At 40.3% G+C, this 280,120-nt stretch overlaps 26 protein-coding genes across 52 annotated transcripts; 11 read left to right on the top strand and 15 right to left on the bottom strand.

The window, feature by feature from the left end:
- The first annotated feature begins 112 nt into the window (after positions 1-112).
- dnm1l (dynamin 1-like) lies at positions 113-9,635 on the top strand. Of its 3 annotated transcripts, XM_027013858.2 has the most exons (20): positions 113-341; positions 1,524-1,668; positions 2,199-2,234; positions 2,961-3,007; positions 3,528-3,599; positions 3,694-3,780; positions 3,910-4,072; positions 4,149-4,269; positions 4,395-4,526; positions 4,629-4,835; positions 5,276-5,396; positions 5,664-5,819; positions 6,557-6,646; positions 6,764-6,856; positions 6,966-7,019; positions 7,285-7,356; positions 8,162-8,302; positions 8,542-8,651; positions 8,752-8,911; positions 9,257-9,635. In XM_027013858.2, exons 1-20 carry the CDS (start codon positions 240-242, stop codon positions 9,311-9,313), a joined length of 2,166 nt encoding a protein of 721 aa, XP_026869659.1. In that variant the 5' UTR covers positions 113-239; the 3' UTR covers positions 9,314-9,635. The 3 variants fall into 3 exon arrangements, with proteins under 3 accessions (XP_026869659.1, XP_026869660.1, XP_026869661.1); XM_027013859.2 differs by lacking the exon at positions 2,199-2,234; XM_027013860.2 differs by lacking the exon at positions 7,285-7,356.
- Positions 9,636-10,030: 395 nt separating this feature from the next.
- tnnt2d (troponin T2d, cardiac) lies at positions 10,031-13,883 on the bottom strand. The gene is made up of 12 exons (XM_027013861.2): positions 13,855-13,883; positions 13,379-13,431; positions 13,176-13,183; positions 12,866-12,890; positions 12,708-12,765; positions 12,500-12,616; positions 12,177-12,254; positions 11,956-12,069; positions 11,204-11,316; positions 10,731-10,821; positions 10,515-10,552; positions 10,031-10,173 (listed from the first exon to the last, which is right to left on the bottom strand). The coding sequence occupies exons 2-12, from the start codon at positions 13,411-13,413 to the stop codon at positions 10,128-10,130; spliced, it is 723 nt and encodes a 240-aa protein (XP_026869662.2). The 5' UTR covers positions 13,414-13,431; positions 13,855-13,883; the 3' UTR covers positions 10,031-10,127.
- Positions 13,884-14,244: 361 nt separating this feature from the next.
- cald1b (caldesmon 1b) lies at positions 14,245-36,505 on the bottom strand. 3 transcript variants are annotated; one of them, XM_035532014.1, is made up of 18 exons: positions 36,424-36,505; positions 28,908-29,015; positions 24,514-24,654; positions 23,106-23,451; positions 22,955-22,999; positions 22,264-22,857; positions 21,454-21,495; positions 21,262-21,338; positions 20,733-20,991; positions 20,439-20,576; positions 19,996-20,039; positions 19,804-19,879; positions 19,552-19,695; positions 19,222-19,401; positions 17,450-17,553; positions 17,291-17,359; positions 16,277-16,310; positions 14,245-15,320 (listed from the first exon to the last, which is right to left on the bottom strand). In XM_035532014.1, the coding sequence occupies exons 2-18, from the start codon at positions 28,979-28,981 to the stop codon at positions 15,213-15,215; spliced, it is 2,475 nt and encodes an 824-aa protein (XP_035387907.1). In that variant the 5' UTR covers positions 28,982-29,015; positions 36,424-36,505; the 3' UTR covers positions 14,245-15,212. The 3 variants fall into 3 exon arrangements, with proteins under 3 accessions (XP_035387907.1, XP_026869658.2, XP_026869657.2); XM_027013856.2 differs by lacking the exon at positions 17,450-17,553 and having other exon boundaries at positions 15,216-15,320; positions 23,106-23,484; XM_027013857.2 differs by lacking the exons at positions 22,264-22,857; positions 22,955-22,999 and having other exon boundaries at positions 23,106-23,484.
- A 1,808-nt stretch (positions 36,506-38,313) lies between these two features.
- On the bottom strand, positions 38,314-41,610 carry bpgm (2,3-bisphosphoglycerate mutase). Its single transcript, XM_027013848.2, has 3 exons — positions 41,530-41,610; positions 40,192-40,809; positions 38,314-39,779 (listed from the first exon to the last, which is right to left on the bottom strand). Exons 2-3 carry the CDS (start codon positions 40,793-40,795, stop codon positions 39,598-39,600), a joined length of 786 nt encoding a protein of 261 aa, XP_026869649.2. The 5' UTR covers positions 40,796-40,809; positions 41,530-41,610; the 3' UTR covers positions 38,314-39,597.
- An 11,043-nt stretch (positions 41,611-52,653) lies between these two features.
- LOC113579762 (troponin I, slow skeletal muscle-like) lies at positions 52,654-56,000 on the bottom strand. Of its 5 annotated transcripts, none has more exons than XM_035531927.1 (8): positions 55,968-56,000; positions 54,638-54,669; positions 54,493-54,496; positions 54,260-54,301; positions 53,997-54,128; positions 53,806-53,895; positions 53,434-53,607; positions 52,654-53,309 (listed from the first exon to the last, which is right to left on the bottom strand). In XM_035531927.1, exons 2-8 carry the CDS (start codon positions 54,646-54,648, stop codon positions 53,223-53,225), a joined length of 540 nt encoding a protein of 179 aa, XP_035387820.1. In that variant the 5' UTR covers positions 54,649-54,669; positions 55,968-56,000; the 3' UTR covers positions 52,654-53,222. The 5 variants fall into 5 exon arrangements, with proteins under 5 accessions (XP_035387820.1, XP_035387822.1, XP_035387821.1 ...); XM_035531929.1 differs by having other exon boundaries at positions 55,954-55,994; XM_035531928.1 differs by having other exon boundaries at positions 54,638-54,685; positions 55,968-55,992.
- A 1,846-nt stretch (positions 56,001-57,846) lies between these two features.
- LOC113579733 (interleukin-17 receptor A) lies at positions 57,847-61,068 on the top strand. Its single transcript, XM_027013872.2, has 9 exons — positions 57,847-57,997; positions 58,542-58,666; positions 58,770-58,890; positions 58,995-59,042; positions 59,161-59,321; positions 59,453-59,527; positions 59,609-59,678; positions 59,787-59,942; positions 60,182-61,068. The coding sequence occupies exons 1-9, from the start codon at positions 57,847-57,849 to the stop codon at positions 61,066-61,068; spliced, it is 1,794 nt and encodes a 597-aa protein (XP_026869673.2).
- A 1,213-nt stretch (positions 61,069-62,281) lies between these two features.
- On the top strand, positions 62,282-69,115 carry zgc:136858 (uncharacterized protein LOC678543 homolog). Of its 6 annotated transcripts, none has more exons than XM_027013902.2 (19): positions 62,282-62,386; positions 62,822-62,908; positions 63,111-63,225; positions 63,549-63,723; positions 63,817-63,928; positions 64,093-64,199; positions 64,329-64,455; positions 64,661-64,781; positions 65,067-65,152; positions 65,336-65,478; positions 65,663-65,722; positions 65,891-65,954; positions 66,089-66,183; positions 66,412-66,540; positions 66,725-66,839; positions 66,975-67,112; positions 67,521-67,687; positions 67,894-67,976; positions 68,137-68,436. In XM_027013902.2, the coding sequence occupies exons 2-19, from the start codon at positions 62,833-62,835 to the stop codon at positions 68,333-68,335; spliced, it is 2,112 nt and encodes a 703-aa protein (XP_026869703.2). In that variant the 5' UTR covers positions 62,282-62,386; positions 62,822-62,832; the 3' UTR covers positions 68,336-68,436. The 6 variants fall into 6 exon arrangements, with proteins under 6 accessions (XP_026869703.2, XP_035388171.1, XP_026869702.2 ...); XM_035532278.1 differs by having other exon boundaries at positions 68,101-68,436; XM_027013901.2 differs by lacking the exon at positions 67,894-67,976 and having other exon boundaries at positions 68,137-69,115.
- Positions 69,116-69,489: 374 nt separating this feature from the next.
- Positions 69,490-84,546, top strand: cnot4a (CCR4-NOT transcription complex, subunit 4a). The gene is made up of 13 exons (XM_035532141.1): positions 69,490-69,701; positions 71,370-71,587; positions 71,919-72,116; positions 76,606-76,692; positions 76,814-76,915; positions 77,043-77,168; positions 77,367-77,491; positions 77,671-77,880; positions 78,012-78,069; positions 78,211-78,466; positions 79,069-79,503; positions 82,376-82,609; positions 82,992-84,546. The coding sequence occupies exons 2-13, from the start codon at positions 71,414-71,416 to the stop codon at positions 83,309-83,311; spliced, it is 2,325 nt and encodes a 774-aa protein (XP_035388034.1). The 5' UTR covers positions 69,490-69,701; positions 71,370-71,413; the 3' UTR covers positions 83,312-84,546.
- Positions 84,547-84,608: 62 nt separating this feature from the next.
- On the bottom strand, positions 84,609-87,368 carry zgc:194665 (uncharacterized protein LOC569012 homolog). Of its 2 annotated transcripts, XM_027013863.2 has the most exons (5): positions 87,284-87,368; positions 86,568-86,746; positions 85,829-85,945; positions 85,470-85,607; positions 84,609-85,314 (listed from the first exon to the last, which is right to left on the bottom strand). In XM_027013863.2, exons 2-5 carry the CDS (start codon positions 86,677-86,679, stop codon positions 85,058-85,060), a joined length of 624 nt encoding a protein of 207 aa, XP_026869664.1. In that variant the 5' UTR covers positions 86,680-86,746; positions 87,284-87,368; the 3' UTR covers positions 84,609-85,057. The 2 variants fall into 2 exon arrangements, with proteins under 2 accessions (XP_026869664.1, XP_026869663.1); XM_027013862.2 differs by lacking the exon at positions 87,284-87,368 and having other exon boundaries at positions 86,568-87,261.
- A 9,903-nt stretch (positions 87,369-97,271) lies between these two features.
- Positions 97,272-104,826, bottom strand: kcna1a (potassium voltage-gated channel, shaker-related subfamily, member 1a). The gene is made up of 2 exons (XM_027013919.2): positions 104,424-104,826; positions 97,272-103,948 (listed from the first exon to the last, which is right to left on the bottom strand). The coding sequence occupies exon 2, from the start codon at positions 103,722-103,724 to the stop codon at positions 102,246-102,248; it is 1,479 nt and encodes a 492-aa protein (XP_026869720.1). The 5' UTR covers positions 103,725-103,948; positions 104,424-104,826; the 3' UTR covers positions 97,272-102,245.
- An 8,621-nt stretch (positions 104,827-113,447) lies between these two features.
- Positions 113,448-115,411, bottom strand: LOC113579731 (shaker-related potassium channel tsha2-like). Its single transcript, XM_027013870.2, has 2 exons — positions 115,394-115,411; positions 113,448-115,214 (listed from the first exon to the last, which is right to left on the bottom strand). Exons 1-2 carry the CDS (start codon positions 115,409-115,411, stop codon positions 113,682-113,684), a joined length of 1,551 nt encoding a protein of 516 aa, XP_026869671.2. The 3' UTR covers positions 113,448-113,681.
- A 9,397-nt stretch (positions 115,412-124,808) lies between these two features.
- Positions 124,809-147,642, bottom strand: gramd4b (GRAM domain containing 4b). Of its 3 annotated transcripts, XM_027013892.2 has the most exons (20): positions 147,388-147,642; positions 142,489-142,696; positions 139,518-139,638; positions 135,320-135,440; positions 135,166-135,224; positions 133,619-133,754; positions 132,496-132,521; positions 132,184-132,275; positions 131,782-131,873; positions 131,526-131,574; positions 131,336-131,407; positions 131,195-131,238; positions 130,806-130,915; positions 130,457-130,611; positions 130,165-130,182; positions 128,517-128,667; positions 128,255-128,348; positions 128,057-128,147; positions 127,897-127,965; positions 124,809-127,801 (listed from the first exon to the last, which is right to left on the bottom strand). In XM_027013892.2, the coding sequence occupies exons 1-20, from the start codon at positions 147,396-147,398 to the stop codon at positions 127,685-127,687; spliced, it is 1,836 nt and encodes a 611-aa protein (XP_026869693.2). In that variant the 5' UTR covers positions 147,399-147,642; the 3' UTR covers positions 124,809-127,684. The 3 variants fall into 3 exon arrangements, with proteins under 3 accessions (XP_026869693.2, XP_026869694.2, XP_026869695.2); XM_027013893.2 differs by lacking the exon at positions 130,165-130,182; XM_027013894.2 differs by lacking the exon at positions 130,165-130,182 and having other exon boundaries at positions 128,517-128,664.
- A 1,902-nt stretch (positions 147,643-149,544) lies between these two features.
- celsr1b (cadherin EGF LAG seven-pass G-type receptor 1b) lies at positions 149,545-191,477 on the bottom strand. Of its 2 annotated transcripts, none has more exons than XM_035532435.1 (35): positions 187,816-191,477; positions 178,182-178,820; positions 176,258-176,480; positions 175,160-175,275; positions 173,799-173,887; positions 167,541-167,698; positions 166,543-166,706; positions 166,328-166,453; positions 164,780-164,946; positions 164,103-164,288; positions 163,673-163,786; positions 163,285-163,459; positions 162,801-162,942; positions 161,649-161,769; positions 161,139-161,322; positions 160,546-160,647; positions 160,323-160,417; positions 160,013-160,225; positions 159,185-159,368; positions 158,450-158,593; positions 158,077-158,296; positions 157,530-157,703; positions 156,835-156,961; positions 156,376-156,576; positions 155,953-156,127; positions 155,618-155,730; positions 155,402-155,481; positions 154,905-155,031; positions 154,418-154,543; positions 154,103-154,239; positions 153,051-153,148; positions 152,581-152,724; positions 151,969-152,181; positions 151,249-151,501; positions 149,545-151,087 (listed from the first exon to the last, which is right to left on the bottom strand). In XM_035532435.1, the coding sequence occupies exons 1-35, from the start codon at positions 191,324-191,326 to the stop codon at positions 151,063-151,065; spliced, it is 9,066 nt and encodes a 3,021-aa protein (XP_035388328.1). In that variant the 5' UTR covers positions 191,327-191,477; the 3' UTR covers positions 149,545-151,062. The 2 variants fall into 2 exon arrangements, with proteins under 2 accessions (XP_035388328.1, XP_035388329.1); XM_035532436.1 differs by having other exon boundaries at positions 157,530-157,700.
- A 545-nt stretch (positions 191,478-192,022) lies between these two features.
- LOC113579742 (E3 ubiquitin-protein ligase Hakai) lies at positions 192,023-196,068 on the bottom strand. 2 transcript variants are annotated; one of them, XM_027013884.2, is made up of 6 exons: positions 196,042-196,068; positions 195,019-195,186; positions 194,758-194,858; positions 194,544-194,627; positions 194,246-194,319; positions 192,023-193,963 (listed from the first exon to the last, which is right to left on the bottom strand). In XM_027013884.2, exons 1-6 carry the CDS (start codon positions 196,052-196,054, stop codon positions 192,940-192,942), a joined length of 1,464 nt encoding a protein of 487 aa, XP_026869685.1. In that variant the 5' UTR covers positions 196,055-196,068; the 3' UTR covers positions 192,023-192,939. The 2 variants fall into 2 exon arrangements, with proteins under 2 accessions (XP_026869685.1, XP_026869686.1); XM_027013885.2 differs by having other exon boundaries at positions 192,023-193,948.
- Positions 196,069-197,154: 1,086 nt separating this feature from the next.
- On the bottom strand, positions 197,155-199,984 carry zgc:101783 (uncharacterized protein LOC447883 homolog). The gene is made up of 7 exons (XM_035532358.1): positions 199,969-199,984; positions 198,288-198,411; positions 198,056-198,108; positions 197,839-197,886; positions 197,616-197,700; positions 197,351-197,477; positions 197,155-197,244 (listed from the first exon to the last, which is right to left on the bottom strand). Exons 1-7 carry the CDS (start codon positions 199,982-199,984, stop codon positions 197,155-197,157), a joined length of 543 nt encoding a protein of 180 aa, XP_035388251.1.
- zgc:171459 (uncharacterized protein LOC562056 homolog) lies at positions 199,620-203,900 on the bottom strand. 3 transcript variants are annotated; one of them, XM_027013935.2, is made up of 6 exons: positions 203,801-203,900; positions 203,578-203,671; positions 203,415-203,502; positions 202,699-203,302; positions 202,373-202,518; positions 199,620-202,113 (listed from the first exon to the last, which is right to left on the bottom strand). In XM_027013935.2, exons 1-6 carry the CDS (start codon positions 203,826-203,828, stop codon positions 202,078-202,080), a joined length of 996 nt encoding a protein of 331 aa, XP_026869736.2. In that variant the 5' UTR covers positions 203,829-203,900; the 3' UTR covers positions 199,620-202,077. The 3 variants fall into 3 exon arrangements, with proteins under 3 accessions (XP_026869736.2, XP_026869735.2, XP_026869737.2); XM_027013934.2 differs by having other exon boundaries at positions 199,620-202,518; XM_027013936.2 differs by having other exon boundaries at positions 199,620-203,302.
- Positions 203,901-208,287: 4,387 nt separating this feature from the next.
- Positions 208,288-224,194, top strand: atp2b1b (ATPase plasma membrane Ca2+ transporting 1b). Its single transcript, XM_027013879.2, has 20 exons — positions 208,288-208,309; positions 212,358-212,608; positions 215,590-215,787; positions 216,140-216,394; positions 216,658-216,783; positions 217,095-217,283; positions 218,817-218,960; positions 219,079-219,293; positions 219,551-219,793; positions 219,976-220,217; positions 220,447-220,684; positions 220,880-221,059; positions 221,313-221,400; positions 221,499-221,605; positions 221,775-221,966; positions 222,104-222,317; positions 222,592-222,803; positions 222,956-223,063; positions 223,181-223,369; positions 223,557-224,194. The coding sequence occupies exons 2-20, from the start codon at positions 212,419-212,421 to the stop codon at positions 223,890-223,892; spliced, it is 3,666 nt and encodes a 1,221-aa protein (XP_026869680.2). The 5' UTR covers positions 208,288-208,309; positions 212,358-212,418; the 3' UTR covers positions 223,893-224,194.
- A 2,972-nt stretch (positions 224,195-227,166) lies between these two features.
- On the top strand, positions 227,167-232,180 carry gtse1 (G-2 and S-phase expressed 1). 3 transcript variants are annotated; one of them, XM_027013916.2, is made up of 12 exons: positions 227,167-227,260; positions 227,644-227,688; positions 227,931-227,988; positions 228,181-228,811; positions 228,905-229,066; positions 229,288-229,423; positions 229,762-230,160; positions 230,264-230,333; positions 230,477-230,710; positions 230,992-231,283; positions 231,551-231,667; positions 231,841-232,180. In XM_027013916.2, exons 2-12 carry the CDS (start codon positions 227,667-227,669, stop codon positions 231,934-231,936), a joined length of 2,217 nt encoding a protein of 738 aa, XP_026869717.2. In that variant the 5' UTR covers positions 227,167-227,260; positions 227,644-227,666; the 3' UTR covers positions 231,937-232,180. The 3 variants fall into 3 exon arrangements, with proteins under 3 accessions (XP_026869717.2, XP_026869718.2, XP_026869716.2); XM_027013917.2 differs by having other exon boundaries at positions 229,288-229,429; positions 231,100-231,283; XM_027013915.2 differs by having other exon boundaries at positions 229,288-229,429.
- A 103-nt stretch (positions 232,181-232,283) lies between these two features.
- Positions 232,284-235,108, top strand: actr6 (actin related protein 6). The gene is made up of 11 exons (XM_027013886.2): positions 232,284-232,642; positions 232,729-232,846; positions 232,924-232,992; positions 233,116-233,239; positions 233,366-233,501; positions 233,592-233,648; positions 233,854-233,952; positions 234,087-234,165; positions 234,346-234,517; positions 234,610-234,748; positions 234,838-235,108. Exons 1-11 carry the CDS (start codon positions 232,575-232,577, stop codon positions 234,965-234,967), a joined length of 1,191 nt encoding a protein of 396 aa, XP_026869687.2. The 5' UTR covers positions 232,284-232,574; the 3' UTR covers positions 234,968-235,108.
- Positions 235,109-235,456: 348 nt separating this feature from the next.
- sycp3 (synaptonemal complex protein 3) lies at positions 235,457-239,911 on the top strand. The gene is made up of 9 exons (XM_027013849.2): positions 235,457-235,595; positions 235,959-236,095; positions 236,657-236,735; positions 236,818-236,852; positions 236,987-237,104; positions 237,202-237,301; positions 237,571-237,669; positions 238,003-238,107; positions 239,685-239,911. The coding sequence occupies exons 2-9, from the start codon at positions 235,963-235,965 to the stop codon at positions 239,742-239,744; spliced, it is 729 nt and encodes a 242-aa protein (XP_026869650.1). The 5' UTR covers positions 235,457-235,595; positions 235,959-235,962; the 3' UTR covers positions 239,745-239,911.
- Positions 239,912-240,922: 1,011 nt separating this feature from the next.
- Positions 240,923-244,889, top strand: si:ch211-59o9.10 (uncharacterized protein LOC561841 homolog). Its single transcript, XM_027013891.2, has 11 exons — positions 240,923-240,995; positions 241,449-241,664; positions 242,030-242,084; positions 242,190-242,679; positions 242,822-242,976; positions 243,354-243,437; positions 243,561-243,684; positions 243,813-243,922; positions 244,044-244,165; positions 244,277-244,376; positions 244,483-244,889. The coding sequence occupies exons 2-11, from the start codon at positions 241,489-241,491 to the stop codon at positions 244,531-244,533; spliced, it is 1,467 nt and encodes a 488-aa protein (XP_026869692.2). The 5' UTR covers positions 240,923-240,995; positions 241,449-241,488; the 3' UTR covers positions 244,534-244,889.
- Positions 244,890-245,817: 928 nt separating this feature from the next.
- Positions 245,818-252,206, bottom strand: nedd1 (NEDD1 gamma-tubulin ring complex targeting factor). Of its 3 annotated transcripts, none has more exons than XM_027013905.2 (17): positions 252,037-252,206; positions 251,213-251,355; positions 250,852-250,946; positions 250,640-250,756; positions 250,314-250,454; positions 249,977-250,206; positions 249,634-249,835; positions 249,360-249,537; positions 248,937-249,056; positions 248,725-248,772; positions 248,449-248,553; positions 247,803-247,847; positions 247,504-247,676; positions 247,158-247,332; positions 246,970-247,072; positions 246,737-246,803; positions 245,818-246,626 (listed from the first exon to the last, which is right to left on the bottom strand). In XM_027013905.2, exons 1-17 carry the CDS (start codon positions 252,138-252,140, stop codon positions 246,522-246,524), a joined length of 2,151 nt encoding a protein of 716 aa, XP_026869706.2. In that variant the 5' UTR covers positions 252,141-252,206; the 3' UTR covers positions 245,818-246,521. The 3 variants fall into 3 exon arrangements, with proteins under 3 accessions (XP_026869706.2, XP_026869707.2, XP_026869708.2); XM_027013906.2 differs by having other exon boundaries at positions 251,213-251,463; positions 252,037-252,189; XM_027013907.2 differs by having other exon boundaries at positions 251,213-251,378; positions 252,037-252,189.
- A 22-nt stretch (positions 252,207-252,228) lies between these two features.
- Positions 252,229-257,020, bottom strand: sh3gl3b (SH3-domain GRB2-like 3b). Of its 3 annotated transcripts, none has more exons than XM_027013908.2 (11): positions 256,785-257,020; positions 255,315-255,383; positions 255,131-255,203; positions 254,871-255,014; positions 254,485-254,618; positions 254,109-254,267; positions 253,918-254,021; positions 253,717-253,832; positions 253,559-253,591; positions 253,367-253,441; positions 252,229-252,982 (listed from the first exon to the last, which is right to left on the bottom strand). In XM_027013908.2, exons 1-11 carry the CDS (start codon positions 256,827-256,829, stop codon positions 252,783-252,785), a joined length of 1,152 nt encoding a protein of 383 aa, XP_026869709.2. In that variant the 5' UTR covers positions 256,830-257,020; the 3' UTR covers positions 252,229-252,782. The 3 variants fall into 3 exon arrangements, with proteins under 3 accessions (XP_026869709.2, XP_026869710.2, XP_026869711.2); XM_027013909.2 differs by having other exon boundaries at positions 255,131-255,200; XM_027013910.2 differs by lacking the exon at positions 253,559-253,591.
- A 440-nt stretch (positions 257,021-257,460) lies between these two features.
- On the bottom strand, positions 257,461-266,886 carry glsl (glutaminase like). The gene is made up of 21 exons (XM_027013933.2): positions 266,840-266,886; positions 266,318-266,418; positions 264,856-264,923; positions 263,935-264,028; positions 262,644-262,776; positions 262,449-262,515; positions 262,225-262,337; positions 261,985-262,114; positions 261,760-261,827; positions 261,370-261,533; positions 261,048-261,106; positions 260,917-260,964; positions 260,729-260,787; positions 260,586-260,652; positions 260,422-260,472; positions 260,157-260,333; positions 259,543-259,674; positions 258,811-258,903; positions 258,663-258,724; positions 257,873-258,013; positions 257,461-257,724 (listed from the first exon to the last, which is right to left on the bottom strand). Exons 1-21 carry the CDS (start codon positions 266,884-266,886, stop codon positions 257,628-257,630), a joined length of 1,971 nt encoding a protein of 656 aa, XP_026869734.2. The 3' UTR covers positions 257,461-257,627.
- Positions 266,887-267,500: 614 nt separating this feature from the next.
- Positions 267,501-269,191, top strand: c12h15orf40 (chromosome 12 C15orf40 homolog). The gene is made up of 4 exons (XM_027013940.2): positions 267,501-267,795; positions 268,067-268,184; positions 268,276-268,403; positions 268,567-269,191. The coding sequence occupies exons 1-4, from the start codon at positions 267,613-267,615 to the stop codon at positions 268,663-268,665; spliced, it is 528 nt and encodes a 175-aa protein (XP_026869741.2). The 5' UTR covers positions 267,501-267,612; the 3' UTR covers positions 268,666-269,191.
- A 6,883-nt stretch (positions 269,192-276,074) lies between these two features.
- cart2 (cocaine- and amphetamine-regulated transcript 2) lies at positions 276,075-277,158 on the top strand. The gene is made up of 3 exons (XM_027013914.2): positions 276,075-276,323; positions 276,525-276,608; positions 276,806-277,158. The coding sequence occupies exons 1-3, from the start codon at positions 276,159-276,161 to the stop codon at positions 276,911-276,913; spliced, it is 357 nt and encodes a 118-aa protein (XP_026869715.2). The 5' UTR covers positions 276,075-276,158; the 3' UTR covers positions 276,914-277,158.
- Positions 277,159-280,120: the final 2,962 nt, after the last annotated feature.

The raw sequence follows: 280,120 nt of genomic DNA, 5'->3' as shown, positions 1-280,120 counted from the left end.
AATGTACATAACTGTTTCGTTGCATAGATAACTAGAAGATTCAGAAGTAGTGGGAAGCACTTTCTGTCTATGAACTTCAAATCCCACAATTCCATTTGAGAAAATTGTGCGCCGTGGTTTCATGGCCAGAGCTGTTAATGGTGGCTCTGTAAGGGACATTGTATGACTTTGTCCCGTGTATTGCGGGGTGGTTGACCAAGAAGACCATTCGTTTAGACAGGCAGCAATTGCCAAAAACAATGGAGGCTCTTATTCCAGTCATTAACAAGCTTCAAGACGTGTTTAATACAGTGGGGGCAGATATCATACAGTTGCCGCAGATTGCGGTGGTTGGAACGCAGGTAATGCGGTGTTTTTCAGTTTCGTTAACGTTAGCTGGCTAACCGGCAGTTATTATTAAACTGGTATTCTTAAGTTAACGATGCCACTCATTTATATACTAGTATGGCACACGTGTCTAAATAACTACTATGAAAAGCTGTCGCTTTACATTATTCAATGAGTCGGTGCAGATGTTATCTAATGTAACAGATAGCTAGCTAGCAAGTAAGCTGGCCAGATATGCTCACTTGTTACAGCCTAGCTAGCTAACTAGCTAAACTAAGGTTAGTTATATGTGTAGCTAGCTAGCTCTCAGGCTATTTGACCTCATTTCAACATAATTGTTAGTCAGTCTTGTAATTAGCTACAGAAGGTTTCACATTCTTGCGGGATGGAAAATATGAATTACAGATAACCCAAAGATGTTGGTGAATACACTTTGTAGCTAACTCGCAGGCTATCTATCAAGTAGCTATGCTAGTGGGGAAAGAAGGACAACATCTAGTGTTAGTTTACTTTTTGAAAGGAGAAAATGCATGTTTTGTAGGTATTAACCGCAGCTCAATTCTCAATGAATGGTCCCTCAGTGATAAAACAACTACGTTAAGAGGAGTTAGCACGAAGTTAAAAGGCCTGTAATTAATACACAGGGAGAATGATACACAAATAATACACGAATGATTCCTGGTTTTGAAACATACCCCAAACCAAAGTAACGTAGGTTACCTATTGCTTGATTATACCGACTATTGTCTGAGAACGGCATCCTTAGTATTAAGAAAGTTGTTTGCACTTGGCACTGTAAAAAAAAAAGTAGCTATTACTTGAAGTAAGAATAGCTTTCTACATGAAGTGCCTCTAAAGGACTGAGAAGGCTAGCTACAGTTCTCCAAAGCTACTATTTCAAGAAGAAGCATTTGTCATTTAATAGGTTTCATCTTATTTTAACTACCTCATTTTTTTTCAGTGGCAGTTAAGAGGATATTTCTGTCTAGGCAGCAAAAGACACAAGGACAGTGAAGTGTCATTAAGCTGTCTGAAATGGCAGGTGGACTCTTCTGAGGATTTGAGTGTGTTAATGAACAGGTCTATATGATTACTCTGAGGTTGCAGGCCCAGAGAACAGCTGCTTTGAAAGAACCAGAAGTGCTTCTTTGCCTGTTGCAGTGTTCCTAACCTTGTAATGACTTTCTCCTTCACAGAGCAGTGGGAAAAGCTCCGTGCTGGAGAGCCTGGTGGGTAAAGACCTCTTGCCCCGTGGCACGGGTATTGTCACGCGCAGGCCTCTCATCCTGCAGTTGGTGCATGTGGACCACGAAGATCGCCGGAAGACGAGTGACGAGAATGGTATCTGTGCGCCATAAGCCCCTCTCCCCCTCCCCTCCATTCTAATCCCCTGTCTGTCATTCACCTGTGTGGGTGTTTCTGCGTGCTCAGGAATGGGCTGAATCTGTCACCTCCTTATGTCTCATTGGTTAACACAGTTGGGGTTGGGCTGAGCCTTATGAACTGTAACCTGTCACAACAAAAGGGCTGCACCGCTGTGTGATTTCACGCCTTTGTCCCTTAGTTGCTCGAGGAACATTAACAATACCTGAAATGCGCCTCTGCTTTCCTGCAGCAATGTTATGAGCAAATGGAGTGTCTCTTCTGTAAAGTGTAAGACCAGAAAACGCGCAGTTGTAACTTTGATTTGAAGCAAAGTCAGTTGCATCACTGTTATTCTCTCAGTCTCAGGACAATCAAATGGACTGCTCTACAAGTCACCAGTGTGAATATTTCGGTCATTTGCTTGTGCTACAGTCTACAGCGTCTGCATGGGAAAACGGCTGTCCTGGGCTAAACCTGTTTCCTCTTTCATCTTTCTTTAACTGCAGACCCCAATGCCTGGAAAAATGGACGCCTTTACAAAGGTCTCCTTTTGCTTGTCTTTGCCCTTCCATTTGTGCTGAGCAGCATCTAGCTGACTTTTTTTGCCCTTATGTTGCATCTGTTTAGTTCCTATATTTGCTTGCCTTAGATTAATCCCAGCAAATGTAGTCAGATATCTCTGCATCACACAGGATAAATCAAGCAGTGATGATTCCTGTATGGGGTCCTAAAATGTTAACCCCATTCTAGAATCATCTGGTAAATGTGCTAGTAGCTCATTTTCTGTTCGAGGCAACATGCCTGAGCAGAAGGAGGAAACTGTGTGTGAACTGAAGAAAGAGTGGGAAGCTTGTGAAATATTGAATGCTTGGACTACCCATAATGCACAGTTCTTGGGTTTGTTCCTTTTTTATGTCATTTGCTGGGCTGATGCTTGTTCTTGACACATTGTGGATTTACAATGGAGGGTTAGGACATGTAGTATAACTAAGTAAATGGACTAACTCTCTCCAAGGTCTGGTTCACAATCACAGTCTTGGGACAGTTTTTTTTTTTTTTTGTGTGTGTGTTTTTTCACCTTTAATACACTTTACCCCAGTTAATGAAGAATTTGCTGTTTAGTTTAGGAGTTAAGTTAGGGTAGTTTGATTAGGGGGAAACTGAAAACAGTCCAGGACTGGGAGTGGGAGCCATTTTTCTAGACACCCATTGTTGGATGTTCCTGCTCTTTGCTCAGCATGTGGTAATGGTTGACTGTATTCCTCTAGGTGTGGAGAGTGAAGAGTGGGGCAAATTCTTACACACAAAAAATAAGGTATGCTTATACAGCACCGAAAAATGGTTATAGTTGACACAATAGTTCTGCACTGCTCCAGCAGTTTCAGAGATTATGATTTGATGCATTATCTTGTTGTCACCAAACCAGATCAGATGTTTAACATCAAATTAGCTTGGGAAATCATTCTTGATATATATTTGGTCTGAAGACCAAATTAACATTTTGAAACACGTACGTGTCTTTAATAGAGATTGGACAGTTAATTGAGTACTGATTGGCTGTTTGGACTGTAGAGCCAGTGATTAGCACACTCCACCCTTCATTGCTTTATCTATTTAAGTATTAGTTTAAGACTTTAAGGAGTCAGATCATAAACATTCCTTTTACACAAGTAGAATAAAAGGATGCAGGCTTCTCACTCTCTCATGGGAGTACTGTGGAGCATTGGCATGTGCAGCATTACAGTGTTAGCAAAGGGTTTTAGATTATGCCTGCTTCCCATTTATGTCTATGTGCACTGTGTCTTCTTGACTGTGAAAAATTCTGTTTGTTTAAGCTTTACACAGATTTTGATGAAATCAGACAAGAAATTGAAGCTGAAACAGAGAGAATTTCTGGCAACAATAAGGTATAGATGATGTTCCACAAAATAACTATTAAAAGTATGTACAGTGACTGTGCTATGGAATTATTACATCTTACTCCAGTAATGTCTCCCGCAGGGCATTAGTGATGAGCCCATCCACCTAAAGATCTTTTCCCCTCATGTAGTTAATCTTACTCTGGTGGATCTGCCTGGCATCACAAAGGTGATTTATTTCATTAATAGTCAGACCTGATGAGCCATAACCTCTAATCTTTTTGAAATTACATTTGGGAAAATTACTGTAGTTGTCACTATAATAGTCATTGCAGTGTGTTTGTGTATTTATATGCAGGTCCCTGTTGGTGACCAGCCCAAAGACATTGAGATTCAGATCCGTGAGCTCATCCTGAAATACATCAGCAACCCTAACTGCATCATCTTGGCAGTCACAGCTGCAAACACGGACATGGCCACCTCTGAGGCCCTCAAAGTGGCCCGTGAGGTTGACCCCGATGGTCAGTCTCTTTCACTAGCTTATTTTTGAACTGCAGTATCTTGTTGTTTCTAAGCACTGTGCTTTGTGCATCTTAGGCCGAAGGACACTGGCCGTGGTGACCAAGCTGGATCTAATGGATGCTGGCACAGATGCGATGGATGTCCTCATGGGCAGAGTTATTCCTGTCAAACTGGGACTCATTGGAGTGGTCAACAGGTGAACAAAGAATAGCAGAAAATCTTCTGTCATACATGATTGCAGGTGGTTATAAGCAATTGCTTTAGGGGCCTTTAGATAATACATTTGTATTCCTTAAATTGAAGCTTTTCTTGTTAATCCAGGAGTCAGCTGGACATCAACACCAAGAAGTCCGTGGCTGATTCTATCCGTGATGAGCATGCTTTCCTCCAGAAGAAGTATCCCTCCTTAGCTAACAGAAATGGAACCAAATACCTGGCCAGAACGTTGAATAGGTCATTCCTAAAAAATGTTTTTCTCAGAATAATTTCCCCACAACCCCCCCAAAACTAGTTATGATTTGCACACTTATTCCATGCTCATCTTCCATGTGGCAGGCTTCTGATGCACCACATCCGGGACTGCCTGCCCGAGCTGAAGACACGCATCAACGTCCTGGCGGCGCAGTACCAGTCTCTGCTCAGCAGCTACGGCGAGCCAGTGGAGGACAAGAGCGCCACCCTGCTGCAGCTTATTACCAAGTTCGCCGCTGAGTACTGCAACACTATCGAGGGAACAGCCAAACACATCGAGACCGCTGAGCTGTCAGTACCGGCAAGCAGTGCTCCCACTCTTAATTTGCCAGCCCATGGCTAAGATTGTCTCAGAGAAATAACGAGCTAGCTGTCTCTCGCCGAAGGGAGTGTTTCTTTCAAAAGCAGCTGGAATTGCGGTGGCTGCAAGCAGAAGATGCACCTCAAAAATGGCAAAAAAAAAAAAAAAAAAAAAAAGCAGCCAGAAATGGCAAAATGCATTTTTTAAGGCACTATACCTAGTCATGTTTGCGTTCCTTACCTTGCAGATGCTTCTGCATGTAGGGGGATATTTGATGGCTGAATATAACTGAGTGGCTTTGAGTACAATAGCATATTCTGCATTCTGTGGTTATTCTTATAAAGTGTCAGCCTGTAATGCAGTATGGTGGGTTCTCTTGACCAGTAGCTACTGTGATCCCACAGGCATTAATACTTTGCTCATATTTTAGGTGTGGTGGGGCCAGAATTTGCTATATTTTCCATGAGACGTTTGGTAGGACACTGGAGTCGGTTGACCCTCTTGGTGGGCTCACGACCATAGATGTGCTCACAGCAATCAGAAATGCTACGGTGAGCTGATAATGTTAAGTTTAATGTATAGTTACTTCTTAAATATAGTTTTATTGCCAGAGTTGGGCTCTTGGATAGCTGTGTAAAGCAGTATCTGTGTTATTGGTGTGCGTCAGGCAAACTGCCATAGTATGAAATAGAATCTGTCTTATATGTTATCTGAAATACTTTGCAGCAGGGACTGTTAGGTAACATGTTCTGTGTTGAAGAGATTGCTGGATATTTGTATCATGGGGACAGTAATGTAGTGTTTGTGTGTGTACCCAGGGGCCACGTCCTGCTCTGTTTGTGCCGGAGGTGTCGTTTGAGCTGCTGGTGAAGAGGCAGGTGAAGCGTTTGGAGGAGCCTAGCCTGCGGTGTGTGGAGCTGGTGCACGAGGAGATGCAGAGAATCATCCAGCACTGCAGTAACTACAGCACACAGGTGTGTAGTTCTCTCGCGCACACACGCATGCTGAGGCATATGGCCTGCAGGTTGCCTTAATTGTAAGTCTTAGTCACAATTATTAAAGTATCTGTACACTGAAGTATCTGGTCATTGGCCTGAAAAAGAAAATGTTATTGTTCATTTTATATTGTTTTGGTTTTTTACATGATCAAATTACAGAACTTCCCGTTCTTGGCAAGGGGGGATGCCATCCCCCCTAAAAAAGAAAGAAACAGGAATGGAAAAGGGGGGGAAAAAAACAGCCCATTTTTGCATCTCCTTTTGATCAGTTTGGTTGGATAACACAAGTTATGTAATATTGTAAGATGACTTATGTTGTCTATTTATTTTAATTATCAAGCCAAATCCTGTTAAACTCCATTGTGAATGCAAGCAATTAGGGTGCGATCTGACTGGTTTCCTGCTCTGTACAGTAGAGTATTTGGTTCAGTGCGTGCAGTTGCGGTAGTGCAGATTCTCACAGGCGTGAGATGTATTATTTAATCCCACACCCCACCCCCTCAGGTGAAACCAACCAGCCACTTAGTTTTTTATTTTTCATTTTTATTTTATTTATTTAATCTTTACAGTTCGACCACTAGTTCCCAGTATTGGTAGTGAGCAAGTGGAACTTTCTAGGGCAGATCCACCGTAGTTTGCCCCTTCAGCAGATGTCCCCTTGCTCTCCATAAACTCTAATGTATCTGACCACACCTGACCTGCATTGTTTTCAGGAGTTACTGAGGTTTCCAAAGCTTCATGATGCCATAGTAGAAGTGGTGACGTCGCTCCTGAGGAAAAGACTTCCCATCACTAATGAGATGGTAGGTCTGTTCATTTATTGACATTCTCCACACACAGGCCAGCTGCATCACAGGACCTTGGACATAACCTACTGCATATAGTAAGACCCTCTAGCTAGAGAGGTTTTTCTTTTACAGGTTCACAATTTGGTGGCTATTGAATTGGCGTACATCAACACCAAGCATCCGGACTTTGCTGATGCATGTGGACTAATGAACAACAATATCGAGGTTAGGTCAATCATTTGCTACTGTAATTTAACAGTTTTTGGGGCCATGTGAATCTAAAAGCATTAAATGTAGTGAAGAGGGTGAAGCTTTGTTGCTGTATTGTGTGCAGGAGCAGAGGCGTAACAGAATGAGAGAGCTTCCCTCGGCGGTACCACGTGATAAGGTATGTTTCTGTTGCCTCAGAAATCCAGAGGGCTTTTTTTCCACCATAAGCGGTGCTTCAGGCACTAATTCCCTAACATCTCTTTCTGTCCTGCACTGTATGGTCTTTGTGCTCTGAAAGATGCAGTTTATGGTTACTTTCTTTTCTCAGTGCAAAGGCATCTAATGTCAAATTGCAAATTAAAGCTGAAGGCCCAAAGTGAGTGTGGTTAGCTGCTGCCAGCACTAGCAGATGGCTCTGTCTCGCTCTGCCTCTCTCCCTGTAGACTCTGAAGGGTCCCGGTGGGCAGTCTCTGTCCCCTAGCGAGCCACCCCTGGCTGAGGGCGATGCCCCCAAGGTGTGTGGCACACACTAGATCTTGTCATCTAAAGTGTGGGCATGGCATGGCACTGGCAACCCCACCCCTACCCCTTTCGGCTCCCTGTGAACCTGCCCCACTGCATGGCTACTGCTACTCAGCCAAACGGAGCCTGCGAACTTGCTATTCCGCTTTGGATATTCCCAAAGATACAATGCAAGAGTACCTGGTTTTGTTTTTTACATGGATAAGGAAATTGTTTTACCAAATTCAAGTCTGGTCATTTTGTGCATGCGGAATGTTTGCTCTGGAAAGTGTGTTGCTCTCTCAAAAATGACAGCAATAAGACACTTGGAAAGGCAGGCTGTTTTAGTTTGTTTTATTTATTTTTTATTTTTTTAACACATACTCAAACATGCTGTTTCAGACCATTGACAGCATTCGTAACATACGACAGTTTATCACGGGTTAATTTTGAACAATTGTTCAATATCTTTTCTTATACTGCTTCCAAGAACCACTATCATCATAATTCATTGTACTAATTCCCCTCTCTTGCTCTTTGTCAGTGTTGCATGTGTTGACCTGAGCTCTCAGGAATTGCCCAGTACAGATTTATGGGAAAAGCATGCCTCTGCTTCCTGTGACTGGTGTTTTCTGAGTGAATAAATGAATTGAGATGCAGACTGTTTGGAAATCTGAATTGGTGTTCATTAGTTCAGCTCTGACCCTAAATTAGCTACTCTCAAAACACTAGTTTCAGTGTTAAGATATTCTCACGAGGCCTTTATACTGAAGAAACTCTTTGAGAATGAGCTGATTTGCCGTGTGTGTGTGTTTCCAGGGAGACCAGGAGGCAGGCGCAGGGAGCTGGAGGGGCATGCTGAAGAAAGGGGAGGAGAGCCAGACGGAGGAGAAGCTGAAACCACAGGGGCCTGTCCCAGCCAGCCCTCAAAAAGGACATGCCATCAACCTGCTGGACGTGGTGAGGTCACACGAACCGTCACAGCTGACAGCCCCTTCCAATGCCACACAGACTGCCACAGCTTAAGCACCGAACAGCAACACACTCGTTCTGGAGAATGTAGGGCCGTATTTATTAGGAACCGCCTTAGCCTTAATCTCATAGGGAAAGCAAGAGTGTGTGTGTGTATTCTCAGCTGCTATAAGACCTGCTTACAGGCACTAATTAACAGCAGTTTGTTTTGGCCCTGTTTTTGCCAGCCCGTCCCTGTTGCCAGGAAACTGTCTGCCCGAGAGCAGAGGGACTGTGAGGTCATTGAAAGGCTCATCAAGTCCTACTTCCTCATCGTGCGCAAAAACATTCAGGACAGGTATGTACAAGGAGACACCCACATGCTTATCAGCACTCTCACCCGCCATCTTGTTCCCTTCCTCTCTTATTATCCTTCTTTCTTTCTCGTTCACTTTCAGTGTGCCCAAGGCTGTGATGCACTTCCTGGTGAACCATGTGAAGGACAGCCTGCAGAGTGAACTGGTGGGACAGCTGTATAAATCAGGGCTGTTGGATGACCTGCTCACCGAGTCGGAGGACATGGCCCAGCGCCGCAAAGAGGCTGCAGACATGCTGCAGGTAGACGCACGCCACCACCACAGTCACGTCACAGCACACCATCAGCCAATTCAAAGTGATGATTGCAGAAACTAGCTCTCATTCATCCATTTGGCCATTCATTCAGTTATTCATATGTAAACAGTGAAAAGTGGCTGTTGGAACTTGAACAGTGGAAGAAATGGATATCATATATCGTCCAGCCCCAAATACACACATGCTAAAGCTACAGTTATAAATCTACTGCTGTACATATTTGAAATTGAATGAGATTAAGATTCATGTTAATGCAGATTAGAGCAGCACTAAAATATAAGTCTCAGATAATGTGGGTAACTACCCCACACCCCTCCTCTGTGTCCACAGGCCTTGCAGAAAGCCAGTCAGGTCATTGCGGAGATCCGGGAAACGCACCTGTGGTGACGACTTCTACCTGCTGCCTAGCCCTGCCCCTGCCCCCCACTGTCTGGACCTTGCAGACAGCCAACTTGAAAATGCACTGGTGTTAGTTTTCTGTGTGTGGATAATAGTTTTGTCACATGCTATGGACTCTCATTTGATGTACTCGAGGACACAGAATGTTTTGTCACACCAACACAGCGTTGTCTTTCATCACCTTAAGTATGTAAACAACCATGTAAGCCTCTTTTTCCTGCAGCCCAGGGAAGCAACGTGTCCCTGATAGAGCTTCAATTAAAAGTAGTAATGTAAAAGAATAAAATAATGAAAAGAACACATCTGTTTTTATGCTTTCTGTGGGTTTGTGTTAAAGTGACAGGTTTCATGAAACATGCCTTTTGAGTTAGGCTTCACTTTATTTATTTATTTGAGTAGTAAAGTACAGTTTTGTACAGAGGTCCTCCATCAGCAGGACCTGTAAGAAACAGCCAATGAATGACCTCTGTCCGAAATGTTCAGAGATTGTGTACTTAATTTGCTTTTTTAAAAATTTGTTGTGATAGAAAACACTACCAATTTTGGAGTCTTTCTACTGAAAGAAAAAAAACCCACATTGAAGATGTTTTTAAAAAATACTTTATGATGATTAATCACTCAGGTGGTATAGGTCAAAAAGACTATTCTATATGTCAATCCTGAAGACAAAAGAAATACCAAGTGAAAATGAACAGCAAGAAAAACTTGTTCTTGTACCTGCACTTGCATTAGTTTTAATGACAACTGCAAAACACAAAAGACTTTGCATCCTTGGGCTTCGGCCGTTGGCGCCGTTGGCTCTCTAGCGCACCCTACCGCCTACTTTGACCTTGCTGCGCCCCTTTGCACTGCAGAGAAGAGTCAGAGAGGCATGTCACACGCTTACCATACAGCAAGCAGGTGTGGGCATCTGTTACCCAATGCCTACATGCTCCTTCCCAAGAACAACTTTCTACATGCTTTTCTACACGGTGCATGACTAGAGTTAGTGCTAGTTTGTAGAGCGTTTTGCTTTTTATTTGTTTTTGTTTTTGTTTGTTTGTTTTTACCCTGGGAGGCTATAATAGCATTTTATACTGAAAGTGACAGTGGGAAGCAATCCCGATATTTTAAAATGAAAGTCATATAAACTTTGGTCCAATCCAAAGGTGTGGAAAAATTCTTGTGTTTTATAGAGCTCAACTCTTACCTCTGATGTTCATGGACCCGAACAAGGAGTTGGGTGATCTGTAAGAAACAGAGAACCATAAACTATCAAGCTTAACCTGATATTAAAATAAAAATATTAAAACGATCCCACGTTAAAATGGAGAGGTTTGATGCATTTGCATCAGGTTCTAAATGAGGTTAATAGGTTTGGTAGGTTTGTATGTTGGTTTGTATAAGTGAATGCATGTTCTCTCACGTCATATTTCTGTCGTTTCAGCTTCTCCCCTAGGTCAAACTTCTCTGCCTCTAGTTCCGTCAGCCATTGCCACAGCTCCTTGGCTTTATCCCTGCACACACAGAGGAAGAGCTCATTTCCTCTTACTGCTTAACCAGAGAAAAGCCTCAATCTTTTTCACAAAAGCAAAAAATAAATCTGGTTCCAAGATTTGGTTTCATTCAGCATTACAGCTGGTTCAGAGCCTTACATGATCAGTTAAGTTACTCTTTGTTAGAAATAACACATTTGGACCTGCTGCAATGCTTTATGGGTAATGCATGGGACTGCTAGTTCATGTCAAGGATGACAATTGTGATGGGAAGCTTTCACCAGAGAGCAAGGGTGAAACCTCAGCACCTCAGCATTCTGCAGCACTGTTTCCTAAAGGTGTATATCTCAGTGCAGTGAGTGCCACTGGAAATGAAATGTTTGTGGATTTGGAGGCAGCATACTTGAGCTTGTCCTCAGTGAGGTGATCAATGCTCAGAGGCTTTCGTCGCTCAGCCAAAATCTTTTTCTTTTTCTCTCTCTCTGTCTGCTTCTTGGCTCCTTTGCGGCCCTCCCCCTGAAAGTCAAGAAAACGTAGTCTGTTGGAGTCTTATGTCCTACTTTCAATTTACATTCACAGTCCACTTCATTTGCTACATCTTATATGTGTGTTTTACTGATGCACAGTTACACACTGTAGTCTATCTGTTGCCTTGTTGCCCTCTAACTTATTATTACATGTACCTATTATATTATACCCATTATTCTAATTGGATGACAGCTGAGATCCACCTTTTCCTTGGCATCTTCATCCTGCTTTGTCCTGTGTTCCTCAACTCCCAAATAACAGGGACATCCAACAACTATCTGGCCCATAGCTGTAGCTGAAGATTCCATTCAATTCATGAACTAGCTATTGCTAACGGAAATTGTGTGCGGCAACAGATCAGCCACATAATCAGATTGCACATCTCTGAGGTAACACTTTCACATTTTATTTCTCCTTTTCTAGCCTAAGAATACATTTTCTTTCTTCAAAAAACCTTGTCAAAAAAGTGTTGTTTGTTGGCTATACTTTTGAACATTCTATTCAACTTGTTTAAAAATCCCAGGAACTACACTTTTAATCCAAGTGGTTTGAACTTGTACATTGTAGAACGTTAGTTATTTTCCATAACAACTTGCAAAACAGCTTCACTAGTCACATTGTACGCACCCTCTGCTGAAGGCTTCCATACTGATGGGTCATACTGGTGAGAGCCTTCTTCTTCTTGACATCTTCATCCTGCTTCTTCCTCTGTTCCTCTTGCTCCTTCCGTTCCTTCTCCTCCTGCAGACAAACTTTAGTTTCACAAACTCCTGGCTGCGCTAGGTTTGCGTGTAGGCCTGTTCCTGTCACGATCGTGTGCCGACTGGGCTTTTGTCAGGGCAACTCACAGCTAATCTAGCCTGCCGCTCCTTCTCTCTCTCTGCTCGAATCCTCTGCTGCTCAGCTCTCTCCGCACGGCGTTTCTCCTGAAAGCATGCACACACGCGCACGCTCACACACACTGCTCCTGTTATATTCAGCCAGTGGAGCAATCAATTTATGCGCCTAGTGTACACCACGAAACTACGGTCGCTATCCTTTTGCTTCAACAAATGTATTCGATTTCATCCTGGGAGCCCCCTTGCCATGGATGGCATGTGTGGCCCAGCTGGAACATAAAACCTGAATCTTAACTGCAGGGTGCAGTGTTATGAGCCTACCACACACTCACAATCCTATTGACCAGAGCAATGAGCTCCTCCTCTTCTTTTTTCCTCTGGAGGAAGTGAGCCTCTATGAGGGATTGCAGCTCAGCCAGGTCCTTCTCCTGACGCTTGCGGTGGATGTCCTGGCACACAGAAACGCTGGCTGCTTGGGCTCTCACAGTTGCAAGGAGAATGCAAGTACAATACGCAATGTTGGAAAATAGAGAAGCTTACATCAAAATCTACTTTTTCTCCATCTGGAATTTTTGGTGCCTGAATATTTGACAGAAACCTATAGAATAAAAAAAAAATAATTAGAGTTGATCTGCTTTACCTTGTAAGACACTGTGATTAAGGGACAGAGAAAAGAACATTTAGACAGAAAATCTTACTTAGGTTTGGATCTTGAATCATCCACTGTATTTTGAGAAAAATAAATATAAATAAATTCAGCCAACTAACCATATGAAGAAGCAGTGACCTTTAATTCAAATTTGTTAATATAATAATGATAAGCCTTATTTAAATAGCACTAGTGTTTTATAGAAGGATAGAATGGAAATAAAATCCAGTGAAATGAGGCAAATAAAGCACATCTCATACACAAACTGTTTACTGTTACTGTTAGTGACTGTTTACTCTTAATGCCTGTTCACTGTCTAAAATGTTTGCCCATCCCCACTTGTTTTTGTGGAATCTTACCTTCTTCCCTGTTTAAAAAACAAACAGTAACATAATTAGTGTGCATGTTACCACTGTTGCCAAAATATTCCAACTTAATTATAATCATATTCATTAAACATCAGTATTTTTGTATTCTTTATTCCTAGGGCGTTCAAAGAAATGCAGTAGTCCTATTTATTTAAGCAGTCAAAATCATTCTTTATAAAAAATCATTTACTCACTGAACTTCCTCCATAACCTCTTCAGTGTCTGCCATATCTATTACCAATTATTCCTTTAAATACAACAGAGCATACAGGACACTATATATTTTGATATTTTAGCACAGTGCTATTGATTATAATATGTAATGTGGTTCATATATATATAACCACATTACATATTATAATCAATTCTATCTTATTTAGTTATGCTAGAGGTTAAACTGTGATTAAAACATCTCTTTATATTTCTAAGTATGCATTCTGAAGTACAAATGCATACAAACATATAAATAAAGCAATATAAGGTGAAATTTAATCCAAAATTAAATCCAACTAGGGAACTCACATCACGAAAGTCTTCAAAAATATTCAAAAGAATCAAAACTGTGTATTTAAATGTCAAATTGAGTTGTTTACACTCATTATTCACAAATTATAACAATTATCATATCACAAATGAAAGGGCTATTGATGTGGAGTGGAATTCATCTTACCCAACTCCCAGAGGAGGAGTAGCTCTCTGCTGGATTGCAGTGTTGAAACAGGTGGGCCCCAGTCATCAAGTTAACACACTGGAACACCATGTGACCAGAAGACCTTTTCATTGGTGTGTGTTTAAGGCCTTGGTCTATTGTTAGCCTGGGTAAGACTTCCGAACATGATTCAGTGAAATTCTAAAACCAAACATTATGTTTGTCCATAGCCAAACTTGACTCTCACCCCTTTGAAATTCTATATGTCGGGATGGTTCGAATGCAGATGGCTTGCAATGAGAGGTTCTCAAGTTTAGATCTCCAAGGAAAATGGCTGAAAGCGAAGTTGTGAAAAGACCACAAATGAAAAAAAAAAAAAAACAACAACATAAGAAGATAAGAAGGCAAGGCAATTTTCAAATCCATTTTAATTGTTATACAACTTGTAGATAATTCAGTCAGTATACTCAAGGATGTTGCAAAAACAGATTTTTCTTTAATATTAAGAATTGTTCAATAAGGCCCAAATTATGCCATTATACCACTGAAATTTTCCAGATCTTAACTTGCAGTACTTGTGGACTTTATATGTCTAGTTGTGCAAAAATGTGCTTATTATTGCTTGTATTATTGCAATCATGTGCGAGTCTGAAAGGCTGACTTTAAGTGTATTATATGTATGCGGCATTTGGTAAAGCGAGAACATTAACCTAATAAAGAGAAAGCTTGTGCCGCTCTTATAAGAAAAAATTAAACAGGCTTTGGCTTTAATACTGCATATGATAACGGACACAAGGAAATCTGTGCTCTGATGTGATATGCTAGCACACTACGTGACTTTAAAAAGCATAACATGAACAAAATTGGACCTGCGTATTATATGCATGTCATAACCTGTGATATGATGTCACTTCCTGAATTAGGCATGTTCTGTCAAGAAATAGTAAGAAAGTAAGCAAAATACTGTGCTTTGCAGATTATTTAGTGTTTTGTAGATTGGTGATTAGAACTGATACTCCAGATGTGTCAAAATACATAAAACACAAGATACATCCCTACATTTCTTTTGTTAACCAATTAAATTTGTCCAGGGGAATTCATTCTACTTCACAAACCAGGAGAAACCATAGCCTGGGTGTCAGTTTGCTTATTGGGTCATAGTTAATAACATGGTAATAACACAACAACTATTACAGCTCTGTTTGATCTTCTTTTACCATCTTCTTTAACAGAGTTGTGCAGTTGGATGGCTACAAAAAAACTACAGGTATTATGATGTTATTACTTTGCACACTTGAAAAGGAAAACAAAAATATAAGTTGTAAGTGTACTGTTCTATGGGTTTCTGATAATTGAATTCAATCACAATGTATCTGATTTTATACATAACTGAAGAACATTTTAGTATAAAAAAAAAAATCTGTGGCGTGTGCAGCAACCTCATCTTCGTTCGGAAGGGGCGGGAAGTAGTATTCATTTCCTTGTTCCTGCAGGGCAACAAAAGAGAAAAATGTTCCATCTTTCGCTTATGGTCCAAACGCAACACTGCACACGAAGGAAATAAGGGACCTCTCACCACCTGTTCCCCTGAATCTCTCAAAGCATGTTAGCTTGAGACAGAGTCCAAGGTCTCACGTAGTGGCACCAATGTGACATTCAGATGCCTTTTACATTAGCAAATGTTCAGTATTCTTTGGAGATGTTTCAGCTGTCAGCCTGTGCAGGACAATACCAGAGAATTATATCGAGGCTACAACCTCACAGGGAGTTTCTGAGCCGCCATCCTGGTATTCAGGTGTTTTAATCCATAGTATGAGACATTCATGATGTGCATTACAATAAGCGGTGTCTTTCATTCTTGGTCTAAAACAGCTTCGTTACTCATGACTTGAGAACAGCTGTGATGGGGAATGCGACATGGCGTCAGAGCTGGAGGTGCGGCGCGGCCCGGGGTGGCCAGGCGCCTAGGAACGCTAGACAGGGACACGCTCCCAGGCAGGGGAGCAAGGACACTCCTGTAAATATAGAGCATGGAGGCGGTGAGACCAAGGGATTTATGGAGGTGCAGGCAGAGTGTACTGTCACTACACTGCCTCTGGGAGGTGCTACACCACGCTTGGGGCCACTGTCATTGGCGAGCACACTGCTTCCTGACTACATCTGCTCCCTTTTCTCTGCTCTCATGGAGAGCACCGTAGGAGACTCCACACTGTTCAGCTCTATTCAACTGAAGTCTGTTCAACTCTGTGGGTCAGTCCAGGACATGGTACCATTCATTACATCTACGACAACACACTCCCAACTTGCTGGGGGAGCTTTGAGATGCATATGACATAGTAGCTTTTGACCAATGAGTTTTAAGGAGTAGGTCTCATAGGTACATATGCACACACTGCATCTGGGATTCATTAAAACAATACTAAACAGTAGATGAATTACTTACCATTTGTGACTGATCTGCCCTTGACTGCAAACACCTTCAATAAACCAATAAGACAAAAGAGGGTGATTTAATGTACTGTAAGTCATGGTGAGACAAATTAACATTTGGCTTCACATCATTTAGTTACACTGCTGGCATGCAAAACACATCACTTTAGGAAAGTTACAAAACTGCATAAAAGTGCAGTTTGATAACCATAGTATCTTTATCACTGAAAACCAACACCAAGCATTGCAATGGTGCAATTCAAACCACACATTACATACTGGCTGACAGCCTTGAGTGAAAAAGTATTCAATCACCTGAATATATATTTGTGTGTTTGTGCATGTGTGTGTGTGTCTGTGTGTTGTTATTTGTAATGAGCAAACAAATGAAGCAGTGAGCTAGTGTTTGCAGAAAGCCACAAAACTGTTTGGGTGATTAAATTAATAAGACTATGGCAGTAAATTATCCATCTATCATACAGAGTCCACAGAAGAATCCACATCCCAGACTAATAATCGACTCCCAATATGTAATGCTGCTGTCATGCATATAATTACATTTTACGGCTTTTTTTCTAAGCCACTTTAAAATGCTAGACAAAATAATACTATTAACATTGCATAAATTACTTCTGTGTGCCTTGGTTTAAATCATATTTCATCTTCTGAATACTTTTTGTTGCATCACTACTATGTACATCATATGTTAGCTTAGTATGTAAAGTACATTTTACTTAAAAAGCTTTGGGTAACGCACTTTAATAGCTTGAAGTTATTATAATATACCTACTAACTACTCACATAACCATACAGTGCTCGGTCACACTCTCATTCTAAAGCGCAGCGTGAACAATAAGCACTCCTGCAGTACTTACAGCTGTCACCTTTCCATCCTGACACCAGGCTTTGTGTCAATGCTTTTGCTAAGTGCATCAAATGGGATTGACATTAAAACAAAGCAAACAGAAACCAGTGGCTTCCTGTGTGTGTCCTGATAATATGGCAGGAGCTAGAAGTCCATGCTTACCTTGGCAGGGGTGGATCCCTTGGTTTCCCACATGCCGCGCGTTTTAGACATGTCCGCTGGCTTCGATTCCTGCCGAGACCACACAGCGCAGTAGTCACACATCTGGCTCCAGCCATACTCACACGATCCAGCCACTTTTGCATGGGACAGCAGTTTTACCTTGGCAGGCCAGAGACGGGAGAGGAGCGGCAGACAGAGAGAGCAAAAGAGCAGGCCAGGCCAGAGCTGAGGAGAGCTACCAAGGAGGAGAAGAAGTCACCCAGCTATCAGGAAATTAGAAGCACAAGAGTGTTCAAGGTGAAGAAAAGAGACGTTCTGTTTGAAAGAAATAAAATGAAAGTGGCCACGTTCTTTCAGATTACAATAAGAGTTTCGAATGGAATATAGTGCAATTGTTGTCAATATTGTCTAAACTTAATTTCTGGTGTGCTCCATTTTTGTTGGCTACTAAGTGACGTTTAAGGTGGTATTATTGGGGGTAAAAAAGATTCCTTTCCCCAACCCCACTTCTGAGGTTCAACATTAGTCAGTGGAAACATAATTTTATGGTCCTTTGAAAATAATTTTGCAATAAAAAAAACATTTCCTACAGCTTGCATACAATGCAGAAAACACTATCTTCATGTTCATTTTCAAGTTAAAGTACAATATAGCCCTTAGCCATTAGAGGGCCCTCCTGCATCATGCAGCCCACCAACACTGTCCGTTAAAAGGTGAGTGAACTAGGCTGAGGTTTCGCTCTGAGAGTACAATTTATCAAGCTGTATTGTACAAACACTGTCAGATTAGCTCTAGCTAGTCTTCATCCTGAGAGAGTTCCTGTGGCACTTGATCCCATGGAATATTCCGATAAATGTGAAGATAGCATATGCATAATACTGTTTTTCTTTCTGGTGTTTCTTTACCTGAGAGAATAAAGACAAGCCAACACACCCAAACCCTGCACCATGCCGTAGAGCTTAACATAAATACAGGTATTCCAAAAAAAATTTGTCCCTGGAGAAAATCAGTATTATATTGCAGTATATGTTTCATGCAGAGAACTGAGAGCATATGTATCAGTTCAGACTGAATCTCCACAGAGACTGTCCTCCTGCGGTCATATACACAACCCAGTCCGTGTGTCACCATGATCGTTGCTTTCTTGTCTCAGGCTACAGTGTAAGAGTGCCATTCATTTCTCAGTGCATACACATTACACAGAGAGAGGGCCTCTTTGGGGCTCATCTTGCAACTAGTAAGAGTTGCTTAAAATAAACATGGCCAAGTGTGAAGTACAGCATATAAGAAAGAGGAGAGGGCAAGCAAGGAAGAGAAATCTTGGACCTGTGCCACAGACTGCCCCGACTGCCTGACCTTTCACTGGTTTCCACATACACAATCATCTATCCTCACTTAGGTTTTTTGTGCAGTATTTTTCTAAGCCTGATGGAAACATGTGGAACATGTGGCACATGTGGCTACATATTTTAGGTCTTAGAAATCAGTTTCCCATTATTGATGATCTTTTCTATGAGGATTAAGGCATTCCCCATTTGCACCAGGTGGTGTAACTGTGTTTACTGATTGGCAAGAATATCCTCCAAACTGGAGTCCCATGTTCATATTTCTTATGTATGTTGCTAATCGCTCATTCTCAGTCAAGAAGAAATATGATTACAACACAAGTACAATCTTTCCTCGTTGTGAGCTGTCTTGTAATTCACCCTGTAGAAGCCAACACACCCTCAAACAGTGCATGAAACTAATTTTCTCGCCCTGTAATTTATGTATGCACTACATCACATGGAGAGAATCAAATCATTTTGCAGGTCTGGAACAGAATAGCAGTGCAGAGCCCTGCTGTTAATCACAGAATGGTAGATTCTGCACAGTCTAAGATGATGGGACTGCTGGGCCTGATGGATCTGTGGAGCAGCTGGGGAACTCACAGGTTTGCTTCCTGTAGGCTTCCCTGCCGGGGCCTTTGTCTCCAGAGGCTTCGTCTCAGCGGGCTTTGTCTCAGCGGGCTTCGCCTCTGGAATCTTTGTCTCTGCTGTCTTTGTCTCTGGAGTCTTGGCTTTCCAGCTGTTAATTCGACCTGCCGCACCGATGTTTATTCCAGCAGTATCCTGTGTAGAGAGGGAACACTGTTGTTATTTACTCCAAAGGACACCATGGCTGGCAGCCTTTCAGATTCATCAGTGTGTCTCTTTTGGCCCGGGATGTGACGTGGAGTCGGCTCTAGTCTGGGCCTGCTATGGACTGGCCCTGTCCTGCACCTTGGAAGCAGTAGCAGGGGTGGCAGGACCTGGAGATGCAGAACTCTGCACGTTGCCCTTCTCCCACATGCTCTTAATGTTGCGGACACCCTCCACTGCGGGCAGGTCCTTCACAGGAGACTTGGGTGACTTCACGTCCTTAGTCTGTACAATAAAAACAGAGCTGAGTTACAGCATATATACGTGTTATAGCACATATATAGTATAAAGATTCAAATGTGCTAATGCATGTGCGTTTCACGTTGCATGTACCTGAACTGCAGAGGTGTACTGCTCTAGCCTATTGCCTATCTTACACACAATTGGAGTGTGTGGCGCCTTCGATGTCCTAAAAAAGTTGGATTGTAATTTATTCAGCTAATATGAATATATTTGGCTAGTAAGGCAAACAAGCAAGCAATAGTGCATTCAGGCAAAGGACAATGATAAAACATGGGAACTTACGTTTTTTGGGCTGACCTGCTCAAAAATTCAGCCTTCTCTCCTATCTGTGGAAGATATCAAGAAATACAAATCCGGAAATTGGACAGGGCACATTTAATGTAAGCTCAGCTTGTTCGTGCAACCAAATTTTTCCCAGTCCACAAAGTAACAGAAGACAGAAGCAGCTACAGTACTTTATATGCACTACATTCTTAGCTTGTATAAAACTGTTTTGCTGGAACAAAACAAGGAACTCTGCCATTTCTTTTTGTCATTTTTGTCATTTTCTAGTCATTATTCATGTTCCTGAAACTTTATGTTCAACAAAGTTTCTCATGTGATAAAAAGTGTAAAAAAATAAATAAAATCTAGCTATAATTCCCAGAAGGGCACAGGAATACAGGCCGTTAGGTAGAATCCCCAACTTTAGCATCACTGCCATTCTGATGAGGTCGTGTACTGACCTTGGTGGATGCTCCCTTTGGGGACATACACTTGAACGGTGCCTTGCTCTCCTCACTGGACTCTTCCTTCTGCCGCTTCTTCTCGGCTGCCTCGGCCCTCCTACGCTCGATCTCCTCCCTCATCTTCTGCCTCTCTTGCTGCAGTAGGGAGAGAGTGATAAAGAGCTCTGGACTGACCCCTTTCATATTTAGTGCGCAGGTGAAATTTTGTGCTATATGTTTTCATGGCATCAAGGTCTATCCAGTTTTATGTGTAATTTTTAACTTTTAACTGAAGCTCTATAGACTGTATACCTCCTCCTTGGTCTTCTTCTCTTCCAATTGCTGTTTCTTCTGCTTCTCCTCTTCTTCCAGGATCTTCTTCCTCTCCTCTCTCTTTTTCTTCAGCTCCTCGAGTTCGACCTCGGCGCTCTGCTGTTTCTGCTTCATCTTCTCAAACTCTTCACTCTCTGCCTGGTTTCTCAGACGCTTCAGCTCCACCAGCTTCCGTTCGGCCTCCTGCTTCACCATGGGATCCTGCTTCTGCACCTCTGGAGTGCGGAGCCCAACACGGCTAGAAAACACACACACACAAGACACAAGACACACACACACACAAATATGCACACAGGAATATAGACACATACAAAACACATACACACATGCACAAACATATGCATACAAATGCTTTCAAAATAATTCAAGTGATGTCTTCAGATGTAGATACGCAGGTGTTCTCTTGAAGTCATTGATGTTGACTTCTTAAATTGTGACAACTAAACCGTTGAGTAATCCACTCAGTTGTTCACTGTATATTAAATGCATCTTTAGTGGATGCCCATACCCCACTGGCTTCTCAGGTATCTTGACTTTAGCAGAGGTGTCATCTGCATTCTGCTGCTTCACTGGGTCTTTCTGCTCCTATCATGAAAAAAGTGGTGATATGTTCTTTCAGTTACTGAAATATTCATTCTAGCAATAATTAGTTAAAATATGCTCAATGAAAGTGGCACAGTGATTGAAACCGACAACTTACTTTATCACGCAAAAAGGATAGTTTGGGTTTCTCCTCCATGACCTACGAAGTAAAAAAAGAACATGAATTTGGTTGCCATATAAGTGATCATATGTCATTACTTAACCGATTTCCAAGTTCAAGTTTTAAGTCAAATCTTCAAGTTCAAGTTTAGTCATTCCTCGATGTACTTAGTATACATTGCAATAAGGTCTTCTGTTCCATTGTGCAACACAACAACAGTACAGCAGCAGCAACAGCAGGGCAGCAATCCAATTCCAATCAGGAATTTCCTGAAAGGAGGTATGGCTTCAGGATCTACAAATATCCACTAGTTTACCAATAGAATACTCATGTTGCATATGTGCTTTAGTGGATGTTTTTGTAAGCTAAATATATCAGTAAAGAACACACGAAAGACCAGCCTGCCAACTAAAAGCCATTCCTGAGTGGAATCAGGCCAAACAGGTCGATTAGCAATTGTGGTAAAGGCATGCTTAGCGATCAACATAAGAGTGAACCCTGTGTTTCCCTGTGACTCAAAACTCTGTAGCAGTATAGCCACTCATGGAAAATGCACAGCAAACCAACAGCAGTGCCACAGTCTCATAGCATCAAGCCATTCTTAATGGAAACCCATTGCGAACACAACATACATAAGGTGAATGAGGTGACTGCAAGTCGGTGATACTACATTGTGACCACAAAAAGTTTGAAAATCACGAAAAAGTGGGGAACAGATGGAGTGGCCAAATCTGTGATCTGTGGAGTCTGAAGCACAAGCTACAAGAGAAACACCTCCTCAGGTTGAACTTTCTCCTCAATCTTTACTTTGGGTTTTTCTTCCGCCTCTTTTTTCCATTTTGGTTTTTCCTCCACTTCCTTTTTTGAAACTGTTTTCGCTTCAGCCTCCTTCTTTGAAATGATTGGTTTGTCTTCGATCTTCTTTGGTGCTGCTGCCTTCTGCTGAACTTCAGGTTTTACAGGAGGTTTCTTCTCAGCTTTGGTCTTTGGGAGTTCAGCCTTAACCTCTACCTCCTTTGACCTTTCTGGTTTTTCTTCAGCTTTCACCTCTGGCATAGGAGGTTTTTCTTCTTCTTTCTTCACCTGCTCCACCTCCTTCTTCCCCACCAGAGGTTCACTTTGAACTGGTATCTTTGGAGCAGCAAGTGATTCAGTTGGTTTCTTTGACGGTTCCTCCAACTCTTCCTGCACAGGCTTTTCTCCGTTGGATTTAACAGACTCTTCCTCAAAAGCTGCCTCTACTGTTTGTTCCTCTTTCACAGACTCGGCCTGCCTCTCTTCCTTTGGTAACAAACCTTTATCTTTAAGCTCTTCTTTTTCTAAACCTGCACTCTCTAGACCTGCCTCTGATTTCTCCTCAGTCACTTTGTTTGTACTGATAGCTTGATCTTCAACCTCTTCCTACAAAATATAACAAATAATTTAAGCAGCCAATCTGAACACCAAACTTCCAGTTTTCCACTCCGAAACCCATAAATAAATAATAGCACTGCCATACCTCACTTCTTGATACTATTTCTTTATTTTTTTCTTCAATGGATTCCTGTTAAAAAAGTAATAACATAAATCATATATATTCGTTCACTGTGTTCATTCATTCTGTCAAAATGGCTTGACAGTTTTAATGGTTTTAAAACTGAGACAATGACCTGTTCTGTGAGATAGGACGTCTGCGGCTTTTCTTCCTCCTCCTCATCCTCTTTCTTCTGCACAGCCTCCTCTGTCACCCCGACTGTCACCTGCACCTGCACCTTTGCCTCCTCTTTCTTCCCTTCTTTCTCTCTCCAAGAGCTGATCCCTGATTCCTCATCCGTATCCCTGAGAGGACTCCTGCGGCTCGGCCTGTCCTCGCTGATGGCTGCGTCTCCATCGGTGATGGTGGGATCGAACTCCTTTTGTCTCTCCATGGCCTCCTTCATTCTCCTCTGCCTACGCTCCTCACGCTTTGCAAGGCGCTCCAGGAGAGCTTGGTCATCGTCATTAGTCGCCGGGGTGCTGATCAGCATTGAAAAACCCGTTTCTGTTACACTAAAGAAATCATGAATAACCATTATCATATATATATATATATATATATATATATATATATATATATATATATATATATATATATATATATATATATATATATATATATATATATATATATATATATATATGCTCTCTGTGCCAAAACAAAGTATAAACAGATGTGTTTAGATGATTCATTCTGTCAGGCTGTATGTGTTAGTGCTGTAGAGTTCAATGAAGCTGTATGTGTTAGTGCTACAGACACTGAAGACATACAGCCAAATAGAACTCTACAATGCAGAGGTTACTATGAGGCTGTATGTGCTAGAGCTATAGAGGTCTATGAGGCTGTGTGTGCTAGTACTATAGAGGTCTATGAGACTGTATTTGCTAGTGCTATAGAGGTCTATGAGGCTGTATGTGCTTGTACTATAGAGGTCTATGAGACTGTATGTGCTAGTGCTATAGAGGTCTATGAGACTGTATGTGTTAGTGCTATAGAGGTCTATGAGGCTGTATGTGCTTGTACTATAGAGGTCTATGAGACTGTATGTGCTAGTGCTATAGAGGTCTATGAGACTGTATTTGCTAGTGCTATAGAGGTCTATGAGGCTGTATGTGCTTGTGCTATAGAGGTCTATGAGACTGTATGTGCTAGTGCTATAGAGGTCTATGAGACTGTATGTGCTAGTGCTATAGAGGTCTATGAGACTGTATGTGTTAGTGCTATAGAGGTCTATAAGACTGTATGTGTTAGTGCTATAGAGGTCTATGAGACTGTATGTGTTAGTGCTGTATAGTTCTATGAGGCTGTATGTGTTAGTGCTATAGAGGTCTATGAGACTGTATGTGTTACTGCTGTATAGTTCTATGAGGCTGTATGTGTTAGTGCTATAGAGGTCTATGAGACTGTATGTGTTAGTGCTGTATAGTTCTATGAGGCTGTATGTGTTAGTGCTATAGAGGTCTATGAGACTGTATGTGTTAGTGCTGTATAGTTCTATGAGGCTGTATGTGTTAGTGCTATAGAGGTCTATCTGGCTCCACCTGTTTGTGCTGTTGAGATCTGTAGCAGTGCTGCTCATCTCCTCATTCTCCATGTTCCGCAGCCGCTCCTGACGAGCTCTCCGCCTTCGCTCTCGAGCAGCTTCTTCGTCATCATCATCATCAAATTTGGAGTAGCTCACCCTAGGCAGGCAGCAAAGTATACATACCCAACATTGACACTCTGATTAGCAAAATTAATTAACTGTTGGATTAGATCACTGGGATGAGCCAATGACTATCTTGGCTGTGATGTAAGAATCACAAATATTACACCACCCCAGGTGAAAACTGTTTAACAACAAACTATACATGGACCTGAAAAACAGTGGCTTTGTTTAGGTCTGCATGCATGCGTGTGTGAGTATGTGTGTGTGAGAGTGTGTGTTGTAGGTCAATTGAGGAGGAGAGAAATGTAAACAACATGTACATAAAACCTGTAAGATGCTTAGACAGACTCAGCTAAAGTTCCTTTTATGGCATTTTACTGGATCAGAAAGCAGGCTGGACAGTTATCCAAAGGAGAAAATCTCATTAGTGTTGTTTTCTAGCAGTGAAGCAGTTGTTTTTTTCTCAGCCAAGAAAGGCACCAAATCGTGCCCAAACAGTTGATTCCTAATTGGTTACCTTCCACTATCTCTGAGGACCAGTGCAGCGAACCAAACGTTCCCCTGCCCTTTCCCTGATGAGTGGTTCTGGCCTGTCTTCAGTTTGCCATGACATGCCAGTGTTTATCAGGCACAGGCAGCATTTGGAATGGCCCATTGATAGAGGATTATTCCCCTCTCCTCCACGTGACTTCCCCCCTGCTGATGATTTACAGATGTTGCGGACGGTGGAATGATCCAAAACAGGGACAACAAATCCATTTATTCAGTCCAGTAGAGGACAAAAAAAGAAAGAAAGAAAGAAAGAAAGAAGGAAAGCTGCGATATCCAAACTGGACCGATCACCTAAAAAGGAAAACATTTCTTCTGAAGAATGATTTACAATACACCCAAACATCTATGCCTTGCCATGCAAATAACCAATATAAAAGATGAGAAAAAGATGGGGAAAAGTAGTGCTTTTCACTCCCTTGTGTGAAGCACCATAGCTGGGTATTAGGGCCTAGAATCCAAACCACAGTCAAAACATTCCTGCATCTATGGTGTTTCCTTGACCTTGTGATGAGGAGAGTAGGAGCAGTAATTCAAGTGAGGCAGGACAAGACAGTGGGGAAAATTCCCACTAAAGATTTTGTCCTTATGAATTGGATACTGCTCTGCTATTGGTGGATCTTCCAGTGACCAGGAGGTGGAGGAAATATTCTTTTCTTTTTTGTGAACAAAGTGTGACTGTGGCCATCAAATGCAGCAAAGGCAGCTACAGCAACACAACCCTGCATTTATTAAAATCAGTGCGTCTTGAAATGATCCTGCATTAAATTCCTTCTCCCAGAAATTAAAGTCACTTCCATAGTTGTTCCAGGCTTTAACACATTTAGCTTGGGGTACATGAAAATAAATTTTATTTACATCAATATTTTCCAACTGAATATTTTCTGTTTCTAAAAAAAATGTTATTTTTTTCCCCACTATAAAGACATATATGTGGTATAAACACGTTTCTTTCTTGCATGACCAGAATGGTTACATTTGAGACTCATCTATCCCAATAAAGTTTCCCTCTCCATGGTCGAAGTATATAAACACTCCACGATTTCTCAAACAAGTGCCCGGCGTAGTATTACTGTAGAGTTGCACTCTATATTATATAGTTTATGGTTTTCATCAAAAATGAGGAACAAAGGGACCATACTCCAAGACCATGTCTCCATTGATCCATTAATGAAAACTAATGAGAAATGTGTTTCTCTCCTTTGTATCCCACCCACCAGGGAGGAAAGTCTTTAGCCAATTAGAATTCATCTTCCAGTTGAAAGGCTATTACCAAGAAAGGCATGGCTAACTTGACGCCATCATCAATAGAGTGTCTGATGAATTCTACAGTTCTACAGTTTTGCCATAAATGGCTCAGACTATCTGGATCTCCAGCAGACCCTCAATAAGGAACATAACTATTAGGTCTACACAGCATAAGTCACTTTTAACAAATACTGACCCACTTGCCCTTAATAACACATTTCATGTGGTTCAACCCACTTTTTATTAGTACATTACAATCTATATCCTGGGTACACACATTTTGCTTTCTTTATTTGCTTTTTGTCCTAAAATATAGGTTGGAACTGCTCCACTCCATAAGACTGATTAAAATTTTGGCATTTAGCCAATTATTTGTAAATGATCAGCACAGTTAGAGCTGAGCTAGAAGATTTGGACCATCCTTCAGTTCTCTGCTCAGACACATGGTCGCCAGACCAGACCCCAATAAACGAACTTTGTAACAAGTATTTTTTTGACAGCAGCATAAATGACTTGTCTGGGAATGATTTCACTGAGCCAGTGCATACTGCAATCCATATTTTAGTTTTAGGACAAAATTCATGATGAAGTGTACAGCTGTGGAATCAGATATCTCACTGCTTGAGTTTGCCATTGAACTTGTTCTACTGAAAAGGAAGATGTTTTCTGAGTGGGGGCAGTGGGTTACACTGGGCAGTGGGAGCGCAGGTGCGCCCTGAAGCCTGCAGGGTGTGAATGTAGGTGAACAGATATGTCCAGGGTCACAGTCCAGAAGAATGAAACAGAGACATGGCATGGGGCCCATTAAACCATCAGCACCTGAGGTTCAGCCAAAGACACTACTTCCCCCTATCTACTCCGACATGTGCACATGCATGGACATACACACACAGTTGCAAATAAAAAGCGAGGCTGACAAACGGACATACAGAAACTTTCAGAAAAATCCTAACACATATATGCCTGGCAACTGCATGACAACATTTCCAACACTTTCCTGTTACTTAACTTAACTGTTACATAAATGGGTTTTTGACTAATCTTTCACAAATACCATTGAAAATGAGGTATGTTGACATATTCTCTAATTTGACTAAACGTTTGTTATTCATAATTTACATTCATGTCATACTGTGAGTACACTGAATCAGGATCTTTCCACGTAAATGTTGTCTGATTAAAGGAAAAAAAAAAACATATGCACCTAAAACAATTGTAATCCACAGATTACCTTTTAGGAACACAAAACATCTCCACTTTTTATGGACTGAATAGAATTCCATTGGCAAAAATTGCATGTATTATCTACAGCAGAAATTGTTTTATACCCTCCAGGGGCAGATATGCATCCCAACTGAAACACACAGCATAGTGTATCTGTCATCCTCAACTGTACACAACTGCCTGCCAGACCTTATAAGGCCTGCTGGATTGTGGGATTTGTAGGAGGATCGAGCAACCCTGGATGAGCGAGAGAGCCATGGCCATCCTGTCTTTTAGAAAAAGTGAGCCATCTCACCCTATAAACATTTTCGTCATACCCATGCATGAGTGCAACAATTAATGTTTTTATACTTCAGAAAAAAGATCATGCCTGCATGTATGGAGCGGATCTGTGTTTGTGATTTATTAGATTATGTGAAACATGTAAAAATTGACTGTGAAAAAAACTCTTCATGTCCCTGTAGTGATAAACTGAAGACTCATTTGGCAGCTGCCAATTTTCATAGAATTGTGTAAAAACAGATGAGCATGGATAAGTCTGACTCTAACAAGTCTGCTTTAAATAAGACTGGAATAAATATGCAACCACTAACTGACAGTCATGCATAACAGTCCATAAATGCTCTATTTAACATTCATACTTTCTTTCCAGATCACTCTGCCCTTTGCTGGACTCAAAAGGTTAAAGTATACAAATGTCCAAAACAGTTAAAATGTCTGTTTATATAATACAGGATGTCATGTAAAATATATCAACGAAGCCACAATATATACCATTCCTATATACAGTTGCTGGATATTTTTTGCCTATGGTTAAAATTTGTAACAGCTTGTTTGTATGTGAAAACTGCAAGCACTCCACCAGAACTCTCTAAGGAAGACATACAGATGCTTCAACCTTTATAAGGAATAGACAACGAAGCTGAGAGACAGCTGTTTGGATTGGGAAATTATAGGCCCTTCCAAGTTGGCCTGAAAGTTTGATCGAAAGCGAGAGAGAGAGAGAGAGAGAGAGAGAGAGAGAGAGAGAGAGAGAGAGAGAGCAAGTGCAAGATCTTCAATTAGAGATGATCCCTGCTGTATTTAAAATTATTAAAAACTTGACCTTGCTCAGAAATCCTACACAAATCTACATAACACTTGAAATAATGAGACTATAGACATTAATATTTTGACATAGGATTTGCTCTATAGGCATAATCTCAATATGGAGCACATTAAAGAATGAGATAGTACAATTTGTCAATAAGACATTGTATGATTTACTTCTCTGCTTCTTTCTGCATCTCTTCCCGCTTTTGTCTCCGGAGCTCCCTGCGGCGTTCAAAATCCTCGTCCATGCTGTCTCACGTGGAAAATCCTCTCCTGTCCTCACTGAGAGACAGAAAAGACAGCATGCGGGTTATGACACTACAGTGAAAATGCGACCCACAAACCAATACCACAGTGCATCTTTCCCACTGTCTGCTTTATATCAGTTCAGTGTCGCAGCATCCCAGCTCACTCCATCCCATCGACAACTACCAGAAAAGGCAAACCCTGCCTGTCCCCTGCACACCCTGTCTGCTCAAACTGCTGCTCTCCTCTACCTCACCCTCCTTATCGCCCTCGCCTTCTTTCGCTATTTTGGAACTTATCTGTACACCACTACCATCTTCATTACTTCTTTCTCTCACTCACTGTCTCTTTCTTGTCACTTGCTCAGTCCTGTTAAAGCATCTCGCAGAATGGAGTGGGCTGCTTTTTATATAATAGGCTTGCCGTGCCCAGATCATAAGCCCCACTCCTGAAGCGCCACACCAGCACACACTTCCACTGTTCTGCTGAGATTGTTATCATGCCTTTCCTGAGGAGCAGGGAAAACAACTTAGTGAAGTGGTGTGACCCTGCAGAGCCGCCTTCGGACACGGAGTGTGATGAGGAACGAGGGAAGCTCTTACATGCTGGGCTCAGCCATACCTTCTGCCTGGCTGTGAGCCTGAGGTACGTTATGGGGACAGTGTGGTCTACTAGGGATGGTCAAACACAAAGCACATGGTTTGTGGGGTCTAGATATGCAATATCTGACTTCTGTCCAGCAGAAGATGGGGTAAGGGATCCCAATAAAAACAGCCCACTTCCAGACCTTCTGGCTATAAAGACTGAATAAAAATAAATCAGCAATGTGTATGTGTATTCTTGTTTACAACTTGAGTTTCCTGCATGTTTTTTAATGTTACAAGGTTTTAGGAAGCACTGGGATACTTCAGTTAAACAATAGGCTGGTTTGATTACATTCCCTGTGGATTTAGATGTAACCAATGTGATGCAAAACCAAAACCAGATTGTTCTGCTTAATAGGGGTTATTGTGCTCATTGCACTGAACACTGAGATTTGACTGAAAAGACTCCCTACTCTGCCCTAAGGTCAGATCTAAGCAATAATATGGACAGAAAAAAGAACACAGTAGCTGTACCTAGCAGGGAAAGGGGAATGTAGCAGTGACTCAGTTGAGAATTCTCAAGAACAGTTCACCCCCACAGTCCTAACAGGAACACAACTAAAAATGAATTAATCCTTAAATGTGCAGCTAAATCCTTATATGCACCCATGGGGAAAGAGCGACTGCTTTCCCAGCATATTGAATGTTTCTTGACAGCATTTTTGTCAGGTTCATGAAACTTTCAGGAGGGGAAGCCAGGGCCTTCCATGTGGACATGAAGGCCTACTCCCCTGGGGGCATCACGCATGCCAGCCATGTGTCATTACCTCCAGAGTGCTGCTCACCCAGAGAACCTGTGGGAGGGTCAACTGGATGCACTCCATTCCTCTTATAGACCAGGGCATGACCACCTTCATCTGTTTGGTGGATACTGTTACAATGGGCTTCATGTCTTTTTAAAACTCTACAGTCAAAAATCATTATTAGCACTGCTGAAATCAAGTGGTAGACAATTATCTTTAAAATATAAGAATGGTTCTGTATAAGACATAATGGTAATTTTCTATGAAGCTCCACTATATGATTCTCCACTATACAGACAACACAGCTGACTTGAATACAGTCTTAAGTGCAGGAAGACCTGGGTCTAGATCCCCCTGCTTGCGGCCATCCAGTGCCTGGCATGTGTCCCAGCGCCAGAGCGCTGGAGCCGACCAGACCACCCGCCATGATGTGAGGGCCATGCCCCACAGCCACCTCCACCACAGTCCTGGGATCTGTTGCTGTGGCCCCTCTCCAAGCACCAGCGTCGTGTGCTCAAACCTGCAGATTTGATCTACAGAGGCTTCATGTACCCGAGAGCCAGGCAGCTTTCTAGCGCTGATCGGGTGACATACAGCCCCGGCCTGCACTGGCGGCCAAGAGACGTGATCTGCTCCGACTGAGGTGTGAGGGTGCAATCTTTTTACTGATTTGCACAGAAAAAAAAAAGTTGTTTTCATTATTTTATAAGTTTCGCAAATGAGGTCTCTATTATATACGGTCTTGACAGTAAGATAAACCCATTCGTGTTAAAAGATTTAATGTACCTCTGTAACATCTGTATGAACAGCTATTGTGTATGAAGGAATTCAGTCTCTTTCAAACTCTGCCTCTTCATCTGATCTTTTTGCACTCCCTAAAGTTGTAAGGAAAGAAAGGGAGCTGGCTTATTTGTGCCGGACATGTTATAGATTTCCCAGGCTTTCTGCCATCCTGTCCAGCCTTCCTACCACAAGGTAGGATCAAGCTTACAAATCATTTCCACATGACACAGACTGAGGACACATTTTAATTTACACATCTGCAACTGATTACAGTTTCTGGGCATGCTGCCCTTGCCATACTTCTCCCTCTTGTGGTCTTGAAATTCCAAAAATGCTGGAATCAGAATTCCACTCGTTCAGTGACCTACCCCCGGCTCAGTGAAACTTCCCGCTCATGAGCAAAGGCCATATAGAAGGGAACTCTTTTCCAGGAACAATGGACAATAACTGTGGAAATCCAATATGAATATCTGCAGAAATAATCATTATCCATGGGTTCATTCAGTTCCTAAACTCACAGATGTCTAAAGCAGGGGTCTGCTGTCCTCGGAAACCTGTTCAATGAGACAATCCAACACAGCAGTAAGGTACATTGAAGATATTCCAAGCCCAGTAATGGGCTGCCTTGTGGTTCTGCTGTAAAGGTTTATCATACGGAGACAGGACAAGTGCATACGGCCAGGATGCACTTCGTGGTGAGGCTGTGTGCTCGAGCTGAAACCTACATGTGCTTAACCGAGATGCAAAAACCAGCTGTGCCGGTTTAATCCACTGACAGACTACCTGTTCCTAGTCTGATTTATACAGTGACAAAATTGCAGTTACATTGCATGAGAGAAGATTCATCACATTAACAAAACATCATTCACATAGTTAACGTGGATGCCTGGAACCATCAAAGGGAAATATGGGGGAAACATGAGACTGCACATGCTGACAGCTGTGAGGCGGCTGGGCAGAGCAGGTTGCCTGTCAAATATGTTTCTCATAAGTTCACTTCAGCGTGCCCATTCATTATGGTGGATCTGCAAGCGGCACATGAGGGCTGAACTGCAAAGCGCTGCATTCCTAGACGATGGTGCAAAAACCGGATCTGTACAGCTCAGCTTCATCACTGAAACTGACCAGCTGAGTCGCAGTGAACATTCTTTTTCCACGTGAATGTGTTCCACTGATGCAGTGGGTTAGATATTTTAACAACGATAAATCTCTATATGAATTCCATCTGACTGCTCCTCCTCATGGATGTGTCACACAGGGAGAAGAACAAAGCAGAAAGGCATCTTTCTCCTGCTTGCAGCATCAGTCTTGCTACTTGGTCAAAGCTTCGAGTATTTCTACTACATATAGCCAAATATGGGCTGGATATTTTGCATGCATTTTTTGCATGCACATTTGTACACCTTGAAGAGAACTCCACCACTAGCACCATACAGTCACATGTGTTCACTGAGATCCTGTCCCTCAGATAAGACAGCAACTGATTTTATGACTGCAATATGAATTAAATCGATTTTTTCACAACACATTTGGCAGCTCATTCGTAACATCATGAAAAATCATGTCTTTTTAAATCTTACACAACTCCCTTTTCATTTGTAATTAGCATTAGTGCTGGCAATCAGCAATCCACAATTCTCAGAAGGAATGGGATTCCATGAGAACCAGGAGCAATTAGAAGCTGGAAGTGTCTTAACTCCCCCACTGCCCTGTGTTCCATCCAGAGACAGGTTTGTTGTTATAGGGATCCCTGTCAGAGATGCCTAGAATCAATGGCCATGGGTCTAATTTATGAGTAAGTCCTTGTTTCCTAAGGCATGCATGAAAATACAGTAGCAGTGGGGTTCAGGAAGGTGATGGAGTTGCACACTGGTATAGGCCCACATAACCAAATATGGGAAAAGATGCCGATGAGGTAAATGGATATGAACGTGCTTGCCACACTAAATAAGTACAGCATCCTTCCAAAGCAGTTCATAATCATTGCGATCTATAATACACTGACTCCTCTGAGATGCATCAGACAACTTTGAAATTGAAATTGTGAACAGTTATAAAACCTTGATCAGACATCTGGCAAAACACTGAAAAATCTTATGATGTGTGTAATTAAACAATGCAACTGTTAAGCATGCCTTGAGGAACTGACTTCCTCTTCACCTTATATAGCCACAGCGAATGGAAGCTGCGTTGGAATGGTTTTTGTTGCTTTGAGTTTGCTGCAGAGTTTGATTTACACTACATGATATTTTTAGCCATGCAGTAGGTGACAGACACAGCCAGACCCTACTCAGTGCTTTATACACAAGCCAGTTTTCCAGTGACTCCCTAACAGTCACTGTAAATGCATTCTAGTAGTTAATGTCATCATGCTATGAAGTTTGTAGTTATGGAAAGCACATGAATAGATCACAGTGAGTTTGGTAATGAGTAAATGCAGTAGGCACCTGGATAAAATTACACACAGTGGACTACTCGTGGATTTTTTAAAGGTCAAACACAAATTGTTTGCAGCAGAAGTCTGTCCCTGATAAACCTTACATGCTTCAGTGTGATGTTCTCATGTGAGCACAGAAGCCTTACTGGAAATAAGATCAGGCCTGTTTAATGTGGCCCCCGGGGCAGTGATGAAACTGAACCTTGCACTAAATGAATCCATAATGACCATCTTACATCCAGTGCAAGCATGCTTGTGCACATGCATGCCCACATGCACTCACCATCCCATGTATACAGTTGCGCACACATGGGGAAAGCCATTTCCTCTTTACATTAGGGGAGCTGCACCTGTGTCACTGAAGAACAGAGATCTTTCTGTGCATTCACTAATGAGCCAGCATCCATCCATGACTATCCCCAAGCTTAAGTCTACAACACTGGACCAAGTCCAAGAATGGAACCAAAATACCATGGCATAGTTAATCTGAAAAGATATGTACCAAAGTGACAGGATGAATTATTTCAAGGCTAGTTTGATTTATGAGCCCCATTTCTCATTGCTTTCATATGTTTATTGAAATGTAGTAACCAAAACTGATTTACAGTCATTTACTAGCACTTATGCCAAGTTACAAAGCTATGTTTCAAGCTATGTTAAAGGTATATTATGCACTTATATAATGCTTCCACATTTGGAAAATGGAAGTCAGCTTCCTATATTTAGATTAGGGTACTGAGTAGAGCAGGACTAAGAAGTGCTAAAATCCATGTTTTCTCATGATGTAATATCAGATCTAAACTTGTACAACATATGTCCAATAGATAAATCTACAGCTCTAACATCTGCTTACAACATCAAATTGTGTCCTCTCAATGGGCTCCTTAAAAGTCAGGATACTAGCACAGGCATGTTTGAATTGTTAGATGAACATTTGCTCCTTCAAAATATTAGAGGCTTTGATCTTTGATACTAATATGCTCTCCCTCCATCAGGAAATAGCATGAAAAGAAACAAAAAAGGTTTTGTAGATATACCTACATCTCCATCAGTACCTGAAAACCCCCTGATTCACTTGGCTATGCTTCTCATTGTGATGAAGGCTGTGCTGTCTAGCATGTCCATAAACATGCCATAGCAAAAAAGCTGGCCTTGGCATAGTGAAGATAGCCGCCTCCACAAATCAAGCCTGTAGATCAAGAATGTGGAATTTCCACACATTTTCCAGTGTATAAATTCTATATATGCAATATATGCAATTATATTTTTATCTGCTCCACTAGCTTCATTGTACACGTCTTTCATTTTCAAAGAAAAATAATGTTCTCTATTAGGTACACCCAAAAAGGCCACGAAGAAGTTAGCACCACTTGGAATGTCAATAATTCTCCAATTTAGGGTCATTTACACAGAGAGTTTACAGATTTCTCTTTAAAGCAACAGACCATGGATTATAAGATGCTACTGCGAGAACCTTAATGGAGTGAAACACATTTCTTGTCTCTATGCAGACAAGGCATCAATCAAACAGATGCTCATGGACGCTTGAAGAGCAGGTTTCCAGCTTTGCGGTTTACCATCTAAGGCAAAAGACTTGACTTGGCATGACTCTTCTCCAGCTCCAAAGCTGCAAGAAGCCTGGTTAATGTATGATAAACAGTATGCTAGAATGGAACAGTTTCAAGGACTAAACCTCAGGAACCCAGGATGCATTTGCTCCTTATTTTCTGTATTATTCAGAAAACATCTGCAGATGTCTCAGCATGTATTTGATGGACCTTCCCAAAGAAACACTGGTTTAGGTTTTCTTGGGCTTCATGGTTGAGGAATGCTAAATGTGCCAGTTATTCTTCATCCCTGGTTAGGCTAGTGTGCTCATCAGTACTGTGGTACTGTTCCCAATTCCAGTTCCACACTCTGGAACATTATTTATCTACTTGCTCAGACAATGAAAAAATTGAACTGTACTTATTTACTTAATCTCTGGTCTGCAGTCTGATTAGTTCCTAGATACTCAGTTTACTTGACATACACAAAAATTGCACAAGTAGTAATTTTTACTAAATATTATTATTGGAGAAAAATAGTGTGTACATCACTTCTGATACAATACTAAGTGCTTACAGTTCATTTTTTGTCACATTTTTTCCCATGAAGCTAGCTCAGATATGGGCATTTTAGCATTTATAAAAATATACATGGTTATGTTGAGTAAGATGGTAAAATATATTTTGAAATGCTCATCTTGTTTGGTCCAAAACCTTAAACAAAGTTTTATAATACAACCACTATCTCTGACTGGTTCAGGTGTGTTGGGGGAAAAATGAGTACCATCTGTGACTACGTCTAACAACTTCAATACTGTCACTCTACACCAAAAATGGAAATATATTCACATAAAACATAAATATATTTACATAAAAATTTTGCTCAGCTCAAAAGCAGAACATTGAAAATATATAAATTAAGTAAAAATGCAAAACCAAGTAGAACATTATCAAGAAAGCCTACTGTGGATTCATCTGCAAATATTCAGTGAGATCTTTATGGACAATATAGTCTTGTCAGTAGGCTAAGTGTAAGTCATAAGTCATTATAAGAAGTTTTACTAATACCAAATAATAATAAATGGAGTTTAGGTCTTGTTTAGATGTTAACAAATGTTATTACCCATCATATTTGTCTAAGGTTCATTCTAGTTATGGCCTCCTACATATGCTGTTTGTATATAAATATGCTTTATATCCTGCAGATCTACAAACGTTTTAAAAGTAAAACCGTTGAACTGAGTGGGCACTATGTTAGGGAAAATATAGAGCGATAAGAATGACACCTACCTGAGAAATCAGGTGCCAGTTGCGGATGTAACCGGTGGGTTTTAACGTAACGTTCGACTATAACCTACCAAAGTAAGGGAAGATGAAGAATTTGCGCTGCTTTGTTATCTCTCGCTACATAAATCGAACGATTTATGCTCCGCCTTCTGTATTTATCCATCTGATTGTTCGTCGCCATTGGCAGGCTCTTCTTACAATATATATATATATATATATATATATATATATATATATATATATATATATATATATATATATATATATATATATATATATATTTTTTTTTTTTTTTTTTTTTTTCTTAAATCTTCGGATAAATCAAGGGCACGAGTGGATGAAAATTTGTATATAAGCAGCATAAGTACCGTTATGTTTGGAAGAGTTATAATATTCTTTCTACAGGACTAAATTATCACTTACCTTCTCCTATCAGTTAGGTTCATAGAACAAGGAGTAGACTGTTGCGAATTTAACATCATGTCTGTGATTCGGTCGCAGACGAGTATACGATTATCACAGCCCCGTAATGTTATTCGTGATAACATACAACTCGGAGCATTCTCATGCTATTACAAAATAATTCTACAAAGTAAATGGTGACTAAGATGTTCTGAACACTGCTCGATATATGCTTTTCTGCCGCCAAGTTCGTAGGCAAAAAAAGGTAGCAGCTGCTAAGAGTAATAACCATTGTCAACCGGTGGTCAGCTAAATGTTACAGGTATAGTGAAATAACCTCGCTATCTGGAAGAGCATGTTCCAACTAATCACAATGGGTGGTTGGTGATATTGTTTCATTTTGTAGGCTACAATTCAATGCAATTGCCCATACATGCAACACCAATAGCTCATCACACATGGACGTAATATCAGTCTCAGTAAGTTATGATTCCTTCATAGAGATCAGACACAGAACCCATTGTGTACCTGCTAGAAACCATTGCAATGAAAGGAATGGGAAAATAATTTAAAATTAGAGCCATCATAGAAGAACTTGGACAAATCTTAACTATTATAAGATACCTCAATAGTGGCCTGACAGGCAACCTTAAAACACTCATGATAAAAGCACTTGTTGGTACTTTTGTCTTTTGCCCAAGATAAAAGTACCAACTCCCAAACTGTTTGGAATTCCCTCCTTGGAGGTCCTTTTCATTAAAATCCTGGTCTGTTTTTATACTGGTACATAACAACTCACACATGTAAAAGCTGTCACAGCACTGGCTTAGAATATAACATGTTTTCATGTCAGGATGGTTATGAGATGAGTCTTCATTTCCTATCTTAAAAAGTCATCCACTGAAAACTGCATTTTTAATAAGTCTCAATGTTTTTTGAAGTAGAAGGCTGAGCATAATAAATGTGTACCCATGAAGATTAATATTTTTAAAAATGTCCTCTGGTATGCCTTGAACATTGAACAAACTTTGGAAGACTTGTAAAGAATGTCTTACCATACCCAGAGATTGCTATCTCATACAGAATCCTGTTTTATGAGCACAAAAATATATTTGCCAATAAATCTACAGCATTATATTGCAGGCCAACTTAAACAAATTACTTATATGCTGTAAATGTTGTACATGTAAGGAAACTTTATTTGTGCCATAAATGCTTTCTCTGAAAATATCAAATTCTCATTTCGTCCCACTCCTATGCAGAATATATTGCAGACTGTCAGCAATATCTTTGTCGAATATTAGTGCAAATCAACACCTTCAGCTCCTGAGGTACTTTCAATAAGATGTTTATGTGGGTATTGTGATACATTTGAATCAGTTAGAAGCACATCTTAATTCCACTTGTTATTAACATTTTACAAATTTAAGGAAATTCTTTTTGGGGTTTTTCCCCATTTTGAACAAATCGAGACCCTTGGGAAGAACAAGGTCACACTGCACCTCACGATTTAATCAGTGTTTTTACTGCATTTGCCACTTTAGAGCAACAAGGATAACCATGTATCACTACCAGTCATAAATAAAACAGTTCTGAAACTATAACATCTAGTGCAAAAAAGGGTCATGGATGGCATTTACTATAAATACAGTACAGCAGTTTGTGACATCAAGCCAAACATGACACATACGCACAATCTGACAAAGACATACAGGAACACGACAACCTAAAGCTTTCTAAAATAAACAAACAAAAAAACCCTTCATCTTTACACATCTTATGCACTTGTATCAGTAAACGTATTAGCATGTATGAACTAATTTGTATTAAAAGAAGCTTAATATAGGTCATATATGAGTTTCTAACACTTAATAAATCTGTCCTCTGCACAAAATAAGACCTTTTTTTACAACATTTTTCCCCACCATTAATAAATAAACAAATACTATAATAATTTACCAGGTGGGTAAATGTGCCTCCTATTAATATTTAATATGCAAAAAAAACAAAACAAAAAACAAAAAACAAACAAACAAAAAACCCCACAACCCTTTATACTGTTATATACTGTATAAAATATGTGAGCATGGTATGTTTCTATCCAAAATAACTTCAGTTGTATAATGCAAGTGCATAGGTGGGAATAGGCTTATTTATTGTGTCTGGAAAGAACTGTCCAAACTGGCAGTCCTGCTGAGGTACAATTTGTATTTAAGTGCATAACTGTTTAAATTCTGGCTATAGCAGTGCAATCTCTTACTAAAAAAATTTAAAATTTAGCTAAAAAACAAATGAGTGAAAACAAAAAAGGTATTGATGTGTATGGGATACTTTGATTGTTATTTTTTAAGACATGCATGTTTTACAATTTTCAAAGACTGATCACCACATAAAAAGCCAAGCTGCAACCAATCTTTACCATAGTCTTATTGTTATAGTTATACATCAACCCCTGTACTCTAGTCCACAAAATTTGAGACCTTTTACCAATGTAAAAACTATGTGCTGATTCTTCCCCTTCTATATAATCACTGAGCAGAATCCTATTTAAGCACCACTGCCTGCCTGATTTCTGCCAAATTCATCTGTACTGACACTCGTGTCACTAATCACTATTCTGCCCATTTCGCCACAGGAAAAATGTATAGTGTAACTATCCTCCACCTTTCACATATGTTTTTCAGTGCATAATAACAATTAGGATATCTCTTGTAACTGCCATTTCTATCAGTCATATCACCACTAAACAGAAAAGGCAAACTTCTTTAAATGAAATTATGACTTGTTTCCCAGGTTGACCTTTCCCTGATTTTCTACATTTTTGATAGCTGTCTGAATTTTGGCTTGGTCTCCAAGGAGCTCTCGCGGTTTGACTGGCTTAAGATTTTCATCCAACTCCAGTAGAACTGGTATTCCAGTGGGGAGAGTAACATTAACAATATCTGTATCAGAAATCCCTGTTGAGAAAAAAGAAGGATGTTAACAAAAAAGAAAAGCAATTTTTATATATATATATATATATATATATATATAAAAATAATTTTTTCCGATCCCTGAAGCTCTATTCCAGGCTATTCTGACATGCTTGGTTACGTAAAAGGTGATGATGTAATGAGTAGGGCTCCGTAATACACTTATAAACAGGACAAGAGAGAGTGAGACCTATGTAACTTTATCTCCGTGACTTTTAGGGCCAGAGTAATGCAAACTCATTCCATTACTAGAGGTTACAAACTTCAAAATAAAAAGGAAAAAGGTACCATATGGTAACATATCAGCATTTAAGCAGATCTCTTGATGAAATGATTGTCTGATAAATTTCTGTAAACAACGTGAGGAAAAAGTGAGAGCTTGTAAATGATAGTTTACCTTCTAGATGTTTCAGCAAAGCTCTGCAGCTGTTTCCATGAGCTGAAATGAGGACAGTTCGGCCACTCTTGATTTCAGGAACAATGACATTATTCCAGTATGGTAAGAGTCTATCTAGCACTTCCTTGAGGCTCTCAGTTTTGGGTAGCTCTTCTATGGGCACATCACACGTGTTGTACCTGCGGTCATTGTAGATTTCCGCAAAATAGGGGTGCGACTCATCAATTGGGGGTGGAGTAATATCATAACTCCGCCTCCACAGCTTAACCTGCTCTTCGCCATGGTTCAGGGCCATCTCGGCACGGTTCAGGCCAATCAGCGCCCCATAGTGCCTCTCATTCAACCTCCAAGACTTTGTGATAGGAACCCACTCCTGGTCCATGGCTTGCAGCACAAGCCAGGCTGTCTGAATGGAGCGGCTTAGAATTGAAGTGAAAACGTGGTCGAACTTGTAGCCTCGGTCCTGCAGCAGCTGGCCGCACTGCTGGGCCTCAATGACTCCATTTTCACTGAGTTTCTGGTCGACCCAGCTGCAGAAGCGGTTCTCTCTGTTCCATGCCCCCTCACCATGTCGAAGCAGGAAAAGTTTGTGCTTAGACATCATGCACTGTGTGCAGCCTGAGAGGGGTTAAAGAGGAAGCCAAGTGAATATAGTTCTAGAATATGTTCCCATAAAGAATCATTCATTGTCATAGGTAAAAATTATTTAACACATTGTCTATAAGAATCATTCATTGTCATAGGTAAAAATTATTTAACACATTGTCTATATTTGTTTGCAGCTTCCTCAGTAAGATGATGGGGAACTGAGCTAACTGTTGTATGCTTCCTTATGTTATTTCTACGGGCCCCTGCTCATCTTTGTCCCATTTATTACTGACACTTTCTGACACGATGTGTGATACGTATGCGGCTAGGTGCAGTCATTTAAACAGATGTCCGTAACAGGAGCTTAAAAGCAGAAGCGCAAAGACAGGACGAAAAAGGTTACGGGTCACGGGTCACGAATGAAATGTCAAGGGCTTCCATAGCTGCCGTAGCAGCTTTCATAGATTTACACCAAAAAGCACGAACGCATACTAAATAAACTTGAGGATTTCGAAGAAATGTCAAATAAAAAACCTGTCACACCACAAATAACTAACATTGCGTTATTGTACTAGCGAGCTAACTAGCATAGCTGGGCTGTCTGCATGAAGTACCAGTGGCTTTCTGAGCCACTCATTCATCCGAGCAAAATTTCCAATAACGATTCTGGCTTTTATGTGAAGGCTCACATGCGTAATCTTTAAGTGGTTTGTGAACGCCGAAATTGCAGTCGAATTATTCGTTACTCACCTCAACACACATAAACTGTCAAGCACACAGAGCAGACGACCACTATATACGGCTGAGGCAGGAACGAACGTCAGAATCCCCTCTATTAGAAACGACGTTTTCTCTCAGCCAATGAGAACAAAATAACGCGGAACTATGGTGGCCGAATAGCGTAAATCTTTAATGTGAGTGACGTAAGAGTTATGTCGGAAATGGTCAACTCGTTTACTTATTTCACTAATCCCCGCAAAGACAGTTCTATATAGAATAGTACACAAGGTAAACGTTAGAGAGACGACAGACAGAATTCAGACCAGCCGTGGTTTTAGACCGCTTTGGCTGGGGGCAGTAAAACAACGGGTGGGCATGTTTTTAGTAATATTTTGAAAACCAGAACCATATTCATGGCTTGATTTGAGGAGGAATGCGAGCAGATGCCAATGCCCTAGTTAAAAGGAACCACGGGGGCAACCACCCCCTGGTAAAACTTATCATTTCCCTATTTACCCCTTTGTATTAATGTGGTCATTTACGATATCTGTTAGCAATAGTTTAACTATAACCATATGTGCAATTTACACACCAAGCAGTAACGGAGAGCAACATTCCGGAGCCAATAAAGAGTGGAGGCCCTTTTAAATATTATTTCCTATTTACGATCTCCTCCTACCCCAACTCACCTGGAGGCCCCCCAACAATGCGAGCCCCTCCCCTACGCCAGTGAAACCAAATTGCTTTTGAGTTTATCAGGAATTCTTCATGTCATACAACTCTCAGGGCAGTACAAACACAATTTGTCAGTAGAACCGCGGGCTTTCTGTTTGCATTGGTAACTCAGTGGAGGGTTTAGTGCATCGTGCATCTGCCTTGGATAACACTACAAATATTGCAAGATCAATTGACTTTTTTGAATAATTTAAACCGTAGACAGGATTAACCAGTGAAAGATGTTTGGAGTTAATACAACTGAAAATGTGTCCTTATAATCTTAGGGGATTGTCTTGATATCAATTTAAATAAAAGTTAAAACGTTATATAAAACGTTATGTCGTCAGCTGCATCGTCAAGACGTGAGCTAAGATAAATTAACGAGATATTACAGATAACAGTGTGGCTAACGCTACATTACATCTGTGCATTTAAAGCACATAAAGCATTAAAAAGTGATACATAGTGACACATACATTTCTGTTTGTAAAAATGACAGAAAGTCTAAACATGAGTATATTGCACATTATAGTTCCCTAATTTACACACCCACACCCTGAAGGGAGGGGAAATTATGTTAAAATGCTGTTTGTCGACTACAGTTCAGCATTTAACACTATCATCCCCTCCCTACTCACTACTAAGTTGGGGGATCTAGGACTGCATACATCCCTGTGCGACTGGATCTCCAACTTCCTAACAGACAGACCACAATCAGTACGGGTGGGCAACTGCGCCTCATCCACCCTCATCCTCAGTACTGGAGCTCCTCAGGGTTGTGTCCTAAGCCCCCTGCTCTACTCACTGTACACCCACGACTGCACAGCCACTTCCAGCTCCACCATCATTGTCAAGTTTGCTGACGACACCTTTGTCATGGGTCTGATCTCGGACAACGACGAGAGGGCCTACCTGGAGGAGATTATACACCTGGAAAACTGGTGCCAGGAAAATAATCTCCTCCTAAACGTCAGTAAGACAAAGGAGCTGATCGTGGATTGCAGCAAGAAGCAGGAGCGGCACTACCAACCTGTGAGGATCAGTGGAACCATGGTGGAGAGAGTAGATAGTTTCAGGTACCTTGGTGTTCACATCTCGCAGGACCTGTCCTGGTCCTGCCATACCAACTCCCTGGCAAAGAAGGCTCGTCAGTGTCTTTACCACCTCAGATGCCTAAGAGACTTCAGACTGCCCTCCAAGGTACTGTGGAACTTCTACACCTGCACTATCGAGAGCATCCTCACGGGGAACATGACAGTCTGGTTTGGGAATAGCACCAAGCAGGACAGACAAGCACTCCAAAGGGTAGTGCGTTCAGCAGAGCCCATCACTCACACGGAACTTCCTGACCTGCAGACCATCTACTACAAGCGGTGCCAGACCAAGGCCAGGAGGATTGTGAAGGACCCCACCCATCCCAACAATAGACTCTTCTCTCTGTTGAAGTCAGGGAGGCGCTTTCGCTCCCTGAAGACCAAGACAGAGAGATTGAAGAGGAGCTTCTTCCCACAGGCCATTCAGGCCATGAATCAGGGAAACTGATAAACTGTGGGGACCACCACCACCATGTAACATAACTGTATAACTGTATATATATATATATATATATATATATATATATATATATATATATATATATATATATATATATATATATATATATATATATATATATATATATTCAATTACCTTGTAACACAACTGTAAATATGTCATGTTATTCTACAAAACGGATCTGTACATTCTGTACATTGTGTACATATATACACAACCATATACATTGTACATTGTGTATATAATCATAATATACATATATTGTACATAAATTGTTAATATATTTTGTACATACATAGTATATATATATTTCTCTTTGCATATATATATTTCACATATATAGAATATCTATATTTCTCTATGCACCCCTGTTTTCTTTTCCTCAGTTTGGACGGAGCACTCTCAACCATTTCACTGTGAGTTATACTGTGTATGACTATGTATGTGACAAATAAACCAAACTTGAACTTGAACTTGAACTCATACCTGGATATGGTAATAATCTAGCCTCTCTTTCTACAGACGTAATCCTACCTCTGATGTCATGATGTTATTGAGCCTCAACCCCGTCTGAGCTACCATGGCTATTCCTACCAACCCCTAATATCGCCTGCTGTAGCCCACCACACCTTCACCCCATCCAACTACTCTCCGTTGCCCTTAATGGACATTCTCTTGCAGAATGGGTCTTAGACACATGCACACCATCCGGACAAGACTAGAAAGACATATTGTCCCTAGAAACACATTATTTGCTTATTCTTTAATTTTCTATTTATTTTTCTTTTAAAATTGTTATTAATGTGGTGAGAGATGTTGGCCAGAAGAGGATCCCCCCCCCCCCCCTTTGAGTCTTGGTTTCTCTCAAGGTTTCTTCCTCATGCTCTAGGGAGCTTTTCCTTGCCTTTGGCTTGCTCACTGGGGGCTTGGACGTGAACATTTGTAAAGCTGCTTTGTGACAATACCTGTTGTAAAAACGCTATATAAATACATTTTTATTTTTATTTTATTTATATGAAGAAGTCTATTACAAGAATATAATGAAGTGATTTGTCTATTTTTTAGCGCTTTAAATGTTGCATATATGAAACCAAATCACCGACATTTAACAGGATTTTACATTCCCATTTCTCAAAATTCCGCCATTAAAAACACTTGAAAGTCATTTTATGGATACATGAGAAAGTATGTTTTAAAAATGTAGTGGAGTGATTTGGTAACACTTTGATTTATTTATATTATATTGGTTCAAAAAGTGATATATTTAGTGGAAAGTGTTCTCCAAGAATAAAGCAGAGTGAATTGATAACAATTTAATTTGTGTTTTTTTATGGAATTTTAAAATATACTGTAGTGAACTGATTAGCCATTTTTACAATATTGCAGTATATTTTCTCACAGGAAAAACATACGGAAATCATATCATGGGTAGCCTAGCTAAGAAGGAGATGTTCATAAATATAGTGCATTTAATTGAAAAGAAATTGATTTTAACCGGGAAGTTTGAATTTCCAACAAATTTAAGACTTTTCTCTTCTAAAGTTTTGGCCAAAGGTTTTGAGACTAGCACAAATTTTGGTTTTCACAAAGTTTGCTACTTCAGTTTTTATGTTGGCAATTTGCATTAACTCTAGATTGTGAAGAATGATCAGATTAATTGCAATCAATTGCAAAGTCATTTCTTGCCATGAAAATGAACTTAATCACAAAAATTACTGCATTCCAGCAATTGCATTTCAGCCTTGCCACAAAATGGCCTTATAACATCATTTCAGTGAGCTTCTTGTTAGCTCAGGAAAAAGTATTAAACAGGACAAGGCATCTGATATCACTGTCATGCTAATTAGAAGAGCAGACTGGTTGCTCTAAAAGTGTGGTGGTGCTTGATGTTTTCTTATGTTAACCATGGTTACACCAAGGAAACATCAAAAGGGCTTCACAGGCAAGGACATTGCTGCTTGTACCTAAGTCATTCATTTATTAAATCATCAAGAACTTCAAGGAGAGAGGAACAATTGCAGTGAGGAAGGCTTCAGAGCATCCAAGAAAGCACCAGGACCGTCTCCTAAAGAGGATGCAACTATGGGATTGAGTCAACCCCAGTGCAGAGCTTGCTCATGAATGGCAGAATGTAGGTGTGAGTGCATCTGGATGTACAGTGAGGCGAAGGCTTTTGGAGGATGGCTTGGTGTCAAGAAGGGCAGCAAAGAAACCACTTCTCTCCAAGAAAACCATCAAGGACTGACTGATATTCTGCAGGAAGTATAGGCATTGGACTGCAGAGGAATAGTTTAAAATGATTTTCTCTGATGACGCCCCCTTTAGACTATTTGGGACATCTGGACAAATTATTGTCTGTAGAGAAAAAGGTAAGCAGTACATGAGTTCTGTGTCATGCCAACATTGAGGCATCCTGAGACCATTTATGTGTGAGGTTGCTTCTCATCCAAGGGAGTGGGTTTGCTCAAAGTTTTGCCCAAGAATATTGCCATGAATAAGGAATGGTATCAAAACATCCTCCAAGAGCAACTTCTTCCAATGATCCAGGAGCAATTTGGTGATGAACAATGTTTTTTTCAGCATGATGAAACACCATGTCAAAGGCAAAAGTGAAAACCAAGTGGCTTGGTGAACAAAAAATTGGAATTTTGGGTCCATGGCCAGGAAACTCCCCAGATCTCAATCCCATTGTGAAACTGTGGTCAATCCTCAAAAAGAGGGTGGACCAACAAACACAGAAACTGTGATCAACTCCCAGCACTGATTAGGTAAGAATCGTTTGCCATCAATCAAGATTGTGCCCAGAAGCTGATATCCAGCATGCCAAGGCAAATTGCAGAAGTCTTAAAAAAGAAGGGTCAACACTGTAAATATTAAGTCTTTGCTTAAACTTTATGTATTTGTCAAAAAGTTAAAAATAAAACTTATGAAGTGCTTATAATTGTACTTCACCATATAAACAAATGACAAAAGGATCTAAAAAAAATTGAGGCAGTAAACTTTGTGAAAACCAAAATTTGTCAGGCTCAAAACATTTGGCCATGACTGTACATATGTTTTAACACATTTTTTTTTGATGCAATAGACCTCTCTACAATATGTTTAACAGAGCTGTAGAACACATTCCTTTTTGATTTTCAATCTTTGCACTAAAAGTGTGAGAAACGTTCCTCCTATGTTGTACAAGATATAGGCATGCACTTAACCCTTCAGTGTAAATAGCACAACCACACTTTTTGGCAGATGGAGTGACAATAATGAACCCTTGTATATGCAGTCTATATATATATATATATATATATATATATATATATATATATATTATATATGGGTGGTCTTTTTTCCTTCAAGCTTGGGTCCTTTACCAGAGGCCTGGGAGCTTGAGAGTCCCGCGTAATATCTTAACTGCACCCAGGACTGCACTCTTCTGAACAGAGATCTGGGATGTTGTTCCTTGGGTTTGTTGGAGCCATTCTCTTGGTCTGGGGGTCACAGCCCCTAGTGCTCCAATTAGCACGGGAACCACAGTTGCCTTCACCCTCCACATCTTTTCGGGATTGCCACTATAGCCTATCACTATAGCTGTTATGTGCTGGATTATCTCAGGGGCATCTTTGTACAGCCTGCATCTGGGGTCCTGGCTGGTGCGGTAAATCCCAGCATCTACTGATCTTGTATTCAGAACTTGTTCAAGAGCTGTCATGATTAATGCCTCCGTAATGTCTTCAGTCCATCCTTTGCCAGCCATTGGTAGGATTTCTCCATATCAGCCACTTCCAATATTTGACTGTGGTACATACTGTGCAGATGGTTTATCCTCCCATGATGGTTCCTGCTCCTTCTCATTTCCATCCTCCTCAGGTTTCTGCTGTCTGAGGTGCTCACTAAGTGCGTCATCGCTTGGGGTCAACATTCTGGTGTACTCCTGGATGGATCCTGGTTGACACTGAGTAGTCCTTGGCCTGCCTCCTTCTGCTTAGTGTACAGACTCAGTGTGTTGGATTCTGGCTGAAACCCTCTATGCATTGTGAGGAGGTTCCTTGTCTTGATGTCAGTTGCTTCTATTTCCTCCATAGGCCAGGTTATTATGCCAGTGGTGTACCTAATGATTGGTATGGTGTGTAGGTGTTGATAGGCCAGATCTTGATCTTCCTATTTAGCTGACTTCTCAGGATGTTCCTCATTCTTTCAGGTATGTTGATGTAGTTGTTTTCACTGTGGCCTTTTTATGGTTCTCATTTGCCTGTGGGATTCCAAGGTACTTGTACCTGCACTCAGCATCTGTTATTTTGCCTTCTAGTAGTATGACCCCCTCTGTCCTAGCTAGCTTCACTCTCCTTCTAACCATCCGACCACACTTGTCCAGCCTAAATGACATTATGATGTCATTGCTGTATATTCTGGTGAGATGGATTAGTGAGTCGATGGCTTGTTCACTTCTGGCATATGGCTTGATGTCCTCTATGTAGAGGAGGTGGTTGATGGTTGCATCATTCTGTAGCTGTTATCCATAGCCACTCTTGATAATCTCACCAAGGGGTTTCAGGCCTGTGCAGATCATGGCATTTCCTTGGTAAGTCCCACACTTGTTGGTGACTTGTTATTGGCTAAAAGTCAGTCTCTAGGGTCATCTTCCACAGCTCCATTGACTTCTTGATGAAGGCTCTTAGAGTCCAATTGATATTATACAGCCTCAAACATTTCAGGATCCATGTATGTGGCATTGAATCATAGGCTTACTTGTATTGTGTCTGTCTGGTCTTACAGTCTTTTATTCACCAGTAGCTGGTGATTGTCTCCTCTGGTGTTCTTGTCAATGCCTTTCAGGGCTCTGCTCATGCATTGAGTCATGTGCCTACTCATCTTAGCTGCAAGGATGCTTGACAGGAGCTTTGATGTTGTGTAGAGGCAGGTTATCACCCAATAGCTGGATACAGCTGTCCCTTCTGGGGCTCCTTCAGTATCAGGACTGTCCAACCTTCAGCTTACAATTCAGGGTGTGTTCTATTTATTAGCAGCTGTCTCATTTGTGCTGCTACTGGACTACTGGAACAAATGCAAGACACTCATTACAAGAGTATAGAATAGAGGATTGTTGGAATGATACTAAACAAGCAACCCCAGGCTTCGGATAGAGGATCTGAGCTTGAAGGAAAAATCCACCTGGAGGAGGTGCACTTGTGCATGCTGTAACATGCTGATGTTTTTGCCTGTTTTATACTGACATCTTTAGGTTTATACAAGAATTGCTTTAGGTCACAATCTCAAAGTAAATAATGCTTCTAATGTACGATGCTACAGCTCACACAACACAGCACAGAGACACGTGTGTGTGCACTTTTGCAATGCAGACATTCAGCCCAAGCACTCCGCCAGGAGGTAATCTTGAACCTTTTTTTCTGTGAGATTTGGAAAATATGGCTTATATGTGGATAAACTGATTTATCAATTGTAATATTAAAAGATCATAGTAACCTCATGTGCAATCATTCAAAAATTATTGCCCTGTTTCAATAGCAAAATATATGCACCCACAGTTTCCCTTGTGGTTTCTAGTTATAAAAAAATTGTAATGAATATCATCTAAGGCAAATGTATTTAGCTCATAAAGTCATATAATTTCTGTCAATTTTAATGTTAAATCAAGCCAAAAACAAACCTAAAATGTGATTTTGCATCTCTCCCAGTAGAATTTATTCATTTTTTTATGGAGTTATAGAGAATTATAGAGAAAAAAGGCAAAGAAGAAGAAGATGATGATGATTATATTATTATTATTATTATTATTATTATTATTATTATTATAATTAATAATTCCATATAAATTATAAAAGGGGAAACCATTGTACAGTCCCAAGCATTTCATATAAGATTAATGTGTTTTTTAAAAAAGCAAAATTGTGAGAAAATTACATTTTATTCTTCCAGCTAACTCAACAGATTTGATCATTTATCCACTTATGAAACTATGGAAACAATTTGCAGGAGAATATATGAATAAATAAATTTATTTTCTAACTGATGTGAATGGCAGTAATTGGATCTTTAGTCTGTTGACTTCTTATCATTTGTCATCGACACAGTGGAGCCACTCCTGCACTCCAGAGTTTCAGCATAGGTGAAAATCTCTGTGGATTGTAAACAATTTTCAGAGGCATCTGAATAAATGAAGTATGGTCTGCTACCTCATTTGTTTGGAAGCACTGATCTAGACCAATGTTTTAGTAATGAGATGCAATAACAGTGCAACATCCCTTAATCCAATAATGATTTGATGCATGCAGTCCGTTAAAAAACAGCATCTATTACTGGTTCTGATACTTGCCAAATAAACTGTTCAGGTTGTAATTGTTGAAATAAGACAAACCTGCTGGAGAAAGACAATGCAGGAGAGTGTGACCTGACAGAGGGAAATCATTTAGATTTATAGTGTCTAACACCCATGTGAACACTTCACTTCAAATATACCTTTGTCTTCCAAACAGGGTTCATGCTAGAAAGTTCTGTATAAACCTGTATCACACACCTATGCTGTGGTGTGCAAGAGAGTTTTAAGTGGCCAGTGATGACCTGGCATTTAGTAGATCAGGCACTTATTAGACAAGGCTTGTAAGGAGCATTCCAAAGCTCTAGTGAAGGTCATGGTCAGATTCAAATGATACACTCTTACATAATACATTCTATAACTACTTCAGTGATGTGTTGCTTAGCATCTGATGTATGATGCCCAAAGTTTTTTTGTTTTGTTTGTTTTGTTTTTATGACAGTGTTTCCAGAGGTGACTGAGATCTCGATGCCAATATAACAATATAATATTGTTGCCAATATAACAGTGCGTGTGTATATGGCAATAGGAGCGCCACTTTGGTTACCACAGTGCTGCAAGTTCAGATCAAAAAGGTCAACCACTGAGAATCACTACAACATTAAGATTTCCAAGCGCATTGGACGACAGCAGCAGCTGACTGGGATCAGAGCCATGTAAATCACTTGTTTTATTTAGACAATAGTGAGCAGGTGGAAGCACAGTCTTATAGTAATATGAGATGCTCTATTTGGAACTCATTCAAGGGTGTCCATGACACTAAATTAGGTGGGTTAACTGTTGGTCCTAGGCCACTTTCTTATTTTTAGTTCTAATTTCTGTGTGTAACAGTGGAACCATTGCTTCTAGTCCTTTACTTAAAATGGTGATTTCCTACAATAACTTTACATTATCAACCTGGCCACAGAAGCCAGCTGAAACATTGTGCTAATGACACTATAGAGTTAAAGTAATGCAAACCCCGTAGCACAACCCTGACCCTGACCCACTGACCTTTCAAAAGCTTACCTTTCAAAACCTTAGTGTTTGTAAAGGTTAACCATATATCTGTACTATTCCTGATGTGTGGTTTGACATGCAGGTCTATATTTTTTAAGTTTCAGATACAGCAAAGAATAGCTGACATATAGTGACATATACCTGACCACAGTGATGGTCACAAACAAGGTCGAGCCTTAGTGTTGAATTACTGAACTGAGTATTTATTTGAAACAAAAAGAACTAGTAAGACATCACAGAATAAATATTTACAAAGACATTGGTATCGAGACTCAGTGACAGTGGAAAGCAAAATAAAAGGGTTTCTGAATGTTTTCTTATCCTTCTTCTGTGGCAGTGACATTTTATTTTTGATGTTGTATAAATCAACATATTCATATTATACATTAATATTGATTTATGGTATACTGTTAAATGACTATTACCAAGACCTTACATGGAAGTTTCCTTTTCAGAGTTGCATGAACAGACATGAAGCAACCTCTAAATCTTCTTGCCCACCACCATGCACCCTTGACACAAACACTGATGTCATGGTCACCTGGGAGAATGTGTAGACCTGAATGTCAGCAAGGGTCAGTTGAGAGAGTAGTAAGACACAGGTAAGAATTCATCATGCAAGACTGAAATATATGTTTTATTAAGAAATTTAGTTATTATGTAGTGTATGGTTTTCAGGTTTTAATATAAAGGTAATAATAAGAGGCAAGCAATGTTTTTTTTTTACTAAATCTGATCAATCTGTTAAGAATACCCAGGTTTACCTTTTATTATTAAATACCTATAATATAATGAATACCATCAATTTCCTTTTATGTCTGAAATTTCTCGAGGTATTTATTTTGGATTACTCTCACCAGTATAAATGACCTCTAAGAGCAACATCCATATTGTACACAGTATTAAAAAGTGGATTGTTTTTTCTCAAAGAAATATATATTCAACTATATTAACTTCTTACACTGACCTCTATTTCAAGTCTGTAAAATGTTTAAGTTGTAAGAACATACCAGATGTGTCCAGGCAAACCCCAAGTAAATGAGCTGTGTGCTAAAGTGCCAGCTGATGATGGAACCTCAAGCAAGTTTTATGGGTTCAGTAGCCTTCTGTGAGTGGCTCACTAAAATAGGCTAGACCCCTTGAAGCTCACTTTACTTAGAAGTATCACAACACAGATGCAATTCAATGCCCACGAACTGGGCCCCTTACTTTTCCCATTGTTTGACCCTACAAGGGACAGGAGCCTTGAGTACAGCCTGTGCATACACACATACATACACACACACACGCACCACTTTATCACAGGCGAAGTGGCTACAAATGAAAATAATCTGAATATTTTCTAGGGTTACATTTTTCATGGAGAGTATTCCAGAAAGGAAGTACATTAATGTTTCATAGCCAATCCTGAATTTGTAGCATAGCAGTAAACAGAAGACTGCTGACATGCACAAACATTCACACATTTATCCAAGAGAAAGCAAGCATATAGGAACATCCTGGGATTAAAAATAGTACATGTCAACAAAAAACACCACCCTTATTTAATCTGAACGTTACATTGTGTTTAATTGTGGAATGCCATTACAATGTGGATTAAAGGATTGTAGTATTGGACATCCTTTAAGATAGTCATCACAAGGTCATAAACAATTTATCAGTTTCTAACCAGCATTAAAGTATTGCTGACATACACTTTGCATTTATGCAGGCTTTCAATGCACAGAAATATTATAGTGCTTCTGTGCCAGTAAATCGATATAGACTAAATATATGCTAGCAATTGGCTGCTTGACAAAGGGGTCAGTATACATTGAGATTCTAGGTACAATAACTTCACCCAACAGAATAAAAACATAGACATCACTGATACGAATATTTTTATGTAGATAGATACATTTGTGATCGTATGTGCGCAGCTTTGATTTTCTCTTTAATATTTCAATTTCCACAAACATAAACGAAGTCCTGTTTTTTTTCTTGTTTGTTTGTTTTTTTGTTGTTCAAGCCACCAATTAGTGACGAATTTGACAATAGAAAAATAAAAATACCACATCAATGTCCCTTCTGACATTTTTACCCTTGACAGTGAAGCGTCCCTGCTGACCTTGGTCCTCTCGTCTGCCCCCTACTGGCCTGCATCAAACAGCTTCTTCCTGCCCTCCATGCCAGACATGGCCTCCACGTTCTTACGCCAGTCAGCCACCTCCTCTTTCTGTTCAAAAGGTGCACATAATGAGAAGTGCTCTTCTTACTGACACCATGAAGGCAGAGCGGCTGGTTCATGACATGGTTCTCTCAGTAGGAGAACCGTTGAGTGGTTACTGAGGAAGGCCTACCTTCTCCTCCTCTTTCTTCACTGTTTTAAGGTTGGCTTTGAAGTCAGCCTTAGAGGATATTTTGGATTCAGTCAGGGCATCCAGCATGGCATCGGCGGATTTTTTCACCCTCTTCAGTTTGGTTCTGGTCATGGAGCCCTTCATCTCGCTGATCTTCTGCATCAGGCTCTGGATCTACAGTGGCACAGGTTTCATGCTACTGCCATGTAGCACATTACATGGGCTAATTTCCTTCATTTGAAAGGATAACTGATCCCTGTTCATTTATAGCCATCTAGTAACAGTTGTGGTTTAGCATAAATTATTTCCACTGATCCTTCAAGAAAAGACCTACTCACACACACACCATGACGTGACAGCATAATAAGTCACCTCCTTCCCATTTTTGTCCACTTTAACTTCAAGGTCATATCGTGCTTCATCTGTAATTTCAATCTTGCGATGGAGATCTTTGCAGATCTCCTGAGAAGGAAGTTTCATAACAGTTAGAAACTGTGTACTGCACGGTGAGCGCAGCCTAGACATACACCCACGGTTGGCAGCGGTTCAGCTATAGTGGCTACCTGCAGCTCTTGAACAGAAAGACCAGAGAGGTTGAGTGGAGGAGCCCTTTCCTTCAAAGCACTCTCCCTCTCACACTTGCGCTGCTCTGACTCTGCCACAAGCATGGAAGTTGCTTTCACCAGCAGCTTGCTCTGTTGAGAGAACAGATCAAACGATGGCCTGTAATTGGTGATCTCAGCAACATGGTACACGGTTTCACATGCATTCTGTGAGGGGCACTTATGTGCACCGTTCAGGTACTCTGTTTACTAACAGAGCTTACTTTTAAAAGTTGTCGGCGTGTGGCTGAGTACTTGCTCTTTTTCTGAAAGTGAAAACAAGAAAATATATTGTTGATGACATGCAAATTAATACATTTTTAAATGTATTTTATGTTGACATTTTAAATGTATACTTAATTTTTTTACATTTGTTTTATTGTTTTAATTTATTACATTTTATTGCAATATAATACAACTGTAAATTAGAAGACTTGAATTTAACAAGGTGACTTACCGGTCTGGGTTATTATTATTAAAAAAGATAAATAAGACATTGATTGTTTGATTACATATTGATTGATTGGATAAGTAACATTTATAAATGTAATGTTTGACAAATGGTATATATGTCATAAACTGGGAACAGGTTAAAATCTTACCCTTCAGACATAGCTGTGGTTCTCCAAGTTCCCTGTGAGTAAAGTATTCTGAATAAACACAACATTATTTACTTAATAGCAGGCACACAAATGTTAGTCACACCAATTAATTTATCTAAAGTTATAATCTAGGTCATTAAAATTAGCAAATGTCTGGTGATGACGAGAAGACTGTTCAGTGAGTAGGACCGTGCCACCTCCATGTGCAACTTAATGATTAGGAAACATTGTTTGCTTGACCACTTGGCCAAAGAACAAAACAAATGTGTCAGATTCATGACTGGATGGAAAATGCTGTGACTACGTCGAGAATGAGCAATGTCTTAAGGCCCCTGTTGTCAACTGCCTGAATATAGATGCAGCACATGATGTGCAGTAGCCTGTCCTGCTCGGCATGCTCATCTATGTTGTACAATATCTGCTTAGTTCTAGGCCAGGAGATGTTTGTTCCTGCCTGACTATATTTGAACATTGCTACCGTGCCTTTCTTTCTTCCAGAGTGAGCAGCTGCAGCCTTGACACCACTAGATCACCACCATGAAAACCATAAAGATCTTGGCTACAAGGACTGAGATCATAATAGAGGTAGTAATAAGACAGAACCCTGCCTGTCTTTTGCTCTAACAGTGCAAGTGGAAGCCACTGTGTAACTGTTATCATTTGATTGTGTACTCAGAAGAAATTTCCAATTTGCAATGTAAATGAAGTTGCACAAATGCATCCTTTTGTGCCACTTCATCTAATTTCCTTTAGATTTCCTTTAATAATACATTTTCACATTTACAGAGTTCACAGAAGACCTACATCCCAGGCCTGCACCATTCCTGTGAGAAAATCTCTCCTTTATAAATCAACAAGCCCTTCAGAGACCATAGCACCATGACTTTCACATGAGGCAGTGATTGACAGAGATGCTTATTCCAACACATAAAAACAGAACAGAAAAGAAAGTGGGAGAAGGTAAGAGCTTCTCCAGGTGACATCTCCACCCATGCTGCCAACCCCTGGGGCTCCCATTCACCAAACAACAGCGCTGCAACTGGCATCACGGTCCATGGCTGAACAACACGCTGAAGTGTCCGGATATGCTTCCGCACACGGCAGGCTGTGTTTGGGCCAAACTGACTGTGAAATGATCCAAACCAGGCGCAAGGTTCCAAACCACTCATTCCCCAATCCAAGTCCAAAAGCCTGCTGTAAATCAGCCCGTCAGTCCGTGCAGTTAATTTTCCTAGATAACATTTAGCAAGTTAATTCAAATGAGCCTATGACAAAATCTCAGATCCAACCTTGTTTAAACAGATAATGAGACAGACCTTTCTTAACCTACCTTGGACCCAAAGAGAACCAGGCTGAGTGAGCTCTGTGGTGAAGCCAGAGAAGAAAAGGCCATTTATGGCTTTTTAGGACAGATTTATGGTTCTAATCCCTTCTGTGAATGGCTCACTAAAATAGACCTCCTGCTATGCTACACTCCCTCTCATGTGTGCAGAAACACCTTGGAGAGATGCCGGTCAACTCTGATTCCATTGTTTAACATGGAATTTTTAAGGGCTCCTACAAGCAGACACACACACACACACACATATGAGTATCCCTGCCAGGGGCAATTATTAATCTTTCACATTTTCACAAAGAAAAGTAAAATAAAAATATAAAATATCAGAAACAAAATTACATGTATAAACAGTGTTCCATACTTCATGTGCATAGTAAATGAAATAAAAAAAAATAAACATAATGTCAACATAATGACATGCTATTATTGTAACACACATGTAAGTACAATCCATGTTAAGGTTCATAGTCTATCACCAATGACCTTTAAAGAATGATAAATTGTAAATATTAAAAATGAAGAGGCATTATTTATGGCCTGTCATTCCTGAGTCTGAAGATCATGAAAGCAGAACTTGTATTATGCTTGGTAACCTGATTTTTGTATTCAGAATACTCACAATTAAAACTAATGCAGTACATTTTGTAATATGAATGGTATGGAGGTCTTTGGAGCTGTTTATAAGCATGACATGCTCCCTGGCAGTGGAGTGATGGCTGTAAGCTCTAAAATGCTTTTATAAGCTTTAGCGATTTACACCTGCAGGCTGTGGGGCCTTCTCAAATCCTTTGATGAGTACTGGCATGTCTCCTGGATATATGAATTGTCAACAGAACTTTTTATAAATTTCGTATTTATTTATTTAACATTTTGTACAATAAATATCTGCAGTGTGTAAACTGAAATTCATTTATATGCAAAAATAAAATAGAATTAAAATTAAAAATGACTTCTGAAGCCAAGAACAATATCTGAAGTCTATTACCCAAATTACAATGAAAGCTTTGAATTACCAAATATCGCAATGATTGAAAGCATATTTCACCAATAAAACAGTCACAACTTCAAAATTGTACTGTTGCTGCCCTCTAGTGTGCATTTATGTTAATACAGAGCTATGGAAATTTGACTATCTTGTGATAAGTAAGCATACTATACATCACTACTACTATACATACTATACATATATTCTGGTAATTTGAGTTCACCACATCAACACATTTGATATATATTAAAAATATTAAGGCGAGTAAATAACTACGTTGTCAATGTAACTATAGGCTTTAACAGTGCTGGGTGTGGGAAGGGTTTGTTTTTAGCTGTGCTTGGATAGTTAGAAAAGTAGCTTCCCTGCACTAGCACCTTAAGCTAAGGCCATTTATTTCACATGATCACAGGGGCAAAATTTCCTCTGCAGAGTTATCTGATCTCTTCATTTCCTGCTTACCAAGAGAACACTTCTTAGCTGCAACCTCAATGACGGCTCATTCTATGACGGCTCATTTAAATGTTGCCTTAGTAAAGTAAAGTGATCCTTTAAAAGAAAAATGATGTTTTTTGTCTCAGTGTTGCTGATGACAGTGACAGGACAGATTTCCTTTCTCCGTGTGTTAGAGCAGCCGCCACTGCCACTGCACCAGGTGACGAACTTTTTTCTATCCATTCCTGACTATAAATGTATCTAAATGTCTTTTTCATTTAGTAAAACAAGTAATCACATAGATTGACAACCTTTACATTTTTCCTTGGCAGGAATCTTTGCCATACAATTTGAATATTAGTGAGTATTAAATGAGGTATAAATGTAACACAGTTCAAAGATATTATACATAGTGACAAAAGGAGACATCAGACTTTGTTGAACTCAGGCATGCCAAACTGTTCAGACGATGGCTGGGTGAAACCAAGGCATGAAGCTCCAAAAATGCACCCAGAGGTACACAGTGAAGTGTCAGTCAGGACAGATGCGAAAGGAGATATTGTTCCTGTGCTGTGTCTCAGGCTAACGCAGCCTTCTGATGGTAAGTCACCCTTATACAGGGGCATTGCTACCAAAATATGTTCTTTTTATGCACATATTTATACATTCCAATAATATATATGAAAGTCAGTAATATTAAGCATTATTGAGCAAAGATAAATACATTAAAAAAAAAACAAGTGCTCAGTTAAATATTGATTAATCATAAATAAGTCAGTAATATGTGTTTGGTGGAGGAATTAACCATGTCTAAAGCAGAAGACCTTTCAGTCAGGAGCACCTAAGCAGTTCGTGTCACATTGACCCAGACTCTCAGGCCTGAGCTCACAGACTCAGGTTCACAAGTCTGGGCTCACAGACTCAGATTCACTGGCCTGGGCTCACAGACCCAGACTCACTGGCCTGGGCTCACAGAGCTGGGCTCACAGACCGAGACTCACTGGCCTGGGCTCACAGAGCTGGGCTCACAGACCCAGACTCACTGGCCTGGGCTCACAGACCTGGGCTCACAGACCCAGACTCACTGGCCTGGTTTCAGGGCACTCAGCTCTGCTCTCTCCCCTTTGTTCTGCATTGTACTGCAGGGAGCATATTCAGTTTAGGAGGAAGTGAGGTGCATGTGCTTGAAGTTGCCACAGGCAGGAGCCTTTGTATTCGCTGCATTCTCAGGGACAGGCTTTCCACGATCTCAATGTCCGAACATGAGCCAGTAAGAGCAGCTAGATAGTGTGATCATACTTTTTCACAGAGTTTTTCATTTTGAGTCCTAGAACATTAATCTCTGCTTAACTGTTCTATTTTTCTTTGCACAGTGGTCTTTTGTCTTAGACCGAATTGTGATTGAGCCAGGATTGAAATATCAGATTTCTGTATCTAATTTACCAAAGCCAGATGTGGGGAGACACCCAAGAGTGCAAACTATAATAGTTCCAGGTGAGTTACAGTCAATGACCACTGCATTTTCTCTTTTGCGTCATCCCTCTCGTGTTTTATTTCACGTCTCATAGTTGAGATAATCATTTTTCATCTGTGTGAAGGGTGTGAAGATGCTGAATTCAGAAGGCTTAGAGTGTGCTTGGAGAATGGTGGGCTGTACTTATTCCATACAGCCACACAGCTGCACAAACTCAATGTTCTGTGCAGTAATTTTACAAAATCAAGCTTTTTATTTACATGCAAATGACAACTGTGGTGTAATATCAGGTAGCCTCTGGGATCCCAACCTCACTTGGTCCGTATTAGACCATGGGTGGAACGGTGGAGTGGTTGCCATGACGTTTAACACAGGACTGTTCTCTGACCTGTTCAGAGTGGCCATTCACCAGCCCGATATTCACTCCGACCTCTCACTCATGGTGTCAAAGGTATTTTCTGTTTTTAAAACAGGCAATTTGCAAAATTTATTTGTATAATTCCTACTAACTAATATGGTATTTATGGTAAAATGAGCATGCTTGAAATATAAATGATGTAAAATATATTTTTTACTTTACAGGACAACCTTACTTCAATCAGTGTCAACTTCTCTCTGGAGGCTTGGCAGTTACAACTATGTGACTTTGTCTTTGTAGTGAGTTCTAACATTTTTGACAGTCTTAGTGTTTTCCAGTTTATCTTTAATAGTAAAAAGTACTTTAATATGTTTTTACAGATTAAACCATTTTTTGTACGATGCATGAATAACTGTTTGGATTACCAACAAAATGTTCACATCTGTTCAGGTAAGTATTTCTATACATTGTTAAACAGTATCCTACAAGAATTTTGTCCAAGACTACAATCACTGTATGCTTGAGAAATATTATGCCATATCAAGATTACTTTTTCAGCTGTATCCATAATTAATTGTGTTAGACTACTCTTTATTTCAGGCAATAATTTGCCACCCAGCAACAGACACCTCATGGCTTGGATAGTGCCTGGTTTAGCAGGATTGGTGGTGTGCGCTTTTATGGCTGTTTTGCTAAATAGCAACTCAAAAGAGGGTCAGTATTACCAAACCATCCAGCACTTTATTCTTTACATAAGCATCATGTGTTAAGATTAGCATGGGAGCATTCAGTACGATAGGTTTTACTTTTATAAATGGTGTGTAATTTCAGGATTATTAATTCTTGGATGATTTTTGATTTATAGATTATTTTAAAGATTTTATTTTTATTTTACTGTAATTGGTTATTATGTGTTCGAATAACCACAGCCTGTATCTTTCAACTTTTCATAGACATGTCATCTTCTTCTCATGACGTCACTGATAAGGATGAGCCAAAGAGCATTCTCATACAAGAGCCTAGCAAAGTTCTCATCATCTACTCTCTGGACCACCCCATGTACAAGGACATCGTCTTAAAGCTGTGTGCCTTTCTAAGGGCCAAGTGTGGCACTGATGCTACTCTGGACCTGCTGGACTCCTCCTGGATCAGTACTATAGGCAGGATGCAGTGGCTGGACATGCAGAGGGCGAGTCTCACCAGGTCTTCAGACAAAGTGCTGCTTTTATGTTCTCCAGGGGTGCAGGCGAAATGGAAGGCCATGTGCAGGGGCGTCAGGGTCGTGACGAGGGAGGATGCCCGCACACCCATGGGTGACATGCTCACGCCTGCCCTCAGCCTCATCACACCAGATTTCATGCATGTTTTATCTTTCCAGAAGTACATTGTGGCTTATTTTGAGGACATCTGTAGTGAGAGGGACATTCCTGCTCCCTTTAATGTGGCAGTGAAGTACCAGCTAATGAAACACTTTGAGGAGATATTTTTCAGGCTCCTAGACAAGGAAAAGCATGAACCTGGAAGGATTAAACATGTCGAGGGCATCAGGGGGGATGAGTACCACAGCTGTCCATCTGGGAGGGCGTTGAGAGATGCCATCGAGGCGTTTCGGGCATACCAGCTGGTGAACCCAGACTGGTTTGAAATGGAGATTGTAGATGCAGATGAAGACATCACACTAGAGCAGGACGAAGATGTAAAAATCAACTGTAACCGTGTCCTTCAAAACGAGCTACAGGTCACAGAGATTGTGACTCGTGTAGTCATCAGTGAGATGACAAGTCCAAGGCACGAGCCAGAGGAGTCTTTGACTATGGTTATGCATGTCGTTCCAACATGAGCTCATGCGTATTAATTGTCAGGTGTGTACAATGCCAGGGCTAATCTTGGCTACATTTAGAGCCAAAGAGTTTTGAATAGCTTGCATTTGGATTTCTGCTGTGTGTGGAGAAGTTGCATTATTCTTTTACCAATCACTCTGCAGACATAGCTCCCTACCCTCAGCCACCCGTGTAGGAAATGGAGGAAAGCAAAGAGTCAGTGGATCTTCTTTTAGCAAGACTTATAAAAACAAACAAAAAAAAGGATATGCTTTTTTGCACCCAGGGCAATTTTTGCTGGATCAGTCCCCTGAGTACTCAGATCAGTCACACACCACACAAAGCAACAGCACTGTGGTAGCCTGCTTCCATACAGACAAACTCTCAAGTCTTACCTGTTTATTAAGTCATTTCAGATTTTTGTTATAGGGTGATATCAAATTAGGTAGAGACATCAGACATCAAACATCAGTGAGACAGACAAGCTTAATTTAGCTTACTGTACCGTGTCAATTTTAAAAGCTAAGCACAGGAACTACTGTTGTGTTAGTGGTGTATATTTACTGGAACTTAAATAAAGGGTTTGAGTGATGTAACAGTATGTGTTTTTTTAAGTGCTTGACAGAATAACTTTTCTGGTAGGCATGTTGACAAGTAGTAATTAATAATTAATTAATAACTAATGAATAATATTAATATTAATATGTAACAGTCAAGTTTCCACTTTCATACTCTTAGGCTCTGTTTCCTAGACATAAGTCTAAACTTTAGTGCCAATGGTAAATCACTGCTGGGAATTCTTTTTAGTTCCGGCGTAGAATTAACTTTAAAACCCCTCTTTAATTTATATAACAAAAATGAATAGCACTGTATAAATATTTAATATTTTCACGAATGTTCATAAGGAAATTAAATATAGATAATTTTAGTAGGTATCGACTCCCTGTTATGATCTAGAAAACGATTTGCCAAAAGCTGCCTCACTTTCACCTAAACCTTTTTTTACTGAAACAAACAAACAATACAAAACAAAAATACAGTTATGTTGTTAATTAACCAATTGTACGTCCCCGTCCGGGCTTGTTTGCCAAAACCCCGGTTACTGAAATGAGGTCAGAGAGTGAGGAGCAAAAGAATTCGCTCTTTGGTCCAAACAAATAAACTACCTCGGGCCAAAGTTCGTTTCGTCCTCCGACAGCGTGAGATCGTTGCATGTAGTTATTCTGTAGCGTTTCGTGCAGTTTCATTTTTTGTTACGCTTTTCATTTGTTTCTGTTGGCCGTGAACATTTGGTAGCCAAATTATAAAACGAGACACGCCAGTCTTGAGTCACGTTACGTAAGTAACTACGTGATTTGTGTTTTGATTTGTAGGCTGATTCTTGTAACCTAAAGAATACAAGCGCATAAAAGTTGAGGATATATCGGCTATCGGCTGCTTAAGAGTGCTCAGATGAAAAAGTGGCCCAATTAAAGTCCAGAGGCGTTTCAATTTAATTTTGCTACAAATCGCATCAACCCCTTCCAAATTTAAAATGTAGGCTATAGGCCTACTGATTGTTTCAATAAATCAGTTAAGAATATGGCATTAATCTAGCGTTTCACTGTTTAGAAACTCATCTTTAACTGTCATCAATTTTCGCATTGACAGCGTGTCATAAAAACCAGAGCACATAGATCTTCTAGTATCTTAATAGAAAATCTGCTACATTGTGGCAGTTTCGTGAGACCTGAGAATATTTATTGACTTTGCCTTATTTTTTCAATTACGGAGATTGCTTTGGAATGAATGTGCTGTGGAAACTGTCGACTCCTCTGTGGCGCCATATTTCAACGTCCTCCAGCAGGCTCAAAAAATGTGGTAAAACCTTCACAGCACGGTTGAACAAATGTTCTTCACAGTCAAATATCACAGTATACAAGTTTACTAAATACAGTCAGTGCATAAAGTTTGACGTTAAACGGCATCACTGTCTACCGTTTGTATGTATGCTGTATGCATTTGTCTGAACCGGCTGTAGCCTTGCAGTTGTGATGTGCTATGAGGTGTGTGTCTGCCGCAGAGCGCTTGTTTAAAGTCCACTCCTCTGTGGCTGAGGCGCTTGCCGGACAACAGCCCGTGGTAGCACTGGAGAGCACCATCATCACCCATGGCATGCCTTACCCACGCAACCTGAGGTAGCGAGAACACAAGACCCAAACAGCCTTTCTTCGCTCAGTTAGTCAGTGCACATTTTTTGTCTACAGATTTTATTTTTTATTTTTTGTCGTACGTACATAAATAAAACCGTGAAGGTCCTTTAGATTTTTAGGGTTAATTTGTTGTTCTTTTCTCAATCACAACTCCTTGAAAAAAAAAAAACTTACACAGTAGGCTAATTTTTTTCACAAGTTATTTGACAAGCAGTCAATGATGTGTTAAATTTGTTAAAAATGTTACATTTGTCAGAACAAGGCTAGCAAAACCTAACCTCTCAGTTGAAAGAGTGGTCTGGTTTTAGCACGGCAAAAGAGGTAGAGGCCATGGTGAGGGCTGAGGGAGTGACTCCAGCCACAGTGGCAGTCCTGGAAGGCATGGTTCATGTTGGTTTATCAGAGGATGAGCTGGACTTCCTGGCATGCAGTAAAACAGCCCTCAAGGTGTCCAGGAGAGACTTGCCCTATGTCATCAGCAAGGTGGATAGTTCATGCACTGAACCTTTCATCAGTTATACCTAGATTTATGAATACCTAGATATGGGTAACATATGTGAGTGATTGAATCAGTAGGGTTTGTCTGGAGGTACTACTGTCTCAGGAACAATGATCGCAGCCCACAGAGCTGGGATTCCTGTTTTTGTGACAGGAGGGATTGGTGGAGTACACAGAGATGGAGAGAACTGTAAGTCAAACTGAGTTTCTTTGAAACATGATAAACAATAACAATTTAATAAGGTGTCTGTATTTTTAATGCTAAAGAGTTATATACAGAGAAATATCTACTAGGTATTGCTGTTAAAGGCTTTTTTCTTCAATGATTAATGAATGAATGAATGTTGTTCACAGCCCTGGATGTGAGTGCAGATCTCTCTGAACTAGGACGCACTCCCATTGCTGTAGTGTCCGCTGGAGTGAAGTCCATCCTGGACATCGGCCGCACCCTGGAGTTCTTGGTCAGTGGTAGAATAGCATCCATTGTGAAGTAAAATTACCATGTATAATATAATTGTAGGGAAGTGGTTTTAGTGAATCCACCTCAGTGATGAGATTTCATGTGAAAAACTTTAACAATGCATTCTTAGGAAACTCAGGGGGTCTGTGTAGCTACTTATGGGGAGACCAAGAGTTTCCCAGCCTTCTTCTCTCGTGAAAGTGGGTTCACAGCTCCTTACAATGTTCTCAATGCTGAAGAGGCAGCTGACCTTATTGGTATGAATTCTCATTTCCTGTCATACATTGGCACTGTACTTCAAATTTAGTTAGAATATAATGAATCTAAGTCGTTTAACTCTTCCTGAAAGGTTTATTAGCATTTTCAGGATCTGTCTGATATCAGGGGATATCAGTGCCTTTTTAGTGCCTTTACTTCCAGATTTGTCTGTGGAACGCTTAAGCTCTCTTTGTGTGCCTACAGTGGGCATGCTCTCCCTGGGCCTGCAGAGTGGGCTCCTGCTGGCTGTGCCCATTCCTGTGAAGCATGCTGCTGTTGGACAGCAGATAGAGGGTGCTATACAGATAGCTGTGGCTGAGGCCAGGTAATTCAAGTAGTGTGAGGGAGAATTTAGAGGTGGTTTCCCTCATTCTTAAACAGACTTAAATATCTGATCTTTCATGCATTTAAATGATTTACAAAGTCTGTAGAAGGAGTTCTATGCAAGGTTTACAAACCCAATTAAAGGCTTTGCATACTGGACTGTTTTTTTTCTTGATACATAATTAGGCTCTGAAAAACTGGTTGCTCAGGTATTAACATGCTGTGATGATGTGAATTTGTGCATATTGTCCCACCAGTTTCAAAAGCATGTTCTGCATATCCACAGACAGAAAGGAATCACAGGAAAATATGTGACTCCCTTCATCCTACAAAGAGTCAGTGAGCTCACTGAGGGACAGTCACTCCAAGCCAGTATCCATCTGATTTGTTATACACAGTAATGCACATTTTCCTCCATATGTTATTCTCACTTGTATGATAATACTGCATGCCTGCAATGCTATAGTGGCATGAATTGTCTATACTCATTCAGATGTTTCTGGACATGCTTTCTCCAGTGCCAATAGGATTTTCCTTATTGCCTCTTCCTCTTAGACATTGCTCTCATTCATAATAATGCTAAGGTGGGCAGTCAAATAGCTCGTGCCCTTTCTGAGCGCTTGCAGAAAACAGAGTACCGAGCCCAAGGAGGCAGTCAGATCCATGAGGAGAAAAACCAGGGCTCACAATCGAGAACTGTAAGGAGAATCCAAAGCCCATTCACACAAATCACACTCATATTGGGCTGGTTTGCAAAGCCCATTTTAATCCTAAAGACTAAGACTAGACATTCTAATTTATTTCAAGGCGAGCTATAATGCATGTCTGGGAAACTGGCTCAAGAGTTTGATGTGTATAAAGTCTGATTACAATTTCCTACAGGTTGTCATCGGTGGTGTTAATGTTGACTTCATTGCTAAAGGAACAAAAAAGAAGTTTTTGGTATGGTTAAACATGTTCATGCATATCCCACTCAGACTAATTATGCCCATTAAATCAAGTTTAGCAAATTCATTCATGAACCTCTGTATAACTGCATAATAAGATGTAAATGTACAACATCTTCAGTGGAATAATCCCCCGAAAGAACACAATTTCTGTTTGTCCTAGTATGGACAGACAAATCCAGGAAGTGTGTTCCAGTCATTTGGGGGAGTAGGTAGGAATGTTGCAGGTAACTCGCTACTCTGATACCTAATGTGAAGTGTTCACAAATAATATAAAACTGTCTGCCAGATATGGGGTCATCATTTGATAGTAACTCTTTACCCCTCTTTCTGTTTATATTTCCAATGCAATACCATTAAGACTGTCTGAGTAGGCTGGGTCACAAACCTCTGTTCATCTCAGCCATTGGAACAGACTCTCATAGTGATGCTGTGCTCAACTACTGTAAGCATATGGTAAGTACTGTATGATGGTGGCAAATAGTTTTAATTAACCCTAGGGAATCCATTTAGCTTTTGAACTTCTAAAGATTGTTTGTTCTTTAAGTCCAAGTTTGGGTATTGCTCATCAGATCTCCAGTATTTTCAGTATTGCACAAAGGCTGCACTGCAACTCTGCCAGGCCACCAAGTGGCCTGTGCTAATAATCTTAACCCCAGCATGCATCTGCTCTGTGTTCATTAGGACACTCGAGCAGTTAGGAGACTGCAGGGTCTGAGAACTGCCACCTACTGTGCTGTGATCACAGAAAGTGGGGAATTGAACCTCGGTCTGGGAGACATGGACATCCACTCACAGATTAAAGAGCAGTATGTAAGTGCCTTTTTATTGCCATTGAGCGCTAACACACACTGTACCACTTCTCTTCAAAGTGTTGCCATCTACGTCATATCTGAAACCAACAGTATGAGATGCTTAATTTATGGGCAGTTCCCCAGAAGCTGGATTACTTTGTGTGGGTGAAGAACAAGCCTAAATGAACAGGGTTTTTTTTCAGGTTTCCCAGTATGAGGAGCACCTGTCCTCGGCATCTCTCCTGGTTCTTGATGGCAATATTCCTGTTTCTACCATTGATTATGTATGCAGCCTTGCCAAGAAACATTCTATCCCAGGTATGTCTACAGCTCTAAAAACAGGCCTAAAAACAGGCCTTCAACTACTGAGGTACTGAGTGCTCACATATTAAAGCCACAACCGTACAACCGTGCGTCATATGTGGTGTGTGTGTGTGGGTGTGTTTGTCTCAGTATGGTATGAGCCCACTGATGCTGATAAGGCCTGTAAGCCCTTTGTGTCAGAAAGCTGGAAGGCTCTTACTTACACTTCACCCAACTTGGCAGAGCTTTGTACCATGAACCAGACTCTCCTTCTCCCTACACCAAAAGGTAAACTGAGTTATCAACCTGAAATGATCATTGCTAACTTACAGCAAATAGTTTGCTCATGTTGCTGATGTAGTTCTTCATAATTTTGTTTGACTCACCTTCAGGCAGACAGACACAAAAAGAAGCGATGACTCATTTCCTGCATTAGCTGTAGTGCATGATCCCCTTTTCATAAGCCTAGCTAATTTGAGACTTGCTAATGTTTTTGAGCACTGTTTTTGAATGTGGTGCATTATGAGAGTAAACAGCTGAAAGATAAGATGAAGGCTTATGTTTAGAGAAGGGAATTATGCTGTACTCAAATGAAAACATGGCTTGCCTTGTTCTACTCATAGCAGGTTAAATTAAGCCTAGGAGGGAAGATGATGCTCCCAAGTCTTTTGTTAAAGCAGCATATGACCTTTTCAGTCCTACCAAGCTCTCTTGAGGACGTTCTTGGCAGTGCTGCAGCTCTTTCTCGCCCCCTGCTGGAGCATCTGTGCTGCGTGATGGTGACACTGGGCGCCCTGGGAGTGTTGGTTTGTGGAGAGCATGACTCTGGAACAGTCAATTTACAACCTCAAAAGCATAATCGGGTATGGAACATTTTCTTATACTACTTATTCATTTCTCAAGGAAAAAGTTGTGATGAAGTGCCATGAATGTCACTTTTGCATGGGCACAGATTGAATTCAAGCTGTGCTGTGTGCTAGAATATCTGTCCATTCTGCATATTCCTGGAAATACTGTTTTCTGTTTTCTATATTTTCACCAAAAAAAACACTGGTTTGTTCTTGAGCAGAAGGGAAGACTGTGTGCTATGTACTACCCCGCTCTTATGGTACGTTCTGAAGAGACAGTAAATGTCTCTGGAGCTGGAGACAGGTCTGTCCCCCTTAACCTTCTACTTTTTGGGAAAATGATTATTCCTCTCTTTTGTCCTTGTACCCAGGCCTGCTCCAGGCCTACTCACTTTCTGTCTGTCTCTCAATCTCTCTGTACTTTTCAGTCTCGTTATGTCTCTCTCTGTCTGTCTCTGTCTCAGCCTCGCAGGTGGAGTGATGGCAGGGATCCTGCAGGAACAGGATACAGACACCTGTGTGCACATGGGCCTTCTGGCAGCACGCCTCTCCTTGTTCTCCCCTCACCCCATCGCTCCATGTCTGACTGCGGACATCATCCGCCCAGACCGAGCTCATGCTTGGCCATGGCCCAAGCCAACTTGCATATGGATGGAGTCCTGATAGGCTGGGTAATGATGTGGAAGCCAGGGTTAGGTTATGATCATAATTGTCCCAAAAAGGGCAAACCATATAATAACTTTCTGTCCCCATAATGGTTTCAGTCTCAGTTAATTACAAGAGTGATCAGATAGAAGGGGTAGTTGTGCGTTTGCTTTAATCAGAGCAATTTGTTTTAAAAACAAAGCCATGTTTAACAAAAGGCAACCCAAATACAGATTTCTTCTATGTAAGGGGGAACTGTATGGGGCAGACTTATGAGTGCTTTTAGTACACTGTGCCATTTCTTCACACACGTTCTGGTGGCCATAATCAGATCCTAAGGGAACACTGCTTTTTAAAGCCCACCTCATTCCTCATATACAACTGTCAAGGTTCATGCAGTTGAATTTACAGTATTGTACTGCTTCTGGGTTTGGCTGGCTGCCGTGCTGAGCAGATCTGATTCTGTGGCACTGAACAAGGTGTTACATTAACTGGGTGCTCATCGTTTTACAGCTATATTAATTTTAATTTTCATTGTTCATTTCTAGAACATACAAAGTTTAGGAGACTTGTGTGCATTAGATTCTATAGCATAACAGGATGGTTTTTTTTTTATTACTTTAGTTTGTAGGACTAATTCCATATTAGATTTCATTACCTGCTATATTATTTCTGTCAATTAATATAGTGTTTCATAGTCCTGGTCATGGAGGATGTCTGTCCTGCAATTTTCTTTTTTTTCCCTTGCTATAACCTACAATTCTTCTATTCAATGACCAGGACTGACAAATGCGGACTATAAATATAAATAAATACATTATATATATATATATATATATATATATATATATATATATATATATATATATATATATATATATATATATATAAAATAATGAAAATATTAAAAAATTATTTCTTAAAAATAATAAAACGTTTACTGTTTTGCGATTTTTTCCATTGTTTCTTAATCTATCATTTGAATGTTTTGTTTCTATTTGTTTGTTTAATAAGCCAATGATATCGTAAACCCACCTTAGCTATGTTTAAGTTTAAGAGAAATTAATTCAGGATCTGTTTGGATGAGAATGTAGGGTGACTACATCACCCACAATGCATTTACATGCTCTTTGCGCAAACTCAGTGAGTGGTGAATGGTTACTGTATTCAACTCCTCCTCATTTCAGTGTAAGATGGTGGTAAGAAGCTGCTATCTGAAGAAATAGTTATACTGAAAAGGAAAACATCAAACCGATATTTAAAATAAGAGGTGGATAAGTCAATAAAGAAATCTAAGCTGTTCGGAGGCAGTCATCACCGCCCCAACTTCGTGTGAATAGGCTATCTGTGAAGTGGAATCCCTGTAATTGGAAAGCTAGCTAAAGTGAGTATTCATAAACTAACGTTCGTTATAAGTCATTTTCGTATAATTGCAACGAGAATGTGTGTTTTAATATAGCTAATCACGTGGATGTTTGGAATACGATACCACTCATGTTATTAAATCGTAGCGTAACTGTGAGTTGAGGGGAGAAGTCAAAGGTTGACATAGCTAGGCGGTGTACCTACTCTTCTGTCGGACCGATTAGTGGGAGAGGCGCAGGCTTTGTGGCAGTGTAGGCCGCATTATTGCAATATGGATAAGGCACTTAGCCAGTTAAAATATTTGTTGAAAAGATGTGATTTTTATGTCAAAAATTTAGGTTAAAATGCCAGAGGCTAAACGTTAATTTTTGAATGTAGATGAATTAAAAGTAGTTGCTTATCCGCTGTATTTTCGTTGCCGCTCGTCCGTTCAAGCTCTGCCCCAGCTGTTGAAGCACCTGACCGGCTTTTAGCACATCTGACGTTCCGCGAGCTTGTAATGGTGAAACACACTAGCCGTGTTTCTTTTGTTATGAATACACAGTGATGTGACACAAATTCACAGCGTTTGGTATAGGAGAAATTCTTGGAAAATATAATTACACTCCGATCTGTTTACTCCAACCCACCCAACTGCCATTAAATGCGTTGGCGTTATTTGTGGTTTGACTAGTTTTCATATAGGATCAGGTTATAGACTATATCAAATGAAATCCGAAGACAGATGTCTCTGCATCAGTTGCGAAATTAGTTTGTATGAACACTTCCGATACATTGTTAGGATTTTTTTCAGATTGCTGATAAGTTGTCTTTTGAAAATGGGCAATGTATTTCTAGTGGTTTTGGATCATCACTGGAAATCACCATTGGTGATTCTTTTAATATACCGACAGTACTATTTGCAAACAATAACGTTAAGAACCTGAAATTGTGTCTTTGCAGTATGCTTAGGTGTTTTTTGGATTTAAAGTTGACCATGAATTATGAATTAACTGTTTCCTTCAGTATTTTAAGAAAATTAATTCTGAGATTAGAATTCAATTGTTTTAAAAATTCTGGCTTTGGTGGGTCTTTTTAAGTCGTTTTTTGACAGGTGTTGGGAATGGATTTGTTTGAGTAGAATAATGTTTCTTAACCTGAGAAAGAAGCTGTGTGCATTTATTTCACCTCCAAAGATACATCTTTAACTCAGCTTTAGTTTTTTGCTCAGTGTGTTCTTGGTGGGGAGTAATGGGTCAAGAAAATGTCCTCAGCACATCACTATGAACTCATAGCCAATGACTGGTAACATGGTGGGTTTTCTGCCAATTTTCAGGGTATTTCTCAAAACTTCCTGTGTTTACTGATGAATAATCCAGTCCAGTTTCACAGTCGGCCATAAAGAACTTTGATTATATTCAGTTTTGGTCATTGTGATATTCGCTGCATGATATATTCACAGAAACATGTATAGATATTTAAAAAGTTAATTTTTAAATTAGGTCTTTAAATGTGAATTGTTAATATAGGAAATCAGTTTGTTTTAATGATTATGATACAAGTAGTAATTATGATACAAGTAGATCTTTCGAAAGCAGAGCAGGCTGTTGGTCCATTTGTTCTTAAAACAGACAGCAATCCCAACCAGATCTCACCTTTAGCTAATGTCCTTATTCCTCTCCTTCTTGATGCTCTGTGTCCTGTTCAGGTGAACCGCTGTGGTCTGAGGCTCTCCTTTCCCAGTGCAATAGGATGTCCCGTAGTCCCGAGCTGAAGGAGGACCCCATGGAGTGCCCTTTGTGCATGGAGCCACTGGAGATCGACGACGTGAACTTCTTCCCATGCACCTGCGGCTACCAGATCTGCCGCTTCTGCTGGCATCGAATTCGCACGGATGAGAACGGCCTGTGCCCAGCGTGCCGAAAGGTACGGTGCTCCTGAACACCAGAGAAACGGGAAGTTTAACTGGCAGTGCTACCAAATTATGCCTTTGTTGAAATCTAAATTACCATCGGTTTTTCACTTTGCAGTTAGATCAGTGATTAAGCTGTGATTCTAACACATGAATGAGCCTTGTTTATCCACACAGGCAAATTGCCTTGTCATCCAAGACAGACTCTGACAGTTATAAAATGATATACTTAATAATTGTCATATTTCCACACTGCCAATCTGTGTCTTGATTTTGTTTTATGGGGATATTTGGAAATTGTCCAGATAGCGCATACTAATCGTTCGTTGGGTGCACATCCTGCAGCCGTACCCCGAGGACCCGGCCGTGTACAAGCCCCTCTCACAGGAGGAGATCCAGAGGATAAAGAGCGAGAAAAAGCAGAAGCAGAATGAGAGGAAGCAGAAGGTGACAGAGAACCGCAAACACCTGGCCAGTGTACGTGTCGTGCAGCGCAACCTGGTGTTTGTTGTGGGACTCTCACAGAGACTCGCTGACCCCGAGGTGAGTGCCACTCACTGTCACACTTAGATTAGGAGAGCTGGTCAGCTCATGGACTACAGCTGGTAGTCAGAAAATGCCTCACACTGCTTCTCCAGTTGACAGTTGGCCTGTCAGTGTTTCACTTGCATGTTAGCATCCAAACAAGGGGGAGGTGATTTTTATTCTCACATCTTTCTGGACACCCCCTCTCTGATTGTTAGTGTTACTCATTACAATAGAATGGGAGACTGGTAGAAAATTTCCACTGCTGTGTTTTCACAATAATGTTGGTTACCTGAACTACTTTAATTTATGGAAGTAGTTTGTGTATTTGTTGCTGTGGTGTTCTTTGGCATGTACAATGGACACAAGCAATGTAAGGTAATGTGTGCATAGCGTGACGACACCTTTTACTGACATGGTATCAGAGCTTGGTAACTCTTTCTTTTATGAGTTTGGACACTAGGCTGCTCTGCACTAATCTGGTTGAGTTGTGTACAAGAGCAGTTTCATCTTCCTATGTGATAAAATCCTGTTATTTCCATGTGATGTTATAAACACAGCACTCAAGAACTTGAAACAAGGAGTGTTCAAAGAGAAAGATTCAAAATCTGTATGTCAGTGATATTTTGTAGCATCTGATATGTAGTTTGGGGACTAAAATTAGCCATCACTAACAACATCTAGGTAATTAAACTGACAGGTTTTTTGTGAATGAATACTTGGGATCAAACAGCGTCATTCATTAAAAGGACTATGATGTTACCATGACTAGCAGGATACAATGTTGATAATAAGGACACCAGAGCTGAGACTAGGGACTCGTTTTGTGTGTGTGTGTGTGTGTATAAAGAGGTCAGATATCTAGAATAAATGAATAGCATTGAAACCTAAGACATTGGGATGCGTTTTTGTGGACGGCGCTATGATATGCCATAAGACCATGACGCTGGCACGTGCATGGCAAAAATGTTATTTGCTATTTTCATGACTGGTGCAGATCGGCGCAGTTACAAAAAAAGGTTGGGTAATACATGAACACCAGGTGTGGTTAGACGTGCTGTCGCAATATCCAATCAGACAAAGTCGTGTCATTCCCTGTGAAAGCCAAGCACGAGCTGGCAACACAGTGCAGTGACAGTTTCATCATGGCAGCGAGCATTTAGGAATGGTAGCACCAAAAACAATCGCACATGAGGAAGCAGGCATACTTTTCAGGGAAGTACAGAGTCACCGTGCTAAAATATATGGCACGTTAAGCAGACCTCCTAGGTCTGATGTGATTAAATGTGCCTGGGAAGAGGTAGCTCAAATCTGAAATGAAACCTCTTACAGTGTCATTCGGAGAACTGCAGTAAAGTGCAGGAATAGGTTCAATGATGTGTGTCGAAGAGCTAAGAAAAAACAGCTTCCTGCCGCTGCATGCAGTCCACTGGTGGATTATAATAATAATCTCTTAATTTTACTCTCACCACAGTGAACAACAATTATAATAATAATAATAATGAGTACTATCATAATTACTGTTGGTATTGTTAATAATTATTATTGTGCTATTGTTGTTAATAAGTATTATAAAAAGAATATTTTCATAATTGTGATATGATGAATTTTATTTGATTTAAATTATATAATTTTCCATGTGTGATGGCATGCCCACTGTCTGACTTACATTTAATAGTCACAATAGAATCAATAAAATCAGTTGTATTTGGTTAGTAATTGCAAATTTGTTTGGAGTGTCTGTCTGTGTGTGGTCAAAATCCTGTTGTGAGAAATTGGATGTGTTTTCATGGTGCATGCGTGGAGTAAGGAAAGTGCAGTGTTGTACTTGCACTACCCAGACCCGAGGAGGAGGTATCGCAAGTGCAGTTTTAAGCCAACATGGATTGAGTACTGACATTGCCCCCGCGGATTTGAAATGTCACACTCCCTGTTGTGCCACTCCACCCACCTTGTCGGAGGCGCATTTATTTCTGTCCCCCAAATCAACATGGCAATAAATGTTTGTTACCTATAAAATTAGTAAAATGTGGTGTGAGGCAGTGCCCCAGCACAGCCAGAAAATTCAAGGCCATTTTCTTCGAAATAGATTAATACAAGTAAGAATATATAATTCACATATACGTTAATGGGTGTTCACTTATTTTTGGAAATATGAAATATTTTCCATTGGCGTATTTTGTAGCTAGGCATCAGTCTTTATCAGTGTAGTTGTATGTCTCATGAACAGTAAACAATAACCTTCTTATTGTTATTTCATCATTGTGACATGTAAAGTTGAGTTTCCAAAGCTAGCTTCAGCACCAAGTCATTTCTGGATAGTTTTAAAATCCCCTGGCATTCACTGCTAATAATTTTGGGACACATGCCCAATAAGTGGAAGCAAGGTCTGGACAGAGGCTGAGTTGTGATGGTCAGGGCTTGGCCAGGCGACTCGGGGGCAAGAGGTCAGGTCAGGTGTGGTCATTTCAGCTCTGATCCTGTAACTGCACAACCACTGAGAGATACTTTTTGACTACCAGCCCAGAATCTGTAATGGAAATGGTCTCTAATGTAATTTTGCTTTAGTTACAATTTCAGAGACTGTATGGGGCCATGAAGCCAGTCTTACCTATGGCTTCATTTGGGAATCAGTTACTCGCATGCCTAATTTGTGAACACCCCTTTTTTGGCACTCTTGAGATGTTTTTGCTAAGATGCTGACGAGCAGCTGCCTAAATATTTAATCTGTATTCATGTTCATGTTACAGATATAGAGTTTGGTTAGTACTATTATGGAGACTTTAATCCATGAAAAGTTCATTTATATTTAGGATTACGCTTCTATAGTGTGTACCAATCACAGTAATTACTGTCACATAGAAATGTATGCACTTGCAGGCTCTCCAAATGATTTTTTAATTATGTAGGCTATTTGGTCTCCTCATTAAGATTTGTTCTCATTTAGATAGTAAATGCTGTTTTGTGCTTCTCGGATGCTTTTCATTGGATTGCTGGTTTGGAACAATAAAATGGCGTAAAGTTTATTTATTCTGCAACCCAAGGTCTAAATTAGGTTCTCAGCTGAGCCCAGCCTATTTGGACCAATTACATATCAGTGAACCAGAACTTTCTCAGAGTTTGATACCACTTATCCCTGCCTCAGGGATTTAGGTTCAAATCACACTTGTTTTCTATTCCTGGAGGTCCTGAGAACGTGAGTGTCTGCATTCCCTTTGGTGGCAAGCGTTGGCGTAGTCTCATTAAACAAAAACACATCAAGTAAGATATTTGCCATTTGTGAGGCTGTGTGACGGAGTAGCTCACCTATCATGTGTCTCCACCATGTCCTTGTAGTGCTGATATATGGTGGGGGGAGGCCTGCTACTAACTTCGAATTTTAATTGGGGGGGCGAAGTGAGTAAAATCATGTCATATAGGGTGAAAGAAGAGAAGGCTGAAAAAAACATAGACCTACAAAATATACTATGAAAAATAAAGTGGAACCTCATTTATGTCGTTTGACCCGGAAAAGCCCTGTAGTTGTGATGGGTTTTCCAACACCTTTTCCTTTAGTGGCTCCTTGCTTGATTGTATACCTGTTTGATGTGCAAACTTGTTTGTTTGTATACCTGTTTGCTAAAGACCTTTTTTCTAAACAAGGAACTGAAGATGTTCATCAAGGAATCATTTGGTTAAGTTGTCTCAAATATTTGGCAAAGAAGATGATACCATTTGTTTCCTTGTGTGAAAGCTCTTTCTCTATATCTTGTTCATGTGAATGTAATTGAACTACAAGAGAGGTATTGGAACATCAGCCCTATTCGTATGAGATTAGTTTTACATGGGTTTGTAATGAAACATCTTTCACCCCTCCTCAGTGCTAAAGCTCATGAATTCGAATGGATGCATGAGTTTGGATGTAAACAATAACCTTTAAGGAACTCAGCAATGTAACTAGTAGCTGCAATTATATTTATAATTGTCCCTTTAATAAGCCTGCTGGTTCTTACTTTTGCTCATTGCTTTTATTTTTTTCCCTCCATATAAAAGCTCTCCCAGGTAGCATATGGTGTGGAAGAGATTTACCATCCAGACTAAGTAAATGGTTTAGTGAGTCTTACAAATGATCACGTCAAAAATATTTTCCCCAATGTGAGGCAACATCTGCCTGGAAAATCACGGACATTTGTAACTGCACTGCATGAGCACTGAGTTTAAACTTGTAGGTAATTTGCCCTGTCATTTTCTCAGGGAAGAGGAATAAATATTTCAGACAGAAACAAAGGCACCTGTAAAAAGTAAAAGGACCCTATGTAAATTTTAATCCTGTCCAAATAGGGCTATTGTCACTAATATTACTATATACTATATATTATTTATAAATTAGTTTACTTGATTAATTAATATGCTTATTCAGTGGAAATTATGCAACATTATCAAGTAGAAAAAATTTTCATTTTGATACTAAATGTTTTTTCTATGCTGTATATGAAATATTACTATGCTCATCTTGTCAATTTTTCAGGTTCTTAAACGGCCAGAATATTTTGGAAAGTTTGGCAAAATACATAAAGTTGTCATCAACAACAGTACATCATATGCAGGCTCACAGGTGATGGAAGTTACATGGTCCACAGAAGTGTGGTTCAAATACTATAAAAAAAACTACTATAAACTGAAATATGCAAGAAAACAAACGAGAAAATCAGTATACTGTTATGTTTTCTCTACAGGGTCCTAGTGCCAGTGCCTATGTTACTTACATCCGCTCAGAGGATGCCCTAAGAGCAATACAGTGTGTTAACAATGTGGTAGTCGATGGTAGAACACTTAAGGTAAGTGAAATGTCTTAACGTTTGGGTATGTTTAAATGGTTTTAGTCATAATAAAATGTTAAGGAACTTGATTTACTTTGTTTTAAAGTAATGTAAAACCTCTTTTGTTTCTTTCTTTCTTTCAAAGGCTTCTTTAGGTACAACAAAATACTGCAGTTATTTTCTGAAAAGCATGCAGTGCCCCAAGCCAGACTGTATGTATTTACATGAACTGGGAGATGAGGCAGCTAGTTTTACTAAAGAGGAAATGCAGGTAAAGGCAGCAAACATTGCTCACTGAAAAATGAAACCCTTTTTATTCAAAGAGCAGCAATTTTATCACTATCACTTTTCTAGAAATTGAAAATAAATTGAAGCACTATCTAGCTTTGGGATTTCAAACAAAGATTTTGAGGAATCAGTTTGTTTATATATACCATTAATCTGTCGTTTCTTGATATTGTTTGTTTAGGCTGGGAAACACCAAGAATATGAACAAAAACTCCTGCAAGATCTTTACAAACTGAATCCCAACTTTCTACAAACATCAACATGTGGAGGGGAGAAGTCAAAAGGCAAATCAAATGCTACACAAAGGTATGTTATTTTTAAGGGGGTAGTGTTGCACATTTAACAACTAACCATCGTGTCTTCATTAAGTCACTATTTTAATTTTAAATTTTATAATTTCTCTATACGTTTTTATCTCTGTGAACAAAGTTTGTCTGTTTACTTCTGTGAGCCAACTCTGTTCCATTTGTCCTTTCCATCCACAGACAGAATAGTACCAGTAAAGAGAATTGGCCCTTGCTACAGAGCTATGGCAAATTAGTTAACGGTTTACCTACAGAACATCGCAAGTCCCCACCACTTTTAGACTGCCTGACAGATTCAGATCACATGACTCCAGATGAAGTAGACCCCGAGCTCAGCACGGACCAGAGCCCAGGCCTCCCAGCATTCCCCTCGGCCCTAGAGCCTGCCAGGTACACAGCCTCACAGACTAATGCAAGCAGTGTCAAAGTGCAGCGGTTGGCAGGGAAGTTCTTTGTTCACGTGAGTGCAGTTTACAAGTTGATAACTACCTTAACCACTTACCTTTTTCATATTGTTTCAGTCCTGTTGAAAAACCAACGGAACCTGTAAGTATAGGGAACGGAGAGAACACACAACAGGTATGAACTACAGCTCAAAGATGGTTTAGATTGTCTTTGTGTAGGAGGGAGGTGTTTTACCTGTTCTTCTGTCAGCTAATCTCAAGTGTAGTGCAGTTGTAGACAGTGATTCGATCTTGCTGTGTTTTGGTGGTCTTGCAGGTTCCGAGCAGTGACTCACCCTCACCGCCTCCTGGGCTATCAAAGCCCAGTCTGGTGGTGCCCATCAGCATGGCAGACCTCACAGCACGTTCCCCCTTCGAGGGAGCAGCTGCCGAGTCACAGTCTCTGTTCTCAGACAACAGCAACTTCAGGCACCCCAACCCCCTCCCCAGTGGACTGCCCTCTTTCCCCAGCTCACCGCAGGGCGGCTCAGAGTGGCCCATGACCCCCGAACCCCACAGCCTTTTTGCCTCAGGTACATCCCCTCACCTGAGTGAGGACAGTGGGAGTCAAGAGGGGCCAAAGCTGTTTTTGCTGGAATTGACCTGTTCAGGTCCTAAAAACCCTGAATTACATGATGTAGAGTTATATAATTAATTCATTAGTTTGTTTATTTATTATTTGATGTATTGAATGGGGTGTGTCAAAGCAGTGAATGCATTCAACTCTGCCATTTCTGAACTACTACAGGATTGAAACTAGAAAACTGGTTCCAGTCACTGTACTTATGTTAGCATTGGCTGTGTTTGCTGTGACTCACAGTTAAATCATCCCAGACCAGGGGGTATGACAGTCCAGTTCTAGAGATCAACAGCAATGCATAGCTTAGCATTTTCTGTCTTTATAGTGCATGATTCAGATCGTCAGCTATATAATCAAAGCCATTAGTGAATTGAATTAGTGCAGAGAGAAAACAAAACTGCAGTGCCTTGATCCTCCAGCCCTCCAGTTAACCCAGCAGAGCTCGTGTTAAGCCTGAACACTGCAGCAAAGCCTCTGTTCAGTCAGAAATGCAAAGAAACACAAAGCATGCCTGTCCTGCAGTGTTCTCAGTAACGCCATGTGCATCCCTTCCAGACACAATCCCTGTCGCCTCCTCCACGGACTGGCAGGCTGCCTTTGGTTTTGGTTCCTCGGCCAAACAGCAGCAGCAAGATGACGACCTAGGCTTCGACCCCTTCGATGTAACCCGGAAGGCCCTGGCCGACCTCATTGAGAAAGAGCTCTCTGTGCAGGAGGCCCCGCCCTGCTCACCCACACTCCCACCCCACACAGCTGCCATCCCCAACGGACAACCACGCGGCCCCCAGCCGTTGCACCGCGGCCTCTTTGGCTCCTTCAGCCTGGCGCCACACATCACCTCACGCCACCCCTGGATGGGCCTGCCCACCCGCAACAATCTCACGCACGTGAGCCACATGGCCAGCACAGCACTCACGCACAGCCACTTCTTAGACGCAAGTGGCCCGCATCAGCACCACAGCACAGGCCTCGGGGGGATACCCATATCAGGTGAGTGGACGCTTTGCGGTGTTTCCCACAGAATGTCATTCAGTTTGTCATGATGGCTGTCTGGTTTGGGAGTTGGGGGGGGGGGGGGGGTTTACAAGGCACGGTAGAATAGAAATGAGGCTCTTTTACTGAAAAATCTACTTTTCTGGCCTGCCTTGCTTCTACATCTTTGAGGATGTGCTTACACTTAGGTTTAAAATGCATGTTGGGTGATCGGATCAGAAGTGGACAGCTGAAGCACTTTCTCATTTGCATCGCATGTCTCCTAGCCATCCAGCTGACCACTTGTGTTAGGTTTTCATTACTGCCATGTCAGGGACACATCAGGACGCTATAACCTGTACACTACAAAATATATGTGGTCGAATGTGTCCTTGACCACCTCAGCACATGGTTTGAGTGATCTAATCACAATGCGTCTTGGTGGACGTTTACACTTTGTATACTAGCCGTGATCCAGTCACCCAAGATGCGTTTTAACACCCATCTCAGCTGTTGGTTCTCAGTCCTAGCTGCCTCCCCCAGAAGCTTATTGGCTGCTGTTCTCCTCCTCTCCTACATATCTCTGTTCATTGGGTAACGTTACAGCGATCTCTCTCATCCTTGCTGCCATAGCAGCACTGGTTGAAGCCTGGAAATATTCTGAATAGCTAAATCACACTGCTAATCGAACTGTTCAGCTTCCCTACAGGTTTTCTTCTAAATGTTTCTGACTGTTGTGGTAATACCTCCTGTCTAGTCTATTGTGCCTCCTCAGGATACGCCCTTATGATTCTTGGAAAATGTATGCAAAATTCATCTTGATTGAGGGATCATACATTCAGCATCAGAGTTAAACTCTTATCGTTATTCACTAACATTAACATTGTACAATTAGTTGATATTGACTTTGCAGCTTTACTGTACTAAATCATACATTTACAATTATATGTCATCAGATATTAAGGAAACTTTCTAAGTTGAAGTAAATGCTTCTGTGACAACAGTGCTACAGCCAGTATGTTCACCTTTGTAGCCAATTTAGCTAACAAGCTACATTCCAGAAAAGAAATTCTGTTTGTGTTAACTTCCATGTGTTGTAGACCTGTGTTACTATTAAACAGAAACTAAATTTGGTTGCAAGAAAGTGAAAACTATGAGAGAGATTAATTTTTGAAGTTGTTAAGATTCTTCATTTGAGTACCTTTTTGTTGTTTATTAATTTGATTACTGTAAAACATTCAGCAACAAATTATTTATGTGAATACATGTAAATTATCCTCAGGGTTTTTTGGATGTTTGGTACAAATTTCAACCAAATCCAGTGAAAAAGACAATTGGTGAAGCTTAGAATACACATATAAAGAATTGCAAAAGTGATTTAAATTTATCTCAAACATTTAGTTGCATATGTAGAAAGTGGGTTGGCATGGACGTGGAATGTGGTGTAACTAGGCAAGTATAGCCTACTGCAGTTGAAGAGCAATAAGATGACTACTGGCTGCTTTTCCCACTCATCTGCCTTACACAGTTAGATTATGAGGACCAGTCACTGACCTCGTTACAAGCAGCCAAATGTATATCTATAGGACTTAATTCGCATGCAGCCATTTATGAGTGAGACATTGCGCATCCATATAATCAAAACGATGCACTTGCCTTTCCAGTTTTCACTATTCAAATTGACTAGCTACCTTCATAACATTTATGAAACAGTTTCTTTTGTCTTTTTTGTGTGTATATTAGTGATGTGATTTGCTGCACCGACATAATATTTACCAAAGACTTCATAATGAGTCATCACTTACTTTAGGGAACACCTATATGCCTATATGTTAACCAGCCAGCCTAAATTCTGATACACCTATTCTGTAACTTCAGAGAATATCTAACTGTGTTACTAGCCAACTTTGAGGCACAGAGGAAAACCCTCGTGCCACAATCTGCATTCCAGTGCAAATACAGTCTATGGTAAATATAGTCTGGTTCAAATGAAGGGGAGAACTTGAAAGATTGTTTGCTGGAGCCCTAAAAAAATCTTAAGTGAAACGGGCCACAAAATGTGAGAGAATTTATTTGAAAAAATATGGATTGCGGAAAATTTCAGTTTTTAAGGGGGCTGAACCCTGAATGACAGAGTTATAAAAAGATTATCTGGTTTATAATTTCCAACACTAAAAACATTGTAAATGTAAACATTAGCTGATCAACCTTCAGTGTAGGACTCATTGTCGCTTGCCATTGTCAAAGTTTAGTGTTGTGCTGACTTGTAGGCTCCATGTGCTCAGCCTGGCAACCAGCATGAGCTTCGTGTGTTGGGGAGGAGGGGCAGAGGCAGACGATTCCCTCCAGTATTGGAATTTGGACTGCAGTGCCCATATTAAATGCTTGATGTCAATAATACGTATTGGTCATTTAGGAACATAGACTAACTTATCAGAGTTAATACAGAGTATGTGGGAGAGAGAGCAGGAGGGTGGGGACAAGGAGAGGCTGAGTTTATCAAAGCGCTGTACACAGCTCTACAATAAAAATAAAATGACATTTTAACCTAATCTTAAATAGTAATACAAATAGAAAGTGCATAGAAGGCAGTCAGTGTTGATGTTGTGACAGGCTGCCAGTGTTGTGACAGTGCAGTACTGGGGTAGTCTGTGCTAGTAACAGCCCTGTGTGCGCATGTCCGTGCGCGTGCGTTTGGAGGGGGGGGGGAGGGAACCGCACACCCGGGATACGCACAGCTGTACAAGTGTAACCCAGTGCTCTAAATATCAAGTTTTTGGACTCTTTCCCAGCCCGCTGTGCTTGGGGCTTTTACGTGTCAGTTGTGTTTTCCCCAAGCTGCTGCAGTTCTCCTCCTCATGAGAGATTTTGTGCTCCTTTTCCCTCACAGAAAGCAGTAGCTCAGCAGAAAGCATCAACGTGAAAGAATGGCAGGACGGTCTGAGAGCTCTCCTGCCAAACATCAACATCAACTTCGGAGGCCTCCCAAGCTCTACCTCCTCTTCCTCCTCCTCCTCCACTTCCAGCGTGAATCACATTGGGGTGTCGGCAGGGTCAGCAGGGGTCTCGCACAGTCTGAGCTGGGACGGCACGGCAAGCTGGATGGACCCAGCCATCATCACCGGTATGCCTTAGTGGTTTTCCTCATATGCTATAGACAGTTATCAGTAACCATGTGAGGACTAGTGCTAAACTAACCACCCTATTATTAGGGGATTGTCTGTAGTGCTTGCAGTGTCTGTTGTCTGTATTTGTCTGTGACTGGGTAATCTTTTTATGTAAAAATTCCATTGTACTTGGATTTTTGCTGACTTTTTCTTATGACTAACGTGACTAAACCATTAGAGCCAAACAAATGTATTTTTTTGTAAAGAGATCGTCAACATGAAAACACCAACAATAAAACAACCCTAAACAAAAACATCTGCATGATGAAATGAAACTAGCACATGGGAAAGAATGACCAACTTACTTTACTTTCTCAATTCTCCCTCCCACCACTCAAGGTGTCCCAGCATCTGCGGGCAGTAGTTTGGACTGTCTCCAGGACGACAGCCCGCCCCACTGGCTGAAATCCCTGCAGGCGCTGACGGAGGCAGATGGACCCGGTGGCTCGGGGGCAGCGCCCCAGGCACAGCACACCGGCCTGCTGGACGCAGCGGCCCAGCTCTCGCTGCACAGAGCCGGCTGGGCCCCTTACCTCCCGCCCCCTACACTCACTCCCAGCCAGTTCCACTCTCCACCCCCAGGCTTCCAGACAGCCTTCAGACCCCCGGCGCAGACCGCCACGGACCTCCTACAGAGCGCCGGCATGGACCGCCACTAGGGACAAGCCTCCAGCTCCATCCACATCCCTCCCTTCCTTTTAACTTAACTGTAACAACGCGTGAGGCTGCAGAATATCCCCATCATTAATAACATAACATAAGCTCTTATTCGTCTGACCCCTCTCCTTACAGCATTTTTTTTTTTGAGGCACACTTTAAATCGCCTTGTAAGGTGTGGAACGACACGCGGAGCAAAACTAGTGAGGGTGATGATTAGGTTGGCTCATACAGAGGCTCCTAACTAATGCAGATGGTTCTGGTGAAAGAAATGGCTATCACTCTCTCACACACACACATGCAGGAGAGGAGGTTTGAGGAACGTTGAATGTTTGAAGTGCACAAATGCAACTAATGGTTAAAGAGAACAGAACTAGACTGTTGAAGTGTCTCGCCCACCAGTTTCCCATCCATCCTAGGCTGCTGTTCCGACCCAGCACTGTGAATGTGCCGGTCTGCTCAGTGATGGGGATTGCAACTATTCTGTCAAAGTGGAGATGACTGAAAATGTATGGTCATCTCAGAGGAGTCAACGCAGCACACCGGCGTCTCTGCCTCACGAGTCTGTGGCACAGGTCCACAGACGAGACTTGGTGACGCGGTGCATGTGCAGCGGCCTCTGGTCCCCTGAGGGGGTTCCGAGGGCCCCCACGCGGCATCGGGGGAGTCACTGCTGTACCTCTGTATCAGAGGGTGGAGCGCTTCCCCACTGAATGCTGGGGGCTCAGGTCCTGACTCACTAGCAGGCGATCTACAGGGGACTTGAGATGCCACTGTGTGGCACTCAGTCTCTCCGCTCCTAGTGAGGGAGAAGCATCAAGACCGCAGAACACATTCATTAAACCCATCAATATTAAGTGTCAGTGATGCAGGTTTCAGTAGCCAAGGAAGGATAGAGATAGCAAAGAAGGGTGATGGTTTTAAAGACAAAGACGAGATTGCTGATAATGTGAGCATCGTTAAAGACAGTAACACAATTACTTCTGGCTATTTCAGGGCCTCCGAATCATTTCCCTTTTTTTCTTTCCCTCTACTGTGTGGCCCATCCTAAACAGTATTTATCAGACACAATCATTCATTCTTTCAGGCAAAGTCAATATAGTCCAACCTTTTGGTTTTAACATGCTGCTGAGATAACACATTTAACACGAAGTGAAGAGCGAAAAGAATAAAATAATTGACTCCTTTTCTGCAGGTCTGGAACAACAAAATCCTAAATAAAATTGAATACTCAGTTCCTCTGTTTTAATCATTGTTTTTTCTCCGCTTCATACAAGTTAAAAGATGATAAGGTAGAACAATTATTAAATTGTTTTATTATCTAATGATGTAATTGACACTCTTAAAACAACTGCACAATGTTATCGACAAGTTATCATTGTTAGCAGATATATATGTAACAGGTGAATTTAATTATCTTGTAAAAAGTAAAATGACATTTTTCAGTCTTTTCTCAAAGGAATAAAGTGGATAAGTCACACTAAAATGAAAAACAGCTCCATGGAGGATGGCCCAAAGTTACATCAGGATCAACGCTTTTTATACATCTGTACAAATGTGTTTTTCATGTTGGAGGTCCCTATAGAGCCACAACCGGCCTACAGTCATGTTGTTGTTGTTTACATTAGCTGTGGGTATTCAAACAAACGCACGTGGAGCATGCAGGGTTCGCTCCCTTCAGGAAGTCGATTAGTTCCTGTTTTGGTTCCAAGTGCTCTTTCACATCTCATCTCTCTCTGAGCTGCTGTTTAACAGACCGTCCCGTTCTCCATGCGGGATTTGGGGTTGGTGGTGCGGCTTGGGGGCGGGGGCTGGATGGAAGGTGCCAGCGTGCAGAAGAAACCAGCAATGAGGGTCAGACCAAGCCCACACCAGGCACTGAACATGGACCAGCCGTAACCATGACTTATGTCATCTGGCAGGCTGAACAGGTAACGAGGGTAGCGGGACAGTTCAAAATTGATGCCAGCCACGCAGGTACACAGAGCAATGATACAGAAGGTGCCTATGAGCAGATAAAAGAATCACTTATGAGCATATCAAGCAAAATGGTTAGCACAAAACAGAACGGCATAAAAGCAAGAACTACTGGAAAAGACAACAAATCCTGGGCAGATTCCAAGGGGCTCTAGAAGAGGTGATCACTTAGTGTAGCCTAACCTCCCATGAGGAAAAGCAGGCCAGCCACATAGTGCATCAAGCCCTGCTCCCAGCAGCAACCCAGCAGACCCACAGTCCAGCCAAACAGGATGACTGCCAGGGCCATGCCCATAAAGGCAGCCGTCATCCGGCGCAGATCTGGGGAATAAGGTTTAAGATTGTATCCAGAGATGCTGCATGTACATCAATGGAGTACATCCAAGCCACTGGCACTCCTAAGTGAACACTTTTGGATTATGGATACCTATTTTTTCCACTTCTTGTACCTAATATAAAAACATTCTATAAACTTGCATAAAAATTCTAATGCTAAATAGGGCTTCTCTAGAGTTATTTTCTGTATATAGTGATTGACTTACGCAAGGCATGCCAGTCATCCTGTTGAATGGTCCTGGTAGTATTGTGGGACAAGTCCTTCCGCACCAATGACGATGAAGAATAGTAATACTTAATGTAGGAGCACCGCTCAATTGTCCCTAAATGAAGTTTAAAGAAAAGTTTCAGTGATTTATATCAGGTACCAGTAGTACACAGAAGAGGGCAACTAGCTGCACGTCATCCCTGACAAATTGCAATACAAAATATTGTACAGAGCTGGGAATAATAGAGAGATTTTCATAATAAGTATGACTAAACTACACAGATGGCCTCTTGACTTAATTCTGCTTCTGATCATATGGTCTAAATCTCTTAATAACAATTCAAATGAAAGGACACTTACTCATCGTGTGTAAAATCACATGGTGAGTAATGGTCCCAATTGACGATTTAAATTTCTGCCTATCTGGACATACTATTTATTCCAAATGTAGATGAGCCTAAAACTGTCCAAAAGCTAGTGATTACAATGAGTCCCGAAAAGATCTATGGCAGATTTAAAGAATGTTTGTCGAGATCTAGAATACTGCCAAGACTGGTGGTCTCGAATCTAACAATTTCTCATATGGTATACAGCTCAAAGCAAGTATTCTCAGGAAGATAATTGCTAACCATTGCTGTCATTAGTTTAATTCAGTGTACGTGGCCCCGTCGATCGTAGATTTGATATAGACTATTAACAATCACATGTAAATGGTCGTAGCTAGCGTTAATGTTCACCTTCTTGAATTTGTTCTTCGATGTCTTGGTCAAATCCAAGTCTATAGCATTTGGACCACAACCCCATGTTGGTCGAATTGTACCGTCTACTGCACTCATCCGCCGCGCTCATTGCAAAGAGCTGACGCCGGTTCCGATTCAGCAGGCGTCGGTTCTCCAATCGGTCCAGCGCCGTTCGACTGGAACGCAGTGGAAGGCTGTGGTTGGGAATGTAAATGAAACCTGGGTCGCTCCGACGGTTCGAGAAAGTTCGGCAGCGCTCCTTGTATCTCCTAGCGTCCGTTTCGTACCAATGGTCTGACGAAATTGCGACTGTTAGGAAACACAAGGCAACAAGAGAAAGACAGAGACCCGTGTACAACAGCCATTTCCCCGTCGCCATCGTAGCTTCTCCTAAGGCCGCATCAGCACCCCACCATGGACAGCTCCTCCTCAAATCGATGCATTGAAATTAAGCATTTGCATCTTTTAACAAAATTATATTGTTCGTGAAAATTAGCTGTTTTGATTATCCATCATTCGTTAAATAAAAACAAAAATGCAGGCCCGCCCGAACGTCAGTTAATTTTCCATTTTGTATTAACGGAGGATAAAACAGGCTTGGCTGCGCGACTAGTTTTCGACGTATCACATCCAACCTTTTGCTCTTCCTTAAACTACATACTGACACATGGCAATCAGTATAGGCTTCAAATAAATCAAATAGGTTTCATTACCTTAAAAAATACGTGAACCACAAAAAAACTTTGCAATATATACACCATATATTTTATTAGGCAATGCAAGGTATTTGCATCAAGCACTTCTCATAGGCAGTGACAGTTCAAAGTGCTTTACACAGACGTAGAAGAATTAAATAATTAAGCTTATTACATCGCGAGAAATATCACCTCAGGAAGCTTCTTGCAAAAAGGTTACATACAACAAATTATTTAAACAGAAAATATTATAAAATTAAGTAGACATGATCTAAATAGATAAGAAAAAAACAACTAAACAATGAAAAAAAAAAAGAAAAATACCTTTGATGTATTAATTAATGAATCGAAGGCATAAGGTGCGTAAAATCAAAGCTGGGTGATAGCAGCGCAATGCTGTCTCTGGGAGCTAAAAACAGTGTCTTGAACCTTAATGAAAGCTAGACCGAATCGAACAGGTTTTCAGTCTTGAAACGTTACAAACATTTACTTTAAGAAGCATAATGTAGTTGTAGTTAGATACTACAGAAGCGGTGCCGTCCTCCACCTCTTCAAATGGTCAGTCACACCTACAGAACAGCAGCCGGCTGAGTGTTTGTGGGTGGCAGACCACTCACAACCTTTAACCTGGCAGTGAGTGACGCATTTTCTAACTCCAGCAACATCACAATAGCGCAATACCCACAACCATCAGTGTCACTGCTATACCTATAATTGATTACCGCCCAAGTAGTATGCAATAGCAGGGGTCAGAACCATGCTAGTGATGAACAAAGTGCCTGGCTAATTAGAGAGGGCAATATACCGTAAAAGTACAAGAGGCAGCTATAAGGTAGGTGTACTTATGTGGCCAGTGAATGTAGATGCATGGCAGATGCAACATAGGTGACTAATAACATTACTGAATTAGTTACTAACAGTAACTTGCAAGCTACTCTATACCTTCACTACAAGGTATCCTACAGGAGCCACATCTCATCACTGGATCTCACAGGCTGTCCTCTGTTACCTTAACTCATCAGTCAGCATATCTTGCAAAAAACATGCAGCTGTGAAGGGACCATCAGCTTCGGGTAGGTTATCTATCAAAAATGCAGTCTATGCCATTGCAGTTACTTATAAGGCCTAGCTAACCAAATCATATGTGATACATATGCATAGATTAACGACCGAAAGAAAGACGTCTTTCAGATTGTGCCCGTCACTCGTGTTCAAGCTGGATGGCGGAAGATTTGGCCACTACAGCACACATATTCAAAAACATTCCTGAAAGTAATCACGTTATTTGTCCAAGAGAAGAGTCGCATTTAAAAGTCTTTTAATGTAAGCATTAGCCTAAGTCTAGTGGACGTCATCAGGTTTCAGTTAGACTCGGGCAGCAAAGATCTAAGAAAACTCATCAGCCTGTCTTCCGAACGCAAATTCAAACCTGTAGCTAGGTGTAGCCTCAGCATAACATTCAAAATTCGAAACAGGTTAGGTTGTGATTACAAGCAACTGGCAGTTTTATTCTTTGGAGAGAGAAAAAAATAAAAACCCACACACCCACCCTGAAACTCCTGTGAGCATACGAGCTGAGCAGTCGAAGCCTGAAATCAGGTAAAACGACTGAGATCTGAAACTATCTACAATAATCCACACCATTTCACAGAAAAACTGGACAACATCTGATAAATTGTAACCAAGTCGTCCGATCGACGGGAAACCTGTCCGTATCACTCACTGCTAACCTACAGTTCAGGAGCTAACAAGATACAGCTGTATGCCCCAGAACAAATTCGTTTATTGGTAGCTGGGTTAGCCATGCTAGCTAGCTGCCAATCACTGACCTGCATGTTTTCAGGCAGAGACCAACCAAAAACAAGCTAAGCTTTCAAAATCTGTCCCACTGCATTATTCACGGATGGAACTTTGGCCCGTTTATTCAAATGAAACATTCCTACACGTCAAAATACCCAGATGCCAGGAAACACCTTAGTAAAATCGTTAGGCTACACAATTTATGGTGGCTCAAATCAATGAGATATAGGAATAAACATCACGCAAACAACAGTAGCGAGCAACTTCAATAACAGCAAGTTAACGATTGCTTATGTAAAGCATGTTTGAGCGCAGGCCACTTTGCATGACCACTGAAAGATTAGCAAAGACGAGCCACACTCAGTTTAATCTACTCAATTTCTACCCTTCCAGTTCAGAAACGCTGTGCAGCAGAGGAAAACTCTTCGCGGCAGCCTTGCTGTCCACAGCACAAAACGTTCAAACCAGAAAGACTGAGCACAAGAGAGTACTCTCCAAGCTTTTTTTATGTACCGGAGCGACTGGAAAGGTTCCTGTTGTTTACTGAAAGCTAGAGATAAAACAGTAAACGCGCCGAACAAGAACCCAGCGGAAAGTAGGGTTAGGAAATGTACTCTGAAGAAAGTACCGTTCGCAACCATTTATATAGTTCCGCGGACGTCATATCGACCGCCCTCCACGCTTTTTTGGATTGGTTAAATTCCCCGCCAAAATCAAGTTCTAATTTTTAAAGAGACAAGAAAATTATAATTACTCTGAATTAACTAAAAGATAAATGACCCCTTATCCCGTTGTGTGCTAAAACTTGTGTGCTATCCTGAAACCTTTATGATTACCTATATTTATGCAACTGTGCATTCACATTATACAAATTTGGTTCAGAACATTTAATAAAAATAGCTACCTATTCAGCAGTAATAGCAATAACACTATAAGCCTTAAGAGCAATTTTGAATCGGAGTCTTGAATCCACTAGGTGGCAGCAGACTACTTACCGTCTGTAGAAGTCTCGTTGTCCCAGTCTAATCTTGCTGGACTAGTGTCTAACAAAGCATAAGGCGACCTCATCACTGCAATATTCTCCATATGACATTCTAGATCACTGCAGTGTTAACACACTTGTAGCAAATATAGTCAGGAGTCAGTGGGACTACACACATTGATTCTTGTTGATTTCTTTCAATTTTATGTATATTAAATGAGTCTGCAGATGCCAGACACTCAGAAATAACAACATTGAGTATGTTTCCAGGGATTTACTTTCTGTGTATTTGCCCTAGAGCATATCCCCAATCACTTTTCCTCAGGTGCTGATCTGGCACTAATGGAGGAAGGTGAGCATGTTTGTAGTGCAGGCATATTCCAGGCCAGTGACAGTGACTCAGCAGCAGGGTTTGTGGAAGGAGGGGGTGGCTTTGCTTACATACACCATCAGCTAGCCTAAGCAGTATATTATGAGGTGCAAACACAGGCCAGCATTTTTAATGGAGCATTCTGTAGATTTTTTTATCATATATACACATTCTTGCATCACACACCTGTGCAGTGCATGTTGAATATTGCAAAAAAATTCTGTCAATACAGTATATATTAGCACAGACCTTAACATACCGTTATTGTTCAAACTGTTAAAAAATTGTTTGGCCACTGGGGAACACCTTTAATCTGCCTTATTTCTCCAAAAATGAGATTAGCAACTGTTAAAAAATTATGCCCACAGTTTTATCTGAGAAGTATTCCAATATGACCAGTTTGAGTTTAAAGGAACATCAATACATTAATGTCAGTTGAATTTCAGGATTAAGATTGAAATTAATATGCCAGTTATAGCATTGCATACTTCAGATCAGAGTATGAAGCTATTCTAGTTTGACTGCTTAAAAGCTCCAACTCTTTGTTTTGCCTCCTTTGTAAACTACTGATGTTTTATAAATGCATTGTTCAAAATTTTAAAGTGGATTCACATGACTCAGAAAATTGTTTTCAGAATATTTTAAGATGCCTCTGTTAAAACGTTTGCAGTGTTTGGTGTGATAGTAGTACTATTCGTTAATGTAACAGCACCAGTACGCTAGATGCTGAACTTTAACAGCTCTTTTTCTCTCTCACTCTGTATTTTATTTCTCTCTCTCTCTCTCTCTCTCTCTCTCTCTCTCTCTCTCTCTCTCTCTCTCTCTGTGTCTCCCTTTCACAAACTCTCATATTCATGCAAGCACCCTAAAATGCTGAATTTTGAGTTTCATGGAGTACCGCAGGAGCCTGAGGGGTGCTGCAGTCTTCTGACCTGCCTGTCCTTGACTACTTTTAACAGGGCGAGAGAGGGGGAGAGACGAAGAGAAATAGAGAGAGAGAGAGAGAGAGAGAGAGAGAGAGAGAGACTGTTATAACCACTGGCACAGTTCAGTGCAGCTCTATGGGGTTGCTGTTCCCTGCACAGATTCGTTCAATTTGTTATCCTCCAAGTATGGAAACTCATATGTCTGATGCAGTCTCATGATGGTACAATGCATGCACTAAATTACATTTACCTTTCACTTGTCACTTTTGCTAATTTATTATACAATCAATCAATATGTCCTAAGCACAAAGTCAGGCCTATTTGAAACAGCAACAAATGTAAACAATAAAAAAATTTCTCAGTATAGTATGCCTGACAGGAAAATCACCCATAGCACCACTGAGACGCTCTAGGTCTCTCAGATGCCAAGCATGAATGTCCATCAATGATTGATGAGCCTTATATATTAACCTGAGTACCATCGATCGTGTAGTGTGAACTGGCCCGCTCGACAACGTGCGGCGTGAGGACTGAAAGTGTGTGCTTCACCTCGCTGCCGCAGGCTGATGCAGCAGTGCAGGGTTGTGGGTTGTGGGTGGGGGTGGCAGTGGGGAGTGGGAGCGGCTGAAAGGTGAGATCATATCCGGTGTGAGAGCAAGGCCACGCCCACCTCAGGTGGCCTGGCTGCTAGCGCAGGGCTACAGCAGCAGGAAAAAGAGGAGGGGTGGAAAAGGAGAGGACAGATGGACAGAGAGATTGAGAAGGAGCGAGGATGCACACATGCAGGTCCACATACAAGGACACATATATTAGTGTTTGTTTGTGTGAGGTTCGTTTTGGTACATGTCTCCCTGTTCCACTATTATCAAATGTTCATAGCAGCTTTCAAAGTACACATCATATTGCTAGAAGAACACTAGAACATGCATGATATGTAGAGATACACATGCACAAACAGTTCTTTTGCACATTGGTGCATTTGTGGTCCACCTACAATTACAGGAAAGACTTGTTTTTTCCATTTATTTTCAGGAATATTACAGAGGTGTCCAGGTGAGGCACATGAAGTAATGCAGTCAAACCTGAAGTAACAATAGTTAATATTTTTTAAAGCATTCATAAAGGACATTTCAGGAGTCATTAAGCACATTGAAGATTACATAACAAGTCCTTTGACAACTAAAATGTATTCACCAATTAGTCTCGTTTTCTCATTAAAAAACTAGTGACAATTACTTAACTAAAATAGATATCTAATTGCAAAATATTGCAAAATTATTCAAATATATGACAAAACACACCATTTGAGTTCACAATTTGAGCATCTGAGTTTAGCTTTGTGTTATAGTGCTAAAGGTTTTTTTCAATCAACACATTCACAAATTGACACAAATTCAGATATTTTAAAAGCAATTCAACAAAACAGTTTTCTTCCATTTCCAAAAAGAGACTTCTTTTGGCAAAACCTTCACCTGATAAACAAAAATTGCAGATTTTCTGAACTCTTTCTGCATATCCATAAGCACGTAAACCTTATGTTGTCTCTAAGAAACAAGACGTGTGCATATGCTTCCAGACAGGTGTACTGTATGATGACATCAGTATAGTGGTTTTTGTAAAAATGATAAGTAGGCCCTGTTCACCTTGATTTTGGATCAAGGATTTTGAAGATGAAAAAAAAAAAAGAATTTTGAAAGGTTTGAAAGAGGATTTATTATTGGGGCAAGTATGTCAGGCTGCTGAATTGATTGGGGTTTCAACAGAAACAGCAATTAAAAACATCGGTATTTAGATGTATGTGAAAGATGTGCATAGTGGAAACAGGTAAAAAAAACCCTACCCATTCAATGACTTTGGCACTTATGTATTAGCATGGTATGTTTTAAGTTCACTTGGCCCAAAAGTGAAGGAAGGGTCATTGCAAATCAATGCAAAGTTACTCTGACTGATCAGATTTCTCTTATGCTGACGTTTGTATCCTGATTCTAGCCTGGGAGTGGTCCACAATGCCACCATCCACAAGACATGAGTAACCACTGAGTGGTTTGATGAGTGTGGAAATGATGTAAATCATATGCTGTGGCCTTTACAGTCACCAAGTCTCAACCCTGCACATCAATAGGAGATTCTGGACCACTGTGTTAGATGGCTCTCTCAACCACCATATCTTTTGAAAATAAATCCCTTCCTATACAGGTCCAGAAACTTGTAGAATCTATGTCAAGGTGCATTGAAGGTTTTTCTGGGGCTTTACCTTTTTCAGCCCACCATGCTTTAGGTGAGGTCCTTTGTGTCTTTGGTGAAATCAAAGCCAAAAGTCAACCATCCATGTAAATGAGCAAACTGTAAACTTCTAAAGACTTTACTCAGTCACCTTTGGAATAGTCTATATGAACAAGAGCATAGAGAGAGCAGTCAGAGCATCCTTTTTACATTCCCATTTGGGACAAAGTCACTCTTCATTGTAGAATTCAGATGCAGGAATAGTTCAGTGATAATCCCCAGTTCTCAAATGTTTTCCTTTCCCCTTATTTCCTTTATTGGAAATGGCTTTATTAGCCAGGGAAGATATCATATGTGCAATAAAGGAAGTCCTTTGGCCTTATCAAGCCCAGAAATAGGATACTCTTATTGAATAAATCATTTTATCTAGCATTACATTTTTCTTTCTGTTTCTTCCTGTGGAATTTTTATTCCAAAAGCTTCCTGACATCTCCATAAATAAGAGTTTTCAATTTGGATATATTTTAGATATGAAATGTATTGATCCTCCGGAATAACGTTTTACATCGATTTCACCATATGAATATTTATACATTTCTTCCGTTGTACAACAGTTATCACTACATTAGCATTTTTGTTAACGGTACTTTCAGTTGATTGCACTAGAGTCTAGTTGATGGTAAGTATTAACCATGTATTTGATTGATTTATGTTTGTTTTAGAATGAGTAAAGCTGACATGTTGTTAAGTAGTTCACTTTTGCCAGACAGATACATTTTGCTGAATTTTGTAAAATAAAAAAACAGTAAAATCCATATATTCTGCTACTCTGGATTACAGTTATGTTGTTCTATTTTCTTTCTTCACCAATACAAATGCCCTTCACTTCTCTTTCTTTGTCAGACCCCACTTAACAAATTATAACAAAAAAAAAAAAAAAACTCTTGCTGCCCAAAATGTGTCAGCAAACCTCTACCAAACCGTGAGTAATTACTGGGCTGTTTGTAACAATAGGACTGGATATTATTAGGGTGGTGTCTAAATGTACATTTGCAAGATATTTGAATAAAGTGCTTTGTGAGAACACTTTTACATACCATAGATACTATAGCATATAGTCTAATATATATATATATATAAGTATATATATACACATATATAAATGGTAATGGCTAACCAACCAGACATAGTAGTAATGGATAAAACTGCAGAAGATGGCAGAAATCGTACCATCTCCCCAGACTGGAAGAATGGCTCCAGCTGATCCCAAGAACAACACCCGAGATCTCTGTCCAGAAGACTGCAGTACTGGAAACAGCTGAGATACTACGTAGGACCCTCAAGGTCCCAGACCTCTAATAGAGGATCTGAGCTTAAAGGAAAAAGAGAATGTCTAGAAGAGGGCGAGTGGGGAATCTTTTACACACACACACACACACACACACATATATATATATATATATATATATATATATATATATATATATATATATATATATATATATATATATGCTCACATGTATTTTACTGAATCCACTATGTGTGATAGACAATAGAAGCTATCCATATGGAGACATGGACTGTTACTGGGCCCTGTCTGACAAAAAGCAGTACACATTCACACAAGATGGATGAACTGATGGCTACAGCCTTAATTATTAACCATGGCTGACAGCAGCATTATGAAGATAATGTAAAGAGGAAGAAGGCCATAAAGTGAACCAAAAGACAAGAGTGAGGAGGTTCTGTTGGTGATGGGGAGATGCATTAATATCTGATTATCTGATTTTCAATATAAACTTCCAATGGTTGACCAGTACTGTATGGTTTTCCATGGTACAATGTTATATGATGTTTTCTGTATAATGGGATATGAGGGATGAGTCCATCTTTAGTAAATTGATTAGTAATCAGTAAATCCTGACTCAGGGAAAAGCACATTCCTACTGTAGTATAATTTGTTTAACATGCATGTGCTTGTGTGTGTGTGTGTGTGTGTGTGTGTGTGTGTGTGTGTGTGTGTGCAGGGGTAATCTTTATATGTTCACATACATGTGAGCTTGATTTCATACACAAGGTTTATAACATTCTAATGCAGTCAGTTACAATCACAGGCACATCGAAATGTGCCAGTACAGTGAAATATTTTATTGTTGAACAGTTGATGTTTGACCAAAAAATTACCATTTGCATTAACATTATTCTTGTCAGCCTATATGGCTCATTGCCCAGTTTAAAGATGACACTCCCAGAGTTTGGGCAGCTCTTTAATAGCAAATCGCTTTCATTTCATCCCCGCCCCCCCTTTTTTTTTCTTTAGCTCAAAAGTGTATTGGTGCAGCTTAGCAATAAAAGGTGCAGCCAGAGCTGCTAGCACATGCTGTGTGCCTGCCAGTGCCCAGGGGCCTATGACACAGGAAGCAACTACATAGATGGCTCACCCACAGCTCAAGGTGCCTCCAGCTGCCAGAGTGTCAGAGGAGAGGTAAGATCCATTCTTCTGTCTGCTTTGTGTCACTTCTCTCCCTCTTTGCCTCTCTCTCTCTCTCTCTCTCTCTCTCTCTCTCTCTCTCTCTCTCTCTCTCTCTCTCTCTCTCTCACTCTCTCTCTCTCTCACACACACACACACACACACACACACACACACACACACACACACACACACACTGCACCCAGCCCAGTTACAGCCCACCCAGCACCAGCCCAAAACTGCAGAACAGAGATGCAGTTCTGGAAGCCGGTGCAGAGGATGCTGACAGAAAGGAAAAAAATAGACAAAGAGAACTGCACCACTCACACACATGGAGCCACATGCACCCTGAAAGGGTGTGGAAACATGCAAGGGCAGAGATGTGTGTTTGTACAGTGGGTGTGTGTGTCTCTGTTTGCGTATGTGTGTGTGTGTGTGTGTGTGTGTGTGTGTGTGTGTGTGTGTGTGTGTGTGTGTGAGAGAGAGAGAAAGACTTTTTTATATATAACCATTGGCCACACCACAACCCTTTTTGGAGACACTTTTTGAAACATTCAGTACACAGTCGATAAGTTGTGCAGATATGAGTTAAAGCGCCATAGCCATTGACACGGCCATGTACCCTACAAACCTCCTCCCCAACCTCTACATCCTACCAACCCAAGTGTGGAGAAAATAACATAGAAAATGGCATAATGATACTCCAGTGTGCCCAAAGTCTCTAGTTGTATGTTGTATTTCTCTAGTTGTTTGTATGTTGTATGTGTGCATAGCCGCATAGCCAGGTCCTTGCTTTTCTTCATCTTGTTTATTATTTATTATTCATTCATTTATTCATTTTTTATTATTCATACAAATGATGACATTCTGCTATTTTACCCAGTTACACGCCAAAGACTCACCAGCACTTCCAGACTCTTCTTCATCTGTCTTGTAGCTACATACCTCTCACATTCATTACAATACATTGTAGTTTTTGCTTTAGATAATACCATGCTTTAAGATTAATGCTTTAAGGTGTAAATAATAAATCTGGAGTTTAAAAAGTTAATGTCAGTGAATAAGATTTTTACAAAATCTGTGACAGCAAGCACACTATAACATGCAAATCATGTTTTTTCAATATCTTTTTGCAGTAGAACATTTAAAGGCTGAAAAGGGAATATATGAAAAGTATATGTACATCAATAATAAAAATCACATTAAGAATGAGTAATAATGCAGAGAAACCAGAGAACGGATCCTTAAAAATTTATTGATTTAAATGTATGATGAAATCATATATGACAGTACAAAACAAAAATACCCTTGCATAGATCACAGACCATGCCTTTGTCAATATCTGACACCTTGTAGTGAAATTCCTCTAACAAAATATTAAAAAGAAAATAATTAATACACGAATGTCATTTTTACATGTAACAAACATGATAATCTAACTCATTTGTATAATATGAACATATAGCTGATATGCTTGATATTTGATGACTTTGGTATGCTTTCAGAGCATACTGCATTTCCACTGGAACTTACTGTAACCTCCCAGATAGTGTTACATACTCATCATCCTTAGCAAATTCAACTGGCTGAAAAAAAACTTTATGATCTGTGGGTTGAGATTTGACTGGGGACAGAAAATAAGTCCCCAGACCAAAGGAAAAAGAATCAGATGACAATGGAGCAATGGAGGAAGGGAGTGGCTGTGACAGCCTTGGGTGCACACGAGAGCAAGGGCTTTAAAAACGGTGCAACCAGAACATAGTCGACCCTCTGTTTCGAAAGACTAAGCTCATGCATTCACAGACCATGCAGATTATTATTAGAATTATTATTATTTTTTTTGCAATTGGTTGAGATATGTATCTTTACAGTATAATTTCACAATGGGATTTCATTTTGGTACACTTGTATGATGTTGACAGTGTGATAAATGTAAACGACAGATGCAAATGCCATTTTTAAATTCTATTTGAAGATTGATAATACTAGCTATAATCTATCTATTTGTCATGGCTTGTCATAAGGACTCATCTGAGTCTGCTGTTGTTTTTAGTAAGGGCATGGTTTTTCTGAACCACATTAATCTACTGAGCCACAGAAAGAAAAACGTTAATAGCAACATGAGGCTGCACAGGTGAAGAAACTACTTATGTTCTCTGAAGCGCTATGCCCTGGAGACATGGCCACGTCCTGGAGACCTGGACAGTCCCTGGAGACATGACCACACCCTGGAGACATGACCAGGCTCTGGAGACATGACCACGCCCTGGAGACCTGGACAGTCCCTGGAGACATGACCACGCCCTGGAGACATGACCAGGCCCTGGAGACCTGGACAGTCCCTGGAGACATGGCCACGCCCTGGAGACCTGGACAGTCCCTGGAGACATGACCACGCCCTGGAGACATGACCAGGCCCTGGAGACATGACCACGCCCTGGAGACCTGGACAGTCCCTGGAGACATGGCCACGCCCTGGAGACATGACCACGCCCTGGAGACCTGGACAGTCCCTGGAGACATGGCCACGCCCTGGAGACATGACCAGGCCCTGGAGACATGACCACGCCCTGGAGACATGACCACGCCCTGGAGACCTGGACAGTCCCTGGAGACATGGCCACGCCCTGGAGACATGACCAGGCCCTGGAGACATGACCAGGCCTTTTACTTCAGCATTGTAGCAGGTTACTTTTACAGCATTAATAACTACATGATTGCATGTCATTTGTCACTCTCTAGCATAATCTCTAAAACAGTGTGTCACTTTATCTTTTTGATCCTTACCGGAAGTAGTTAGTTTAATCACTAACACTATTCAAAATCAAAAAGAAAGAAAGAAAGAAAAAAGAGACCATCAGCTTAATCCGTGGGAATTACTGAATTATTGAAATTCTCAGTTATTTATAATGAAAATCTTTAGTGGCTATCATTTTGGATTACAAACTCAATAGAATCACTCTGAACGGCATTTTTCTTTTTTTGCGCCAACCTTAACCAAGATTAATATTACTCAGTAAGAAATATGGCAACAAAACGTTTTGTTATAAACATGTGGGGTAGCAGCTTTTCATTTTGTTGTCCTGTCCCAGACAGGACAAAACAACATCAACAACAACAGCAACATCAACAACAACAAAACAACCTCAGGAAGTGCTATATGTCATTACAGTGCTTCTTCTTGCTTTATGGTCGTAACATAAGAGGAAAAAAAACCTTTTCTACCTTTAGTATAACTATTACAAGTATAACTACTAAAATAACCAGAGCCCTTGTTAAATGTTGCATTCTAAGAAACCCAGTGTAAATACATGACAGTTGCTTTTAAATTCAGTCCCTGTAAATATGAATCTCTAAACTCTATTGCTGCCATAATATATGTTTTTGTTAAATATATGCATAGCACCATATGGCTCAATCACTGTTCATGTGCCACTGTTAGCTGGTTCTCCCTAACGTACAATTTAACACACTGAAATAAATGGGCATTGTTTTGTAGCTTTGTCTTAGTAGGTGGTAGCCTAACTTAAATCTACATTTTATTAAATTTTTTAGTTCTATCACTATTTTTTTACATTTACATCAGACATATTAACATGGATTAACCTAGGCAGTTGCTTCATAAAAACATTTGCAGTGCCCACTGGAAATAAAAGTTCCAAAAGGCAGGGTGTTTCATATCAGATTGGAGTTACTTTTTGAAGTACTTTTTCAACCATATCTCATTTTGCAAATTATATCACTTCTTAATAATAGTCATTATATAAGTCATTTTCTTAATTAACATAAGTGGGCCCAACTTAAAGCTATTTGTTTCTGCACAGTGTAACCTTCCATAGGTTACAATAACTTACACCAAAGATGACAGACAATCTTTGGCTGACTCAAGACACATGTTTTTTTCAAAGACACAGGGTTTTTTTTATATGGAAAAACTACACAGAATATGCATTTTGGACATGTTTCCCAAATTCAAATTTTATAAAGTTATTCTAATTTGTAATCCTAGATGTACATACTGCTCATCTGAGGATCAGGTTGCAGACCTTTCCCACAAACACAGCTATGATGATAAAAATATAACAAACATGAAGCTCAGAATGCCAAGTAAAAGCAGGAGTCTTGATTGTGCATAGCTAAAAGGACCGGGACTCAGGGAACAGTCGCATTGCTGCATTTATTTAAGTGCTTCCATAAAGGCTTGCTGTTGGGGTCCTCTGAAATCAAGTTTTTATTATTGGAGTATAACACACAACTGGCCAGAGCATTCCCACATTTACAGGGGCTCGACACCGAGGAGATATTTTGTCCAGTGGTGACCTCACTTCCTCCCCACAGTGACAACCTCACTGAGGTAGACTCATTATGGCACAACACAAGTTAAAACTACAATGCAAGGCAGATTTTTTAAAAAAATCTATAAGAGATACCCCTCTTCCCCATTTGATGTGGCCCATTTTTAATGTCCTATCAGGGCCTTAGTGCATGATAATGCAGAAGAGTCAAGTTGTGCCTGACAACCATATGTCATGTTAGGGGTTTTTTTGTACCCTTGTTTTTTCCACACGTGCTTTTAGTTTACTTGCTATGCTATGACAGAAACAGCCTTCTGTTATAACTCCATGAAATCCATTTAACCGAGGCACTTTCACCTATCTTACTATTGAGAGGGTCAAAAGGCACTAGCAACTAATAAAAGTAATTACTTTGCATCCTGCTTGAGAAAATTCGTGATGCCCTAAATTTGTCTGCAAATATGAAAGCATGAATTGTATTTGGCTCATTGTTCTCTTTTTGAGAAAAGGCCCATGCATTGCACTATTGTAAGTTATACTTATTTTTAACAGGTGCTTATTATGAGTATATGCAATTTCATAGTATTAATTGTTTTGTTTTCTCTGGTTCTTAGAGTACTTTTATATTAGAAAGTTTGCATCCCTGTGCTGGGGGCTTGCATATATTTTTTGTCACATTTCAGAAAATTTCAGGATTCAAAGTCCCTACTTTCCCTGATAGTAACACTGACACCTTTCAAGGTGTCTACATTGCAACAAGCTGTATAATACCTGTGTCATGCATTAAATATACTAGGATACACAGTACCTTAGTTTGAATAGGCCATAATGCAAGTTATTTTAACATGCTATGTTCTCATTAAGATGGTTTCCCTTAAGTTTCAACATTCAGTCCTTAGATATATCTAAATGAGAAGCATTTCGAATCATATTCTCATTAAGATGGTTTCCCTTAAGTTTAAACATTCAGTCCTTAGATATACCTAAATGAGAAGCATTTCAAATGAGAAGTATTTCAGATCAAATCATATCAAACTAATGCATTTTTCAAGACAATGATTGACAGGTAATAAATGAAAAGGGAGAGGGAGAAAGAAATTGGTCGAATGAGGTAACGTCTCACACATGCCAAGGTCAAAATGAAGATAATCGAAACATGCTTGTTGATAAGCTATTTTTCTCCCTTTCATTGTGCTGTTTTGCATCTAAAGGGCATGGCATTGAATCACTTGGTGATATCTGTTACAGCATCTGCTGAAAAGGAGCAGCATTGCGGATGTCCATGAGGTGGGGACTTTGTCCCTCACAGCAGGCCAGCAGGAAATCAGTCTTGTTGCTATAAGGTGCTTAGCTGGTCAGTAGGTGTGGAGTACCATGAGGAAGACCACGTGCAGGCCAAACACAGCCGATGGCTCACCTTGTCCTCATGGGACGGATGTCATTTTAAGCATTTGCCTTGGATGCATTGTGCAATTTGCTGACATGTAATCTGTGATCCATGTAATTTGTAATCCATGTAATCTGTAATCCATGCATTATGTTTCAACAATCACCACAGCTGGCTAAGAAGAGTCATCCAGAGTCCTCATCAGGGCATCTAGAGAATTAGCTGATTCTAGAGAATTAGCTGACGTACAGATGTTCCTATATGTTCTGCAGGGGTCTGCTTCCCAATGTATAGCCTATATGCAGGGCCCTGTTGAAACTGAATTATACTGTTGTATACTTTATATATACATATCTGTATTTGTTTCATATTGTAACATCATATTGTATCTTTTGGTTTGCTGTCCTTTCATCTGCAGTGTATAATAATTGCAGGAGTGCACTAGGGAGTTAAGTGAAGCATTCAAATATTAAAGCAATCAACAATTTAATGGAAACCTTGAAAGTCCCATGGTGCCATGCTAAACTTTAAACATCAGTTAGCAGCTTGCTTTTGTTCACACAGTTCTGATTGGCTATGGTGCAGTTGCCAGTTCTGAGGTTGGCCTCTCGGAAGTTGTCCATGCTGTTGTTCATGTCTCCGTCAATCTCCATGTACTCAGACTTGCTGGCAACCGAAGAGCTGCGCCGGCTTGAGTTAGATTCGGATGCGATGTTGGGATTGCTGACGTTCAGAAGCTGGGCCTGCTCCTCGCCCTCTGTCTCCCTGTGGTAGAAGTAATTGAAATTGGAGACAATGACAGGCACCGGCAGGGCAATGGTGAGCACGCCAGCGATGGCACATAGTGAACCAACGATCTTGCCCCCTATGGTCACAGGAACCATGTCTCCATAGCCTACTGTCGTCATTGAGACGACAGCCCACCAAAAGGCGTCAGGGATGCTGCTGAAGTGAGACTCCAACTCCTCTGCCTCCGCAAAGTACACGGCGCTCGAGAACAAGATGACTCCGATGAAGAGGAAGAAGATGAGCAAGCCGAGCTCTCTCATGCTGGCCTTTAGTGTCTGCCCTAAAATCTGCAGGCCTTTGGAATGGCGGGATAGCTTGAAAATCCTAAACACCCTGACCAGACGAATCACCCTGAGGATGGCCAGTGATGTTGCCTGCTCGCCTTTGACCTCTGTACTCTCTGCATCCTCTGCTAACTCTGTGCCCAGCGTAATGAAATAAGGAATAATAGCTACTATATCTATAGTGTTCATCATGTTCTTAAAGAAGGCTGCCTTGCTTGGACATGCAAGGAACCGGACTATAAGTTCAAAGGAGAACCAGATTATACAGAGGGTCTCTACAATAAAGAAGGGGTCAGTGAGGATGTTTGGTTTATAGAAGAAGGTGCTGTTGCCTATTGTCTGTATTCTCCCCTTGGGGTCCTCTTTCAGTTCAGGCAAAGTCTCCAAACAGAAAATAACGATGGAAATTAAAATGACCATGACAGACACTATAGCAATGCCTCGCGCTGGTCCTGAGCTCTCAGGGTGTTCAAAAAGGAGCCAGATCTGACGCTGGAACTCCTTCTCAGGCAGGGGCCGCTCTTCTTCACGGATGAACCCTTCATCCTCGCGGAACTTTTCCATTGCCTCCACCCCAAGTTCATAGAACTTAATTTCTTCAGAGAACATGTCCAAAGGGACATTCGCTGGCCTCCTCAGCCGCCCACCAGACTGGTAGTAGTAGAGGATAGCGTCAAAGCTTGGACGGTTTCGGTCAAAGAAGTATTCATTTCTCAAGGGGTCGAAGTAGCGCATTCTCTTCTTGGGATTCCCCAGCAGAGTCTCTGGGAACTGTGCGAGAGTTTTGAGCTGGGTTTCGAAGCGCAGCCCGGCAATGTTGATAACCACCCTCTCGCAGCATTCATGGTCATCATGATCGGGGGAGTATGTATCCTGTGGATGCCCCGGCACAGCTGACGTCTCATCCATGTTATCTCCGGCTACTACGGTCATCCTGCAAGTCCAAGTCAAAGCACTGCAGGACTGCGGTTAGTGAGATGGAACAAACATCTAGTCCCTCTTCCTTGAATGCTTCCTCGGCTGGGTCTCCTTGTCCCGCTGTGATTCCCTACTCACTGAGCTGGCTTGTTCCCCAGCTTGGGGCTATCTCACTTTTCCTCAGTGTGCACCCACTGCAGCTCCATTGCTCCTTTCCACTGCATCCGTTACTGCTGCCTCTGTCACCCAGTCAGAGAGGGGGAAAAAAACGGATCGAACAGCGGAGATATTTACTACCTCAGCAATTTCACTCTATCTATCTATCTATCTATCTATCTATCTATCTATCTATCTATCTATCTATCTATCTATCTATCTATCTATCTATCTATCTATCTATCTATCTATCTATCTATCTATCTATCTATCTATCTATCTATCTATCTAATCATTTATTTGTTAAACATGTATTATTCGGCACAGTTTATTCCATTTCGTGACTAGATTCAAAAGGACTATACTTTTCTCAGTGAAAATCTAATGGGACTGTCTCAGATTACTTTTCAAGCTTCATCCACTCTCATTGTTCAAGACCGAAACGAACTCAGGAACGAAGAAGTAGACTAAAGAAAGTAAGAAGAGAAGCAGCACCGACAATATTATAACCGATATTTCAAAGCGCCTTAAGGTCAGAAATACAAATATTGTTCTTACCTCGTGCAGATCCGAAGGAATACTGGTGGAATGCGTCTTGTCCGCCCGCGGAGTCATCAGCTGTCAATAATACCGCCTTTGTCTCGCGTGCATTAATTAACACTTCGCATCTCTTTACGCACGAGCCGTTTTCCTTAGAGTCATCAAAAGCTGTAGTTGTTCATTCCCGTCCTAGGGAACAACAAACCATGTCCGATCTGGTTGCGTGAAAAGCAAAAGTGTTCTCTTACTTTATTACTTTAAAAAATAAGTGTTTGAAATGTTTTCACGTGCGGCTGAAGATTCCGCAGAATGGATTTCAGTTCAAAGAAAGCGAACGAAAAAGTGCTAAAAAGAATTTTTTTTAAAGAACGCGAAGCCGCAACATCCTCCTTCCCTACTTGTGCGGCGGCACATCGGTGTGAATGGTTTATACCGCATGAGAAATTCTACTGCTGCAGCTCGGGGGGCAGATACATTAAGGGGCAAACGCGAACCCATGCCATTTCCAGACACTACTGCATCAGCAAAAAAAAATCACTCTTACGAGTAGAAACGATGAGGAAAGGTCTGTTTTTTCTGGATACACTGATATGGGAATGGAAGTAGAAGGGGATTAAGGGGCAAAATCAATAAGAGAATAATTTCTTAATAACAATCAGCATATTGTTGCACTGACTTACACATGAGAGAAAAAGGCAGAGCGAGGGGGTGGCAAAGCGAGAACGACAGGATGAGGTGGGGGAGGGTTCGACGCAATGCAGACCGGCTCTCTACTAAAGCATATTGCCACAAGTGCTTTTGCACGGTGAAAAAAAAACCATGAGTGTTTGTGTGCTATCACTGATGCAGGGTTTGATTCGCTACGGACTAATTGTAGACAACTGTTCTCTAGCTAGCACGACAGCATCTATACCAAAAAACAGGCTTGTCAATCCAATGTTTCTGTCATGGCGTGTTGAAGTACAGCATAAAATAGCTGAAAAAATATTTCACAAGCCTATTTCACTATGTGATTTGACATGTTTAAAATAGCGATAATAACATGGAATAGCATCGGCATTTCGCGTTCGGGTAACACTGACATATCACTGGCAACGGCATCTTGTGTTAGGATATGGTGGCATGTGTTTTGGGATCAGCATCTCGTGTTCAGGTGACAGTGGCATTCGCATCTTACGTACGGTGACAGTGGCATCTGGCATATGCCAATGTCATCGACATCTGTTTTGTGACATTGGTATATGTCGTTGTGAAACATCTTGCATAGCTAACGCATTAACCTACGTATAGGTATCACTTATGTTTAGGATACTAGCACGTACACGGACCTTTAGACTAAGTATCTGGCGTGTAGTCTTAAGCTAGCACATAATCTAATGTCAGTTTGTTTTTGGACTACATGCTGTTCCCATGCGGACATCACGCTAAATGTCCGTGTCAGGCACAAAAGACGAGAACTGAAAGTCACTTATGATTCTAGGTGCCAGTTCCTAGTGGTAAGGTAGGTGGTACATCGCATTGGCACATTTTACCCCTTATCTGTAGTGCCAACTCTTAGGGGTATATGACACTCCTCAAAGACACCACACACGGCACTGCTGCAGAACAACATTAGGATGGACATTAGATAAAATGTCATTATTGCATGTGATGCTCTAATGGCACTGCGCAAAAAAAATGACATGTGGACTGTGCAAAAGTTTATGCCACATTAAATAGTGAATGTTTCATTTTTTCCCAACAACTTAATTTTAGTAAATAAATAGAAAGGGTGCACTAAAATTAGTCAAAAATACTACATTTATTTGTTATATTTTGAAAATCAACATGGAATTTGTGTTAGGTTATTAAAACCTTTGCAAAACACTATACTATTAATAACTTGAATCTATAAATCAGAAGTGGCATAAGATCCGATATGAAAATAACCTCTACAAATGAAATGTGGTACTTTCCATATACCAGTACAAACTGGCACTTTCCTTATCTTATCTTGAGTTTTCCATTTCAGAGCACATCAGTGTCAATAATATGCTGCAGACTACCATCCTGTATAGTTTTACCAATACCAATATGCAAAATCACATATCAGTGTAGACTAGTCAGTCCAATTCCTTTTTGCTCCTATATAATAATAAATGTGTTTATGTAATTAGTACAGTTATGTAAAGGGACTTCTCAAACTCTAGTTGCCTCTGGTGCTTGACAGGCCACCAATGCAAATAAAACTTTGCATTGGCCTAGAGCCGTCGTCTGTGCCTGCTTCTGAGCAACTTTATTTAGTAGTTAAGTTGCTAATGCTTTGTGCTTATACTGCTGTTATTATTGCTTTTGTTTTGAGATTTGCTTGAGTCGAGTAGTCATGGAGAATAAAGATTCTCCCAACTTAACTGCCTCTCTTTCTCTCTGTCCTTGCTCCTACCATCACAGAAAGCACAGCTGACAGGCAGCGAGGTGAGCAGCCCTTATTGGGCTGACCTGATAACTGTCCAGTTGGTGGCTCATGGACATTGTGGATAGACATGCCTGCTGTGTGCAGAGCTTCTTTGTGAGTCAAGCCTACGAGGGGGTGTGGTGCCATATCTTCGTTGGGCTTTGTTGTCCTGTGTGCATTGTATTTCACATACCAGCCATATATGCCTGACCATGCCAAGGTCAAATTCGTCATCTTCAGACTCACAGGGAGGTCTAGGACTTGGGGACTGCACTAGTATCCTGTTCTTCTCTGTTGCTGGCCAACTACCCTAAGTTCATTAAGGAACTCAGAGGTTTTCCGCCATCCCTGCTGGGGTAGGATCCGTGGCCAAGCCCTGCTGCGTCTAAAGCAGGGCACTTGATCAGTGGAGTATGCAATGGAATTCTGGGCACTGGCTGTTGGGACACACTGGAACAAACCAGCCCTTGACGATGTCATCATGGGAGAATTGTAAGAAGAGCTGCAGGCAGAACTCACCTGCAAACAGGAGGTGGTGATCCTTAACGAGGTTGTCTATCTTGCCATCACCTATGAAAGCCTGGAAGAGAAACACCACTCTCTTTGCAGAGAGTCGCCTCTGCAGGAGTCCACGTCACCAGCAGGACCAGCTTAAGCCCCTAAGGAACACATTCAGCTGGGTGTCACCGGGGTCCACCATAAGTGAGAGGAAAATAAGAAGTGGTGATCTGGGGAACAGCACGCTCAGTTGTTGCGAAGTTCTCCCTCTTAGTGATGGTCACACACACATGGGTCACTCTTCTCATTTCAGCGCTGGTGGACTCTGGTGCAGCAGGCAACCTCATGGACCAAGGACTCACCAGGAGACTGAGGATAAAGGCAGTACCTCTGCTGTCTCCACTCCATGTGCACACACTCGATGGAGCACCTGTGAGCTCAGGGTTTACTCACACGTTACTCCCTGTGTCTATAGAAATGAACAGCACACAGGCAGAATATCTATCATTTTATCTGTGTTCTTTCCCATCAATTCATCACACTATTTCTCCCTTGGTGGCATACAAACAGTCCATACATATCCTGGGCACACATTTGCATCACTGAATGGGCTGTCTCCTGTTATACTCGCTGCCTCAACCAACCCGTGCTCCTCCTGTCCACCTCTGTGGAAACCCCAGAAGCCAACAACTCCATCCCCATTTCTGCACAGAATAAGGACATAGATGAGGTCTGCTCTTCCAGGAGGAGGAGCAGGTCATGGAGCAGTACATCAAGGAGGCTGTAGGCCAGGGTTACATCTGCTCCTCCACCTTGCCTGCCATCTTCTTCATTAAAAAGAGAGATGGCGGGCTGAGGCTATGCATAGATTATAGAGGTCTTAACACTTTACTAGTTACGTACCTGTGCCCACTGCCTCTAGTGTCAGCTGCTACGGGGAGCACAGTACTTTATTAAGTTAGACCTATAGGCCTATAAACTCATTAGGAATAAGGTCTTTAGCATGGCCTTTAGCATAACCTCAGAACACTACAAGTACCTGGTCCTTCCATACGGCCTAGCCACAGCACCCTTGGTCTTTCAGGAATGCATCAGTGAGGTCTTAAGGGAGTTTCTGGGTAGAGCCGTCCTCACCTACATTGATGGCATTTTGATCCATTGGCCTTCCTTTGACCAACATGTTCATGATGTATGTCTAATCCTTAACACTCTCCTGACTTGAATTGCAAGCTAGAGAAGTGCGAGTTTCTCCTCTGTGAAGTAAACTTCCTAGGTTACATCATTAGGGAGGGCTCCATGCACATGCAACCCTGCAAAGTGGACCAGCTAGCCCAAACCCCAGATGCTCCAGCAGTTCCTGGGGTTCAGCAAGTTCCATTGGCGGTTCATCTGGTCCTTCAGCACCCTGGTCAGACCTCTGATCGACCTGCTCCTTGGGCAAGCTACCCACCTAAAGTGGACGCCGGTGGCTGATATTATTTTCGAAGACCTCAAAACTGTGTTCACCAACACCCCTGTACTGCAACAGCCCAATCCCACCAAGCCCATCATTGTGGAGATTGACACTTCTTATGTTGGTGCTGTGCTGTCCCAGCGAGCAGGTGACAGCTGTAAGCTACTTCCCATCACCTATTTCTCACATTAGCCGAACCCCACAGAGTACCACTATGGAGTTGGTGATCAAGAGCTAGCCATGAAGATTTCCTTTGGGGAGTGGAAGTACTGGCTCGATGGAGTGCAGCACCCCTTCACAGTGATCACCAGTGACAAAAACTTGGAGCACCTCCAGAAGGCAAAACGGCTCAACTCCAGGCAGGCACAGTGGTCTGTCTTTTTCTCCCAGATGGTGTTTCAGATCTCCTAAAGACTGGGGGAGAAGGTGGACATGCTCTCCAGGCAGTACAGTGCTGAGGCACATGCCACCAGCCAGGAGCCAGTCCTCCCACCTTCCTGCTTCATCGGAGCTGTACACTGGGACTTGAATATTGAGGTTGCTAATTCCCACCCTCAGTGCCTGGCACACCAACTCTATGTTCCCCTGAGATATCACATTTCTCTCATCACATGGGCACATACCTCCTTGGATACAAGGCACCCCCTGTAGTCACTTTGAGTTTGTACTGTTGTTATTAACAGCTTGCTTTTTTTTTCCGAGATTTACTTGAGTTGAGTAGTTATGGACAATAAAGATTCTCCCAACTTTAGCCCACCTCTCACTCCCTCCTTCCTGCTATCATCACAGCCTGGTCAAAGGTCAAATAACAAGAATTTTAAAAATCCTCATTCGTTACCCTTCCTATCATAATTCTAATCTGCAGAAGTAACAATTGTATTGATATTATGAATCATTTCATTTTTATTGAATGAAATCCATCAACAACAACTATAGCATATAAGGTACTTTTACTAGAGAACCACAGGTAAAGAAAGAGTTTTGGTATGCTATGGAATAAACAATGATGATAAAAGTAACAAAAGTGAGCTGTGGATATAGTCATGCATGATTTGCCACAGTTAGGATTTGGCAGATAAAGAAGAATACAACAACAAAAATTACACATATGAATTCAGATTTCAAAATGGTCTAGAAATATAATAATTATAGTAACCCACATTATATGATATAAAACCAGGAAACAATTGTGATACTGAAACACTAAATCCTTTACAAATTTGTAATACAAACTATTCACATACTTATGAGTCAGTTCTTTCTGAATGTCTTCATTCAGGATGTATCCTGTGAAAGCAGTTCCTTCAAGACACAGTGAAAACTATAAGAACATAAAGAAATTAAGCTTAAAACATACATCTCTCAGTCCTTTCTAAGTCCTTTCTAAGTCCCTCAAGCTAGTATTCATAGACAAACAAGCCCAAACATCTCATTGTTCATATAAATACACACTGGCTACTATCTTTCACAAATATCAAACAAACAAAGGGCAATTACCATGTGCCTATTGGACCATGTGCAGAATAAAGTTATTTTGGGGCCTATGCATTTTCTCTGCATACATGTTGGTTCTGTTACACAATGCTCCTTTATGCACTAAACGCTAAACTCTAGTCATGTGACCAGCTACACTCCGCATTTCATTTAACCGTTGCATGAAAAGTACATTTTTAATCAACACATTGCTTAAAGAGGTACCTTTTTAGAAACATTGTCAACATTATTTTTAGAATATATTACATTCCCTTTAATACACTTTAATGACTTTATGAACTCAATATAATCATGAATTTATGACAAAAAAAACAAAATAAACAATTAAATTAAACATTCCTTTGAGACTGTTACAGGCATAATACATGCCAAATAATTACTCACTGACAATAATCCTACCAAGTTTTGCAAATGCTCTTTGAAAGTGCATTGTCTTTGCAAAATAACACCACACTTAAAATGACTTCTTGCCAATGACCTTTTTAAAATTATTCACAAATACAAGGCACTATGAAAAGAGCTGATAGAAAAAAAAAGAATTCAAAAACGACAAACAATAAGAGAATTATACTAACACAAAGAAGCATTTCGACTATCATCATTTTTCAACATTTGCCAAAAGAAATTAGAAATAAAGAATGCTCGGCATTGCTAGCGTTTTTAAAAAAATCTAAATATTCAATATGACTTTTAGAGATGTGCAATTTTCTGCAGAAAGAACAAGCCACGGAACAACTCAGCCCTTGTGACTTAAAAAGCAGAAACAATATAGGATAGCATTAAAACCATTTAAGGTTTACAGGCTGCAGCACCAGAGTGCAGGCACACATTTAATGTATAGTCCTCTGCCCCTTTTAATAACATTCCTATATAGTATATTATTAGCAATATAATAGCTATATATAATAGCCATTTATTTCCCAAACATCGCTGATAAGTAGTTAACATGATATAAAACCACACCGTAGGTCACGTTATCTGTGTAAAAGTAATGACATAAAAGTTGGTAGACGCTACATTGCAAGCAAGCTAGCTAACTAGAATATTGGGCAACGATGGCGTTTTCCATTGAAGTCCTGAATACTCCTTTGTATGCAAAGGTAGCTACACCGCTAGGTTGCATTGTTTTACATTTAGTTAGTGTATGTAACGGTACAACACTCTTACCCTGCAAAGTCGATATACTATCTTCTAGATCTTTAGGGAAGGCCCCGTTAGATAATGCGTTCAATTTAGTGAATGAGTGAAATTCTTATTAATTAACCCCCCCCCCCCCCCCCCCCCCCCCGTTTAAAAGTAGAAAATAAGAAAATGTTTCAATTAATACACTGGCATATTTCGGTGTCAGCTAAACGTAAGATGTCGATGACGGTATAGCCAAAAGTAGTATATGCTATACTACTATCTATATACGATCTATATAATACTACACATAGCACCATGGACAGCGAAATGTGGCACGTGCTAAAAGGCAGTATGTAATGTGCTCAAGAAATCGTTGACGTAATCATTATAGCGTTCTTTTTATTTGTTTATTGTTTCAATGTATCTTAAAAGAGACTTTGTTACTTAAAGTCACACACACACACACGTGTATATATAAATATAAATATATATATATATATATATATATATATATATATATATATATATATATATATATATATAGTAACATATCTTTATGGGGGAAAAAGTCACATTCAGTCATTAGTATATGCTGTACTAAGATATATATATATATATATATATATATATATATATATATATATATATATATATATATATATATATATATATATATATATATATATATATATATGACAATGTGTGCCTTTTTTGCATGAAGCTATATTACAAAACAGGAGTACCCACCTTCGGTGGTTTACTGCCATGATGTAGAGTCTAGTTCCAACACACTAGACAATAATCAGGTGCTACTGATTTAATCAATTCAGGTGCTGATTAGGGTGTAGATTGTAGGCTAATTTCTGCTACATAGTAGTTCTTCAGGACTTGGAGCAACATTTAAATGCAATAATTATAACACATACACCATAGTGATGTTATTGATGTACAATTTGATGTACAAATTCATATGTGATAAAAGTGTTCAACTGTCTGTGCCAGCAATATGGAATGGAAACTCTCAGGTGACATTAAAATGTTAAAATGTCATAGGACTTGTGCGTATGATCTATAGGCATTACAGTTTTCAGCATCCAGCAGCTGAAGTGAGCTCTTAACTGCCAAATATCATCAATAAAATATGGGCAGGAGGCCCCTCCCTTCCTGCACTTTGCATTTCTATGACTGTTCTCTGCATGGGCTTTGCTGGGTCACTAGACTCATTCAGTCGGTCTCAGTATAGTGGTGGTCATCTATCAGTACTATTGGCAGTGTCATTGATCTCAGTAAAGATAAATTATGAAATATATTCACATTTTGGGAAAGAGTATTATTCATTCTCAGCTGTATGGATAATTTAAAAAAGTTTTTTAAAAAGTTAAAAGGTAAAGAAAGAGGACATTTTGGACAGAAGTCCTTAACCACATTGCACAATCAATGTGCTTCTCTATACAGTTGATAAAGAACCTCTGTGTGAAACATCCTGTTTCAGTGGATCCTTGTGTATTTCCATGAAATTCTTTACTGCCATATCTGTAATTACAGTACTGCAGTTACTCCTTAGAATCGTCTTCATATGAATTTATTTAACAGCTAAATAGAGTTTCTGTTCATCCAACATGCTCACTTTCTAGACCAACCCTCTATATCTGCTGATCTTTTGTTCATTTTTTTTTACCTAGTTGCACAACCTCATTTAAAAATGTCAAAACCTTTGTAGGTTTCTCAAAAGGACTGTACTGTAAATATGTACTGCAAATATTGTAACAAGGTAGCTGAAGCAATGCATTTTTGAAACTGGGACCAGCTGAACTGAATATTGTGTAAATCAATTAAATCTTTGCCTTAAAATATTTATTTATAAAAACCATTCACGTGTGTGTGTATATATATATATATATATATATATATATATATATATATATATATATATATATATATATATATATATTTATTTTTTTTTCTTTTTTTTTTTTTTTTAAAAACCAAAACATTTTCATTCATTATACTACTCATGAAGTTTATTCTGTCGAGTCCACATGGGGGTTATTTCATTCCTGTAACAAAACTTATGCACACGAATTGAAAATCCTTGATTTATAAAGCAAAACAGTACTGATTTAGTCAGTACTTACTAGATTGTGCTCCGTTTCCACAAATTCTTCAATTCTAGACGTAAACAACTGATTTATTAATGAACCAACCATTCATGCCCCTAAGCCTAATGCCATGCTTACAAAGACGCTCATTTGACTGAGTGCTTTTTAGGAATTCATACATCAGTCAGCTTGCTTGAGTATTCCTCGTAGTTAAAACTGTAGTACGATAATAAATTGAAATCATCGTCAATTGGATGATCCGAATTAACGAGAGCGGGTTTATTTTTGCCTTTAGAATTATCTTCACATGAAGTCTCCGGTTGAGCACAAGTCACATGCCTGTACTGTGTGTGATCATCCTGATGGTTTTCTTTGTGATAGAAATAACTGAAATTTGATACGATGACAGGGACTGGCAGAGCGATAGTCAGCACACCAGCAACGGCGCATAACGATCCAACAATTTTGCCACCTACGGTAACGGGACTAATATCTCCATATCCAACGGTAGTCATGGTTACCACAGCCCACCAAAAAGAGGCAGGTATGCTTGTATATCCGGAGTCCGGGTCGTCTGCTTCAGCAAAAAAAATCGCACTAGAGAAGAAAATGATGCCTATGATGAGAAAGAATATCAGTAATGCTAGTTCTCGCATACTGGCATTGAGGGTGTGGCCCAAAATCTGAAGACCTTTGGAGTGTCTTGAAAGTTTGAAAATTCGGAATACGCGCACCAAGCGAATAACTCTCAGTATTGCCAAAGACGTAGCCTGTTGCGCTTTTCCTTGGTATTCAGCAAGGTCCAAGAACAGACTTACGAAATATGGTACAATTGCTACTATGTCTATGATGTTCATAATGTTTTTGAAGAAAGCGGACTTGCTTGGACATGAGAGGAACCTAACCAGCAACTCAAAGCAAAACCATGTTATGCACAGTGTCTCCACAAAGAAAAATGGATCTGTAAATGGGTTTAATTTTTCTCCATTAACTGTTACGTTTGTCGCATAGTTTTGGCGAAGTACATCTATGTCCTCTTTGAATTCTGGTAAGGTTTCCAAACAGAAGACTATTACTGACATAACAATTATAATCACTGATATAAGGGCAATCGCCTTGGCCGGCCCAGAACTGTCGGGATACTCAAACAACAACCAGACCTGACGCTGAAAGTCAGTGGTGGGCATCGGGCGTTCATTCTCTTTGAATAAACCTTCATCTTCGATGAAGCGTTCTACTACGCTTTCGTCGATTTCATAAAACTTAATTTCCTCCATAAATATTTCAACCGGAACGTTCGTAGGTCTGCGAAGTCTTCCACCAGACTGATAGTAATAGAGTATGGCATCAAAACATGGTCGGTTCCTATCAAAAAAGAACTCATTTCTCCGTCGGTCAAAGAAACGCATTCTCTTGAGTGGGTCCCCCAGCAAAGTGTTTGGGAAGCGCGCAAGGGTTTTGATCTGGGTCTCAAAGCGCAGGCCAGAGATATTGATAACAATTCTTTCGCTGCCCTCCTGTTCAGCCCTTTCCACACTACAGCCTCCCTGGAAAAAGGGAGTTACCACAGTCTCATCCGAGTCCTCACGGTGAAACACCGTCTTCTTTCCCCCTCGAGGGTGTCGCCTGTCGTTCCTCCACGGTTTTCCACCGCTCCACCAATTTCTAGGATCGGCTAACTCCAGTCTGACGGTGTGTGTAACAATCTTAAATTATAAGGTGTCTGATTATTAATATCCACGTTTAGGTAGACCTAAACCATAGGTGGAAAGCGTCAAAGTGCTACAATGTTGTAGGATTTCTGCGGATAACTTATCCAGACAACGTGCCCACCGGACATTGGAACTTTAAGGTCATCCATAGCTCTTTAAAAAGCAAAGCCCACCCTGCATTTGATTGGCATCTTGACGACCTGTCCGTAAGTTTCCCATAGGCCTACGCTTCAACAAAAATGTTATAACCTACAGTGCTAGGGTAGTGTCACGTGTTCTATGCAGAACTTCCCGCGTTCTTCGAATATTTCCTTTATTGTTTTAGAATATTCCTACATAGTTATTTCTTTGTTTTGTTTATCATTGAGAAGAGTCTAATAGTATGCATGATTACAAATGTTTTTGATTTTTACAAAGAAATTTTGAAATGCAGTTATAGAAAACAATTTTGTGATTTGAATGCTCACCAGTTTGTGCTGATAAAATCTCTTTGTTTTCTACAGGGGAAGAATGTGCACATGTACGCACAATTCTGCTAGCAATTACCGTAACTTTTTAAATAATCATATTAACATCCGGAGGACATAACACCTTCGGAGATATATTCAGAGCAAGTCTATGTCCACATTTTACTCGCACGCAAAAGCCTTACCTTTGGTTATATTTCAAATATGACTGCCTCGTAAAACCAAGGCAATGGAAGCAGGCTGGCGTGACAATTGAGGACATTTCGAAGAAGCAAAAATAATATTTCACACAATTTCACTAGCATTTACTGGTTCTGGGGAAATGTGAACAAAATGTAGTTTCTGATGATCGTGATCGTGTTAAAGTTAACTCTCTTAGTAATTCATTTAGATTTTATTTGTATACACTGCAGTTCCCACCACCTCAGAACATGTTAACGAACTGAGTTGTAGTAGAGTAAGCCCTTTTTAAAGGGCCGCTGTTATCGAAAATGTACTTTCTTATTGAAGTAAAGAATTCTGAAATATTAGCCCGTATAAATGTTAAATTGTTAAAGCACATCATTGCCTCCCGAGTCCATACAGTCTATAAATGGAATCCAAGATGAAAATAGCCTATTTTGGAGTCAGTTTTTCTGACGTCAAAACAACAGGCTCATTTACATATCTCCACCTATCTAGCGTACAGCAGGGCAGCCAATCAGAACAGCGCTCTGCTCCTTTATCTTATATCTTGCTGCTTCCCGATTTCATACTAATCACTAATGCTAACTAGTTTCTGACTATGTACTATGTACTTTAGTTAAGTGTCAAAGTTGAGTATACTTATAAATCCAATATGCGTACTCAGAACCATTCGTTTATTTTAGTATGGTTTGGATGGACATTATTTTCCCATAATACAGTGCAAAACAAAAGAAGGAGTTACTCATGTCTGGAAAATTTTGAAAAAATGGCAGACAACAACACAAGTTTAGCAGTGACAGTGGCAGAAAAAAATGTGACTACAACTTAGATTTTACAAAACTACAAATATAAAAAATCGGTTACTACTTTAATAAGAAAGCTGCATTAAACACATATAAATTTGTGTAATTTAGATAGCCACAATAGCCAACTAGTTAATTAGCTAGCTGGCCATCTTAGTACAGCTTCATTCACCTAACATATCCATATTTGTAAACAAGGTAGAATATCAGGTGTTGCTATTTTAGGTTTAATACCCATGTCAAAAGTAAATAAGTTGCAGCTTCCAATGATGCATTCATTAAGCAATTCTTCATCACATACTATTAGTACAAAACAGAGTAGTATGTTAATACTTTGTGTACTACCCTGCCAAATTTGTACTATTAATATCAGTATGTAGTATATACTTTATAGTATTAGTGTGCAGTATACAATTGGGACACATCCTCTGTTTTAAAGGGGTAGTAACAGAAACAGCCTATTTAATTCTAGGGAATAAAGTAAATGAAGGGAATAAAGTTGTAAATCTAGTGAATGAAGAGGTTGTAAATAAGTTGAGTAAAATTAATTCTCACTGTTTTTGGAACATAAGGCCACTCAAACATTGTAAGTGGACATTATGGAAAATTATTTTAAAAAGTACATGAATAATGTACATAATTTAATGGACAGAGAGGAGACATTTTATTAACCTATGTGAGTAGCAGAACCAATCAAGTGATTGCAGTGAGAATTTGGCCAGTAGAGTGAAAAAAGTAAAAGCAGCACAGCTCACTTAGATTTACAGCAGTTGGCAACACTCTTACATAGAGCAACTTACATATTTCACAGTCTGACAGTACATGTGTTCCCTGGGCTTCAAACCCAGGACCTCTGTATTACTAGCACCTGACTTACCTGCTTCAACAGATGGTATTGCTTTATAGTTAGAACTGAAGCTGCATGTAATGCTGTCTGGGTGGGCAGGTGTGTGCCTTGCGCTCAGTTGGTATCATTGGCTGCAGCGACCCATGATCCTGAACTGGATTAAACAATTTGGAAGACAGAAGAAGATGACTGTAAAGATGAAAGTAATGTTTAGTTTGTCAGTAAGTACTATAGACAATAACACAGATGGGGTTTTTTATCAATCAGAAAAGGAAAGGATGAAAGAAACAATAACCCAGCAAAGCCATGGGAAGTAGGGGTGCGGCAGGTGCTGCAGCATAGCCTAGTGGAGGACCTGCACATCAACCACGATAAAAAAAAACAAAAACATTTTTAAATCCCAACAGCTCCTCCCACTTGAAACTTGTTCTCACATTTACTGTATGTAAACCATTCTCCCCTGGTAATCTGGCCAGGTATGTTAACTGGTGTGGTAGCTTACTAATGCCACTTTTGCTTTACTGTCCAAAGTTGAATTATTTATTTAGTTTTAGCACTTATATATAAGAGCAACACATATTTGAAATAGCAAAAAAGGTTCCTCATTCAGCTAACATGTAACCCGTATCCTTTGCCACTAAAAAAAAACTATTGTAACATATAATATGCTAGTTAATGTGTGTAGTCTGAGACTGTATGAATATTGCTAACAGAAAAATTGACATAGAGCAAGTTTTGAATATTTTGAGTCAGTAAGTTAGGCTCAAGTCAAGCCTGTAAGTTAAAGCCTGTAAGAATTTTATTTAAGCCTATTGTTTGTGTCATCTCATGTTTTGTGAATGGAGAAGGTACTCTAATAGTATCTTTCCTCAAACAAGCAACAAGTGCTCACACTGGAGCTGGTGCTGGAACATGTGACATAGCATACCTTCTAAAAATGGACTCACGTTTCCACTAATTTGAGAGCCCAGAAATTACAGATCTGGATGTTGGTGTTCCTTAACCCAGTAACAGACATCATATAAACCACTTGCAAACTTTGCTTCTTTCTTCTTGTCCCTCTCTTTTTAAAAGATTTTTCAGTTTCTTTATACTTTGCTCTGAAGTTCTGCTGAACCCAGCTTTAAGTATCTCCTCTTGTACACCTTGGCTTTTCTTTTCAGTTTTTCTGGTATTCCCTATGAAGACCATATTGCAAGTAATGCATTTGTTTCTTCCACAGACCACTGATGAATCATTGTTCCTGTTTTTGCTGTGGTTCTTGTGTTTTTAGTTCTATATGTAGAAAATGTGCGTAAAAAACATTACGTAGTGACACCAAGACCACACCCTTTAGCCACTATGTGCCATGGGTTTGATGGCACAAGATCAGAAAGATTATGGGGCCAAAATGGTACCAATTTTGCTTGATGAGAACCATTTTGTCAATGGAAAAGCATGGAACCATTCAAGATTTTGACACCAGCACTGTCTCACGCTAGTGGGAAAGTGTTATAAGACGTTTAAAAATGTTAAACTTCAGAATGATTTTGTGCAAACACCAGGAATGTACTCTTAAATATGTATAAATAGCTTAAATCTTTCAAACTATTGACATGATACCAGATTTCAGTAACATGAATTTCACCCCAACACGTTTGGAGGTGTGCTTCCATCTCTGCATTACCCTAAGTCTACTGTAGATTCTTACAGTGTGAAACTGGATAAACATTTAAGCTATATTAGACATTCAGCATGTGCTTATAAATAAAGGATGATTTATTATCTTTGTGATGCTATGGGCAACATTTGACATCACTACATGTATTTATATGTAAAAGAATTTCCTCTTCCCATTTCTGCTGGAAAGTGACACAGGTTGACAGAGAGTGATGAGCAACATAGCTAATTGATATAACACTCTATGTGTTGTTTAATTATCTGTCTAATTAGTGAGCTTTTCATGGAGTGGAACTACTCAGCCCACAGAATGCTGCAAAGCTACAAATAACATGGATGTGAGAACCTACTGCAAATACTGTATACTCTAGGAGCTGTTTTTAGGTGTCAACATTAGGTAACAGTTTAAGGATGTATTTGCCTCCTGTCAATAATTTAGAGTGATCCACGATGAACTGTCTGGATCTGGCCAAGAGGTTAAAACATCGTTGGCTCCACTTGCAGTGTGATGTGTGATATTTGTGCACAAATAAATGTACATATTGAGATTTTTTCTTCTTAAACTATGAAAACTATGTCTCCACTTCTGAAATATGCATAATCCTTACAATGATTTACTGTTTACATTGTTTAAACATGCTCTGCTGTGTGAGTGTAAAAGGAGGTTTGGGGCATTTTCTATGAGTAAAACAATGGTTTTAACTATGCAAGATAATTATTTCTGTGTAAAGTACACAAACAGATGTTTTTTGAGAAATCTGGTGATTTTTTTAAACATTGTATGGAAAATCCAGTAGATGACATCAGTATCGTATTAGGTTCCTGGCTGCTGGGTCTCAACTTCACAATTAAAAATTCACAAATTTGTCCATATTTAGTTAAAGTTACCTCTAAACTGATGCTATCTTTTTATGTGCCATAATAAAAATTTAGTGTTGGTACACATATAGGAATATTATATAGATAAGACCTTTGGTAGATAAATTCTCTAGGCTACCACCAACTTTCCCCTTCTGTCCGTACTTTGACCAAAAACGCTAACAGCATAATTTAATTTCCCAGAGTGTAGAAGTGAAGGAATAAAAGCCAAACCAGACATGTTTTTAAAGTAAGTTAAAGAACCACACAGAAGCTATCGGATCTATGCTGGATGGGCCAACAGGAAACGCTATCTTGTCAGAGAGGGAATGCCGGAGATGTTGGGCAGAATAAGATCCTGACATCTTAATGGATTGCAGCAGCTTCAGCCATGTGGAAGAAGGACACCCGTGTAGAAACAGAATACTGCCATGCCCTTCACACTCACAACAGCAGAATGGAACTTCCACAATGTGGTGACAGCAGCACCCAGGGGCAGATGAGCTCACATGGTGTGTGCAATGCTCCACTTGAGGTTCAACATGGTTATTCAGTTGCAGCTTCAAGTGTGGTAACCTGCCACTACTCAGATTTGTCTCAGGATCCTCAGATGACACCATAGCCACTAATCTGTGCTCCTGTTTACCTTGTGCTCCTGTAGACTTTCAAGATGTACTGGAGTCTGTTTGTGTTTATGTTTTTGTTCCTCATTCTCCATTTAGTTCATGAGCTCAGAGGCACAGGCTTGTGTCACTTTCACCTTCTGTGTGATGAATGTGTATATGAGTGGTCAGGGGCAGTTGTAACTCTTCTTCACTGATGTAATAGTGCAGTGTGTTTTGTGATAGGGGTAACGTAAAAATTGCTTATGTGCAGGAAGCACATACCTGAATCCACATGAGAGAATAAAACCATGAATGATTTTAAATCAGGTCTAAGTACTAGAAGTCAGCAGCTCTAGTTGAAGGCTTCCAAAGCATCCAGTCCATTTGGCAGTCATACTGTTGTATACAGGATCAGTCCTTGGTGAATTGGCCAAATGATCTCGTACTGAGTGAATGGCCAAGTTTGGTAGGATCAGTTGATATGTGGTAACATATTGAGAGAAGCAGATTTCCTTTCAAAGTGGCACACGCTGAGCTGCCTTCAGCCCATATCTTTACAACATGTGGGGTGTGCTTACTTAAGGATCATACATATCAGAGGAGATGCCAATTCTGGATTCCAAATTAGACTTGTGGAAATGTTTTTTGTCTGCTGAGCAAACCTCAGAATCACCTGCAGGTTGGACTCAGCAGGTCTATAGCATGAGACTTTGCATTAAGGGGCATCAGTCTTCTTCACCTAAAGGTGCTGCAGATCAAAGCTTCATCCAGAGAAAGCTGATACAGTAACACAGCACCATGCCAGTTCCTGGTATCTGATTGCCACTAGTTTTAGCATACTGTCATTTGAGTTGAAGGCCATGTTTCTGCTGATAGGTAACTAAGGCATGAAGCAAGAGGTAGAAATCCAAGATCAGAGATCTAGAAGGGTGGGCTTCTCCGAATATCCTCCACATGCTTCCACCTTCACTTCGTTCTGGTTTATGATCACACCCCTTGTTAGATATTGCCCTTTTTAATAGATTGGGCGACTAGTCTCTAATAGTGGCAAGTCTGCTGGGAGACTTCAGAGAATATTCAGGTCAGTGTGGACATGCTGGTTGTGAACAAGCGCCAATGTCCAAGGCCATCTGTGTTCATTTTCGAGGTGGTTGTTAGAAGTGAGTCCTCTTGTTTCCTAGCAAAGTCTATAAGATATTTGAGTGAAGCCGTTCATTATAAAATTAGTTTCCTTGGCAATGTTTAGCATCCCATCAAGAACACTGGTATTCCACACAGAGTACAATACATCAAAATACATAATGTTTGGTCAACCAGGTCTTTAGTTATTTGGAAAGACATTGATTGCTCAAGCAAAACACACTCTGTTGTGTTCTTGGAAATCTGTGTCAAGCATAGGTGACACATGGCGCAGCTATTACTCCAACCAAACTAGTGCTGAAAGCACATCTTTGCAATGCTAAGTACAATGGCTGTGTTTCTAGCATGAAAACAAGTTCATATAAGCAACATTTTAAGATATCACTAAATTGAGTGCTTTGTCATTTATAATCATCACATTTGCAAATATTCAGGGCATCTGTCTATATTTATATCGATATCTATATATACATATACATGCACACATGCAAATACACACACCCACACACACACACACACACACACACACACACACACACACACACACACACACACACACACACACACACACACTACATGGACAAAAGTATTGGGATACCTACAAATTACACCTACAGGAGATTTTATGACATTCCATTACATAGGCATTAATATGGAGATGTCCACCCAGCTAAAACAGCTTCCACGATTCTGAGAAGGCTTTCTACAAGATTTTGGAGTGTGTCTGTGGAATTCATCCAGATGAGCATTTCTGGTGTCAGACACTGTTATTGAATGAAACAGCCTGGCTTGCAATCTCCATTCTATTTCATCTCAAAGGTGTTTGATGGGGTTGAGGTCATGGCCAGTCAAGTTCTTCCACAACTAACTCACCCAATCATGTCTTTATGGACCTTGATTTGTTCACTGGGGCACAGTCATGCTGGAACAGAACAAAGCCTTCTCACAAAGTTGGAAGCAGTCAATTGTCTAAAATGTCTTGGTATGCTGAAGCATTAAAATTTACCTTCACTGGAACTAAGGGGGCTAGGCTAACCTCTGAAAAACAGCCCGATAGCATTATCCCTCCTCCATCAAACTTTATAGTTGGCACAATGTAGTCAGGGAGGTTACGTTATTTTGGCATTTGCCAAACCCAGACTTCTCCATCAAACTGCCAGATAGATAAGTGTGATTTGTCACAGCCCAGAACTCTTTACCACTGCTCCAGAGTCCAGTGATGGTGTGTTTTAACACCATTCCATCCGATGATTTGCATTGTGCTTGATGATGTAAGACTTGCACACAGCTGTTTGGCCATGCAAACCCATGCTATGAAGATCCCAGCACACAGATTTTTTTTCTGATGTTAATGCTGGAGGAGATCTGGAACTCTGCAGTTATTGAATCAGCAGAGCTCTGGCAACTTTTACAGACTATGTGCCTCAGCACTTGGTAACCCCACTCTGTAACTTTTTGTGGTCTTGTCACTTCATGGCTGAGTTTCTGTGCTTCCTAAACGCTTCCACTTTTCGATAATACTACTCACAGGTGAACTTGGTATATCTAGGAAGCAAGAAATTTCATGATGTGACTTGTTGCAATGGTGGCATCTTACTAAAGTACCAGTGCTAGAATTCGGTGAGATCTTTGGAACAACCCATTCTTTTAAAAATGTTTGTAAAGGCAGACTGTGTGCCTAGGTGCTTGATTTGTCCCAATACTTTTGTCTATGCAGTGTATATATATATATATATATATATATATATATATATATATATATATATATATATATATATATATATATATATATATATACATAATTTATTGATTGATTTATTAAAATAAATAAACTCTTTTTTCTGTACGTCGGCCTGTCAGCAGTATCTGTTTTAAAAGTAACCTGTGACACTGCAGTTGCAAAATAACCCCATGATTTGTCATGATATGCTAGGGCTGCTTTGCACATGTTCAGAGTGATTCCCATGTCTTCTTGTTGTTGTAACTGATGTTTGTGTCCATGTGTGGGCACTTGCACCAGAGGTGGGCTAATCTGACTCTCAATTCAATCTACATAGTCCCCTAGGAATTTCATATATTTACTGCATTCCAGCTCCTTGCTTGGGTACTCCAGAGTTCTTTAGCCCTCAATTACTTGGTTGAACAAAACAAAAATCTAGTCAACATGAACTGCATTGAGAACATCTGGTATAAAACTATACCCAAGTAAAATTATTAGTACTACTATAAAATTCTCACTAAAGTAGAAGTAAAAAGTCTATAGAAATCCTGATTAAGAGTAAAATCTAGGTGGTCAAAAAAAGACAAAAAAGCCCCAAAACAAACAAACACTAATTTTGCAAATAGCATCTATTAGCATGGCAGCTGAGGTTTGCAAAAGAATGATGCTATTTGTGACCAATTTGTGACCAACAGCCAAGCAAACTGGGTGCTGTCACTACTAGAAAATAAAATGTATATATATATATATATATATATATATATATATATATATATATATATATATATATATATATATATATATATACACACACACACACACACACACACAATTAGTAATTAAATGTGAAAGATAAAACTAAAAATGCACTTTTTATAAAAAGCAAAAATATACTATGTATATACTATGTAAAATATAATTTACATTTTACTTTAGTAATGTAGCGCTGGTTACCCACCATTTTTCTCACATGGCTGTAGTCTAAGAGGAGTCTAGCACACAGCTGTAACTGTATCTGCACTGTGTAGCCTGCTGGGGACCACAGGTTCTATAAATATCCTGTATACAGTGATTGGGTGGTGACAGACACACTGATGGGGAAGCACCTGCTCATTCAGCTTTTACTTTCCCTGCTGTAGCATTATGTATTTAACATATGAAACAAACATCCAAGAAAGGAAAAAAGACAATAACACAATTTCACTTTCGTTTAATGTTTTTGACATATTTAATATTTTGTAGAGTATTGTGATATCCTGCTTTAACTACAATAAGTTTGAGACTGCATTAATAAGGCAGGAATTTTCATCTTTCAAGTCTCCAATCTAGCTAACCTTCTTATTATTAGATTGACAGCACGCCTTGTTTTCCTGTATGTAATCAGATGCAGAAGTCAACGGAAACCAGGGCAGGCCATTTTAAGGCCAATTAATGCTAATTTGAACGTATAACAATGGCACACTCTAGTGTTCAAAAACAATAGCTTGTTGAATGTTGCAAATAACTGTGCAAAGAGGGGAACCTACAGTCAAACTCGACGGGTGGCAGGGTCAATACAGATTATAGCACTGAACTATAAAATAAACCTTCCTTCTTGTTCCCTTCCAGATCTTTGAGATGGGAAACAAACATGCTAAAAGCTTTCAGGGCAGCCATCGTTCAGGGTATAAGACTTATGGGCTGTTTTAGGGAGGATAGGGCATCAAGGAGAAAAAGTATTAGTGTAAATAAAACTATAAATAATAGATAATGAATGAGATTGTAGGTTGTTATTAAATAATTTTACTACAAAAAGGTACAACACATTTACATTAGACAACTTTTTCAGAAATTGAGGTTTGTTTAACATGAAAATATTTTTGTGTGCGACAAATCCTTTCATATGCATCATTGGATATATCTACACCTTACTGGACAATTGTGAGACAATGACTTCTCTCCAAATTGAACAACAGAATAAATGGTTAAAGGGTTATAGACACATAGAAAAGCATGATTTAACATAAAATGATCACATTCAATACATCAGTTTCACACAACACAGGATTTGACAGATTAATGACTAATTTTTATCTACATATGCCATCCATAATTGTGCCTCTAAAAAAAACAAAACAAAAAAAAGAACACATTGCATACATAAAAGCAAAACAAGAAAACATTGCCATTTAATCACAGAAAGATGGCAGGCCAATTTTCACGCCCCCGGTTGGTTCTGGGGATCAAACTAACCCAAGACAATGGAGTATTACTAAAAATTCTGTGAGCAATTTAAAAAGACATGGATAACAGCACAAAAACTAATACAGACATATTTGGCAGATAATTATCAGAACATTCTGTGCTTCTTCTTGAAAGCACTGACTGGCTCTCCAGTGAGGCTTCGTGATTACTGTGATTCCTGTGAAATATCCAAATTACTCACAACCCCAGGTCTTAGATGAGGTACATAATTAATATTCTCTTCTTGCAGTGCCTCAGTGTCATATTAATTGGTTGCTTTTATGGTCAATCAGCACACTAAAATATTTCAAGTTAGTTTCAGCACCCTGATGTGAAGAGGGGAGAGGGCTAAATCAGTGGTTTTTAAAAAAGTGACAGCGTAAGTGAAAAGCAGCAGTGAGACCCTGACAATCAATTAACAAGAAAAATGTGCCAGATCCACTGAAAGGGCATTGAACCAAGTACATAAGCAATGCCCCTCCCTTCATACAAAGAGGAGATTAGCACAGTGTCACTTAAGAGTATCCCAACTTCAGTGCACAGAGGAAGTGGAATTTTTCAAAGAGATTGTACCAGAAACAAATCTCTCAGTAAAAGAAAGGGTCTACTTTTAATCCTAAATGTGCTGACAAAAGATATTTTATATAAAGCACTCTTTGTGTCAACAAGGAGTGCACTAAGAAGAAAAGAAATACCTACCAAAAAATAGAAAAAAAAAAAACCCAATAATAAATTCTCGCAGTGGTGCACCTTGGAGAGCAGGGGAACATGTATGGCAGAGTAAAGTGCATGTCTGACAGCCAGTGTCACAGCACTGAGCAGCAGGAGAGATGTACTACACTGCAGAGTGGAGAGAATAATTCCCTACACTGGAGAGAACAGTTCAAAATATACATAAAACAAATCTTAAAACACTTGAAAAACAATAAGCACTAAAGATCTGGAGAAGCCACATACAGAGAAATTCTAGAAACCATAGGGAAATGTCCATTAAGTGGTCTACATATTTATGTAATACAGATCGTTTCACATCATGTGAGTGGTTTAAGTGGCTGCTGGAAAGATGGTTGATATGTATGACTATACATATTTGTAAAAGTTGAGACTACAGGCGTGTTCAGCTTGACCCAGTGCTTCGTTTCTTCAACCCTCCTGCACCTCAGGTTGATGCGTAAGACTTCGCGGTGCTCTTGTGCTTACCATGTTTGAAATTAATTTCTCGGTCAGAACGGCTAGCCTTTACCTGTCTACAGATGACCCAGCGAGCATAGCATGAAGAAGTTTCACACTTTCAAATTAATCAGGTAATAATGCTCAAATGAATGCAGATCTCCGAGTGTGATGTGAGATCCAGGGTCAGGGAAGAGTAGAGCATGAGCAAAAGGCCACTCTAGCTTCACTCTGTTAGAGGGAAGTGTTGGCCTGTGGGCTTTCCTGAAAAGTCCCACATCTCACTGCTAAAAGGACTCACCACCACAAAGGACCAGGCATCTCCCTGCACAAGGTCAAAAGTGATACAATTCAAAAGAACAAAGAACTAGAGAGTAGGGAGGAACTAGAAACTGGAACTAGAAAGTGAAACAAAAACACACACACACAAACACACACACACACACACACAAGAGTTCCCAAAGGACAGGCAGGAGAACCAGCTCCTGTTCTAAAAGGGCATTTCAGTGTCAGCCGACGAATTCAAACACAAGTCGCATGCCGGACGCCAGCGTCCTAGTGGAGGACACAAAAAAGGGCTTTAAAAAAGGGTTTAAAACACATTGCTAAAAACTCAGCACAGAGAGGACATGGGATAGGGAGTCCATTCTTTTCTTTTCTCCTGGTTGCCCGGCTCCTCCTCTGCTGGAGGGGGAGGAGCAGGAGGAGGGGCTTGAGCATTCCAGGCAGCATGTGAAAGTGAAGGTGCGCAGAGGGCCCTCCCATCAGCTGCAACGCCCGTGACACCTATGTCTCCGAGTTCATGACTGTGACAGAGGGGAAGGCGCCGATGATCTTGGTGTACTGGTTGAAGATGGCTTCGAAGGCCTCATCTCGGTGAATCATGGCGCCAAACACAAGAGGCTGGATGGAGCCAGAGGGGAGCAGAGTCATTCGCACAATCCGGAAAAAAACTACTAAAATATCCAGGCATATGCAACTGCAAGCTTGTATCTTACCTTTTGTGTGGATGGTGTCGCTATTGAAATTCCCATTCCAGATCCAGGCAATACTGACAACACCTTATACTGGTATGGCAAATTTACAGGTAGAAGAATAACTTGCTTAGCCAGAAAGAAACAACATAATCATTAGCATGACACAACAGAAAATCTATACCTTTTGAATATCTGTAATGTCTTGGAGTTTGATGACCTTATTCTTCTTAGAGGAAGTTGACCGGGAGCTGGAGCTCTCAAAGCACAAGTAACTACAGGACAAGACAAAGAAACCTCACCTGTAAAATTGAGTAGGGGAGTATTCAACCGGAAGGAAAAGAACTATGTAAGAGGCAAGTAGATACGGGCAAAAACATACTGTTCTGTCACATAGAGGACGCCATTGCGTATGTAATCAGTGGGCATCTTCCTGTCCCTGTTGATCAGGCAGCATCGCCAGCCATTCTCACATGCTAAACACAGGCAGACACGCACAGAGAGAGAGACAGAGATAGAGAGAGAGAGATTTTATTATCATGTTAAAAGGTACAATAAAATCAGGCAAACGGTAGGTCCAGTAATAAATAAATGTATTGATACTGCATTGATACTGTCTTAACTGCTGCATAGCACCCTTATACCTGGTAGGGGGCGCTCATTTTCTGACAGGTTGAAGACTTCATGGAAGGGTCCCCTCTTTGTGCTGTAGAGGCGTCCGCTCTCCTCATCACGGCCAATGCCACAGGGCACTCCAGCTGCCAGGTTGCCACGGGCCACCGCAGGCTGGATCTGCTGCAGGAAGGAGACACGTGGAGTTAGTCATGCAGGAGCATCCGGCAGAGGGAGGCGTTCTGATAGCAGAGGCCCTCCGTGGTGACACGGGCTCAGGGCATCTCCTCATCTCCATCTATAGGCGACAGACCATTCCACGCAGACTTGTTTTGGCTTTCTCCAAAAACAGTGGCCAAGGCACTACAGGGCAGGCCTAACCCAGCGTAGTGCTCGACCGACTGGGGGAAAGGGGACGAGCAGCACGCCTCCTTGGCCAGGTCTGCAGGTGTTGGGGCGGAGAGCCCCACGCTCATTCCTCTGTGACCACGAGTCATCAGTGGGAAGGTGGGGGAGGTGTGGTGGAGGCGTGCAAAGCGCAAAGCCATGGGGCCATACACGCACCCCTGCTTTAGCAAAGCTAAATAGCACAGGCACAGTGACACTGACTTACTTCAAAGAATTTTCCAGTGTTAACTGGAAGAAAGGGCATCTATAGGCAGTATCCGGAGGATCTTAAAATGGTTAATGATGTGTCAACTGTTTGATTTCTGTAATTCTAAAACCAAGCATTTGTCACAAGAGCACCCAAAAACCATTTTGATCCACCCTGGATGTTTATAGCAAAGGAAGTATGTCTGAGGCTACAGATCTGTTATTAAAGAAGTGACATTTTCACTGCAGGTGCACAGAAACCACAAGAAAACCTAACAGCATATTTTACATGCTGACTATGTCTTAACCTTTAATAAACAGTGGTAGATTTCCAGACATCAAGTCCCCATATAAAATACACATCTTACACGATATACCCAACATCTGCTTTGAAAATGGATTCTGACTCCAAATGGATTCTCACTCGAAAGCTCTCATCACAGCAAATAAGAACAAAACACAGCTGTATCACCCCTTTCCCCACACACCCCATCCAGAAAGAGACAGAAAATAAGCTTTGACTTACCAAATTCCTCACAGGAACACATGAACCATCACTGGCACCAGAAAAGCCAAGTCTGCTTCTGTGTAGTGCATGTGTATGTTGCAGGAAGAGCCGATGTGTAACCTATATCTGAATACTAATATCTAATTACATTGCTAAACTAGTTTTTTTTCTTGTTATGAAAAGTCATTTGAATCATATATTTATAAGCACAGCTTGGCTGTTCTGATTTCAAAGCACTTTTCTCAGCTACTCACTACTATAGCAAAACTATTCAAATCCCTACACGAACACGCACGCACACTGTAGCACTGGAGTAAAATCTAGTATCCCTCTGATGGTAGTGGCACAAAAACATACTGGTGAACTAAGCATGTTTCAGCAGCTTTTTAGTTAGGGTTAGAAGAGTGCTTTACAAACAAAATTTATGCTTAGTAAGTTTTTGGTCCATTTACCAGCAGAAATGTAGGCACTGGTCTGGATCTCTACCTGAACACACACACACTTACTCATGCACACGCACACACGCAGAGCCAGCCAGTGGTGGCAATAACAGGCACTGCTGTCAAACACATCCCTACCTTTTCACAGCCAGACAGCTGAGAGAAAAAGATAACAGAGCACAGGTGGGACAGACTATTACTCCACATACACTCTGCTTTCATCTCTCTGACACAAACTAAACCAGTGGGGTATACTACACCAGGGAGATTCCAATATTTTCCCACTCAAATAATGTTTTACATAACATATTGTCAGAAAATACTGGAATAAAAATACTTAAATTTCAATTTAAAGTTTGGGTGGTAAAAAGTCTCATTTTATACATAGGCACACACATATGAACACACCCACACTCACCCACACACTCACCCTTCTGTTAAGGTTTGTACCACTTCGCTCTTTGAGCTGTGGGTCAGTCGGTAGGTTCTTCCATATGATGTAGGGTGTGTCATACTTGTCCCTAAGCTTGGGGCAGCTCTTGAAGATGAAGTCAATAATGAAAAACTTGATTCCAGCATATAGCCCTACCATTTAAAGAAACATATCAAGGCAGGGGTAAATAAGCTAAACCTACACAGATCAAACAGCAGATGACAGGTAAAAACAGACACAATGGAACATTCCATCTGTATCAGACTACGTGACCCAAAATATTCACATGACACCAGCACTCTGTTAGTCAGCTACACTTAATCAAATGAATGGCTGCATGTCTTACCAATTAAGAAGCCAAGCAGTTTGTATGGCAGAAAACAGGAAGCAATGAACGCCATCCACAGGCCTATATACAACTTCTGAGTGACCTCAGGTTGCACCCACATGAACAGGCTGCAATAGAACACACGTACGCACGCACGCGCACACACACACACACACACACACACACACACACACACGGGGACGCACATATACAGGGAGAAGCACACAAACACACACACACACAAAAAATGAAACAATGTATTCCTACAAAAGCTGGATGAAATTACACTATAAACAATTTGCATCTATGCAGCATCACACATTTTCTCACATACTGTGCATGAAGATGTGTTGATACCTGTGACAGTACACCTTCACACACTGAGATTGGAATTAAAATGCACTCACTTTTTGATTTTCTCCAAAACGTCTGACATCTTTCCAAACAGATTCTGTGAAAACATGGAGATGGTGTATAAGGAGGAAACGCCAGCACACTCTCATCTCTCCTGTTTGCTGCCTCATCGCTAGCTAGCGGCTGTTATGTACCTGTGCTTTCTGTGCCACATCCAGCACTAGCTGGAACTTCTCTGAAACGGTCAGATCTTCTTTCGGAGGCTCCTGACCAAAAAAAGAGAAGTCATCACACACTACCATGATTCTCAACCTTTGTATCCGTCATGTGTCTATCTAGTAAAGTAACTGTCAGTATCAATAGCAGGAGTATATTCATACTTACCACCGGCTCAGACACTGCAGGTACAATACTCCACTGTATCCTCCAGCCTCTGCAAAACAGTTGAACGTGTCATCCACAGCCTTCACATTAGACCACTTATAATCTGCCCAGAAACTCAATTCTACTATAAAGCCTAAAAAAGTACAGTTGCCCTGTTCAAACTGTTAGTCAGTAATCATGGTACACGTAGTTCCAGGCTGTAAAATCAGATGCAGACACGATGGCATGCAAAAATGGGTTTGATAAATTCACTTACTTCGCAATGAGATAATTTAAGGACAAGCGGAGAATGGCTAAGAAAAGAAACAGGGGGATGGCCCATCCATGCCACACAGCATTCATATATATCTATGAAAAAAGTGGGGGAAGAATCAAAGTGGAGGAAATTAGATTAGCTCTCCTCAATGCAATTTCAGCATCTCCAAGCGGCCCCGATAGAAACCCTAACCGACACGGATATTCCTGCAAGTCTAAATCTCACAATGCAGTTCACCGTAACATGTTGAATGAAATATTCTGGCAATGTTCTGCAACAAAATAACAATCAGATGGCTAGGTGGGATCTGAAGGTCTGTCTCTGACAAGCATGGCTCTTTTACTTCTTAAAATGTCCATATGAATATGACCATATGTGAGTGCGCGTGTGAGTGTTGCTTACAATGAAGGCAATGGCTGATGTGTAGACAGAGTGCCAACTGGATAAAGCAGAAAGGTTTCTCATGAAGTTAGTGACAGGTTTAGCACCTCGTTCTGTGAACAAATTCACAGCCCAACACACACACACACACACACACACACACACACACACACACACACACACACACACACACACACACAAACAGAGTCAGAATCATATCTTCCCAGCTGTGTGGGTAAAATATTAGAATAATTTGGTGCATGTACCAGCTATAGACAATTCATTTCTGTCCAAAACTTTAGGTTCTGTCTGTAATTACAAGTTTATACTTACTCAGTCGTCTCATATTTTCAGTCAATCTGTAACAAGAGAAAAAAAGAAAAGTTAATTATTGACCAGAGTACAAGCAGCCATCTTTGGGCTATAAAGAGCAAGAAAACGTTGGTTTGGGAAAAGCACCACGAGGGGGCAGGCTGCTACATTGTAATTCAAAAGTCTTCTCTCACTAAAACCAGAGCACATTAAAAAAAAAAACAATCAATCACATTTCAAAAGTGAATACTAGAAGTCTAAATATAGAATGAAGCATTACATGCTATAAATGATTTTAAGAGAGTCTCGGTGTACATTACAGTAATGGATAACAATCTCAGTGTCAGCCTCACAGTTTCCGTAGTGGATCTCCAGCTCTACTGAGCTGCTGTGAGAGTGACTGTGTCCCAAAAACAAAACCAGGCATGATGGGTCATCATCTTACTCTTACTCATCGGAAAGCAATAGCTATATTTTGGTTCTGTCCAAGGATCCAACATTTTGGTGAAAATGTGGGGGATTTAATATTCAGGATTTAATATTCTTGATGCGTCTTTTTTCTCTGTACCTTGGGACTATTCTTGGTTATATCACAATACCTACGTATTAAAGGTTTCTGTGGTTGCATGCAAAAAAAAAACAACAAAAAAAACAAAACAAACAAAGGTCACGAAATGCTGGTTCCAGAGACTACGCCCCCCCCACCCCCCACCCACCAAGACAAGGAGGAACAAATATTGGATGGAACGGGACTGTTACTTTCAGGAAATGGACACTGTTGACACTCATTCTGCCCTTCCCCCTGCCTCCTCTTCTCCCCTCCAATAGGTATTAATGCTAGACGTTTGGTCTAATGAACTGTACATGTAAACACTTTTTTACATGTTTTTTTTCCTTTTGATTATTTCTAACTCCAAGAAAGACCCCATGTTCACTGTCAGTTTGTTTTATTTTTGTTTTTTTTTTGCTGATCTTGGTGTTGTACAAAATAAAAATCTAGTTCAAAAAAGGAAAGCACCAGCAGCAAAGTGGACAGTGGTGTTTATAGCTGTGCGCTTACTAAACTCAGTGTAGTGTCACCACAGCAGCGCACCCTCTCACTGTGTGAAAGCCTGAAGAACACAGAACATGCTGATCACTTCACCTTTTAGCACTGAGGGGCTCCTCCATCTCCACGGTGTTCTCCTCAGGCTGGAAGCGGAAGTCTTCTATGTACACTCCAAAGCGCTCATACAGCCACTTCCAAAGCTTGGAGCCCAGAGACTCCTTCTGTTTATCTACTGTTTAAAGAAACAAAGATCCAATAGCATTGGAACAGAAAGGAGTGAGAGGCAAAGCCCACCTTGCCATATCCATTTCACATGTGTGGACAACGGACAAGCGATTTCATCACACTTTCACTGAGCAGACCGCATCATTGCAAAGGTTTCAACTGCGCAGTGGCAAAAGGTGGAGAGCAGAGCTATCTAACTATCTACAGGTGTTTGGGCCGGCCCTGCAGAGAAGCATCTGATTTCACTAAAGAGGATCCTTTTTTCCCTGGATAAATAGGTGTGGTTATTAGTGGAAGAGGTGGAGCTCTGTAGTGTTGTAGTGAAACTGCATACACCAGGTACTTCACTGAAAATGGTTGGAGGTTGGCTGAGAACTTGCTCATGAAAACAGCCTCCAGCTCCACTGGAGTACAGCAGATCACCTGCAAGACGCCATCCACCCTGACAGCTTTGACTTCTGTGTGCTGTCCTTTTGGCATATGCTACAAAGCCATCATTACCCATACATCATCACATCTGTGAAGCTTCGCTCCTGAAGCCATTCGTCTACTGAGCTGCTGACCATACCACCTATAAGCCACACCTATGTATCTCCCTCTCCATCCATAACTGTAAAAACCTTCACTGCTCTTTGCACTCCCTCATTGTCAACCTGAAATTGTTACACTTGATTTCACTGCTTGCCAATCATTTTACCATTTGATGTAAATGTTGCACTGTTTATGAAGCTTGGCTGGTGAATTCATCTTGTGATTAAACACTGTACATCGGTGTTACTTGTTTCTTGGTTTTATGCAAATATGCACACAGACAAAAGCAAAACTCACGTAAAACACCAACAAAAGTGATTATTAGTATGGAATTTGCTTCTGACTGCAACTGCACACCCAATAAAAGGAACATGTACAAGGTATTTCTAATGAAGTGGATGGTGAGTGTTTTTTTTTATTATTTAAAAAAAAACAAAAAAAACAAAACACTGAACCAGCAAACGGCCTTTCGCGCTACTCGTTATAAAGCCGTAATTCCTGGTCAGCCCAGACAGCCAGGCTGAGATGCTTCTCCTGCTGCCTAGCTCCCACTCAGCTGCCTGCCATGTTCATGCTCCTCTACTTAAACCACCACTCTGCCTATTAATTCTGCAAGGAACGTTCAAAAAATGTACTGCATAACCCTGAAAATGAGTGAGCACTGGCACAACATTAGCATTCAAGGCCTATCTAGTCAACAATATTTGGGTAACAATTTATGTAAAATATGTTGACAATATGTTTGAGTTCCATACAGGCAGAATCAGAATAAAATAAACTTCAGTCTTGAAATAAGGCTCTCTGTTGGAAGAACACTGTGGATCAAATCAATGAGAACCATGAGTTGTTAGACAGCTTCATAGCAGTGGACATCTCCAGTAGCTCACCTGTACCATTGGCAGAAGGGCCTTGTGCTTTGAAAGGCAGAGTTGGAGAGTCCTCTGGTCTAGAAGTAACACAGATAAATATTCATTAGAAGATATGACCAACTCAATAAACATAGCTCTTGTTTCTACATCAAATGGATTCCTCCTCTCATACCTGGATTTGAGGATTTCATTCAGCTTGTGCTCAAGGTCAACTCTTTTGGAGCGCTCCTTATCAAGCTCCTGCTTCAGCATCTCTGTGTTCATCTCCTCTCGAAGCTTCCTCAGCTCCTCCTCTGAGGAAGACAGAGTACAGTGACCCAGCAGCTAAGAGGATGAGGGAATTCCTGACACCTTTTGGGAACAGTGCCACACAATCACACTGTGTAAGCCTTGACAGACTATTTCACATGTGAGAACAAAGGGCTGTCTCCTATCTGGACAGTGTTAAAAAGAAGAGCAAATGCACACCTGAATGTCAACTTGTGTACAACATATGAGAAGTCCCTATATTGCCTTGAGTGTAAATGTCTCTATAAATCTGCATCAACCTGTTTCATAGTTGAAACAGAGTAAACTCCCTTAGTGGTTGCATTTAGGCCATGTGTGGATAGCATTCAAGAATTTATACATACCCAACACGTATCAGACAATTTCCTTAAAAAACCCCAAAATGCTATCCCAAGTGGATCCACTCAATTTTACACACTGACAAATTGATTAAATGCACAGCTGCAATCAGGTAAGGTATTAAAAAAGCCCTCCAACACAGTCCTGAGCACAGTCCAATTCTTCAAACTATACCTGCTTCAAGGTTACCTGGACCATCCTTATCAATAATTCAGCCTTTTCTAATGACCCTGTCCTCACTGTGGCTCGAGACCCCCTGGTGTGACATGAGGTCAGGTGAGAGACATTTGTTGCCTGTGTAGCATGGATGACCCCAGCATCCAGCACCAGAACTAAAGAGCTTCAAACCAACAAAACCTTAAATTCATGAGTTAGTTCTCAGTCTAATGGTGGACCACCATACTTTATTCATTATCTATGCACAACACTCACTGAGTTTGGTTATCTTATATTTCTGGTCTGGTTTAATGACGTACACGTGCAGTGTGGTCTTGCCAAAAGTTGGCAGAGCTGTTGAATGACTCATCCGTTTTATCTGTCCACATGAGAAATTGCCCAGTACAGTGTTGTAATTGGTTATGATCACTACACACCCACAGATTGATCTCTGCTCAAGTATACAAGGAGACACTGAGTTCTGGCAGGGTGCATGCCAAACCAGGGCGTGGCACGACACCAATCATTTTTACGCCCTTCATGAATGCAATTGGACATGTTGGACCAGAGAAGAAGGCTGAACTGTGCAGTGCCAAGACTGTGCAGTGCTAATTTAAGGGCTCAAGTGTGGTCCCTCCTGCTGAATAAGGGTAGAATTCTAAGTTGGTTACCACACTGAGTAGTGCCTCTGTGGCTTCTGGTCAAACATTCACCTTCACCTATTTACAAAGAATATGCTGCCATCAGATCCAGGCCAGAGGCAGTGCCAGGAGAGCATCTCCCATTCAGTATGGCAGTCCAGCTAGGGTCTGAAAGGAACTAAGAGGGGGGCCATTGCTCAGGCAAGAGCCAGACTCTGCACACAGTGGAGGAACTCCAGGAGCCTGAAGCACATTGGAGCATGTGATACTCCAGTGGGAGAGAGCCCCTCTGGCACACAGCCGCATGTGACAGCAGTGTTGCCATTTTCTAGCAGATTTTGGAGCATCCAGTTTAGCGTTTCCTGAAGGTAACGCTTTTAAACATGCATGAATTTGCAATAATTGCCCACAAGTGAAATCCCATTTATACCAAAGAAATTATTATCAAACTAGATCAACTTTGATTCATGCACTTGCCCTATTGATTTGGCAGAGAGCTGTGTCTGCTGTCTTGGCTGGTAATGTGTATTCCTGTCAGCCCTGCATTTGACCTTAGGGGCTTGTGTTTCACTGAGGACAGGCAATTGCTACCCTGACAGGCAGAAGTGCCAGCAACACTAAGATACAACCACTGACGCACTCTTGAAACAGTAACAGCTTGTAAATATTGAGCGGGGTCAGCAATGTGGCTGAGTTACCAGCAACACCCTCTGCCCCCTCCCAGAAACAAGAGATGCGAATCTTCCATTTCGAACAACGACTGCCATGACTCCTGTTGCCATGTTAGCATACCTGCCAAGCAGAGGGCAAAAGTCAGGGATGGCTGGGACTAGGGCCAGTCCTAACACCACCCAAGGGAAGAATTACTGGGATAGATTTCAGTGTGTCTGGCAACGCTGGTGAGTGTCTTTCACTCACACTCTACAGCAGACTTACAGGAAGCTCAACTAAAACCTCAGGTAAAATGGTGGCTCTGTGTTAGTAGTTAGAGGAATACACAGTCAATCGTGAAGAACGAAAACCATACATGTTGTAATATGACATTATGGGGAACAAGAGCTGTTTTGGTCGTTAGCATCTGTCACACACGAAGCTTGTTGATCGAGGCTGAGCTGTCAAGTTAAAACTTGCCCTGCTGTCTGCCCCGAGGATTAAGAACACTGTCACTACTGCACACTCAGCAGTAGCCAAACCACTGCAAGCAACTCCCTCTCTGATGTGCACCATGCAGCTGTGGAGCACTCTGCACAGCCAGGAATGAAAGCGAGGCTGAGAAGATGCGAATGAATGGCCCAATGGCTAATGCAATTAAGCGAGTGTTACATAAGCCTTTTTTAGCTGAGAGACAATGTGCGCTCACAGTGTGCATGGTCAGTCATGCCTGTCACTGGCAAAGCAACATGACTATGGTAATACAAAACCAGGCCCCGTGATTGGACGGTGCCTGAAGTGGGAAAGTTTCCTAGAACATTTTCCATTTAGGTTAAAGGGGCTTTTTCCACTGAAGCTAGAATTCTGTCCGGTACAGGAAGAAGAAGGATAAAAGCATGACTTATTGCATGTCTAGTGTCCTGGAGTGAATCACTGGCACGTCCATAGTTACTGAAATGTAGTGCTTCCCGTGAAAGTGCGAAAAAGATGAACCAATAAATTTGTGAAGAGTGGATGATAGTTACTGGTGTTCTACTGTAGAACTGAGTGCACTGATTTCCAAGGAATCCATCATATGACCTAAAATGTATACATGAGACAAGAGCTGAGGCTAATCATATGACCAGCCCAGCCAAATCAAATGAAATTTTGTGAGCAATCACCACAATTGCAGCAGTTAATGCTAACCACCCTATTTGTGGTGAATGAAACTCAAAGTATCTTGTAATGGTCCCATTAAATAATTTTATTACTAGGCACTTCTATAAGAAATATATATTTGTTTAATAAACAAGAATCGTAAACTAAAATACTCCCAGCCTACCGTAATAATCACCTGAAATGACCACAACCACGTCATCGCCACAGGATGGCTGAGCGACATGTCCTCGTGCAGAGCTTCGAGGCTGCCCTAACAGCATTGCAGTGAAGACCACAGAACCCCAGCATTTCATCAATACCCACCTTACAGAGAGGTTTGTGTTGTGTAACAGCCTATTAATATGCCTTGCCTACACAGGCAGCAAAGTGAAGATCCTACTCTGGACTTTGTAGCTTTCCCGTACAGCAGCACCCATGAGCTTCACAGACACACACACACATACACTCTCTAAAATTAGAACCAGTGGCCTCCTACCATACTCAGTGGTCAATGAGCCATCAAAGTGTCACCAATTAGAATGTTGTAGTGTACAAGATGTTATCACCTTTTACAGTGCATTTAAGAAATGGCTAAAAAATTCTCTGTTTATGTTTATGTGATTAATTGTGCAATCAACCTTTTAACCAGTGAAAGGATGATCTAAACAAAGATGGTAAATATGTACAAGTTACAAAGCTTACCCTACACACACAGCAAATAAATGCAAATAGAATACTCAGATCCTACTAGAGGTGACAAGCTCAGAATGATTTAAAGCACCAGCTACTGGACTCCCTCTCTCTCACACACTCCCACACCCAAACACACATAGTGCAGCTCTGGCACTAGTAAAGCCTACTCATGAACTGAGCCATCCTCAGTATTTTCACAAACACCATTTCTGAGATCTAAATAATAGATCAAAGAGATACGACTGTGCTGACATTAGACTCTATTTTATTTCGGTGATAACTACAGTTAGTATACATGGAGGTTTTGACAGGATGTCAAAGTAACAGGACATCTTGCTAGTGACAAAAGTCATAAGAGCTTATTCAATCAGATGTCATAACTGATCACAGATCAGTGAAGGCTCATTCTCCAGCTCTGCTCCAGTGGTGGCAGCATAAAAGACACTCTGAAACACTACTTACGAAGGAAGTGCTTTTCCAGTAAAGCGATCTCAAGGTGACCCTTGACCTCATTGAGCCTGTCTGCCTCTGTCCTCTGGTAGTCCTGAATGGCAGCAGCCATAGCGATGGACCCTGTAGGAGCCTGAAAACAAGACAGAGAAAAAGCAAGACAGTAAGATTATGCACTGCAATTATAGACACATCCAGGAAACAACAAACAATAGCCACATGTAAAAACAAACAAAACAAGGACACCTTCAATAAACAGCCCAGCTGAGAACCTAATCACAGGCTAAGTGACAAACATTTTGGCTGCATTACTGTTTGCAAAGAGCACCTCAAAGAGAGAAACTGACAAAAAACAGCACAAGAATTACTATAAGATCGTGACATTTTTCCACAAAATCCAACAAGTTTCTGACTTCCAGAACAGTCCAGTATTAGTTGCAACATGACTGCTTGAGCATGACAATTACACTATTAACAAAAACTAACAAGAGTCTTGCTTTCCAGAATCTTCTTGTAAGCCACCCTGGCCTTCGTGACCTGAAAGATTCTCCATTACAGCTCAGTTAATCAGTAAATCACACATCCAAGCACTAAACCATCATCCTGCTAGAGATACGATATCACCAGCACTTGCCAGAACCAGAGTGAGGTCACCAGTGGAAGGCCCTGGGGAAGCCATATCCAAGGCAGCCAGTGCCCAAGCCTCCGCCCTTAAGGAGCTCGTAAAGACCCGCCATGATTAGTTAACAGATCTGGCAAGTCTGGAACAAGCTCAGCTCTTCAGTCTCTTCCAGGGAGAGGACAGTGGCTCAAAGCACTCTGGACACTACACACACCTTGTACAAAAAATACAAATATTTAAAAATATGCCATATAAAAATATGCCATATGCAAACATAAGATTTCTTACCGTGTAATAATAACAACAGAAGAGCTCTCTCACCAAGCTGGACTTAACTCCAACAAAAGGAAGCAGCAATGCAAGCAAAACAGTGCATCAAACGGACATTTTGGCAGAAAGTACTTGGATGTTTGGCTGTCTGCATCTTATGTGATAGGCTCTAACCCAAAGCTTCAGGAGCAGGCAGAAGACGTATGAGGATCATTAAGAAACCTGTCCGTTTTGTCACTGAGCCTGTTCCGCAACCTCAAAAGCTGCTCTGGGTGGAGTCAATGCAATCTGGTTTACTTTTACAGTCCAAACACTGCATTATGACAGTGCCTCTCTAGTGTCTGACACTTCACAGATGTCCTGTGATGTCCACTTTGTCACTGCAGAGCACACACAGCAGTACAGTGATGGGAGGTGGTGCAACAAAAACACACAGTACAGCACACACAATATATTCACACACACTGCCAAATGTCATAGCAGAGCAATTTAATACACCCCTGTTCAACCCAAGCCAGGAAGCTCAACACCACATTGGTAATGTGACTCTACTGTAAAAGCATTTTCTTTACACTTCTATCACATGTGAGCTCTAAATTGATCAATTCAGTGGGGTTAATTTGGTCATCTGTAACGTGCGGTGGCCCGAGTGCCGTAGGGCGAGGGGGAGGACGCACAGACTCCTCCAACTGGGACGAACATTTATTAACGTTTAAAGACACAAAGGCACTCACACTTATCACAGACAAGAAACATGAAAAGGTTAACGCTAAACAAACATGAGACACAAGAATACATCTAATAGACACACATTACATTTAACGTTATGCCGACAATAACCAACACCCAGCACACTTTGACATGGGTTTATATACATTTAGACGAACAGGGTGCAGGTGTGTGCAGGTGTGGTTACAAACAACACAGCCCTCCCACTGCACGTGGTGGGTCAAACCACGTGACTCGGGGGAGGCGAGCGTTCCGTGACATCAGCGCTTCTTATCTGAAGAAACTCATTAAATCATCACTGACTATAGTTCATTTGGGCATGAAAAAACTACCCCTAGAAAAAGTACCTATTTAGTCCCTCATCTTGTATGAGCTTCAGATCTAGGATCTTTTTTAATGCATATTTCTGAAAATATTACACAATGCAGTCTTTGATGTTCAATAAATCTCAGTCTCACTCATATATTGTGCAAATGGCTTCAAATATAATAGCTCATATCTGAGCCTCATGGCCAATTGCTCTAAGCTAGCAGACTCTAAAGTTCCAACAGTCCTCTCACACTCATGTCAAGGGCCTCAGGGCTCTTAGGCTTTTAACAAAGTCAGGAAGGTATGAACATCAGTGTGAAGGTCCGTTACCCTGTGGTGGTGCAGAAGGCGGCTTCATTCAAACCCTTGAGTCAACTTGCTTGAACAAATAACTCAAATAACTGGCAAATGAGCACAGTATGTATGGGCAGTGCTTTACACAGTAGATGGAAGTAGAGGGAAACTATAATAATGGTGTTATTAAACCCCGAGACCCAACATCTCAGGAGAGTGTTTTGAAAAAGAAAAGAAAAAGAAAAAAGAAGTTACATTTATTTATATAGAAAAGCTAAAAGTGAAAAAAAGTATAATAAAGCTCAGTTGACTTAAGTATCACTGAGAAATTAAATAAGCTTATGAATAAGCTTATGACTGGAAATGATTGCTTTGTTATCTCAGGAGTATAGAAGGAAAGTTCCCTGAGCCCAGTTCTTTGGTACATGTAATTGGACATCCCCAGATATGAGAATAAAGTTACTCATTTTTTAATTAAAAAAAGCTTGCTTTAGGATAGATTCCCTTACTCAAATACAACTCCAATTAAGAGTTTTGCTACAACAATATTGTGGCTGTAATATAATGTGAGCACTAAAATATTATTTTATGACTCCATTCCTATGAAAATGTGATTATTATAGTGCCAATTCAGTATTACGCTAATTCAACTTCAGCAACCCTTGAAACGCTGTTTGCCAACTAGAGTGCTGGACGAGCATTTTTATAAGCAGAAAATCCTCAGCCTAAAAGCTCCACCCCACCAGGAAGGTCACTTACAGGATCCCGCAACTCTTCTGCATCTTTGACTGAGGGCCGGGGTTTGGTTAGGAGCTCATCGTTGCACTCGCTGTCTGAGGCGTTCGGCGACTCAGCCAGGTCCAGGAACTCATCACGCTTCTGTCCGCGGAACCTTATCTTGTCCAGCCGCTTTAGCATTTTCAGGACACAATTCCGTGCCTTTATCTTAGCATTCTGGATGGCAACCCTACAGGGAAAACAAAGAAAACAACAGTAAACAACAGTGATAATAAGGTGTAATGAGCAATGAGGAGTGAGTGTAAAGCTGCAGATAAAGCAAAAGGGTTACCATAAAAAGGTTTTTCTTAGAAAACAAGCAACGTGGTGTAGTCTCAGTGTCAACTGCAAATGTAATGACCTTGCCCCCATGTTCCCATGGCACACATTTACTCAGTGTGTTTCATTATCATACTTTAACCCACCGTTGTACAAATGATATGTCAGAAAAAGACACGCCCATGAACACAACATATAAAAACAGAAACCCAGTCCAGGATGAAACACTCTCTGAACAGCTGAGTCCACTAACGAAGTGTGACAAAGACATCCTCTCTTGGCACCTTACAGCTAGCCTCTCTCTCCCAGGAGAGTTTCTCCAGCACCAGATTACTGAGCTCTGGAACTGAAGAGGCCTGACTTGGTTACTAGAAAGAGTTGTGAGACCATATGAAAACAAAAGAGGAACAGACAGAAAGAAGGCAAATGCAAGTTATTTCAGGGCCCTTGGGCACACTGTAAGCCTTAATGACATTAAGCCTTTTAATGACATTTTGCACTATATTGGACTGTTTGCACTTGTGTAGCATGTTGTCTGTTGCACTGTTGTTTTTGTGTTGCACCATGGTCCTGGAGGAACATTGTCTCGTTTTTGTTGTGTACTTGTATATAGCTGAAATGACAATAAAACCTCTTGAATTTGAACTTGAAGTCTCTGGGACACCCACTTCTGGGTTGAACAGCATGGCCTGAGTAGTGAAAAAAAGCTGATTTCATGAAATACTTCCTGCTTCTAAATGAGAGTCACAATACCCTCTAAACTACCTACTACTGCCTACTCCATTTTGTAGTAATTATCCAAGCAGTTTGTTAATAAATGCTATATTATTTATGCCAACAGGTCTTGACACCACCAAATAGCTGTAAATTTACATGCTGGTACTTATACACAGTGGTACTTTCCTTCAGAGGTTATGATATTTATAGATTTTCTAGACTTTTGAATATTACATTTTAAAAATCTCTGGTGAAATATTGAAGCACAAATCGACACACAGCTTTGCTCAGATCTTGCCCACTTGACTGCATGGTTTGCGGTAACACAGATGTGGCTGGGCAATCGCAGCTGCAAGCATCCTGCAGAATTACAGTCTGCAGAAATCTCGAGAGCTTTTGAGAAGTTGACAGCCCCTGGCGAACAGAGAATGCCACTGCCATGCCGATGTGCTAGTCACCTCAGCGGCTCAACCAACAAAGGAGGGCTGGGAACAAAGCGTAGGGGGAGCGCCCTCAGACGAGCCAGCATTACGCCACGGCTCCTGTATCCTGGCCGCCGCACTATTTATCATCATGACAGCGCCCGTTCACTAACGGCCTTCTTTTGCAATCTCCCGAACGAGGAAAAAGGCCGGCGACAGGGCAACAGACCAGAATTCATTAACAGACAGGCTTCCTGAACAGAAAAGCAAAGAAGATGATAGAAGACAAAGCACAGAGAAAAGAGCAGGACAGCCAGAAAAACAGGCGCTGTCGAAAAAGTTAAAGCCTAAAATAAAAAAGAACAGGCTTTCTTGGAGGTCAAAATGTATTTGTAAATAAACAAAATATTGGTTGCAAAATATAATCTGGCTCTTCTGACCAAATGAACTAAAGTATAGCATCCTTTGTGTACTTTAGTGCATAATAACATAATAAGGAAACGCTCTAGCCCATAATTACCACAGATCTGACAGCTTTCATTTGCTGTACTTGTGAAACCGAAACAAACACATCTCTGGATATGCCAACATACAAGAAACTATCACAGGAATTTAAAACAGAGAACCTCTGTTTTTGCAATAATCAAAAAAAGCCTGCCACTTGTCAATTTTCTGACCTGTACAAATTCCAACAAGCTTTATCTTCCCTAAAGTCAAACAAGAGGCTTTAATAAGCAGATAGTGGTTTTCCTGAGCTTGTGACTTGTTTAAATAGAAATGACTTCCAGAATAAAAGATGTACAATAACATACACAGAAAGCTGTAAACACAACCAATGTATGTTAAATACCTTGCAATAAGCTAAAAAGAAATAATAATGATAAAATGCACTATAACTTCCAATGCACTTGAATTAGAACTTGGAAGAGTACAAAAAAGATGCTCAATAACAGTGTTATAAATGAGCAGCAGGGGTTCTCAATTTAGAGCATAATAAAAGTAGCAGTATTTTAAGAGTACTAACACAGTGTGTAGCTTATCATATTTACAAAAAAATTCAAAAGTAATATACTGCAAGTTGGAGAATAAAGAAAAGAATAAAGAATAAAGAAAAGTGCTAAACAGTACTAGTGATACTGACCCTATAAACCATCAGTGCAGCAGCAGGAGGTCAGTGCAGGCCTGCCTGTAAGGTAACTGTCCTTGCTGTAAGGTCACTCGTTATAGAGGCTAATAGCAGTGAATAGGAATGATCTGATATGCAGCTCTTTGGCACAACCCATCTGTATCAGTCTGTAGCTTAAAGAGCTCCTCTGATTGATGGTGGTAACATGTAGAGGAGGTGTGGCATTGTCGATGATGGATAAGAGTTTGTTCAGCGTCCTTGGTTGGATGAATGCAACTAAACATCTTAAGAATGGGTCAGTTTATTCTTGACATATAATAAAGCTCCAAGCAACATCTGAGTGTAGCCTTCCACCCTGTTTAATGACTACCAAAACATTTGGAGCTTAGAGTCACAATATTGAAATCTTTGGCATCCATGAGAGTTCACTATTGTTGAAATGCTGCGGTTACAGCAGTCTTTTGGAAAGACGGGAATTTCATGCAGAAACCTCGGAAACACACTGTTCTTTACTCAGGTAAGTGATCCCTTTGAGTGATGGAGATTAACAGGGTGTCAAATTTCCACAGTTTATTGATGAATGCCCCTCAGTAACCCATGACCTGCTTGAACTAACAAGAGCACAGTCCTACACAACCTCCAAATCTGCATAAAGCCTTATACATGTAATTGAGACTATGACGACAATCACTGGTTCTGGATCCCATTGTTCATAAGGAAGCTTTAAAATGATCCCACAATCATGCAATAAAGTCTGAAAAGCTAAAAGCTGCACTACTGTTGTATGATTCTCATTAACAAATTACAATTAATTCATCAGATTAGTGGTCTTTTCACCCACGTCTCGGGCCTTCCACCAGAGAAGCTGGGAGTATGAGGATATGGAGCAGTACTTTTGCTGTTGCTAGGACTGCACTCTTTTGGACTGAGACTGACATCGTTTGTGGGATCTGTTGGAGCCACTCCTGCAGCTTAGGGGGTCACAGCCCCACATGCTCCTATTACTATGGGAACAACCATGGTGTTATGCTTACACATTCTATCTGTTTCTTCTTTCAATCTCCATTTTTCCAGGTTCTCACATCTTTCCATGTTTCCTTCACATCTTCACAGTCCTTACTTTGGGAAAGCCACATGAATCAGAATATCAGAATATCACTGAATGTCCACACAGACACACACACACACGTATGTATGCATGTATGGAGGGGGGAAAAAAAAAAAAAAAAAAAAAAAAAAATATATATATATATATATATATATATATATATATATATATATATAAAATTATTTCTTTATTTATTTTTTTTTTTTGCATGTGAAACCTATGTTTTTTATTTAGAGCTGAAACATCAGATTAAGACTGCTTTATGCACCAAACTGACGCCTGTTTCGTCGTCCAATACGAATGTTCTTGGGTGCCTTAATATGATGGCGAATGGGCGGTGTACATTATCACAGTAAAACCATTTTGTCTTTCACGTTTCTGAATTCATACCTAAGGCACTCAACGTAGTGGAAAAATAATGCCAGTAAACCGCTGTAGCTATATAATGTACAGCATAACTTTGTTTACTGTGGCCAAACCATTGATGTGACCGTGTCTTTAGGAGGAAATAGACCTACTTATCACACCGTGACCAGATGCTATTCTGGCAAGCTACAGATAAATACACACAAGCTGTTCACGTAGCAAAAAAAAGGGGGCGTTCATGTTTACATTACTTCACGATCTAATCGGCGTAGCTGAAAAAACTGGTAATAAGCGAGGCCTTGACCCCCCGATGGTATTCCCCACTGTGCGACGGATTCTAGGTCGATGCATTGTCATGGTACACCCATCCTACAATGGCCTTTGTGTATATGGCAAGTCTGTTTTAGAATCAGGATAACGTCATTTCAGTCGTCTAGCTCGAAGTGACAAACTAGAGAAGTCCGTTTTCTTAAAGTCTGTCTTCCATATTATTTACAGACCTAATGAATGATGCGCTTATACTGTAATATTTTTCATAAAACACGCGCAACCTAGCCTTAATCTAATAGCGTTGACAGCAGTTATCGTGAAACTGTGAAATTGACACCACAGTACTGTCAACGGAGGAACAAATGCATAAACAAGACAGTACGATTAAGATGTCGACGAACGATGTAAACAGAATGCAACGGGGCACAAGAGATTTAGGCAAGAGTTTAAAAAATGTAACGTTAGCTACTGAAGTGGTTCAAACAAAGTAACTATAGCGCTTTACAGGCATCGCACACTTCAGACACGATATAACATTAATGGTGTGGAGAAATACCTTTCTTGGCTAAAAAAAAAGTTTCTTAGTTACTTACCTAAGTTTCATTAACAAGGACGCCCAAATATCCGTCTTTTGCTCCTTTCCAAAACCTGCTATGGGCTCGCAATGGAATCCTCAGATACCCGCCTTCTGCACACTTGAATAGAAACTCTCCATATAAATACTGGCTAAAGCTGCAAGTTTCAATGTGCTCACCGAATTCCACCAAAGATACGGTTGCTTGCCAGCTAAAGACCACCATATGATTATCAGTTTCAATCCGCCGTTAATTTTCAGAGACGCTGGCTTCACACACCAGGAAATTTCGTCAATGACAGCTAGGTGGTCTTAAAGGAACCACTGTAACAAGTGGAACTTTTATGCGTTGTTGTGGCACGGACCGGATTGAATGTGACGCTGCACTGTGTACAAGTGAGTTCAAGAGATTGAAAACTGACTTAATTGGATTAATTTGTTGTTATTTCTATGTAATACCCTTTGTTTATTGTACTGTGTATATATAAGTAATGAGTAATAAGTATTTATTAGTAATGTATTTATTATTCCAAATGTAAATGTTGTGTGGAGAAAATCTGTATTTATAGGCAATGCACCAAATTTATAGCACTTGTTTGTGGTACTTTGATAGCATGTTTGTGGTACCTAGATAGCATGTTAACATCAAAATTATATTTCAAAAGAAATGTTAAACCTCCAAATTGTTCAAATAAATAATTTAGGAAAGTTTTTCATAGTGAAGAGTTGGCTTTTAAAAGTCTTTTTATCTTAAAATTTTATTTTTAATGTACATTAAAACCACCATATTCATAAAGATTAGATATAATATTCTTCTTTAAATAATAATATGGCCTGTTTTTCCACACAAAGTAATTTATTAGTATGTCTATGTTTTCAGAAAGCCTGTGATATGTAAGCTACTCTTGAAAGCACTTCACATTTAGATTACAAAACACAGATCTTTTTGCAACCATGCATTACACTTCTTTTTAGTGCATGCAACAATGAGATTGTTGAGAGTTTATAGAGCCATGTAAAGATTCATATTTACAAAGTTTAATACCAGGATATGTAACGGTCTCTTTAACTGGTATATTTTTTGTTTGAATAGTATTTATATTTATGAAAGGAAACAGCTCATGTTTGTTAACATTTACTTCGAGGCTCTAGAAAAAAATCATTAATTCCTTTCTAACTTCCATATAATTTTAAAGAAATATCAGTGTCATCAGCTACTTGACAAATTTTCAGTTCTTTGACGAAAATATTTATACCTTATAAGAAATTTATTTTAAATAGTTTGTGTAACCACCAAAAATATAAGCTGCAAGGATGCAGCCTTGTCTAAGACTCCTTAAAAGAACAAATCTAGTAGATGTCACTGGCTAGCTGAACAGAGCTATACTGAAGTCAGTTTATAGTAAAGTAGTTCAAAGCTGAAGTGCTGTCGTTATGTGGTATGCTGGTCTCAGTACAAAACAGCGGCTCCTTGACAAACGCCTATGTCATTCTTTGGCTCAGACACAAATAATTTTGGTTGTATCATAATGGCTCGAGTTATGAAACCTGACACACAGGAGTGCGATAATGGAATTTAATCCTTTAAAAAACTTTACAACATGCTAACATTAATTCTGGGGTTCCGTATTTTGTACCATAGTTCACCTAAAACCCATTTACAATTTAGAGGTCCTGCAAGATGAAGCTTTGCTCTTTACTATCAATTACTGGGCTGGTTCAAAGCTGTAGTAGAAGACAACCTGTAACAGCATGGTATTTTAATTCCATTTCCCACCTTAGAAAACGTTTGGCTCTCCAATTATTATGACCGATGCTATTTCCACTAGAGGGAGCATGCGTACCACCCGCGCACCACCAGTGGTACGCGTTACTTATCTTAAGAACTACTGTTATGTAATATTTCCTGCTGAATTACGCGCAATGTCTGAGAAGTCTCGGCAAGTCAAAAATCACCACATACGTAGTTGAGTTAAATCTATTATCAAAACAAACTAACTAAAACAAATATCAAAATGCACAACTTTGTTATCTTAGCTGCAGTGTATAATTAACTGGATCTAGTTCCATACATGATACATCCCCAAAGCAACATGACTGGGAATATGACCAAAAAAGATATCTAAAAAAAAAAAAACATTTATAAAACAATTTCAAGAGTTCATTTATTTACAGCCACAGTTTCTTATTTCAGTGCCAACAAATTCATAACCTTTACATGCATATCCAGTGTCTGACTGTTCACAAGAAAATGCAGAGTGTCAACAAAGTTAAAGACTGATAAGAAGTAAGAAGTACACAGGAAACTGGGTTTCCAATTCAGGAGTCCCCATTTTCCCATTTATCACAGTTATACGATGACATAGATTCTAATTCCATACATTCCCTTCCTATTTATAATGTTTGCCAATGATTCTCTCAGCTTTAACTCTTGGTGTGTAGCAAGACAATAAATACTGTTGGATTCAATTATCTTTCCATCATGGTCTTCAGAATAAGGAAGGAAGTTAAAAGAATTTGGCCTAAAATAGGATGAAAATTTTATTCTAAAACAGCAAGCACAACTGATTACCAAATGTCTACAACCACAGACATTTGCATGTAAGTCATGTGCAATTACTTGCTTTCAGAATCAGTACAGATGACACTCAGGTTACAGATCTGAGATGTGAGACCATCATCATGGTCTTGTCATTAAATTAAATATATACAAAACCAAACACAAACAAGCCAATAAAATTGTCCCTGAGTCAGTATATGGAAGAAGAGCTGTTACTAAGCACTCTGTTTGGCAGAGCCCAATCAACATCCTTTAAAAGGAGTCAGAAAGCAAGGACTATTCAGTGTAAATGTAACACAAACACTAATTCTGATTAGCACTTAGTAGATGAAAAAGTAAGGCATTCTTTACACATTCAGATATAAAACACTATCTGGTCTTATCTATAAAAATGGTTGCAAGGTAGAATGAACATGGCATTATACAGAAGAAATGTTTGTCATATCGCTTTTTAAAAAATCACAGCATATTTCAGCTGATAGCACACTGAAAAACTCCTTCATTACACTGTAACTCTGAACACTGAAATCATCCATACAAATGGTCACCCAACATTTAGCAAACAAAAACAAAAGTAAACATTCTTTACTGGTAGTCTGTTACAAAGGCTAATTACAATGGATTTTTACAAAGTCTTATTAACAGCTAAAATACAATAATGCTACTGTACATATTATTTATCATTTTGCAGGACACTTTTTAGACTCATGAAGTCTTTGAGGCAAAGGTTTTCCACAGGCAGAGTGGGAGTGTCTCACCTCCCAGTTACCTATGCAATGGTTATGGTGTATAGTCTGGTACCAATTCATAATGCACCAGGGTATAGAAACTGGAACAGACAACACTAAATTAACATGACTGTAACACATCCATCTCAGCATCAGGTCTGTCCCTGTCTAAGGTCTCCTGGTCAGCTCTGCACTGTGTATGTTGGGAAATGTAGTTCCCCTTGGTTTTATGGTTTGGATATTCTTCTCTCTTTCTAATGCTGGAAGGACCAAGTATTTTATCCATGTGTTCTCCATAGGAGCATAGTGTTATGTAGCCAGTGAGTGTCCTCTGCAAAAACATAGCTAGGTCCCCAGCAGCTACATCTCTGATATTACACACTTGCAGTCTAACCACAGAGCTCCTTCAGATTGAGGTTTCATTGCTTCCACTATGAAAGATACAGAGAGAGATTAACAAATTAATCAGTCAGATATAAAAGCACAACAGATAAGAAACAACCAAAGACACATTTCAACCATTAAGCACTCAGATTCAATGTGAAGTCATAGCTCAAAAGTGTCAGTAGCTGAAGCTGCTTATTGTACTCACTCAGACTCTGTGTGCTCACCCCCATGGACTCCACTTGTGCCCAGCTCCAAGGTAACCCCATTCAGTACTGGGGAGAGGGTGAGAGGCGGGTCGTCCATAGTGACACCTTTACCTGCGCTGCCTTCATTTGATCCTGCTGGGGGACTCTTCCACAGGATGCTGTGGGGGTAGTCACACATTTTCTCCCGCAGATGGTTCTTCAGATTTTTGTTGGCTGGTGGAGGAGGGTAGGTGATTTTGTTCTTTAAAATACCTGAGGGAGAGGAGGGGTACACAAGCATGAAGGAGGGCATAGAGCAAAGGATTAAAAAGAAACACATTCATTGATTAAAAGTCACAAGTGAAGAAAAAGATGGCATTTGTATCTTTATTCATATTTATTTGACTTTCTTAAATCATTCTCAACAAATAATTGTCATTCTCTTTTTTAGCAGTCAAGACAAATATAAAATGCCATCAGAGGTACAATTGAAGCTTTGTTAAATCACCACTGATATTCTTTCTGAAACCTGATCTAGTAAAAAGTTCAGATAAATCATAAAGAGGGTTTCTCTTCAACATGAATCTTAAATTATAAATTAACCAAAAGGAGGTAATATGGATCTCTTACACTGTCATTATCCTCCTTTATACCATGTTATTTTCATAAACAATATTTAAAGATATGATTAAATTATGAAAAGGTACACATATTATGTGAGCACATTGTGTGTGTCTGACCTCTCCTGGGCAGCTGGCTGCTTCCTGGCAGACTAGGAGGCCCCTCGCTCTGGGAGAGCTCTCCATTAGGGTTAGGCTTATTGGGCTCCTGGAGCTCCACACTGCGTTTGGTCTGAACCCTCAGCTTTTCCAAGACACCAATACCCTCGCTCTCATTGGCCATGGGCGGCTCCACCGGCCAGTAAGATTTTGCATGATTGGACTCAGCATCGACTAAAACAGCACCGAAAACAACAAAATTATAACTTATTATTCATGTTAAATATTAACGCAGAGCTTCTCTTGGCCTGGTAAAGGCCAGTCAGAAATATCTGAAGGTGTTTTTGGAAACAGTATTCTATGAGTAAATGACAAAGCACTTTTGTAAGTCGCTCTGGATAAGAGCGTCTGCGTCTGCTAAATGCTGTAAATGTAAATGTAAATGGAAGAGAGGCCTATGAATAACAATAATAATAGTAATTTAGCAGGCGCAGTCCTCTCGCCACACACACTCTCCGTGAACGAGGCTCAGAGACAGCTGTGTTAGGGCATGGTCCTGTTTCAGGGCCTCCTGGTAAATGTTGTAATGTGCTTTGACTGGAGAAGTGATAGAGGCAAAAGACTCTGCAGTACCTTTGGGAGTGCTGTGGACGGGGGTCCTCTCATTGTTCCACTTTGGCCTCTTCCTCTTCTCCTCTTCTTCACTGTCAGACGATTGTGAGGAAGCATATGAGCTGCTGTGGTCATCCACTGAGAGTTCACTGTCTGAATCTGAGTCTGAACAACACATCCAAACACAGACCCATAAAACACAATACGGTGTCATTAGATAAAGCTTTTTTTCACTTGTTATATGACCTCAAGGGAGGCAAGTACACACAGGCTAGACAGTGTCTGCCTGACTTGAACGATGTGACTTGGAGAACAGGTTTGTGGTTACAGAAGCATTAATTTTTGCAACAGTAATAAACGGATCTAAAATTCATCCAATAAAGGACTTCCTAGGCTCTCCCAGAAATCACTGCAAGAGCTCATCCCACCAAAGTAAACAGGTGGTCAAATGAACAAATAAAGACATGAAGTGGTGATAACTCTTTCCATACCGCCTCCTCTCTTGCTCTTTCTGAAGAATAAAGAAGAGTCACCCTCGTCACATAGCTCTTTTCTGCCATTTTGTGGCACACCGTGCTTCTGCTCCTCCCTACAGAGCACAGTGAACACATTGAATACACAGACATTCCTAACAACTCAGCATAACATTCCTGAAACATCATCAAAGTATTCTAGAATTCTGTAAAAACCACAGTACTCACTGCAATGACTGCTAAAGCATATGAGGATATGCACTGACATCAATGACATGAATAGACCCGACAGAAAACCAATACGACAAATATAACAAGCAATCTTTAGTTAACTAATATTTACCAGTTTGTGTGAGTGTGTTTGTGTGTGTTTGTGTTTGAATAAGAACTCAAAAACTTCACAAGTGCATATTCAAATAATATGATGTAGTCATTTTTTCCAGATCTATATCATCCAAAAAACATGAGCAGACAATTTCCTTCTGAACCACCAGTCCTGAGGCAGCTGGCAACGCAGCTGCAAATAGGCATTTCAATGGCAGTGCATTCTTTTGGAGTGTCATATCTCCTTAGAGTTTAATGGTATTGCATCACATTAGGGAAAATTGATTTAAAAATGAGAGGAAAGAGAGGAGCGGAGGCAGGAAAGATCAGTGAGATGAGCACTCTCTCCTGAGAGCCAGCAAAAGAGGCTGCCACTGTGTGTTTAACTCACATTCCATTAACATCTACAATACATTCACTTTTACATTGGACCTTTTACATTGGAATACAGATATCACTTTATTTCATACTTCCAATTATTGCATAAAAAAAAAATCAAACAATTGTCTGAAATAATATTGCATTACATATTATTACATTCTTCCAGTATTATGGTCTTCCAATATGGTTTGCAATTCTAGTTGGCCAGTCAGATTCAGGGTGCTTTTATAAAAGAAACATTCTCATCCAATTATTGGCCACACATGAAGAAAGAAGCAGAGAGACAGATATAGATGCAGTCATGATCAGAGAGACAGACACAGGCGAAAGCACAGACACAGCTAAGGCTGGGAAACAGCTTCTACCTGAGTGTGTAGGCCAAACAGCTGCTTGTGTGGCTTTTTCCCGATCTGACTGAGTTCTCCAGTGACACTGTGGACTCTCCAATCTGCGAGCGGTACAGGCAGCCATCCTCTATGGACATGTTGCCATTGAGAGAGCGCTGGACACAAATCACACCATCAGAGCTCAAGCCCAGTAGCATGGGAGCTCATGTGGAAACAGTACTGGCAGTACTACAGACTTTGTGGTGGTCACAGCATTAACACCTGTGTGTGGACCTGTGTTTCTATATGAAAACGATTTAAATGCGGGTGTGTGCTGACGGTAGCACCACTCACAGTGAGCAGAGTCATGCGGGTGCCACTGGACTCCTCCGCTGGTACTTTAGGCCCAGTGAAAGCACTCTGCAGACCCATCCTAACATCTTTGTTGAGGACACAGTGCAGGAAGAAGATGCATATGCCCTGAAGGGGAGTCCCAAGATAAGGCAAGCTGTAGCCATCTCTACAGTTCTACAGGCATGCTGCTTAAAGCACTGAATTGGAAATCAGTTACACTACATAGGATTTCAAAAAACAACTCTGTAAGATCATAACCATTTAAGCACACTGTTCGTTAATTTACTATGCACTCTGCTAATAAACTTCTAATATCTATATTGAAGTAAGCAATTGCTGATTGAGCCTTTCCATAAAGAAACATTACTGTGGAAAGCAGAATAAGTTTAACATCATTGCTTTTATGGTCTTACACCATGTCAGATTTGTTTGCCACAAGGTTGTGTGTAGTGTTTTATCTAAGGAGGGAGGTTGTGCTGCATATTACCTGCAGGCAGCTGAGGATGGCGAACAGGTAGTGGAAGGTAAGAACATCACTGTTGACAGCCATCAGGCCCAGCAGCCAGGTGGCGCTGACGAGCAGCAGGAGCAGGAAGGCTACTCGCAGCGCAGAGCTGCAAGGAGATGGGAGGAAGGGAGATGAAAAAGTGTTTCACAAACAGTAAAGCATATTTCAGCCAAGGACATACATGGACACTGGTACCAGATCAATAAAGATACTTAGATATTAATCATCGTCTTTCCACCAGCATGATTCCATACTAAATTTGATTTATGCAAGTTGGATTAATAACACATTATGAAGTTAATGTTACTATGTATACTTTCTGTAGGGTAACCCTGAGAAGTCCCAGATGAGAGAGTATTCCATATATTGACCATGACTGGATCCAACCCATCACTGCTAAATAGTCTTACAGAAGTTACATTTCTCCTATGAACTCTGATTGCTCCTGAGACCTTGCGTTGCTCCTAAGAACTTACATTGCTCCTGACTCCTCAATTGCTCGCTGTCTCCTTCCACAAGAGGCCTTTGCTGCCAGCACAAATATAACTATATTTATCTGCAAAACAAGGACATCACTTACCAACAACGATCTGAAAAACATAACAGTGGCAGAAGTGAAAGAGACAAAAGAGAGAGGGATAAAAGTGAAATAGATATTTACATCACAGAAACACACACACACACACACTAACCAGCACGACAAAGGAGATGGGCCCTGTGATGCTCCAGATGAGAGTGTCATAAACAGAGAGCCAACAGAAATCTGGGTTTCCATAACCCTGAGGATCCAACCCAACAGCCAGACCTGAGAGAGAGAAGAATAGAGAGAGAGAGAGAGAGAGAGAGAGAGAGAGAGAGAGAGAGGGAGGGAGAGACATAGATAAGATGAACCGGGGGTGGGGTGACGAGAGAGAGTGAAAGAGAGAGAAATATTATTGGTGCGTGTTAATCATCTATGGATTGTGTTTGATTAACACATTAATATCAGTCCAGCTTCTGTGGGTACTGTGATATTTATGTGTCTCACCTGTGATGATAGCAGGAATGCCCCAGCCAATGGCGTAGTAGAACCTCATGTGGCCTTGGTTAATATTGCGCATCTCGGTCAACATGCGGTAAATGTGCAGCCCCTCCACAAACATCCACGTAAATGTACACATGTAGGAGTAGTGCAGAAGAATGGCCACCACCGTACATGCAAACTAGACACAGAACACAATGTCCCACCTTTACAAGTGCCGAACCATTCAATCTTGTGCAGTAGAACAAAAAGGGCAGCAGTGACTTTAGCCTTCAGAATGAGCTAACTGGCTCCAGTTCTGTAGAGAAACCCTTTAATTTGCATAGTGCTTCATTTGCAACAGGCATTATCATATCATTTATGCTTGAACAAATATTGACCAATGGAAGGAACAGTTGGATACTCAGAGGACTCTGATTAGCCACTCACCGGGTTGTCAGTCTGGTTGATGCCAGCGAGGAAGATGAGCTCGGAAAAGAAGATGGTGGCCACCAGGTTCTTGTGGATGCTATGCAGGTTAGAGCGGAGCTTGCGCAGAATGGCCAGAAGGAGGAAGGTGATGAGGAGGGCCACCAGGGAGGTGGACACGGTTGTGTAGGTGACTGCTTTCAGAGGCAGAACATCCCCATGCTGGCCAACAGAAGGTTTCGGTTAAGCCAATACAGAATTTGAAGCTTTACCTATCAAACAAAAACTGTCCACTACAAAACTAATGTCATTATCAGGCTATTCCTAAAATAAAACCAAAATAACCTTAATCAGTTGTTTTTAATGGTGTCTAAGGTTAAATATACTATACACAACAGTATATAAATATACCAACACAGTATGTATGGCAGATGTTTAAGGAAAGAGAACTGGGAAGTGTGCGATAAAACCTTCCTGCACCTCTCGTTTGGAGATGTCCATGAGCACGGCGAAGCTGGTCATGTGGTAACACTGGCAGCTGATGTGGGTGGAGTTCCTGAACACAAGCTCACAGCCTCTAGCAGACCATCCACCCGAGCTGCCCACCCTGCACCAGACGAGAGGTCCTGATACTCCCACATCAGCATGTCTTAGTCCTGATGCTCCAACATCAGCATCAGCATTTTAGCATTAACAGATGCTCTTATCCAGAGCTACTTACAAAAATGCTTTGTCATTTGCTCATAGAATGTATGCGAGCCAGTACAGTAGGTTAGAGTTCAGATACCATTGAACTAGAATACTGTTGAAATACAGGGATCAATGCTGATACCAAGAAGTACAAAACATCTTTATCTCAGACAACAATGATATTATCTACCATATCATCTGAGATAGAGTTTATCAGATGATATCTCTGAGATATCTCAATGACATCTCTATCTCAGATGTCTTAGCCCTGATACTCCAAGATCAGTATGTCTTAGCCCTGATACTCAGCTTAGCCAGCCAACTGTACAATACTTGCTCTCACTCTCTCAGCTGAAAAATGAAATATATACATGAATTTACATGTTTGACCCAGGCCTCTGTTTAAATTTCCTGGTGGAACAGAATGAGAAAAGGAAATTGAGAATGAGAAAGAGAGAATTTGAGATAAGGCAGCACACACTTACAGAATGGAGTGGTTCCAGTAGACACACACAGGTTTGGTCCTCTCCTGCGTCTCCAGCAATCTGAATACCAGGGTGATGGGTCTCTGCATTAGCGGAGAAGTTGGGGCCTCACGCTCTTGGTGGACCACCACAGTCACCACAGGGCTGTTGATGACCGGTCGTGCAGGCAGTCTACTGAGCCAGCATACACAGCACAATACATTCGACTCATACCTTACATTTCTACAGTCTTCTCTGGGACAAATACAGAGTGCAGTCACTGTACTGCACTATCAAAGGGCTTGTCCACAAGCATGGACCCTTTTTAATGGTGAGTAACATGGTGCAAAGTTCAAGCAGTGTAACCAACTGCAGTACTGAACTTTACTGAATTAGAATATGCAACATTAATGTTCTGCTTCCTCAGTGATGAGATGCAAATTACCTGCTTAACAGTTTTAGTAGGTCAAAAAGGCAGTAATGACATTAGCCTTCAGAATTCCAGGAACTGGAATTCCAGGAACTGGAATTCTGGAACTGGTTCCAGTTCTGTAGAGAAACCATTCACCTGAGGCTACGTCGGTCTGGGTCATAGGTCTCAGGCAGGAGCTGGCCTAGTGACCTGTAGATGATCACCATGGCAACAGATGGAGGGTCAATGAGCTCTGTGTGTTGTCTTTTCTTAGCAGATGGTGCAGGGCCAGCAAGAGGTGGAGAATATGTCCCATCAGGACCTGTGTAGGGTGTATTGGAATTACTCTGTACTGGGGTCTCTGTAGTAATAATGCCTGTGAACAGCAAGGCATTTTAATTAGTACTCTGATGAGCGCTTCTAGTGGGCTTGCATGGAGGCCTATGTTACATGCATGTAATGTTACTCAAGAGATTAATTTTCTCTAAAAACCTAAATGCAGGTAAAGTTGAGAAGGTTTGGTGTCTACCTGTGCTTTCTGATGGCTTCATAAATATGTCTGGGAAGAACACAGAGGACTCCAGCTCTTTGGAATAGACCTCCTTTATCTTGCTAAAACGAGGGAGCTCAGCCAGGTCTGGAGTGGACGAGTCCAGGATGTCTGCGGAAACAACTGACCACAACAAAGAGGACTGCATGAAATTTAATGGACATAAAATGTCATTTTATTGCTATCTTGTTTTGGACAAATCAAAGCAATCAATAAACTAAATGCAATAAATACAAGAACAGTTTGTAGGAGTAAAAATGGGAGTGGTCAGATCAGCTGGTCAGGTCAAAAAGGAAGTGTCCAGGTCAAAATGGGCGTGATTAGGTCAGATGGTGAGGTCATAAAGAGAGTGGGCAGGTCAGTGGTGAGGTCATAATGAGAGTGGGCAGGTCAGTGGTGAGGTCATAAAGAGAGTGGGCAGTTTAGGTTGTGAGGTCATATAGAGAGTGGGCAGGTCAGGTTGTGAGGTCATAAAGAGAGTGGGCTGGTCAGTGGTGGGTCATAATGAGAGTGGGCAGGTCAGTGGTGAGGTCATAAAGAGAGTGGACAGGTCAGGTGGTGAGGTCTTAAAGAGAGTGGGCAGGTCAGGTGGTGAGGTCATAAAGACAGTAGGTAAGTCAGGTGGTGAGGCTATAAAGAGAGTGGGCAGGTCAGTGGTGAGGTCAAACGATAGTGGGCAGGTCAGTGGTTAGGTCATAAAAAGAGGTCACTCACGCATGTTGTTGGTGATGATGGTGAAGGGCTTCAGGTAGGTCTTCCTCATGTTCCGTGCCAATGCGCTGGCATAGTCCTCAAAATGGTGCAGAAGCTCAGCACTGCTTCCACCTGATCGCTGGATCTGCTCCCAGTGTGGCTCCTTCACCAGGTCCAGGACTGCACTGGCTGCCCACACCAAGTCCTGGAGTTCACAACAAATGCAGAGTCATCAGTCACTCCCGCCACACAGCCTCATGGCAGCCATGATCCCCTAATATGCAGCTTCACGGAAACTATGACAGAGGCAGGTGCGCTGCATTCTCATGACGTCTGCTTGAATTGCACATTACTTCATTGTTCAATGTTCTCATCACCCATGCTGCACAAACAATCCTGTATGCCAATACCACACCAGACCTCTGTGTCTTATTAGTCCATCTTATCTAACATTCATGCTAGAAAAAGTGGGGAATAATTGCATACAGTGTAATTCAGTAATTTAGTGCTTATGTGTTTAAAACCTTGCTAAGTGTAAATAAATGCTTTATGAAAATACCTTTGACAATGTGCTGATTTTCTCCCCAAACACTCAGGTGCATAAATCATTTGACAAATATATAAATATATGACAAAATTAATATAAATAATATAAATATATAGTAATATAAAATTAATATAAAGTAAGTCCACATTTCAGCTTCTGTGTGTGCATGTGTATATTCACACTGTTAAAATTAAGCTGCTTTGCTCTGTGGTACCTGGGCAGTACCTGGGCAGTACCTGGGCGGTACCTGGGTGGTACTTGGGTAGTACCTGGGCAGGACCAGGGTGGCACCTGGGCAGTACCTGGTTGAAGTTGGAGTCGTGAGTGGCGGCCAGGTCAAAGCCCTGCTTCAGGCTCTCATGCTGCAGGATGCTGCTCATCAGCTCATAGGCCAACTGCACGTCGCTGATGTACATGCTCTCTGTGTGCTCGCTGGTGGCAGCACGCAGCCAGGCCATCAGCCCTTGGGAACGGCCCCCCTCCAGCCTGGAGGAGTTAGCACGTAGCTCCTCGCTCTGGCCCACCGCCGCACCATTCACATCAAAACAGGGTCAGAATGAGCTCAGGGCAAAAAAGACTGCTGCATAATGGAATACGCCGAGGGCTGCTCACCTCTTTCTTCAGCCCGACGAAGCTAAGAGATGTGCAGTTGAAGAGCTCAGGGGGCAGCCAGCCTTTCTCCTCATTGCAGTGGCGAACGGCGGTGCCTACTCCATCAGGACACGCGGGGGACGGAATGAATGAGGTCAAATCATGTACATGTATGTAAAGATGGTCCATCCAAAGCCCAAACAAAGTGGTGGTGTTTGTGAATAATGTTGAATATGAAACTCACCGATAGATCCTTTGGGACAGTCCATCGCTGCAGGGCCACCAAATCTAGTCTTGGGCCACCAGATGCCTGCTTCAAAGGCCTTAGGGCAGCCCTCATAAACCACTGTGAGAGTGTATTAAATGAGAAAGATTCGAAGAAATATAGAGCAGAGAAAGAAAGAGGCTGAAAAAGACGAGCTAAATGTCATTCAGTGCCACTAACGAGGCTTCCATGTCCTGCGGCTTCTAACTACTCGACCTTCTTAAAAAGGAACAAAGCCAGTTCATTTATATCCACCCACATCATTACGCAGCTGGATATTATTACTGACATCAAAGCTTTTTTAAGTCATTAGTATAAGCACACCTACTGGAAAGATATGCCATTGATGCCATGCGTTATAGGTTAGGCCTAAACACAACTATAAATGTTGACTTCCACATTTCCACCTTTTCAAATGTATTTCATATAACATATACCTATAACAAATCAAAAGACAAGGATCATTTGTTTCCCTGTCCATTGTGATGTATATGTGTTATAACCTATACTGAACAAGAATGAAGGTTAGCCTGGCCAGTCTTCAGAGTTTTAGTGACTGGCAGGTTACCTACCCACACAGCCGGTGGCAGTCACCTCCGCGAAGGGGTTGTCACACCGGTTACACTGGCGTCCAACCACGCCCATCTTACAGGGGCACTGACCTGTCTCGGGGTCACAGGTCCGCAAGTGAGCTCCAAGATGGAAACACTCGCATGGGTAACAGGTGTCGCTGCCAGCCAGACGATAGTAATTATCCTGAAACAGGAAGAAATAAATACTAGAAAAAAAACCAAAAAAAACTTTTTTATGTGTATAGTGGCAGTTTTGAAAGTATCATTGGCTTTGAGGCAGATGATATAATGAAATAAAGTTTTCATATTAATTAATCTCCTAATATAACTGTATTAAATTCACAGTAAAAGTATGTTGAATTGATGGCAAGAATATCAGCCTTTTGTAGGAGATTTGAGCCAAGCTTACAGCTGTCATAAGCGGTCCAAATCCATCAGCTCTTTTCTGAGTATGCATGAGGAGAGTAGGTAGAGACTTGTGGACATGCTTGTGTGCTCTGTGGTTCGTACCTTGCAGCTGCACACCCCTGTAGTCTTGTTACAGTCTCTCTTGAAGCCTTTGTCGATGTCACAGTTGCATGGGCCGCAGTTTGGGTAGCCCCACCATCCCCGAGCACATGGCTGATCTCCTCTGTAAGTGTGTGCATGTGTGTGTATAAAAAAAGAGAGAGAGAGAGAGTGTTGAGAGAAAGAGACACAAGGAATAATAACTGTTGGCAAAACCAAATCAAACAAATAAGTCAGCACCCCAAATGGAGACAAATGCAGAATCTTACTTCAAAGAGAGTAGGATTGCTTAGTGCTGTGGATTTTCATGCTCGAGTGCTAAAGCTAGACTAAACAACACTCTCAGCTCAGCAGAAATTCCTGTTTCACTTTGAAAGAGACATCAAAAGCCTCTCAACAATCAAAGCCACAAGGGAGTATATCGATGGCATTAGTAAGTATGAGGGTGCTAATGTACTCTATGAAATAATGTTATCAATTTCATTAGCAAACTAAAGTGCAACATTAGCAAACTAAAGTGCAATACAGCAGTATCACAGTTTAATGCAGACTTTGCAACAGATTTTTCATATATATTTAAATGTATCTTTAACACTTAAAGTATTATGGAGACTACTCTAAAATATGTGTCTGTGACTGTGTACAGCAGTCTGATGCTTACATTAATGATACCAAGCTAAAAGAAACACAGGAAGAAGCCTACACAGTCACTGAAAGTCTCTACACAACAATATTACAAAACCACAAAAACAGCACAGGCTACTCTAAAATACATAACATACTGTAATGAATATAGGCTATTCTAACACATAAACATAGTCCTCTGTCTGCTGTTTAATTGGTTTGCAGCACTTGGCCAAAGAGATGCTCTCATGGCAGAGTGTAGTGTGGCCCCACATGTGTTTATATCCATCTAAAACTAGTGGTACATCTCTTTTATGCATCAGATGAGAAAAAACACCACAGTGCATCTACACTGAAATGAGTGTAGGTTACTGTAAGCAAATTTGATCAAGACCGCTCAAATTTGTCATTTGCCGGTTAATCATTTTGTCAGATACTGGACAACTTGAACAGCAGGGCTGGGAGAGGTCACAGCAGAATTTAAGTGACTCCCAGTACCGTACGGGGAGTTGCCAGTGGAAGTAGTCCTACCTGTGCTCACAGTAGCGCCCGTAGTAGTTGTGTCCGCAATGGCAGATGTAGCCGTGCTTGGTGCTGGGCTTGCGCACGCAGGTGGAGGTGTGCTCACATGGGTTCAGCAGACATGCGTCCACACACCCACGTCCAAAGTAACCTGACCCACAGTGGGTGGAGGAGTCCACAGAGGCATTTAGCACATTTCACACATGACTACGCTCACTCACGCATAGCTCACACACCTGTCCTGACTCCCACACCCTCTACACCTGTCCTCCACACCCACATGCACACAGGCCTTTCATTTAGAGTGCAATATGATATACTGAAAGGACCCTCTGAAAAGAATTAATCTGACAGTTTTTTTTTGTATAATTTGTTTTCTTTCATTTTTTCCAACTTCCTTTCAGTGCTAACAGTAGCCAATTAAGAAAATGGGGGAAAGTGGAAATACACACAGGCCTTTCTCATACCTGGAGAAGCCCCGACCAGGACTTACCTGGCTCACACACACAGGAGTGTGAGGACCAGTTGTCCCTGCAGCGGCTGTGTGCAGGACATGTGTTGGACACACACATGTTGGCTGGGTCACAGCCATCCCTGATGCGCACTCTCAGAGCCTGACGCATGTTCACATTCACCGTGTTTGTGGAGGTCTCTCCCATCCGCACACCCTACACGCCCAACAGCATATGAGTGAGGATGCATGTGCGAGTGTGTTTGTGCATGTGTGTGTGGGTGTAGTGTGTACTTTGACTTAAGAGAGAACCTATTCATCAACATTTAAACTAACTTATACTAATTATGAGTAAATGACTGTGTTTGTGCTTGGACATGTGCACCTGCATTTGTGTTACTGAGACACAGATATGCACACATGGAGTCACCTGCATGCAGCCAACAAAGCCGTTGAGCACTGTGGCATCTTTCGTCAGCAGGCCTCCCACAGACAGAGTCCTCAACCTGCGGCCTGGAAGCTCATTCCCAATCTCCACTGTCCCCTACAGTCGCACACGACCAGCACCCAGGCCAAATAAAGACCAGCAGCACCACTCCACCAGCCCACATGTACACGTTATACACACTGCCAGATCAGGAACGGCACTGCACACAGCTAAAGGTAAAACTCTATTGGCACTTATAGAAGAGCCTCCTTCAGACAACTCAAACCTTCTGTTTCACTGTTCCTTTTTTAAACTTTGTTTGATGGCTCTCATTCATTTTTATGCACTCTTGTATCACTAAAGTTTAAAAGACCAATTAATATGACTGGTTTAATAAAAATTGGTACATTTAGGAATTTAATTTTGTGCCCACCTGGAACATTCCATAGTCAAGAGACACCAGGGCCATGTACTTAATGTCCTTCCCATCTTTACCACTCTTCAGCTCGACCAGGATGTGGTGCCACTCGCCATCGCTGACCCGCACCTGCGGGAACTCCAGCAACGCCACCCGCCGTGGCCCAAGGAACACCTGGAAATGCAGGTGCCTGCTGCTCACCTGGGACACAGAGATTCTTTTACATTTCTTTTCCTTATCTACCTGTTCTAAACAACCTTGCCTTTTTAAACAAATAGACCAAATTACAGCTCAGCAATGGACAAAATCCTTACTGAACAGTTTAAACTAAAGGAGGAGGGACCTCTTTGATTTCAGGACAGGAATTTGCTTGTGGTAATCTGGGCGTTGTGATGATGTAGCATGCCAGGTGTTGTAGCGTTGTGTTGTGTTGGTTGCTTTGGCATGCAGGATGTTGTGGTGTGCTGGGTGTACTGGGGTAGTGATAGCTTAGTGGTTAAGGTATTGGCCTTGTAATTGTAAGGTTGCTAGTTCAAGGCCCACCACCAAGTTACCTCTGCTGGGCACCTGAGCAAGGCCCTAAGTCTTCAATTGCTTAAAGTGTCAAAGGGTTGGGTTCTCTGGCGTCATTGTATGCTGTGCTGGTGGTGGGTGGTTTTGTGGTGTGCTGGGCATTATGGGTATTAACTCACCAGGAGGGTAAATTTGGACAGCTCCCCAGCACCAGCCTGCAGCAGCATGCCAGCACTCTCGCGGGTGCGGAACATCAGGCCCACGTACCAGGGGATTGCTATGGTGATGTCAGGGTCACTCCAGGAAACCACAGCATGGCCATCAAACTGGAGGGTTGAAGGCATCACTGCAGAGAGAAAAGAATCTTAGAAAAAAAATTTTAAGACATAACAGTTATCCCAATCAATTGTTCTACACTTCTTATTAAAGTTGTTTTCCTTGTGAAAAACATAAGTGCTAGATAATAAGGCTTTTGATGTTGTGACATGTTTTTTTGGAAAGCTGCAACATGGGAAATAATCACAACCGTTTGTGCAGTGCTTACTAATGAGGACTGAGTCACGTTCTTACACATTGATCGCTAGGGGTGAAATATTTCACATCAGCATGTCTGGGCCAGACAGGCTGGAGCAACAGGGGTGTGGAGGAGTGAACAAGTTTCACAGCAAAAACACTTTTCCTCCAAAGATCTGGCACTTTTAACAGGTTACATGTGTACTGCTGGAGATTGTGGAGATTCACTCTGTGCGGACAGCTTCGTTAAGGACATGCAGCCCGATTTTGAATGACAGAAAGTGCCTCTTTCTTTAAAGCCATAGCATTTCTCAGATCAGGTGTTTGGACTGATATGAACTCTTGACATGACATGCTGTGCGTTACATTTGTAAAAATACTTTTAATTTAAAGTCCCACTGAACAGAACAGGCCGCATTAAGCCTTGAATGGAACCTCAGGGAACTTGTCAAAATAAGCACTCTGAAAATGTTAAGCCACTTTTCCTCAAATTGAACAGTTCACCACATACATACTGGTTATGATGCACTAAGAGATTCCATGGGTTCTATGAAGGGCCACCAATGAACAGCCCAATCTGGCCCCAAATTGCTCTATAAACAGTAAGTAAGACTTCAGTAAAACTGCAATACCAACACATACTGGAACCTGCAACGAATCAGGAATCCAACAGCTTATCAGCAGTCCTTTAAAAACCACTCTATAATTTACATTTACGGAATTTGGCAGATGCTCCTATCCAGAGCAACTTATAAAAAGGCTTAGTTGTTTACTCAGAAAAGTATTATTAGCTAGTACAAATAGGTTTAGGTCCAAAAATCCCCTTAAACTGAGATGAGCTTTAAATTGAGCCTACTGCCAGAAAACAGACTCTGTGCTAAATCTAGATTGAGAGATACGATACAATACAATGCTATAAATCAGATACAGTGAGATCAAACTGGCTTCTTCATTCTTTTCTGGAACTAATTCAATAAGGACAGCTGTCTAACTTGGCAATGGCTGGCTAACCTGACATTGGGAAGAAACCATTTAAAGTAAACCAACCTTATTTTCTTTGAAAACAAAACAAAACAAAAAAAATTAGTCTGGGGTGAAAATTGAGTCTCTAAGCTGCTTAGTGTGAATAATGTAAAAAGTCTTTAAGTCCAAAGTATAATTAACTGTGTTCCTGCGTGTCTGTGTGTGTGCATGAGAGGCAATGGTTATCCTACCATGTTCGCAGTTCTTCCCTCCATAGCCCAGTGGGCATTTACAGGAGTACGTGTTCCACTTGTTCATGCACAGTCCTCCATTGTGACACAAATTCCCGCTGCAGAAATCACTTTTCACCGGGCATCCTGGAGGAGCATAGACAAATTCGCTTCAATGGCTGACCAATGAACAGTTTACAGAGAGTGGAAACAACAGAGAATGTTCAGCATCTCACCTGCAGTGGTTCCGTTGTTGGCGATGAAGCTGGCCATGTCGATGGGTGCACCATCGATGGTGAGGTTCCACATGCAGCCCATGAAGTTGCGGTTATGTACAGGAAAATCCTCTGGGAGGTCTGGAACGCCACCCAGGAGCAGAGGCCCAGTGAGGTCCAGAGACCTGCACATACATGACCACATCCCTCAAGCTATGTCCTCAATAATTACTTTCAAACTAGAGCCTTCTCATGGCAGGGGTGGCATGGTGCACTGATGAGATCTGCAGGCATTTACTGTTTTCACCATTTTTATGAGCCATGCAGAATATTCTGGAATCACAGTTTAGTTGCCTTTTCACAGTGTTATAAACAGTGATGCAACATAACAGCCCAAGGGACCTAATCTGAATTAGCTGTAGTCCAGCAGATTTAATTGGATAGGAATTGCACTCAAACAACCTGCTATAGAATTGGAACAGCTTCCTGACCTTGCCTCATCATAAGAACTTGAGCTATAATCTTTAAAACAGAACCAGTTGGGGAACACTAATGAATGGCCCAGGCTAAAGGGGCTAGGAGTGTATGTGGTTTGTTTGACAAAGGCAGCACGGCTCTTTGTAGGTTCGAGCAGCAAAGGCAGAGAGGGACATGGGTGAATAGAGATCAGGAGAATGCACTTTAATCTCCTGTAATGATGAGCTATTTAACACCAGCATGCAGTTAGCATGCTCTAGCGAGCTCACCTGCCCTGCCATGCTGATTACACTTGCCTTGTTCTGGCTAAACATAGTGACTGTGTTTGTGTGTATTCGTGTGTATAAAGTTAGTGTGTGTATGTGCAAGAGCAGATTAGAGAGACATAAAGAGAGAAAGATCCTGAGAGAGGAAGAGCAAGGAAAAGAATAAGAGATTCTCTGAATTGCCATTTGCTCTTCATGCATATGTGAGGGTGTATGAGTCATGAGACCTGTTATTTACGGCAGTAAGGAAGGCAACAGCCATTGGCTCACACTCACTTCTTCTGGCCCGTCTGGGTGCCCTGGGCTGCACAGGTGTAGTTTCCAATCTGACCACCAAAACGTACTGCCATGGCAACGTCACAGTCGTCTATAGCAACCACAGCAACCTTCTCCTCTGAAGGCCCATGAGGGAGGCCGAAGCGTCCAATGTTGGGCTAGGATGATAAAATGGACACAAGGACATTGTTGTAGCTGTTAGTTTTTGAAGTTTGTGACTCAAATTTTATGTAATGTACTTTCTTTGCAACTGAGCATGAAAAAAGAAAAATGAAACTGACCAAACAAACAAACAAACAAACAAACAAACAAGAAATGGAAAGGAAATTGAGATGAGATCCCCCTCTAAAAGAAACAGCTCTGTTTGCTGGGTTTTTTTCTTTGTTTTTTTGTTTGTTTGTTTGTTTTGGTGGAGATAACTGGGCTTGTTTTTTTCTAATCAGGAGGTGTCTGTTTATCATTCTATGGAGCCACACTCTGCCATTTTCCACCTAACTGGATTAAGTCAGTGAAACAGTAGTGACAAGAAAGCACAAAAGAGAGAGAGACAGAGAGAGTGTGAGTGAATGAGTGAAAGAGAGTGTGTGTTAGAGTGACAAAAAGGGTGGGGGAAAGGGATAAAGAAAGAAAAAGCATCATTCCCTGTCCAACCTCCCTGGAGACCCCAAGTGGTTTCCACAATGCAGCAAAAGTCTACACCCTGGTCCGGCAACACCCCTCCACACCCGGAGATTAGGACGTGTGCTTCTTTAACCTTTATTCACTCATCGGATTTTTTATTACTTTTTCCATTCTCATTATGCATGGCGTCTGACATGTGAACATGCTAGTTAGAATGCCAGGAGACAAAATGTTGGAAAAGAGAGAAATCAGGCTGGCCAGACACATCAGTGGAGTCACTTAGCAGCTCAGAGGGCCGTACAGGACTGCTGACTGATCACTACTTTATCATTAATGTGGACTTTAAAAAAACAAAACAATCAATGTTATAAACCACCATTCATCTAGAGCTAAGGAAGTGCCCCGAGTCAGGGATTACAAAGAGGACAGGCAATGTTCACTCCATTGCTAATGTCTTTGCCTGACAGTCATGACAAGACTATACACACTCAGACCTAAACAGCTCGACAGCTGACTGCCGCCAGACTGCGCTCACAAGCTAGAGCCGGAGGGGACATACTGTATCCTAACAAGAACACTGCTCTTGAAGTTCAGATATAAATACATAATATTGATGTTCCGTTCCTCTGCTGTTGTGTCAAAGGAAGCATACAACACTATGCTGGATTCAAAGAAAAAAATGACCACAGTACAAGCTATGACTGGCATCTGGAAATGTTGTGAATGAGATACAAATACATGCCAGTAAGGATTCCCCAGTCTCTTAGTGCTACACACCACAAGGTAACTTAGTGCAAAGAAAACAGGAAAGAAACCATTAAAAAACAAATGTGACACCAAAAAACAGATCAGTGGCATGCAGATCAGTGGTGCACAGATCAGTGGTGCACAGTGCTCTTGAATCTCCCCACTAACCAAATGGCAACACCCACATGGACCAAACGGATAAACATCCTTCTTTCAAACACCACCACGTCTTTTCAAATTGCCACTGCAATGCTTCTCCATGGGCTTAGAGGTCAATGCCAAGTGCCCCAAAATTTCATATGACTCAGCAGACACTTGGACAGTTGGATGGCAGGACTGCTTTTTATTGGAGTAGGAAAGGGTCTCTAGCTTCCTGCCTTCCCAGAGAACATGTTCGGTGGCACTTCTGAGAACCCTTAGTGGCATTGAGAGTAAGGCTAAAAATGAATAAGGCTGCATATGAATAAGGCTGGATATGAATAAGGCTGGATATGAATAAGGCTGAGTATGAATAAAGCCCAGGCCTGCACAGCAGAGGAGGCGTGGCCCTCAGCCACTCAGACGTTCATGTGGGGATCCTGAAAGCAGTCATTATTTGCCCAAGGTCCACAAATGATTTAATGTAGCACTGTGGAGCTCACTGTAGGTGACTCCTCTGTTTTTTCATCTAGTCGACTGAAGCTGTTCATCACATCGGGGTATATATCAGGGGAAGCTGTTCATCATATGAGATGGACTAGTCTCGCTTGACTAATGATGTAAGAGAAATCTGACAGTATTACCACCCCACCCCTATCCTGAGGCCTAAGTGCTTCTGTATACGCAGCACTGAAATCAAACATCCAATCCATATCCAGAAAGTGCTCGTTTAGCTGTCAACCCGCAAGAATTACGCAAACTGTCTGATATGGCCACAAACATCAACCCAAAGACTCTGACAGTGTTGATTCCACAAAGGCAGCTCGGACATAGTCCAGATGTTTCCAGCTGAGCGCACACAGTCATATGGCAGGGAAGAAGCCATTACACATTCTTTAATGGCAGCCTCCTGTTCCGTTTGAGGGCTGTGTTGCAACACACAGTCTCTTTATCACTTCCGCCAATAGCTGTTTCCACTCTCACTACTTGTACACTATTTCATCAGATACCTATGACTCATTCCTGTGTAAATGTAAAGACTTAAATAAAAAGTTATGAAGATTTAAGCATGAATAAATTCCATATGCACGACAGTTACAGAGACACAAGATCAGTTCATAAAAATAAAGAGCAACAGCTGGGACTTTGCTATCATTCAAATTTTTTTATCACTCATATCTTACAGAGAGAAAGAAAAATAATAGGCAAACTGATAAAATCATACATTGCTAGTACATGTAGATATAAATCTCACAAAGGATACATTCTGTTATGCAAATATCTTTCGGTATTTTGTTTCTGAGATATGACATATTGGATTCTTTTTTGGGCACTGAGGTCTCTATTAGCCAAAACTTGTCTGTTCTTCTTCAAAGACACAGTTTCTCTAAAAGCATTCCTTATGGGGTTTTTCTCATAAGAGTAGTAGGTCTGGAACTTCTTGAATCTGTCCCCAGAGGCTGCAAGCAGCCATGTATAAAAAGATCTATATATCTTTCTTACTGACTAAAATCACCAGCTAGCATAGCTGGGGGGAGGTGCGATGTCCTTGAGAAGCCTTCCTCACCAGTCTAAAAGAAAGCCATTAATGAGAGCATTCCTACGCTCTGACACACACACACACACACACACCATGGAAGAATTCCAACTAATCAAGCTTTACACACAATCCATGCTGCTAACAGCCATTACTGTAATATGAAAAAGATGCATGCATGACACTGTGCATGCATGACCTAGATAAATACACACTCACTTAGGTGAGGAGACACATTGTTTGAATAACCATAAGCCTGGAAACAGAAAACCTTCCACTTCCACATTAGCTATATGTTTTTAGGACATTGGGGTTCAGTAACTGGCAGCAGTTACTGGCTAAAACGTCTGTCTCACTAACTGTTACACCTCCCACCAAAATGCTTCACGCCACCTGACTTTCCCTGTATTCTATTCCCTACAAAACAAATGAGAATAATGTCAGCTACGGTACCACAGGAACACAGATGCACACAGTTGCCAGCTGAGCTTTTAACCTTCAGTAAGTCATCATGTCATCGACTCGCCCCTCAACACAATGGCCTGCAGATCCCTGCAGACAAACAGGAGTTTCCCCCTGCAGTACTCATTCAAACCATTGCAGCTATTACTCAACTTTGTCAGAGAAATAACTCATATAATCTATATCAGAGCAGATCGAATATCAAATTAGAGATGGAAAACGTCAAAAGCAGATCAGCACTGCATAATAGCACGATTAAGACCCTTGGGATCAAGAAGTAGAGTAGAAACTGCTAAAAGGTGTTGGTGAAAACTTAGTGGCCATAAATCAGTTAGTTAATCAGTGGCAGATGAGCCATGTTGTTTGTGTACCAATCAATACAAACATTCAAAAGTGTATTTAAAGACCAGCAAAGGTGAAAGTGGATACTACAGGCAAATTAGGCAAAGAATAACAGAAAAATGGGAAAGAATAAAATAACCAGGTCATGGGGTCAAACAGCAGGGAAAAGAACCAGAATGTCAACATTACAACCAGAACGTCAATATTACATAGCCCCAGCAGAGATTTTCAGAATATTGCAAATCTTTCATGTTTTTCCTTCCAATAACATTGAACTGCATCTCTATTGACCATATGGTAGAGTGAGGTTCATGGTATAATAGACAGCTTTATGAATTAAACATAGAAATGCTAGTTATTGCATGAACAGTGCTATCTGTCTATATATGTGTAGGTGTGACAGAAGAAATTTGTGCCATATGGCTGTTTCAGTCATCCCAAGCAGCTCATTGTAGCCCGGATTAACTCACCATTGTTTGCATCACTGGTGGGGTTCAATCTGAATGCAGCCTGCGAAACTGAGGGGTTACGGGCTATTCACCCACACTAGAGCAAACACAACACATTTAAAATAGGGCAATACTAATAGAGCCAAACGATTTGGTTTTGAATTGGTTTCCATTTACAGCTTTGTATGTACATTACAACCACATAGCCTGCTCTATTTTGGTTATAGCTGGACATTCCAATTTGAATTGGTAATAGTGAAAAGAAACCCTGCCTGCATGATCCCATCAAAATCCAGTTTACTTCGAGACACTGACATCTGATGATCAGTAAGCACTATTCCCACATCAGAGGTTTGCAGGCTGGAAAGCACAAAGAGTCGAAGTGATTATGTCATCTCAGACACTGTCAGACACATGCCACTGGTTTATACATTGACACAGTGCAGTCCCATTGCCTGCCATACTAGAACACAAGCAAACCGGTCACATTAGTCAGGCCAGTTTTTAAAAGATCAAGGTCAAGAAGATAAAAACAGTAAATTCACAGAAAAAGCCTTGCACCATGGGATTCCTTTTCATAATTCCTTCAGTGACAGAACATTCGAAGCTTCAAAGGGAATAGTTTTACCAGAAATACCTTTCTTTTTCCTGCTTTGTTTACACAGACAAAACTTTTATAATTAAACTTTGTTATCAGCAGGGTTCACATGAGCTGTAGGAGAGGAAGCTGATAATGAGTGGAGACCAATTTAGAGGGAAGGTGCACCACCACAACTGAGGCCTCCCAGCTGCCTGTAACACAACCAGTACACCACAACTGAGGCCTCCCAGCTGCCTGTAACACAACCAGTACACCACCACAGCTGAGGCCTCCCAGCTGCCTGTAACACAACCAGTACACCACCACAACCGAGGCCTCCCAGCTGCCTAAGCAATTGTACCCTCTGGGTGTGACAAACCTGTGCTGTTCACACTTTGATGAGCAAAGCTCTTTATATTAGTGGGTATAGAAAGCATCTAAATTTGCCAAAATGGCTTGTGAGTTCTGTTGACAAATGAATCTGGTGAAAAAATCTGGTTCTTTGCTGTTCTCTTCACTGACCTCTTACACAGAATTCTCTGTGATTATCACCACTGGGCTTCCCAAATAAGCAATACATCCTGGGCAGTGTTAATGTCAGTAGAGGGCCTTGGATGTGGAGGTCTCTGCTTTTGATTATGTTTGACAAATGAAGGCTCCTAAATAGCCCAGTTTTACTTTCATAGCCTTTCAGTCACTGGCCAAAAGCCAGCATTTACCACCATTCTGCATCTGTATATGGTTTTTACCCCAAAACTGAGATGAGATAGTATCTGAAGGTGTCTCTCCATTCCTTTAATGGAGGGACATTCTTTAAACTGCGAGGGGAAAATACAATAAATGAGGATGGACCTTGATGAGAAAAAATTACTACTATGATAAAGTAAAATGTGGAATGTGTAGCAAAAAAAACACACAAAAGGTAAAACAACACCCTGGTGTAACAAGACTTTCCATTTGCTTACAGCTATGAAAGATGATACTTTATGTATTACATGTGGCTTCTTGGCATAGTGCAATCCAGTCTCTTCCTAGACATGTAATAGGAGGGTCTTAAGACTGAGCAGGATCAAAGAAACAGAAAGGTAAGCTATGTCTTTTGAGGGGCTCCCATAAAAAAGGCTGTAGACTTTCATATTCAAACACAGCACATGCTACAGGCTATTATCCTGTGGCAAATCAAAAAAGCCCCATCTCTTTGCAGAGAGATTAATGGTTTTAATGACTAATCATGCAAGTATCAGCCTACAAATAAGAAAAAAACGTCTGAAAGAATTGAGGATTTTAAGTGTAATTTAAATGTTATGCTGTGCCCAGTCATGGAACTGGTGTAAAGTGTCAGTGTTGAGCAGCATGATAGCTCTCACCATGGGGCCCTTTACCTTGTTGTAGTAGTGAAGGTGAACGGTGTGCCACTGGCCATCACTGACCCCAGCAGCGAGGAACGGCGCTACTGTGGTCTTGCTCTCTCCTGCAGTGAAGAGGAAATTGAGTGCACTGCTATGGTTGTAGAAGGCATGGCAACACAGAAGCCTGGCTCTGCTAAAATCAGCCTGATAAACACTTACAGTGTAGAACATAGTAGAACCTACACTATGCAGAGTGCCCTTTTAGTTTTATTTACATCTTTTCTTGTAAAGCATCCTTGAGTGTGAGAAAGAGGACATATAAACAGAGTGTCACATCTTTAAAATTAAGTATAATAAAGCATGATCAAAATACTTGATCTGACTATACATCACAGGAAACATGTTAAAGGCATCTTGCATGCCAGACTAATAAAATAGTTCAGCAGCTCACAACAAGTAACTCACAAGGTGTACTGCAATATTGATGGCACTCTTCCAGTTCAGTGGTGCATAAAGGGAATCATTAAAGAGGAGATAATGAAAGTTGTGGACCTCCCATGAAGAAAACTCCTTAACTCAAGCTTCATCCAGACACTGTAATGTCTGTGGGAAAATAGTTACTTCTCCATTCTACTTAATTTTCTTGAGCAATGATTGGTGGTTGGCAGGGAGGCAGGGTTATGGGGCTTCACCTTTGATTTGTCTGGGTTCATCATTCACCAGCATTATATTGTTGTTCAAATTCCTTCATTCCCAGACAGTGAAATGTTGTTTTTGGAGGAAATGCCTTTCAGTGTCTTTGCTGTCCACTACTGTTCACTGTTGACCACTACCAGTAGAAGACACATGGAATTCACCTATTCAATCCTAAGGACAGTCCGGTGGCACATTCCTTAGCTCTGTTTCCTTTGGAAACAAGTTCCAGCATTAAACAGAGGGAGCATTCAGAGGCAGGCCACCTCCATACCAGCCTAGGGAGGCTGGACAGAAGGGTTAGAAAAACAAAGGCCCAGGTAGATAGAGGATGTGTGCTTCAGTGCTCTTTGGCCAGCTGCTTCCTTTGGTGCTTGGCCCCCACACACAGATATGTGCTAACATGTTGAGCCAAGTCACTCATAGAAACGAGGGAAAATGGTCCCTCCCCTGTCTTTTTCTTTCCCTATCTGAGGTTTTCTGTAGTAAACAACACCAGCTATCACCACATGTTTACAAATTAACTAAATTGCCACATGTTAATTAGTTTTCAATTCAAATGCTGCTTCCTTTCATAAATGTTCAACGCCTGGGTGAGTTTTCACTGTGGTGATACAGAGCGATAGCTATGGCACACACATACACACACACACACACACCCATGAAACCACACACAAGCACACACACATTTAATCACTCACCAGCAGAGAAGGTGAGTTGGATCTGCTCCTCCACAATCTCCACAGCAATGAAGTCATGCCTTTCATTAAACCTGCCATTATAAAGTAACAGTGCATTCCTCTCTCTAGTGGCAAACCTAAAAAAAAAAAGAAATGAACTATTCAGGTATAGATACGATTTTTATATTTACAAACCTGATGATGAACAAATAGACTATCTACCATTGTAGATAGTCAAGGTGTAACTCTGAACAAAAGCTCTGAAAACATTTTTACTGATGGAAGAGAAAAAACAAAACCCGTGAACTCCATCAACAGGAAGCCAGAGAAAGTTTTTTTATGCACGCAGAATGAAACACACGCTAATTACAGTAATGATGAGGTCATGGATGGAGAAGTGGCTGGGGAAATGTGCTCCACAGGTGTTGGTCAGTCTGTGCCAGGGCTGTGAGCATGGCACTGGGACACCCAGGCATGAGATAGGGAGAGGTGTCAGATACCACATGGCATGAGGGCAGAGGCACAGGAAGCAGGAACAAAGATCCCCACGGCATGCTACATCCTGTTTGCATGTTTGCCATAGAGATGACTGATGGGAACGTGCAAAGTTTGGTGTGTATTTCTTTGTATCGTTTACATCAAGACTATAAATTATACACATTCTGTGTGAAAGTGAGGGAAGGTAGCACAGCTGAAATTGTTTGGGTAGTTGCTACAATCTTGTGAACTTGATTTGTTAAAGTCTTTCGAGGTCACGTTTGAGGAGTCTTTGAGGGGTTTTATGTTTTAAAAAATCCTGCCAAACAAAACTATTTCCTGATATGCCTCTGATAACAGTAATCAATATTTTATGATATGAAACTCTTTCCCATGTTCTTGTTGAAAGACTCCAGGGGATTACATCTATTTAAATATGTAAATTCCTCCAACCGCCAAGGCAACACTAACACCACCCATGCCTGAAGTTCACTGTCCCTCTTAGCAAATGATGTGGCATATTAAGTCACTATTTTTCGCTGGGGGGGGGGGGGGGGGGGGGGGATACTGGTCAAGGAGGACAGTTTACTGGATGGACAGACCCACATGGGAAATGTCTGCTGACAGGCCAGCAATACTCACATGAAGGACAGTGTGAAGTGGAACCTCTGCCTCAGGCCCCTGAAGGTGACAAAGGCATGGCCAGGAAAGCTGCGAGTGGTCATCTGGCAGTAGGGCTTCTCAAACTCCCCCTCTGGACACTGGCACATGAACCCCCCCACCAACAGGTCCACGCAGCGGCCGCCATTCCTGCACACGCCGGAAACACAGCGGCCCGAGCGAGAGTTCACCTCACAGTGCTCCCCTGGACCGAAGACGCAGAACAAAATTAGTCAACCCTTCATGACGCCCCAAACCAGGCCAAAAAAACCCATTACGCTCTCTGACTTAGAGTGGATGTATCTGACAGTACCAGATCTGAAAATCAAGAAAAGCTTGGCAAAAGGGATGATAGTTATTGGAATTAATAAATCAGGTTGTAACACATCGTAATAGCAGCAGTAAATCATAGTCCCATGTATATATGCACTAAGGAATTGAAAACAAAAGTTTTTAACATAACCTTTAAATTTCTAAGTGCAAAAAATATTTTCCCCAGACAGTAATAGAGACAAAAATAAACAAACAAGGAGTGTCATCCAGTATCCCACTGAATGCTCACCCTGACGCAATTCAACATCCGTCAGTGTGTCCCTCAATGAGTACAGACATGCCTCCTCTGCCATGACGTTCAGCAACCCTTGCTAACCCCTGCTCTTAATTTGTCCCAATAAGCCCATAGCCCAAAGTTGCAGAGACAAAGACAGAACAGAGGTGGTCTGGAGGATGCCTGCCAGGCCTTCACAGCACCATTCTGCAAGCTGAGATCTCTGAAAAGGTGATGACAGCTCGCTAATGGGGGACGATATGGCAGGTTTTCTGTTCCCAGGTCAGTGCTTCCGTGTGGATTCCTTTGGGTTTTGTTGTTTGCATGCTGCCTGATGGCAGTGTATGGTTCTGCGATAGAGGCACATCTGATCAAATTGGAGATAGTGCCGGATGAGAGAAAATACAGGTTCAAGATAAGTGAGCTTTCACGGTGCAATGCATTGCAACTGAGTCTCATCATCTTGCTTCCTGAGTATGACCATGTATGTGTAGTGTGTGTACATTTTTAACAACGTACATGCAGATATTGGATGCCATGACAGTAAATAAACAGGCCTCTCTATCTTAAACCTCAGTAAGATCTTGGCTGAAAAGGATTGGGGCTGTATCTAGGATAGACGATAGGTATATTAGAGTACACTAACTGGACTTGTGATCCTGTGTTTCAGATGTAGTGCCAGCACAGTATGCTGGCTATTGTGTCCCTGCCATTCTGCTGACAAGGTCTAGGATCCGAACCGCTATGTGTTTTTGGACGCACACAGCAGCTTCCAGGGAAGTAATGACCCAAATGCCTCTTAGGTAATCCCTCGTTCCAGAGGAATTACAGGGATATATTACAATGTAATGAGAGAAAGCCAAAGCAGGAACTACAGAGGCCACTGTCAGCACCTCTGGTTATGACCACTGGCTACCCGAGGGCTCAAGTGGGGCACAGGTTCCCTGTTCTTTACAGTAGGATAGAAATCTGAATCCATGGAGAAAGAAGCTGTCAGGGGGTGAAGGATACAGAGAAGGAATGATGATACATAAGGTACACCTGCCCATTCCTGATGTCAAGCAGTTCTCTCTGAACACGGCATTTCAAAGGAAAGGCCCTTAAGGTTTGCATTTCTATAGCATCAGACCTAATAAAGCTTTGACAAGGAGTGGAGCTGAGAAGGTCAAAAACAATTTGTTAAAAAATCTGCTGCTGCCACTGTAAGCCTGTGGTAATCCTCTACTCAGTTGGACCTCAAATGTTAGACTCATTTACTGAAGCACCAGAACTCTCAACAGGAGAAAACATGACAGGTTGGATTAGGTGGTCTAGAAGGAAAAGGAAAAGCAGGAGCAATTGACCCCCACAAACGCTTACCTGTGAAATCCTGCAGGCACTCGCAGGTGTATCCACCCTCACGGCTGCGGCACCTCCCGTTGTTTTTGCATGGTGCTGAGTAGCACATGTCGATCTCCGTCTCGCAGTAGTCGCCGGTGAAGCCACCCGGACAGCGGCAGCGCAGGCCATTCACAGGCCGGATGGGCCGGAAGAGTACGGCGTTGGAGGTGACGAAGGGCGCCGAGCTGTCAAACCTGAGTGCGGCCACGCACTTCATGTAGTTTTGGCAGGGCTCACGCAGGCAGACATTGTCATCGAAGGGCAGCACGCGCTGGGCGGTGACAAGTGTTAGCAGGGCGCGTTTCAGGTACAGCTGCTCCTGGAGCTCCTCCGTGGTGAAGAAGCGTCCGGGGACACCCCCGGGCAGCAGGGCAGAGAAGGTCACATTGAGTACGCCGCCCGTCACGTCCGTGTCATTCTGCACGTTGAAAACGAAGACGCCCTCGCGGCTGGTGGAGAGCACGGTAGCCACGCCCTCAACGAACAGGCCCAGCATTGGCGAGAGGAAGCGCTTCTGGGACACGTTCTCCAGGCGCACGGTGACACTGTTGGTCAGCATGTCATCTGTGATGATGGTGACACGCAGCGTGCAAAGAGCAGAGACTTGGTGGAGGCCATCTGAGACACAGAAAAGAGCCATGCAGGAAATCTGAGACTTCCAGAGAGATACAGGATGCATTGCCTTCCAGCACATAGAGAATCTAAAACATTATCTGCAGGTACACTCACCACCCATTTGGAACATGAAGATACTTAGACTATAGCTCTATAGACCCAACTGCTGCCTTGCACAATTTATGAGCCAGTCTCATCCTCTTTATCAATGGCCCCCAAAGGATCACTGTTGACTAGATATTTGTTGGTGGCAGTCAACTCTGAACCCAGCAATGACCCTGACGTGTAAAAACTCCAGCACCACTGATGCGCCTAATATACTAATGCATGGCACTGCACAGACCTGCACTAGTCACCAACACTTGTAAAGTAATGAGTCTAAAATACAGATAACTTGCGACCGCAACCACACCATGCCATTTTCCACTACTCACTTGATATCTGGTCAGCAGTGGTCATGTGAACAGAACCTGACCAGACCTGAAGGGATAGAGTAGTGCCTGCCCATAGCTGGGCTACAGTCTGTAACTAAACACCTATAAGGCGTACTTTACAAGGTAACCAGTGAACATCATTTTGTCACGATCAGTCCCTCCCAGCTTCCATGTTCCATATTTTTCCGTCTTGTGTACCTTGGTTCTATTCCGTAGTTTTGTTTTCTCCGACACTCGTTTAATTTTCCACACTTGTCCCTTGTTTCGAGTCTTGTTACGTTCATGTATTTAAACTCTGTCTTGAGGCCTGTGCTTTCGCTGTTCATTGATGCTTGAATGTGTTTATGTGGCTGTGTTTGTTTCTTGACTCCATGCATGTATATTTGAATCATTGTGTTTAAGTTTGTTCTCCAAGCCTTAGCCCTGAGTTTTCCCTAGTCTTTTGTTATAGCCTGATTCCCCTGTTTGCTTTTGTGTACTCTTGTGTTTGTTTAGTCATGTATCTCCGTACTCTCCGTATCGGCTCTATGACCCTGGACCATTCTAACGACTCTGATTTTGGATTTGCCCATAATAAATCTCGCTTCTCTCCGCACATGCGTCCGCCTCCTTACCGCTCACCACTACATATTTTAAGAAGGTGGGTGTTTTTAATACTGTGTCTGGGGAGTGGAGATCCTGTAAGGGACTATTTGTTAGTGCATCATATTTGTCCATATTGGTGAACTGGGGGCACTGGTTTCTCCCCACTCACCTCCGGCTTTCTTGTAACTGTTGAGTATCCATTAAAGGTCTCACACAAAGCCTTTCGAGGAGCACATGAGTGCAAAGATAAGCACATGCTTTATACATAGTGTGCTACTCATCTAGCATTAAAGGAATACCCCACTCATAAATACCAACAGCAGTAACACTGATTAAAAACCCTAATAGACCCTTTCATAATCTTATTTCCATAATACTAAGCTTTTAAGCATTAATAGCAATACTAGATTTTTCAGTTTAAATATTGTATTTATTGTAAATAATATATGTATTATTATTTTTTAAAAATTAAAAAGTGTAGATCACACTCATAAAAAACTATTCTAAACTATGGTGACATAAATTAAACATTGTAAGATATGCACAGCATTCTTTTTGAACTTGCATTCAGCATTACTGACATGGACCTGCTTTCATCATCTGCACTCCCAACTATGCAGTTCTTCTTTGTCACAAAAGGTTTCAGGTGCATTCATAGGTGCATCATTAAATTTGCTTAAAGGTCTTGCTTACTGAGAATGAATACAGAAAAAAACAGATAGTGTCTCTCTGCTAATGGACAGCAGTCTTCAAGCACCTCTTGAGCATGCCCAGCAGGACAGAAGAGTGTAAAGAGTTGTATGTTACATCTGCTCACCACACCACAATGGCTACACTCTAGTGTCTGTCCCTGGTTAAGGCATTGTTCAGCTCTAGTGTATTCTCCCAACCCTCCTGTTCATCCTTGTGTAAAGGGCCCCTCTATCATCTGAATGGAGTAAGTTATAATTGCAGGACAATGAAGAGACTCGTTTCCACTCTGTTAGGCTGTCTTTTCATAGTGTCAGCTCAGCCAGACATGCAGGCATAGACACAACGCAGGTCTGCTTCTTTCACACATGCAAACACACACATGGATCCACACCCCACCCCACTCCACACCACCCCACCCCACACCACCCCATGCCCTACTCACACACTTACACAACCACACATTAAGCATCTTGGCATAAACAATGGCATAAACCAAAGTAGCCATCTATTACAGTGCGGTAAAGTAAGTGCTAAGTAGCTTTTGTGCAGTGTGTTTCCTTTTTAATTTCCTTTTTAAGTTGTGCATCACCGTCCACTCCTCTGGATTCTAAATTCTGTAGTCATTTTGTACAGCATCAAGTGGGAACTCACCCCCCACCTCCTCGCTCCCTCTTTCCATCCCTCCCTCAACAAGCCAGTAACTAAAACTGAACAGCACAAAAGTGGAACAGAAATACAGTGTTAACATGATACGGAGTAACTCTGCCGCCAACTGCATCAAAGACAGACCAAGTAATCTAATATATCCAAAATACAGAGGAAAAAAATGTTTAAGAATGTATAACTGCGTTAGAAGAACACACTAAACATGATGACTCTTCCACACTCTAAACAGCTGTAAGACAGTTCTTTCGGTTAGGGAACTTCTGTGAGATGCTGGAGAATATGTGCATGTTGCTCTCTGCTGATCTGCAAACATGCATACTGTGCAGAAAGTCACTGCACATTCCATTCTCATTCTTTCCAGCAGGCACTTAAGCAACAGCCTTATTCACATATTAAACATCAGTGTGGTCTTGGCGAACCTCCAGCATTGAGGTTGATCGTCCTGTTTGATGCTGAGACTGTCACAAGCTTGTAATGCATGGCAGCAGGGACAGCTTCCACACATCAGTTTCCAACTAGATGTGTCACACATAGGGTGGGGGGGGGGGGGTGAAGTCAGCTTCATGGGACTTTAAAGCATCAAAATCCTAAGATGTACACAACAAATATGAAATCGTAAAACTATCTGAGTATGGATTTCGAGCTACTACTGTTTAAAAAAAAAGGTGTTTCAAATTATTCCAAAATTTCATTGGCATGTTAGTACTGCTTTTCCACCAGGTAAGGTGAAAGATCCTCTTCTTGGAACATTATCTCCATCGTCTTTACTTTCCTCCATTGACACTTCTCAGGCAAAAGGAAAAGGACTGCACACATCACAGCTCTTTCACTGTATTACACTGGAGCATACACTGTACACATCCTTAGGAGCACACAAAACACATTCACACCACCCACTATAAAACACACTCATCACAACCAGTGCAGCAAGCAGACTCACTGGGCTTTTCCGCACATTCCCAGAGGGTGTCATTCAGTCACACTAAACAGAATCTTTCAGTACTGGCTCCCAAGACAACTCTGAACTGCAAAAGGGACAAAGCAAGAATCAAATTAGAAGTCTGAAAATAGAAGCTCCCAACAATGCTTCAAAACACAGTTTAGAGAAAAACTAACTGAATCACACACCTGTGTTTTAATGGTGCAGCTGGGCTCATTTGGTGGATGAACAACTAGTTTTTGTTCAAAAAATGGAGTGAGAAAATGGATTGAACTTAAGGAAACAAGACAACCTGACAAGTGAACAATGCTGCAAAATACAGCATATGCACACATACCAGTAACAAATTCATATTTAATCAACTCTCAGGAAAACACAATTGGCTATGCTATTGAAAATCATCAAACATACAAATTCCAAGACCTGATGGGCAGTTATATGTCAAGCCAAGAGCAGTTAACTTATACCAAGACACATGTCCCTGTCCTTTGCCAGCGGTCAGGACACAACGGTTGAAAGCGGACCTAAATATGTGTGGCTGTGAGCCAGTTGGCCTCCATAATACAATGAGCTCAGCTGAGAGTGGGGCCCATCAGTGAGCACTCTGGTGCGGGTGGGCCAAAAACCCTCAGAGATCTCAGACCTAGGTTTTAAAGAGAGGATCAACCTGCCCACACAGATTGGCAGAGACCAAGGACAAAAACAGCTCCTTTAAAGCTTGCCAAATTTGTAGTAAAAGGAATTTTTTAATTGGTCAGGTACTGGCTGTAATCATCTGAACATTTTATGCCAAGTGACTATAAACACATACAAAATGCAACTAGTAAATAGACGATTTAAAGTGTATTCTTTAAATATTTCTGTACCATTGTTAGTCATATCAAAACTCTGCTAGAAAGCCACCTTAGCTTGGCTTTGATTCTTGAAATTCTGCTGGCTTGTCTGACATCAGTCATGTTTCTATTTGTCTTCCCCCATGTGTCCTTTACTCACATGGGTTACATTCATTTTTCAGGTGCATTAAAGACCAATTTTATTCTTGACATGGCTTTTGTGGAATGTGGTAAAGGTCCACTCAAAGAAGCTCCTCTCACAGAGGTGCTTCATAATAGAGGCTATACCTCTCCGCACTGCCCTCATGAATGTTTTATGGATGTTGTTAACATCAGCAGTGAAAGACTGGCAATCTGCATACCCAGTGAGAAGCTGGAGCATGCAACACTCAGAGGACTCACACCTCCTATGGGTTTTGCTGTTTATGGGAATTTCTGAGTATGTTCATTGCAGTAAAACCAGCATCAGTCAAAGCCCATAGTAATGAGATGGAACTAGTATGTATGAAATTCAAGTATTAATATTTATGATTACGACAAGCGAAGTGTCTAATTGGATGAACTGTTTGTGATTTAAATAATTGAAATGGCTAGATCTTATTTAGGTGATGTAATAATTTGGCCAATTAGCTCAATGCCAAAAAAAATATCTTACTTGCCATCTTTTCCAGGTAACTGTTTTGAACAAACATCAGATGTACACACTTGTGCTTCAAAGTGCTGAAAAACATTAGTCTGGAGGCTGTATTGATCCTCCTTTATGTGAGCCTTAGCCTGTGGACTGCATGAGAATTCATACTGGCTGGAGGATCAGGCAAAACTAAATGCATTTCTGATCAGGCAGCATTAGCGTTTGATGGAAGACTTAGGTCATGCTGCCTACTATGACACTGGAATTAAAATGACAAAAAAAATCAATTATCAGGAGCATAGCATTAAAGCAACATGGAATGCACCATTTGTTCTAGAAGTGGAATGTGCGGTTCAGGTTTTAACAAAAAAGAGAACGTAAGCCCTTTGGCTTTTGTAGAGATGCAGTCCATAGAGAGATCCTCCAAAGACCCTTTAGATTTTTTTGTCTTTGTATTTAATGCAGAAATTAAGAATAGACATAGTACAATGGTTAGACGGCATTTAAGCGAAGTTCTGACAGAACAGTGGCAACCATGGGTTCAACCATGGGCTGATGATACACACACAAAAAAAAGTTGTGGAAGGAAAATGGTATGTTTTCCATGCAGCGTATATAAATGCATGACATCACCAAATGTGCACCAATGTGTAGATAAAGGCGAGCTGGTGGAAGAAGGATGAGTGCCCGATCAGTGACTGTTCTCAGATCCACTAGCACAGACACCAAGGGAGATAGAAACACTCGCCCCATTCAGCACTCTTCTTTCTTGAAGTTCTCAACACACAAACAGCTTTGTCTTCCTTGACAGAAATCTGCATGGGGACAATGGCTTCCCCCGTCCTTGTGTAAGAAACCCCTTCTTGCCTCCATCACAACCCCCTCCCTTCTCATCCCTCTTCACAAAAGAGGCCCGTGCTCAAGACCCCCCGCACCCCCTACAGAATGCCTGAGAGCTTCACAATACTTGGTCACCATGCCAACACCAAACAGGAGCCAGAACTTCTCAAATTCTCCTCGTCAAGCTGCCTTCTGATGATGGAGGGACAGCCAGAGAGGAAACCAAGAGGGATGCTCTGAGGCCATTACCCAGGAGCCCAGCAGAGGAATGGATTGCTAAACTGAAGCTTTACTGGCAACTGATGCGACATTAAACTGGCCTGATGCTAACAGAGCCAAGAGGTTCGATCACTGCTGGATTTTAAAGTGAAAGATTTAGGAATTCCTTACATTATTTCTTTAGAGTTTCCAAGAAACTGACAGCAAAAGAGAACAAACAAATAATTCAGTGTATTAGATATTAGATCTTTAGGAAATAATGATAAGAAAAGTAAATACACACATGCCTCAAGTCACATGCTTTACTTCAGCAACCAAATGAGCAGTTAAAACCTGACCACTCTACTTAGAGAAAGAACACATGAATAAATACATCAAAAGGCCACCAGATAAGGATGAACAGGCCAGGAGTAATAAAAGGCGAACCATCTCCAACACCTAGTCCAACCTCAGCAGAAAAATGAAGCACATATGTTTGGTTTTTGTTTCAGGCACACTCAGTCAGACATTAACTACAACCCAAAAATGCAGCATTCAAGATAAGCCTTATGAAGTCATCCCCTGTCTACTGGCATGTGCAGTACGCATCCCTGAGCAGAGTAAAATTATGTTAAGTTACCAGAAGCAGTCTTTGCATGGGGTCACTGAGTGCAATGTGTGTGTGTTTGTGTTTGTCTGTGGGTATGTCTAAGATCAAAACTAAGAAAATGCATTCAAAGTCCATAATATCTTTATTGTTAAAGTCACTCTTGGGCTAACGGCACAGGTTTAGGCATCACCACTCTGAGGAACGCACCATGTGTAAGATCAGAGCGCCAACCCATCTGCATCCAGCGGCCAGTTCAGTGAATATGACCAGCACCACCCACTCTCCTCTCTCTCTCTCTCCTCAGCGCCCTTTCTCTGCATGGGAACACTTCATCTGAGGCCCTCAGAGCTAGAAACAAACAAAGACGAAGGCCCGGGTGGCAACGGCCAACTGGTCTGAGAACTTTCAGGGATCTGGGTGGAAGGATTACCATGACAATGTCTGCTGCATGTTTTCTGTTCTTGAGAAAAAGGGAAACTATCGCTAAGCAACTATCATACACTGACCTACCTCGGTCTCTTATGACAGAAGCTACATTTTACCATACAAGTTAATGATTTTGTCTTATTTATTTATTCTTTACAGTGCACACAAAAGCAATGTGCAGGCCCATGCTGTAGCATGCGGCCAAGACCAGATAGGTCCCCTAAATGTGCACTGGGAGACCCTGTGTGCTAGCCACAAAAACAGCACGTCCACTGAGTATCCTGCTAATGCAAAAGGCTCAGAACAATAAGGGCTGAAACGCACACTCAAAAAGAATCTGAAACAAGTGCTGATTTATGATAAGGAGCTTTCCCCCTTTTTCATAATGTCTAAGCAATGACATGCTAAGTTCTGATCCACGATAAAATGCATACAGTTGATAATAGTACTCAAATATCATAAGGCAGTGTTACCAAATTCTAACTGCCCTAACACACTAGATTCAGTTCATCACTTATTTAAAACTATTAGCAGTAGACACGGACACTGTGACACAATTATAGAGTAGACATGGACACAATTTATTAAGCACTTATTTAATTTGTTCAGTTGTTTGTGCATATTAACTAATTGGTTCATGATACACAAACAAAATCAACTCACAATTTGATGATCTTTTTAATTATTTTTTTTTTTGCAACAAAAATGTTTGGTGTTACTGTTCTGGGTGTGGAACACTTATGGTCTAGTGAAAGTAATAGGTAGAGAACAATTATGATGTACTGTAAGTGATAAGTGTAGAACATTTATTATCTCGTGTAAGTGGTAGGTATAGAACACTTATGGTCTAATGTATGTGATAGGTGTAGAATATTAACCTTTAGACTGGAAGCCTACACAAACTGTGTTCTCTCCCCCACAACAGAGGACTGTATAAATAGCAAAAGGCTTCTCTGTCTGTTTGTGCTAAGCAGTGGCGCATGCCTTGGCTAATTTGCTCAAATCAAATAAAGGTTGGCAGCACGTCCAGGACACATTCGCACAGATTCACTGACTCATTTGCTGCAGCTTGGAATGGGAACCATGTGGCCATAGTGGGCCCTTCTTACCAAGCAGGTCTGTACTAATGACCAGAAACAATTCCTGATCATCAGAGAGCAGCAAAACCCATTTAACAGGCTTGGCATATTGTCAACACAGCCTCATAGCTTCAGACAAATATTAAAGAATATGCTTAACGGTTAATTCAGCAGTTCTATCCAGCTCAGGAACATGAGAGTGCTGTGAGTATGTGTGTGATGAAGTTTGTGTAAAAAAATAAAACCCTGATTCGAGAAACATGAAAAATATTTCAGTCAGTCAATCCTGAAATAAGCCTCAGTATGACCACTCGACTCTCTCTATGGTTTAATTACGTTACAGTCAATCATAAATCTGCACAAGAATGGCCAAAAACTGCAATAAATGAAACAACCACAGCATGCTAATTGTTACCATGGACACATTCACTTGGGTTGGATACATTTTTTTTTTAATAAGACAAGAGGTGGTCATGCTGAAAAACCATATTAAATGAGGAAGAACATGAAGAGGTTGGCATATAGCCCTTCATCAGACAGTGAAAAGATACATTCAGACATAAACTTTTATCCATATACTTATCTGATCTTTTTATACAGATCAGAAAACTGATCTTACTTTATGTATCTTAATTTGTGAATCACAGGCTAAATGCATCATAAAAAAGCAACTAAAAAATAACAAGTGTGACAATAATAAGTTTAATTGTCTTCCATTTCATGTGCTTATTACAGCAGGTTAAACTCAAAGGCATTTTAAAATATACCATTTCCAAAGTACAAAGGGTTGGCTGGATAATATCTGATAGAGTAGACCCTATTATTAATAACAAAACACAGGTGTGAGTCTTAGTCCTTGTTCCAAGCAAAAATGATCATACAACTTGACTCAGCTGATCTAACAATAAATACCATTGACCAACACTAAATCTAGCTAAAAATCTGATGTGTTGCAAAATGATTGATACATAACTGTACTCATACTGGATCTAAAACATTAAAGTTATTAAATTATACTCTCAGAGATTTTATATGGCAACTCCAGAAGGCATGAGTGGCCTACCTGACACAGTGACTCTCATGGTGGCTTCCAGCGGTCTGTTGTTGTTCAGGTCCTGGCTAAGCTTTAGCTCTCCTGTATCCTGGTTCAGAATCAACAAATGGAGCTCGTTGCCCTCCACAAATGTGTAGACAAGCTTATCGGATACATCTGGGTCACGGGCAGGCACCTTCCCAATGACACCTACAGGGAAGCTGTTGGACTTGTTAGTGACATAGTTGTTAAAAATGATCTCAAAATCCTGCAAAACTGGATGGTTATCATTCACATCCATGAGGCGAATATGTACAATGGCCCGACTGACCAGTGGGGCAGAGGTGGCCTGGACTACAATCACATATTCCATCTTAGCCTCATAGTCCAGGTCAGTGAGAGCAATCAGATCCCCATTGAAGATGTCCAGTTGGAAGACTTCAGGAACATTGCCCTCAACAATCTGGTACAGGATCTGGGCATTGTTTCCCTCATCAGGATCTGTGGCACTCACGCGAGCCAGAGTGGCACCCACAGCGCTGTTCTCCTCCACAAAGATGTACAACTCATCCTTTTCAAACACAGGAGCATTGTCATTAATGTCTAGAACTGTCACCTGAACATCTACTGCTGCTTTCAGAGGGGGAACTCCTCTGTCCACCACAAAAGCCTTGAGGTTGTATGTGGCTACGTTCTCCCTATCAAGTTTCCTGGCAGTTCTGATTATGCCTGAGTAAGGCTCAATAAAGAAATCACCCTCGCCATCATCACCTCCATGAAATGTATAACTCACCCTGCCATTGGACCCTGAATCTCTGTCTGATGCAGCAACCTGAAGTACACTTGTGTACACAGGTGCATCCTCAAGCACAGTACCTTGGTAGATATCCCTCAAAAACTGGGGTGCATTGTCATTGGCGTCGAGGACTATAATCTCTACATAAGTGGTGTCAGACTTCTGTGGGACGCCATTGTCACGTGCAATGATGGCCAATGTGTAAGAGGCTTGGTCTTCATAGTCAATCTCGATCTGAGTGGTGATGGCACCTGTGTCAGGGTGGATCTTGAACTGTGGGACATTGTCTTCCATCATGTAAGTAATGCGTGCATTCTCTCCAGTGTCTTCATCTGTAGCACTGATCACCACTACAGTTGAACCCACGGGTCTGTCTTCATTCAGTGACACCTGATAGTTGGCACTCTGAAACACAGGCCGATGGGTGTTTGTGTCTGTGATGTTAATGAAAACCTGCGCTGTGTCAAAGCGTGTGCCGTCCGAGGCTGTTACTGTGAGGATGTATTGGCGTTCCTGTTTATAGTCCAGCGGTAAGGCTAAAGTAATGAGCCCTCCACCACTTTGACTGGTGATGGCAAACCGATTCCGTGTGTTCCCACTGGATATCTGGTAGGTCACCACACTGTGCACATCCCTGTCAACAGCTGTGACCGTGAGCACACTGACTCCCACTGCAGCATCCTCATTGATCTTCAGGTTGTAAAGTTTCTGCATGAATGTGGGGGCATTGTCATTCACATCCAACACTATTACACTCACACTTGCTGAGGATGACATCAAAGGAACCCCATGGTCGATTGCCTCCACACCAAAAGTGTAAAACTCACTGGTCTCTCTATCGAGCTCTATGCTGACTGTAATCCAACCTGTACTATTGTTGATGACAAAGGGAAAGCCAGATGATGAGTCTGTGAGCCTGTACTCCAAGCGAGCATTGTCCCCTGAATCTGCATCAATCGCTTGAATGTGAATCACTGAGTGACCGATAGGAACATTCTCCAGGACTGAGGCTTGAAAAGGAGTGCTGACAAACATAGGGGCATTGTCATTCACATCCACCACCTGCACAGTGACCATACCTGTGCCATTAATGAGGGGTGGCCTACCACCATCTTGTGCTTTAATACGCAAATTATACTCCCTGATCATCTCATAATCCAGAGGGCTGATGACATCAATGACACCTGTGGGGCTATGAATGTAGAATTGGCCTTTCACATTCCCACTTATGATGCTGTAATGTACTTTGGCATTATTTCCGGCATCTTTGTCTTTGGCCTTCACCTGAGCTACCTTTGAGTTGACAAGTACATTCTCAAGAATCTGGACAACGTATCTTTTCTCACTGAACTGAGGGAAGTTATCATTCTCATCCTCGACAGTTATGTGCACGGTTGCTGTAGCAGAGAGTGGACTGGGCTCTTTTCCTTGGTCGTTAGCCTCCACTAACACTTGGTAGTGAGACTGAATTTCTCTGTCTGGACGAATTCTGATTTTAACCAAGCCATTCTTTGGATCAATTTCAAATCCTGAATTCACCTCAGCCTCATTAACAATCCTATATATCATATTGGCATTTGAAGGAGCATCTCCATCAACAGCCCGGATTGTTATCACTTCAAAACCTGCCTCCACATTTTCTCGAATGCTAACCCTATATTCAGTTTGTTCAAATACTGGCCTGTGGTCATTCCTGTCACTGACCGTGATTGTGAGATAAGCTGTTGCAGACCTCTTTGGAGTCCCCTTGTCAGTGGCCATAACTTTGAAGACATGGGTGTCTTTAATTTCCCTGTCTAAAGGCTGTAGAGTTGTAATTCCGCCGGTTTCAGGATTTATTTTAAAATAATCGTTAGATCTGCTGTCAAAAATAGCTTCCATGCCATATTCTATTATACCTGCATCACCGTCGTCTGGATCGAATGCTTTCAGCGTAATCACCCTGGTTGCAGACGGCTCGTTCTCGGGTATCGAAACCTGGTAATTGGGCAGCTGAAACTGTGGAGGGGAATTCACGTTTCTTTTATTACGTTTAACCCATGGGTCCCGCAACCACTGTTCACTCTTCACTGGCAAACCCTGACTATGTTTTGGACTAAATTGCCATTTAACTTGCACAAATATTACGCTGTCTTGAGAACTAGGTACAGTGCAGAGTGAACTTGCATCCCGAGGCAAACACTGTTCAGTGGCTGAAGCTGAACTGCTGACATTTTCTTCATTCTCGTCTATCTCCTTGCAAATCGATCGGAGTATTTGCGATTCCCGTGTAAACACCGGTAAATGTTCATAAATGCTTATAGGTAGCATGCCCGAGGTTAAGCACGCCCCATATCCAGAATGGAGATAAATGAAGGCGTCTAGTTTATGTTTTAGATTCTTTCTTTTGTATTTGATAAAACAGTTCTGGCCATGTACATATGTACTGAAATGAATCAAGACAAAGTTTTTAGATAATAATGATGAAATTCGCAAAGACAGTGGTAATGGGTATCTTGTTGAACGTGAACAGTCAACTTTACGAGCGAGATAAACTACCCCATCACTTCTCTTAATCTTGACATAGTGTCTGATTGATTTTGGTGTAAGTCTTCTGTCAATTTTGTAATTCCATCCTGGTCCAAGAGAGATATTTAATAGAGTTGCTCCAGGCTGAAGTGTTTCCGAAAAGTGTAAATCGAAGCATCCAAACATCGGAAGGCGAAAAAGTATTCCAAACCAAATCCATTTCACTAGTAAATCCATGGCTCATAACATTTCAGCCAGAACGTGTATCCAATTATGCAAAAGCCTAAATATGTGAATGGTTAAAATCCATGCATATGTGTACTCCAAAAGTACATGGATTTTACCATGCTTCTACTTAGAAGTGGACGCCGGAGGCAGCCGCGTCGAGTCCCACTGCTCCTCTGATAAGTTTGAATGGCTAAAATGGCTCCGCTACACCCCTCCTTTGAAAGTAATCTGCATGGACCTGCTCGTGTACGGGGACGAAGTCAACATAGAACCGTTGCTTGACGCGTTACTTCTTTTCATGCCAGGTTAGTTTATATGAAATGTAAAGAGAGAGAAGTGTGCATAAACATCCAGCTTCCCAAATCTGAGAGAAAGTGTTTAAAGCCAACACTGCGAAGTAACATGGTCAACATTTAGGCTACTTTGTTAGATAAAAAGTCTTTAAATGCATTCCTTTTAGGAGCCTGTACATTCTTTAATTTAAATGTCATTACCAATATTGGCGCATGCAAGAGAATTAGTTTCTAAACATTAGGTTACTATGTTTTTACTTTTAAAAAGGCTACTGGGACATGAGTTGCATCTCTTTTAAAAGGGTTACATCTTTACAATCCCTACAATTATTTTTGCTAGTATGTTGTCACTCAACTCCATTCATACTTTCCCAGAGAAATACATCTCATACAGAGAACACAATAAATGGCATACAAATGAACTACAATGTTGTAGTTCAAAATATTTATTGTTTAACGTGTATATTTGTGTGCGAAATAGTGGCATGGACATGTTGCAAGCAGCATCCCCCTGTGGACAAACCAAACCAGCACCAGTGCAAGAATACATCTCTATTCAAGCCACAGTCCCACTCAATGTGTTCATCACACTCTGAAACTTCTGACTGAACTCACTAGCTAATTAATAAATCTCACACCTGCATGGTAATTAAAATGTGTATTAATATGTCCTACCAAGACTACACCTACATATAGTGGAATGACAGTCTAAAGAGGTGATTTAACACATCTGATAGGGTCTATTAAAATATTTGTACTCTGTGCATGAATCACAGAACAGGTATAAATTAATTATTCAACCAACATTTAAAAATGTCTCAATATTTTGGTCCCGAAGAACAGTAAATGCTTACATTTTTACCCTTTTGTGTGGCAATACAACTTGAGGAAGCCAAAAAGGATCAGTGAAACAACTGAGCAGACAAACTGGGCCCAACCAGTGAAGGAAAAAAAAAGAAAAAAAAAAAAGAACGATACAACATTAAGTAAAAACATTCACCTGTTGAAGTGTCATTTATTGCAGTCGATGGGTACAAGATTTTTTTAAAATGTTTAAAATGTTCTTGGGTTAAGAAAACTGTTCAAGCTAAAAAGATGTCCTCAGTAGGATAACACGACTGCACTGCACCATTGTTTCTTCTTCCAAAACTTACAATTACACATTTATTTATCTGTTATAAGACAGAATACCCAATAAGCTTACAAAACAGTAACGGGTGAATCATGTTATTACAGACACATACACGCAGCTCTGCCTTTGTACTGATATGACTAAAATTATCAGTGATGTCATTGTTCAAACTGTCTCATACTGACACAAACCAAGTGTTATTGGTAGTATGGTCTATAACGGGCCTGCTCTGGGTGGTGGGGCATCTGACCTTGGGGAGGAGGCCCCTGCATGCGAGGAGGGTGAGGGCCTCGTGGAGCAGGCCACATGCCTGGACTCAAACCTCCAGGCTGAGTAAAGGGTGGGCTGAGGGTGCCCTGGTCCTGTGGCATGGAGTTAGGGTTATAGTGATGTGGAGGTGGTCCACTAACTGGAGGACCCCCATGCTGAGGGAGAGGACCAGGAAGAGGGTGATTCATGAATGGGGGCAGCTGGTTAATGATGTGTCCAGGTGGCGGGGTGATGGGAGGGGGAGCAGTGGACATTGGAGGCGCTTGGTTGTAGACCATGTGGGGAGCAGCTGAGGCCTGGGGAGGGTGCTGCATGGGGTGGCTAAGAGGGGGAGGTGGAGGTGGGGGAGGCCCATAATGTTGCTGCTGAGGTGGGGGCATGATGTGATGAGGATGGGACACCACAGACTGACCTGGGTAGTCCCCAGGATGGTGGTGTGGTGGCGGCGGCCCAGGGGGAGTCTGTGGGAGAGCCTCACGTGGAGAGGGGCCAGAGCTCCCCGAGTCATCTTGGATGGGCACAGTGATGAGGTTGCTGTGCTTGCGTGTGGTCACGGTGGCTATGCGGAAAGTCTCTGGTGGTAGAGCTCTAGATGAAGGCCCCAGCTCGGCAGCAGAGGGTGAGGCTGAGGGTGGCTGCCCATAGGGCTCGTGAGCCTGCAGTGGGGGAGGGATCAGAGTGTGGGCCTTGGGCAGGTGGGGTGGCGGTGGTAGGCGGAAGCGGTCTGGTGGGTCGGAGGCTGTAGAAGGAGTCGGGGCCTGGTGAGCAGGCTCAGGGCGCGAAGCTCCAGGCTTGCCTGCCCTCATGTGGCGGTGGTTGATGTGGGCCTGTAGGTCCCGCTGAGAGAGGTAGGTGCGCTTGCAGCCCTGCACGATGCTGCACATGAAGAGAGAACCACGCTGACACTGCTCGATGCGCTGGACCGGGTCTGTGCAGCTGTACAGGGACAAACTGAACTTAGAATTTAGTACAGGAAGTGGAGCTGATACGCAGTCATGTAAATACTGATAATACATCAGTATTTATTGCAAAACATCATAGAAAACTACTCAGAAAAATCTTATGGCAATATAAAATTAGCAATGACATGCCACCATTTAGTGAAAAACAATTGTTATATTATTTACAATAATACTGGAAATAGGAGAATTATTTCACACCAACATATAAATAACAGTATGCTGCATTAATGTAAACAGCAATCTTTTTAAATGGTTCCAGGAAAGGACTTACCCTGGGCACATCTTGTCACTTTTCTTCTCATAAAGCACGGCACAATCATAGCAAAACACATGCTTGCAGGGGATCTGTTTAAACAGGATGGAGGCAGCAATATTTCAAATTATTAGAAATGAAGAGACTAATAAAAGAAATATATATAAATGTTGAAAAAAGACAGGGGCTTTTAATTGTCATTAAACCAAATAATTGTTTAAAGAAATTATATACGAGATAACTCAATGCAAATCAGTAAAGGCAAATTAGCAACTGGCATTAAGCATGCTTAAAAATACACACAGAATGTTTTTACCATTCGGCCATATATCTTTATGGGCAGGCCACACTTGTCACAGAAATGAACTGGCGTGTCATCTTTCTCTCCAACCAAGTTCAACTGTGAAAATAAAAATAGTTCAGCTAAAAAGAAAGAACAGGAGGTCCTTTCACACCCAGGTGATGAACAGAAAGGCTGGTATGCCCTTTCACCAAGAGGATATTGGTAACATCCCCAGAACCTTAAATACCTTGTAGTCCCAAAATAAGGGTTGGGGAAACCTTCGCTGACTTCCATAGGCATCTCCAGATTTGCACTCAAACCTCTCCTCCTGCTTGCAGATGAAAGGCTCTAGAAATCACACAAGTCACCTTTTAGATGCGGCCTCATGACACATTTACAGCAAAAACTAAAGTCTGCTTTCTCCCTGAAAGAATGAAATGCTTATAGAAAATTAAATCTCTTACTAAAACCATCTTTGATCAGACATGTGGACATACTTAATGCCTACCGTCATCACTTTGACCATTGGAGGGCAGTCTGGGGGTTGGACGCTGTGTCCGGGCAATGGGCTTGCTTCTTACAGTCTGTTTGGACAGTAACTTGATGGGAATCCGCCGGCGAACGTCAGGACCTCCAAGAGTCCCTGAGCTATCCGTTCCCTGAAGATCACTGTCCACTATACAGACATATTCATCACTAGAGCACAATGGTACTGATTCCCTTACAATATAGCTGATTACATGTTTACAATCAGGACAATCTGAACACTGTCTAGGAAAAAAACACAATGATTCCATATGAAGAATTAATTAGGTTTAATTAATTAGGTCGCACATTAAATGTTACAACCAGAGCTGAAAACTAATTAACTAAATAAGAGAAAAAATATGAAACGTGGACTCATATCGGGTGTGAATTAATCTCACAGCTAAACATTTTGACCAACATATTATCTTAAATACAAATAGTAATATTTCACTCAACAAAAACGATAATGTTTAGAATGGCTAACTACAACATGTCACTGATAACGAATGACAGAAGAGGTATCCTACTTTTCCTATACCGCTAACTAGCTATCTAACCTAACTATGTAGAACAGCTAGCTAGTTAGCTAGCTTTAGCAAGGTACGGGCAAACCACTGGACTTTTCAAAAACATAACTGTGCAAAGAGCAAAGATAGCTAACTGCCTCAAGCTGTTCACTGAGTTCTCTGAACGTGTATTCAGACATATTTGTGAACACATTCCCATTAGCTAACGTCAGCTATGCTAACTACATAAGGCTCGCTTCCTAACGAACTGTATGTGTATGGCGCGCTTCGCTACTTAGAAAAGATAGTTAGCTAGCTGGTCAGCTAGCCACCATTCGATAAGATAAAATAGCTGGACATATCACAAATAAAAAAGTTAAAGTAGAATCCTGATTGCTACAGGGCTCAGATACAACTAAAAAGAGAATATATGGACAATTTGAAACATACAACCTTTTTAAAAAGCAGCTTGTTTTATTAGCTTGCTTGTTGCTTACCATTTTGGTCCATGACTTCACGCTGTGCATTCTGGGACTCTGTCTCTCATTCTGGGTGGGCGGGGCATTTGCCGTAGTTTTGCAATCAGCATTGAGTGGATGATAGAGAGATCGTTGGGCTTATTTTATTATTTACTTTTTTTTACTTTTGTTTTGAAGTAGTGCAACAACAGAGTGTAAGACAAAGTAATATAAATATATGTGCGCACAGAAATGTACAATTATGAAAAAACAGACAAAAACAATAACAGAAACAGGAAACAACATAAAAAATGCTACAGGTTGAAATGGAAATAAGATTTCAGTTTATTATCATTATTGCCCCCCACTGGGGCAATTCATTTGCAGCGTAGTTTGCAATTAAAGACAAGAGTCTTAAGGGCTTTAGTATTGGTTGAGATGGATATATTAGGTAGATATTATTTAATTTTTTGCTCAAATATTAAGAGGTCGTTTGTTACTGAATTTACTGTTGTGAATGTGGAAGTTAGCTAGAAAAAAGAACGATTCTTTGTACTTTCTTTTACAAAGAAAAACCAAAAGGTATATATCTGTAAAGAATAATTACAAATATTTGCAAAAAATTAGGATAAATTCAAAATAAATTACAAATGGTTTTCTATCAACATCTTTTTAAAATTATGGCAAAAATGTTTAGTAAGATAGATCTTATTAAATATTTTGAATTTGATTTCTCTCATTTTATTTGTGATAAAATACTTGAAGGGAATTGCCCAAACCTTTTTTCCATTGAATATTAGCCACACACAAAAAATTAAATAAGATATTACATTTTGAATGGCTCTAATGTTTTTTTTTAACAGACATTATTTACATTTATATATTTCTTAATTCATAGATTTCATCTTTAAAAAGCTGTTTTCATTTTATATAATTTTAACAACTTCTCAAAAATATACAGTATAAATAAATGTTCAAAGCATGTGACTGTTAATCAGAGAATGCCACAAAATAAAGAAAAAATAATAATTTCAGTACATTAGTACGTTTTGATAACCCCTAGACTATCATATAGAAGTATAACAAGTCTGCTGTTGAAGGAGAGAGAATAAACTACACCAGCCAAAAACTAATACGATTTTCTGGTCTTGGTTAATCTTTGCTGTAGGGTATGTAGCCCCCCATTTCTAGCATTTCTGGCCAGTCATCATATTTGTTAAATGCCTTATCATTCTTTATATGCTGAAAGAAAAAAGGTCAATGGATTCAAAATCCTTGAATCTTCTGTTCACAAGATTCAGGCATGCGAGTGAATAAACAAGATGTCATGGGATAGTTTTTACTTTACCTGTTCCAAAGGCTTTATGTTCTTGATTCCTTTTCCTCCAACAAAGAGCCAGTTATTTCTGAACTCCAGAACTGATATATATGAACTGCCAAGCTCAGTGATAAGTGTCCGTGCCTCATCATTAAGTCTATTGTACAATTGAACAAACAAGCATCTCTATTGTATTAGTAACAAATTGAGAGCATGAATGTGTTGTACTGTATTGACAATACACCACATTGTAGCCACAAATAGGTTTACTGTAGCCTTGACTCTGATACTGGACCTTGTTGCTGGATCGTCAGAGGATGCCATTAGCACAAATGAGCCATCTTTAATTGTCTTTAGAAATTCTATTAGTGGCTCAACATCTGTGATATCAAGATAAACATATGAGCCAGGCATTTTTACATTGAAATAAAGGTTTTAATAACAGGCTTAATAATGATGCAGTAATTGATAGAAATATGGCTTTAGCTGCAAACATGCTGGGAAAAATAATTATTTACCACCACTCCACATATCAAAGGCAGCTGCACTGATAAGCTTTCCAGTTTGTCCCAAAAATATGAAAAAAAAAAAAAAATCCTGAGTTTTCATTTTGCACAGTATATTACTCTAGAGGATGCAATTCAATTTCTGAAGTGATTTATCTGCACAAAATTAAGAATGTTTACCTTCAATTTACATTATTTTTGAAGAATTTTGACTTAGACTTAGGCTAGTTACCATTAACAACAGCAATGTTAATTCCTTGTCCCCCTTTTTTTTCAATCCATCTATTACCCTGAAAGAAAATGTAATATTAAAAGTATAAAATGTAATTTGTCAATTAATGATTACATAAAATGACTGAAAATAGCTTATTAATGCATGACATCTTTTGTTCATTGCAGAAGCTATTCACAATGTCACTGGGAAATAACCAGAGCCAGCTTCTTTAAAAATAAAAATTTACATTTCTCCATCAATACAAATCTTTGGGCCTATTACATTTGTTGCACCACTGGACATCTTAAAGGTAACATGTTCCTTAGGACATGCTTCTGGGAGTCCACACTGACCACGGACAACAATGGAGGCTAATTGCACATAAAGTGTAGAATTTAGACCAGAAGACTGGTTGTTTGCTTGTTATATATTTTATCATTTAAAATGTAAATTTAAAAAGGTAAGATGCTAATGATTATTAAAGTAGTGAAGAATATACAAATTACATGAGGCTTCCCCCTGCTCCCTTCATTCATTGGTAAATGGTATTTTAGCCAAACTGTTCATTTAAGTTCCTTTGCAATTAGGAGGTTTGATAAGGATGTACTTCTTCAAACTGTAATAAAATCTATATACAAGTCTTATATATATATATATATATATATATATATATATATATATATATATATATATATATATATATATATATATATATATATATATATATATATATATATGAATTTTGATAGCCCATGTTCTTAATACTCACCTACTGGATTTTCCAGTTTTAATTCTGGATTTTTATGATCTTGCAAATTAGAAATGTTAATAATACTAGGGCAGAAACCATCAAAAATGATTTCAATATTCCTTGGAAAACAATAGAATATATGTTTTAGAGACAACAGTAGTAATATAATTAATATATAACTTTATTTAACCATAACAACAACAACAACAATAATAATAATCTAAACAATCATTCTTTACTGCATAACATTACAAACATTACAGAACATTCAAAACAACAAAGGTACAATTTCTGAGCAAGATAATGTGCTTGACAGATTTAGTTAAGTTTCATTTTCCAGTATGTGGAACATCTTTGTTAGTACACTTTCCTTGAAGAAGGATCGGAAGCATATATACTTTTAGTGTGGAGCAATGAGATAAAACTTACTTTTGTCCCTCTGTCTCTTGTGTACCACATGAGGCCCCACTGAAAATAAAAGATGCAACATCTACAAGTCTTACCAAAGAAATGAAATTTACCACAAGAGAAAGTGACAGATTGTGTAAGAGTACGGCAAAAGAAAAGTCATATCTGATTGACCAACCTGTGCGTATATAGATCATGCTGTTCTATCCAGATCTGTTGATACTATGGAATCAAATTACCCAGCTCCACACAAGTCACAGACTCATAGACAGAAGACAAAAAGAATAATCCTGTCAAACATGATAATTTTCAGACTAAGAGGAACATTCCCACAAGTCCTCCCTTTGATAATCAACTTCTGCAAATAGTCCCCCACCCACATCCTGACAAATGATTAACTTGTTAGACAATATGCTCAAGTTCATATCCTGCCCATTCTGTATATACAACACTTTCAGACTTCCATCCGTGTCTGAAGTTCTGTACACCGTGTACTTAGCAATTTCACTCATTGGCATGTAGCTCAGGTGGCTCTCAGACCTGAGTCTCAACAACACAGTGCATTCATGCACTTCAGGGTGCACCACAGCAGTATTTAAATCTGAGCTTGTATAACATGGCTAAAAGTCTCAAGGCTAATAGAATGCAGTGGGTTAGCAATATACAGGCCCATAATTACATTCTCTAGTGTTTACCATTGAAGGAGGCTACAATCTATAGAGTCCTCATATGAGCATCAAAGACCTGCAGAGCTCCTATTAAAGCTCACACTCTGAGATATCCATTGTTTGCCACTTTCTCATATCCCCTCATCAATTTCAGGCTCTTAGTTACAATGTTTTGTAATATGTTTGTGTAATTATTTATAGCTGTTATCCATGTTGACATCAAATGTTAAAATTAGGTCTAGTGTATCATTTCAGTAATGAATATGCCACATTACATTTTGTGTGTAGCCAAAGGAGTCTAGAATGGATTTCAGGGTGAGTCCTGTACTATACCAAAATTAATATTAAAGATTCCTTTACTAAATTCCTTTACTAGATTACTAAATTTAAAGGGAAGTCAACAAACTCATGTAAGACTTTATTAAGGGCCTGGAGGCCTATAAATTGTAATTAGCAATTAGGAAGAGAATGTGTAACCTGTTTTATGATTGACATTCTTATAAATGGTTGCATTTACAGCAAGAGCTGGGGTTTTTTTTGTTTACTTTTTTTGATTTCCTTTGGCCATTTATTTAGTTGATACATTGCTTTTATAGAAAATGAATGCACAGAGAGTAAATCTACCCAACAACACAACATAATGATACTGGTTTTATATATTGGCCACTGGCCTGCCTGCCCTCTAAATATTGCCATCGGCCATTGAAAACTATAGGAGACCAGCTATCTGACAGATTTTTCCTTATTCTAAGAAATGACAGCAGAATCCACCCACATAGAGTGATTTCCTATCTAAATAGACCACACTTACCATCGAAGTTAGACCTATCATCAATAAAGCTTAGTTTTCAAAAACTCCTTAAAATGTTTTTTTTCTAAGTTTACAATTGCTGCATTGCACAATGAATCTCACAGTTGCCATTAATTCTCAATGCTGCAATACTGCCTAAAGTGTTACACACATCTTAGAGATGATATGGATCAGTGTTATTACAAGTATTTAACATTTATTTCGATTCAATTATGAGATGGATGGATGACAAGTTTGGATATATTTTTAGATTCTGTACAATGCTGCCCTGTCCTTCTCTAACAGTACAGTTAGAGAAGGACAGGGCACCATTGTACAGAATCTAAAATTATATCCAAATTTGTCAAAAAATATCCAAATTTGGCAAATTCGGTCCCCTGCTGGTCCTCAGTCACAGTTTGTCAGCAGTTCTAAAATGTCACTTCTCACCTAAGCCTGACACATACACTTACAGGGATGAGGTGTGCACTCATCATCTTTGCCCACTCATGAGGTCACAGGAATAGTGTTGCTCTCAGCACAATATCAGTCCACAGCTTGCTGCTTAAGACGAAATCACTGCCATGAGTACTGACTGACTGCCTCAATACTGACTCTCAGAAGTTAGATTTTTTGATAAGTTGAATAAATTAAAGCAGTTTGATAAAATGTCATTGCACTCATAGTATCCCTTGTGATATATTCCAATGAGCATTTAATGAATTCTACTGTAATATCAAAATAAAAGTAAACGCAGTAAAAACAAGAGGGAACTAAGGCTTAAAATTCAATCTGTAAAATTCTTCAAATATTTTTGACAATGCAAATGCACATCACTGAAATCACTTTGTACTTTATAGCCAGCATTAGCCAGATAGGTTAGTATTAGCTAACTAGCTACATTATACGAGAAACTAATTCAAACAAGGCATCTAAAGCTAGTTAGTTAAGATAGCTAGCTAATTAACTAAAAGTTTCAAGCAGATATTTTACGAAGTAGTTTTACTAAGACAAGATGATAAACAACTGAATTGTGAGACGTTTCCAAGATTTCTAAAATAAGGTGCAAACTTAGCACAGCAGCACAAGGCTAACCATATCTTATCTAGCTAGAGCTACTTAGATGAAGAGGCAGCTGGAGTTTAGCACCCCCTATAGAGTTGGAGCAGGTGCTAGCATCAAAATGTTCACCGCTTGAATTTCTTCAGTTAATGTCTTACAAGTTCTCCTTCAGCTGTTTGAGCTGACGTTGTGTGGTTCTAAAACAGATCAAATAAGTTACTTCCTGCACAACATCCTTTGTTCGGTAGGAACCAAACTTACCTGTTACCCCTTTTTTTACACACCTATCCCATTCTTTATAGACTGACCGTTAATGTTATGCAAGGATAGGTGACATGGCTGGCCAGTATTTATGTAGCTAATATTTGAAGGCGATTTCTTTAAAACACACTTCCTGCAAATAAATAAGCAAATATTAGGATTAATGCCGGCACAACGTAGCTATTATTGTTTGTAAAGTTATGCAAAAATGGTCATCTCCATTTTCTTTCATCCATCAACACAAATATATGTAGTTTATTTCAGTCAAATGTCTGAGTTTACCATGCTAATATACGATAAGGCAAACATAATGCAAACACTGAATCTGAAACAGTTAAGTAATATTCCGGTATTGTTCCATAGTATTGTTCCATAGTGTAATGCTTACTAACCTGTTTGTAGGGTATTTGGAAGCTAGAGTTTGACTTTTGAGCATCAGAAGCCCCCTTTTCTTTTTTTAACCTGACTGCATCCCTCAAGGCAGGGAAGACTAACCCTGCTCCTGGAGCCTTTTGATGCAAAAGGCTTATAAAACCTGCTGTGAAATACATTAGAAAATGAAATTTAAAATTTGGTTCCAAAAATTCCAGTTTGGCCACTGATATTACTGAAATGTATTTTCTTCAAAACTTATCTATCAATCTTTCAATTAAGAGGATTAATTTCTCCCTGTTCTTCTCATGTGGAGTATCTACACTACGTCCAGTGGCGTTTTTACCTTGGATCATGGCATTCAGATTGTCTCTGTCTCTGAGAAGTGCCGCCTTGTCCCTCTCTAATGCAGCTCTGTCTTTTTCTAACTGGGCTCTGTCCTGATCAAGGGATGCTCTGTCTCGGTCCACAGACGCCCTGTCCCTCTCTAGCTGTGCCCTGTCTCTCTGGAGTGCCATAATTTCCCTCTCTGCCAGATCCTTCTCCCTCTCAAATACCAGTCTCTCTCGAGCCAGCTCTGCATGCTCCTTCTCCAGAAACTGTTGTTCTCGTGCAAGTTTGGCCCTCTCATGGTCCAGATCTGACAGCACTGTGGAGGTCTCATCTCCCTGCAGGCTCGCTTGTTTCAATGCAGCCGATCCAGGGGCCGTGACCCTTGACATACCTTCGTCGTCCACCAACAATTCTAAAATGTCACCTCCTACTTTCACCTGACATATCCTCTTGCTTGCTTGTGGTCCACATTCATCATCACCACCCACTGATGGTATCACTGAGTGATAGTTACTCTCAGGAAACTCCTCTCTTAAAGCCTCATCCAGCAGGTCAAACCATTTCCACTGAGAGGATCTCGGTACTACCTCCATGCCAGGTGGAGGGAATTTTATTTCCTTCATAAAAAAAAAAAAAAAAAAAAAGTCGACATCTGTTATTTATTTTATCTTGCTGATTCTAAATTCTCTAAAGTGACAAGATACAAATTTGAAACCACGGTAGACAAACCTTGTACTTCATCTTTAGGTTTTCCCATTTCTTTGCGATCTGTTCAACTGTTACTTTGTCTTCCAGCCCCAGCTCATTGAGAATTGCACTAAAATAAAGCAAAAGGTCAGTGACAGGTGTTGGTTCATTATTATTATTGCCTACTGCTAGCTGCTTACGTTACCTCCATGCTGTTTTAGCTGCATTTCTTCTCCTAGTAAAGAGTCCCGCATTCGCTGTTCGCACGCGTATCAGATTTTTTATGTCCGCCTCAGACACTACATAGCACAAAAGAAATAGGCTAGTTAGCTAGCCAGCCAGATTATTAAAATTGATTGTTACCACTGCTAAAATGTAGTGAGTTAACTAAACAAAGCATATTGGATACAGGATCTATGGCCACTTACGTTTATATGTAAGTGCAGCGCTGTTCATGATTTATCCTTATCCGTTATTTATTCCTAAAGAAAAAGACATCTAAGCTAGGGCGCTTAAAAATAGTGTGCTTCCGAGACTTGTTATTTCCGTATAGCAAAAATGGCGTCTCCCTCACTCCGCCTTCAAAGTCATCCTAGCAAGTGCCCTAGCACCAACAGGTTCAAACCGTCACCAAATTACCAGATTTAATGATTTTTCGAGAGAGGAAAAGAGTTCAAATATTCTCTGACTTCTTACTAGCTAGAGTTCTATGAAAGCTAAACATTTCCATCATTTGAAATTATATTCGCTCTTTTCATTTCGTATGATGTTCTCTCTCTCGACCAGAAAGTTTTAAAGCGTTGAGTAGTTGAGAAAGGTGCCTACTAGACACCTTCACGCCGAGCTCTACGCAAAGAAACTAAAAGTATAGCCTAAATCTTAAAACGACATACACTGCCTTAAAAGTGACAAATCTCAAAAGGTTTTATTTTTATTTTAAATTCTCATTTAGGCCGGTTTACGATTATACTTCTACACTTTGCTAATATTGTTAATTTACCTGCTATGCGAATTCAGGTACAAATGTTTATCCTTAGTTCATTAATTATTTACATTTTTACAGTTTAACAATACCATTGTGTAGCTCACATTCCCTAGCTAAAGTGCAATCTTTATGTACATCAGCAACATTCGTCCAATATTTTCTACTTTTGTCCTTTCATCCTGTGATTCACACATGTCCTGATCTTGAGCACACTCTGTGTGTGCGCGCGCTCTGAACATATTGAGCATGTTAATTATTCCAACATACAACAAAGACAACAAACCAGTAACTCCACAAATAAATAGGATATGTAGTTACAGATATACAGGAGTTGCATAATTGAATCTTATTTAACTCAGCATACACCCCCTCCCCACCTTGTCAGAATCAAGGCATAAGAAGGTTTGTTTTGCAACTCAGTCTCACGTGTCTCTTCAGACCGAACTTAATTCAGCTATACAACCTTCCACCGTTTGTCTACCACATCACTACAGCTAAAATATACTGGGTAAGGGACAAGACCCTTTATAATCTATCGTTAAAGGCAGCATTTTAATTTAAGGTCAGGCATTAGGGTATCTGCTATAATTCTATAATTGACTAACATGTTTCAAATCCACTTGACCTTAACATTTGACCTTATCGTGTGTCAACCATGCTATAAATAATAGAGTGGAACTTTTACTTATGCCCATTAAGAAATGGTCACGAGATCAAGCCAAGGAACACATGCACAACTCACTATTAACTCTGATGTACTGAGTCTAAAATAAGTATATGGGTTGATGGGTTCTGCATTGCACATAACAGGCATATTAAAAAAAACAACAATCAACAACTTTAATTATTTATAAAGAAAGATTTTGCTGCTGATTTAATTAATCTTTTTATAGGTATTTTTTTCATTATGCTAGTGCCAAGGACCTAAACTGTATGCATTTGTCCTTTTAAGCACTGATGCTGTTTTTCCCTTCAGTTATTAAGCTTCTTCAGCTGTTGTAAGCTATTGAGGATAAGATTAGTGAGGTTAATTTGTGTCTGTGTGTGCATGCATGAAAAGGGATGGTCTTTCTGTGTCTCACACAATTTTCCATGTGAAGCAGAGTGAGGGTAGGATGGACTTATTTCACCATTCCTTTCTCTGTGCTTGGGAGAAAGAGAATGTCTATATACAGGACACTCCTAAGAGCAGCAAGAACAGGAGTACACTCCTACATTGGAGGATGTCTTGGCAAATTAAACCGAAGCCACTACTTCATACCTATACCGCGATAAATTAATCTCCCAGTAAAGCACATGTGGAATGTGTGTTTGTTAATTTTATCATCACTACCCAGCATCAGATTCAATAGTCTGTTGAAAGTACCACAAGTGACTTGTACTACAATTAAAAAGATAGCCATGAGCATCTGGGGAAAGAAAATATGTATTCACTATGTTTCTTTTAATTAATTATTTGAGAATAAACAAATAGCTATAAATATTGCACTGTTAAGTTTTTTTTTATTCAATCATGAACCCATGACCCCAAATCAAACCACATTCCTATATTCGTTCATGAAAATAAAGACCAAATTCAGACAATAAAATTAGATTAATCCAACTGAATCTAACCTTATTAATGACCAAAGTTGCTATACTGCACTGGTTATTCACAGAGTCACTGGAATTGAATTGACTTTTTGTGGCTCATACAGTAATCTTGCTCTCTGTATTTATCATCTGAATTTGTATTTATCACTGTCTTAGTGATCCCACAGTGTATATATACACTTATGTGTGTGTGCTTTTATTAGTGTTTGCCCCTACTGTAATCCTGTGACCATAAGCATGTTATGCATAGGAGTGATTGTGAATGTGAAATTCTTTATGGCCAGGGTGTTTAACACCATTTGAGTATGGCTGTGGCTTGATATCAGAACTTGTTATCATGTCATAGGGAGATAGGTGAGGTTAAGGCCTGAATCTGAGACATACTTATTCCTCTATAGGAGGCTAAGGAAGTGTAGGATTGGTAATACTTGAAGTAGAAGTAGTGGATGAAGATGCAATAAAGATGTGTTCATCACTGTTTATAATCACAGACGTGAACTTCCACAATATTAGTAAAAGACAATTTATGCAAACAGTGGGTTTTTAGACTGGTTGGATAGGGAAAATAATGGGGTTTGAACCTATGAGAGCCTGTATGACTCTGCAAGTGGAAGTGTCTTTAGCCTCTGCCCGATGAATGGAGATCAGAGTGAGCCACACTGCAACCAAGCAGATAGGCCACACTATTTATAGCTAATCTTGTTTGAGCTCTCTACTATCCCTGAGACAGAGCAGTGGAGTTAGGCAACTTGAATGCCAGCGTGAGAGAGAAGAGGCAGAGCATCACACCAGCTTCCACTGCCAGGAGCAGACAGATGCAAGAGTACACTGCAACAGCCAAAAAGGCGTATTGCTGCTTTAAGAGGAGCTCAAAGAGTGTGCATGCGTGTAGCTCTGTTCAAAAGAAGAGGGGGTGAGTCATGTTATAATATTTTAGTGAGAACTGGATCCTGCTCTCTCTCTCACATTCACACACACACAGTTCCCCACTCACCCTCCTAAAGGTGGTCCCCTTTTCCTTTAAGTTCAGGTCCTTTTTCAGAGGCCTGGGAGCTTAAGCATCCTGTGTAGTATCTTAGCTGTTCCCAGGACTACACTCTTCTGGACAGAGATCTTGAATGTTCCTGGGATCTGCTGGAGTCAGTCATTCTCCAAGTCTAGGGGTCACAGCCCCTAGTGCTCCGATTACTACTGGAACAACTGTTGCCTTCACCTTCCACATCTTTTCAAGCTCTTCTATCAACCTTTGGTATTTCTCAAGCTTTTCATGCTCTGTGTTCCTGATGTTGCCATCACTTGGGATTTCCACATCTATCATTATAGCCCTCTTCTGCTGTTTATCCACCACTACTATGTCCAGTTGGTTAGCTATTACCATTTTGTCTGTCTGTATCTGGAAGTCCCTCAGGATCTAAGCATTTTCCAGCACCTTTAACCTTGGAATGTCCAGCCCATACTTGGAACAGATGTTTCTGTATACTATGCCAGCCACTTGGTTTTGGTATTCTATGTATGCTCTGCCTGTTAGCATTCTTACATCCTGCTGTTATGTGCTGGATTTTCTCAGGTGCATCTTTGCATAGCCTGCATTTGGGGTGCAATTGATATGGTAGATCCCAGCCTCTACAGATCTTGTATTCAGAGCTTGGTCCTGTGGTGCCATGAAAAGTGCCTCCATGCTGTCTTTCAGTCCAGCCTTTTCTAGCCATTGGTAGGACTTCTCCATATAAGCCACTTCCACTATTTGATGGTGGTACATACCGTGCAGATGGTTTATCCCGCCATGATGTTTCATGCTGCTCCTCCTTCCCATGCTCCTCAGGTTTCTGCTGTCTGAGGTTCTCACTAAACAATTCATAACAATTACTTGGGGCACATCTTTCTGATGTATTCCAGGATCTTGGTTATTTCTTCCTGAATAGTGGCTCTGACACTCACTAGTCTTTAGTCCCCACTCCTTCCGCTTAGGGTACAATCACTGGTGTTCTTGCCAGTGCCTTTCTGGGCTCTGCTCATGTATTGAGCCATGTGCCTACTCATCATAGCTACAATAATGCCTGACAGGAGCTTCCATGTTGTACAGAGGCAGATTATTAGCTGGTAGTCAGATATAATTGCCCCTTTCTGGGAGTCCTTCAGAATCAGGACTGTCTGGCCTTCAGTTAACCGTTCAGACTGAGTTCCATCTGTTAGCAGCTGGTTCATTTGTAGCAGAAGCCAATGGGGGACAGTTTTAAATTACAAGCTCTGCATCATGACGGAGCTGTTTTGTGGGCGGGGCTTATTTTTCAGAATGAGTTGTGGAACTCAGTCCTACAACTAATTCCGAGGGGATGTAAGAGACACTTCACAGCTGAAAGTAAGTAGGCAATAAATGTCGTTCTTTCGAGTTTAGTTCTAACGAACTCAAACATGCATTATTTAATCTTCTTTTTTTCCTGCAACATATCAATTGTATTATTCTATAATGTCTAGTCGTACTTTGCTAGAATTGATGCTCCACATGTAAACGTTGCCCCCCCCCCCAAACGCGTAACAAAAGAGTCCTAAAATATACATTGCTTTGCATATTGTTCATTCTCATGCGGCTGATGCCCCTTTAAAGTAAGATACTCGTCAGATACACAAAATAAAAATCTAATGTGATGCATGCGAGCTGTTCTTGCCAATTATGTGTTAAAACCAACTATTTGATTGGCCGCAAGAGGAGACCAGGTTGCGTTCTTCGTCAACGGCGCAGCCTGCGATATTAGGTCGAACGCCAGTGTATTGTCATGTATTTTATAATATGTATAAAATGAATTAACTTGTTTTTACAAATAATATTCAATGCCTTTGTAGTATACAATGCAAAGAATTTACTGGCTCTGAAAGTCTTGCCTTGCACCATCATCAAATTCTGTTATATGAAAAATAAAATCTCAAGTATTGTAATCAAACAATAGGCTTTACGAGGTCATAGTCGCGCTTCTTAACCAAAGATGTGTGTACCGTAGTAAAAGAGGTTCTAACAGGGAACCTCTGTACCCGTATTAATTTAAACTTTTTTAAAAATCCAACTGTAGTGGAGTGCTGTAAGATTTACTGTGTGGTTACACGACACAGTAAGAGTTTAAAATCTATCGTTCACCACTGTCTCGTGTTTGACTGGAGTGCGACAGATACTAAGATTCAGTCACTCCCGTGAATGTTTGTGTCACTTTTGATATAGCAGCAGCTTTAACTCTTTCGCATTCATACACAGCTCCAGGTGTGAGACCTCCCGTCAAATATGTCACTTTGAAATTCTAAATGTTTAACGTTTAAACAATTTTTTATTTTATTTTATTATTGTTCTGCCTCCTTTTGATTACATCACATCTGGTACATCAGTGGCATTTAAAAAAAAACAGGATGAAAATAATAGGACAGATCGAATTAAAACATCGCATTTTCCAAAACATCTCAACATTTCTGATCCCGATTACTTGTATTTCAATCAAACCCAGAGCTAAATTCTATGTCGATTTAATACAAAAAAAAAAAAAGAAAGAAAATTATGTTTATGCTACATAGCAACGTGGATTTGGAGTGGATGAACAGCAGATTTCTTGCAGCAGGATAGACTTCAATTTGCGATCGTTTTATAGCCACTGCTGATGGCCAGTTAAAGACCATGGAGCAAATTTAAACTTTGTTGCAAGAATTTAAAGCAAAAGGCTTGTAAGGACAACTTTGAATCCAGATACTTTGCAGCTGCTTATGAGGAGCTTGTAAGAGTGGAAGTTTATTTTGAGTTATAATAAGAGTATTTTGAAGTGGTTCATTATAGATTTCTTTATTTAAAAAGGAACTAATATCTGTCCAGCAGGTGGCAGTTTAGTTCTAGTAGCAAAAGATTTGGGGACGTGTGTGCGTGCGCGTGCGTACACCTTGAGAGTTACAACAGACTATAATGGCTATGTGAAATGCATTAACAGTAGAGCATTAAAGCTTGTTCTTTTTAATATTTCTGCCAGGGAAAGTGGTTCTTTGTCATTTATTGTTAATTGTTCACAGATCTGCTCGGTTATGCACAATCACCTTTGAACTCTGGAGGAACTTATCAGTACTGCAGCAGATGTTCCTGTTTTGACATACAAACAGCTTGTCACTCTAAAGCTGTCAATTCACTAGAAATGTTACCACGTTTGATGTTTTGATGCTCAGACACCCAAGAATGACACCCTGAGTGATTAGCTGCCTTTCTGAAAGTGCTGTACTAGGGGTGATCTAGGAGTGGTTCTCAAATGTAAGATAAAATTTGCTTTGGTAGAAAATGAGGGGCAATGACTGGAAGGGAGCCTCTTTTGGGAATTGCCCAAACTTACCTATTTTAGCAGTTTTATAACCGATAACCTATATTTTTCCAGTTTACCTGTTTTTTGCATCAAAACTCAATTTGGGCCAAAATGTTAACATTGGACCCTGCATCCAGTTGCTATTTGGGGAAGAAGCTTTAGAGAATTGCATGTGCTCTCATCCTCCAGATAGCATACAGAAAGACTTTTGACACATTATGTCTGTATAAGTGAATATAACTATACTTTTTATTAGTATTATTTTCTGCCCTCTTCTGTTCTAATCTGTTGTGCAGTATAGTATTTCTTCCATGAACAAAAAAAAAAGGGAGGTGTGTGTGTGCACATGCAGAAAGTGAGAAAGAGGACATGTACTCTCCTCTGCAGCTTGCTCTGTCGATAGTGGTTCTACATGAGTGCAACCACAGATTACCTAATTAGATTAAGGAGGAAGCTTTCCAGTGATAATCATCCAGCAAGCCTTTTCCACCGGTGAACACTGCCCCACTCAAGACCTGCAGACTGAAGGGCAAATTCTTTTCAGTGAAGTGACGGAACATTCACTCCTTGGTTGTAAGTCTGGTGTTTGCACTGTTGTGACGCAATGATAGAAGGCCTTTGGTGCTAAAGGAGTGTGTTTTGGAGTGCCTTGGCAGCTGTTTTAAGTACCTGGTTTGGCATAGCTGCCATCTTTTTCTGACTTTCTTCTGTTGGTCAGGAATGGATATGAAAAGCTACTGTGCAGACTCTTCAGAGGACAATCTGCTGCTTCTTGACATTTCAGTTGCATTTCTTGTTGCATAATAAATGTTGCACAGGATATGATTGGTTCAGTTTAAATAGCAATCATGTTAATATGGGTTGTGTAGTTCATGCTTTTCTAATAAAAGTAAAATGTGTAATGAGTGATAGTCGTATGCTTGTTAACTTCTGTACACTAGTATGGTTCCATTGTCTCTCCAGATCTCACTTGTTCAATTTGACTGAAATGTATTATAACATATTGAGTTGACTGTAGTTTATGCATGTTGTCTATTTGCTTCAAAATTAGCATTTAGGCAAGTAATTCCCCCAGTGCAGACTCTTGCCAGTTTCAGTCTTTCCTCTGGTTTTATTTTAGTTCAATTAGTTATAGCTAATAATGATGATAATAATAATAATAATAATAATAATAATAATAATAATAATAATAACTTATTTGGAAGTGAAGAGCTTGTGAAGTAGTGGTTTCTTGGAGGCTTATAATGAATGAAGTGAGTGGGCTGGGCCCTATGTGAAACATGAATTGTTGGCAAAGGATATCTCGCATCTCATCCTGTGTATAATTACATTTGAATCTGAATCTAGTTTGTATATATTGGCTAAATCTGATCACTTCTAGAAGTAAAGACTTGTATTTTAACTCGGATATTAGCCTTTCATATTTTACAATGCTTTGGGCAGATATTTTTCCTTTCAAGGGCTGTCGAAACAAATCAGCTGTCCCTTTGCAAGCTTGTTGACTGCTCCTCCAAAGATGGATGACCCTATTCAATAAGACTGTCTCATGGATTGACCATGGTGTGGCCTGCTTTGGCATATCTGACAGAACTGTACGCCATCACTAAAAAATAAATAAATTTTATATATATATATATATATATATATATATATATATATATATATATATATATATATATATATATATATATAAAATATTATTATTATTATTACTATTATTTTTTTTTATGATATAGACAAAGGTTTATGGGCAATCAAATTGATTCACTTCCATTCTGTTAAAATGTTGTGTATTAGAATGTGAAATATCAGTGGAGTGATAAGAACTTGTATAATTACAGATAATCAACATATGAAATGTTTGTTTATTTATTTTGTGGATGTGAAATTTTTTTTTCCCCCCCCCCAGACATAGCTTGGAGTGCAACCAAGCAACCTGTATCTTCAGTGACCTTAATCTAACCAAGATGGAAAAAAATGCACACAGATGCATGAAGTGAATATAGCTATGTACATGCATCCATTTAGCCTCTTGGAAGCTATGAATTATAAGTGGTTTACAGGAAATTCTGGATTTTGCCACTGAAGGTTTGGATTTCTCTGGAGGGAGCCTCTTCTCTGCCACTGTGAGGTGCCCTTCAGAGGAGATATGTCCCAAAATTCTCTCCATGGATCCAAGTGCAAGGCCGGTGCCAACCACAATGCTGATTTTGGCTGTACACTCAAAGAGCTCCAATTGCTCATGGATCTCAGAGGACCAGAAGGATTACAGAGAATCCAGGAGTGGTATGGAGGTATTGAGGGACTCTGTTCCAGGCTGAAGTCTTCATCAACAGATGGTAAATATAATAATTTTACTGCCCAGAGATTAAGATCACCATTCCCTACTCTGATTCTTGCTGTGGCTAAAAATAATACAGTAACTCCCAAGTACTTTGTAGCTCAATGCTCTGGCTTGCTGTGATGGCTTTTCTTGGACAGAGTTGAAGAATTTTGCAGAACGTTTTTTTCCCACACCAATAATATGCAGAAGTCAGTGCGAATACCTCTTCACCTTTTAGTACAAATGGAAAAGCTTGAACTACTCCTAATTCAATTTAAAATGATTTTAAATGAACCCCTGAGTCAGATAGGCTGAAGTTCAGGGGTGCGTGACCTGGACAGATCCCTATCTACATAAGCTGGTGTATGCTTTCCAGCTCAGATCTATTTTGATATTTGCCAAATGAAGTCACCAGTGTTGGAGGGCACAGTAGCTGTCACTCTCTTTGTCAGATGACTTTTGGCATGGTTGGGCGAAAAGGCTGAAAAACTACATATAGTGTGTGTGGTTGTTGCATGTATTGAGACATGCAATGAATGTTTGGCCTTCATTAATGTCTTAATGAGGCAACTGATCCCAGGCCTTGAAATATTTTCAAAGAACAATAAGCAGGCTCACGGCCACGGAGCTGATGAAGTCTCTGTTTTAATTTTCATAATGCAAAACATTTTCCAAATGCCTAAATGGAAAAATTAAAGTACGTTGTCAGTATAAGCACTTGTTACTTCCATGTAAAACTAAAATTCAACCAAAATTGGTAACAGTTTTGACATTTTAGTTTCCTTTGAATTCTTCTAAATAAGACGGGGGAGAATCTGTATCTGATAACTTTGGATTTAGATGGAACATGTTTTTTTTGTTTTTTTGTTTTTTTTCTTCATTAATTTTTTAATTTAACTATTTGGATAAATGAACTGGATTACACACAATGTGAGAACATTTATCAGTCTGTGATTTGGACATAATCTTTCAGCATCCAGATGAAATTGTTGTTTTGTCATGCTATAAAATAAGGTTTAATGATTTCTGACGTAATAGCTAGTAGGGTATATCCTCACTCCTGCCCTTGTGAAGTCTAAAATAATTTATTTAGAACGTATGGTCCCATGGATATCCCAGCCAAATCTCTTTGTAAAATATAAGAGGGCCATAAGTTTATTTATTGTTTTTCCGTGTTCACTGGTTTTTGTTTGGATTCCATTCTTCACAAGTTAAATGACTCCTAGTGGGCTAAATGTCTGATGGTGGTCTTTGCTTGTGGGCTGTTACATTTTGCCCTGCAGTGCAGCATAGATAGTGACAGGAGGGAGCAGACTGATTTATCACATGTAATCCCCCTCACTTGGAACCAGAGAGCAGAGCTCCTCATGGCACCATTCCCCCCACTAATCTCTTGGGCTGCTCCATGCTGCACACACCTCTCTGTTTTTGCCCTTGTTTGTACTGTGTGTGAAAGAAAAGAGAGCTGGTACAACTGCTGGGGTGTTGGTCACTTTCTCAAATAAAAATAAGTTTAATTTCTATAGCGCCTTTCACAGACTCAAGGTCACTTTACAATAAGAATAAGATGGACACTAAAGGATCTGCCTCCTACAGAGAATGGAAAAGAGACCTGCAGAAGACCAAAGTGTATGGTTGGGGCAGTGTGATCTGGTCAAAGTTTATACAGCATATCAACGTGTTCCATTTAGGAATCAGGATTCTCTTATGCTTTGTAAACGAACAAAATATCAGAGATCTGGTCATTTAAGTAAACCATAGAGAAACCTATTTTTGTGAGTTAATGTACAACCAAGTTGTTGAATTCAGCAAATTTTAAGGATAATTGGAAACAACCTAATTGCTGTATTTATTCAAGTAAATAAATTATACTGGTTGAGTTGAAATACTACTTGCATATAGGTGCAGCACTATATATTGCAAGCAAATAGGTCATCTAACAAGACACAGTTTAATTGTGTACTGTAAGCATCCTGATCAATCACAGACATTCCAGATGAGTGTACTGTAGGTCTTGATAAATTTAGTAATCTTGGGATTCTTGATAAAATAACCTACTTCTGTTTTAAACCATGTCGCATCAAGTTCACCAGTGTTTGACTATAAACCGTATTGCAATAATAGGATGTAGCAGTATAACTGAAATATAGTATATTTGTCTATTTTATTTTTTCCTATTACAAATAATGGAGCCTTTAATTCCAGTCTGTAGGGACCCACAACAGGTCTGATTTGGTTCTGTTCTGCTTTTAGTGCTCTGGGCCAGGTAATGAGGGCTCTAGACGACTGAATCATGACAAGGATACGCTAGGGATTGCAATCCAACAAAAACAGGAACAGTTAAGGCTTTTATAGGGTTGACCTGTGTTCTAAAGCCTTTTAATTGGGAATTATTTTAATAAAACATCCCCTATGTAAGATCACCACCTTTTCTTTCTAAGAGATTGTGATGGTGGTGTTTTCCCCTCATAACGTCTTAAGGAATGTTCATCAAAAGTGCCGCCAATTTAGAATTTAACCAAATACAACCACGCAATCAAATGTAATTTTTATTTTATTTTTAATTTTTTTGGCCGTATACAGGATGGCTATTTAGGGACAAAACCACTTTCGTACAGGAGCAGAAAGAGCAGTGTGTACTTGGGATTGCTTAATTTAGTTAACAATCCCGAGGAGCTCTCTCACAGTAAATCATCTTTTCTGTAAAGAATCAGAGACCTTTCAATATTGCGTGATTGTAAAATTAATAATTGAATGCTTCAAGGCCTGGTCAACAGGGCTTATAAGAGTAAAATCATCTGTAAGCAGACTATCTAAGCAACATTATCTGGAAGGGGGATCATATTTGTTGCAACTAATAAGAGACCAACAAATAATCAAAATGCAATTATGTGGATATTTTTGTCTCCATGTTGTAAAAATTGTTTCTTGATTAATATTCTTTTTGATATTATCTATGTAATGACACTAACTTGTGTGTATTTCCCTCTCCTTCAGGGTTAAGTGGGAAAGCTGATGACATTACAAAAAGAAAAAAAGAATTTGGAAAGAATTTCATACCTCCTAAAAAGCCCAAAACATTCTTTCAGTTAGTGTGGGAAGCTCTGCAAGATGTGACTCTAATTATTTTAGAAGTTGCAGCCATAATATCCTTAGGCCTTTCCTTTTATAGACCTCCAGATGCAGAAAAAGAACGTGAGTGCTCCAGGTATTTTAAGTGTATCGTGCATATTGCACTAGTTCTCCTAACATGGATAATATCTTGAAAATCATTTCAATGCTTATTGTTTCATTTCCTAATATTTATTTACTTATTTGAAAGATCTTAATTAGAAATTAGTATTTGAATGAGTATTTGAAGTTAAACTGAGTTAAAAGATTTAGGGGACTTGTGAGTATTTTTGGGGTGCTCCCAAAGTAAGAGTACGAGGTAATAAAATACATTTTAAAAAATTGTTCGATTTGTAGTCGTTTTAAAGAAACAAACAAAAACCCTTCAGCTGCAGCAGTGTGAATGCCTGTGGGTGCCCTGCGGTGTCTGCTTCAGGCTGTGGAAGAACCGCCAGCATGGCGATGGACGATGAGGCTGAGGCCAGCTGGATCGAGGGAGCCGCCATCCTCCTGTCCGTCACTTGTGTGGTGCTCGTAACTGCCTTTAACGACTGGAGCAAGGAAAAACAGTTTCGCAGCCTGCAGAGCCGTATTGAGCAGGAGCAGAAGTTCACGATGGTGAGGGGGGGCCAGGTCCTTCACGTTCCTGTGGTCGAGATTGTGGTCGGTGACATCGCGCAAGTGAAATATGGTGAAAAGCTTCTCCTTCACCCTGTAGCTCCCACATTTTGCATCATGCCTTATTCACATAACTGATATGTTAACACTAGAAGCAACTGAAAAGCAACAACATTTTTTTTTTTTTTTTTCTGTAAAATAGCATAACCTTGTTTGCTGTAATATGTGTTCCTTCTGCCAGTTTTAGTTGATTTAAAAACCTTTGTTTTGACTTGTGAAGTAACGCATCTGTTCATTGTGTCAGTGGCCTGACAGTCTGGCTTGTGCTGTCTTCAGGTGACCTCATTCCTGCTGATGGAGTGCTGATCCAAGGCAATGATCTGAAAATCGATGAGAGCTCTCTCACAGGAGAGTCAGACCACGTCAGAAAGACACTGGACAAAGACCCCATGCTACTCTCAGGTTCTGAGTCCTTGAATCCTCATCAATTTGTCTGTGCCAAAATGAGTGTGTATTGCTTTTCAAAAATGTATTGCTCTTATTCCTGGCCAAAAGTTCAGTTGACTTGCATTTGTTTCAGTATCCTAAAACTTTTATTGATGCAGAGGTAGTTTAAAGCACTTCAAAACATTACGCTGCATTAAACCCAGAAACCACACAAAACACTCCTGCAGACTGCAAGCACAATAATTTTTCTAGTATATAACTGGTATAGATGATGTGTGGTTCTCAAAATGATTATTTTATAATGAACTAGCCCTGTATTGTTTCAGGCACCCATGTGATGGAGGGCTCCGGGAGGATGTTGGTCACGGCTGTGGGCGTTCACTCTCAGACCGGAATCATCTTCACCCTTCTAGGTGCGGGAGACGATGGAGGTGATGATATTGAAAAAGAGAACAAGAACAGAAGGAAGAAAAAGAAGGAGGAGGAGAAGAAAAAGAAAGAAAAGGACAACAGGGGTAAGGCTGTGGAGGAAACCCGCCCACCATTGTTCCTCACTAGCCTGAGTACATCTACGAATGTCCGAACTGGAACACTCAGGAGAGTTTGTTTATGAAGTCAGAAGAATGTACCCGTTTATGCGCCAACAAGTTGCTCATATGAGCTGTTATGTGTAATGGGCTGAGCTCTTCTACTTGCAAAGGGAGGTTTCCGTCTGTTTTGTTAATATTATTTTTGGATAATGTCCCTCGCATAATGTTCGCATAACCATACTCCCTGAAAGTGTGTAGTGCATACAGGTGAGTAGTACAGAGAGGGTAAGATTACATCCACAGTTAAAAACATAAAAACATAAAGATGGCATGACTCTGTGGTCTGTGTGTAAAGTATACTATAAACGTAATTAGTTCTCATACTTGAATATGAATTTAGTGGGTGTGTCCTGTGATGTACTGAAGTCCTATCCAGGGTTTGTTTCCACCTTGCACCCTGTGCTGATGGAATAGGATCTGACCTCCCTCAGCCCTGAATGGGATTAATCAGTTTAGAAGAAAATGAATGAATGAGTTTCAGAGCTACTATAGATATTTGGTGTCCTTTCCAGTGATGCAGCTATACTAAGTTAACATGCCATAAGGTTAAATCATTCACCTATTACTAAAATTCCTGTCCCACAATAGTATTTTGATGTATTAATGTATCATCATTCCTCCAACAGACAAAAATCATGATGAATATATAGGTAAGCAATTTACAACACATCTGATTTCCAGCATATTCTCAAGGTTCTGTTTTGTGAAGGAAGCCAGAGACCTTCCTCACTGGAGCTCAAAGCTGCCACTCCTGTCTGTTTAGTGGGCTGAGTTGTAATGTTTGTACTGAGTGTGTTGCTGTACAGTTTCTTGATGCCCCAGTGACATGAGGGGCAGGTACTGTTGACTTTTATACTGATTACTGACAAATAATTATAGAGGCCCTTGATGTGAGGGAACTCTTCTCTGCTTAGTTTAAAATGGTAGTGTATGAACTGCCTTAGGATAACACTCATCCAGGGTAATCCCTGGCCTCGGATTAATGAGTGAGTACGCCACAAAAAGCCACCTTCTATTATTGTATCTGAGCCTTTCTCTCCATGTATTTGAAGGTTGAAAAACAGTGGTGTATGAGTGACCATAGTATAGTGGTTTATATGTAAGAGCTCATTGTGTAGTGTATTCAAAACGTGGTAACTAGCTTCTGATATTTAACAGATCTGTAAAATTACATGTACGAGCATGAGTGTGATTTAATAAATGTTTTAAAGTGGAATCAAATTTAGAGAGAGTTAAAATTGCAATGTGGTCCACAAAGCCACAAGAATGTTTCAAGCAAAATTCCTTCTTACTCACTCATATACAGTATGGGTGGGACCAAGCCATACCGTCAAATAGCTTTAATTTTAATGGAATAAGTAACATTCTCTAAAATGTAAATTTGACAAAATGTGTTTCTGATGTCCTTAGTAAGAACACACTGGTGTGTGTTTGTGGGTATGGTTTGTATGTGTAAAGATGGTGCCAGTGTGGAGACTCAGCTTCTCAGCAATAAGGATGGGGTTGAGGTCAGGGAGGAGAAGAAAACCAGTCTACCAAAGAAGGAGAAATCTGTACTTCAAGGGAAGCTCACCAAATTAGCCATACAAATTGGAAAAGCAGGTTGGAATGAGAAAATATAATGGAATGATTTGTTATATTATCTGATATTCATTATGCTCTATTGTCTTTTTTTTTTTTTTTTTTAATATCTGATTTTGTCTGTCTGTTTATTCCCTAGGTCTCTTTATGTCTGTTTTTACAGTTATTATCTTGGTGGTGCTTTTTTTGGTGGACACCTTTTGGATCCAGGGCCTTCCATGGATCAAAGATTGCACTCCTGTTTACATCCAGTTTTTTGTCAAGTTCTTCATCATAGGAGTCACAGTGCTGGTTGTGGCTGTGCCTGAGGGCCTTCCTCTAGCTGTCACCATCTCATTAGCCTACTCTGTCAAAGTAGGCGTTTTACACATGCATTATACAAGTGGATTTCATAAATATAATTTAATGGGAACATTTATTCATCTGGTAGTGTGGCTCTATACATAATATACATCCTGTACAGTATAGTTATGGATGAATTATATAGTGTGTGTGTATAATTAAAGAGCAACATGTTATTGAAAGCTAGACTAATCAAAAGATGCTCTGTGTCTTCTTGCCTCTTGTTTTGGTCAGAGGTCTCTGAGGTTTTGTTAATTTTTGTCTTTTAGAAAATGATGAAAGATAACAATCTTGTCAGACACCTGGATGCTTGTGAGACGATGGGGAACGCGACTGCCATCTGCTCAGATAAAACGGGCACCTTAACCATGAACAGAATGACTGTGGTGCAGGTGTATCTGGGAGACAAATTTTATCGGACGGTCCCTGAGCCTTCTCTCATTGCTAGCAAGACCATGGACATGCTTATCATGGGCATCAGCGTTAACTCTGCATACACCACCAAAATTATGGTGAGGAACCATGTGTAGTGTAGTGTATACATTTGTGTGTGACTCCATGTGCGCGCCCTCTAGCTATTGTGCCTCTATTACAACAGATGAGTGAAATTTTAAGGTATATTGCTTTCTTTCTGAACTCATTCTCTCTCTCTCTCTGTGTGTGTGTGTGCGTGCGCGCGCGTGCGCGTGCATAGCCCCCTGAGAAGGAAGGTGGACTATCTCATCAGGTTGGGAACAAAACTGAATGTGCCTTGCTGGGCTTTGTCCTTGATTTGCATAAAGACTATCAAGGCATCCGCAGTGATTATCCAGAAGAGAAACACTTTAAAGTATACACGTTCAACTCTGTAAGGAAATCCATGAGCACAGTGCTGAGGTATACTGATGGAAACTACCGGATGTTCAGCAAAGGAGCCTCTGAAATTCTCCTGAAGAAGTAAGCTTGCATTTAATCGAGTGAAGGTATAGGGAGTGGGTTGCAGTAATGATTTATAGTATATTTTAAACTTGTGATTTAAGAAAAAATGTAAACTTATATAAAATTAAATTGTCAAGGTAAAATATTGTATGTTACACACATACATCAGTATTCTTATCTTCAATACTTTTTGAATAAATATTATTCAGTCCTTTTGTATAAATGCCTTGGCCCTGTGTGTTTGCAGGTGCTGCAAAATCTTGACAGCCAGCGGTGATGCCAGGGTTTTCAAGCCCAGAGATCGGGATGACATAGTGAGGAGTGTGATTGAGCCCATGGCCTGTGAGGGCCTGCGTACCATCTGTCTGGCCTACAGGGACTTCCCTGCTTTAGAGGGGGAACCCAACTGGACCAATGAGGCAGACATTCTCACAGGCCTCACCTGCATTTGCGTGGTGGGCATCGAAGACCCTGTGCGGCCTGAGGTTAATACCGGTTTAATTCATTGGGTGCAGTTTTGTGGCAACATCCTGCAGTGATTCAGTTGTGCATTCTGTATGTTTGCAGGATGAAGAAACTAGATGGCTGATTAACATTCTTCTGTGCCACATGACCTGTCATAAGCATATGTCAGTTTGAAGATTTCATGGTGTAACTTGTGCCTGCTTTTACCCTTGCAGGTCCCTGATGCTATTAAAAAGTGCCAGCGAGCTGGCATCACAGTGCGCATGGTGACTGGGGACAACATTAACACTGCACGTGCTATCGCCACAAAGTGTGGCATCCTCAACCCTGGAGATGACTTCCTGTGCCTTGAGGGCAAAGAATTCAACAAGCAGATACGCAATGAACTGGGGGAGGCAAGTTGGCAACAATGCACTAGGAAATGTTTTTATCAGGATGTGTTGGAGCTATATATTATGTAAATTGATGGTTCTGTTGTAATGAATAATGAATTTTTATAGAGCGATTTTTAGAATGGTCATAAAAAATGCTGCTGATTCAGTAAAAAAAAAAAAAGTACATGTCAATCGGAAGTCTGACAGGAAGATGTTATCACAAAGGTTTTTCACATCTCATGTCAGAGTGCTGTTTTCAATTAATTCCTTTCAGATTGAGCAGGAACGTATAGACAAGATTTGGCCCAAACTGCGTGTACTGGCAAGATCCTCACCAACTGATAAGCACACGTTAGTAAAAGGTACGATTTTAGAGCTTGTGTGTGTAGGTGTGTGTGAGAGAGATTATTCACCACAGAAATACAATTGTCACATAGTGACATTGCTATCTCTTGCTCAGGTATAATTGATAGCACTGCTGTAGAACAAAGACAAGTGGTTGCTGTAACAGGAGATGGAACAAATGATGGCCCTGCCTTAAAGAAAGCTGATATTGGTTTTGCAATGGTATGCCTATCAAAATAATCACAGTAGAATTAGAATTTTTTGGTCTTTGCAATTACATAAACTAACTCTAAAATGGACACACTCTAAGTACAATCTGTAAAATCCATTACCTCCTACTTGGACACATGTCAATTAAATCTGGCATGTCCCTGTGATGTCATATCTTTAGGGTATTGCTGGAACAGATGTTGCTAAAGAGGCCTCTGACATTATCCTGACAGATGACAACTTCACCAGCATTGTAAAGGCTGTTATGTGGGGCCGAAATGTTTATGACAGCATCTCCAAGTTCTTGCAGTTTCAGCTGACAGTCAATGTGGTGGCAGTTATCGTGGCATTCACAGGAGCCTGCATCACACAAGTTAGTTAGTAATCTATAAGTTACACACACACACACGCACAACCCCTAAAGGGCACTGCTTGCATATAGATAATGTAGTCTGAATGTTTTTCTACTTTTAAACTGATTAACTCTCTTTATGGAGTTCCTCCTCACAGGATTCCCCACTGAAAGCAGTGCAGATGCTCTGGGTGAATTTGATCATGGACACATTTGCCTCGCTTGCTCTGGCCACCGAGCCTCCCACAGAGACCCTGCTGCTGAGGAAGCCGTATGGGCGCAACAAGCCCCTCATCTCCAGGACCATGATGAAGAACATTCTGGGCCATGCCATCTACCAGCTCATCATCATCTTCACCCTGCTGTTTGCTGGTGAGTCCTGCAATTTGGCATATGTACCAAATTATTGATTACCACCAAGACTGTAGGGAAAAAAGTGAGCCACTTACTGGTTGAGGGGTGAAGCACTGATCCTGTAGCCAAAACTGCATATGCTAAAGCTATAATATCCTAAAGGTTTTCATACGTTTTTCATTATAGACTTGACATTAAAATGCAAGCCAAAAGCTTTTCTGTTAGACTGGGATAAGACCAGACAAGAGTACCTGCTGTACACATCCATTCTTGTGGCTTATCTCCCTGACAGGTGAGCAACTCTTTGACATCGACAGTGGCAGAAATGCTCCACTACATGCCCCACCTTCAGAACATTACACCATCGTTTTCAACACCTTCGTCATGATGCAGCTTTTCAACGAGATCAATGCTCGCAAGATACATGGCGAGAGAAACGTTTTTGATGGCATCTTCAACAACATGGTCTTCTGTTCCATTGTATTTGGAACATTTGTTGTCCAGGTAACGTTAGTCAATGTCAACTTATAAAGGGGACAAAGCTTAAAAAAACATTATGGTCACTGGAAACTAAAATTCATTATAATCATAATACATTACAACTTAATTTAATAGATTTTTCTCCCCCCATAAAGTGCAATTGCTTTCTTTTGCAGATCATAATTGTGGAGTTTGGTGGGAAGCCCTTTAGCTGTGTTGGCCTCAGTATTGAGCAATGGCTCTGGTGTGTCTTCCTTGGCTTTGGATGCCTTCTCTGGGGTCAGGTGAGCCTGAGGTCATACTGTCTTGGTTTCTTTCAGGTTTTTCCTACAAGAAAGAAAAGGAGAAGAAAAGCTGCAGTGCTTTTTAAAGGCCTTATTTAGACTTTGACACATTCACAGCTGATCACTACAATTCCTACGAGTCATCTGAAGTTCTTGAAGACTGCTGGCCATGGAACCCAGAAGGAGGAGATCCCAGAGGAGGAGTTGGAAGAGATGAAGGACCTAGATGAGATTGACCATGCTGAAATGGAACTTAGGAGAGGGCAGGTCCTGTGGTGCAGGGGCATCAACAGAATTCAGACACAGGTAGACGGCATCTGTGCCATCATTAAAGAGCTTTCCAGTATTACTGGATGATGTATTCCTTCTCTAGATGCAATGCTTGAGTAGTAGGGTGACCTGTCCATTATCCCCATGTACACTGGCACAGTATTGAGTATTTCTTTGATCTTACTATTTAATTTTTCACATCCCTCCTAACCTCCTCTGACAGATCCGAGTAGTGAATGCCTTTCGAGAAGCTTTGTCTCCTTATGAAGGCCTGGAGACCCCAGAGTCTCGCAGCTCCATCCACAACTTTATGACCCACCCAGAGTTTCGCATTGATGACTCGGAGCCTGCCATCCCCTTGATTGATGACACGGACACAGAGGAGGATGCGCCCACAAAACGCAATGCTGAGCCTCTCTCCCCTCCTCCTGTTCTGTCTCCATATAACAAGAACAATAATGCTATAAATAACAGAAGCTTTCATCATCATAAGGACATCAAAACTCCAGTTTTGCAGCCACCTGGTAGCCCCCTGCACAGCCTGGAGACATCTCTCTGAATCCACCCATCCTAAGACCACTCTGAAACCATGCAAGCTAAGACCATGTCAATGTTCTTGCATGATGGCACATTTAGCAAGTTGCTAGACATTCTGGCAATAGGAGAGGGTTTTCTATGAACTGTTTCTCAATGGTCTGTGCACTGACGAGGTTGCTGTCATACAATAAAATATTGGTTTTGATTGTGATGTGAAGTTCCAGAATCTTTCCATCTATAGTAGAGGGAAAGTGAGAAAGATCTATATTTTTATGATGATTAAACAAAATGTTGATGGGGAAATCAAATTTATCACTCGGTGAAATTGCCGTTTTTTTTTTACTGTGCTTGCTGAGTGAAACACATTGAAATGTATTGGATTAACTACAGAGATTTTGTTTACACTGAAAATGTCATCTTGCATAAAACTGGGAGCAAAATACAAATTTAATGATGCCTACATATAGTTGCTGCTTTATCTGTATGTGAGATTTATTTTTAGCAGAATAATAGTGATCAATTGATGTCTGAATTAAGTGGAGAGTTAAAGGGGGAAACAAATGTCAGATTGTGTGGCATTCATATACAAGTTTAAGATTTCAGAGCAATTCATTAGGTGGGCTCTTTAATGTCTGAAATATGCCAAAAGGTGTAGGGTATTTGTGGGAATAATTTGACACTAGACATTTTAGCTGATGGCTTTATCGGTTGCATTAGTCTTAACTAGACATTTAAGTCCAGGATCCCTACTTGTATTATATTGAAAACATCAAGTAAAAGAGTCATACAATGTAGGGCAGCCTATGGAATTGCATTCTGCATGATGTCGTTTTCTGCTGTTTCATAAATGCTGTCAGTTATTGCCCCAGAAACCTTGAGCGCCAGCTGGAATATGTGGATAAGGGATTGAAATGAAATTTGTGATGGTGTAAGATGCATTTTCTCAGCAAAAATGCACATCATATGATTATTGATATGAAAATGTTGGTTTACAGAGTAGGTAATGGCCAATGGTGGATTGTGCTGCACAACATAAGCATATTGCATTAAAAAAGTGAAGAGGAACAAAATGCTTTTTGTTTGACTGTAGTTTCATTCCTATTTTGGGAATAAATATTTATCCATCTGTTTATGGATTCTTTTTTTCTATCATATGTGCTAACATCTATTATTTAAATGCAGTGTAAATTGTGATTGTGGTTAAATTTAAATTTGTGTGTGTGTGTATGTGTGTGTGTGTGTCTTTTGGCAATAAAATAAATATTAGCATTTAATATTTTTGTATCATACATTTACTGAAACCTACATTGAATTAAACACTGCAGTGGGAATCAGAATTTAATGATGTTCATACATCCTGTTGTACATGTGTTTTAATCTTATAAACACACCACATATTTTACTTGAAACAAATGTACACTTTGCAAATAACTTCACTGGTAGAGTGACCATATGTCCTCCTTTTTCCTGGACATGTCCCTTTTTTTTGAGACCTAAAAAATGTGTCCAGCTAGGATTTGGATTTGCTTTCCTGTTGATGTTTCCTTTCTACAGTGGCCATACACTGTGGTTGTTTTTGCATTGCTTTGATGATTCCTTTATAGCGCTCTCATTCTTGCACAACACAGTTGGTTGATCCTGTACACACTGTAAAGCAAACCGTCAGCAGGTGTGTATAACTGCTTCACAGAAGCATAGAACCAGAGAGGGTATATAAACTTTACCTTCGATATGACCTTGTTGTGTACCTTTTGTATGATACCTTAACAAGACCTAAAATGCCCAAAGAGCTAGCTGATGGTTATGATGAGCCTTGGGCTCCTTTGTTTTCGTTGTTGGTTTTTTTGTTTGTTTGTTTGTTTTGCAGTGTCCATTTTGTCTGAGTACAGCATACACGGACAAAATAATTTGACATAAATAAGTCTCTTTATGTTAATAGCCACCAGCTACACTCCAATCAAATTACTCCAAGCTTGTAGGTTTAATAAAATGGAAATTCAAAACAAATCTGACAATTATAACTGTAGAATGGCCAGAGTTTGTGGAAAATGTGTATTAGATGTGGATTACACATCAACCTTGTTAAAACAGCATTTTCATATCTAAAGAAGATTGATCTTAAGGAAAATATACCTGCATACATCAGAACTACTGAAATATATCCAGTAAAGTAGTGAATCTCTATGGGAATATAGCAATTTTCTCTATGATCATGATAATTATATATGTTTTTACTTTATATGGTTTGTTTGTTTATTTAATTTGCAAGGACCATCTGAATGGAGGAGAATAAGATTAGCTGGCTATATTGACTCAATGCAATTGTTATTGGTCCTGAAAGTAAACTTAATAAATAAATTTGTTGATTCTCATCTTTTTTGAAAAGCAAAATATGGTCACCCTATTCACTGGTAACCTTGTTATGTTTGCTGTTGTGCAGCTTGACGTGCTGGAGATTACAGGTGTGGGGCTACTGACTGTAGGCTGTGTAATGCTATGTAGAATTGTAGTCCTCTTCTACCCTGTTCGTCACTGGTTAATTTCAGGACCCGCTGCCTAATGGATAGTGACAATGACAACACATTGACTGTGACATAGTATACTAGGTGAGCTGCTAAAATTAATAACAGTACCCTGACCCTGACACAGTATGGCAGACGTTGTGCTAGTATGTTTAAGTTCCTTGGGTTTACATGCATCAGTGTTACACCTGAGTTCACTGTTCTGACCCCCCCCCCCCCCCCAAAAAAAAAAAATCAAGCAGTGGTCAGAAAGTGAGCACTGATAAGATGGCAAATGGCTAACACACATTGCACATTACATCAGATGGGCTGTATTCTCCAAAGGTTTTCTAATAAATAGGCTGAAAATATCAAGAAATGCTAGTGGAGACTGTATGAAGAGACCATACCATGTCTTTCATACCATATTGGCATATTTACTTTCACGTACGTTATGCCTGACTGTAATCAACCTATCACAGTAGTTTACATGATCAGGTCGTGCTTAAGACTGCAAAGTAGACCACTTGCGTCCTTCAACAGGTAACAACTCTCGTTCGTTTATTGCACAATGAGATGCTTAAAGTATCCATTCTTCTGCTAATTTTACGCTGCATGACATTATATCCAATACCTTTAAGTATGTTTGAAATGAATTTGAGATAAATCCAAGTCCGAAGCCTCACATGATTACTGCCACATCCGTGATACTTTCCCAACCAATGCAGCGGCAACATTTATGTCACGTGATCTTTGAAATCCGGTTGCACGCGAAATTTGAAAGGAGATAAACGCTATTTAGGACTTTCTGTATGTGCCCTGTTATACAAAGCCTTCCGCGAAGTAAAATACGAGTGTCCGCTTTGATTTCAAAACATACAAACAGAAGGTGAGTATGTATGGTAGTATAAAGGAAAATAGTCGCAATTGTTATGAAACTTTAGAGTGGTTTTCATACCCGTGATATGTTGCTTAGACATTTAACCTAGCTGTCTTGCTAGCTAGCTAGCTAGCGTTAGCTTTCTTGCGCTAAGATAGCTAATGCTAGCTAACTAGATAATCGTAATGAAATTGCTAGCGGAAAAAGCCACGTAGCTAGCTAACGCTAACTAGCTAATTAAGTTGGTGGAGATGGCTATAAACGTAAGGTTATGTTGTTGTAGTTAATATTAAATATCCTCGCCAATGCACTAGACTAAATCAATAACGGTCACAACGAATATTGAACCAATTACATTGATTAGTTAGTTAATTAATGTCGTTTATTTTCAGGTCTTGGGACTTTCCTGAGCAGGATGACTTCAATAGCCAATGATGGTAACTTAGCTAAGTTATCTAGATAACTAAATTAGCTACGTACAAACTAAACTAACCTAGCTAACTATAAAATATAAAATAAAATACCACTAGCTGTGGTACATGTAGTAAATTGGCTATGTGTTTGTGTTTTATGTAGATGACTATAACTATATATTGTGCAGTACTTTTATTCCATTACGGATACGATTTTTAAAAATTTTTGTAACGCAGATACCTTTTTTGTGTATTTTCCCCCAAAGATTTTTGCTCACTGGCTGAAGAGAAGTTTGATTTTGACGTTTCACTGTCCCCAGCAAGGTTTGTTAACACTTGGTCAGTTTCTAGTTTCAGTGCACACTTGCAATACAAGATGAATTATTACCATTATAACCAGCTAGGCTGTAATTTTAAAAACTCTTAAGATGTAGAATGTTCTTACTAAGTAGAAACCCCAAACATGTATTTGTCTACATTCAGTTTGCTGTATGGAATAATTTGTTCATCTTACAGTGCCAAAGGGGATGAGGATGTTGAAGATGAGGTCTTTGTGGGTCCAGTCAGTGATAAGGAGAGATGTATTTCCCATGGAGTGGAAACCACCACAAATGACATTTTGAGCAATGAGACTACTGTGGGTGAAGAGCCCAGCTGCAGGCCCCTATTTGAGGAGAACTTTGAGGAGATCTGTAGAGAGGCCAATTCTTTAGCCAGCTATATAGAGAGGACCATTACTGGCCCTGTATCAGAAATTATGACAGCTGCTTCCATTTTGCCTGAAAATGCAGAAAAGTTTGAAGTAGATTCCTCAGCCAAGCTGGGAATCTTCAGCAAGCCAGCTGATGCTCTTAGCCCCATCAAGAGGGAAACCTTCTGTGTTCAGGACAGCCCCATGAAGCAGCTGCCACCAGCCATCCAGAAAAAATTGCAAAAGCTGTGTGGTATGTCTGGTGGAAAGCCAGGTATCAGCACCTCCAGCCCTGTGAGGAGTATACTCACTCAGCCTAAATTAGCTCCTCAAAGCAAAAGCCTACTACCAAGTAGGGGACTAGTATCCAGCAAACCCTTAACCATGGCGAACTCACGACTACCCTACAATCAACCTGCACCCCCAAGCAAAACTAGACTCCCTCCACCCAGCAAAGTAAGGAAACTTTCAATCACCTATTCTCTTTTGACTTTGAAGTTGAAGATTATATAATGAACATTTATATAAACTATACTACTAATGTTTCAGGCTGGTTTTGGCCTGAAGCGGAGCCCTGGTAATAGAAGCACAAGCAATGCAGGCTCTACTGAAGACCTCCTGTCTGATGCAACTAGTGTTGCCTCTGATGTGAGTGATTCTTCCTTCAACACAAGTTTGCCAGGAAAGAGGGCTCTCCCAGTCCCCAATAAGGTAAATGTACATCTTTTTTTTTTTTTTTTTTTTAAATAAAGATGGCTGGAATGGGAATGGATGGTTAAATATCATCTATATGAACAGACTAAGGTCTCCATAAAGTAATAGGTAGATTTAAATAATTAATTAGGTTTGAGTAGTTGGATTTATGTAGTAACTTGTAACTAACTGGTTTTGAGAGTAAATAAACTGGTATTTCTCCTGGGTTTGTCATTCAGTCCGAAACAAGAGGTACGCTTGTGCGCAAAACTCCTCTGGTTCACAATAGGAGGGTGTTAGACCGAAGCCGAAACACCTCCTCTTCCTCCTCTTCTGTGTCTAGTGTCAACTCCAGCCTGTCTGTTTCTCCAACAGGTAAAGGCCAGTATTAAACTTTTATAGCTTTTAGTTCCTGAGCTGCCTTTTGATTTCAGATGAACAGCATTTACAGCTTTTGGTAGAGAAGCTGAGCTATAACAACTGTAATGTTTTGTTGGGGTTGTATATTACTGTTGTGGGTTTTGTTTTTTTTAAAATCAGAATGCTGCCAAACATCAGTTTACTACAGTGCAGTGATGTGAGTAGAGCCATTAGTGTTAGAATGTGAGTGTAGCTGTTTTAAGCTGCATGAAGCAGCTTATTGTAAAACAGTCAGTTTGGTATACATTTGGTGCAGTCCATGAATTAATAAACCATTATCATTCATCATGCAGGCAAACTCAGTTCCTCCTTGAACACCAGCATGAGTAGCATCGGTGGTCGAGTTCCCAGCAGTGGCAATAGGCTGCCCAACTCCAGCCACAAATCGGGCATCATCTCCAAACCTCTGGAGTCGTCTGTTGGGAGACGAACATCCCTTTCCATTCAGGGTCGCAAAAACGCAGAACCTCAGCATAGACCTGTGAAGGCCACGCCCATTAAGAGACCAGACCCTGTGTCTTCTATCCAGCACCAAATGCCAGCCAAGAAGACCTTGGAGAGAGCTGCCACTATGCCTGGCATATCAATACTTGCTGCTAAGACTGGAAACACTGTTAAGGTGAACTCCAGCCTGAAGGCCTTTGTGGCACCAACTCCCACAAATTCACTGAAGGGAGTGCATAGATCTGAAGGTGAGACAAAAAAAATAGTGCACCATTAGCAGACTCAGTTTGGAATAGCTCTGAATTAATGGTGATCAGACAGTGTCTCATGTGTGACTATATGGATTTATAGTCACCTCATCTCCTGATGTCCCTCGAATTATGAAACCAAAAAGACTGATGTCAGCTTCCAGTATGGAAAGGTAATGTAGCAATATTCATTTTAAAACATTCTTTTGTTTTGCTATATGTTTAACAGCTTTTAAATTGGACTAAAGAGGTTTGGTGCTAGTGCAACTTACTTGCCATGTTTGTAGATTTATGTTCATTATCTCTGTGCATCCAGTATTCCTCAGAGGCTTGCAGTTCCTGTACCACAGGGACTGCAGACCCCTTCTGCTGCAGCTGAGAAGCCCGTGCAGTCTAAACTGAGGCGACCTTCTGCTCTACCCACCCCTGTGTCCCGCAGGGTGTCGGGCATACCCATGCTCACACCCAAAAGTGTGCCTCGCCTTAGCTGTGCCAGCCACACCCCAGAGCGGCAGTCCCCTGCCTCTAGCTTGGGGATTGGTGATGCTAGGTACTGTGATTTTTTTTATTTTTTTTTTTACATTTAATTTGCCAAAATACCAACAAGGAAATTCTTCACTCATTGCACTTTAGGATTTAAGGCTGCCCCCCCCCCCCCATACATACACACACACACACACACACACACACACACACACACACATACTGCCTCTAGAAGTGTAATGGAAGCAAATTTTGATGCTTGATTGCTCTGATTTTACATAGAATGCTTCAGTGTGTGCTTTGTTCATATTGAATATGGTTACTTAATAAAAGGTTGTGACTGTTTAGCCCAAGACAGCTGAAGCAGGTTGTGCCCCAAGGAGCAGTTGAGCACACAGAACCAAAAAAGGAGGCCTGTGTTCAGGCTGTGTTTCAGCCCTGCTCCCTGGTCTTTAGTCTGGAGGAGGATGCTGATAGACCCACTGCCTGTGGGCCAGCAGCAGTGGAAATGCCCTCCAAGCTATTACCATCAGATCTGACATCTCACCAACCCAAACCGGATCTCCCAAAGTACTTGGTGTCTGAAGGAAGCCTGCACAACAATCAGCTGAAGAAGTCGGAGAGACAGGAAGTCAATGAGGTAATAAACAAAGCATTTTGTTACACAAGCATACTCAGGTGTGGGGTTTTTTGTTTTGTTTTTTTTAATTTGGAGGATAAAAAGATCTGTGGTGTTCTGACTCTGGTCTAGCCATGTATCTTAGAGAAGGATTGGGCAAAGTTCTGTATTAAAGATGCCATATTTAAGAATTTAATATTATGAGTTGTAGTCTGGTTCTGCATTACTAGTGTCAGTGCTGAAGTAGAACTGTAACTGTGTTCATGTTTTCTTTTGATTTCATCTAAGGTGCTGCTGGTGGATGTACCTGCTCCTGTTATGAAGCCAGAGGAGAAGGTTCTCATTGACCTCTCCAACACCCCGGACCTGATGAAAACCATCCCTAATAAGGCTTTTGGTGGCCAGGTGAGGGATCAGCCATTTTTATTTAGCTTGATTTTTATCCCTTTTTAAATATGTTTCTGTTCAGATATTTTATTGTTTTTCAGTGTTGATGATGATAAAACATTACTTAGAGACTTGATTGTTCTCATGATTTTCTGATTTATTTTGTGGTGCATTTTTTTTTTTTATTCCAGCTGATTGATTTGAGCTCACCCCTTATAAAGTGGAGTCCAGAAGAAAATAAGAAAAACACTGTGAATGAGGCTCCGCTTATCAACTTGTCCTTTTAAAGGAGAAGCACACTATGTTGGAGAACCAGGAAAATAAAACTGTAACTGGAAAAGACTTGGAATATATAAGGATGTCTATGTGCATATTAAGATGCTAATAATAATAATAATAATAATAATAATATAGATTTTATTCCTATAGTTGATTTTAAGTGATTGTTGAATTAAGTAATTGTTTTGGTATGGATAAAACTTATTGTTTAGAATAATTTTCTTTTTGATTTGTTTTCTGAAAAGGTACAAATAAAATCTCAATCCTAAATGTAGTAGCTACTTGAACGGTGTTTTGAGAAGCAGTGTTTTATAGCATAAGATTCTGGATTGTTTCCTTCATTTAATTCTAAGATATGAATGTAGGTTATGTAGCTAGAGGTTAACAAGCTGTGAGATGAAGGGAGTGAACAAGTACATATCAATACTGTAGGTGGCAGTATGCGCACAATGTTTCTAAAGTTGGATTTGACCGGGAGAAGAAGAGCTATTTTGAAGCACATGAAGAGGGAAGCTCAGGAGCAATTCCAAAATACAACGAAAGTGTTACCACTAAAGATTACTTTTCAAATAAATGACTGCGTTCTCACATTTGGAATAACTGTTCTTACTGATCGACTTTGTCATTTAATGTATAATTGCTGGAAATGACAACTCTCGTTCTAGACAACGGTGCTTACACGGCCAAAATTGGATATAGCCATGAAAAAGTCAGGTTGGGAAATTTTCTGTATATTAGCTAGCTAGATAATACAGATTAATGTTTGTTTAGTATTGGTGATATTTTCATGTTTTTTCCAGTGTTATTCCGAATTGCCAGTTCCGTTCAAAGACGCTGAGGCTTAAAACTTTCACTGCCAATCAACTAGATGAAATTAAAGATCCATCTGGACTATTCTATATTCTTCCATTTCAAAAGGTAGCTAGATGGTCGCACAACAAGCGTTTGCTTTTCAAAATATTTTCTACGGTCTCTAATTTTCTGTGTGTATTCAGGGTTATCTTGTTAACTGGGATGTGCAACGTAAAGTATGGGATCATCTGTTTGGAAAGGAAATGTTTAAGGTACACACAGCTTACACTGAAATAGAATTGTGCGGCATAAGCTATGAGCAATACATTAGTGTTAAGAAGACTTCAATTTGAAATATCTCTTATATAAATCGTTTTCACTACACATGGTTACAGGTGGACTTTGCTGATACCAGCATAGTAATAACAGAGCCATACTTCAACTTCACCTCAATTCAAGAATCGATGAATGAAATTCTATTTGAGGAATACCAGTTTCAGGCAGCTCTGAGAATCAATGGTGAGTTCTGTTATGTGTGCTTTCTCAAAGTTTAAGAACCTGAGTACTGTAAACAAACTGTCATTCTGTAAGGAAAAATAAAAATTTTCCCACAAATGATTGTGTACACAATGTATCATATTTCAGGTGGATCTCTGAGTGCACACAGATACTTCCAGGAGAACAATTCAGAGTTGTGCTGCATTGTGGTGGATAGTGGCTTCTCCTTCACACACATCGTCCCTTACTGTAGAGGAAGGAAGATGAAGGATGGTATCTGCAGGTTGGGTGTTCATTGTCATACTTAAATTAGAAACATTTTCAAGATCACTTGTTGGGCTTTGTCATTCATACTTTACTTTTGGTTCTGCAGGATAAATGTAGGTGGAAAACTTCTCACCAACCACTTAAAAGAGATCATTTCATACAGGTAAGATCCTTGTCATAATGTATTAGAATGATTCCAATGACCATCCTTACAGTTTAATATGTGTATTATGAGTTTTATGACAGAATAAGTCAAATGGCGGATCTGAACTGTAGCTAAAAGTGATAAAGCTTGTTTACCTGTTCCTGCATATTTAGTAGTATTGGATCAATTGAATTGGGCCTGATGTTTTATATTTCCCTTGAAGGCAGCTACATGTGATGGATGAGACATATGTGATCAACCAGGTCAAGGAGGATGTGTGCTATGTATCACAGGACTTCTACAAAGATATGGGGATTGCTCAGTGAGATTGAATAATTTATTATATTTGCCTGGTGCATGATATAGGAAATAATCACTTATCACAAATTTCTAGAAAATTAGTCCAAGTCATTTAAAATAATCTTGATTTTAGTTTCACTTCCTTTTTTTGCACAGGTTGAAAGGGGAAGAAAACCTGGTTATGAGAGACTATGTGCTACCAGATTTTAGCGCCATCAAAAAGGGCTTCTGTAAGGTGTGAAAGACGAAATACACACATTTTACATACTATACTTCAGATCTTTGCATGGTCCTCAAGCTGTCAATTAAAACAAATGATAGCTTGCCCTATAATAGTTTTCACTTCTTTTTCTTATTCAAGCCTAATTGTGAAAACTAATTTCCCATGTTTTGGAACTAATTTTATTCTCTGTAGCCTAGAGAAGAGATGAATTTCACAGGGAAGTATAAGACTGGGGAGCAGATTCTGCGACTCACCAATGAGAGGTTTGCTGTTCCAGAGATGCTTTTCCACCCAGCAGATATTGGCATCCAGGAAATGGGCCTACCAGAAGCAATAGTAAACTCCATCAATAAAATGCCTGAAGGTAGGCGAGGGATACAACACGTACTATGGATGCCATAGGGAATCACACAGTAACTAACAACCCAGCAATTTTGGTTTTTGTTCCTTATGCAGAAATGCAGCCCCACTTCTTCAAGAACATCATCCTGACAGGTGGCAATACCTTGTTCCCAGGATTTAGGGATCGTGTGTATAAAGATGTCCGTGCCCTTGCCCCTACGGAATTCCAAGTTTCTGTATTACAGCCACAAAAGTAAGCTCATAAAACAGACCTGAGAAAATGAGTGATTAATTGCTAAGTGCTTTATTTTCTTTCACGTACAAGTTTTCTTCACGTTTCAGTCCCATCTGCTACGCATGGGAAGGAGGAAAGCTTCTAGCAGAAAACCCAGACTTTGAAGAAATGGTAGTCACACGAGAAGATTATGAAGAAAATGGACATATTATATGTGAGGAGAAGTTTGATGTTTAACATCAAATATCATGAATATTTAATATCTTTTACATTATCTGTCATGATATCACTTGCATTATCCTGCAACTGAGACTCTTGAATGTTGTAATTTTGTTTTGTTTTTGTATTATTTTGTTTAGTGGTTATGTTGTTGTTGTTGTTGTTCATAGTACTGTGTATAACAAAGATGAGTAGTAAAAAAAATAAAATAAACATGATTATTTACATACATTGTTTTTCCTACCCCCCCCCCCCCCCCAAATGTGTTTGCAAAAGAGCATATTACCATTAAGGTGTACATGCCCAATGGCTGAGTGTACGCAGATAGACACAATTAACTAGCAGTTTGATCTAAATACATAATGGCTTGTTAACGGGTTATTGTTCATAACAATATTCCATATATAAGATGCAAAAAAGTGCAGATTCTATCGTCGGCTATTTCCTCTCGCGCTTTAGGTTGTGGCGCGAATCATTCGTTGCCACAGCTGACGTAGCTAGCTGAAAGGAAATAATTTGTCAGTAAAAATTGACCAACTATTTAGCTGGCTAGTTATCTAGAAATAAAATTACAAAAAGTTTAGAACTAGCTAACTGATTACTTGCCAGGCGAATGCCCTTGTAAAGTTGGAAGCTATTCTTACGTGTAAGCCAAATATACGCTATTTAGAGAAGATGTACTGGGTTGCTAGCTAACTATCCTAGCAACAGTTCAATCAAAGCATGGAAGTGAACCTAGCTAGGTTAGTTAATCTAACGTTAGCTGACTAAACGTTACACAACGAGATGTTTGGTGTAACTAGCTAGTGTGCCATCTGAAATTACGAGCTTTATTTTAAATGGGCAATAAGGAGCTTATAATATCTTTTGCCTAACTTTACATGTTGACAGAATATTTAAGTTCGATTAAGATAGCTAACCTAGGTTTTATAGTTGGCCAAGATTGAATTAAATAGCTAATGCTAACTTAGCTATCCTAGCTCTCCACTTTTCATTTTATTTTCTTTAGGAAAATGGCATCAACGGGAAGAAAACAGAGCAAGAAGACCAAGCAGACAGAAGATTCCACAGATCTGCGTGCTTTTGACTTTAATATACGGGAGGAAAAGAAAGGACTTTGCGGTTCTGATGAGGAAACTGGAGAAGGTTGTATAACTTCAATTTCATGAAGGACATTTAACAATGCTTAATGCTCAATTTAGCTGCTGTTTGTAAAATATCAGTTTTTATAGATAAATGCTCTACATGAGTGGCAAGCTGCTATTATTAATAAGTGTTTAATTATCATTATTATAATGTTAATGTTATCATTAACATTAATACTGAACTTCAGGATTAATAAACCACAATGAGCCAACAACAAATCACTGTCCTGTTGCGAAGGCAGTGATCGTTTATGTAGCTAGGTCACTGCATTTCGCTCGTTGTTTCTTAAAAAGGCCAATGATGTGATTTACAAGAAGCTCACTGTGCCTGCAGCAAGATGATGATCAAATAATGGTGGTAATAATTTGTTACGTTACTGTGTTAATTGGGGTTTATTAATGGTTAATAATTTGTTAGTGTTAATGAAAGTGGTAAGTAATATTACTTAAAGAAACTTATTGTAAAACATAACCCAGATATTTATATGATGATAATAGTTATATTAACTGTATAAACCTTATGAACTATAATAATTACTGACTTGTATAAATGCATTGTTAGAAACTTCTGCTGTTGACAAGTTAGCAAAGAAAAGATCTGCAAGTTCATTTGAGGAAGATGACCTGAGTGCAGGTGTGGGGTAAGTTACATATTTGTACTGTGGAAATATGGGTAATTATTTGGATGAGAACTGGCTGATAAACAGAACTTGTTTTTCACAGCAGTGAAGTTCAGACAATGTTGGAAAGGTTTGGAGGTAAGGGAATTCCACTTATAAACCAGCAAGCTCAAGTAAGGAATCTTACTTTCTGCTATTTTAAGCAACTGTCTTTCAGTGAATTTGTTAAACTCTTGAGATTTTCTTCCTATATTACATACTTAATTGCATAGCTGACATCAGCAAAGCAATGCAAGCCAAGAAGAAACGCTTAGAAACTTTCACCAAAAGCTCTCTGAAAGGTAGCAGCCTGAAATTAGAGCAGCTGTGGAAAACACAGCATAACCAGAGGTAAATGTGCTCGGTCTAACTCATCCTATGCTGCTTCACACCTGCATACATTTGGAATTAAAGACTATTTGAATATTTAAATATTTTCCCATTACAGGCAGAAGCTGACACACGAGTACTCCCAGCAGGTGTTCTCAGTGCTGCAGCAATGGGAGAGTGATGTTCAGAAGTCTGAGGAGCAAGAGGAGAAACTGAATGTTGGTGCTGCTAAGCATGTAGTGAAAGTTAACAACATTAACAGCAGTTGAGCTGAATATTAACTTCATTTGTTTCCCCAGTACAGTTCCAGTCTTGCATTCATGAATTATTATTTGCTTGCAAAATAGATGTTTTCTTGTAGTTTCTGGGTATAGGATTATGCTACTGGTATGAATTGCAACATGACTCATGACATTCTGGAGTAGAAATGCTCATTGGAAAAAAATAAAACAAATGACTGTGCTTTAACTCCTTTTTACCTCTGCAGAACTTGTTTAGACAGCAGCAAAAGCTCTTTCAACAAGCTCGAGTTGTGCAAAGCCAAAAACTGAAAACCATTAAGGAGCTGTATGAGCAGTTTATCAAGGTTAGATACTGTAAGATAACTTGTTCCATATGCATTTCACTATAGCTGGCCTAACACTGGATATTGTTTTGTTTTTCTGGTATTCCTCTAAAGGTCCTAGGAGTTCTTATTGTCCATATATGGTGAATGCAAAACATGGAATATAAATAAATTGTATGTACTTTAGGTTAATGCATCATAAATTCATGTTGTTTGAGAAAATGTATAGGAATACATCTGAAAACATCTCAAAGCATTCAAATCACATTTGATCCTGCCATACATTTCATTTTTCTTTCAAGATTCCTGTTATATACAGGCTACAAATTTTTGTGTCCTCATTATTTTCTACAGAAGATGGAAGAAATGGAGAAGAGCCATGAGGCTTTCCTACAGGGAGCACAGATGGAGCTGAAAAAGGAGATGGCCCTGCTGCAGAAAAAGATAATGATGGACACAGTAGGTGCATTCACACAATTTTGTTATTTTTCTTAGGCCTTATGGCTAATCCACCAAAAGCATATTTTGGCTGTCCATCTCACAGGATTAATTTATTTGTAACCAATGATTCAGTCCATAACCACATGCTCCCATCTGTCTGGCTATGTTTTTAGGCACCAAGTGCTTTTTTTTTTTTTTTACTTTCATGCAAGTACATAACTATACAGATCAATTAAACTCACATCACAACATTCTAGAAGTTGCACACTGTATTAATAGAATAATGGCACTTTCTCTTTCTTGTTGTGGCTCTTGGCTCATTTCCAATATGATTTTAGACTAGTCACTACATTTTTATGCCAAGGCAAACACAGGAGTTTCGGTGGAACATTGGGATGTTCCAAAGAGGACAGCTATAATCAGACTACAGATTAACAGCTCGGTTTAAAATGCATGTGAGCATGGACAAACAGCACATTCTTGTTTATTGTGTCTAAAGCCACAATAGTTTAATCCCTGTTAGGGCTAGTAATTATGACACTGAAATTGCTCTGACTACATTGTTGTAAACTATAATTCTATCAGTATATTCAGGTAGTCAGCTGACCTCATTCTTTGGGCACATAAGTTGCTGAACCTAGACCTGACCAACTGCAGCAACCCCAGATCATAGCAACGCCCCCACAGGCTTGTACAGTAGGCACGAGGCATGATGGGTGCATCACTTCAGCCGCCTCTCTTCTTACCCTGATGCGCCAATCAGTCTGGAACAGAGTAAATCTGGACTCATCAGACCACATAACCTTCTTCCATTGCTACAGAGTCCAATCTTTATGCTCCCTAGCAAATTGAAGCCATTTTTGCCTGTTAGCCTCACTGACAAGTGGTTTTCTTAAGGCTACATGGCTGTTTAGTCCCAATCCCTTGAGTTCCCTTCGCATTGTGCATGTGGAAATGCTCTCACTATCACTATTAAACATATCCCTAAGTTCTACTGTTGTTTTTCTACGATTTGATTTCACCACACGTTTGTGATCGCTGATCACGATCATTCAAGATTTTTTTCCGACTACATTCCTTCCTCAAAGATGATGTTTCTCCACTGTCCTTCTACTTTTTAATAATGCGTTGGACAGTTCTTAACCCGATTTTAGTAGTTTCAGCAATCTTAGATGTTTTCTCTGCTTGATGCATACCAATAATTTGACCTTTCAGAAACATCTTTTCCATGACCACAGGATGTGTCTTTTGACATGGTTGTTTAACAAATGAGAAGCTACTCACTCCATCAGTTAGGGTTAAATAACTTGTTGCCAGCTGAAACATAATCACCCATGCAGTAATTATCAAATGGGAGGCTCTTACCTATTTGCTTAGTTAAATCCAGGTGGTGACCTTTTTTTGGCCAGGCAGTATATTTCTAATTAAAACAAATGATACTTCTGCTTATGGAACGGAACTCTGTCAGAAGCAGTGTGGATCAGATGGACAGTCATATAAACTACCCTTACATATTGCTGACATGTCTAGTGTGAATTATACATTCTTTCTTTTTGTTAAACAATGCTAATTGTGTTGTTTTGCTAATTTCATAGCAACAACAGGAGATGGCCACTGTACGGAAGTCCCTCCAGTCCATGCTCTTTGAAGTGTAGGTGACACTGGACAGTCCAATGATCTGCAATACCTTTAATGCTCATCCTGTCCCGCATTGTTTATAACAGTTAGTATAACAGACAAGGACATTTGTTTGGAGAGAGGCAAACGACTTTATAGTGTTCCTATTTATTAAAATTCTGTATATAGTCCATGTCATCTTCGAATAAACAATGTTATATTTAGATATTTTAATTGATTTGTCATAGGGTCATAGCTTCTTCATTGCAGGTTGGGCCTTGTAAATATATGCAAGAAAAATTTCCTGAGGCAGGATATCTGTAATACTCGTACTTTGGTATTCTAATTTTAAAATAATGTGTGGCCTACCTTTACAGTTTAAGAACACCTGTGCCCACATACAGAAACACTGATGAGACAGACTCCTGTCCAATTTATAATTTAGAGTTGAAATAAATGGATTTTGTCTTAATATAACCCACATTCAGTGGCAGTGGGTTTAAAATCCAGTCTTGGGAACCCACTTCCCAACATAGTGTCCAGTTTCCCGTAAACTATCGCACATAACCTAACTAATGCCAGGACTGATAATTAGCTGATGAGTTGCTTAAGAAACGAAACATTAAAACTACAAGGCGGTTGATGAGAACTGGTGCTGAAAGTCCTGGTAAAAAAGATTGAGTTTAAACTATCATGGACATACACTCATGAGCCAGTTTGTTAGAAACAATTTACAGTTTGCAGGTGTAATCTATATTTCATCAGTGCTGGATTCATCATTTTGATATTGGGACCACTCAGTTCAGTAGTGACACACAAAAACTCCAGCAGTAGGCTATTCCAAATACCTTAATATCAACGCAACACACTTGCTACCATGCCACTACGTTATTGTCACTATTCTGATGAAAATCCTCTTCCATCCAAAGACGATTTTGTAAACAGGTAATGTAGTGAGATTCCTTTGATAAATGGAATAAGGTGACTGACTACTACGTCAGGTGGCTGTCTACCAATTATAAAATTTCGAAAGTGGGTTTAAGGTACATGAACGTAATATAGTGTATAATGAAAGCAAGCGTTAATAATAAAATTGTCGATAAACCCCGAATTTGTAATGTAGAGGTCTTTCCGGAATATTTCGTCTGATTTTGTAAAGATAATTCGAGTTCAAAAAACATGGAAAAGCGTGCGTCGCCGGAAATGATGCTACGGAAGCGCTCTTAGAAAATTATTGTATGGCGCCTTCGCTCTCCATAGTTAGCGAGTAAAATTGGCCACTGATTTAAGTAAGTAACTAAAAGTACTTTAGTTAGAACTTGTTTGTACACAGTAAGCGGAATTGAGACACAGTTTGTTGTCGTCCGAATAACTGGAAACAGGCGTAACACAAGTTCGCCAGAATAGGGATGGTGTATTTGGTAGCTAGGTAGCAGCTAATCTAAGGAAACAGCATCGGTAGGGTAATCTGGCGTAATATAGCTAGAATCAGTAATTTCAGATTGTGCTTAACGTAGTGTGATGGCGGTAGCTATGTAGCTGCTAAACTCAGTCAATATGATTGAAAAAAATCTTCGAAAATCTTCACTGTACTCTTATTGTAACGATAGCGAACTAGCCTGCTCACTAGAAGCGCGAGCCTATGTACTTAGTCATCAAGAGTGCAGTGATTAAGTTCCAACAGTAATTGGTATCTAGCAGGATGTTTATTTTGTCTTCCCGTTTTTCTTCTTGTCTATAAGACACCGCCAGAGTGTAGTACACAATAACCAGTAGCTGGCTATGGATAGCACACTGGAAGACTCCAGGCCTAGCAGCGGTCCTTTCCGAAGTTTGGATGAACAGGAAACGGAGGAATCTCTGAATAATGCTTGCCTGCTGAATGATAGCGATCTTCCCTTTGATGATGGAGGAGCCTCTCATGACGTTTCTTCTATGCTTGTTCCTGAAACTCCAAGGTATTACTGAGTGGACAATTTGTTGAGAAAAAAAAAAAAGTTACTATGGTACAATACATTTATAGGGTGCAAAAATGTCTCAACGGAGGGCAGCGCTTTCGAAGTCTGAAAAAGCATTATAGCTTTGTTCTCATGGTCTCCCTAATCTACCATAATTGATTTATTAAGGATACCCAGATAGTACTAGGGGTGTTGTTTTTGTTTCATTTGATCTTAATTGTGGACTATATATCCAAGATGTGGAACACTTTCTCGTCTCAACCCTAGTCAAGGTGTTTGTGTCTTAGGTCAAGACAGAATAACCTTAGATACTGACTGCTACTTCATAATTATATCTGTTAGAAATCTGTGCTTCTGCTTTGCAGCCCCTTTGCTTTTAGAAGAAAACGGAGTTCTCAAAAAGCTGATGATCACAAAGTGGTATGAACAGCTTTCATCTAAAATCTAAAGTTCTGCATCTACTGTAGAGACATTTTAGCAACTAAAAATATCTCAATTTTCTTTTCATTTTGCTTTTATTCTTAGAGCACACATTGTGGTCCAGACAGCAAAAGATCAGAGCCAGGGGTCAAGATTCCAGGATACCTTCACACAACTCCAGTCTCTCAGAGGACAGTGAAGCGACGGAGGCTGCAGGACGCTTGCAGGGAAACTCCTCAGCATATGAACAGAGCAGCAGAAAGAGTTGGATTTGTGCCTGCCTCGTCTCTCCTACCTTCTGACTTAACGTGGTTGGAGTCTCCACGTCCACCACCCTCCACCTCTACCTCCTGTTCTGAGCCCTCAACTTCTGCTAGAGCTCCTCGACACACAGCGCTAGTAGCCACCGCTGCTCGAAATGGCTTGAGCGAGATGTCTCCACGTGGTTGTGCCTCATTGCAAAAAGCACTTGGCATTAGGAGTAAGGAACAGAAATCTAAAAGAACATCTACTAGAACTTGTGCTAGGTCTTCTGGATGTGCATCAGCAGCACATTTGCTTGGAGCAGAGGAAGAAAGGTGCTTGCAAGATGCAGGTGTGAACCATTTGTGTACAAGAATGGCCAAACAGAATTTCTAGCATGATGGACATCCCCATGGCTACTCCTTTTTGTTTGAGAGATTTAGTACATTTAGTACAGTCATGTTGTAATAAGATTTGCTCTGTGTCTTGTGCAGAGACAGAAAGAAGAAACATATCTGTAAATCCTCCTGCCTGTCAAATACAGGAGGAGATAATCATAGTTGAGGATGAGGATGATGCCGTGGTAGTTGAAGCCATGGTTCGCTCCATTCAAATGGATGAAGATGAGGCATTTGCCAGAAGGCTTCAGGTAGGAGTTGCTCCCCTGATTACTTCAGTCATTAAGGAGCTCATGTTGCATCATTAAGGAGCGCATGTTGCATCATCAGAAGTACTCAGAGATTCTCTGAAATTTCTGGTGAGATGAGTGAAAAGGCTTGAAGCTCTATAATAGGGTGGCAAGTCCTGAAGGCCAAGAACAGCACTTATCTATCTAGCTATCTATCTAGCTATCTAATCATTTCTTGGTTTAAGACCCCTCATGCGCTAAATCATAAATCTGTTATTGTTTGATGAATACTGAAGATGTTGCAGGTGTTGGAAAGGGCATATAATGTAGCTTGAACCTGAAGTGTTTTTTACTCCTGGTTCGTATTGCTTTTCTCATTAACTCCATGTGTTCTGCAGGAGCAGTTTGACAGAGAGGAGCAGCTGCAGCAGGAGCAGAGATTGGCGGTTACAGCGTCCAACAGACAGTCCCAAAACCACCCGGTTTGTAGCTAGAAGCGCAGAATTCTTTGCTTTTTTTACTCAGTCAAAGCATATACCGTGTGAGGTTAATGTCAGTGACTATTAAAAGTGATGCTTTGGTCTTGTTTACATCTTCCCCTTTAGTTTGATTCCTATGTGGGTTTGGGCTGGATCTCACCCTGGACCTCCATGGTGAACTCTGCATCATTCTCCCACAGAGCCACTGAATTTGCAGAGCTGCAGCAGGCCATATTTCAGGGCCAATCCAGTGAGTTGCTTTTCTGTTTCACAGATATGGTGTACTTAATGCTTAATTGCTGAGTCTATTTGAGAAGATTAGTGAATTGTGCATTTCCAAAGGTGTTTCTGTGCTAATGCTGTGTTATGACTGACCAGGCAGGCGTATGCGACTCCCCCAGGCAGGCCGCCCTCGCGGTACGCGCCACAGACACACTCCCCATTTGCCTTTGGAACTGTTTGATGACAGCCAGGGGAATAACTATGAGGTATAAGTTGTTAAATATGTTGTGGCCCTCACATTTCCCTTTTTTTAATTAATTGATGTTTAAATTTTTTATTATTTTTTAAAATTAAAATCTAAGATGTTTTCTGTGGTTTTGGTTATAGGCACTTCTAGCATTTGAAGAGAACCAGGGAGCTGTGGTGGCCAAGAACACTCTTAGTAAAGGGGAGATTGAGAGACTCCCTACAAAAGCTTATGACCCTGCGAACAATGCGGGGAAGACTGAGTGAGTCTTTGGAACAGAAATATTTATTTTCCTCATTGTAATACCCTTTTTCATTTCTACTTATTTGTAATATCTAATTCTGTAATGTTTCCTCCTTTCTCTCTCATATAGCTGTCAAATATGTTTCTGTAGCTACAAAGAAAGGGAGAAGTTAAGAATACTTCCATGTCTCCATGACTACCATGTTAAATGCATTGACCGTTGGTTAAAAGTGAGTCACTGTGATACATTTTCTGAACTAAATCACCCCCCCCCCCCCCCCCCCCCCCCCATACTGTGCTATAGTGTAACATGCCTTTTCATTGCTTGATTCTCAGGAGAATGCCACCTGTCCTATCTGTAGGTCAGATGTGTCAGAGTGCACTTGACGCATTTCATCTCGGGACTCACTCTCTACCTCACACATGCTGGCCTCTGTGACTCATCATTTGCTACCCATGCATGTGAAAGGACTCTTCAAAAAAAGCCTATATATTTATGTAATGTATGAACTATGAAATGAGTGTTTTAAATATTGAATTTTTTTTTTTTTTTTTAAACAAATCTCAAAGCATATATTTTTAGGCTAGTCCGGGTTCACTGTTGAGATTTATCTGCCATTGTTTTTTTGTGTCTAATAAATACAATTTTTATAGAGCAGTTTAGCATCTCAGGTTGTAATGCTGTTTAGTTTGTATTCGGTCAAAAAGATTAAAATCCATAATATGAACTTGCTGCATGGCAATGTTGGTATTTAAATATTGTAAAGTTACAGTACTTGCATCTTTGTTTTAATAACTCCTTTTTAACCTTTTCCACCATTAGACTGCAGGTTCTTATGTTTTATACTACAGGAACTTCACGGCAACTACCAGCAACAGACTCATGAAGAACAGTTGTTCATTTGCACATAGTTGGTCAATGGAGAGAACAGCAGTATATACTGGCCTACAGGTCTGAGTACAGGTGTTCTAGATAGCTGAGAACTGGGGCCCCTGATAGTCTAGCCTAGTTGAGGTTAATTTATTAGAAATGAAATGGTGTCTCTTCCTGTCTAATGGTGGAATTGGCTACAATGGAGTTAATCTGTTCTGGGTCAATACATGCCTGTTCTTGAGCACAACCCTCTTTTGGCTTCTCCTGACCAAGAAATGGCACCCGTCACTAAAGATGTCATATTTCTACTGTTCTGGCTCATTACTCATATGATCTGTGTTTAAACACTGGACTTGCACTCTCACAAATGCCTTGGAAGAGAAGTTACAGGCTGCAGCTCAAGTGCTATATAGCTTGTGTACTCCTCAGGCCTTTGTCAGTAGTCAGTTTCTGGCTGCATTACCAAGCAGTGACATTTACATGTAGAAACCCAGGCAAAACCCTGATGCAAAATGTATGCAGACCGTTAACCAAAACAAAATTGGGCCTTGCTGCCCTGTTGAAGAAAGGACAGTACCACCATTTTTGCATACAATTTAAAACATTAAGCTAGAAATAATCATGCATTAACTGTATATTTCCATTCCAAGTATGTTAATTTTCTACACTAAATAGAAATTAATTGAATTGACACCATTAAAAATTAGATTCCATGCTGTAGATATAATGATAATTGCATTGTAAAACTTGTAAATACAAGAAACTGCCAAATTCCATAAATTTAATTCAGTCAAATGTAGAGGTTTAATGCAATAATTTATTTAGGAAAAACTGCTAAAGGGCCTATTACAAAAGTTGATTATAAACAGGAATATTTTTGAGTTAGTAATTTGTTTGCTTTTTTCAGCTATTACCATGATAAGTCACTTAAAAAACACACTTGTTTGTGTGATTTATGTCTGAATTGTCTGTATTCTAACTGCTGACAAGCAAAATAACCAGTGTGTACAATCCACTGGTTTGGTCATAGGCTTACAAAATAATGAAATACAAATGCATAACCTAGAGCACACTCATCCAATGGTTGGAATGGAAGAATGTCAAATTTTGTCACCACACAGCATTCATAAATGTAAGCCCTGTGTATCATAATATTTTATTACAATTTTTCTATTTTAAAGATATGCAAAAAAACTGCACAAATGGAGAGAAATTATCTAGCACATTTCTCTCTTTCTGAAGGCACAGGAATATTAGAAAAATCCCACAGTAACCTTAAAAATATGCACTGGTGTGACAAATACAAAACAAGATGCCTCTCCTGACCTGAGGGGACAAGAGCATAGTTCACACAGCAGCAGCCAGGTATGAATTTCTCCCCATCATTCCTCCACCTAGATCGATGGGGTAGTGCCCCCAGAGACTTCAGGACAAACCCTTACTTCAAGCGCTGTGGGAGATCTTTCTCTACCCATGTAAAAAGTGGAGATCCATCTGCTTCTTAGTAGTTGGATCTGAGTCGTTTGTTTTCCTCCTTCAGCTTCTCAATCTCCTCTACAAGAGAGTCATTGACAGAGTACCTCTCAATGAGCCCATGGATCTCATTCTGCAAGAGAACAGTAGTCATATTACAGGGCCTTACAAATCAAAGGATTGATAGGAAGAAAAAAAGGTAAGGAAATAAATAAGGCAACTTGAGTTGCAGGTGACACCTACCAGTTGAATGTAGAATTGTCTCACCATTTCTACTTGGAGATTGATAATGTCTCTATGGCAGGTGTCCCTGGAAGAGATAACAAAAATTAACATAATGAAGGGTTGGTGGTGACAAAAGGCAAGGTGAAATTTGTTCAGCAATCGGTCAGCGTCAAGTTAAATAAGCTGTAGCATCTTTAGTAATGTGCTTTTGCTGCTTGTTACCATTCTTATTAAATTTAGAAATCTCTCACCTGAAGTCCTCTAGTGCTTCATGGATCATGTTGCGTACAAAATTCATCTGGACAGAAGTGAGTGGAGCTCCACTACTTCCAGCAGCAGAAGCACCAGCTGCTGCTGCATAAGTTGGGAACATACAGCTATGTTTAAAGGAAACATCACTTAAATGCAATCAAATCTCTCCAGCAACCTTTTCACATACCTGGTGCTGCTGTGGGCTGGCTGCCATTCACTGGTGAATCATAAGTGAGCTGGGTTGGCACTTCTTGCCGCTGACTAGGCTCAGGGGTGTTGAAGGGAGGCACTGATTGGATGCGTGTACTCTGAGAAGTAGGGGGTGTGGTCATGATGTCCTGCCTGGGACCACTGTTCTTCACCTGTCCAAAAATGTTCATAAACCTCAATTCTGGAATCATTTGACAACAAGCAAAAACTATAAACTAAAGCTACAAAGCATATTCTTGCTGCTTGCTGAGGTGATATTATTGCAGAGTTTTGTTTGTGTTTTTTTTTTTGTTGCTTTTTTTTTTTAAAACAGTGTGACTGACCATTGTGCTGCTCTGCCTGTCTGAATGTGTAGGTGATGTGGTTACTGGCTCCTCTTCTTTGATTGCAGGGGGAGTGTGGACAGCAGACAGTGGACTGTAGCAGCGGCTGCCAGGCGTGCCCAGGGGGTTCTTACGCTGGGCTGAGCCATGGTACTGAGGTAGGAAGTCTAAATCTAGCATTACAGACAGACAAATAAGGAAATACTTGTATACATGTAGTTTATATAATTAAATACCCTTTAATAACAAACTGCTTTGTTAAAGTGCTGAAATTACTGAGGTGGGAAATGAAAACTCACCTTTCTTTCCAACTGAGGCATCACTGAGTCTTTGACCTTTGTAATCTAGAAAGCCATTTATAAGATGTCAGACACTAAACTGGATACGTTGTAATTAAAAAAATAGAATATTTATGAAACTAAGCCTTCCTGTTATAACAAAAATATAAACTCACCACCCACTTCAATTGAAAGATTTATTAAAAAGGTAATTAGATATAGTTAAGAGTCTAGTGCTCATCTGTTGTTATGCACATTACGTTTGCCATCGTCCAACTCTTCATCAGTGGTAGACCACTCTTAACCCAACATGACATCAACACGTGTAACACTGCTGTTCCTGGTGTACTCCAACAAAGGACCCACTACAATGCCACTACCAGGTCAGGGCCACTGCTGTATTGAGAATGGTCCACCACCCAAATGACATCGATCATGTAGTGGTCCTGTGGTCAGAAACTGAACACAATAGGCTAGAGGATGGGTGACAATAGATGGCAAGGCAATATATAACCTATAATCTTTAACTGAATTCTAATAAAGTCCACATATTAGACATCCCTAATAACTAAGTACAGAGTATGTTTTTAATAAAGTGGGTAGTAAATTTATATTTTGAATAACGAGTATAAACAGCAAATGAAGATAAGAGGAAGAATACTCTCACCATCTCGGACAGGAGAGAAAATGTCCAGGCTGTTCCGGCCTACCCTGTATCTGTCTGAACTGTGCTGACCCTCAGCTTCTCTGAAGAACACATCGGTACTACCACCTAGTGGCAAGACAAACCATCAAGGCTACAGTTTCTCCACAAGCCATGATGAAATGCATTCATGACTGAGCCTTAATGACAAGTTATATTGAAAGAGTGTACTTGATGTAAATATTACAAGCATTTTAATACTCTATTTTATATGCATACTATATCTGAGAAAGTACAGACCATTTCTGGAAGTTGGAGTATCACCACTGAAAGCATGCATTTTGAAACCTGGGTACAGATGAAATATATAAGAGGGGGGCAGGGGATAAGGGGAAAAAAAAAACTATTACAAAGCCAAACAAACAAACAAAAGCTAGTAGCGACAAAAACAGAAACAACAGTACAAAATGTTTTAAACATCATTCCAAAATCACTACAGAGGTAGTGTATACCCTCAGTGACAGGAGAAAAGATGTCCAGGCTGAGGCTGTTTCGGCCCACAGTGCTGAACTTGTCCACGCTGTGCTGGCCCTCAGCCTCCCTGGAAGACACCTCTGCCGCCCCACCACTGACTACACACACAAGGAACACGGCAGCAGAATCAGTACTCCAGCATAACACCTTTTAACTAAGGTCCTGCATGAGGACTAGAGGCTATATTTGAAGGCCATCTTGCAGACTGAAGGAGATTACTGGGCATATTATGAATTTAGGGTTCATTTCAAAATGACAAAGAAGAAAGCAAAAGTTACATATTGTCAAATGCAAATTGACAGAAACAGGTACACAGACCCACCAAAAATAATAAAATCAGTACTGAAGAGCTGAATTTAGCTGTGCAGTAGATAAAGAGCTCCAGGCGAACAGAACCTCACCTGGGTTCTGGGCCTGCCCATCTGCTCGCTCCAGTGGCTGGTGTTCAGGGGCAGGCAGGCCAGGGGCCACTGTAGAGCTGTGGGTTGGAGGGCCACTCAGAGGATTTGGTCCAAGCTTCACAGAGGTTCTCTTGCTGGACTGCAGCGAGGATGTCTTGCTGGACACTGTTTTACTTGTCTGAGGAAGAAGGGCTTTATAGATACTGGGATGTGGAAATGTGGATTTAGTGTACATTACAAAGCAGGATGGGTTTTTTTGGACACAATGCAATACCTTTAGCCTGGTGTTGGAGTGCTGAAAGCGGATGCAGGTGACTGACGTTTTGTGAGCTATGGTGGTTCTAATAGGAGCACTCAGATTACGCAGGTCATACAGGTAGATCCTGCCCTGGGTGGAGCCCACTACTAGCCCTGCTCCATCTGGAGTAAAGTCCACTGCTGTGAGGGGGGACTCAACCTGCTTACTCCTGAAAATACTGCAAGAATTGCACAAAACACAATCAATCAATATATGGTCTTAAATCAGTAAGTATATTCAAATTTGTAAAAGATTTACAAAAGGTCTAAGGTACAACATGTATCGCATCATCTAAAACTACACATACACCCACTCTTACATTTTGCTGGAAGTATCATAACAGACAATCTTCTTATCCAATCCCACTGTGATGAAGAGCAGGTCGTTGGCTGGGGAGAAGGCCAGGCCTGAGGCAGGAGCTTTATGCGCTCCCTCAAACGTGTGCTGCTCCTTCTGTGTGTTGGTATCCCACAGCACCACAGAACCACTATCTGATACACTCCCCAACAGAGAGCGCTTTATCAGCGAATACTTCAGGTCATGGACAGGCTACAAAGAGAAAACACCTATTTACTTCTGTATATCCATGTAATTACTGTCTATATTCAAATGACCTCACAGGGATCTCATGCTTTACTGGAATGGGGCACACTCACCTCATTTGGCCCATGGCCGAAGGGTTTGCTGGACAGATTGGTAGTAATGTTATGAAGGATGATATCTCCACTGGTGGAACCAGATGCTATATAGCTGTCACCACCATTGAAGGATACACATGTCACTTCTTCCTTATGGTCCTGATGAGAGGCAAAATATATGGAAATGAGTAAGGAACAGACTTAGATTTTCTGATGTCAGGGTTAGGATGTTTTGAAAGGTGCTTAAGATGCACACTTCAAAAATCACATTATATAAATTCTTACATGTGAGAAGTTGAATATTTACATAATTCACTTTAAGAAGTCACAGAATAGTGAGGCACCTTGAGGCTACGATGTAATCTTTTTGTTTTCAGGTCCCAGATATTTACTGTGCTATCCAGACCTCCACTGACCAGGAACTGAGATGTTGAGTTCAGTGCAACCCGCGTTTGTTTCTTCTAAAAATGAAACCCCACATATTGCACAGGTAAGAATGCTGTGAGATACGAGTTATTGTAAATGCTGATTGCTATAGTATAGTTTGTTAACTGACCCCTTCTGCAAGCTCCATCACTGGCACTGGTGAGGACTTCAGGCTTGTCACAACCAACTTGTCACCTGTACTGCTGGCACTGACAATGTACTGATCTGATTGTTGTCAAGGCACATCATAAAATAGTACTACAGATTTCAAAACTGGTCAAGTCACTAATGCACTTTTAAGTTAAGTGTTGTTTCTAACAGAAAACCAGTGAGATGATTCAATTGGAAAAAATGCTTTAACAACATTTCTAATTGAAAAACCTACAGTGAATCAGTTGCATTTTGTGAAGGTGGTGCTACATTTTTTCAGTATCTCAAAGAAAAGCCTTCCATGCGTTCAAACACGATTAAAAAGCTGCTCTCAAGGATACTACTACTACTCCAGCACACTTGTGTCAGGGGGTGAACGGCACTGTGCGGGTTCAACTGTTCCACCACTGTCATGGTGGTCGAATCCCAGATCTTCAGGCAATCGCCTGCTGACACTAGCCTAGTGACCTCCTCCATAGCAACGCTTATAAAAGGACAAATATATAGCTATATATATAAAAAAGGAGACAGCTTTCAGATAGGCCGCCGACACAGGACTCTTGTTTACTTTTCGTAAATGAATGGCTTCCACCTGTACAGAATGAATAATTTGTAACTTGGACAACTCAAACAAGACTTGCGCCTAAGACATTCAATACGCAGACTACTTGCCTTGACTAACGGTAGACAATAAAATGTAATTGATAAAATGTTGTTAAAGTAACAAAAGTGTTAAACCTCTGACTGTTCGGATCCCTTGCAACATCAACAACCAACCAACCAGCTAGCATAACTAACCTATCTGGCTAGCTGCTAAACTAGCTATGGCTAACTAGCTAACCAACTATCTAGTGTTAGTAAGATAATTGACGACGCGCTAACCTGGTTTGATAAACAACTTGAGACGTTTAGTTAGAGAGAGGTTAGCTAGCAAGGATATTTAACTGAAATTGTTACACATATATCTCGAAATAGCTAGCTATATGTACATGTAATATGCACAAAGTCAAACAGACCAAATCATGTTGTCAGGTAAACTTTATATTCATCTTAGTTTGGATAACAAGCTAGCTAAGATAGTTAGCTAAGCCAGCAACAACTATAGTAGCTAACTAGCTATGCTAAACTAGCAAGCTCAATCATTTAGTTAGCTTTTGCTACCTACCTTGTCTTTAGAGATAAAACCACTCCTGGTGAGAGCGATATATGTTTAGTTAACAGGATATCATTGGTTAATGATTTTCTCACTTTTCGCAGCACTTTTGGCATATCACAGAGTTTGAAAGTCTGTGGAGTCAGTATGGATGAAACCGCCAGTACGGCATACCACGAGGATCAAACCACAAACGCAGAAAAATAAGACTGTGCTGGAACCTTTATTCTTCGGGTTTTAGTGAGTGATATGCAAAATATTATTTCGTGAAACGAAGAGCATATAGTGACTATATTACAGCACAGTGAATTCCAGTATGGCTTTGATAAAAGAAAAGCAGCATCATATGGCTCCTACAGGCTATAACAGTAGGCTACATTATATTTTGTGTACTTGTCTAATTGCATATGTTGTGATGTGCAACATATGGAAATTATTCATTCACTTATAAAATAATTCATTATTTTTGGTCCCACCGGTAAGGAACACTAATATTTACCATCACCCTCAAGATTTACTGACATACTAGACATTTCACAGGTCTGCTTTGATTCTTCCATTTTACAACATAAAGATAGAAAAGATCATAGCAAAATACACAGATTTGCATAGTGGAATAAAACCCAAGAAAACCACCGTGATATGTGAAGCACATATTTTAAATAAAAATGTTAATCCATGGTCAAAGCTATGTATTTTCAAACTCCAGGGATATGAAGATTTCATAGTGTGTGGTTCAGTGCACTGTCAGCCTTCTGTCACTGTGGCAGAGGTACAAGAACATCAACATAACTGATGGGGAGAAGGCCAGACTCCCCTCTGAGAATGCCTTCATACCAGTTTTCATCAATCTTACTGGTGAGAGTAATGATGTCACCCATCTTGAAGCCTAACTCTCCTTGATTTTCAGCCTTAAAGCAGTAAAGGGCCCGACAGCAAGGTTGGTCCAGTGGAGAGTCTGCGAATAGAAGATAACTTCACATGACTCTATGCTGATGTTAAAAACAACTTCTACTTTTACGCTGTTAACATACTTCAGACAAGTGACAGGTATCTAGTCTGATAACAGTGCTGTCAAATCCATCAAAACCAGTATAAAAACAAACATTAAGTTTTTAAAATAAACTTTAAAACAAATTAAACCTGTAATTAAAACATATAAACAGGGATTTCTCAGTGTTGGGATATAGTCAAATTAGTCCCAAATTGCAGCAGAAATCTTTTTGTTCTGTTTTCCTTTTATTTTATACATTTTGTAGTACATTTTGTGGCATTATCTATTTAGATGTAATTAGTTTAGGTCTCAATTTTCAAAGAGAAAGTACAAACTGTTATTATTTACTTTTGTAAGTTGAATGGTTTGAAGCTTGGGGCATGATGGTAGTTTGGTTGGTGCTGTGGACCCCCGGAGTGACATCTAGCAGGAATGGAAATACAGTATATACTGACTTAGACAAGGTTAAGACAAGTTCTAACTTGCAGAGTGATGAGTTTAAACCTGTCTATAATTTATTTTGTATTAAATCATACTTACGTCTTTCACTCAAAGCTTCAGTTATTTCAGTGTCTACCACATTAAACAAAGAATGTTAAATCTTTTGAGGAATAGTAGTTTTGTGACTAAGTACCAAATCGGTAAAGACAGACAATTTTAGAACCTTCTAATATTCTGATAGGTTAAAAACACCACACCTGAAGACTGTACTGATGAGAAAGTGGAAAATCCATAAATATCTGTGTAGCACAATGAACTTGCGACAGATTTAGATCTGAACTCCCTCCTGGGTCTATTGCTGGCCTCAATCAACCTGAATCCAGAGAGGCAGTCATAGTCATAATCCACAAATCACTGCTGAAATGAAAGTGTTTAGTGCATAGGGTCAATCATATGACCTGTTTTGCAGGCTGCTTTGGAGGTTGTCCAGAATGTGGCATGACTGTTGATGGTAGTCCAGTACTGCTTCAGTAAGGCCTAACAGTTGTTGCACCTGATCCACCTAAATCACGTATGATAAATAAAATTTAAGTGGTGTCATACAGACAGAAATATTTACAAATGCATAAATCCTTTTCTAATTTCGTACATCATTTTCTAGGAGGTTGAACATGCTTCTCTCTGCAAGCTCTTTGGACTCCTCAAACTTCTCCAATGCTTGTTTTATTTCAAAGTCTGTAATCTTCCCCTTATGCCTTTTCTTGTAGTCAAAATCTAAACGACGGCCTTCAAGTTTTCTCAGATGGTGCTACAAAATAGAGAAAAAATATCAAGACATAACTGGAAACACATAAAACACTGGCCTCTGAGGAAAGTACATGCATTAGCAGGACCAGGGTGTTTGTTATATCATGTGGCCTGTTTGTGCTCATGAGTCAGAAGTATGGTACAGTATTAGTAGGAAAGAAACCACGACACTTTATTGATTTTGTTTTGTTTTTGTGCATGAACATGGCAGGACTCACTGCAATTTCCTTCAGCTCTTTGTCATGCAGTATCTGAAGAGGATCGATAAAGCTTTGTTTCACACAGACATCCAGACAGTCTCTTACTTTGGCCATCTCCCATAGGGCCTGTCCCATGTCCACCAGCGCACAGCCTAGCAAGAAAAGTATGAGCTACAATTCAGCCCAACAAAGGAAGCACTTTTTGCCCAGATTATCCAACGATTAGCGTGCATATATTACACAAATAAACTACTTGTAACAAGTTGTAAAACCTACCAGCTATGTTAAGTAGTAACATTGTAGTGTGAACACGACTCAAATCTATTGCAATCTATTGGTGTAAGCAATAAAAACTTTCTTTTTTTCAGAATGACTATTAGTGAGCTTTATTCTATCAAACATACCAAATGCTGATTCCACCCCTAGCTCAGTTCCGTAGCGTAACATACAGTCTCCCAGCATGCCCTCTGTCTGCGGGTATCCAGCCTTCTTCACCTGCCCCCGGATCCTGGACATTGTACTGAGCACGCTAACTTTTGCTCTATATGCTGAAAGTCCAGGGGAAATGGCAGAAATAACATTTTAAGTAATTTATTGTTATGTAAAGTACTTAAAGAGTAGTAAATTGATGAAGAGATGCTCATTAGACCTCTTATGATCATACCTGGGTTGGGGTGAAGGTACTCTGTGGTTTTTGTAATGAGGTCCAGAATCAATTTGTGAGTGATCTGAGTCTTCTATAATAAAGTCAGCACAATGGTATATTGATAAGAATGTTTTGCAGATTTACAGGTGTAAATTATTGTCACTTATAATGCTACCTTTAATTTAACAGTATTCAATCATACCTTTTCCATTTTGATGAAATCTTCATTCAACTTTGTTCCTTCAACTCCACTGATCTTTTCATTGAACAACTGAATTTATAAGGGACAAAACCAAATACAAGACATTATCTAAGTGAACAAGCTGCTATGCAGAATACATAGGTCAGCAGTGAAATCACAAAGATTTCATTAAGAACAAGCTTCCTAACACTGCAGGTCTTATTAGTTTAAAGTATCTTGATTTTGTTTGGCTTGGAAATAAAATCAAAGTACATGTTAAAAAAAAATGAATGGTAAACACCAAACATTTAAACATGTCAAACATGAAACACTTACATAACACCAATTGTCAATAGTCAGTGACTACAAACACTGCCCCCCTTGACACCTCGTGTTCTACCACTGTGTTCCCCTTCATGTTTGTCTCGAGTGTGACTATAGATCTATCATACGTATTTCTGTTTTCATATCTGATACCACTCTGGTATCTTTCAGGCAATATTAATTGAATTGAACATCACAGTTATTCTGTAAATTTTACTTTCTACCTGACAACATTAGTTGGACTGAATCATTTAATTAATGTTTTAATAAGAATGTCGCTAATTTCTCTTCCACAATATTTTAGAAAAATGCATAATGATAAAGTATATTCTTTATAGATTCTATTATATGGTAAATATTGTTTTACATTGCAAATTGCTTATCAATAGCAGCTGCTTAATAATGCCTTCATAACACTAAGAGACTTAGTCTTCCATAATAGAACTGCAGACCCAGCAAAACACTTTCCATACTTTTTCTGTGTCAAAGAGGCACTTTCAGCTAAAAAATTCCTTTCCAAACAACCTACAGTACGAAACTAGTAAGTGTCCCAACATGGGACATTCATGTTGGGACAGGCTATATGTCGGGACACAGTATATTTCTAGATCTTATGTTCAGGACCATTTTCCATTGCTACATTACAATTTAAACTCATACAACACCTACTACTACTACTACCGCTACTGCAGTAAATCAGTTCAAGGTGAATGAGGTGTACATTATTTTGATTACACTAGGTGGGAACCAAGCAGCAGCACTGCTGCCAGTCATTTGCTCTTGTTATTGTGACACTTTTTCACATATTGATCCAAGTCCCAAACATAAACATTAATATAGGCATTATTATGTTCAAATGTTTAAGCGGCTACTGCATGGTTTGTTAGAAGTATTTATGCGTTATTTTTGTTGTTAAAATCTGTGAGCTAGATTGGATGGGACAATCTGAATGATGTAGGCTAAAACTAGAAAACACGATATGGCTCAGATATAGCACATTAATTAAGAATAAAGTCACACGGAGAAGAAAGCCAACAAACTCCTTTATAGATTTGTACTGGAACAGTGTTAAACAACAATGTTGATGTAATACTTTATAAATTATGACGATGTTTTTGCGTATAAAAATAAACCTAGCATTGATCGCTGCGACGGGACATGGATTACCTGTCTTGCTTTGTGCAACTGTTTCTTCAGTCCCGCCACGGACATCTTTACGCATCCGTCTTCTCACAATCAAATTAACTCATACAAACAAGAAATGCGGGTATGAAGTAGTGCTGTCTACATGATCTCCTACCGCCTCCGGCCAGGATCCATGTGTCCACAGTATTCCCCACCCTTCATAGTCCGCCGCATTGAACCATGTCCTTTTGTGTTGTGAACAGTGCCCAGATCTGACTGGTGGAGAGCCTATACACAAAACCTGCAACGCCGCTGTAAAATTCAGTTATCGGCTGCGTCGTGTTCACTTTTCATGGCCACAAGAGGGCAATTTACATTTACATTTATATCTGCGGCATTTAGTAGACGCTATCAGACAGAGCGATTTTATAAGAAATGTGATCTCTTATGCTAGGATAGTTTAAAAAAGACTTTACAAGATTTTTATACGTTCTGGAATTGCATTGACTGTGCATTGTTTTTAAGAACAGTTCCTTAGCTCAGCCGTTTAAAGAACGGTTATATCAGTCGTTGAGCATTAAAAGAGATCAGCCAAATAATATTTTTTTCTACATAGTATTTATTGAACAAACACATCTGCCCTTCTGGATAATTATTGAAGGCTGTAAAATACTGAGATATCAACTTCTATCTGTTGTTGTACTACTCGTTTTGAAGTCGAGAGCAATACGCTCTCTGAAATAATTTTACAAGACCAACTCTTAAGTATTTACAGCGTCAGTCCCAATACTATACAGGAAATACAGTAACAAGGCCTCAGTTTCCCCAAGATTTCCAGGCCCGTTACCTAACTTGTGTTTGCATGCTACAATTCTTTCTTCTAGATCACAGACTCTTCTCATTGTTTGTGTATTTCTTGAGACGATGTGTGGCAGGACCTTGATTACATCTCAGTGCCTCCTGCAAGGCAGTGTTGCCCCACCTGTCAATGTCAGCACATCACTTGATCACAGATCAGTCATTAAATTCAGTAAAAATGCTTTCACTCATATACAATGGAGTGTATTGCCACATCTAAATCTGGACACACAACATATTGTGCCAGCCATTATGGCACTTTTAAACTTCACCTGTCCTTGAGCGTACAGTCAGCTCCTGCGTTCTCCACCAGGAAGCTGATGACCTCTAGGCGCCCCTCTGAGGCCGCCACATGAAGTGCGGACCTTCCATCATAATCCACGGCATTCACATCTGCTCCTGAGAGGAAATGCCTGCCAGGGTGACACATCATTTACTGACAGCAGAGGGAGGTCCTTGGAAGGGGTGTGAATTGTGGGGGAGAGCCACTCGATTTAGCCTTGGGTGTATGTCACCACATTTGGACAACCTGAGTCATTTGCACAGTGTCAGAGAATGGCCCTCAAATCACTGGATAAAGACCAGGTTAAAATCAAGACCTTTATCAAGAACTTAATTAGCCTTGCACATACAATATAAGGGTATTTCATAAAGTTTTCCTTTTCTGACTGTAGTCCACTGACACAATGGTAGCATGGTTGTGAGTGTTGCACTGGTTTCAATGTATCAGGCGTAGCAGTGCTGGGGGAGTTCTTAGACCTGTCAGTACACCTGCTGGGTTGACAATGGTCCATTGAACAGTGATTTTGTGGTCAGGCAATTGCAAATTGTGCATGGCAACAGAAGGGCTACCTATACACCTTGAGTTTCTAATTATTAAATGATAATGTGGGTGGTAATACTAAATCCTGCTTTTGAAAGTTTGATGGTAATTCTTTCTGTCTCTGTTGAACTCTTATGTAATGTTTTCAAATGGTTTTTATGTGCTTGATGCTTCTGAAAAGAGAAAATTTCCCCCTAAACCTTTAATGACATCATCAGTGCAGCATGTGCACTTCTTACCTCCGCAAGGAGTGCAGGTCACCACGGTAAGCAGCCAAGAGCACATTCATGATCTGGTAACCCTGTGGCAGAGAAAGGGGAAGGTGTTTGCGTCCATCAAGCTCAGCAGGAAATGTCATACAAATGGTCTCAAACTGTTTCAGCTGACCTCGGACTCCACTTTCCGCTGTCTGTAGGACAGCACCTGTCTGAAAGGAGTTCGGATATCAAAGCTGTGTAGCTGAAAGCCTGACACCAGCTCCTGAAACACAACAGAGAATTAGCATCAGGATCTGCAGGCATGGGACACACACTAGGCACTGAGTTGCCAGTTTATTAAGAGCACTGTTCTTTAACTGTATCTACTTGATACCAACCCCTTCTTGGTCAGTTCTATGCACTCAGAAGTTAAATGACTGATGGTAACTTGTTTTGTTCTCTGCACAATTGTGCCATGTTTCCAATGGCCTCTTTCATGAAAGACTTGTTTAAAAAAAAGGACAAATTAAGTGTGGATATTTTGTTTAGGTATATATAAGTGCATGTATCTATTACCTTATGCTATATTCACAAGAATTTGCATAAACACTATTTACAAGTGTATTTATAGTATAGAAATATCTCAAAAGCATCCAGTTAACACTTTCCCTTTTGGGCAAAAAGCCAGATCACTAATAAAACAGGCCAATTAATGTTTACACAACAAAAACAGGTTGCATGGACTCCAGCACAGTTATCCAATTAACTTCAATGTACATTAGTAGTGCCAAGCGACATGGACGTAGAACAGAATTTAAAATGTAAGGTAGGATATTAGATATAGCTATTGCTGATGTCGTGCTCAGTATATTTCTCTCTGTAAAACTAGCCTGCTATAAACTTGACCAACTTTGGGATTTACCTCACAGAAATGCACCCCCCTCCAGGAATTTCCATGGGCATCCAGCTCCGGAGACCAGCAAATCAGGCCCAGAACTCCAGGAACTACAACCAGCATGACACCAGAGCTGCTAGATTTAGCAGGCACTGATGTCTGTGGAGCAGGGAGTTTGAGAGCCATTATGCTTCCCCATTAAATAAAAAAGCATCTTACCTCAAAAGTTTATACTTCACTTTAATTTGAAGGCTGCACAAGCAAAACCAGAAAGCATCTGCTACTATGTTACACTTCTTAGCATGTCTTAATTGTTGATACTCATTGAATGTTTCCACAATGGAGACTAGAGAGATGAGGTTATGTTTTTGTACTCTATACTTGGGTATATACATGCCAATACAAATAAAAAACCCTAATTTAATAGAATTAAACAAAATGTATGCATAATAAGTTACTTGGCTTCTCACCAGTAGATGGTGCTATAAGATTAGACAATCGCTTACTATGGGACTTATAACACTATTGTCCTCATATATTTTCATTCTTCTGTATCTATCTTAAAGAGAATGGCATGACACCTAATACATGTCGTTTATCACACAAACACACAGGATTTACACTCAATCCAACCTAGTCACCTTAAAATGGAATACTCTGGAGTAATTGTTCATCCCTGCCACTTGCATCAGGGACAGTGCACTCCGAACTGCAGTGGGGGAAAGGACCTGGTCACCTGACATAGGGCAGAGGCCACCATTAGCTAGAGTAGCGGCCAAGGCTGCTCCAGACTCGCAGGTGACTTCTGTAGACAAACACTAAAAACAACATTTTCCATCATGTTCCATGAGAGATGCTAACTCGGATCACACTGTAGACTAATATTTAGCTGGTTGAAGTGAATACCTGCAACAGCAGATCCAATGTTGCGTTTATGTCAACACCTTCTGGAAAGCACTAGAAAGAATCCAAATATTAAAGTTTAGGAAAGACATATAGCTTGATAACTCATTATGACATTCTGTTTTGACAGTGCAGTTTTGACTTACATCAGTAAAAAATTAACTGACCTTCTTCTCCTGAAGATAAAATGAAAGGGCATGTAGACGAATAATGTCCTTTCTCAAACACTGATAACTGAACAGATAAGAACAACATTAAATCAATTGGAGCATATAGATACATTTTACTGAAGGCTATGAAGATAACATACCTTATACAGTTTAAATTGGCATGTTCCTTGTTACACAGTCGTCTTATAATATTCAACACCTGAGGATGACATTGACAATTAGAATTAAATTATTTATAAAATAAATAATTAATAAATAAGATAAGAAAACCATCTACAAGGTCAGTTCTATTATATGGACTCCATAAAATGGTAAAGTAGATACTTACTGACTCATACTTCTCCTCTTCCTCTGTAACCAGCCTCACTGTTAACTGCTAGAAGGAAGAAGCAATGAGCAAAAATAATGATATTCTTTGGTGAATATGTTATGGTTGTTGTGTGTTAAACTTGCACCCACCTGCAGCAGTGATGCACTGATAATAGCTCCTGTTTCAGTCAGAGGGCTGTGAGGGACACCTGCAACCCAGAATTATACAACCACATCAACACAAAGTCCACATGGTTTGAGTATGTCTTCCAACCATAGATTACGATGATCTTTAGATACATTACACCCTTAATGAGAATTTAGTTCAGGATTAGAACTAAGCTGCAGATAGACACAACACCAATTTTATTTAATCCTGGCCCAAAAGATTTATTTGTGGAAACCCTCAGTGCTATTTATTGTTTGGGACAGATGACAGTGTGCGGTTGTGCATATGGCCTGTTGTTCTTACCTTGTTCGTTTAGAGTAAATGGGGAGTCATATTTGGCATATTCTTCCACCCCTACATATCTGTGTACATAGTCAACTCCAAGTTGATCCACTGCAAGCCCGTATACAAGAGCCCAGCACACCTCCCCCAGAACGCAAGGCTCTTCCCAGTCCCCAAGAGAAAGTCTACAGCCAACACCAAACAACAAGCATCGTATGTAAGCAGAATCTAAATCTCATCCATCACCCAAAAACATCTTGACAGTACGATGGCACTGAGAGTGCCGCATTTGACCCAGCAGAGGCAATGCAGTAAGGGAGGAAGAAACCAAGCCCCTTGATGGGCTATTGTGGAGTTCTTGGTTATGCAGCAACATTAGATATTTCAAAATAGGCAATCGTGCCTCCGCACCTCTGCCCATCCACTGTGCAGATGGAAATGCCCCACTTTCCAGGACTCTCATTTCCCTCTTCTCTCTCCTGCTGGAAAATGCAGCTGTGATTAGGACTCACTGACTCATTGATCAAGTACTCTAAAGTCATTTAATTACCCAAAGTACCCAAAAGTCATTGATATTTCTAAGAAATGAGACTATGAACAGGCCCAATAAAGTAAAGCTGAAATGAAATCACACACCTTTACAGAAGACAGCTGTTTACATTTAATAAACAACTTTTGGGTCTCCTCCGTGAATGTGGAGAAGTCAGGAATGACAAATCTTCCCTGTATGGCCTTCAAGATGAAAGACACGAAACCTGTCACGCACCTGTGGCAGGACATCCGAACCAATGTTATGAGCTATGACAGACATGGACCACCAGCTTTATTTGTGATTAATGGCCACACACTCAGCAGATTTAAAGGTCTCATCAGTACCTGTGGAAGGTGCTTCTGTTTACTGCCCCATCAGCATCCTGCAGTTTGCTCAACAGTGCATAGCAGCCTTTAATCCGTGGGTCAGTTCGTAAAATGCCACAGTTCCACAAGGTCTGTGTGTGTGTGGGGGGGGGGGGGGGGGGTGAATCATACACAGCATCAAACATGCCTTCAGCAGAAGAGTTATTAAAGGTTTGGCCAGGTGTAACGTCATTCTCAGGTACCTCGAAGAAGCGATCAGTACTGACTCTTCCACCAGATGCAAAGCTGTCAAACAAAATATCAGCAGTCCTGAAAATGGCCAACAGCAAAGCACATGTCACAAGCATGTATCAGTACAAACACCATGGCCTTAAGCAGATTTGGGCCACACCATACATGTCTTTAAAGACCACTAGAATGAGAAGTGTGAAACTCACACTTTCCTCTGTAACGGGCTGTTTTGGGTGTCTGGCCTACTGAGGGTGGGCCAGGGGTGGATGGGGAGGGCCGGCTCTGAATCAGTTTGCAGAGACGAGGCCTTTATGCCATTGCTGCTCAAAGCTGGTATGCCTGGGGAGAAGAGCGTGACACTGCAGTTTTTTGCTGGCAAGAAAAATTTCAGGCAAGTTATCCTGATAGAGACACATTACACTAGGATTGCTCTGTATCCAGAAAATCAGCTCTTAAAGGGGAAGTTCACCCAATATTTACATTTATATGCTTTGTGGTCTCTATTTAAACATAAACTCATATAATGGGAAAGAAAGAAAGATTTTTAAGGGCATATTTAAGTACTCAGTGACTCAGAGGTGAGCTTTTAGTCTCTGTTTGAAGACATCCAGTGTTGCAGCCGTGCCGACAGCCAGGGGAAGTTTATTCCTCCACCTGGATGCCAGGACCTAAAGAAGGTATCGCATCTGATAACTGTGTCATAGATGTTTTTAGACGTGTCAATTTTTGTATGCAGTTTTAAGATTTTTTATCTTTTGACCAGGGACAAGGATTGACAATCATATTTATCCCTCTATTTATGCTAATTTGTGTTAATTTTATTGAAACCTTTTAAACAAAATAAGACAATTTAAAAAACATATTTCTGAAGCTATGTTCAACATATTCCTGTTCTGATTCTATTTTCTTTGTAGATAAGGTGTGAATTCATATTCATACTCTTAAACAATCACATTCCTGCAAATGTTGTTTGCTTAGCAACTTAGTGAATACTACTTGCTTTATAGGCACAAACACGTCCAGGAAGTAGTGCTGACACTGGATGAATACAATCATTCAATGAAGTGCAAAGGCAGAAAAAAACTGTGGCATTATAGAATGCCTTTTTCAAAAAAAAAAGAGTCTTGATAAAGCAACTACAAGGAGCATTTCTGTTCCCATTAGCTGAGGAGTGTGTATACAAAATGTGTTTTATGCATTTTACCATTCAGCAGAGTTGTGGGATGGGCAGTGGCCATCAATTATGTTTTTGTTTACAAAATTGATGTAAAAATTGCCTGAAGAGCCCAGAAACCATTCAATAAATACTCAAATGTGAAATAGGTGAACTCCATCTTTAAAGCAGTGGGACTGTTTCAGCTGTTATGGTGAAAGGTCATTCTTCATAACAGTAATAGTATTAATACTTGTTATATTAAAGGATAAAACAACGTTTTGGTAGCATATTGTGATAGGAAAGATATAGAAAACTAAAAGACGTATTTTCATTGTTTTTACCTGCTGAGCCTGCAGCCACAAAGCTCACAGGCCTCGGAGACCGCAGAACATTTCTTGGCACATTTTGTGGAGTGTTTCCTGAAAGACTGGTTTCCTGGAAAAAAATATCACACACAAAAGCAGAGCCATAAATGTGCAATGTGTTGTATATATAAATAAAATACATACAAATAAATTGTTTATATTGTTTATAATGTGTAATTGTTATACTTGTTTAAAATACATAAAATACTTGCTTGTTTGTGAAATAAATTAACCTTTGTCTCTGGTTTTAATCAAAGAGGACTTTCCATTTGGGTCTTAAGAAAACAACATCTGAATTAGAGTATTTAAATGGCTTACAGAATGGCTTACATGAATCCACATGATATATGAGATGCACATGTTACAGCCTTAAGGCTGCATCCAGGAAGCTCTTTGATGTCTAAGTAATTGCAGGTGCTGCACATGGAGGGAAAAACTAATTGATACCTTTACATGGTAACACAGCGGATGAGGAATGCGTTGAATTGGCTGACAACAGCAACAACAGAAGTGCCTGGAGGGGTGGCTTTTTTAAAGGACACGTTGGCTTAACCTTACCATCTTGCCTTGTGCAGATAGGTTTCTCTAGGTTAATCTGCAACTCCAACAAGGGCACTTTGTATATAAGGAAATGCTCTTCTTGGTTATATCAAAATATTATGGTGGCATCACTGGGACTGAACTCACTGTGAGGGAGCACATTGTATTTAGAATATCATTTCATAGAGTGGCGACGGAAGAGCAATGTCAATACTTTTACTGAAATAGTTATCTTTTAATATTTGTATTAGCTACGTTTTTTTATCAGGTGTACTCCCTGCTTCCCGTGTTAGGCTTTGTGTGGACAATATGGGTGTGAATGAGGCAGTGGATGAATGAGCAAGACAGAGCGCGCACCTGAGCTTCTGCACTCTTCTCAGGGGCTGCATTCCATCCTGGAAGCCCTTCTGTCATCACACCATTATCTTACGTAGGGGGAGGGGGGGGGCAGAGAAAAGGAAAAAATGGAGGAGTGGAAAATGCAGATCTCCTTGAATTGATTCTGAAATAATAATTCATCAAACTATTTTTGGATTCTTTCAGTTACAAACAATGGTCTAGAAATGGTCTTTTGGGAAAGAAGGCCACTCATGCACTGACTGGATGAAAGAATGTGGGGTGAGGCCATTGTAAGGGGCAGGTGGCCAGATGTATGGTTAGCAGAGTAGTCACACCCACCAAAAACCTCTGAATTCCATGAAAAGGTACAAAAGCAAACATGCTGGAATTGCTGTGAGTGATAATTTTCAATCTCAGTTGCATTTTACAAGAATTTACAAGTATTTGTTTGACATTTGTAGTCTTTATGTCAAAGACATAAATTCAATGTAAATTCAAAAATGAATTCAAACATGCCTTTATGCATGACTATTCTGTTCAGATGTGTTTTGTCCTGATGAAAAAGGGTACATAGAGTGTATTCTAAAGAATATAAGACACACCAACTAATAGATGGGGTTTCAAAGCATAATGGGAAACTTTGAAATAAACTTCACAGAAAGTTAATTCTCTGCCCAGTTATACTGGTGAATCCCAGGCAAAATTGTATAACCAGCATTGCCAAGCCTTTTGGTCTAGGCTTGGGCCTGGATATCTGTAGCAAAAACACTTTTAACAGTAACTATACACTGACAGTTTAAATTCAAATTGGTTATTAAAAGAGCATCTGGACAAGAAAGCAAGGCAGGATCCACTAAAGAGAGACCCCAAGAACTTAACTGAATATACATTCTTTATTCTTATTACTCATTCAAAGTAAGTAAATGATCACATTATTTTGATTTTTTGTCTGTGAGATATTTGAATCAATGAAAGTACATTCCTGTAACAACACTATACTACAAACTCCTCTCTTAAGTCAATGTGGATTAAGTCTTTACCTATTGTTTCTGAAAGAAAATGTGACTTAATTCTTATTCAGTCAGTCATTTTAAAAACAAATATGGACCACATTGCCTCATCTGGAGTTGATTTCTCTTGCAGACACACCCTCCTCCCAAAAGTTCTCCAGTCTAAAACTTCAACCACAAGCCCACTTAACAGAGACTGCTTGCAGGGACATGCCACTCTTTGACCAACCCATATTGCTATGTATCCTTTTTAGAGTTGACTTCAGATCAGTTTTATGGTTTCACTTTGTCGTAGTTAAAATTAGGATTTGGGTCAGAAAAACTGGCCCTAGGTTAGTGTGAAAGGACAATTACTAACTGCAACTACACCCACAGTTAGAGGCCAATGTCAGTGAAAAATCATGGTGTGTAAAGCCACATTGAACACTTCCAAATTATACACTCGAGCAGTGCTGATTGTAGGCCTGTACCTCTCATCTCATCCTCCTTATTTGGCTCCAACAGTTTGTTGCCATCCAAGCCTCCATAACGTTTCCTCCATTTGCGACGCAGAGAAGGCGTTCTTTGAAAACTAGTAAGATTTCAAAAATCAGAACTATGCATCCCGTATGCAGCAGATAAGCAAGAGAACAAAAAATGGAATCCTGTTTCTGTTGGCATTAGGAATGAAGGTGAATCACAGGTGAAATATGAATAACATGCATTAATACTCAGAAGCTGCAGTGAAGTAACACTTTTGACTGCAGACTTCTTTTTTCTGTGCTGGAAGGAGTCTAGTCATGAAGTGTAGTGAGTATCTTAAGCTTTGACACAGTTTTAAATATCAGTATAGCTTTAATGTGCTCCTGAATTGTTACTGTTCTTTTATTTGCTTTGCCCTTGATTTTGAATACTTCTACAAAAGAATATGTGTATAATCTTAGGTTCAGTATGCTAATATAAAAAACTGTGTGCCCAAGTAACACCTCAAAATAAAAAGCAAACATTCTTACCAGAGATAAGGATTTTCATCTGCTTCATGGTTTGAATTATTTTCCATTATGAATATCTTTTCTATGCACTTGACACCATACACACAATAATGTGTGAAATTTGTAAAATTGCTAGACTGGAGAAAGTCCATGCATTTGCTATCACTGGCTGTAAACCTTCTGGAGATGACTCTCCAACTGCATCTAGACAGCCAGAAGAAGCAAGGTCTCAGTGCAAACCAGAAGGAGTGACATTTCTGCCTACATTTAAATAACTAGGAGGGACTGAAAGACTTCATCTTTGACAGCCAACTCCTAGACAGAGGTGTATCATGCATAAAAGCTCCAGAGAACAGAAGGAAGAGGTGTAGCAGTTGTATCATATGAAGAAGCAGAAAAAGAACAACTTTTGATAAAATCAGTAGCTTACAACTACAATTACTACTAGCCTACTACCATTTTTTATTCACTATTACTATGACATTAAACAGATAGGCCCAATAATTTATAATGCATCACAAGAGTGTAGTGTCACGCCAGATAGAAGAATCTGGAGATATTTAAATGACTTATCATGATATTGTCATTCCCAATATTCTTCATGTTAAAACCTTTCTGCGTATTTTAGGACGCAGAGTTGACGCAGGAGAGTCTACATTTCATGACATGCGCAATGTTCCTTTTTTGATAGGTTCACATGGTTGTTTGCATGTATCAGTGTATAGCTAGCCAGTTAACTTGCGTTAAAGTACTTTCTTGCTGTATTGATTCTTCTGTTTACATTACTGTAGTTTATGCACTGCCAAACTCTACGCAGTTTTATGAGAATATCGCCATTTACACTCTCTGAAAAAAACAATGTTGTTCTAAAGTCCGCGGTGTTTTACAAACACCTAAGAACGGCTGTATTTCTTGACAGCAAAGTATCTCACGAGAAGCTTTCCTCTCAAAACAAGATGCCCAAAAAACAAAAATCGGTAGGATGTGAATTTCATAGAGTGTCATTTATTTGTTGTTTTTACTGTGTATACAAAGTGCACTTATAGGTTCACGGTTAACTAGCTCATAACATCAGAGTTTAAACTCTGATGTTATGAATATGGCCTATGACTGCAATCAAGGAAGCCACCTTGGCTAGTCAGCAAGATAACCTATTTTAGCTAACTCAGATGTACTGTTTTCATCCACAATTTGAGATTAGGTAATCTCAATTGGTTAATATTGATTTGTTGCCTAATATCTGATCAGACTAAAAGTACTCAGAAACAGCCAGCAACGCCGACAGGACCAGTTTCTAAAATCAAAGACGGTGAATATGCTGTTGCAATACACGCAAAGCCCGGCGCAAAACAAAATGCCGTCACAGGTTAGTTTTCCATAATTTTGGTTTACCTATTTCAGTACGTATACTTGAAGCATCAACTTGCTTGAATAACAACTGAAATATTTGTTCTTAGATGTGACCTCAGAGGCAGTTGGTGTCGCTATTGCTGCGCCACCGACAGACGGGGAGGCCAATGCGGAACTTGTGCGATATTTATCCAAAGTGCTCTCGTTGAAGAAGAGTGAAGTAATCCTAGATAAGGTATACCTTATGGCGATAAAATGGCTAAATGGGGTTAGACTTTAATTAAGATATTTATAATTTATAATATGAAAAACCTGCAATTATTTGTGTATTGACTTTGTTTCACTATCTTTATATGATTTACTACATAGCAATATGTTTGTGTTTTATTATATTTCAGGGTAGTAAATCCAGAGAAAAAGTAATTAAAGTTAAAGCCTCTATTAGTCAAGAGGAGGTCCTGGAGAGACTGAAGAATGAGGCTTCTCAAGGTCCCTGAAAACGAAATGACTTTTTTTTGTTGTCCTTTAAGGGATGGACACCTGTATCCCAAACAACCACCCCTAAACATAACATGCCAGGCCTGTTTTGTGCTATCTTTTGTTTATTGCTTTTCTATGTGACTTCAGCAAGACTGTTTAATGTTACGTGAGCAGTGCATAGACTGCTTTTAATTTTTTCCTTGTCTTATTTCTTTCACACTTTCTTCTGTCAGAAGAGATCTTAATGACTCTTTGTTCCTTTGAAAACACCAAGAGCCAATTCCATAAGGTCTGTAGAAGTATCTTGGTGTCCCTGTCAGTGAGTTATGTTTTAATTAAGGAAAGACCTAATGAACATTGCTATTAGACAGTTTCCATTAAGAAATGTGCTTACCACCGGATAGGCTGATTTAAAAAAAAATTGAGGGGAGGGTATTCATTTCAGAGTCACCTCCTTTTCTACAAAATAGTTTTGTACTGTAAAAATTGATGTATAATGAAAGCTGTTCTAATGTAGCAACAGAATACAGTGACTACTGCATATCTGTTCATATCATGGGTTGTTTTATGTTGTCTATGTTTCACATTATCGTGTAGTGGTGTACATCTGATTCCTTAAAGTTAGATGCGTCATGACTATCACCTCAGATTTAACCATGATGCAAGGTGATGGGTACAGTTCAAAATTATTTTTAATTTTGATGTTGCTAGAAGCTGAGAAGATAAGGTTAGTCATCACAATGCAGCTAACCACCTTCAGATCATTTCATGAGGCATCAATGCCTTTTTACCCCCATTGATTTTATATGGTATGTGCCAGTTAAAGCTATGAGGAATCTGAAAAGGTGTAGTTGTGTAAATTGACTGCAGTCCAGCTCTTTCCAGAACATTTCTATTCAAGTGTTAATTGCGTTTACATGGACGTGACCTGAATTAGCAAGGGAAGGGAATTCTGTGGAGAGTCTGTGAAAGATGTTTTACCCTCATTGTCATCTTTTTGTGTGTTAGCAAGAAATTAGAGACTAAAAATTTACAAAGCCCTGACTAGTTGTTAGAGACCAGGTATATATATGATTATCTGGTTGATGTCTCTATGACTGAAATTCATGTTCAAGTTTATGAATTTCATGTCCATTTATGAAAGGTGGGACAAATGAGCCACCCAGGATCAAGCGTGTTTGCACTGATATGCACACTTAATTACCATCGGTCATGATAATCTTCCCTCAGGTTCACTGAGTTCAGAAATCTTTTTGCATTTACAATGGTATGAATGGAAGATAAAATTCCTCATGGCTTGTGTTTAAAGAAAAACAGAGTTTTTTTAGGGTCAAACATCTTGTAGAGCTGAGGTTTTTCTTTTCTTTTACAGAAAACATTAATAGTGAGGATATTGAGGGTGTTCGATTAGAGTATTTAATGTCACTTCAAAGAAACATTAAAAATGTAACATTTAAACTATGAGCAAGCAAGTAATAGACAGCTAGTAGAAAACAAAACAAGATGTTAGAGTAAATTAATTTGGGCTGTGCTGTTTAATGTTTAAATATGTTATAACTAAGTAGGCCTAGACTTTCAGGTGTAGTAATGCAAAAAAATCTGATTAGTCCTAGTTTTGTAGTCGGTGATGTTAAGACAACATGGAAAGAAAATGATAACCTTCAATTATGTGACTAATTTCCTAGTGAAACTAGCTATTTGTGTAGTGGTGGGAGTTGGTTCTATCCACTGTTAATTGATGGTGCTGTGAAAACAGCACATATTAATATTATTTTTCCCTTCACAAGCTCAGCCTTGATAATGTGCCCAAAAATAAGAATAGATTTTAAAAGCTGGTAAAAGGCTTATTATGATGAATGAATATGGAATGATAATCTCTCAAATTCTAAAATGGTGATAATGGAAATTATTCCAAAAGTGTCATTTTGATTTTAGGTTGCTTTTAAATTCAAAATAACCATGTTAGTTCTTTGTTTTTTTTTTTCTTTGCCGCAGCTGTTGAACCATGGATGTGGTGATGTTTTTTTTGTGGTGTTATAAAAATATTCAGTAGGTGCTATGCAGAGTGATGTGTGTGGCAGGAATGGTAAATCCCTCACAATAATTGTGGAGAGAAGATTGTCTACTGCCAGGGGTGAAGATGTGTGGGAGGTGATGCAACTTTTCTAGGGTGATATTTCACACAGGTGCTCAACTGTTGCCATCCAACCACACAATATGCAATGACAAACCATGTGGTGTCAACCGGAAGGCTGTCTGTCAGAGTCACTGGAAATGCTCTGAATCACCTCTCACTAGGGATGGGACTGCTGTCACTGTGCTTGACAAACCACATAATTAGTTACAGCTGTTATACTTACAGAAATATACCGCTTCTTTTATTATCTATATCAGCTTTGCCCCTGACACTTGCATTTTATTAGTTAGACTGTAGACACCCACCTTGTACATCTGCTTTTGAAGCACTAACCTGGCAAAGGTTACACACTGCTGGCACAGGAAATATACTTAATCATCCAACAAACAGATGAATAGGACAAATGTTTTTAATTAAGTGATGGCAACTACCCCCTCCTTGTTTTGCTAAGAAGGTAGCTGATGATGTACAATGCCTGTTAATTCATTTTATTTGCTTAGTCCCCAGTGCTAATTCTGCCAATAAATGTCTGTTTGATGTATAACAATACTATAGAACTGTCCTGAACTTTCTACGGGTTTGTATGGATTGAGTTGAGCATAAGGTAGTAAGATTTAGACATTTAAAAGATCCAGACTATAATTAAATTTTTAGTGTTGGTACGAGGTGGCTCTGGGTTAGACAAGAACTTTTCTGACTGCTTTGATACACTCTTCACTATAGTCAGTAAAGCTTCAGGTCTACCATCGTTATGTCTGCCGTCATCTGATCCTCTAGACAAAGTCATTAATATCTGAAATGTGTTCTGTTAGCTACATTCAGTACATTGATTTTTAGGGCCTTAAAGAAAATTTGTTAAGATTAATTTTTTTGAAAATTAAGTTAAAAGGATCACTAAAAGGAGTCAGTCCCCTTTTTGAATGCCACTGTTGCAAGCAGAGTTCTTAGCCCTGACCAAAAGAAAATACAAAATAGGGCCCATTAGATCTCTACCTTTGTCACCATCTGTTCTCCCTGTGCAAGCGGACCCCTTTTGTTCGGAATGTGACCCTCTTCTTTCTCTTCGTCTCGTGCAGTAGGCATTTTGGGAGACAGGAGTGGAGATGGATGCCCACGTGGAGGAGAGCAGCCAAACGGGGCCTGCGGAGCACGTGCAGGCAGATGCCTCTGTAAGGCGGACACATGATACAGTGCAATACTGAATATCACTGTGGGTATGGGGGGGGTTATGAGTTCGGCTGGGAAATAATGAGGACTGTGCTCTCCCACATGGTAAAAGATCCATCTCCCCCCACAGGAGATTCAGCTTCAAAGTGCTAGTGCTCACACACACTCAGAAAAACATGCACATTCTCATGCTTCCCAACAATTACAGTCACATAGTATGACACTTTGACACTTCATCAGTTTCCCTCTTCCCCTCACACATGTACTTTGTTTGCACAGATAATATTCAGCAGTAACTGAACATTTTAGATAGACAGCTCAAAGGTAGTTTACAGCATCACTGTGCGGTTTATCTAGCCGCTCAACTGAGACTATTGTCACATATCTTCAGTGGCCAGTGCAGAAAGCTCAGAGGTCATTTAAAAGTGGCTTTGGATGAATTTTTGCTGTGATCTTATAAGAGTTCTTGCTTGTTATTCACCTCTTTAATCATGGCAATCCTCAAATCAGGGGAGCTTTTCTCAGCCAGGGAAAAGCAGCTATTTGCATTAGGCAAAGCAGCTTAAGAGGAAAAACCTCAGCAGGACCTCTTGAACGAGGCTTGCTTACACTACATTGGCATGAAAACTAACACTGAAAGGCTGACATCCTGAACTGGCAACACAATCTCATTTCCTAGAAGCTCCACTTGCCATTTAGGGTGAGCCTTCTGTCAGGATAAGGAACGGCGTGGATGTCAAAGAAGGCTGTCAGTGACACTGATTTTAAATCTTCAGTGGCTGGAGGGACTGAAGGCTGCTTCGCCCTGCATATTGTCTTTAGGCCTGTGTGAGGGTGAGCAGCAACACTCCCACATCTAAACATGCAAGCCTGTGCCCAGAGAGTCTAGTCTGCAAGCTCTGGGAGTCCTGGCAGTTTTGACAGCTGGCTCTATAGAGGAAGAGATTCATGAACCTTCTGGGTGTTCCTGTGCGTTGCTTGACCTTTAACCTTTAGTGTCATTAAGTGCATTTTCACAGTTAGTAATAATATATTTTAGTCATGTAGAGTTTCAATTATGTGTTAATCTGTTGTGGAATAAATAAAAGTCCCTTTAGGAGGAGTGACAGTTAAAAGCTTGGCTAAGAGCTCAGCATTAGTAGAAGTAATTAAAACCCTCTGCTTGTTCAGGGCAATGTCATCACAGGGAATTATAGGTGTAACTACATGTGTAGTTTCACACAAGGCATACATGAGAGCAATGTTACAATTTTATGAGTCACCCTCTATTATTTTTATTGTTTTCTCTGTCTGCAAAATAAGTATTCATAATTCACACTATAAAGCCAAAAAGCTTTGCCACCTTAGAGGCTACTTCAATAGGCCCCTGGAATGCAATTAAACCAGCTCAGTGAATTTGCATGGAGTCTGATTGGTCCTCTGTCCTTCTGTTCATTAGGGCTAGTATAACCTTGTGCTATTGTCTTCTGATCAATAGTAAAATTGAAAAGATTTATCTTTTGCTTCTGCTCAAGGGCTTAATTACAACACCTTCATTTTTTTCTGGGGCAACAGCAGAAAGAAATGACCTAGCAGCACTATAATCCACATGTGGGAAGTTAAATGAAGACATTTGCTTTAATTGGTGAGCCAGACAATTGAATGAAATGTAGTGCAGGTATATTTATTATAATGTCTTTCCCTAGCAAAAAAAAAAGATTTAAGAAAAAATAACAGGTTGATGTAATTTTTTTCTACTCCACTGCATGTGATGCAATGATGAATTAATAACCTGTAAAATATCTCAACTGCTTGAGCAAGTACGTATGCAAGACTAATAATATATCCATTGATTCCACCCATATGATCTGCTGATCAGAGTAATTGACATTATACTCTGAAATGGCATATAAATATAAACAAGCTGACAGAAACTCTGATTATTGTAGTTTGCCATGTGTTGGGTGAGAGGTATACTTGGAATAGATTGGCATGATTTATGGAGGCAGGGCTGAACTTGAGCCGGCTGATCCAGTGTGTGTCTGTTTACTCGGTCATGTCTGGAAGGCTGTAAAACATGGACAGACATAAGCGGATCCCGAGGAATCAAGCAGGAACCCAGTCATACCTCACAGCAGGAGTAGACATGGCAGGACAACATGGGGAAGACTTAAGACTTTAAACCCCTTAACACTCACTGATGAGCCATTTATAGAAAGAGATATGAGCATTGCGAGGGCTTTGAAAACATTACTTTTCCTAGGAGTTAAATATATGGGCAGATTCTGCTTGATGCTACTTTAGGCTTTGGAGTCAGATAAGCATGGTACGCCTCTGTACTGCACTCATTGTTTCAAACATATCCAACACATTTAACATGTACAATAGAAGTTCACATGTCATAATGTTTTTTATTCACCCCTAACATTCATCCACCTCTTTGTTTGGATGGAACAATATGTTTATCATCCATGCTCTAGGAGTAATAAGGTCTTGTGTTGGAGCTATTGGTAAAAAGCCCTCAGATCAAGTGGGTCATGTAGCATGTCATCCTACTGTTTTTAACAAAATGTCTATTTGTCTCTTGGAATGTCTTTTGTTGTTGTTGAGTAATAGACAAATTAATGCTATTTAGAAATAAGTGAAGACTAGAGAATTCAGTGTAAAAGAGCCTCTTGGGAATTTTTAGCTATGGCTAAAACTCCCAGGATTATGCATTTTCACTGTAACACATTTTTTTTAGACGTGGGTTTACCAGTGTAGATACACCTAAACTGTATTGGCCTGAATTGCCATGAGTACAAATGCTATTAGGCAGAAGTTATTTGATTTGCTCGACACAAGTATCCTATTAAACCCAGCTTCAAAATAATTTCCTCCACATGTGACGTCACAACTGGGGGAAGATATTAGCTTATTATGCCAACCCATGAATAAAGAGCCAGCTAACTAGAAAATATTTTTCCCTTGAATAAATCCTCATTGAAATTTGAACAAGGCTTAGCCCAGTCTAGACATGTTTAAATGGGGAGGTGTCAACAGTCACAGGGCACATGCTTCTTCACTCTTGAGATCTGAGCTGCTTGCAATTGTGGTACTCAAAATCTGACTTTGTATTTCACACCAAATGAAAATAAATGGATTTTGTTTAGTTTTGATGCTTCTAACCCTAGATGATGAACCTTAATAAATGCAGATGCTATATGAATGCAGTGACGAGACATTATGCATGTCTTTTGGGCTGCGTTTCACACATTCAGATATCACTCGTTAGAGAGCACAGTACGAAGTGCTTCCGAGCCTAATTAAGATAGCAACAGGACCCCAACCCCATCATGTCCCTGCTGTCTGTCTGACTCATAAATGTGGGCACAAAAGCATATGCGTTTGTGTTGTGGGATTAAAACACAACAACAACAACAACAACAACAACAAACAAACAAACGAAAAACCAGTGTGCATAATCCACTAAGAAGATGAAGAACACATTTCATTTTCGTTTTTTCTTTCAATGTCGTAGAGAAGGAAAAATTTTCACTTATTGCTAAGGACCAAAATTTCCATAAAGCAGGAAAAGGGTCGTGTAGTTTTTGGGTCTTAATTTATTTGTATTTGCACTTAATCGTTACAAAACCAAAAGAACATGAGAGAGAGAGAGAGAGAGAGAGAGAGAGAATGGGAAATCATTCAAGAGCAAGCTTCACATGCAAAATATGTGCTTCGGGATCTTAAGACCTTCTTCAGGGGAACTGAAAGGGCTCTTGTTTCTCAAATGCGTGTTGGACATTCAGCAAAGCTGATATAAATAATAAAAGAAGCGGTATATTTCTGTAAGTATAACAGCTGTAACTAATCATGTGGTTTGTCAAATTCAGCACTCGTCTATTACTCTTTGCTAATCCTTTTTCTTGGAAATACTCAAATTTATAACGAAGACAGCAAATGGATTCAAAGAAAATCTTCAAAAAAATTCTTTATAAAAAGAGCAACAAAAAATATTTTAACGCAACTGATGTCAGTTCTCGGGCGCATTTGCGCAAGGAGTGTTGTCGCTTACGCACGAGGAAGAAATCAATGTACAAGGCGGGGCGAAGTCAGATCAGATAAACGCAAATACTGTGTGACACATAAAAGGATGGCGAGGGGACGAGAATGTTATTTGAGCTGACGCTCTGACCAGAAACCCAGCAACGGCATTTCGCGCCAAAGCTCCCTTCGTTCAGCACCATGGAGAGCCCCAGTATGTGGACAAGAACGGCAATGTTCACTTTGCTGCTATTATTAATGACTTGCGCAAGAGCGGATGACTCGGAGACTGAGGTGGATTTGGATACGAGAGCCATTCGAGACTTCTACCCAAAAGACCCTAACCTCACCAGTGAAAAACAACTTGTGAGTAATACATTGTTCTGTACGCCAGACACAGTATATAAATAGGCTGACTGACAAACTGCACACATCTCTTACCGTCACTGAATAAATTTGCAACAAATCCTAAACGTTAATCCGGGTAAGATCTGGTAGGTGAACAGACTTTCAATGAGCACCTGACTGCAATTATTTTTATTTTTCTGCTACATTCTGTTTTCAAAGCTCGGGGCTCTTCACGAAGTTCTGGAAAAGCTGCAGACAAAAAAAAATCCTCCTTGGGAGAAGAAATTTGGACAAGTTCCTATGGTAACTTGATATAAAGAGGATTTATGGTAACTGTAAGATTTACGCGTAATTACGCGTAGTTTTAACAATTTGAAAATGCGTAATTTGATTACTTGTAATTCCATATTGATGTTTTTGAGTTGTTGGGGTGTGTGTGTGTGGGGGGGGGGAGGGGTATTCCGTATTCACTTTAGTACTGTGCAATGTCAAACTTTCAGTGTGACGTCGGAGAGCAGTGCGCAATCCGGAAAGGATCGCGAATCGGCAAGATGTGTGACTGTCCCCGTGCGGCGTTTTGCAACTTTTTCCTGCTAAAGTGTCTGTGAATGACTTCGTCAGGGTTTTGGGGCGCGGGCGGGGGCGGCGATGCATCTGTGTGTACCGTTAAAGAACTGAATTCATTTATATGTATATATTTTTAATTGAAGTAACTCTATAAAGTAATATCATGTAAAACTTTGTTAGTCTGTTGTTATCCTGCACGCATATGATAATGTCATAAATGTGTTATAAATATGTAACAGTGACTGTTTTGTGTATTAAATTGCACCATAACTTCTTTTGTAAAGTAGCCTGTGTATCAGTTATTTCAACATTTTGATCGGGGGAATCAAAAAGTGTTATTACGTTAGTAAGAGGATAATTTGCATATGTTTACTGTCCTCCGAGAAAATTTCGAGAAAATATTAAGATGTAGAATTAAATCATTGATGTGTCTCAGTTTTCAGATTATGGAACATTTATAGAAAAATATATTACATATATACACAATATACACAATATATTATAAGCGTTAAAAAAGGTTAGCATGCATACTCGGCGTGCAGTTCACACATTTTTCAATGTAGCCTAATTGTTCTATAAAATACATTTGACACCTAAATAGATATGTAAGACTGTTCATTTCTGCATCATATATCATCGTCTGTGGTTGTCTATAGGCTATGTATGTATACATCGCATCATCACTGCCACTCGGCAAATTACTGGACTAGATCTTTTTCCATACATGCTCTGAAAAATATCAACTGCCCAGAACTACATAAAAGAACAATTCATTATGTTTTATCAAGACGTATTTTTATTCCCGTCTTTGAATAGCAGCACAAAAAAATGTATACTAACCGAAAGCTTAATAATATAAGATCTGGCATAATTTTGTCGCAGTGCTGAATCTAGACTCCACACTGAATCATGAGCTAATGGCTCTGAGGCAAGCAAGATGTTCTTAGTGAAAAGTTGGTTGAGTTACACTTTTATCATCTAGTTTTGTTTTGTTTTTTTGTAAATAGTAAACAAGATATTACATATACAAAGGCCGTGAGCAAAAATTTTAATATGACTTCAGAAATCTGTCTTTTTAATTTTTTTTAAGTTTCAGAATGGTTTTGGATACTATAGGACAGTTTCGTTCTAGTTAAGATTATTGCACAATTCTAATCATTTCACTGTCGAGATAGTTCATCGTTGCTAATAGTAAAGAGGAAGAAGGGTTTCGTTGCTAATAGTTCCTCTTTGCTCCCAGTAGCTTGATGTTCTCTGGCTCCTTAGCCTCTCAAATATCCACAATGACTCTTTAGACTCTCAAATAACCACGGCAGAGATTATCAGAAGCATTACTGTGTAAAGAAATATCAATTCGCTTATGATAATTACTAGGGTGTTTCTTGGTCGGTGTCTTCATGCTGACAGCTCTGATAATCAAAGATAATCACTTTGTAATACACGCATTGGTTGTACACAACTATTATATCTTACATGTGACCCTTTCGAAAATGGCAAGACCAGTCTTTCCTTGTATTAGTTGGTCAGTGTATCCTTTGGATTGTTACTTTTCGTAATATTGTCAATAGTCTAATGTGAAATGAAAGGGAGATGTGCTTTTGCCCCCTAGAGTTACTATGAGGAAGTGAGAATGAAAAAAAAAAACCTAAACAAAACCATATGTCTGAGACAGTCAAAGGCCACCTTGAAACATCACTGATGTCAAAACCGCTACTAGAACCGTTCCAATAATCGGATCCGCCTAAAATTTCTGACTTAATTCAACAGATTTTTATTCCATTTAGTGGTCCATAATATATTCATATCTGAATGCATATAGAACAGAGTGAAAATTAGTTTTACAGACTACAGTCACGCAGGTTTGTTCAACCTATGACTATAGCTATTGAATATTCTGGAAAATACTTCCAGAATAGACCTCACCACCCTTTCAAATAACCTTTAGATGAGTTTGCCAACGAACAGAAAGAGGCTAATCTCACTGGCTGACTGGCTGATTGTCAGAAGAGTGTAGCTCCCAATATCTAAAAATAGATACTGAAGAGTCATTAATGAGTTAGACAGAATCGCTGGGACTCCTAAGGTTCTGTCCTCCTGCCACGCCTTAGATTTTGCATCTCAAGCATGACGTCAATCTGTGTACTGTCTATAAATCATGAATTAAACTAAAATTTGCTCATTGCAGACTTAGTCTACATCTTTGGCAAATTAGTAATAGCGATTTTAATTGTGGCCGGCAGGTGGCAGTAGGAGTTCGTGATTTTTGGAGGACAATTGGCTGACTCACTGCACGACTGTTCATTGTGAAGCAAGGTTACTGCAGCAGCGCACCGCATTCACCGCGCAGCTGGAATGATGTACATTTTCAGTTCACCTTTAAATAGCAGTATTGCTCCTTGTTCCTTTACGTCTATATAGAAGACTGTATTAATAGCAAAATAGATCCTCCTTCCGTATGTATGATGTACGTGTGTGTTTATTACTCAAGTACGAGCCTGCTGTATGCCTATTCCTTCTGTTAATAATTTCTTTCCGGATGAAAGGAGCATTTGTATGCACAGAAGCACTTGGTGTTTTTATGTTAAAATTCGTCAATTACTTTTCTCCTTATGCTATGGCCATCTGTCAAATGCTACGAACACACATTACCATCATTTTTCGATTCAAACATGTGGAAGGCATACCTTTGATGTCTTGGGCTTAAATCAAAACTCATTGAGTAAAAACGTCTTATACGAAAGTCAGGGATCTGCGCATATTCTATCTAATCCCTGTTCTAGAAAAATCTGAAACGTGGCGTAAACCGACATTTAACTCTAATCGAGCAGGGTACACATTTCAGTGAGGTAGTCAAGATTTTAAAAATAGTGATGTTACAGTATCTAACTTGCAGTATCTAAGCAAATTCATAGAAACAACGGGTTATTTTTGCAAGCCTTTTCGACCTGCTTGTTTTGTTTCGTTCACTGTCCTTTGATAAATGAGAGTTTGTATGATTTGATATCTGAGGGTTGGCTGTTGAGTTGTCTATGTTGCTCTGCTTACTGTAGATTCTGTTTGTGAAGAACATTTTGAGTCGAATGAATTCGAACTAATTTTACACAGACCTTTGTCATAATAACATATCATTGACTTAACCGTTTTCTTTCTCCGCATTTATGTTTCTTCTTGTAGATAATTGCATGAATTCTCCACTTTTTGGTGACAGTTATGACATCATTCAGATGCACGGGCTTTTTGACCAATCA

This window comes from Electrophorus electricus, chromosome 12 (genome assembly GCF_013358815.1).
Source record: "Electrophorus electricus isolate fEleEle1 chromosome 12, fEleEle1.pri, whole genome shotgun sequence".
Taxonomy (NCBI): Eukaryota; Metazoa; Chordata; class Actinopteri; order Gymnotiformes; family Gymnotidae; genus Electrophorus; species Electrophorus electricus.
Note: the sequence above shows the minus strand (reverse complement) of the source record. Positions and strands in the feature narration are given on the sequence as shown.

Coding starts and splice junctions, on each gene's coding strand:
- dnm1l (XM_027013858.2), top strand. CDS start 240: ATGGAGGCTCTTATTCCAGTCATTAACAAGCTTCAAGACGTGTTTAAT. Junction 4,270..4,394: donor CTCATTGGAGTGGTCAACAG/GTGAACAAAGAA, acceptor TTGTTAATCCAG/GAGTCAGCTGGACATCAACA. Junction 8,652..8,751: donor CGCAAAAACATTCAGGACAG/GTATGTACAAGG, acceptor GTTCACTTTCAG/TGTGCCCAAGGCTGTGATGC.
- tnnt2d (XM_027013861.2), bottom strand. CDS start 13,413: ATGGCAGACACTGAAGAGGTTATGGAGGAAGTTCA. Junction 12,617..12,707: donor GAGAAAAAGTAGATTTTGAT/GTAAGCTTCTCT, acceptor TCTGTGTGCCAG/GACATCCACCGCAAGCGTCA. Junction 10,822..11,203: donor CTCACTGAGGACAAGCTCAA/GTATGCTGCCTC, acceptor CTGTGTGTGCAG/GGATAAAGCCAAGGAGCTGT.
- cald1b (XM_035532014.1), bottom strand. CDS start 28,981: ATGGACGAGGATTTTGAACGCCGCAGGGAGCTCCGGAGACAAAAGCGG. Junction 20,040..20,438: donor CAAAGGGAGCATCCACCAAG/GTCAGTACACGA, acceptor TATCTTCCACAG/ATAGGAGAGAAGGCTGAATT. Junction 16,311..17,290: donor AGGGATCCACCCCTGCCAAG/GTAAGCATGGAC, acceptor GGTTTATTGAAG/GTGTTTGCAGTCAAGGGCAG.
- bpgm (XM_027013848.2), bottom strand. CDS start 40,795: ATGATGTCTAAGCACAAACTTTTCCTGCTTCGACATGGTGAGGGGGCA. Junction 39,780..40,191: donor TTTGCTGAAACATCTAGAAG/GTAAACTATCAT, acceptor TTTTCTCAACAG/GGATTTCTGATACAGATATT.
- LOC113579762 (XM_035531926.1), bottom strand. CDS start 54,702: ATGTTGTGTTTATTCAGAATACTTTACTCACAGGGAACTTGGAGAACC. Junction 53,608..53,805: donor TGGACAAAAATGGGAAGGAG/GTGACTTATTAT, acceptor GTGCCACTGTAG/ATCCAGAGCCTGATGCAGAA. Junction 53,310..53,433: donor TGAAGAAAGAGGAGGAGAAG/GTAGGCCTTCCT, acceptor CCTTTTGAACAG/AAAGAGGAGGTGGCTGACTG.
- LOC113579733 (XM_027013872.2), top strand. CDS start 57,847: ATGCCAAACTGTTCAGACGATGGCTGGGTGAAACCAAGGCATGAAGCT. Junction 57,998..58,541: donor GCTAACGCAGCCTTCTGATG/GTAAGTCACCCT, acceptor ATTGTACTGCAG/GGAGCATATTCAGTTTAGGA. Junction 59,679..59,786: donor AAATGTTCACATCTGTTCAG/GTAAGTATTTCT, acceptor TTACTTTTTCAG/CTGTATCCATAATTAATTGT.
- zgc:136858 (XM_027013899.2), top strand. CDS start 62,833: ATGAATGTGCTGTGGAAACTGTCGACTCCTCTGTGGCGCCATATTTCA. Junction 63,724..63,816: donor TGCCCTATGTCATCAGCAAG/GTGGATAGTTCA, acceptor TTGAATCAGTAG/GGTTTGTCTGGAGGTACTAC. Junction 64,456..64,660: donor AGAGGCAGCTGACCTTATTG/GTATGAATTCTC, acceptor GTGTGCCTACAG/TGGGCATGCTCTCCCTGGGC.
- cnot4a (XM_035532141.1), top strand. CDS start 71,414: ATGTCCCGTAGTCCCGAGCTGAAGGAGGACCCCATGGAGTGCCCTTTG. Junction 78,070..78,210: donor ACGGAGAGAACACACAACAG/GTATGAACTACA, acceptor GTGGTCTTGCAG/GTTCCGAGCAGTGACTCACC. Junction 82,610..82,991: donor GGACCCAGCCATCATCACCG/GTATGCCTTAGT, acceptor CCACCACTCAAG/GTGTCCCAGCATCTGCGGGC.
- zgc:194665 (XM_027013862.2), bottom strand. CDS start 86,949: ATGGCGACGGGGAAATGGCTGTTGTACACGGGTCTCTGTCTTTCTCTT. Junction 85,946..86,567: donor CGAAGAACAAATTCAAGAAG/GTGAACATTAAC, acceptor AACTTCATTTAG/GGACAATTGAGCGGTGCTCC. Junction 85,608..85,828: donor GGATGACTGGCATGCCTTGC/GTAAGTCAATCA, acceptor CTTATTCCCCAG/ATCTGCGCCGGATGACGGCT.
- kcna1a (XM_027013919.2), bottom strand. CDS start 103,724: ATGACCGTAGTAGCCGGAGATAACATGGATGAGACGTCAGCTGTGCCG.
- gramd4b (XM_027013892.2), bottom strand. Junction 132,276..132,495: donor TGAAAATATGAGACGACTGA/GTAAGTATAAAC, acceptor ATTTGTTCACAG/AACGAGGTGCTAAACCTGTC. Junction 128,349..128,516: donor AAATGAGCGCCCCCTACCAG/GTATAAGGGTGC, acceptor GCCTGTGTTTAG/CATGTGAGAATGGCTGGCGA.
- celsr1b (XM_035532435.1), bottom strand. CDS start 191,326: ATGGATTTACTAGTGAAATGGATTTGGTTTGGAATACTTTTTCGCCTT. Junction 161,770..162,800: donor GGGCGCTACTGTGAGCACAG/GTAGGACTACTT, acceptor ACACACTTACAG/AGGAGATCAGCCATGTGCTC. Junction 151,502..151,968: donor CAGCCAGCTGCCCAGGAGAG/GTCAGACACACA, acceptor CCTCTCCCTCAG/GTATTTTAAAGAACAAAATC.
- LOC113579742 (XM_027013884.2), bottom strand. Junction 194,859..195,018: donor CAATGGTCAAAGTGATGACG/GTAGGCATTAAG, acceptor TGTGATTTCTAG/AGCCTTTCATCTGCAAGCAG. Junction 194,628..194,757: donor CCTTATTTTGGGACTACAAG/GTATTTAAGGTT, acceptor TTATTTTCACAG/TTGAACTTGGTTGGAGAGAA.
- zgc:101783 (XM_035532358.1), bottom strand. Junction 197,887..198,055: donor CATTGCTGTTGTTAATGGTA/ACTAGCCTAAGT, acceptor TATTTTTGGGAC/AAACTGGAAAGCTTATCAGT. Junction 197,478..197,615: donor TCTGACGATCCAGCAACAAG/GTCCAGTATCAG, acceptor ATTGTACAATAG/ACTTAATGATGAGGCACGGA.
- zgc:171459 (XM_027013934.2), bottom strand. CDS start 203,828: ATGAACAGCGCTGCACTTACATATAAAC. Junction 203,672..203,800: donor CGCTGCACTTACATATAAAC/GTAAGTGGCCAT, acceptor TGTGCTATGTAG/TGTCTGAGGCGGACATAAAA. Junction 202,519..202,698: donor TCTGAATGCCATGATCCAAG/GTAAAAACGCCA, acceptor TGTATTTCACAG/CAGGTTTTATAAGCCTTTTG.
- atp2b1b (XM_027013879.2), top strand. CDS start 212,419: ATGTCCCAAAATTCTCTCCATGGATCCAAGTGCAAGGCCGGTGCCAAC. Junction 216,784..217,094: donor AGACCCCATGCTACTCTCAG/GTTCTGAGTCCT, acceptor GTATTGTTTCAG/GCACCCATGTGATGGAGGGC. Junction 221,060..221,312: donor TACGCAATGAACTGGGGGAG/GCAAGTTGGCAA, acceptor AATTCCTTTCAG/ATTGAGCAGGAACGTATAGA.
- gtse1 (XM_027013915.2), top strand. CDS start 227,667: ATGACTTCAATAGCCAATGATG. Junction 229,430..229,761: donor TGTTTCTCCAACAGGTAAAG/GCCAGTATTAAA, acceptor TTCATCATGCAG/GCAAACTCAGTTCCTCCTTG. Junction 230,334..230,476: donor TCAGCTTCCAGTATGGAAAG/GTAATGTAGCAA, acceptor CTGTGCATCCAG/TATTCCTCAGAGGCTTGCAG.
- actr6 (XM_027013886.2), top strand. CDS start 232,575: ATGACAACTCTCGTTCTAGACAACGGTGCTTACACGGCCAAAATTGGA. Junction 233,240..233,365: donor GGCAGCTCTGAGAATCAATG/GTGAGTTCTGTT, acceptor ATCATATTTCAG/GTGGATCTCTGAGTGCACAC. Junction 233,953..234,086: donor AAAGATATGGGGATTGCTCA/GTGAGATTGAAT, acceptor TTTTTTGCACAG/GTTGAAAGGGGAAGAAAACC.
- sycp3 (XM_027013849.2), top strand. CDS start 235,963: ATGGCATCAACGGGAAGAAAACAGAGCAAGAAGACCAAGCAGACAGAA. Junction 236,853..236,986: donor AATGTTGGAAAGGTTTGGAG/GTAAGGGAATTC, acceptor TTAATTGCATAG/CTGACATCAGCAAAGCAATG. Junction 237,105..237,201: donor AAAACACAGCATAACCAGAG/GTAAATGTGCTC, acceptor TTCCCATTACAG/GCAGAAGCTGACACACGAGT.
- si:ch211-59o9.10 (XM_027013891.2), top strand. CDS start 241,489: ATGGATAGCACACTGGAAGACTCCAGGCCTAGCAGCGGTCCTTTCCGA. Junction 242,977..243,353: donor CATTTGCCAGAAGGCTTCAG/GTAGGAGTTGCT, acceptor TGTGTTCTGCAG/GAGCAGTTTGACAGAGAGGA. Junction 243,438..243,560: donor GACAGTCCCAAAACCACCCG/GTTTGTAGCTAG, acceptor CTTCCCCTTTAG/TTTGATTCCTATGTGGGTTT.
- nedd1 (XM_027013905.2), bottom strand. CDS start 252,140: ATGCCAAAAGTGCTGCGAAAAGTGAGAAAATCATTAACCAATGATATC. Junction 250,757..250,851: donor TGATGGAGCTTGCAGAAGGG/GTCAGTTAACAA, acceptor TTTCATTTTTAG/AAGAAACAAACGCGGGTTGC. Junction 250,207..250,313: donor TCGGCCATGGGCCAAATGAG/GTGAGTGTGCCC, acceptor TTCTCTTTGTAG/CCTGTCCATGACCTGAAGTA.
- sh3gl3b (XM_027013908.2), bottom strand. CDS start 256,829: ATGTCCGTGGCGGGACTGAAGAAACAGTTGCACAAAGCAAGACAG. Junction 255,204..255,314: donor ATTTCATCAAAATGGAAAAG/GTATGATTGAAT, acceptor ACTTTATTATAG/AAGACTCAGATCACTCACAA. Junction 253,442..253,558: donor TGAAGCTTTGAGTGAAAGAC/GTAAGTATGATT, acceptor CATTCCTGCTAG/ATGTCACTCCGGGGGTCCAC.
- glsl (XM_027013933.2), bottom strand. CDS start 266,886: ATGGAAAATAATTCAAACCATGAAGCAGATGAAAATCCTTATCTCTG. Junction 261,828..261,984: donor AACAGCTGTCTTCTGTAAAG/GTGTGTGATTTC, acceptor ATTTTCCAGCAG/GAGAGAGAAGAGGGAAATGA. Junction 258,725..258,810: donor AGCGGAAAGTGGAGTCCGAG/GTCAGCTGAAAC, acceptor TCTCTGCCACAG/GGTTACCAGATCATGAATGT.
- c12h15orf40 (XM_027013940.2), top strand. CDS start 267,613: ATGCACTGCCAAACTCTACGCAGTTTTATGAGAATATCGCCATTTACA. Junction 267,796..268,066: donor TGCCCAAAAAACAAAAATCG/GTAGGATGTGAA, acceptor ATATCTGATCAG/ACTAAAAGTACTCAGAAACA. Junction 268,185..268,275: donor AAAACAAAATGCCGTCACAG/GTTAGTTTTCCA, acceptor ATTTGTTCTTAG/ATGTGACCTCAGAGGCAGTT.
- cart2 (XM_027013914.2), top strand. CDS start 276,159: ATGGAGAGCCCCAGTATGTGGACAAGAACGGCAATGTTCACTTTGCTG. Junction 276,324..276,524: donor TCACCAGTGAAAAACAACTT/GTGAGTAATACA, acceptor CTGTTTTCAAAG/CTCGGGGCTCTTCACGAAGT. Junction 276,609..276,805: donor AATTTGGACAAGTTCCTATG/GTAACTTGATAT, acceptor TCAAACTTTCAG/TGTGACGTCGGAGAGCAGTG.